The sequence below is a fragment of the Lynx rufus genome, unplaced genomic scaffold (genome assembly GCF_022079265.1).
Source record: "Lynx rufus isolate CCGP_SWC_20201006 ecotype Redwood Valley unplaced genomic scaffold, mLynRuf1.p SCAF_6, whole genome shotgun sequence".
NCBI lineage: Eukaryota > Metazoa > Chordata > Mammalia > Carnivora > Felidae > Lynx > Lynx rufus.
Genome location: NW_025814878.1, coordinates 76063947 through 76352304, shown reverse-complemented (window position 1 = coordinate 76352304; position 288358 = coordinate 76063947). Strand labels below are relative to the sequence as shown.

At 37.0% G+C, this 288358-nt stretch overlaps 1 protein-coding gene and 1 non-coding gene across 2 annotated transcripts; both read left to right on the top strand.

The window, feature by feature from the left end:
* The first annotated feature begins 10319 nt into the window (after positions 1-10319).
* LOC124529564 (U6 spliceosomal RNA) lies at positions 10320-10428 on the top strand. Its single transcript, XR_006966427.1, has one exon. It is a non-coding gene; the product is annotated as a U6 spliceosomal RNA (small nuclear RNA).
* Positions 10429-48654: 38226 nt separating this feature from the next.
* Positions 48655-222650, top strand: MEI4 (meiotic double-stranded break formation protein 4). Its single transcript, XM_047101760.1, has 4 exons — positions 48655-48886; positions 79431-79966; positions 160840-160971; positions 222390-222650. The coding sequence occupies exons 1-4, from the start codon at positions 48655-48657 to the stop codon at positions 222648-222650; spliced, it is 1161 nt and encodes a 386-aa protein (XP_046957716.1).
* Positions 222651-288358: the final 65708 nt, after the last annotated feature.

Here is a 288358-nt window from a genome sequence, read left to right as displayed (position 1 = left end):
TTTAATTCATTCTTTCAGCCAATCTTTTAGATTGCATTCACTATGGCATTTTTTTTTCATTCTTAAATTGTTTTAATTGCACCCTTACCATTTATTTTTTCTAATTGATTTCTTTGCTGGTTTTATTTTTCACTCAGTATGGATCCCATTACTTTCTTCATGCCTGCTTATTCCTGCTGTTAACAAAATGAAGACAATTTAGGTGATCGAAACAAGCTTTATTTAACACTTCATGAAGTAAGACAGTCTCTCTTCAGAAAATTGCCAAATGGGGAGAAGGCAAGAAGATGTAACAAGATGAAGAATAAAGAACAAGAAAGAAGCAAATAGAAAATACCTGATTTGCTGGAGCTGCAAAGTCAACCTTGCTTGGGGTGAGAAGGAACAAGAAAATAAGTATACAGCGCAGAGTTGGCTTGTGGTTTGGGGATTCGCCAACTGAATATTCTGTATTTCTGACCAGGTGGAGCATTTACAGAAATACAAAAGTTATCTAAGTGGCTGACATGGCACCCTGGGCATGCTCCATCTTGGGCCCCCCAACATTTGTTTCAACACTACTGAGGTATATTCTAAATAAAAGAAATCTGATAATTTTTCCACACTAATTTTTGTCACCAAATAATCTATGATTCATCAAAATGTGATCAGCAACAGTCCAGATAATGTCTTAAAGTCCAAGTATTTTAGTTGCTGTTATGAAAATTGGATTTTTTTTAAACTTAAGGTTTGGTTTTAAATCTCTGACATCACACTTTATTCTATGCTGTCTTTGGCCTAGCCCCTAACTGTGAATTCTCTTAACCTCTTGACTGAGTTGTAAAAACATTCTAAAATGTTTTTTTTCAATTAGTCTTTTTGAAAACAAGAATGATCTTTCCCACAGAAATGATGTTTAGTAAGCATCCTTATAGTCCTATCCTAAAGTAGACCCCCCCCATCCTTATTTCACCCACAATGTGGGTAAGCCTTGGTACCAGTACTACTGTTGTACCTAATTATATGACATTAATTCTCAGAGAAAGTGCATTTCTTTAGTTTCAATCTACCTATATGCAAAAACCCATCTTCACTTGCAATGATTTTGGTGATGAGACTGTCCTTGTTTCCCTACAGTCTGGGTAGTCTTGAACAACATTCTTAACCTCTCTGTTCCTGAGTGTCCTCATTTGCACAATGGTGATATGAATAGTATCATCCTCAAGAAAATATTAGCAAAGAGAATCCAACAGTTCATTAAGAAAATCATTTACCACAATCAAGTAGGATTTATTTCTGGTATGCAAGGGTGGTTCAATATTCACAAGTCAATCAATGTGATACATCACATGAACAAGAGAAAGGATAAAAACCATATGATCATTTCAATAGATGCACAAAAACATTCAACAAAGCACAACATCCATTCATGATAAAAACCCTCAATCAAGTAGGTTTAGAGGGAATACACCTCAACATAATAAGACCAACTATGAAAAACTCACAGCTAACATCTTACTCAATGGTAAAAAAGTTATGAGCCATTCCCCTAAGATCAAGATCAAGATGTCCATTCTCACCATTTGTATTCAGCATAGTACTAGAAGTCCTAACCACAGCAATAAAACAACAACAGCAACAACAACAACAACCAAAATAGAAAGCATCCAAATTGGCAAGGAAGAAGTAAAACTTTTACTATCTGTAGATGACATGGTACTACATATAGAAAACTCTGAAGACTCTACCAAGAAACTACTAGAACTGATAAATGAATTCATTAAGGTCATAGGATACAAAATCAATATACAGAAATTTGTTGCATTTCTATACACTAATAATGAAGTAGTAGAAAGAGAAATTACAAAAAACAATTCCATTTATAATTACACCAAAAATAATAAAATATCTAGGAATCAACTTCACAAAGGAAGTAAAAGACTTGTACTCTGAAAACCACATAACATTGATGAAAGAAATTGAAGATGACCCAAACAAATGTAAAGATATGCTCATGTACTGGAAAAACAAATATTATTAAAATGTCTATATTATCCAAAACAATCTACAGATTCAACGCAATCTCTATCCAAATACCATTGTCATTTTTCATAGAGCTAGAACAAATAATCCTAAATTTGTGTGGAACCATGAAAGACACTGAATAGACAACACCATCTTGAAAAAGAAGAACAAAACTGGAAGTATCACCATCCCAGACTTCAAGTTATACTACAAAGCTGTAGTAATCAAAACGGTATGGTACTGGCACAAAAACAGACACACAGATAAATTGAACAGAGCAGAGCTCCCAGAAATAATCCCACAATTATATGGTCAATCTTCAGTAAAGGGAGCAAGAATATACAGGCATAAAAAGACAGTCCCTTCAACAAATGGTGCTGGGAAAATTGGACAGCTACATACAAAAGTATGAAACTGGACCACTTTCTTACAGCATCAAGAAAAATAAACTCAAAATGGATTAAGGACCTAACTGTGAGACCTGAAGGCATAAAAAGCTTAAAACAGAGCACAGGTAGTAATTTCTCTGACATTATCCATAGCAACATTTTTCTAGATAAGTCTCTTGAGGCAAGGGTCACAAAAGCAAAAATAAACTGTTGTGACTATACCAAAATAAAAAGCTTCTGCACAGCGAAGAAAACATGAAACAAAACTCAAAGACAACCTACTGAATGGGAGAAGATATTTGCAAATGACATGACTGATAAAGAGTATTTAAAATAAAGAACTTATAAAACTCAACACCCAAAAAACAAATAATCCAATTAAAAAATGGGCATAAGACATGAACAGACATTTCTACAAAGAAAACATACAGAAGGCCAACAGATACTTGAAAATATGTTCAACATTACTCATTATCAAGAAAATGCGAATAAAACCACAATGAGATATCATCTCACATCTGATAAATGGCTAATCAATTAGTCAGATGGCTAATCAGAAACACAAGAAACAACAAATGTTGGTGAGGATGTAGGGAAAAAGGAACCTCCATACACTCTTGGTGGCAATGCAAACTGGTGTAGCCACAGTGGAAGACAGTATGGAGGTTCCTGAAAAAATTAAAAATAGAATTGCCATATGATTCAGTAATTCCACTACAGGGTCTTTACCCAAAGAATATGAAAGCACTAATTTGAAAAGATGTGTGCGCCCCTATGTTTATTGCAACATTATTTATAATAGCCAAATTATGGGAGCAGCCCAAATGTCCATCAATAGATGAATGAATAAAAAAGAAGTGGTATATGTATACAATGGAATAATACTTAGCCATGCAAAAGAATGAAGTCTTGCCATTTGCCACAACATGGGTGGACCTAGTGGATATAATGCTAACTAATATAAGTCAGTCAGAGATAGACCTGTACCATATGGTTTCACTTATATGTGGAGTATAAGAAACAAATCAAAGAAAAAAAGAGAGAGAAACCAAAAAACAAACTCAGCTATAGAAAACAGAGGGTTACCAGAGGGGAGATGGATGAGAGATGGGTGAAATAGGAGAAGGGGATTAAGAGCACAGTTATTGTGATGAGCACTGACCAATGTACAGAAATTGAATCACTATATTGTATACTTGAAGCCAATATATCACTATATGTTAACTATACTGGATTTAAAATTTTAAAAAAAGAGAGAAAAAGAAATAAAAAAGAATAGTACTTATTTGATAAGGTTGTTGTGAAAATTAAATGAAAAAATCAATGTATAGGGCTAAGTACAGAAGAAAGAAGAGATTTCTGGAGGCATCTGGGAAAGTTCTTCCTGAATCTTAAATGAAAAGAAGTCCACTTCATCCTAGCTGGTCTTGAACAAGAAACTGTGTAGCCTTGATTCTTTATGACACCTGTTTGATAACCACACACTCTGGCTGCAGCTGACTAGGGAGAGGAGAACGGAGAGACAGAAAGAATCTGGTTCCCTCAAGACATTTTCAGCTGCTAAATCAAACAATTCTGAAATCTACTTTAGTTATGAACCTCCTGTTATGTCATTTGTTCCTATTTTTAAGTCATTTTGAGTTGAGGTTTCTGTTGTTTTCAAATAAGCACATTTTAACTAAGCAAATTTGGTGAGTTAGAGAACTTGTGGGGAACAGAAGTGCCACAGGCTACAGGTGCAGAGGTTGGAGAGTCAAAAGTGAGACCCCCAGACACCTGGATTACTAAGCCTGGGGGTCACAGGAGGCCAATGCAGCCCAACTCTTGGAGCTAGCCCCATGAGTCTCAGGAGGCATACTGAAGGGCTTCAAAAAATAAAATCAGGAATGCTATAACAAGAATAAATTATTTTAGTAAAGTATTCTAAGCCTAACATACTCTATGGTTCTTAAGACCTATTGGTGGGACTGGGGAAGAAAGGTGTGGGGACTGGATTTTCTTATTCTTATAAACGAGAAATTTTTGTTACTAGGAGTTATTAATGGGCAGAAAAATAAATAGATGAGGATTGGGGTACATATAATGGAATAAAATTATTATTGTAATTTTAGTGCATGAAGCTCTGTATTTACACTTTTATCAATAAGACAGAGGAATGGATATTAATTTCAAAGAATAAGTGTTCCTTAATCTTAAAATAATTAGACATTGGTCTAATGGCAATAGAGAATGGCAAGGTTATTCTCTCTTTAATATATTTTTTCAGTACCTTTATTAGCAAAATAAGATTTTAAAAATACACAGGACTTAAGCTCTGTAGACCTTTACAAATGTAAATATCTATTAAGCAACATACTTTTCTTGGAATACAAACAGGGAAGAGCCATAGTTGTATCATTGCCTTGAAGGTTTGTACCTCTGGATCTTGGTACCTTTTCAGTCTTTTCACCTGAAAGCACACTAGTTTGAATATTGGTGGTGTGGTTAAGTAAGGTGGATTATCCTAACAAATGACTAGAAAACTTGGTATTATTGCACCATTTAAAAAAATCATAGGTGTGCCTGAGTGGCTCAGTTGGTTAAGCATCCAATTTTGGCTCACGTTATGACATCACAGTTTGTGAGTTCAAGCCCTTCATCGGGCTCTGGCTTTCCGCTGTCAGCACAGAGCCTGCTTCAGACCCTCTGTCCCTCTCTCTGTCTGCTCCTCCCCCACTTGCTCTCTCTCAAAAATCAACATTAAAAAAAAAGAAAAAATAATAGAAAATTTGTTTACATTTTGTGACAGGAAATAAATGATTGTATAATTTTTTGTAAGACCATATCCTTTATTACTGATATCATTAACAAGACCAGTATTTACTCTCTTATCCTGTGGCTGTGGACTGAAAATATTCACACTACGCGCTTTTCCTGTAAGACAACCCAATATCCCCACCTAATGTCCATTCAGGACAAGATTTGGATGATTATGAACCTTGGTCCAGCTTACTACTGAGTTGCTCTATTTTTTACAGCTTCCCTTGGCTTCTAACTTTCAGCTGCACCTCCTCGTCATGGCCCTGCTCCTGATTTTGGCCATTTAAACTCCACGGCTCTGATCCTTACTTTGTCTGAGGACTTGCTTGCATAGTCACTTCAGCATTTCTGGGTAAAATCAGATTCGTTCTCTAGGTGGTTCAAACATGTCCAGGCTGTTATGGGGTCCACGAGGGACCACTGATTATAATCTGCTGAGAGAAGAAAATCTATAACCATCCTTCATTATTTGAGCATAACTGTTTCCAGGGACGCCTCGGTGGTTCAGTTGGTTAAGTGTCCGACTCTTGATTTCAGCTCCGTTCATGATCTCACTGTTCATGGGTTCCAGCCCCAATTTGGGGTCTGTGCTGACAGAGAGGAGCCTGCTTGGGATTCTCTCTCTATCCCTCTCTCTCTGTTCCTTCTCTACTTGTGCTCTCTCTCAAAATAAATAAACTTAAAAAGAGAATTTTTTTAAAAAAGCATAACTTTTCAAAATTTGGTTAAAAGCTTAAGTTTAATTCCTACTGTCATTAATTTTGAAACAGCAATATTTTTATTGATGGAAAATAAGCTTAAGCAACATACTGGTAACATAGGTTGAAAAGTGTTTATGATTATGTGGTATAGATGGCTAAAAAATTGCTAAATATGTTAATTGCATGTCAAAACTCCAAAGAAATATGCATTGGGTTGTATAGTTTGCCATTTTACTTGTAGTTCAGAGATTGTTAGTAAGGAGTACTGACTGCTTTTGAAAGACACTTTCCCCTCACTAAATAAGGCTACTATTTGGAAAATGCAATGATTTCAATGTACAGGCATGGCGTATGAAAATACAGGATAGAGTTATACATCAGATTAGTGCTGGGAATAAAAGCAACATGGGCTAGAATTTGGTATTACGTGCCTTGAACCTGGTTGATTTATCTGATTTATCTAAAGCAAAGTCTGGAAGGTTTGGGGGTATTGAAGGATCAACTCTTTAAAGGAACACATGTTGTTGTTTTTTCTTTTACTTACTATAGCTAACATAGTGTCATATGTTAAGCTTATAACTATTTGTTGAATCAGTGAACAAAGAGGATTATAAAATGAGGATCAAAAGAGCCAGATGACTTGTGAGGCAACAGAACTGGCAAAAAAACAAAAAACAAGCAAGCCAGCCAGCCTTGTTTTCAGACTCCACTTTAGTAGTGTCACGTCTATTAGAACACAATGAGCTGCTTACACTCAAGCATGTCTTTGGTAAAAAGGTAATGGACGTATGCACTGATGTTCTGAAAAATCAAATATATTTCTGTTATAAGGAGACAGGAAACACTTGCCAGCATAAAAATCATTTGACCTAATTCAAAATTTTAATGTATTTTTTTTTTCACTTGCAGGTTTCTTTTTTGTGCTGCTGCTCAGTAGTCAGACTCCCTACAAAGTATGTAACAGTTTTGGTAACTACATTCATGGCCTTTGCTACATCAAGCAAATTTGATTCTCCTTAATCTTTCTGGAGCTGAGCCAGTGGTAATAGTATATTCTACTCTGAAAAGAAAAAAATTCAAAAAGATTTGGATAAAATCATTATCCAAACCATTTATTATTGAAAAATCCAGGCATATTAGAATATTAAATTTTCTCAGTATTTTTTTTATTTTTCCTAGAAAATGCATTCTAAGATTAATACTTTTTGAATTATTTTTCCCTTGTATCCTGGGCTTTCTTTTCTAAATGTAATGAATAACTTTGTGTGTCTTTTCACTTTTACTGTAACAAGGCAGCCAAATAGCCAAATAAAATTGATTCAAACAGAAATGCATTCTTTTGCTCATATTCCTATTTTGAAGAGAGGATATTGTGTGAAGAAAGCTCATTTTCTATTAATCCTTCTTTTGATAAGCTAGTATGAACATATGTTACATATGGAAACTCACATCAAAAAAAAAAAAAACCCAGACTATCTGCTGCTTGATTATTAAATTTATTAGAATCTGTAGCATGCTTATAACAACGGCTGATTTGAAAATGAAAAATATAAACACCATAGTGGAGATAGTAATGAGAGGCCTAAATTCTAGGAAATAATCATGAATTTCTAAATTTGTGATATACTAATTACATGAGAAAATATATTTTCCATTACTTTTTACTTGATTCTGGAGACAATACATAACAGTTTACTTTATAATTTTATTGACTTTTACTTCCATATATAAAATTTATTATTATTTATTTATTTATTTTATTTAATAATTTTTTATTATTTTATCTTCTAATTTTTAGAAAACAACATATATCTGAATACTGTTCCAAAAGAAAAGGATGCCCGATCTCCACTCATTGAAGCTACCAGCTGCTCCTTTCCTAAACCAATCCGTAATAGGGAATGTGAGGACCCGTGGTTCTCAGAGGTTAATCTACATAAGAACCACATGGGGCAGGAGTGCCTCTTAAAATGTAGGTTCCCAGGTCCGGCCTCTGAACTTTTGATTCAGGAGGCCTGTAATGGGCCCTGGGATGTGCTTGTTTGACAAGGTCAGTCAGTTGGCCCCGATTCAAGGGGTTTTCAACAGCACTGAACATTATTGCCATCTTCCTTTTTTTTTTTTTTAATACTTCCTTTTATTCACATTGTAAGATTTTTCTTTTTTTTTCCTCAAGTTTTTATTTATATTCCAGTTAGTTAACATGAAATGTAATGTTAGTTTGAGGTATACAATTTAGTGATTCAATACTTGCATACAACACCCAGTGCTTGTCACAAGTGCCCTCCTTAATCCCCTTCACCTGTTTAACCATCCACCCCAGACCACCCACCTCCCCTCTGGTAACCATCAGTTTGTTCTCTATGGTTAAAAGCCTGTTTCGTGGTTTGCCTCTCTCTCTTTTCCCTTTGCTCATTTGTTTTGTTCCTTAAATTCCACATATGAATGAAATCATATGGTATTTGTCTTTCTCTGACTGACTGACTTCGCTTAGCATAATACTCTCTAGACTCTTGCCATTTGCCATCTTCCTTTTACAGAAGAAACAATATGGAAACCTGGTGAGGTTAAATTACAAGACTGAAAGTAACACAGATAATTGTTTAAAAGCTAAAATAATGCATGTTCAGGACAGCTTTCTTTGCAAAATTAGAGATTTAATTAGATGTTCAATGTTCTTGATGTGACAGGGGTTAATATGGGTCCAGTTTTAAAACTTTTCCAAACAACCTCTCATCTTTATTTTTTTTTAAGTTTATTTATTTATTTTGAGAGAAAGGGAGAGGGTGAGCGAGTAGGGGAGGGGCAGAGAGAGGGAGAGAGAATCCCATGTCTGTGTAGAGCCTGATGCAGGGCTTGAACCCACAAACCTGTGAGATCATGACCTGAGTCAAAATCAGGAGTCAGATGCTTAACTGACTGAGCCACCCAGGTGCCCCCCTAACCTCACATCTTTAAATAAGACACCATCTTTATTCTTAACTGTTCTTCAATCTTCTCTAGATATTCTGAACCTCATATTTTGTATTTCAATTTAATTTAGCAAATATTTACTAACAATGTACGATGTGCAAGGCACCAATCTAAAGCATACTTATTTTGCCTTCTCTACACTTTAACGGAAGCATTTTGACTATTTATATTTTGTCTTAACTTGCAGCTCAAAGCAAATGAAAGAATTATAGCTTATCAAATTTGATGTTAAAACATGACTATTTAATCATATTTCATATTTAACAATCTGTACTTTTGGATTGATTCAGTAAATTAATTAGCTACTTAGGCGATATAAAACCTTAATGTGTTGAGTTATGAATTTTTAATATAGCAATTTTTCTGTTCATAGTTATAATATGCTTCTGGCACTAATTTTTGAAGTACAAAATACTTCTACCTAATTTTCTCTTCTGTTATGTCCTAAATTTAGAAAGAATATTTCAACTCCAAATTTCTAAAATAATTTGGATTTGTGAACATAGTAAACAAAACCCACAATCCAATGTATTGTCCACAAAAAAAGTTGAATACAGAACCATAGATGGTGTAAAGTTAGGGATGATACTACCTACTTTCCCCACTAATATATATACCTGCATCCTGACATATCCACATACTACTGATGGCTCTAATGGACAAGCACCACAATCATTCCGTGAGAGTCTTGAGTATAGTAAGGATATTAGTATGTCTTCTTTATCTGTTAATGGTAGTTAACATATTGGACATTTTCAGTGTGCCAGACTTTTTGCTATATGCTTCAAGTGAATTATTCTCATTTAACTTTCACAATAACTGTATTATCATTTTGTTTTATAGATATGAAAAAACTTGGAGAGGTTAAGTTTTCCAAGATCACATAACCAGGGAGTGGCAAAGCTGGCATTTGAGTTGATCTAGAATTTGCACATTTGACCACAGTGCTGAAAGTCTTCAGTACCTTTGAAACTCTTAAATAACTCATTTAGAGGGGTGGGTAATTATTTGGGTAAAAGATACATGTGCCTCAAGCTTAAAGCAAGATTGGATTTCAAAAAGGGTTTTCCAGGGGCACCGGTAGCTCAGTCAGTTAAGCATCTGACTCTTGATTTCAATTCAGGTGATGATCTCACAGTTCAAGGGTTCAAGCCCCATGTCTGGCTCTGTACTGACACTGGGATTCTGTCTCTCCCTCTCTCTCTCTGTCCCTCCTCTGCTCTCACTCTCTCCCTCTCTCTCTTAAAAAAAGCAAGCAAGCAAGCAAGCAAGGGTTTTCCATACTTCCCTTAACAGTCTCAGAAAGCATTTCTGTCTTATTACTCATATTCTAAAGACATCTGGACAAAAGTTAATATAATCAATGAAAGAATAAACTAATCCTTAATATCACAGTTTACCAGCCTCTTCAACCTCCACGGCTATTTCTTCTTCTTATTTATAAAAATCCTGAGTGTTCTCGCTTCGGCAGCACATATACTAAAATTGGAACGATACAGAGAAGATTAGCATGGCCCCTGCGCAAGGATGACATGCAAATTCGTGAAGCGTTCCATATTTTAAAAAAAAATTAAAAAATAAAAAATAAAAAAAATAAAAAAATAAAAATCCTGAGTGACTTTCTTATTTTTTATCAGGACTCACTACATTTACTTCATCAAATATTTCAATTGGAAATTAGATGTTTTAAAAGACAGAACTCCTATTTTGGAGCAACACATTAAAATATTAATACTTGCACAGATCTGATATTAAATTTTTTTTAATGTTTATTCATTTCTGACAGAGAGAGAGAGAATGTGAGTGGGGAGAGGCAGAGAGAGAGGGAGACAGAATCCAAAGCAGGCTCCAGACTCCGAGCTGTCAGCAGCACAGAGCCCTATGCAGGGCTCGAACTCACGAACTGTGAGATCATGACCTGAGCCGAAGTCAGATGCTCAACCAACTAAGCCACCAAGGCACCCCACACAGATTTGATATTAAAAGTAGTTTCCAGAATATCCTTACTCCTTAAGTCTAAAACACATGCATAAATATTTCGATGAATATTTTCCTGTTTCTTATTCCTCTCGTCTATGGAGATGCTGAAGTGAGCGTGGCTTACTTACAGGCCAGGCCGGTATACCATGTCACTCAAAACTGGAAAAGATCATTATGGATGTCAGAGGCTTCTTTTAATAATGCACAGAGACTTAGCAACTCTGTGAAGTGTTAGGACAGGAACATTTATAAATGAAGTTGTAGCTCTTTCAAATACGTTTTCACATGGTGGCTGCATCTGTTCCATTAATATGCCCTATCAAACCGAAAAACAAACAAGAGGAGAGGAGTTGCTTGAGGATGGATTTAAAAGCAAGAGCAAGAAAAGAAAGAAGACAATAGGCTTCTGATGAGTTTACCATGAAGGCAAACACTCACCTCCAGCTGGCATTTTAAAATTTGTTTATCTGGGTAAGGCATCAGATGGTATAAAAAGCAATCCTCAATAGGGTAGCATTTCTAAAAGATAATCAAATAGTGAAATCATTGAAGACAAAGAGCTTTAGTTATCTCAAGATACAGTATCAGACCTTCAGTTTTAACTCTTAAAATGAATGATTATTCATGAACAAAAGCTACTGATTTTTGGCCTAAAGAGAACATCTTGAAAGGACAGGTAAGAATTAGAATAAATAAGAATACTCTAATTTCTGATGAACATACGAGGGCCCAAAGGTCTTGTCACAATAAATAATTGGAGATAACTTTTGCAGGGAGCTAACTAGCAGGTAAGAAAATGAACACTCAGATGTTATTAACCTACCAGCTTAGCTCAGTTTCTTTTAATAACATTTATCAGGGATATGAATTGGAAAGTATTGGGGCTGTTTTGGTTTGTTTCAAACAGAAAGCAATTTCAAATTACCAGTAGAGGGGTGCCTGGGTGGCTCAGTCCATTAAGCATCCCACTTTGGCTCAGGTCATGATCTCACTGTTTGTGGGTTCTAGCCCCGTGTCTGAGCTGTCAGCACAGAGCCTGGAGCCTGCTTTGGATTCTGCATCTCTGTCCCTCTCTGCCCCTCCCCTGCTTGTGCTCTCTGTCTCTCAAAAACAAATAAACATTAAAAAAATTTTTTTTAATTACCAGTAGATACACTTTGACACAAAACCAGGTACACCAGACCTCATGAGACCCAGGATCTGGCCTACAGACTGGGCACTTTCTCTCCTGTTTATCTTCCCTTGGCATAACTTTACTTGTCTTATCAGAATTCACTTTTGACATTGCCTCTTCTAAAAAGACACTTGTAACCACCCCGCCCCCCCCCAGCTAAGTCTGGTGTCCATTCGCAGGCTTCCCATGGCACCCAGTGTTGGCCCCCACGAAATACATGCTGCACTGTGATGCTTGTTAACTGTCTGTGCTCCCCACAAGACTGTGAGTTCCTCAATGGCAGTTTCTTCATTGTTGGTCTCATTGTCATGTTTTGCATGACACCTCGGAGGTTTTCAATCAATTTTCCAGTATGGGTCACCAAGAAGTGAATACAGGGTTTTTAATCTCACTGATGCCCCATGGTACAACAGTTTTAGGTTATATATTCCAGGAACAACTAAGGCAGTGTGATTCTTTCTTTCTTTCTTTCTTTCTTTCTTTCTTTTTTCTTTCTTTCTTTCTTTCTTTCTTTCTTTCTTTCTTTCTTTCAGACAAAGAGAGAGAGCATGAGAGGGGAGGGGGCAGGAGAGAGAATCTTTAGGAGGCTCCATTCTCAGTGCAAAACCTGATGTGGGGCTTGATTTCACAACCCTGGGATCATGACCTAAATAGAAATCAAGAATTAGAAGCTCAACAACTGAGCTACCCAGGTGCCCCAGCAGCCTGATTCTTATACGTGATATACCAAAACACTTCAAGATCAGTAGTCAATTAATTACTTAAATTCTGCTTACATTTTGTATTATGCATTTATCAGTTTTTCTTGTAATAAGGTCATATGTAACTTATTGTTTTTTAAACAGGGAAAGTGGAAATTTTTTTTCCAGAAAAATAGTGTTGAGGCTATGCAGAAGGATAAAGAAACAATTTCAGAAATTTGAAGCAAATTGAAAATTAGTAATATGGTCTGAGACACAAATAGAATTTTAGGACAGAGAGAAATTTAAGAGGTCACCTTGCCCAAATACTTTATTTTATAGAGAGGTAAAGTGATTTTCCCAGGGTCCCACAGTGCAATAAATGGCAAAATATAGATTAAATCCCAGGTGCTCTGACTCCAAATCCAATGTCTTTTCTGGGATATCACAGAGCCTTCAACAGTGACAATAGAAACTGCATGTTTCTGGCTCCCGGTTAGCAATCTGAGCAACATATGTTTATTGCTTTATATAATGTAAGTGAAGAAAACATCTGTTGCCATTTGTGATGCAAATTTCTTCCTCTATAATAAAGGAATACCACTAGAATAAAATGAATAAGTCTTTACATAAGATCAACTGGAAGAAGGTATATAAATGAATGTGGGCTAGCCAACTAATAGAATACATAGGGATATAGTTTTAGGGTATAGTTAGTTTCAAAAGTCACCAAATGTCAGGGTGTGTGTGTGTGTGTGTGTGCGCATGTGTGTGTGAGTGTGCGTTGGGTGGAGACCATTTGTTTCCACTGGAAGAAATAAACCTGAAGCCAGAAAGTATCTTCTCAGAGGAGTAAAGGGGTGTCAGAAATGGGTTGGAGCCTTGGCTTTGCTACTGAAAATGCCTAGGTGATTTTGGGTATGTTACTTCTGTGATTTGGTAATGGAAGGAAAATAAAATAAGAATACTTTTTCCGAAAAATTTTGAGAAGAGGCATGCTAGGTCCTTAGCAAAGACTGAGACATCAATAAACAATAGATATTGTTGTTACTTGTGATTGTATTCATATTTCAGGTTTGCAGCTTAAATAGCCTTGGTTGAAGATTGCACCCAAATAAATACCTAACAGACAATGAAGCAAAAAATAATGTGTATAATTTGTCTTCAACACGTAGTAACCGTGTAGATTCTTTTCTTCCTCTTCTCTTGGGCTCTATGTCATATAAAAAAATTGATACTGCTTGTTATCCAAACATCTCTCTGAATAAAAACTGGATTTCAGATAATCTTAATAGAGCTTTTTAAAATTTACATTTTGAGGACAAAAAAGGAAGGTTATTTGGAGTGGTTGTGATATTTTTTCAACTGGTACTACACCTTTCTATAATAAACCTTATTTGGAAGAGATGTGCTCAAAGGCAATGGTTTTCCATGTGATTTTGGAGGCACAATGCATAGGAAAGAGGTTGGGAAAAGTTTACTGGAAAAATTATGTTCCTTTGGGAGATCCAAATTTACTTATAAATTCTTGTTACTGAGGATACAAGGAATTGAGGGTTTTCTTATGGATAGCAGTTATCTATACTCATTTGCTAGTGGGCAGAGAAAACTCTGCAATAAATTACAGTAATCTGTCTACTTTGTCTTGTTTGGAGTTGCTAAAAACATCATAATGCAAGGAAGATAGAAATTCAAGTGATAATAATAGCTAATATTTATTTAAAACAGTGTGTGCTAGAAACTGAGGTGTTATGTATGAATCATATCATTTAATATGAGTGCAATTATCATCATCTCCACTTTATAGATTAAGAAATTGAGACCTTAAAATTTATAAGTTAGGAAATTCAGATCTTAAAAGCCATGCAAATTTACCTTGGGTCACTTGCCACTAAGAGGCAAACTAGTGAACCAAGGGGGGTAGTCTTAATTCAGAGCCCATGCTCCCATTCACAACACTATATACCTTCTATCAATGTAAAAAAAAAAAAAAACAAAAAAACAAAAAAACAAAAAAAGATAAGTTCATCTTAACTGAGGGTAAAACAGATGTGTTCCTAGATAAAACGATGTAAGAGATGGGCTTTACTTTATTCCTCAGTGTTTTTAATATCTATCTTCCTGACTCGTTAGGCAGTTTACTTGTCTTAGTGTTGTGTCTATGTAGTCAATTCCACACTCTCCCTCCAGTAGATTGGCTACTACTGTGCTTTTTTCTTCCCGGAATATAAGTTTTCCTCTTTTCAAATAATCTTAATGTTCCTTTCTTTAACATTTTATCATAACTGTTCTACACAGATTAATATTTCTATTATTAAATATGACCAAAATATCGTCAGTTTAAAATTTTCCATCATTAAATCAAATTTCTTTGTATTTTTTAATTTTTATGTTTTTATGTTTTTGGAAAGAGAGAGAGGGAAAGCATGAATGCAGGAGGGTCAGAGAGAGAGAGAGGGAGAGAGAGAGAATCCCAAACAGCCTCCCAATGTCAGTGCAGAGCCCAACTCGGGGTTCGAACCCATGAACCGTGAGATGACCTGAGCCAAAGTTGGTTATGCTTAACTGACTGAGCCACCCAGGCACCTGTGTTTGCATTTTTAATGGTTCACCTTACCAGCATTCAATTTTGAATATTTCTGCCTGATTCTTATATTTTGTTCATTTAAAATTAATGTTTTAAGTGTGCATCTTTTTCATAGCACCTATTTTGCCTTAACTTTCTTTGCCAGCATGTGTCATCTGGTCTTTCAGTAAGTCACAATAAATCCAGTGGTAACTGAACAGTCTGCACTTTTGCAAGCTTCCTTTCAGTTCCACAGAAGCCTTTCTTAAAAAACAAACAAAAAAATATTTATTTATTTTTAGAGAGAGTGTGAGTGCACTAACGCAAGTAAAGGTGGGGCAGAGAAAGAGGGAAAGAGAATCCTAAGCAAGCTTCCTGCTGTCATCGCAGATCCCAACGTGGGGGCTCAATCTCATGATCATGAGACCTTGACCTGAGCCGAAATCAAGAGTTGGACATTTAACAGTTTGAGTCATCCAGGCACCCCAGCAGGCTTTCTTAGATGTGCCTCTAAAGTCCTTTTTCCAAATTGGTAACATGCCTAAATGAGTCTCAAGATTAGTTCAAGCTTCTTTTTTACCTCATATTTTCACAGAGCACCTCTTTTTACCTAACTGACCCAAAATGCCTTTTGTGTTGTTTCTAATACCGGTGAATTAGTCAAATTTGTAGTTTATATCTTTTCATCAATTCAGGTGGTAAAACTGTGAATCTTTTCAATCAAAAAGGCACAGAAATTCAGTAATGCACTGCTCTGAGAAAACAAAAAACACTAAAAACAGAATTTCCAATCACATAAATTAGGAGTCAATATTCATATAAAAAAGAATTATTCACTTCACACATAGATTTGGGGGAGCTTATTTCTTCTAAAAGCCTAATGTTCTCTGTAAATTCAGAATATAAATTTCCTAGAAAATACTTTTTAAATTTTTCTTTAATAAAAATATTTAAGTAAAGTAGCATACTTTAATTTGGGGAATAATTATTTTTACAGTATGTGATTTTAGGTATGTTAAAAAGATATAATTCATAGTTGTAAAAGCCATATTCTTAATCTTTCCACTTTTCTACAATTTGAAACTTTAAGATTCAAAATTACATACTCAACAACAAACTTTTTTTTTTTTCATGAAATTGATGTAGTTTAGTGGTCTTAAACACTTGGAAACTTTCATGGACTCTGCTCTTCTTAAAGCAAAGATACCAATCATTTTGACAAAGGTTGGGAAACTGTAAGATGTCATCTGGACTACGCTAATAATTATATAAATAATAGTATGAATTACTAATTTTATGTTAACAGTAATTGAATAATTGAAGACAATGGTAGGAAGGATTCTATAGTATAATGTTAATTCTAATGACCATAAGATCATAATCTGCTGAAAATTATGTTAGGGTTTTAGATCAATTTGAGAAACTTAGGGATGCTAAAATGGTGAGTGGTGACATATGAAATTGTCAATGAAATTGAAGCAGGTGTTAAAGTTATCAGGGTGAAATCTAACCAAGGGACCTGGCTCCAAGAAGTCTGATGAATGGTTCAAAAACACAAAAGCCTTATAGAACTAGTTGCCCCAGATGCCACTGAGTACGTGAAGGTGTTAATTGATGGAACATTCTGGATAAGGACTACAATTAAAGGCAGCAGCTAAAGTGGGACTTAACTGGCTTCCTGGTTGTGCTAGAGTGAAAGGGTTAAGTTTATTCATTTTGGAGTAAGAGGGTGTGGTGTAGGAATCCTAGCTACCCTGTGTACAAGCTGAATGTCCTTGGATGAATTAGCCAATCTAACGTTTATTTTCCTCCTTGTAAAATAAGGATTAAAAATAGTACTTGGCATATATGGATTTTGTGAAGATTAATTAAACAAGGTAGCCCATGATTACCTGGCATAGTAGGGATGTTTAATTTCCTACTAGTTATATTGTCTTGATAATAAAACTTGGCTCCCTTACTGCCCAGCAAGATCATTTAGGAGGAAGAGTTTTTTATACTCCGTACCTAACATGATAAATGTTTCTTGAACTACTAAATTGAACACAGAGTTAATAATTTTCTCTGTGTAAATGGGTGTTGGCCTAGGGATTATTGAAGTTTCTATTTCTTGATAGAGAGGCTTACTACTGTTTCCACAATTTTATAGTATAAAATAATGCAAATTAGTTTCCCAACAACAGCATTTTCTAACAATAGGCTTTTTAAAATACACGTTATATATTATTTGAAATTTTATGAGAGTTATTTTGTTTATGGTTAAAATAGCCTTTTAAAATTAATATTGTTTTTTGATTACATTTGCTGCATTCATTTTATCCATCTACTTATTTCAGGTTTACATTAAACTGGCTAATAATAACGTAGTATTCTCCATCTAAGGTTTTATATTTTGCGTAGAGGTAAACCATTTTCTTTTATGTTTTTACATAGATCCTAAAAATTTCTTCATAGATACCATTAATATTTTCTTTGCTATATATACAGATTGGCATTTAATGAATTTCCTTTCTTAAAAAAATCTGTTATGTGAGAGAAACATGATTTTCTAACACATTCTGTTCTGCCTCTTTACCCAAGCTCCTTTCAAATATTTTGCATTTAAATGCAGCGACCAACCTGAAGAGATAAGAGATCTTAGGCACATCTTTGCACTTTCACCTTACCTTTCTTTATAAACTCTTTTAGAAAAGTTGTTTGGGCCATGACACAAATAGCTGAATCACAACATTTATAGAAAAGTAGTTCTAAAAGGCATAAGTTAAATGTTTTAAGATAATGGGAATCCATTAATTTTTTTTATTCAACAAACATGTACTGATTACTTATTACATATTCCCATTAGGGATGAGTAAAGCTAGTATAAAAACTAGTATAAAAACTTGTACAATTTTCATGACAGTTATTTTACATTATACAGTTTTGTAAAATCCATTCCATCTTTAGAAGTTCAAAGAAAATTGTAAATATACCCTAGTTAATAAATATCTATGTAAGGCTTAATGAGAAAGGATATGCCTTCGTTAAAACTGACAGCAGTTTTCTAATAGGATTTCAGTGACTGCAGTTATTTTAATAGTTTGTTTACCTATTTGTTTTAGTTACCAGACTACAGTTGTAAAGGGCAATAATCATGCCTCACTCAGTGCCTGGCACAAAATAGGAGTTCAATCCAATTTGCATAATGAATGAATAAGTGGAAATGAAGTGCATTTCACACATGCAGTACAAAAGGCAACTTTGCAACATTTCCCCTATTTGACTCTTAATCATCTCTGTGATAGATGAACTATGACTGGATTTTACATTTCTCAAATAAGAACTGCAAATACAGTAAACCATTAGTCTAGTGTTCATTAATTTGGAGTTCAAGATAATTCACTCTTGGCTTATCTGAAATTTACCTCTGCAGGATTAGATATTAAACAAATGACAATAGACTTGAAATCATTGACTCTTTTTCACGGGCAGATGGTTAGAACATTGATACTTAATGTTTTAAAGAAATTTACAATAACTGCATGCAAATGCATGTCTTAAAGAAGGCTCATCCATTTAGAAAAGTAAGCTGAGGGGCGCCTGGGTGGCACAGTCGGTTAAGCCTCCGACTTCAGCCAGGTCACGATCTCGCGGTCCGTGAGTTCGAGCCCCACGTCAGGCTCTGTGCTGACTGCTCAGAGCCTGGAGCCTGTTTCCGATTCTGTGTCTCCCTCTCTCTCTCTGCCCCTCCCCCGTTCATGCTCTGTCTCTCTCTGTCCCAAAAATAAATAAACGTTGAAAAAAATAAAAAAAATAAAAAAAAAGAAAAGCTGAACAGAACTCCACGTAGAAATGATCGATGATTGATTCTACAAATGAAACTTCTACCCAACAGCAACCAAGTATTGTGTATAATACCAAAGAAAACTACAAAGAATCTGTCCTCAGTATGCTTAGAATCCATTTGGGATTCTAAAATATGAGTTTTAGAAAGAAGGAAAAAACGATTTAAGAACGTAGACTAAATGTGCAACGTAACAGGTAAAAAGTGAGCAAAACCATTTATAATAATCATTTCTTGCAAGAGACAGAAATTTAATTTCACCTTGGGAAAAAGAAAAAATTGTTTCAGAACTCAGTTTTTCCTCAGTTCTCCGAGTTCCCCCTCCTCCAATGGCATCAATGCGTCTCTGTCCGACAGTTTCTGCAAGGATTTCTTCCTCCTCAAGGCCTCCATGTCACTGGCAAGCTCCAGAGGGCGCACTTCTTCGGAAAGCGACAGGGCGTGTCCTTTTCCTTCGCCGAGCCCTCCTTAGAGAGCTTCGGGGCGCCGTGCCGAGCCCGCTCCGGGTGACCGAGCTCCCATTCACTCTCCTGGCGAGCGGCCGCGGGGCCTTCTGGGGCTTGTGGTCTCTGGGCCGTGGCCCTGCTCTCCACCCCTAAGGGTAGAAGGGAGGACGAGCTGGGCAGCGTTCCAGGCTCCCGGTCCGGCGCCGGGCCGCCAGGGCGGGCACTCAGGCTTCCCCCGCTCCGAGAGGGGGCTCAGAGTCCCAGCCCTAGCGCTTCCCTCCCCGCCTGCACTGGCTCCCGGCGGAGGGCGCCCTCCCTCCTCTGCTGGAGCCCCGAAGGTAGGTGGGGAAGCGCCCCGCAATCTTCCCTCTGCCTAGCCTCGCCGGCCGTGCTCTCTGCCCAGGTGGCCCGCCGGTGCCTTTCCCATGGCCCTGGGCTTGGACGTACATTCACCCCAGTCACACGGCTGTGTGGAGTTCCGCACGCTGTTGGGGTTTCCCTTCACTTAATTACGTCGATTGCGCCTGCATTCAAGTGCTTGGGGTTACAGGAGCACTGGCGCAGAAATCTATGCATTTCTGTGTTTTGTTCCACGCCTCTGGGCATGTTTAAGCCTAGCTTGACCACCGGAATGGTTCCTGAGGCTTTGTAGAGAAGGAGGGACCTGTGTTTTGAAGCTGTTGGTGGGAATGTCAAATCATTCATGGAATAGATCTTTTACTGATCACCCACTATATTGGAGGAACTGTATAAAGTGCTGTAGGTATCTAATTGGTACACACATGGCTTTCTCACTCAAGGACCTCACAGGCCTGTCCTGGGGATGGATATACAGGTGCCCGAGAAACATTCAGAGGAAAGGGTGAATTTGCATTAGAAGGATCAGATAAAATGCTGTAGGACAGAGAAGCTTCATGGAGAAGGGGGCATTTTAAGGAGGGATAAGTACCAGATAGTTAGGAAATAGGGGCTGAAGTTGGGAATTCATTAGAGATGAAGGGGTTAGTAAGTAAAGGCATGAAGTCAGGCGTGCATGGAGAAAACAGAATGTTTTAGTGTGTCTAGAATGTTTGAAGTGGCAGGAGAAGTTGCTTGGACTGAATTATGAAAGGTTTCTGGTAGCTTGGTAGTCTGGAATTGTGGAAACATGTTTTTGGACTTCGATTCCATCAGGATCCATAGATTATAAAGAAATGTACTGTGTTTAGTATTCATAGAATGCTCATAATGTCGAAAAAACACATAATAAGATGGACTCTGTTCACGAGATGGGTATATTTTTCAATAGTGATGTTTTTGCCAAATTAATTGCATGCACATTGATCACTTTCTTGGGCTTGTTTGTGTTTCCTTTTTCCTATTTAAAATCGAGAATTTACAGTGCATCATGTGACTGCAATAAGAGTCGCCTGGCAAAGATTTGTGAGTTGCTATCTGCTATTCTACTTGTTTTTATTTGGGAAGACTTACTGCTTTAGAAGGGTTTTAGATCAAGTGCAATAAAGAGCATGTATAATTTGGGACATGGATAATCTGGATGACTTTCAGAGCAGGGAAGTGGACCAAAATGACAAAATTCAGAGGCAAAATATGGGAGTGAGGGTCGGGAGCACAAACTGATGATAAGCATCGTTTTTATTCTTTTTATTTTTTATTTTTTTTTCATGAATGATAGAGGGAATACCAGCGTTTGGAACCAGCTTTCCAAAACCAGTATTTTGGAGGCCTTGTTAAAGCTTAGAAAATACTATCTTAAATATGTTTTTGCATATATAAAGATATTAGGAGTCCAGTGGACATTGTGGTGAAGATCGGAGAGAATATTTTAGTTCTTTCACGGGGCATGTGTATGTCACATATGCATTAAACTTCTTGAAAAAGGTACTAGAAGTTGAAGGTCAAGAGTCACAATTTAATAGAGCCAGTTAAATTAGGCCTGGTCACTTTGGAGCATTATTGAAGAAGGCATATGACTGCACTGTGAAGAATGGATTGGAAGGAGCCAAGAGATCAGTCAGAAGGATGATGCAGTAATAAAAGCAAGATATATTAGTGATTTGAAGAAAAAGTAGACACATCTTTAGATTAGGCTATAGAATTGACAGGGAATTGTATAGAAGGATAATTGGGGGAGTAGTGTCACTAAAGTCAGAGAGCAAAGTGTTTTAAGAATAGAGGAGTGGTCATTAGGATCATATGAGTGGTCAGATGATGCAGAGAAATAGAATGAGCATTTGCAAATAGCCATAAGGTTTCACAATTAAGATGCCATTTGTGACCTTGGTAAGAACAGCTAGGTTGAGTGGGGGTGATTAGAGAGGGCTTTTTTTTTTTTTCTTTTAAAGCTGGAAGCAACCTGAGCATGGTTGTATGTTGAGAGATAAAGTCAGTACAGAAAAAGAGATTAAAAGAGAAGAGAGATGGTTGATAGAGAAGAGTTGGTATGCAAATAGTGCATATTCTTAGAACATTGTGTATGGTACATAAGTACAGGAAGATGTTGGCTATGTTGTTTTTTCAGTAGCATATCACAGAAAAACCACAGCTTTCTTATATGCTTGCAGAGTACCTAGGATCTAGCTTGCTTACCTATCCATTCATTCATTAGGTCAGTCTCCTGGTATTTTTCATTGAGCATCATGTATTAGCTGTAGGGATTTCTACTCTGAGCAGACAGATAATGAGCTCAATGGAGCTTGCTTGTCACTGAGGGACATAGACATTAAACAACTAATTAAATAGGGAATTATCCAGTTGCGGTTGTGATAACTGATGTGAAACAAGACTATGGAATGTTAAAAGCATATGTATTAGAGGAAGTTGTCATGGTCTAAGGAAGGCATTTTCAAGGATAGAACGTTTAAGCTGGAATCCAGAAGAGATCACTCTTGTTACCTGTGAGCCAGTCCTTCTTCTTGCTGTTTCCTTGTTAGTCATCTCTTAGTTCTCTGTTCATTGTTAGGCTCAGTCGCCCCTCTCTTGAACACTTGGTGTATATTTTATCAGTGGATTGGTGGGTTGGCAAAACTTTCAGGAAACAAAACTTGGCAAGGATCTTTTCTCAATCTAGTGTTTGCTGCATCTTAGTGACTAAATATGAACTAAGTGGCCATTTAATTTTATTCATGCTACATTGATTACCGTTAGGGAAAGAAGAGGGTTTGGGCAATGGCAAGTTGATGGTCAGCCACAGCCACCACTGACTTAGCCTCTTAACATCCTTTGGAGGAACCACAAGCAGCACAGATCGTGACACTTATTAGGAATTTTTGGTAACTGCCAATGATACCTAGGTTTTGTTTTCTTTGATTTAAAATTTTAATGTTCTCTTGGACAAGTGATTGGGGAAAAAGCAACTACTTATGCTTCTGTCTGTAGGGAAGTGAACATCCTCTTGCTGCTATGATTTTGCATTTATATAGCATTTGAGTGTGAGCTAAGTGCTTTTACAATCAATTTTATTATTCAGTTTAAAAGAGAGCCTACAGTCACCCCTGTCAAAATTTGTTTGGTGTTATTCAGGGAAGGGAATCTTTTATAAAACTGGCCTTCTGTGATGGGGAAAACTGATCAATCAAAAGACTAGAAATAATGAGGGACAAGGTGAACATCATCTAAAGACAGCTGTTGATAGAAGACATTGGCCACATGGTACCTTTTTTTACAATGAAAGAAGGAAAAAAAACCCCACAAAACCAAGTAGAAATACAATCTTTCAGAAAGCCAACCCCCTCATGATTTGGTTTGTAACTGCAGTACTCAGGGATGTTTTACAAGTGAAAATATGTGTCCTTAAATCTACATCCTTAAAGTATTAGGTTTTATTTAGAGCAAGTGTTGGCAAACTTTTTCTCTACAGGGCCAGATATAAATATTTCAGGCTTTGCAAGACCATGCTGTTTCTGTAGCAACCATACGACTCTGAAATTGTAGCACTACAGCAGCAATAGACAATACGTAAGCTAATGGCCATGGCTATTTCAATAAAACATGGTTCCTACAAGCAATGCCACCCAGATTTAGCCTGTGGGCCATTGTCTGCCAGCCTCTGATCTATAGCACTTCTGAGAATCGTTTACAGACTAGGGATGTTATAGATTAGAGTGATTGACATTCAGCTCCAAGCTCTATGAAGGCAGAGATGGATTTGTCATGTTGCCTGTTGTGTCCCTGTGTCTAAGACAGTGCCTGACAAGTAGGAGATGATTAAACATATGTGTTGAATAAAGGAAGGAGTAGCAAGGCTCTCTGATGGAAAATTACCTAAGGTGGGGTAAGTGGTTCTATATTCAGATTTTCAGGTTCCACATCATGTATTCTATGGTACTACCATGTTGGGTACAGCAAATATATTGCAGTTGAGTGCTCAATTCGGAGAACAAATCCAAGGAATGCTTGCAAAATGTAAAAGAGCCAGTGATACAAAATGATGGTAAAGAACAGTAGGTCTATGAGTCTCCACCAATAAAAATACATACTATATCCTTTGGAAGGGACCTGAGAGAGAATATATTCCAACCTCTTACTCAGGCTAGGGCTTTCATTATTTGCCCTGTTTTGTGTGCCTTGCTAACTAGCATTATGCTAGATAGCCTCTTTTGGTCCTCCAAATTTCTCCACCCCTCCATTCTGCTGATTCATACCACTCTCTGCTCCCTCCACAGTCCTAACAATGGCCTGTAGGATGAAAGGTCACAGCTCCTGTCAGGTGGTCCTTTCCCCATGGTGCTCTCTCTCCTGGTTCTGGTAACTGCTTCTTCCTCTCATCCCCTTAGGCCTGGAGTAAATGAAAGATGACCTTGCCCCTTTCTGTTGTTGGCCACCAGGATATTGTGTTTCCCCCTTAGGTCACCCACACTTTTAGAAACAGTGTCTTTATTTTTTTATTTTTTTAAATGTTTATTTATTTTTGACAGAGAGACAGAGCATGAACGGGGGAGGGTCAGAGAGAGAGGGAGACACAGAATCTGAAGCAGGCTCCAGGCTCCGAGCTCTCAGCACAGAGCCCGACGTGGGGCTTGAACTCACAGACCGCGAGATCATGACCTGAACCGAAGTTGGATGCTCAACTGACTGAGCCACCCAGGCGCCCCATAGAAACAGTGTCTTTATTAAACTCTCCTTATATTACCCAAATTGTGGTGCCCTTAGCTTTCTGCTTGGACCCTGGTGGATATAGTATTCCTACCACATTTTCAAAGGCACCTATTGTATGTCACTGAATGACTTTAAGTCCCCCAAAGTCAGTGACTGTGGCTTCTATTTTTTACAATCACAGGATCTCAGGGTGAAAGTGATCCTGGAAGGTGAGCCATGTAACTTTTCTGTTCAGGGTTGGGGTACATTCTGCCCCATCCTTATCAGAGCTCATAGTACCTGAACACCTTCCACAGAATTCGCTACTCTTAATGTTCTCTCACACATCTTTAGCCACAACTGACTGGTAGAATATGTATAGTTAATTTCCATCCATTGTCCTTGTCTTGTTCCTTGGGGTTTCATGGAATAAGTCCAGTTTACATTCTATTCCTCTTTTCTTCAGACAGCAGGTTTCTGAGTTCCTTTACCATCTCTATCTGTTTACAAGCAGTACCTAGAACAGAATCTCTTTTTCCATCTGTTGTCTGATCATGCTCAGTTGAGAATGAGCATGATAACTTTCCATGGAAGGCTTACTACCTCCGATGAATAGAAGGATCGATACGTCCTCTTTCCTTGTTTTGGAGATTTAAGAGGGAACGTGATCTGACTCCATTCCACATTCCCCACCTATGCCAATTTAAGTGTTACATGTCATGTAAACAGCTATCTTTGACAATGGCTTATTTTTCTCCTTGTTATTGAGTTTATATTTAAAGACTGTCTATCAAGGGAGTAAAGTAGTTTACAAATTGTAGATCTTTAGAGGGCTATGTCTACTACCCAGTTTCCTTTTGCTTTTCTTCAAATATCAAAAGTACATTGATCATCATTTAATTATTTTAGGGAGTACTATTTAAAGTATTTTACTGAACTTTTGGAGCGCCTAGGTGGCTCAATCTGTTAAGTGTCCGACTTTGGCTCAGGTGATGATCTCATGGTTCCAGAGTTCGAGCCCCATCCATATCTGGTTCTCTTCTGTCAGCACAGAGCCTGCTACAGATCCTCTGTCTCCCTCTCTCTCTTTGCTTCTCCCTGGCTCACACACTCTCTCTCTCTGTCTCTCTGAAAAGTAAATAAACATTAAAAAAAATAATAAAGTATCTTACTGAACTTTTCATTTAGGTTTCAAATCTGAACAGCATATATCACCAGACTCACAGATTTTTTTAGCATTTTGTTCCTTTTTTTTTTTTCCTGGACATTCACTCTCACTTATGCCAATTACTATATCTCTTGCATTTTGGAAATATAACAAACTATTGAAATGCAGTATTTTTTGGTTGCTAATCAAACTGACTTTAAGGAAATGCTCTGAAGTAGGTTCTTTAGTATATCATTCATTTAAGTCAATTTTTATAATGAAAGTCCAATTTATTTTTTAACAAGCCTCCAAAATATCTGTCAGCTTCTTTAATTCTTCCTTCTGATTTATTCAGTGAGCTCATTCCCCATTTCATTTTTGATTAGATTGGCTTCACTGCAACAGAAGTCAGGAAAATAAATCCTCTTGTATTTAATGTGTGCTTTGGTTTAAGCTGGATGAGTAGAAGAATGAAAACAACCCATTAGAAAGTAATGTTGATTGTTAGAGAGAGAGAGAGAGACGTGACTTTCTAAATTTTTAATAAAATTGCTTGGAAATATATTTCAGAGGCTGCTTGCCGATTGCTCCTTTTCCCATGCCTTCCTTCTATTTTCGTGAATATCTGTTTCTGACAAGATTAAAAAACAAAACATACTTGTGATTCTTTTCAGATTCCTCAAATGGGTTTTATAGTAGCTGATTGTTTATGATGCATTTCTTTTTATCTCTTAGAACAATAGTAGGAGAAAGCTACTTTCTCTTCTGATCTGTTTGTATACTTTATTTGAAGTTCTATTATTCATGCATTAGCGTGTATTTTATTTATTTTCTTATTTGTCTGCCTCCCCCAGTAGAAGAAAAGCTCCAAGAGAAGGGGCATACTTAGGTCCAATGGCTGGCCCAACATTTGTCAGCAGAATATAAATGGATCATGACAATCTGCCATTTTATAACAGTGCACAAAACACTTAGGTAGTTCTCAAGAAGTTGCTGCTTCCTAAAAAAAAAAAAATTATTTCTCTTATAAATACGGGTCCTAAATTATCCAGTTTTATAAAGATTGTTTTGTCTTTTAATTAAAAAAAAGTCCACCACCCATAATCCTTTTATTTGATAATTACTAAGCACTATTTCATGTATGTAATGAATAGATTATAAAAATTACATATTCCAATAAGCTTTCTTCATCAGAATCAGTTTCCCCAAGCCAAAATTATGTGCTTTACGTGCTTCATGCATGGAAGTAACTATGGCATAACTGTGGATTGCAAATGAAGCAACCATTTCAGCTCCAAGACCCCGCAGTACATTTTGTACTAGATGGCTGATGGTAAATAACAGTCAAATTCCCAGTTTCCCAGTATATTCCAAAAATATGACTCCGGCATAAAATCACTGAGGACGGCACTGATGCAAAGCACATAGCAGGAGGCTGGCTTCTTTAATTATTAATGTGCTTACCTCATTGCCATGCCTCATTGATAAAAAGCTAAGATTTAGAACAGAATTAAAAAACAACTTCAGAGCGTAGTTCATGTGGTCTGAGTAAATGTTTGTACATTTTGTACTTTCCAGTCATTTAGTATGGATTTCTGACTAGAGTCCATTCTTCACCAGCCTAATATTGGCGTGGTGTTGGAGTCTTCCCTCACTTTTTCTCCCTCTCTTTAGTCTGGCAGCAAGCCCTACCATTCCATAAACATCTTCCAGAGCTTCTGGTCTTCTGCGTGTTCACTTTCAGTGCCCTGGCCTAGCTCTCCTTCCAGCCCTTCTTTCGTGTGTGGTAAAAATAATCCTGAGCTCCTTCCTACCCAGCACCATCCACTTCCTAAGACACGGTTGGGATCATTTCACTCCTCCACTCAGAAGACTACGCCTGTTTCCATTTGTCTGGTCAGCACTTCCTGACTGGCTCTCAAGATCCCAACTTCCCTATCTTGTATTATTTTCCATTATTCCCTAAAATACCTTATTCTTTAGTCTCTTGGACTCCTCTCCCATAAATATATATGCCATTATCTGCTGTCTGCTTACTGACTCCATCTAAAGTGCTCTTTTGCCTGCTCTTTGCCCCTCTGAAATCTGCTCATCCTTCCGATCTCCCAGGCCTGCTTTGGAGTCTTTCTCCTCCTGTTCATGTTAGCCTACATGTGTCTCTTCTCTGAGCTCTTAATAGATTTATAGTCAGACCCACGTGGAAGTGCAGGCTTGGGAAACAGTGGGCCTGGGATTGAGTCATGGCCATGTACTAGTCTCAAGTAGACCAAACATGGCATTGAGTGTTTACTATGTTCATGATAGAGTTCATAGGGGTCACGTGCCTAAACTGATTTTATCATTTTGGGAACACCTGGATGGCTTATCCCGCTAAGTGTCCAACTTTGACTCAGGTCATGATCTCATGGTTCATGGGTTCGAGCCCTGTGTCAGGCTCTGTGCTGACAGCTAGGAGCCTGGAGCCTGCTTCAGATTCTGTGTCTCCCTCTCTCTCTGCCCTTCCCCCGCTCGTGCGTGCGCGCGCTCTCTCTCTCAAAAATACACATTTTTTAAAAAGTACTATTTTGATTCCCACTTTACAGATGAGCAAACTGAGGCGCAGAGAGGTTGAGCAACCTGTCCAAAGTCACTCAGCCAGGAAAGGGGCAGAGCTAGGAAGCTTGGCTCCTGAACCTGCTCTCTTCGCCCCTCTCCTATGCTATTCTTGCCTTGGAAGACATATTTGAAATGACATATTTGATAGGGATTTTTAGGGTTTATTGATATGCATATTACACTTTCCTGTCTCACTGAGCGGTCTTTGGAGGAAAAAAATCTATCAGTGAGTTTAGAGTTAGTGCGCCTGCCTATGTATTGTGTGTGTGCGTGTTTTGCTGTGGTGACAAGCTGGGATGGGCATCAAGGCAGGCACAAGGTAGTTCAGGGGGGGCGACGCCTTTGCAGGTTACACTTAATTCCTACTCTCAAACCTGGACACTATATTGTAGAAAGAATGTGTGCACAAAGATGAATATTAAAAAATACAATTTTACCACTTGTTAACTGGATATCCTTGAGAAAGCCCCCTCTCTGAATGTTAATTTCCTGAGCTCTAAACAGTGAGACTAAATTGTACTTCACAGAATTATTAAGTGAGATGATAAAATGAGGTAATTTAATGAAGTACTGGATGTAAAGTGAATGCGCGGTGTCTACTATGCAGAGGTGTTCAAGAGGTATTTATGTTTTCCTTTGAGGCTCCATACTCCAGCCAGGCTCATGGCTTTTCTGATCTCTGCTGATGCTCTTCCGTTTGTCTCTATAGCCAAGCAGGCCCTCATTTCCACATTGCTAAAATCTCCTTAACTTCTCCTGTCTTTTCTTAGGTACTGTCTTCTTCATGAAGCTTTCTGCAACCCCTTGGCTGGAATTAATTTCCCCTTTCTGTGAAGTATTTCACTTCTGACCTCTTTATCGTAGTCATCTGTGTACAGTATGGCTTCATCTTTCCCACTGAGCCCAGTGCTAGAAATAATAAAAGATGAAGACCCAGTCCATGCCTCTGATGAGCTCACTTGCTGTCAGGGTAGAGAGACCCCCACATGACTGGTGATACTACTTTATGGTAAGATTTCCAGAGTGCTGTGGAAATGCAGAGAAGGGTGCAGTTAACAGAGCCAGGGGGAGGAGGGAAGGAACAGGAAGTCTAGAAGATTTCAGACACTGGCAGTTTCCTTTAAGGAAAGGGTGAGGGAAGAGTCTGCAGACAGGGGATGGGGAAAGGGTACTTCTGTCAGAGAGTGAACATCATGGACAAAGGTGCATAATCATGAGAGCATGAGGTTTGTTCTGAAGCCACAAGTCCTCTGTGGCTAATTGCCTAGGGGCACGGGAGAGAAGTCAAGCTAGAGGGTAGCAGTGTTTTTGGTTTTCAACAAATCAGTTGTGTGACAGATCTAGCTTCAAAGCAATTTTGAAAAAAAAATACATGTTGAATTGTTTCTTCATTATGTACATTTGAACCATCATGGAGACTGACCAACAACTTATACTATTTTGGGTGCATGAAGAGAAAGGTTCAAGTGTTGTGGCTGATTATGTTCATTGCCAAATTGGAGGCTAAGTGCTGAGTGCCACTGAAGAGGGATTTTGCCGAGTCAGAGAATAATCAAAAGAGGCTCAATATTATGATGTTATGATGTTTGATGGGTATAGGAGATTTGACAGGATTTTGCTTACTTCAGATCCTTGGCAGGTGAGTCAGGAAAGTCGGCTTTATACTGTTTTGCTTTCAAGAGTGGACCTGGGCTTCATAAGCAGAAGTTATAGAGTGTCTGGAAGGAGTTTCTAAGAACTGACCATCAGGTAATCCGATTTTTAATACTGTAATGTCCATGGGGACCAAGTTGGACTCCTGATTCCGTCATTGGGTGACAGATGGGATCATTTCTTCAGACACCAAGCTCTTAGGAGTCCATTACACATGTTCAACACTGTTTTGGTATTCAACATATTTTATTATATTTGAAATCTATTAAAATAGATGATCTGTGTCAAAATATACTAATTTAATGTGTGTACATGACAGACAATATGGGAAGATGAAAAGTTTTAGAATCAAATTGTATCTTCATTTCCATAATATTATGTGACTGAATAAGTTACTCTCTGAGCCCATTTGCATGTTGAAAAAGCAGGGATAATAGGAATTATATCACAGGGTGATTGGAAGGATCAAATATGATGGATATGAATCCATATATATATTGTTGCATCATGCAAGTACTGTTAGTGAAAGTACTTTTTTTCCTTTTCTGTATTGTGTCTTACTTACTATGACTTTCTAACAGCACTGAGCACCCAGAAATAAAATATAGTGACATCACCCAAGTTTTTTTCTAAAGTGGAGGCTTCCTTTCATCACTGAGGTCTATTCTTGAATGTTTTCCCATTGAATAATAAATGTCAGTTTATCCAGAAGGGCAAAGGAGTGATGGCAAGTTAATCTAAAGTTGTAACTCACTCTCCACCATCTAGAGGCATCTCCAGATTACAGCATACAGATATTACTTTCTGTGGTTATTTCTCCTTCACTTTATATTAATACAGACATATATGCATAAAATACTTGGCCTTAATAAAAATCTGGAATACTTATGCTCATTAATATGTAATTTAAAAGTTACCCTGAGTTTCCTAGTTTAGCCCCTTAATTTTGAAAAAGAAAGCCTGTGTAAATGTGTGTGTGTATGTGTGTGTACACACACATGTACACTTGAGTATTTGCATATACACACACACACATTGAATACGGCTGCAGATTGTTAGGTGTTCTTTCTCCTGCTGAAAGACTCTAAATTTTTCATAATTGTTTTAAGTAAGAAAATGTTGATTTTTCTTTCATTAGTTTTAAATTCGTGTATCAAATGTTTAAAAGATTTCTGTATATTTCCTGTTAATGAAGAGAGACATAATATGAAATGATTAGTCTAAGAGGCTGACTGTTTATGTGTTTATTATGACTTATTGTTAGTATCATCATGTTGTAATTTACTCTGCTGTTACAATTCAGCTTTGGACATTGAACTCTTCTTGCCACTGAGTAAGATTAAAACAGAGAGAGAAATTTGCACACATCTTATATATATACATTTTGTACACAGGCTTCCCAGTATACTTACCTATTAGGCTAAATGTCACTGAGTTTTTACTCTGTGCCAGGCACTGTGTTAAGTACTTTACATGGGTTATATATGTCATTGAATTCTCTCAATAACCCCTATGAAGCAGCTTCTGTATTTGCCTTTTTTTTTTCAGATAAGCAAACTGAGGCTTGCAGGGGTTGAGTGCACAAAGCTTAATACTTATAAGTGGTGGAGACTGGATTTTAGTGAAGCTGTCTGATTTCACAGCTGGAACTTTTCACTGTACACCACACTGCCCCGATGCTTGTATAATTGCGGACTCAGAATTGGGTAAGACCAGTCAATCCACGTAGCTTTCACATCAGTGTTGAAATCTGTCTTCATCTCAGACAGATGGCCATTCTGCCTCTGCTTGAGTAACTCCAGTAATTGGAGTTTCATAACTTCACAGGATAGCCCGTTCCATTGTTGGACAGCTCCTATACTGGCACTTCCAGTATTCATCTATTTATTGGAAACTTGTCTCCCTGTAATTTCCACGCACTTGTCCTAGTTCTGCCTCCTGGAGGATTATTGAACACCTCTCTTCCCTCTTTGGTCTGGCAGCCTTTCAGATGCTGCTGTGCCTAGAGTCTTCTCTTTCTACAGCAACTCCATGTGCTGTCTCCAGAGCCCTTGCTCTTGCAGTCACCCATTCTGACCATCCTGTTTAATCGGCTGCTGCTGATGAGTTGTGGTATATAGAACTGGACGCAGCAGTGTGGCAACTGGTACAGTGGAAAGACTTCTTGACTGAACTGTAGCACCTAGGTTAAGGTGTCAGCACTACTAACTGTGTGACCTTGGGCAAGTGGCAAAAGACCTGAGCTTCAGACCCTCATTAATAACATAGGAATAATAATTTCCTTAAAATACAGCAGTATGGTGCTGGGAAGAAGCTCCGTGTATCATGGCCCTGGCCTCAGGCCTGTCAACTTCCCTCTCTTTGGCCTCTTCTTCTACACTCTTCCATGTCAGCATAACTTTGTTTACTTACCTCCCTTTGCATCTTTGTTCAAAAGTCATCTGCCAATTGAGGCCCTTCTTGACTACTGTATTTAAAATTGCAATCAGTCTCTTACTGTCTCCCTCCATCTTACCTGCATGAGTTCTCTCAGCTGTGTTCATCACAATTTGGCACACATGTATTTTACTTATTTATTTTGTGACTCCGTCCACTAGACTATGAGCTCAGGAACTCACCTATTTCCATCACTGCTATATTCTCTGGACATAGGAGGCAATCGAAAAATACTTACTGAATAAATGAATGAATTACCATCATGTTTCTGTTTCTGGTGTAGAGTATAGTTGGCACATTTATAAATTGTTCTTTTAAAATTTTTACTTTAAAATTTTTTTTAATATTTATTTTAGAGAGAAAGAGAGCATGAGTGGGGGAAAGGAGCAAAGGGAGAGAGAGAGAGAGAATCTCAAGCTTGATCCCACGATCCTGGGATCATGACCTGAACCGAAATCAAGAGTTGGACACTCAACTGAGTAAGCCACAGGCACCCCTTAATTGTTATTTTAATGTTTCAATTTCATAAATTAATTGGTCAGTCAATTTCCTTGTGCTACAAGGGTATTTTCTGACAGAACAGTTATCTGAGCTGGACTCCTGGAGTAAAATAGTAGAATTTTCAAATTAAGAAATGTTACTGAAAATGAAAAAAAAATTATCACTGTCTTCAGTTTCTAATGACTCAGGATTATAGTTTGGTGGGTAAATGAATATAAATTTTTATTTTAAAATAGCAAGTGCTCACTGAATTTCCTGTTAATGTGCTCCCTATAGCTATTCGCCATCCTGATTTCTGATCCATAGTGTATCTTACAACCACAACTTTTGTCTCAAAGTACACAGCCCTACCTAGTTGGCTGTTTCTGCATTAATATGTTTTGTTTGTTTTGTTTTGTTTTGTTTTGAGTTCATGGATGGAGGATAAGACAGAAGTGCAGATGTATTTAGGTCCTACAGATAGGAGACTAAGTAGGGCCAGAGAGGTGCTGGGATCTCAGCTTGCCTCCCAGTATGAACAGAGTCTAGGAACCATGTTACCTGCCTAGACATGGATCTCAAGTTGGGTTAGTAAAACCTTATTCATCTATGTGAAGTAGATTGTGGGGTTAAGATTCCTGGGGTTGCAAGGAGTGCTGAATTTTCAGACTGATTGTTGTCGTCTGTGGTTTAGTGACTTGTACATTGAGCTAACTGGTTGCCTGGTCTTAATGGACTAAACAATTGAAGTCAGCAAAACATCTGATTGTAACAGGTGATGCGTCTACTGGCAGGCTGAAGAGGGAAGAATTTCCTCTCACACAGCAGAGTCGTGTCTTGGGACGTAGGGGAAAAAAAAAGATACTCTTTCGTTACCCAGGAGAGTTGACTCTAGATCTATGAATTATTGACATGCTTTCTTGTTGTTGAGCGTTTGCACGTCTACTGAGATCAAATAACGCTGTCAGCAGCTAGTGCTGGGTCCAACTCTTCTGATTTGAAATCTGCAGAATCATGTTTGGTAAGAATGCCTGAAAAATTCCCCAGCTCCTTATTTGAACTTATTTTTAATTTGCTCTAAGGTGTATTTGAATCACAAAGGAGCTTTCAGCAGAATGCTATAAATCTATCATTGCTAAATACCAAAGCATTGCAAATACACTTGGCATGGGAAAATAATGTCCACGTGAATGCATTGTTTATTTATGTCTCATGTTTTAAATGGGAAAGGGAATATGTTTTAGAAGAATCTGTATTTGTGGTAGATGTATGAAAATGTCTTTATGATTTTACAAAATATGGGAATGAAACAAAAATAATTCCACTGGAGACATCACAGGTACAAGGCCAATGTAAACTTTTAATTAATAACAACAATTATGATAAAAGCTTTTGTTAAGTAAACAATTACCCTTGTCTAGGGAAGTGAACAGTTTGGGCACAGAATTGACTAATTGTTTTTCTAGTTATACCAGAACTGCATTTGGATTCCAGCTTACTAATTGGATGTCAAGGAGACGTTGATCAATGTAATGGTTAAACTAATAAAATTGGGTAGGAGAGCACAAAATTAGGAATCATGTGGTTCCAAGACTCATTTCTCCCCTCCTAATAAATAGTAGCGTAATGGCATAGCTGTAATGGTAGTAACCGTCCTAGTAGTGATAAAAATAACAATCCTTGAGTGCTTACCATATGCCAGGTACTATCTCATATGCTTTACAATCATGTTTTACTTGAGTCTGCAGAACAGTCATATGAGAATATTACTAATATATTTTCCATTTTATGGATAACGTGAGATGCAGAAATTACTTTGTCATTCAGTTGGCAAAGGACAGAGCTGGGTTCAGCTTGCAGTCCCTTCATTCTGAAGTCTGAGCCTTGGCTCTGTGACCCAATCCAACTGAGAATATACCTACTTATTCAGACCCTCTTGGGGGTGTGGGTGGAGGAGTGATAAAGGGGAAGGCGACATAGGCCCTGAGTTACAAGGAACTTAATCCTACCAGAAAGAAAAGACAAAAGCAGATGGTTATTGATTAAGAGCCAGCATGAGTGGTTCAGTTGACAGGTACCCCAGTTGTTGGAAAAAGGGAGAATTACTATGGGCTGAAGTGGTTAGGGAAGGCTTTCTGGAAGAAGTGGACTTTGGCTTATGCCTTAAGTGACGTATAAGCTTTTTGCCAAAACACATTGTATCCTTTAGTGTTCAGATTCTGATAAGAATTTTATGAATGGCAGCGTAATTCTAGCCTTGTTTATCTTTAAAAGGCTTTTGGGACCCTTTTTTATTTTTTATTTTTATTTTTATATTTTTTATTTAAAAAAAATTTTTTTAACATTTATTTATTTTTGAGACAGAGCATGAACAGGGGAGGCGCAGAGAGAGAGGGAGACACAGAATGTGAAACAGGCTCCAGGCTCTGAGCTGTCAGCACAGAGCCCGACGCAGGGCTCGAACTCATGGACCGTGAGATCATGACCTGAGCCGAAGTTGGACGCTTAACCAAGCGAGCCACCCAGGCGCCCCCTTTTGGGACCCTTTTAAAAAACAGTTCTAATATGTGTACATGGCTGACCCTTGAACAATGTGGGAAGTGGGGGCCCTGATCTTGCTACATAGTTGAAAATTTGAGTATAACTTTTGACTCTCCCAAAACTTAATTACAAATAGCCTACCATTGACTAGAAGCCTTACTGATAACATAGTCGATTAACACATATTTTGTATGTTATATGTATTATATACTGTATTCTTAAAATGTTACTTTTTAGTATTTTTTAATTAATTTTTTAAGCTTATTTATTTTGAGAGAGAGTGAGTGCGAGTGGGGGAGGGGGAGAGAAAGGGAGAGAGGGAGAATCTCAGGTAGGCTTCCTGCAGGCCAGTGTGCAAAGCCCAATGCAGGAACTCAAACCATGAGATCATGCTTACCCAACCTCCCAGGCATTCTGAGTATGGTGAGATTTTTAATAAATGTTCAATTTCTTTAACAGAGGGCTACTGAGAATTCTTTGTCTTCTTTTGTCAGTGTTGGTCAGTATATTTCACTGTAAATTCTCTAATTTATTAACATAGATTGTTCATAATTTTGCATGAGTTTTTAAAAAATGTTAATTCTGAGGTTCCACTGGGTGGCTCAGTCAGGTAAGCACCTGACTCTTGATTTGAGCTCAGGTCATGATCTCACAGTTGTGGGATTGAGCCCTACTGCACTGGGCTCTGCACTGACAGCACAGAGCCTACTCGGGGTTCTCTCTCTGCCCCTTCCCCACTCACGCTCTTTCTCTCAAAAATAAATAAACATTTGAAAAAAATAAAATTTTTAATTCCAATGTACTTAACATATGTGTTCTATTCCTTTCAGGTGTACAATATAGGGGTTCAACAATTCCATATATTACTCAGTGCTCATCAGGATAATTGTACTGTTAATCTACTTCACCTATTTGCCCGTCTCACCTCCATTCTGGGAACTATTTGTTCTCTGTGTTTAAGAATCTGTTTTTTTTGGTTTCTCTCTCTTTCTCTCTCTCTTTTTCCTTCGTTAGTTTGCTTTGATTCTTCAATTCCACATATCAGTGAAATCGTATGGTGTTTGTCTTTCTCTGACTGGCTTATTTCACTTAGCATTGTATTCTCTACATCCATCCATGTTGTTGCAAATCACAAGATTTCGTTCCTTTTTGTACACACACACACACACACACACACATACACATACACACACACACATATATATATATATATACACACACACATATATATATAAGTACACACACACACACACACACATATATATATATATGTATGTATGTATATACACGTACCACATCTTCTTTATCCATTGATCTGTCAATGGACACTTGGGCTGCTTCCATAATTTGTCTATTGTGAAGAATGCTACAATAAACATAAGGTTGCATATATCCTTTTGAATTACTGTTTTCATATTCTTTGAGTAAAGACCCAGTAGGGTAATTTTATTTTTAATGTTTTGAGGAACTACCATACTGCTTTCCACCATGGCTGCACCAGTTTGTATTACCACCAACAGTACATGAGGGTTCCTTTTTCTCCACATCCTGGCCAACACTTGTTTCTTGTGTTTTTGATTTTAGGCATTCTGATAGGTCTGAGGTGATATCTCATTTTGGTTTTGATTTGCATTTCCTTGATGATGGAAAATGTTAAGAATCTTTTCATGTGTCTGTTGGCCATCTATTTCCTTTGGAGAAATGTCTGTTCACATCTTTTGCCCATTCTTAAATTGGATTATTTGTTTTTGGGGTTTTCAGTTGTACACATTTTTTAATATATTTTGGATACAAATCCTTTATTAGATACGTCATTTGCAGATATCTTCCCGCATTCAGTAGGTTATCTTTTAGGTTTTTTTTTATGTTTCATTTGCTTTGCAGAAGCTTTTTATTTTGATGTAATGCCAGTAATTTATTTTTGCTTTTGTTTCCCTTGCCCCAGAAGACATACCTAGAAAGATGCTGTTATGGCCAATCTCTGAGAAATTATTGCCTGTGCTCTGTTCTAGGATTTTTATGTTGCACATGTCACAGTTAGGTGTATCACCATTTTGAATATATTTTTGTATGGTGTAAGAAAGTAGTCCAGTTTCATTCTATTGTATGTAGATGTAGCTGTCCAGTTTCCCAAAACCATTTATTGAAGAGACTGTCTTTTTCCCATTGCATATGCTTGCCTCCTTTGTCAAAGATTAATTGACCATCTAATTATGGGTTTGTTTCTGGGCTTTCTATCCTTTTCCAGTGACCTATGTGTCTATTTTTGTGCTAATGCCATACTGTTTTGAATACTATAGCTTTGTAATAAACTTGAAGCCTGGAATTGTGATGCCTCCAGCTTCGCTTTTCTTTTTCAAGATTGCTTTGGCTATTTGGGGTCTTTTGTAGTTCCATACAAATTTTCAGACTGTTTGTCCTAATTTTGTAAAAAATGCTGTTGGTATTTTAATAGAGATTGCATTAAATCTGTAGATTGCTTTGGATAGTATTGACATTTTAAAAGTATTTGTTCTTCCAATCCATGAGCATGGAATGTCTATTTGTTTGTATCATCTTCAATTTCTTTCATCAGTGTTAGAGTAGAGGCTTTTCACCTCTTTGGTTAAGTTTATTGCTAGGTGTTTTATTATTTTTGGTCATTTTGCATTCCTTTTTTAATCGCTAGAGGATATACAGGAAATTCTTTCTGTTATTCCTGATCTTGGTATGATGGTGCTATTTCTCTTTTTTTCTTGATAAGTCCTAGACATTTATTAATTTAAAAAAAAATTTTTTTTAATGTTTATTTATTTTTGAGACAGAGAGAGACAGAGCATGAACGGGGGAGGGTCAGAGAGAGAGGGAGACACAGAATCTGAAACAGGCTCCAGGCTCTGAGCAGTCAGCACAGAGCCTGACGTGGGGCCCGAACTCACAGACCGTGAGATCGTGACCTGAGCCGAAGTCGGACACCTAACTGACTGAGCCACCCAGGTGCCACTAGACATTTATTAATTTTATTAATCTTTTTTAAAAATTAACTTTGCCTGATAATTTTCTTGATTGCAATTTCCTACTTAATTGCATTCTGGTTATATCTTTATGACATCCTTCCTTTCACTTCCTCTGTTTTTTTTTTGTTATTATTTTTCTAATTTTCTAATGTAGAAATGTAGGTCATTGAATTTAAACCTTTCTTCTTTTAGGGGCTCCTGGGTGGCGCAGTCGGTTAAGCGTCCGACTTCAGCCAGGTCACGATCTCGCGGTCCGTGAGTTCGAGCCCCGCGTCGGGCTCTGGGCTGATGGCTCAGAGCCTGGAGCCTGTTTCCGATGCTGTGTCTCCCTCTCTCTCTGCCCCTCCCCGTTCATGCTCTGTCTCTCTCTGTCCCAAAAATAAATAAAAACGTTGAAAAAAAAATTAAAAAAAGAAAATAAACCTTTCTTCTTTTATAAAATAGATACTTGAAGCTATTATTTTTTTACAAGCTGTTTTAGTTAACTTTCTTAAAGTTTAATAAGTTGTGTTTTCATTATTCTTTAGTTTTTTTTAAAAAAAATTTTTTTTCAACGTTTATTTATTTTTGGGACAGAGAGAGACAGAGCATGAACGGGCGAGGGGCAGAGAGAGAGGGAGACACAGAATCAGAAACAGGCTCCAGGCTCTGAGCCATCAGCCCAGAGCCCGACGCGGGGCTCGAACTCACGGACCGCGAGATTGTGACCTGGCTGAAGTCGGACGCTTAACCGACTGCACCACCCAGGCGCCCCTCTTTAGTTTTAAATATACTCTAATTCTGTTTATAATTTTTTCTTTGTCCCTTATTTTATTTAGAAATGTGTGGTTTGTTTTCCAAATATTTGAGAGATTTTTCTAGACATTTATAATTGTTTTTCTTGTCTTAGAGAACATGTTTTCTAAGATTTCAATCTTTTGAAATTTAATGAGAATTGCTTTGTCTCAGCATATGATCTGCTTTGTTGAATATCCCATGTGAACTTTTATAAGCATCAATTGGTTCAGGATGGTTGGTAGTATTTTGCAAATCTTTTATATCATCATCATTACTCTTCAGGATTTAGTTGTTCTATCAATTGCTGAAAGAAGTGTGTTGAAACCTTCACATATGATTGTGCATTTGTCACTCTCCCTCACGTTCTTTCAGTTCTTCTTCATGTATTTGGAAGTTCTATTATTGCCATTATGTGCATACACATTTAGGATTGTTCATCTTCCTGATTAATTGACCTTTTTAAAATCATAGGAAATGTTTCTCTAATCTCTGGTAATATTTTCTTGTCATGAAGTTTCTTTTGTCTGATATAGAGACAGTCCATATTTCTTACGTTTACTATTTGTATTTTCAATCCATCCTTGTCTGAAAAAAGTTAATTACCTTAGCCTACATATTTGTACTTTAGCCCTTCAGACACAGATCAAATAACTTAGGTAGAGCATCTAGGTAGAAGTTTTCTTTTGAGATAAATTGCCAAATATATATGTAAGTTAGTGAATATTCTTTATTTTCTCTATTTCAGTAAAATTAGTAAGGGGATAAAATTCAACTCTGACTATTTTCTTGTAGTAATTGAAAGGACAAATAGATTTAGGCATTGAAAGTCTGACGAGTTAAAGATCTGAATTTCTTTTATAGCTTGAGCTACTTTGAGAAATTCCTATGGCTTAAACAAAGAACTTTAATTGATTACCCTGGAGTAAAACTGAACACTGATATAGCTAAGGCTGGTTACTGATACAGCTAAGGCTAGTAACCAAATGAGTATCCCATTTATAAGATGAAATATATTGATATTATTTTCAATGAAAGACCTCTTTCGTGGTTAAAAAATCGCATGTTAAAAAGGTTCTAGAAATTCTTTTTTTAATTTTTTTTAAATCTTTATTTTTGAGAGAGAGAGACAGAGCACAAGTGGGGGAGGGACAGAGAAAGAGGGAGACACAGAATCAAAAGCAGGCTCCAGGCTCTGAGCTGTCAGCACAGAGCCCAACGCAGGGCTTGAACCCATGAACTCCAAGTTGGGCGCTTGCAAGTAAGCCGAAGTTGGACGCTTAACCAATGAGCCACTCAGGTGCCCCTAGAAATTCTTAATACAAATGGCATTACTTAAAAAAGAAAAAATAGACACCCATGCAGTGGTGTTCTGCCTATATTTTCCATGGACACCAAAGTTCAGGCCTGGCCATGGTGTCATTATGAGGCCGTTTCTTGGCTATCATGAATTTGGGTTGGTAATCTTGGGTTGGTCAGATCTAAATTTTAAGGAGGACAGCAAGTTCTGATGGGTAGAAGAAACAGAGTTTGGGAAGTTTGATATAGCTGCCTGAGAAAAGTAGACAAAAGTTGGGCCACAGGACTGCTGATGCTTTTGACCTTGAATGGTTCCTGTTACATGAGTGGAGATAGGTATTGGTTACAATGGTGGAAGGAAAAGCTGGGGGCCCATTCCTGCTCCAGATGCCATTACCTGGTGCCAGGGACAAGTGCCTTATGCTGTTTTTTGTTGTGCTGATCTTCTGGAATGGCCTGCAGTTTCTTCTGATATTCCTCAGTTGGTTAGGAGTTGTAGTGGTACTAAGTGGGGCAACATGAATCCAGTGAACTGACAGGTTCTTGGTAGAGAAGAGCATTGTATTGATACAGGATGCACATTCTGTGTTGTGTCTGATTTCAGAGTCTACAATGCCATAGGACTAGGTTGAGAGTCTGGGCTGGAGCAGGTGGGATGTTGATGAAACAGTTGTAGATGAAAGCTTGAAGACCAGTCTTTAGTGATGGCTTACCTGCAACAAAGGCTTTGTGTGTTTATTGTCTGGAGAATGTTGAGAGGCTGAGTTTAAAGCGACAAAAATTCAGAGGACATCATGTGTGAGAGGATGTCGAAAATCAATGTGCTCAGTATTTGTGAAGCCTTCCCTCTCTTTTAGTAGGTTATTTTAGGCTAATAAAAGTGGAATTCTATTACTTTCTAATGTTTATTTATTTTTGAGAGAGAGAAAGGGACAGAGCACAAGCAGGGGACGGGTAGAGAGAGAGGGAGACATAGAATATGAGGCAGGCTCCAGGCTCTGAGCTGTCAGCACACAGCCCAATGCAGGACTTGAACTTATGGACTGTGAGATCATACTTGAGCCAACGTCAGATGCTTAACCAACTGAGCCACCTGGGCACCCTTATTAAATGTAAATCTAAGTAGAATGTAGCAGAAGTATTAGATTTATTTGTAAAATGAAGCCTATGAGGAGCATGAAGCATTGTCAGCTGTCTGAAATTCGTGGTGGTCACCTTGGTGAGATTTCAGTGAGGGAGAGAGATGAGAATTGAGGCACTTTTTCAGCCTTGAGGAAAGTTCTGTGGAGCTTCTCGCACTTTCTTGGCTTCATGTATTAAGTATGCACAGATGGGAAGTAGAGAAGATACTATGTTATAGCAGTTAGAAAACAAATCTGATTTCCAAAATGGGACTTTTTTGGATAGGGCTGTTTACTTCTTCCAGGAGACTCTGCCTCACTACCTCCTTCCTTAGTCTCCTGTTTTCCCTGCAGCTCAGGCCCTGGCTCCGTGGGTCTCCAGCAACCACCTGTTCCTCTCCGCTGGTATTGGCTGACCCTTTCTCTGTTGCGTCCTCTGGCTCTTTCTTTGGCTTCTGGTTTCATCCTAGAGTCTTCCTCATTTTCTGACACATAACTTTTTCCATTTCCAGAGTATAGCCACATACAGATTCCAAATTTGTGGAGTTTATGGGTTTGAGTTCTGTAGATTATCAGATTTTTTAATATACCTAGTGAGAACAAGAGGTTTGTTTTTGTGATGAGGATTATGTCCATATCCGTGTGTGAAATACCAGTGTAACTAGAAAACACCTGCAGTCCTTCTGAATTATATTTTAAAACATGTGTTAATAGTAGATATCAGGTCCTTTTCCCTTCTGAGAATTTATGCAGTGGAAGATGGTTGAGGATTGTGCTATATATACATGACTTTGCATTTCTGAATCAGTGTACTTTTTGCTGCCTTATAAAATGTGTGTGATGCATTTTTCCCACATGAAATTCTGCAACATCTCTTTCTGGAATCCAGAGAAAATCTTGTCTGTGACAAAAAAAAAAAAAAATCATTGAGGCGTCAAAAGGGAGGGTGGGATTTGCATAAAAAGAAAACAGTGTGAAGAGACTCTGGAGACAATTAAAATCTAGGATTAGTTAACTTTTTCAGCAAGAGGAAAATGCAAGGATCCTTTTATCTTTACTTGCCTCTTGTCCTCAACAGATTCTCTTTGCTGGGAAGGGTTTTAAAGGCCCCCTTAAAGTGGAGAGATTTGAAATCTTGAGTAACTCCTGATTCTTTTATGTAAAATTTCACGTGATGTTAATCTGCTGAGCACTTCACAGTAAGTGTGTGCTGAAACTGTAACAATAATTAGAGAATTTTCAGCTGGATCTAATCCAAAAATCAGATGTCAGACCTTGTCCAAACTTTACTGAAATTAATTATCCAAAAAGTCTTGTGATATCTCACTGTTCTGGCATTGCCATAACTCTGCTCTGTCCCGGACTGATACTTGATAATTGCATATTCCATCATCATAGTACATAGGAACTTCCTCCTGTACTCACTTTGTCCTATCATATTCATCTCAGTGATTTAGGGATTTCTTGATTTATGAGGAAGGCAAGTATTTATTATAGGGTTCACATGACATTAAATCTGGCTTTTTCCCCTTATAGCTTACCCTCTAATATAAACCTGTGTATGAACTAGATTTTAGCTTTCTTGTATTTTCTTTTTTTATATATTTTTTTTAAGTTTATTCATTTTGACAGAGAGAGAGAGAGAGAGAGAGAGAGAGAGAGAGAGCGCATGCAATCATGTGGGAGAGGGGCAGAGAGAGAGAGGGAGAGAGATAAATCCCAAGAAGGCTCTGCCCTGACAGTGCAGAGCCAGATATGGGGCTCAAACTCATGCACTGTGAGATCATGACCTGAGCTGAAGTCAAGAGTTGGGCACTTAACCTACTGAGCCACCCAGGCGCCCCAAACGTTTTTATTTATTTATTTTGAGAGAGAGAGAGAGAGAGAGAGAGAGCACGCATGCACTAGTGGGAGAGGGGCAGAGAGAGAGGGAGAGAGAGAGAGAGAGAGAGAGAGAATATCCCCAGTAGTCTCTGCACTGTCAAAGCAGAGCTTGATATGGGGCTCCAACTCAAGGACTAGGAGATCGTGATCCAAGCTGAAGTTGAACAGTTAAACAACTGAACCACTCGGGTGCCCCTCTTGTATTTTCTTTACTCAAGGATTATTTTGGTGAAAGTTTAAGGGTACACTGTAGAAACGTGTAAGTTTAGAGGGAATAGATTCACTGGAAGTAGTCAGGAAAGGATGTGTCACAGAGTCAAGAGAAACTGATGTGACCCTTCAGGTTAACTAAAAATTACGCTCCTAATCCATTCTCCCTCTAGTGCCATGCTCCCTAGTATGTGATTAACAAAGATTTTCTTATGAGAGCCAGGGTTAAGAGCTGGTCAAGCAGCCTTTTGTGACTGCCTGACCTATACTGATATTTTCATTCATTAATTCACTCACTGACTCATGTACTCATTCAAGTATTTAGTAGCCAGTCTGCATTGGGAGTAAAATGGCTAGTAGCCTGCTGGTTAGTCATTGAATAAAGTTTTTCTGCCCCACCTCCAAAATCCACGGTGTCCTTTGGATTAGTGGGAGTAACACCAAACACATCTGAATGAAGGAGCATGTATCTACTTGTGGACATGAAAAGGTCTGAAGTCCACAGGCTTGGTGGAATTTGGGGAAAGCTGATGAGGGATGGAAATTTGAGAATTTATGGAACAGAATGTTCATTCCATTGACTGTGTTTCCTCAATTCTGAAGGTACTCTCCTAGTTTAAAATTTCTGAGTAGGTTTAGTGTGCTGTGATTTCATTCTTATCCCACTCCCCTTCTCTCAAGCTGTAGTTGAACTGGTGGTGTATTTTACAGTTGAAGATGTCTCAGAATTGAGGTGAGCTCTACAGGCCGGAGCCTCTCATCACAACCATAAAATGACAGGTTGTAGACTTGAGGCTTCATTTAAAACGCGTCTTCATTTTTCATATAACATGTAATTTGAAAAATATAGGATAGGAAATATATTTGTATGAGTAGACATTTTTCTGTTGTATGTAACATGTTTTATAAATATTTATTGTGGAAAACTTGGAAACTGTAGAAAAGTATAAACAAGAAAATGAAATCAGACTTACTCAATTCACAGTCAGTGTTTTGTTTGTTTTGGTGAATAACCCTAATCTATCTCCCTCCCTCTTCCTTTTCTCTTTACCTGTTTTCTTTCCCTCCTCCTCCCCTCCTCCTTCCTATCTCTACATCTATCAGCATATCAAGCTCAGTCTATGGATTTCTCCCCCAGTTTCCAGTTTTACTTCACTTACTGTTTTATGTTTACTCTGAAGTTAACAACATGTAAGAAATAGTTTCCCATAGTTTTAAATGTTTTAAAAAACATTTTCAGTTCAATTGTACATTATGTCACAATTTAATGCATTATGTCACTTTATTGTTAAGTGTTCAAGCTGGTGACAGGTTTTGTTTTGTTTTGGTAGTTATAAATAATCCTATAGGATCATCTATGGGCACAAAGTTTTGTATGTAGTCCTGGTCATTTTTTTTAATATAAAATCTTAGAATTTGTATTGCTGGCCTAAAGGGGGATACGTATTTTGAAGGTGTTTGATACACATTAGGGAAATACTCTGATTGGTTACCTAAATTTAAAATTTCACTTTTTATATAGAAATTATCTGGGGCTCTTTAGTTTATGGAATTTTCATCAGTGATTTTAGGGATGAACAAACTTTAGAATTCAGGATTATAAATAAAATCTTAAAAATATAAAATCTTTAAAAAAAGAATTCAGAATTCTAATTCAAAACAGTTTGACAGTTCAGAGAATTGGTTAGTTGATGCAAAGTTTGGTAGGGGAAAATGAGGGCAGGAGAAATAGGGCAGGTAAACATCGCCAGAGTACTGTTTACAGAGTAGCCATTTCTGCATGCATTGCCAGAAGGAGAATACAGGGGTCCTAGGGAATGTGACTAGATTTTTCTGTAGCCCTATGGGGGACCTTGCCATGGTAAGGTCTGTTCCCAATTGTAAAGAAAAAGAAAGCTCATTTTGAACTAATGTTCTATTCTAAAAACACTGTTAAAATTTTGTGTTTTCTGCTGTTAAGAATTCAGAGACACTAAATACCTTCTTGGGGAACATTAAATGTTCGTTTTAATTATTTACGATAATTATTTGAGCATAAATTGAATTTTAAAAAGACTTTCTGAAAGTTACTACTGATCTTTCTTCAATTAAGTATAGAATGTGTTTGGGAAGCTCATCTTTTTTCCCATGAATTTTCAGGAGGAAATAGAATTATCTTTACCTTGCAAATGGCACTCTGAGAATAGGAATGCTCTTCTTAGATAAAAGCAGCACATGTTTATAAACACACACACACACTCCAAAATACGAGGAAGCAGTTTAAAAAGCTTCTGTCTAGGTTCTGTCCAGCTGTAGGTTGTAATTTTGTGTTTTTTTAGTGTAATTTATATGATAGAAGCCTGTACCAACATATCTATTAGCAATTGTTTCTCTTCATTTGTGGTACAATTCTAATTAATGTTCAGACAAGTGACCCTGGGATAGTTTTAATCCAGAAGGACTTTATAATTTGATCCTTTTATGTTGTTGACTGATATTCAGCATGGTTTGAAGACTATTAACAAATCACATATGATGACTTAAAAATCAGAGCATTTAATTAATCTGCTCCCTTAAATCAATTAATTAAATATCTTTGCAAGACAACAGGGAGTTTGCTGTGTTTTCTGCTATCCAGAGAACTTTGTTGTCTTGTGCTAATAAACAGGTTTTTTTTTTCTTTTCAGGTTTTAGCCTGGATTCCCACCATTCACAAGTGAATATCAGATCCTTTTCTAACCAAAATACTTTAAGTTACTTATTATTTTCATTATTGTTATTTTTATTTTTTGTCAGGACTGTTACATCTGATAGTAGGCTTACTTCTTTTTTTTTTTTTTTAACGTTTATTTATTTTGAGAGAGAGCATGTGAGAGAGCAGAGGAGGTGCAGAGAGAGAGAATCCCAAGCAGGCTCCATGCTATCAGCGCAGAGCCTGATGTTGGGCTCGAACCCACAAACCTTGAGATCATGACCTTAGCCAAAACCGAGAGGCAGAGGCTTAATCGACTGAGCCACCCAGGTGCCCAGTAGGCTTATTTCTTTGGGGAGGGTCATCCATGCTCTGTGCTCTCGGCACACAGGTGTTTCCTGAAGCACTGAGAGGTGCTGTTCACCATTGCTGACACAGCAGATGAGGGATGAACCAGCCAAGTGAAATGGTTGCTGTGAAAGCTAAAATACGCGGAGTATAATTCTAATTAGTTTGTCTATGTTAACAGTATCTAGTCCTGGGTGTATTATACAGCTATGAAAGGCTAAAAGTATAGCAGGTATACCTTCTTTTGGAAATCTATTCTTCATAATTTTTTTCTAATTATAATCTGACATATGTTCATTGGTGAAAATTAGGAAAATTCAGAGAAGTATCTTCAAGAAAATAAAAATCAGTCACTCTATAGTAGAGATAAATCCTATTTACATTTTTCGTATTTCCCATTTTTTATATAATTGGGATCCTACTACATATATATATAATTTTATGCCCCCACTGTTTTCACAGTCAGCATATCATTAGTACTTTCTCATGCTAATAAAGAATATCTCTGAAAACCCTATTTGGATAGATAGTATTCATATGAATGGTCGTATCATTATTAACTATTTGGTTGTTAGCCCCAGTTTTCAATTATAAATTATTCTGTTATGAGCATATCATACATACATTTCTGTGTTGCTCTTAATTATAATAAAACAGCATTATGCTTCCTCTTAGATTGTGTATTTTCAGTGTAAACTATAGAATATCAGATAGGTACACAGTTTTGTGGGTGGTAATAAATCTGAAAGGATTTGATATGGTGGTATATGAATCGTTTTTTGAAGGATGCACAGCAGGACCTTGGCAGCTGTGAGAGTCATAGTGTCACAACTGGGGAAAATTCCAGAGCAGAGATGTGAATGGGAACGAGCTGAGACTGTGTGCATCTGTTTGTATGAATATGATTTAACCACAGTGGAAGGATAGGCTTGAGAAATGGAAGAAAATAAAGTGTGAGATGTGGAGTAAAGAATTTGAACTTGTTAGTAGAATAGATGTGGCAACCAAAGTCCTAAATTTTCTGGACCATTGTGCTATTCATTACAAATTTTTATGCAGCACATTTTATGTGCCAAGCTCCCCCTTGTGGAGGTCCACAAGGGGTTTATACTTCGGTATCGGTTGTCGTATTCATCTGTGTCCTCACAGATACATTCCTATAGTTAGACTGTGATGTAGTACTACTTTGGAAAAGTACGCTCATGGTGGCAGTTGGAAATCTTTGGAGCCACAGAATCAGAGCAGAGCCACAATTTAAACGATGCAAATATTTTAAAGATTGTTCTCAGTATCATTGGAGGGTCCTGGTTAAAGGCAGCAATGTAGTACTAAGTAGTTAATGGTTCAATCGGGAAGCAGGGACTGTGAGACTTAGCAGAATGAGTTGGAACAGAAGGGCTTACGTTTAAAGAAATGGTTTAATTTAGTGGTTCTGATTACAGAGTAGACCCTTCAAAATGTAAGAGCCTCAGTGCCTATCCCAGCTTTGGTAGATCTGAATTTTGGGGAGCTGGGACCAAATATATGTAAATGTATGTATTTAAAAACCTCCCTTAGAGATTCTGAAGTGTGCCTCTGGTTAGAAAACACTAAATGAATTAATGTGTGTTTTTTCCACCCCAAGAATTTGTCAGATTGTCTGAACCTGTGGTTTTGAATTTTAATACACTTAGTATTCATGTATGTGCGTTTTACTTTTGCATACTTTTCGTACTCTTTTCAGTTCCTGAGAAATTTTTTTTCTGTTACTTGGTGTCAAGTTGTATTACAAACTTACTAATTAGTGGTACTCTGCAAAATCAATTTTGAGCAAATGAAATGCACTCCAAAAGTTAAAAGGAATTTCTGTAACTTTTTTCCTTACTAACTCATAGGGACAAAAGCCAGGATGGATGATCAAGCATGGTATTTGAGAACTTCAAAGCTGGCTCTGGCTGTGGCCATTATCCGCTCAAAACCAGCAGACAAAAGCAGCAGAGAATACACAGAGCACCTTGCGAAGGTGGTGTCTGAGCAGGAGTCAACATGGAGATCAAAAGTCGAAGCCTTGGAAACTGAAGTTCTGCAATTACGTCAAAAACTTCTTCTGAGCAGGATGTGTTCAGGATTGCTTGAGACTGGTGAGTGTATGAAATTGTCTTCTGGTAATATATCATTATGGTTTTTTTAATTGTTTATTTTTAATTTAGTGTAATTTTTTAAAAAATTGAGTATAGGGGTGCCAGGGTGGCTCAGTCGGTTGAGTGTCTGACTCTTGATTTCTGCTCGGGTCATGATCCCCGGGTCGTGGGATCGAGCCCTGCCTTGGGCTACCGGGCTGAGCATGGAGCCTGCTTGAGATTGTTTCTTTCTCTCCCTCTGCCCTTCTTCCCCTCACTCTCTTTCTTTCTTAAAAATAAATAAATAAATAAATAAATAAATAAATAAATAAATAAATTGAGTATAGTTGGCACACAATGTTACATTAGTTTCAGATGTACAGTTCGGTGATTCCATAGCTCTATATGTTATGCTGTGCTCACCATAAGTATAGCCATCATCTCTCCTGTTATATTGCTATTACAATATTATCAACTCTATTCCTTATGCTGTGTCTTTTATTTCTGTGACTTAATGCATATCAGAGGCCAGTATCTCCCTCCCTTTTCACTCATTTTACCTAGTCTCCTGGCCCCCTCCCCTCTGGCAACTATCAATTTGTTGTCAAGGGTCTGATTCTGCTTTTTGTTTGTTTATTCTTGTTTTTTTAAGACTCTACTGATGAGAGGAATCAGATGGTAATTACTTTCTCAGTCTGACTTATTTCACTTATATAATACCCTGGGGGGGGGAGGTGGTATAATGCCCTAGGATATACCTTCTAGGGTAGTATCATACCTCAGATGACATGATCTCATCCTTTTTATGGCTGTATAATATTTCTCTCTCTCTCCTCTCTCTCTCTCTTTCTGTGTGTGTGTGTGTGTGTGTGTGTGTGTGTGTGTGTATAACATTTTCCTTACACATTTGTCTATTGATGTACAGTTAGGTTGCTTCCATTTCTTGGCTATTGTAAATAATGCTGCAATAAACATAGGGGTTATATGTAAGTGATGAATCACTAAATTCCACACCTGAAAGCAATTTTACCATAACCATATATATATATATATATATACATATTAGAATTTAGATAAAAACTTGAAAAAAACCATAGAGGTACATATATCTTTTCTTGCTAAGTTTTCATTTTCTCCGGGTAGATATCCAACAGTGGAACTACTAAATCATATATTTCTATTTTTAATTTTTTGAGGAAACCCCATACCATTTTCTACAGTGGTTATACCAATTCTGTTTTATTTAATCTTCACAATTATTTAGAAATTGGTTAGTTTTCTAAAACTAGACTTCTTCTTGCCCTATAAAGATGTTTTTATTTGTAGTTGTTCATTAAAAGTTTATTGTTACTTCCTAATGAATGGGGCTACATTAGACATTGGGGTGGAGTTGGAGAATGAAAGTAATGTAGATTGAAGGCAGTAATGTTTTAAGTTTACTGGATAAAAAAAAATTTAAAATCTTATTACTCAACCTTATCATTTTGCTATGTATGTTATGTTACACTTATATTAAATAATTCATCCAGCAGTCATATATCAAGGACCAGCAATGGACCAGTATGCAGTGGGTGGTGAGGACCCAAAAAAACCACTTAAGGTGCTGTCCTACCATTGAGTACCTACAATTCTTGCAGGAAAATGGACCTTTAAATAATTTACTCAGTATGATAAATACTTTAATAAAGATATTGACAAAGCACAGAGGAGGAAGCCATTCATTCTGCCTGGTTTTTGGAAAGACTTCTCAGGTCTGGCCCTCAAGGATCTATCTACTAGTCAGTGGTCACAGAATGTGCAGCAACAGGCAGGAACATAATCAAAGGCAGGATACTTGCCTTTTTAGGATACTTGCAGCATTACATTTCAGAAGTGGCCAAACACCATGTAGGAGAAAGGAAGAGAGGTGAATTGGGACCAGGTTCAGAAGGGCCTTGAATGTCAACCCAAGGACTGTTTTATTTTATTCCCTATGGTAAGTTGACTGTGCGATTTATGGTCTCCCTACCACCCTTGTGAGAGTTGAAAGCAGGGAACTCTTAATAATTACACTGGGACAACAGGCAGAAACCAGGACTCACTTGAGCAAGCTGGAACCTGTGGTTACTCCATTCATCAGGAGCCATACAACTTTTTTGATGCACAGAATTGACCCTTGTATTGGGACTGGGAAACAATTCTGGTGATTTTTAAAGAATGTAAACCAGATCATGTGACTCCCTTGCTGAAAACTTCTCCCTGGCTTCCAATCATGCTTCACATTAGATTCAGACTTACGATCATGGCCTGTGATGCTGTGGGTGATTTCACCTCTATTTACCTCTCCCACCTTGTCCCATACAACCTTATGTCCCATACATTAGGCCCTAGTTACCATGGGCTTCCTTCCAGCCTTGGACCTTTGTTATGTTTGTCTCTTTGACTCTCTTTGTGACTGGCTTCTTCCCTTCCTAGAGGTCTTATTCTAAATAACACCTCCTGGGGGTGCCTAGTTGGCTCAGTTGGTTAAGCGTCCAAATTCATCTCAGGTCATGATCTCAGGTTCATGAGTTTGAGCCCCATGTCAGGCTCTGTGCTGACAGCTTTGGATTCTGTGTCTCCCTCTCTCTCTGCCCCTCTCCCACTCATGCTCTGTCTCTGTCTCTCTCTCTCTCTCTCTCTGTCTCGCTCAAAAATAAACATTAAAAAAATTTTAAAAAATTGAAATGATACCTCCTCAATGACCACTCTATACACATAGCATTCCCCACTAGTTTTTTTTTTTTTTTTTTTTTTTTTTTACCCAAACATCCCCTGTGGACTATTTGTTTGTTTACCTAGTTGGTGCCTTATCTCCTGAACTAAAGTTTAAGTTCAATGAGGAGTGGGTTTTTGATTTGCTGAGCACCCTCTACTAAATGCCCACCCCAAAGCCTGACACACAGTAGGTGCTCAATAAATATTTGTCACATGGCCATGGAGCAAAGAAGGTGTTTTTGGTCGTAGCAATGATTCGAGGGAAGGAGACCAGTTTTAAACATTTTACCAAAACCCATATGAAGAATGATGAATTTAAATCAATCCATGATAGAACTGAAAGGAGGTGAGACATTTAGGAACGATTTCAGAGTAGACACTTCAGATATTTGTAAATGATGTCAGAGAGTGATTAGGGACATGGAGGCATTTGGGATAGTGAGGTCTCCAATCCCCGTTTATTGAATTTATTGCAATGCTTTGAATCTTGAAAGTGAACACAGAAACAAGTTTATAGGATAAAATGTGGAGTTAAGGTTTGTCTGAGTATAGGCTAGTTCCTGAATATATAGGGATTATGTAGAAGGAAGGTGGAAGGATGGTTCTTAGAGTCAAAGGGGATGATGAACAGGCTGGAAATACAGACATAGACTTAGGATCCACTGACATTTAAGTAATAGTTGAAGTCTCAGCCAAGGATGAGACTTGCAGGGAGGACGGAGCTGGGAGGTTGGGGGCATTGGGGGTCTCAACATTCCAGGGGTGGGCATGGGAAAAGGAGCCACGAAAAGAATATGACTGTCCCATTAGGAATGTCACCTAATGACTACACATTAGCAGGTGTATTACACATATGATTGCTGTGGGGAATAGGGTACTCACTAACTTTACTTTTGGGTATTATCAGGAAAATCTGCTAACCTAATACACAGATGTTACTAAAATCTCATTATTATGTGAGTGAAAATAGTGTTATAGAATTTATAGCCACATTTTAGTCTCTCTAGAGTCTTTCTAGGTAATGGGCTCTTTGTACTCAATGAATGCAAACACAATCAATATTCTTAATTATTTTATGTGCAGTTATATGATTAATAGAATGGCACACAAACATTTCCAGTAATCTTAAACAGACTCTTAAGAACATCTGTGATATCAAAACCGTTGTTTACCGTCAAGGGTCTGTTTATACCGCTGCTCTAGTGGTGTGCATGATTTGTTTGGAACATGAGTATGCCTGACAGTGAGAACCTAGGTGAGAACTTGTTCTCACACCAAAAACTTTCACTTACAATGCCTGTGAGAGAAATCTTCAACTACCTTACAATTAAAATCAGTTTTACTCGCAGCAGGAGCTATAGGTAAAGCGTTTCCACACAGATGTTTGGAAGTAACTTGTCTCTCCATCTGTTAGCTTAAACTTGAAAAATGAAGAATAAATAGATGGATTCAGATAAATAGAGTCGCTATTAAAGGGGAAGGAACGAAACCTAACAAAGGGGGGTATTAGGTTGATAGGAAAATAAAAAAGGAACACAGCTGTTATTTAAAGATACATAATTTGAGGGGCACCTGGGTGGCTCAGTCGGTTAAGTGTCCGACTTCGGCTCAGGTCATGATCTCACAGTTATTGAGTTGGAGCCCCGCGTCAGGCTCTGTGCTGACAGCTTGGAGCCTGGAGCCTGCTTCGGATTCTGTGTCTCCATCTCTCTCTGCCCCTCCCCTGCTCATGCTCTGTCTCTCTCCCTGTCAAAAATAAATAAACATTAAAAAAGATAAAGACATATAATTTGAAAGACTGATGTAACTTACTCTAAGAAAACTCCATACCTGAGATTCAAAACTATATTATAGATATATTTATAATTTTTTAACATTTTTATTTATTTTTGAAAGCATGAACTGGGGAGGGGCAGAGAGAGAGAGAGAGAGAGAGAGAGAGACAGGATCTGAAGCAGGCCCCCTGCGCTGACAGCAGAAAGCACAAAGAGGGGATTGAACTCACAAACCATTAGATCATAACCTGAGCTGAAGTCGGACGCTGAACCCACTGAACCACTCAGGCACTCCTAGATATATTTAGATTATCAAATATTGTTGATTGGGATTTTCAGGATTGCTTTACATATGCAACTGTTCTCAAGTGTTTAGAGACAGCAGGCCCTCAATAAATGTTGAATGGGATGCTTCTTGACAGATTGACAGAGGCTGGGGAACTTAATTTATAGCATCAACTATCCATTGAAACAACTGAGCAACCCAGAATTCAATAAAGCAGAGCTGAAATGGCAAAGTAAACAAATAAGAAAGTATGATATAGTTTATCCAGCATTTTGGGAGCTCAGCTATGTCTTTATTCTGATTTATTTTCCCACAGCTTCTTAGAGATATACTTCTTTATTATATTTATTAAACATAATAATACACAGGCTGTACACAGAAGGGATAAATAGAACTTGTTCTTAGAATTCTGCTACATTGTAATTTTACTTAAATGCTCCTTAGTAGTGGGAGGAAGGAAGGGAGGAAGGATCAAAGAAGCCCAGATAATCCGTTGACACATTTCCCAAAATCATTTTGGGTGATGTGTGGCAGGTGCAGTTAGTTGTCTACTCAATATTTAGCTTTCTGCTTCCTTCCTAAAGCACTCCAATTTTGTTTTGAATAGATGTCCTTATTCCCAGTGGGTTAATCCATGAAGGGCTTAGATTTGTTTTGTCAATATTGTTCTAAGGTTGGGCAGGGGCCAGTGAAAGGTAAAAAGCAATCTTCTGAGCTTTTGATAAAGATTTGCCTCTTTGTATGAAGAGACTGAAGCTCATGAAAGAGAGCAATTAAATTTTTTTTTTTCATGTCAGCCACTTGTTTCCTGTATGCGGCACTGCCAATTGAAGATACGGAGCCTGGATCTGTGGTAGCCAGTTTGCAACTGTGAGGCAATATTGAGAAATTTATGCCAGCACATTGAGGATAGTGAAATAGTTGGGTGAAAAGAACCTGGGTCCTTCCTGACATTGCTAAGCAATCAAAGCAATGCTAGGATTACTTTATTAGGAATGTTTAAAAAGACAAACAAGGGTTTAATCCATTGTGTCCATGTGTTTGCTTCCTTGTATCTGAGCACATCCTAATTTGTAGAGTGGAGAAGGGGTGGAGGTCATGAATAAATTAGACCAGCGCTACTTTTTCTTTAGCCGAGAGTCTTCTTGATCTATAGGGGAGGAAATGAGTGAGAAAAACTATGTTCTTTGTTCTACATCAGCTTCCTGTTAAAGATGGCTTCATAACATTGGCAAGAATTTCATGTGTCTGAGTAGGTAAGTGAGGGAGACCCAGAGCATAGAGACTGGCCACTAACAGGCATTAGTGGGTGTTCTTAATTGTTGACTAGGGATTGAAGAGGACATAGTAGCAGGGGCAGGGCCTTATTAGTGGGATAAATGGCATTGAACTTCAATGAGCAGATTAGGATTAAAACTTGAGTGTGTATATGTGTGCGTGAAGGTGGGACAAGCAAGGGGAATCTGGGCAGTTGCAATTATACAGTAATTTGGCATTCATGTGAGGGAAGTAGATAGATGAAGTGTCAGGTATATGCTTTTTCCCCTATAATTAAATTTTTTTTTAATGTTTATTTATTTTCGAGAGACAGAGACAGAACATGAGCCGGGGAGAGGCAGAGAGAGAGAGGGAGACACAGAATCCAAAACAGGCTCCAGGCTCTGAGCTGTCAGCACAGAGCCCAACTCGGGGCTTGAACCCATGGACTGCAAGATCTTGACCTGAACTGAAGTCAGTCACTTAACCAACTGAACCACCCAGGAGAGAGACAGAGAGAGATAGAGCATGGGCACGGGAGGGGCAGAGAGAGGAGGAGACACAGAATCTGAAGCAGGCTCCAGGCTCTGGGCTATCAGCACAGAGCCTGGTGTGGGGCTCAAACCCATGAACTGTGAGATCATGACCTGAGCCGAAGTCGGATGCTCAACCGACACAGCCACCAAGGCACCCCACTCCCCCCTACAATTTTGTCTTCATAGATGAGAGATAGGCCCTGGATGAGCAGATGGCTCTAGTGAAAAGAAAGCAAGAGACAATGAAACCAGATTAGTTCATTGATTTCCATGTTTATTTAGTAAATGTTCACTGAATGCAGAGCTCATATCTAGAGTGTTTGGGGGTGGGCGGTGGTGGTGTGATCAGCAGCACTATTATTTTCAGTTGGACTTAGCTTTTCTAAGTTTGGGGTCCTGGGAAACAACTGACTGTCTAGATGGCTTTAGAAGCTTCCCTTCCCTCTAGCTGACAATGCTTAAGTTTTCCCACCCCCTGGTCTGTTGTCCCCTTTACTGCTTTATACTCTGAGGATCCAATCCTCAGTACTCCCATTACCTGCCCCAGATCCTACTTCTCATGTTGTATGAGCCTGGATTCAGGAAAAGGCTTTTAGCTACATTGGTGTTGATGAGGGGTCAGGAAGGGGCTGGACATCGTAGTGACCTGTGTGCACTTTGCCAGACCCAGCACGGAGCTTGTCTTTGTCTCCTGATTGCTGCTACTTTTCTGGTCCCGGCTTACTCAGCCTCTGTCCCATGCCACCCTGTCCCAAACCACATACTGAGGAGACATCACAAATAACTGACATCCAGTCATGGTTTTGGAGCTCAGTGTTTATATGTTGGGGCATTCACTGTTTTACGGATGCTGAAAGAGCATAGAAAATGAATGCATAAGTATTTCTCATCTTAGTTTTTACATAGGCTTTTATGATATAAATTATCAAATATAATGGAAATTTTCTTAAAATTGCAGTTTATTTGAAACATACGTGCATAATGTACATGAATGTTAGAAAATGTGCCTCTAATTTAATATGGATTCTAATGAGAGCCTCCAAAATAAAGTACATTTATAATTACACATCAGAGATGCTTTACTCATTACATAAAAATTGAATTAATCTTCTGATATTAGAGACCATCAACATACAGAGAAATTAAGGTTAAAAAAAGCTCAGAATATAGTAAATGGCTTTAGTAGTGACAAGGCAATCCTTTAGACATGTAAACATCTCAGTTATCACAAGAGCTGGCTCCCATAGGAATGGGGGTGGAGAGAGGGAGCAGGAAGGGCCACAGGAGTACCAGGGAGGGCCTGGGCCTGAAAGAAACAAGGAGCTCCAGACGCTGGGCTCAGGTGAGGGCAGTGTTCCAGGTGGACATCATCAGCCCTGCTCTTCCTCGTATGAGGCTCTGAATCTCACTGTGTGTCACAACCATCTTCTTTGTCTGAGCTGCATTCCAGGGAGGTATCGTGAATGTCCAGGTAATCCCCTAATTACGGCGACTCTACTTTGTATCTCTGGATTCTTTCTACTTCTCTCCAGTCCAGTGCCACGACCTTGGTCCTGTCTGATTTATCCCAGTTAGACTCCATGTTTAGAGTTGTAGCCTTGCCACTTTCAAAGCTAGATTGCAGCCCAGACTCAAGTCTTCTCATTTACTTCAGGTTAAATCTACAGCTCTTAAAATAGGCTGCAAGTTTCTCCACTATTTGGCGCTTGCTTTCTTCTCTAGCCCAACCTGTCATCACTATGTCCTCGACATTCTGCACTGAAATGCGCAAAATTTCTTTCACTTTACTCGAATCCACCTTGTTCTCTTTCAGTTCTAGGCTTTTACACATGTTGTTTCTCTCTGTAGGATATGTTCTTCCAATCCTTTTTGTCTGGTTGTGAGCTATTCTTTTTTTCTGATGTAGTTTTAATACCCTTTCTGCCTTTGCTGACTGCCTCCTTAGACTAGATTAGATTCTCCTGCTGGGGGACTATACTATTCTGTACTTTTCACAGCATTTGTGAGCCAAATTGTAATTGTTTAGGCAGCCTGTCTTCCCTGTAGGACCTAAAGCCCATGCTTGCAGGAGTGTGCTTTTTCTCATCACTGCTGTATTTGTAGGGTTAGCACAATGCCTGGCATGAGGTGGTGGGCGGCTGGGGGGGGGGAACTTGAGGATATTTGTTGAATGAATACGTTTAGACATGGTTTATGTGAGTGTTATTACCTGGAACAAAGGGGCCTGGCTGATTTGTCATTTCTGGGTGTCTACAAAACCACTATAGTGCTGGAGAAGGATCAGGAGAGCAAGACCAAAGCATCCTAGGGAAGGAGATACTCACTAAGGTAGGGTGAGTGTCAGGGCTCCTACCTTTGAGGGAGCCATGTGTGCATAGATAGTTTGACCAGAACTGGAGAAATGGAGAGTGAGAATTCTGTCTTCTCATCTATGGAGCAAAAGCTAAAACTGTTCAAAATACCTTTGAACTCCAGGATCTTTTTCAGTGTAATTTTTTTGAATAGTTTAACCTGTGGTAAACTTTAATCTGGCCCTTATATTTAGGATTATGTTTATTTTTTGCAGGTTTTGTCTGTGTTTTTAAATGCCCTGCTGTTTCTCTGGATTTGATTTTGTAGATTCTGTTAGAAATCTAAAGGTATCATTGAGGATTCTGAATTTAATATTTTGACCCTAGACTCTTGAAATTTATTTTTTACAATAAATTCATTGTGGAGTGAGTAGAATCCAGTTAGATGACCGCAGACTGTTGTTTAGACTGGGGAAATTAATGGAGTAATATCAATTTCATTATCAAAGCAAGACGGAAACTGGGTAAATAGGGTAAATGGAAGAAGGCTTGAGATTCTACAGTTCTGATAATCTCTCAGGTGATGTTGATAGTGCTGGTCTGAGGACTAGAGTTTGAGTAGCAAAGGACTGTGGACTATTTTGGGGTGGAGTTTGTTTGTGAAGGGAAGGAGAAGAGGTAGGTTGGTAGCTGGAGAGGGGGCAAAGTAGAGAGAAAGTTTTTTATTGTTAACATAGAAAAGACATCAGCACGCTGGTACCTTGGTAGGAAGGAATTAGTAGAGAGGGGACATTGGAAGATTTGATAGGAAGAGGACAGTAAAGGAATCACAAGGGCTTGGGACCCGAATCCCAGAAGAAATATGGAGCACAAGTGTTGGTCCTGGCCCTGGACCTCAAGAAGGGGCCAACATTTCTTCTCTGAGACTCTTTTGAAGGTAGGAGTAGGTGCCCCTTGATTCGTGTTTTTGCTGAGTTCATTCCTGGCAGCTGTCATGTAAAGTTCATTTTTGTTCCCTTCTCCTCCTCCAGCGTCCCTTAGTCTCAAATCTGTCCCACTGTTTCGTTGTTGCTGTTTCAAACTGCTTTTGGATTTTCATTCTCGCATTTCTTTGCCTGCTGCTTCAACTCTTGTCTCAGTCATCTCCACCTGGTGCCTCTGTTGTAGAAAATTAAATGAGGAAAGCAGAATTAAGTAACTTGCCAAAGGTCAAACAGATAGTTAATGGAGTGGAATTCTTGTAAAATTCTGGAACAGTGCTTTTCTAGTACTTTGAGGTGTTTTCTTAAACTGGTGGTTCTCAAAGTGTGGTCCCCAGGCCAGCTCCATCAGTATCAGGTGAGACCTTGTTAAAAATGCAGATTCTCAGTCCCACCCTTTGCTTACTGTAATCAGAAACTCTGGGGGTAGAGCCCAGCGACCTGTGGCTTAACAGACCCTCCAGCTGATTCTGATGAAAACCGAAGTTTGAGAACCCCTGGTTTAAATAAATTAAAGTGAAATATATGTTCAGGGAACATAATAAGACCTCTCCGGAAAATGGGTCAGTAGAAACCTATTCATCCCCTGTTCAAAACATGCAGGTGATAAATCAAGAGGGATTTGTAGGCTAGCCTCTGAAAGATTTCTTAATACCAATAGATAATATTTGGCCCTGGTCACCCAAGAATTGAGAAAGTGTTCACTGAGAGCCTGAAGGAGCTCTGACAGATAGTAGAAATTAGAGAAAATGAACAAACAAAAACTAGTAACCTTGACATCATTCTAACAACTGTGTTTCATACTGTTCCATACTGTTCAGTGAAATATGTGTATAAATAGGAATCCAAGGAATGTATACTCTTGATTTTTGATGTAGGAGAACTTCTCTTTTCCTTCTTTATCCCCTTGCCCTTCTTTCCCTCCCTCCATCCTTACTTCCCTCATCCCATCCTCATAAGCGCTGGTATGTGCTATCATAGAAGATTCTGGATACAGATATCCTGGTATATAAGATGTGCATTTGTGTAAGATAGCCCCTCCCCTTTTTTGCAGGGGAAACATCCTTTTTAATATCTGTTTTAAGTAATTTTGAATACATCTTGTAGAGGAAAATTTTAGGATCAAAAATGTAGGATGCTTTATCCTAAAATTCAGTAGAAAGCCTTAAATTCTGATTATACTATTTTACCAATCCTTAAAAAGTACATAAAGTAACATAGCTAAAAAGAACTGTATTGCAGCAAATGAATGCTAGCGTTTTCCAGGCAATAAGACAAAACACATTTACTCTTAAATAAAGTCTCGTATCATGTCTGTGGAACAATAAACACACACACTTACATTATATTCTTGGTCATACTGAGAAGTAAATAGCTAACTTCAGTACAAAATGAATTTGAATGAATTCCTAAATTGAATATGAAGACAAAGCAAGGGTCTCAGTGAAAGTGGCAGAAAACCAGCAGCAAAGTACTGCGCTTGGGGAGTGAATATGTGTAGGGGAGGGGCTGCACGGGGGACCACCCTTAGCTCTTCTATCATTTATGTGGGAGGGCTCATTACCAGGAGGAGCCTCGTTATGCTTTCCTTATACTGCAGGGAGACGGTGGTCTTTTCACTCAGGTCTCCTGTTTTGGAAACCTCATTTATGTGAATTTTAAAATTTAAACTGCTTGCAAGCATTTCTTAGAGTTAGCATGAAAAAAAAAATACATCAGAGAGTACTCAGCTGTGGGGTATGTGGGCTGTGAGGGAGACCCAGGTTGTGAGCCGCTCTCAACTATTCAGTGAATCCATTGTTTCCCATCATCAATTATTTTATAGTGAGCATGTGATAATTTTTCTTGTTTTCAGTCTCTCCCATTTCTCTCGGAGTCAGAGAGAAGGATTGCCTATGTGTCTTTAATACATTCAGACCATGTCTGCCAAGTTTTACACTTTGAAATAAAGAAGGGAAAGATTGCTTCCAGAGAAAGCTGGTTCTTCATGCTTGCAGAAGCCTAGCTGTAACAATTCTGCATTACTCTTTTAATTAATAAGTCACATGAAGAACAAAGACTAAGTTGCTTTTGTGCCCTCCCTTGGTGCTTGATTCAGCAAGATCTTTCACACAGTGGTTTTTCAAAGATGTTTCTGGGCTTGATATTTGATTTATCACTACTGGTTAGGCTTGTAAATATTTGTAGCAGAAATAATTTTTGTGACCTAAGGTCGGGTTTTCTATGTAAAATGCAATATAAGACATACAAAATGTCAACATTTTATATCAGCTTGACAACTAACCACAGTGGTGTAGAAGTAACTGATAAAAATTTGAACAATGCTTCTGATCCTTCTACATACTTTTTATTGTATTTGAAGTTTTTCTAATTCATCAATAAAGCAGAATATACAGAATTTAGGCCCCTTTCTCCTTTCCATTGATACTCCAGTAACAGGAAAAAGTGACCTTATTCTTCAACCCAGGTCATACAAATTAGATGATATTTTGCATATTTTAATAAACTGTTTTGCTAATAATTGTGCCTTTAATAACTCTGAAGTTACTTCTACCTGTGTACTTTATGAAGTGTTTATCCTGTGAACCGCAAGGTGTCTCATCATATCGGTAATTTCCAAGCAGGAGTCAGTCCAAAGTAGGCCAAGTCCACGCTGGTGAGCTGCTTTGTGTGGCTGTGCAGCTCTCTGATGTCTGATGGGGCGAGAGATACAGCAGGAGCCGGACCTGGAGAACTGTATGCTTCAGTGATCTGTACTTTTCCAGTTCCTCTGAAATTTTTCTTTAAAGAAGTGCTTCGTCCGTGTACAGACGTCTGTGATGGTGAACACAGTGATAACAAACTTAACCGCTCACTTACCTTTTTAACAGCAAATGCCATATGAATCTAGGCCTTTTGTACCTATAGGCCCATGTGAAAAAGAAAAGTACCATTAGTCAGATTTGCAACTTTAAATTTAAAACTTTATTTTTATTTTTAAAGTGTCTTTCTGAAAGACTTTGCCTTCTTTGTAGACGTGAGGCTAGAGTTTCAGATGGTGGCCCTGAACCCTGCCTGTGCCTTAGAATCGCCTGAGGGGCTCTTAAAAATCCTGATGCCTGGGTTTCCCCCCAGGCCAATTATATCATAATCTCTGTGGATTGGATTGAAGCATCAATATTCTTTAGCAATCTCTAGGTTATTCTAAAGTACCCTCAGGATTGAGAACCACTGGTGTAGGCAAACTTTTATTTTTTATTATTATTACTTTTTTAATGTTTATTTATTTTCAAAGAGAGAGCACACGCTCACGCGTGTGCACGTGCATGCGCACGCACATACACACACACACACACACACACACACACACACACACCAGCAGGGGAGCGGCAGAGAAAGAGGGAGGGAGAATCCCAAGCAGGCTCTTCACTGTGAGCACTGAGCCCGACTCAGGGCTTGAACTCATGAATCATAAGATCATGACCTGAGCCGAGATCCAGAGTCGGACGCCTAACTGACTAAACCACCCAGACGTCTCTAAGGCAAACTTTTATATTCTATATTTAACTCAAATGTTCATATTACCCATTTTCAGTGTTAATCCTACCTAGTTTTAATACCCTTATTTCACTAGGGCTATCTCTGTGGTATGCTGCAAATCTTTATTAGAGTAGAAGACACTGCTTTTGGCCCACTGGGGGGAAACATCTGACTATAAAATTAGTCTACATTAATGTCCTGACACCGGTGAGAGGGGACGGTGGGTCTGTGGGCAGCTGGGGGAAGGACCGTTTAGTTGTCTTCATACATGTTTGGGTATGCTCGCAACATGGATGGGTTTGAAGTTGGGTCCTGGGTGGGCATCTCAAGCCTTTTTGTGTGAATAGTGAGCAACTATAAAGTGAAAACTGGCATTTGTTCCAATCCATTTTTTTTCTTCTCCTGTAAGTGTAAATAGAGCAGATAGCTCCTTTTACCCTGTAAAAGCAATGTCATAAGGCATTTGTTTTTAAAAATTAGGGAATAGTTGTATCTCTGTTCTTCCTTCAGTATTATTTGTTTATTATAGTAGGTAGCTTATTGAACAGGTTGTGGTGCACTTGTAAAATGGATCTCCTTGTGTGATTGCTATTATTTCATTACTGTTCAGATACCTTGAGTTCGTAGTAATACTTAGCAGCCTGTGATGAGTCAAAAAGCCTCTGGAGAAAGGTCAACTCACGTGTAATAAGTGACTTCTTGTATAAGTAGGCTATAAAATCTTATTGGCAATACTTTTGAGACTTTTCTGAGAAATCCTATATCCATAGATGCAGAGATGTTTTCTACTGTGTGATTTGTCAGTAAATATTTAAGTAACAGGGCACTTGCTTTTACACACAAACACACCCCTTAGTTGTTACACTATAAGCCCTGTGGCAGCATGGTCGTAATTTAGGATTTTGTTAACAGTGTTAACTTTACCAAGAATTCTCAGCTATTAAAATTTCTCAGATGACTAAGAAAATATATTTTAAATAGTTCCATAGTAAATACTCTTTTTTTTTCCAACTATTTAAAATTTTCTACATTTATTGGGAAGTAGTACAGTATTTATGGCATGAATATCATGGAGTTATTTGTTTACCAGAAGGCATCTTGGAAGAAAATAGAAATGATGTGATTGTAACATCCATACTGACACACATTTGAATAAAGAAAGGGTGATGCCTAGAGCACCATACTTAACATATAACAATTTAATGCACTAATGAATGCTCATCATCAAGGTCAAGCATGCAGGAGATACTCAACGATTATTTTAAGAATGCACAATCGTAAATGAGGAAGAACGATCCAACAGAGGGCACAGAGGTGTTATTGATGGTGGGAAGGGTTGCTGAGGGCAAACTCTGGAGGTAGATTGCTCATTGGGAAGAGCAAGAGGGTTGGAGTTAGATGAATCTGGGTAGAATATCAGCTCCACCGACATTAACTAAGTTCTTTTAAGCAAATCACAGATCTCACATGAAACACCCTTTTCTCCTCTATAAAATGAGGATGATGATGAGAAGGATAAAGATGGGCAATCAAGGTTAATGGGGAATGCTTGGCACCAAGCTTCCTGATGCAAGGACAAAAAGTAAATACATTTCCTTCCTCCTTGGCCTTGGTAGTCTGCTGGGAATTGCCATTGATTGCTTAGCAGCAGACGAACCTATTTTTTTTTTCCTTTGGACATGAGAATTTTATTATTTAAATCTGTCTTGCAAAGACCTGGATCTATCTGGTTTAGCAGATTCTACTAGTAGGAAAGAAAAGAACAAAGGTTTAAGGGTGTTTAAGGTTTTTTTTCTTTCCAGTAGTAAAACTTTTCTCAGTTCCAGTCCAGTAGCAAATGTGGAAGGTCCTCAGGCCTGGCAGCCTGATTTCTTTCAGTAAACTGCTTAGAAAATTTTGTAGGAATTCAGCTGCTACTCTGTTTAATTATTTTGAGAGATACATTAATGAAACTTGATTTTCATTCTCTACTCTGTCTCTATATTGTTACAAAAAGTTCTAATCTGATTTCTGTCCTGTTTTGATTTCTCAGTCATATAATTCGATGTGTTCTCCTTCCACAATGAACCCTGTGATTTTTCTTTCATCAGGAAAATGTCATCACTCCTTCCTTGACTGTTTCAAGAGGTTTCTCTATAGGTTATCTGTCACACACCTTATTTATTTATTTATTTATTTATTTGCCTCTGCAATTTCTTCTAAGATAGTTTAGATAACGTTTTAAGCAGTGGATAGTTTTCTGTTGTCTAGGAGCAGGTTGCGTTCAAGTTCTTTGCCACTGTGAACTCGGAATCTTTTCTCAGCCCCGTACCGTACTCTTGGATGCCTCTGCTTTCCTTCTGCTCCAGCCACACCTTTTCTGAGCCACTGCTCAGACCGCTGTTGCTTTACCTTTGCTCACACACCTTCCTGGTAGGAAAGGCCTCCCTAATGAAAGCACTGTCGTCGATCCCTTGACTCTCGTATTCTACGGAATCTTTCAGGTTTGCCCCCAGTTTGAACTAATTCCTTTGTGTTTCTATAACAAATCCCCTCTACCTCGGTACCTCTGCTTGACACTAATACCTTTTGCGTGTAGCAGAGGTATTTGTTGGCTTGCCTTTTTCTTAGTTCTTTGATCGTAGAAGGCATGACAGTTAGGTCTATGACTTTTGGCTATATCCATATGTTCTTATTTACCATGTGAGTCCTCTCAGCCCTTATTCCAGTGCCTTTATATTGTAGCATCGAATACAGCATATGTTCTGTGGAATCATCTATTCTGGCAAGGCAGAATATATTTAGTGTGGTTTATTTTCTCCCTGAAAAAAAAATGTGTCTTAATTTCATTTTTAATGTTAAGAGATTATGTTGCTTTTTGGTCAAGTTTACTTAATTTCCTAGGCCACTGAGTTTTACAATAAGTGATGAATGAATGGACCATAATACCAAAGCTGTGTTGTCCTGCTCTGTAACTTGGCCTCACAAGTTACGAAAACCAGAACCTCTGAGAATGGACTTTACTTTCAGGACTATCAGTGGAAATGAGTTTTGCTTGGTTAGCAATGTGGTGTCTTCAGAAAATTGACTTTGAGCTCTCCTTTTTACTACTCACAAGAATATATTTTAATCATAATTGGCAGTGTGATAATTGACTACCAAGCTGTCTCTGGCTATGCCTCTTTTTTCGGAATTAAGAATATTTTTGCTTTGTCTCCTTCTGCTAAAGAACGGATTCTATGGAATTAAGTATATGACTTTTGGCCACATCCGTATGTTCTTACAAAGTTGTCATTTGGGGATTTACTGACAGATAGACTATACTTTTAAAAGAGAATGTTTGCGGGGCGCCTGGGTGGCGCAGTCGGTTAAGCGTCCGACTTCAGCCAGGTCACGATCTCGTGTTCCGTGAGTTCGAGCCCCGCGTCGGGCTCTGGGCTGACGGCTCAGAGCCTGGAGCCTGTTTCCGATTCTGTGTCTCCCTCTCTCTCTGCCCCTCCCCCGTTCATGCTCTGTCTCTCTCTGTCTCAAAAATAAATAAACGTTAAAAAAAAATTAAAAAAAAAAATAATAAAAGAGAATGTTTGCTATGGAAATGTGTATGTCTCCAAACAGTGCCACGTGACTGATTCTTGGTCTTCATAACAAGCTGGTAATTAGTTCATATACTTAAAGCATATGATGAGCTATTCTGTCATCCATCAAATGTTGTATTCAGTGGTGAAATGAAAGGCATCTCATTCCTAGATTCAAAATTGGCCAGTTACAGTATTTTTCTATTTCTGGATTGTCTGTCGGTCTAAAGGTATTATCAATATTTTCAAGTCTTGTGAGTTTTTAGAGAAAAGGGTCATGTATGTGGTTCTACAATGGAATAATCTTCACCTCTGAGCTTTTACAATGCTTTTCTTATAATGCTATTATAACATTCACTTAGCAGAAATTGCTGATGATCAGGTCAAAAAGGATTTTGCATTTTGGGAGAGAAAGGGAATGTGCATTTAATGAGCCAACATTTTATAATTTCTTTTTGGTACCTGCAAGATCCATTATCAGATTCCTCTTGGAGTGACATCTTTGTATGAAAAGGAGTGGTGATTTCTGAGCCCTGCAAGGGTCAGTGAGGGTCTTGGAGCAGGATCCCCTCACCTGGGTTAATAGACTTTATGGGAACTGCTAGCACCCTGGGGAGATAATAGGTAAATACATCAAGGCTTTGAAAGGCACTTGTAGGATGACAGGCTTGTACCATGGCTTGTTATTATAATTTTCAGCACTTGGGAGAAACATTATCTTTAGTCACCAGAACTGAAGATTAAAGGGGATTTTATAAATGTTGTCTGTATCCTAAGACTTAGGGAAGCCTAAGTTATTTGAAGATATATGTTTCGCATTTACCTGGGGACAGACTGAACTGTTATTGATTCTGAAATAAATAAGAAAGTGATGTTGGAAGGTAGTATTGCCCCACATTGGGTATAAATAAAATATTATTTTAAGTGATACTAGCAAAATAACTGCGATTACCTAAATTTTGTGTTTTCTTTTCCTCTGGTTCATAGAAAGCAATTTCCTTAGTATTTGTGATTGTCAGTAAGGTTTTAAACATTGGTTTTAGTAGTGCAGAGTGACTTTTTGATAGCTTTTTAAAATGTTTTTATTTGTTTCTGAGAGACAGAGAGAGAGAGAGAGAGAGAGAGAGAGACAGAACATGAGCATGGGAGGGGCAAAGAGAGAAGGAGCCAAAGAATCTGAAGCAGGCTCCAGGCTCTGAGCTGTCAGCACAGAGCCTGATGCAGGACTTAAATTCACAAACTGTAAGATCATGACCTGAGCCGAAGTTGGAAGCTTAATTGACTGAGCCGTCCAGGTGCCCCAACTTTTTGATAGCTTTTGAACAAAACCTAGATTTCAAGGACTGGCTTTGATATGTCATATGTACATAATAATAAAATCTTGAAACCAAAGCCTGTAACCACAGGCCTATACAAAGAAGGCTTTAAAAAATGTTCTAGTCAGAGGAAGGCCTTATTTCTAGAGATGCAGCTGAGACTTGGACCATCCCTATAGCAGTTACCTGATTGAGATCTCTCTCTGCTTGATCTGCACAGATGTACATCGGTCAGACAAAAATGGGCTTGACTCTGTACCAGGCAATTCAGTGGCCACAAACAGGCAAAGCCTACACTCATGGATTTACAAGTTGGATGGTACTTTATAAGATGGGTGTAATTTAGAGAATGGAATTGAAACGTGAAAAAATTGGAGGGTGAATTAGAATGAGAGACTTCGTATTGTGTTTGTTTGGGTGTGATATAGTACACATTATCATTTAGGTGTGGATGCCTGTGGGTCAAAAGACTGTAGGACACTGAAAAACCAGTTATCAGGGTGCCTGGGTGGCTCAGTCGGTTGAGCATCCGACTTTGGCTCAGGTCATGATCTCGCGGTCTGTGAGTTTGAACCCCGTGTTGGGCTCTGTGCTGACAGCTTGGAGCCTGGAGCCTGTTTCCGATTCTGCGTCTCCCTCTCTGCCCCTCCTCTGCTCATGTGCTGTCTGTCTCTCTCTGTCAAAGATAAACATTAAAAAGAAAAAACACTTATCTTTTTCTTTCAATCCAATATTGAAGATCTTCTAAAATAGCCCAAAATAATCAACAAGTAAGTGCTTAAATGTGTGATATTTGCTCAGTACTGTGCTTGACTTTCAAGATTGGAAAAAAAGTTTATTTGCTACCTATTGTGAGTTTATTGTCTGGTTGGAGAGGCAAGATCTCCTGAGATGGACACATATAAAGAACCACATATGATGTATACAGTTTCGTTTTGGGTTATATTTATTCATGGTCACTCATTCGTTAGTTGATTCATTTCCTCAGAAGCTGTGATTTCTAGAGGTTGTGGTGAAAAAGAATGAAGAAACAGAATCGATACTCCTGTGGAGTAGGCAGACAATAACAAGTAAACTGATAAGCAGGAAGAGTTTGGGGAGTGTTAAAAGCTGTGGAAAAAAAAATATACAGCAGGTTGGAGTGATGGAGCGCCTGGGGATGGGGCAGGGCCACTAACAGACTGGGTGATCCGAGAGACCTGATGGAGAAGGAGGTGTTTGAGCTGACTCCTGAAGGAACAGCATCATCTGAGTGGCCCCTGAGGCGGGAACTAGCTTGCACGTTTAGTGAGCAGAAAGAGAGCACAGTGAGTGAGATGAGACCAGAGAGAGGGCGGGGGTGCTGACGACGCAGGGCTTGCTCCAGTGGGTAGGCCTTTAGGCACAGTGGGAATCCTTTGGTGAGCATGAAACAGGAGCTCTGAACTTTTTGCTGCAGTTGCTGTGTGGAGAATGTAAGTGGGAGGGGAAGCAGACTTCCGGGTAGGAGTCCAAGGCTGTGGTCCAGAAGGGATGTGATGCTGGCTTAGATAAGGTGAGAAGGAGACAGCTAGAAAATAGAAGGCTCTACTTTTGCAAAATTGGAGATGCAGTGGCAAAGATGACCCTGAAAAGGGAGTGGGATTCCAGCTGAACTCTGAAAGATTAAATGTGAATTAAACATGAACACATAAAGAATTGGAAATGGATATTTCTGGGAGACTTGAAGATGGAAATGGCAATGGCATGAAGGAATGGGCCACAGTCCAGTTCTCTGCTATCTGGAGAAATCAGAACAAATATAAATTAATCTAAGATAGTGATTCTCACCCTAGAATCACCTGGGGAGCTTTAAAAACAATATTGACATCTGGGATAGACCCCTGAGATTCTGGCATGGTACTTAGAATGGGATGTGGTCTGGCACTGGAGTTTTGAAATGTTCCCAAAGTCACTTTAATGTGCAGGGAAGGTTGAAAACCACCAGTGTAAGATCTTATAAGTAGGAGAACTGTAGCCCAGCAAGAAACACATGAACCAGGCTGAATGCCTAAGTTTGGGAGTAGTGCAGAGCAGTGTTTTTGAGACTTACCCAATTATAAGACTCCCTTGAGATGTTTATTTAAGCTACAAGTTCCTGGAACCCACTCCTGGAAATACTGATTTACTGTGCCTAGGAATACTTAATTTTAATATGTTCCCCTTATGGTGATATAGGTTGGGAAAAATTGTACTGTGTAAAAGATCTCAGTGCTTCTGATTTTTGATAAAGAGAGTGAAGTGGGCACATCACTAGAAATGAATGCCAGCCTCAGCTGTCTAGCAGGGTGAGCTTGGGGGACCGAGCCAGCTTGAAGGTAACATCTCAGCAGTACAGATGTGAGCTGTTGAAACTCTATGGTGAAGAGCTGAAGTCAAAGCAGTGGCATCAAGGGCTTGGTGGAAAATAGATTCAGGCAAATTCTTTTGGAAAGAGACTTGGTCAGGAGAGATTGGAGATGTGTGTGATCTCAGCAGGAAAGGTAATTAGGGCTAGATTGTAGAGAGCTGTGTCATTGGGCATTCACAGCATTGGGAGGCCAATGAATGTGGTGTATTGCTGATGTCAGTGATTGTATTGTTTTTACCAATTCTGCATGACATTCATGACATCCTCACACTGATGGATGGAAGTTATGCAGGTGGATTCATCGGTTCATTTGGTAGAGGTTTGTATTTTCAGGGGCTTGATGTTATTCTGTAGGGCTTTTATATGTGTGTTCATGGTCTCTCACCATGGTATTTGCTGTTTGTTAGAAAATGAAATTAGGACTATGCTTTTTTACCTACATTGCTATCTTTGCCCCCCAAATAACTGAATCCAAGAAGAAATTGCATTGTCTTATCAGCTTCTAATTTTGTCCTAAAAATCCTTTTCTGTTAGAGAAAGTCTGTTCATTTATTCAGTCCCTTTTTATTCTGTAGCTGTTCAGCACAAACAATGTGGAGAATGTAAGGAGATATAAGGTCTATGTCCTGTCCATGGGCTCACAGAGTCTATTGGGAGCCAGACCACATCACTAATGATACCCAATGAAACTATGGTCCAGAGAAAGATACTAATGTATAGAATAGAGAGTGTTTGCCTTAGAGAAAGGACTTTTCAAAGTCTTTTTTGAGGGTGTTGCTGACTTTGAAGGATGGGTAAGATTTAGAAAGCTATGGATATGAGGAAATTTCAGGCAAGAGGGAACAGTGTAAAGCACAGACACAAGAATCTGCTGGCAAATGGTCTAATTTGACTATGGCATACAGAGCATGAAGAGATGTTCTGGAAAATAAGATGAAAAACTAGGTTGGAGCCTATTAAGAAGAGGTGTGACAGCCAGTGGAAAACATTCTTTGTTCGGTAGGCAGCAAGGAGCCTTTGGAGATTTTCCAGCAGGAAAAGAGAAGAAAAAGTAGCATTTATTGGGTGTGTGCTATGCATGTGCCAAGCAGTATGCTTTCTGAAAGTGGTGCATTTAGGTGATGTGAGGCATACGTTATTTGGACACAATAATTGGGCATCGTGTTTAGGGTTGTTTGGAAGAGGGAGGAGTTGGAGACAGGAACATCACAGTCCTGGCCCACGTCTTACATGTAATTATTTTGGCATGGGGAAAAAGAGGTGGTATAAAAAACGGTTTTTATTGACTGAGTAAATATCTGTTGAGCTCTCACTCTGTACTCCAGGCTGTGGGCTATGGCGGTAAATCAGGTAGTCCAAGACTGACATACTGTGTACATTCTTGTGGGTGAGACAGATTATACTGGCAGGAAATGATCAGGCGGTGGCAAGTGAGATTTGGAGAATTAAAACAGAAATGTGACAGACACTGCTCTGGTGACATTTTTAGATTGGGTGGTCACCTAAGGCTTCTCTGCAGAAGTGACATTTTAAGAGACCTTTGAATGATAGCAAGGAATCAGCCTTGAGAAAATTGGGGTTCGGTGGGGGGAGAGCATCGCAGGCAGAGGGAATATTTAATACAAAGGCCCTAAAATGGGAACAGATGTAGTGAATCTAAGAAACAGAAGGGTGAGGCAGAATCAATATTATTTGTCAGTGAAATATATATGAGGAGGGTCAAGGAAGAAGTCACAGTTGACCCTTAGGTTTCAAACGTTGGAGACAGACCATGGTAGCAGTGTTATCAGGGAATTGGACCAAGTGTAAGTGAAGGATGTGGTTTATTTTGGGCATATGTGGTTTAAAGTGCTGAGACCAAGTCATGTTGAAATACACAGGGACTTGAGCTTGGGAGAGGAGGTAGGATTAGAGATAGAAATTTGTGAATCATCTGCCCAAGAGATTCCTTTGAGGCTCTAGGAAAGGTGGTGACCTCCAGGAATTTAGAACATGAAGAGAAAGCCAACGACAACAATGAGGAAGGTTTAAATTGGCAAACTGAGAGGCTGGCTTGGGAGAGAGGGATGGGGACAACCAGGAAAGCTCAGGGTCTGAGCACTGAACGTGGGAGGCAATGTACTGTCAAGTAGTTCTGGACCAAGCTGACACATAAACACACTGTTTTGTTTCATGAGCCTGATACAGTGGATACAATTCTGTTAAGCCTAATCATTCCATTAGCTTGTCATTTCATGCATTTGACATTGCCGTCTCTCTTGGTGCATTCAAAACTGGAATTATGGTGCCAGCTGCTACAGTGGGCTGAAACCAAACTGCACGCATTTTTTGGGTCAGCATTTCTCAAATATGCTTTTTTTTTTCAACGTTTATTTATTTTTGGGACAGAGAGAGACAGAGCATGAACGGGGGAGGGGCAGAGAGAGAGGGAGACACAGAATCGGAAGCAGGCTCCAGGCTCTGAGCCATCAGCCCAGAGCCTGACACGGGGCTCGAACTCCCGGACCGCGAGATCGTGACCTGGCTGAAGTCGGATGCTTAACCGACTGCGCCACCCAGGCGCCCCTCAAATATGCTTTTTAGTATGCCAAAGTACATCCTTCCAAAGGCGGAAGACATTTTTTTTTCATTTTTATCTTCCATATTTTTATTTAAATTCAAGTTGGTTAACATATAGTATAATATTGGTTTCAGGAGTAGAATTTAGTGATTCATCCCTTACATGAAACACCCAGCGCTCATGGTAACAAGTGAAACACCATCATTTCAGAATTGCGTGGTACTTTAAAATAGCATTTTCTATTTGACCACCAGGTGGCGTAAACACTACTTTTAAGTTCAATTCATCAGTACGTGTGAGTGACTGTTAATACTAAGAAGTCCTAGTCGGTAGTGACAAGTTCTGTATGTCTGTGATGACATTTCAGTACATTTGAAGAGATGCTACTTGATTTCGCTTTTTGTTAATATATGTATTAAACAAGTATTCACCCACCAACTATGTAGGAGGGCAGGCATCAAGCAACAGAAATTCCTAGATTAGTAAACTCTTTCTGCCCTCAGGACTCTCTCTCTTCCAACAGGGAGTCACTCATATACTCAGAACAAGTTGATGAATGCAGTGATAGAAGTATGTTTATGGTACCTGATAGCCCAGATGGGGAGTGATTTTCATCTGCTCTGGGCAGAGCAGGGAAGGTTTCACAGAGAACTGGAATCAGGGTTTAAAGAATCAGTCCATCTCTGGGTTATAGCATAAGAACACACCATGTAGTGGGAACAACTTGTGCAAATGCATAGTTGTATGAATTAGCATGGTGTGTGTTCTGGTAAACTGTGAGGGCTCACTTTTACTTACACATAAATAAGAGTGAGAATGGAGGCAAGGTTGGAAAAGTAAGCAGGGCCACCAGTAAAAGGCTTTGTGGGCCAAACTGAGGATCCTTTTTCTTTTCTTTTCTTTCTTTTTTTTTTTTTTTTTTTGAAAGAGAGAAAGAGAGCAGGGGAGAGGGGCAGAGGGAGAGAGAGAGAAAATGTCAAGCAGACTCATGGAGCTTGATCCCACAACCCTGGGATCATGACCTGAGGTGAAATCAAGAGTCAGATGCTCAACTGACTGACACACCCAGGTGCTTCAAATCTTGAAGGATTCTATCTGGTAAAAGGAAGCCTTTGGAAGGTTTTAAGGATGACAATCCTGTGATCAAACTAGTATTTCAGCAGGGTGACTGTCAGGTTCAGAATATGGCCTAGAAGAGGACAGAACCAGAGGTAGGTAGATCACTTAGGCAAGGGTATTTCAATAATCAGTGAAAGAGATGATGATGTTGTGAGCTAGAGCAAGGGAGAGGACCAGGGAAGGACAGGTTCACATGTATAATGATTGTTAATTTTATGTGTCAACTTTACTGGGTCACCTAGTGCCCAGATGTTTGGTCAGATATTATTCCGGATGGGTCTGTACAGGTGTTTCTGGATGAACTTAACATTTGAGTAGACTGAGTAAAGCAGACCACCTACCCTACTGTGGATGGACTTCATCCAATCAGTTGAACTCACGAAGAGAACAAAAAGGCTGAGTGAAAGTGTATTCCTTCTTCCTGATTGCCTTTGAGCTGGGAATTGGTCTTTCTTGCCTTTGAACTTGACCTGAAACATTGACTCTTCTTGGGGCTGGAGCCTGCTGGCTTTTAGACTGGAACTTACACTGTCATCTCTCCTTTGTAGGCCTTTGTAGTTGCACTGGAACTATAATACCATTGCTCTCCTAGGTCTCCAGCTGGTTGACTGCAGATCTTGGGATTTCTCAGCCTCCATAATTGCATGAGCCAATGCTTTATAAGAAATCTCTTTTCTTCCTATCTCTTTGTATATAAATTCTATTGGTTCCATTTCTCTGGAGAGTCCTGACTAATATAGGTACAGAAGGTAGAATCAGCGTAACGTGGTATTTCACTGTATGTGGAGGGTGGAAGAGAGTTGCCAAGGGTGATTCCTCATTTGGGCCTTATGGCTGGAGGAATAGTCTTGCTATTGGCTGAGATTGGCAGTATGCAGTATGAACAAGAATTGTATGTTTATGTGTGCAGTGTATGAAGATGATCTGTACAGCTGTATAAATAGAAAGTTCATGGGATTTTCAAGCTGTACAGAAAAAGATGCCTTTTATACAGTTGGTTCTATGGGTCTAATTTTACTTTATTTTATTTTATTTTTTAAGTTTTATTTTATTTATTTTGACAAAGAGAGAGAGAGAGAATGGGAGCAGGGAAGGGGCAAAGAGAATCCCAAGCAGGTTCAGCACTAACAGTGCAGAGCCCTATACGAGGCTTGAACTCAGGAACCGTGAGATCATGACCTGAGCTGAAACGAAGAGTGAGACACCATGCAGGTGCCCTTCTATGGTGTAATTTTATAAGTGATGCAAGAATCGATGTGGATGTGAAAAATTGGGAGGCTGCAGAAAATACATTTGATTCAGGGGTGGGCATTTCTGGGGTAGGCTGTGTAGCAGGAGGGCACCAGCTCTATTTGGTTGAGCATGCTGGAGATCCACTCTTAAATGGTAAGTGGGGTTAGGATGGAATTTAATAACTGAAAGAAGATGGAAGAGACAAGGGCCCCATAAAATGGAATTGAAAGTCTTTGAGGTCCAGGATAGAAGAGGGACTACAGGATATTTTAGACAGACTCTGTACTTTTAGTTGGTATCTTATTTTATGTACTTTGACATCTGATGTCACACGTTAGCATAATTTAGACTCTTGGTGCCTATTATCATTTAATAACAATGGGTAGTATTTCTGAGCACTTAATATGTGCTGGACTCTGCTCGATTAGGATGTGTGTGCACATTCTTTATTATCTCTTTCAATCTAATGACACACGTGTTGGTTGGATCATATCAAATGACTTGGAGAGAAATTACAGCCCTCTGTCCCTTCAGCCCAATAACAAATTAAGAGAGAAGCGTTATTTGATTTCTGCTTCACCTTAGTCCCTCCTGAAAAAAACAGGAATTACAGAAAGTTGCAGTAAGTAGCAGGGCTTCATCTTCTCTTTTCTCCTTTGGGTCCGATGCTTTGTTAGTCCAATTTCGAGATTTACTTTGAGAAAAGTTATCCAAGCAAGTGAGTAGCATCTGAGTAGCATGAGTTATATAAGGCTCCTTTAAGGAGGTATGTACAGAAGCTGGTGTGGGGACACAGGGACCCTTTTGGTGTGGTTAGAAGTGATTGGACTTGGAACTGAGTAATTGGTTTTGCTTATCCCTCGGTGGCTTTTCTTAGACCTATTAATCAAGTTGAGCCTGCGTTTCCTTATTGCTAAATTAGGGATAATAATAACACATGTTCAAAGGTTGTTTGAAACAACAATCGAATTATTATCATGAAACTGCTTTGTAAAGTGAAATGTGAATATAAGATTCTTGTATTCATTTTGACAAAGTGACTTTAATACTGTTAAGTCTATATTTCATTAAAATCTCACTGTGGCCCTCTCTTGAGGAGTTTGTGCATTCCTTTTGGGCACTGAAAGGACATTCCTCTCTGTGTGGTTTTCTGCATTGGTGTCTCCAATATATGCCCTCATCAGCCTTTTCTGAACAGCCAGGAAGAATGACGGTCAGTTTGTGCATTTCTATGCCTGTAGCACATGCATGGGTAGAACCACTCCCTGCAAATATGTACCTATCAGCACATGAAAGAGATGAGATGGAGTGGTTGTGACTTGCCAGAAGGTGCACCACTGCGGAGTAAAAAGCAGAAATAAAACAGTGTTTTGCTTCCCGGTATAGTTGTTAGGCGAATTCATTTTATGTCTTCCCTGAAATCATCACGCATGAAGTTCATTCAGCTTACTTGATGGAAAATTGAGTAGGTTCATAAAATATTTAAATTTGTGTTCATTTTCTTAGTAAAGAACCATTTTGAATTCCAGAAAAAGATAATCTACCTAAATAATTACTGTCATCCCCACCCTTTACTTTTGTGAAGAGTGAGAAGTCATTTCAAATATTTATTCTTGCTCATAAGATAAAGAAACTGTTGGCTTAAAACAAGCAGACTGCGTGCCTGTTTTAGTATAGAAATAGCCACACGTAGTTAAAAGTTTTGCTGGTAGTTTACTGTTTGGTTATGGCCACATTTTTGGTTATAGTAGGCACTTGTTAATGGAATGAAGTCTAAATTAAAGCCTGATCTTCCGATTTTGCTTCATCATCACCTTCTAATTGTACTGAAGGACTAAAGAGCAACAAATCAGATAGATTTCTAAATCTAAGGTGGGAGGGTAGATTTTCCTTTCATTATTCTTCCCATGCCCTGTTCAATGAGTCTCCCCCTGTCTTTAACTTTAAAAGATGACTATTAGGTGAGATCTCTTTTAACTTCCTGTATGCTAGGGGTTTCTTTCTCTCTCTTTTTTTTTTTTTTTTGTTTGTTTTCTTTCTCATCCCTATACATTCTCATTCTCTTTCCTTCAGCCTCAGAAGAAAATAAATAAAACTTCTCCATCGCTAAGGACAACCCATTCACTGGGGTCTTTGACTCTGTCTCCCTTTGCCTTTCCCAGGGCCAAGCCCCACCTGGATTTTTTTTTTCTTTAATGTTTGTTTATTTTTTAGAGAGAGAGAGAGTGCGCAAGCAGGGGAGGGGCAGAGAGAGAGAGAGACAGAATCCAAAGTAGGCTCCAGGCTGTGACCTGTCAGCACAGAGCCCAAAGCAGGGCTTGAACTCATGAACCATGAGATCTTGACCTAAGCTGAAGTCAGACACTTAACCAAGTGAGCCACCCAGGCACCCCACCTGAATTTTTAATTTTTTCTCATATCTCCAGATTTTGCTTCTGTGTTATTTTTTTTTTCTTCTTAGTCTGTTAATTGCTTGAGTTTCTCCCAATTTGACATACAACATTTGCCTGTAATTACTCTCCCATTTTATACTCTACTGATACAACTCCTCAGAAGCCTTGGCTTTTCTTCTCAGACTTTCTGCCCAGTCACTCCCATTGCACTCTGGCCTCTGTCCACCACCCTGACTGGCCAGAGTTTCTGTGGATACAATCACTGGTGATTTTCTAATGAGTGATTCCAGCATATTTTTTTCAGCTTTTTGTTTTATGGACTTTTTACTATATGTAATTCTTCTTCTTGAAACTTTTTCCTTGACTTTCATAACACAATCACTTTTTATTTTTTTTTAAATTTTTTTTTTCAACGTTTATTTATTTTTGGGACAGAGAGAGACAGAGCATGAACGGGGGAGGGGCAGCGAGAGAAGGAGACACAGAATCGGAAACAGGCTCCGAGCCATCAGCCCAGAGCCTGACGCGGGGCTCGAACTCACGGACCGCGAGATCATGACCTGGCTGAAGTCGGACGCTTAACCGACTGCGCCACCCAGGCGCCCCAACACAATCATTTTTTAATGTTTATTTATTTATTTTTGAGAGAGAGAGAATGCAAGTGGCAAGGGAGTCCCAAGCCGACTCTGCACTGTCAGTACAGAGCCCGATGTGGGGCTCAAATTCATGCACCCTGAGATCATGACCTGAGATAAAATCAAGAATCGGACACTGAAGTGACTAAGTCACCCGGGCACTCCCATAACAAAATCATTTTTATTATTCCTTTTGTACCTCTTTAATTGTTCCTTCTTTGTCTTCTTAGTAATTGTGTTATTTTTCTTTACTCAGCCCTCAAATATTGATACTCCTCAGTGTCCTTCTTTGATCTTGTGTTCTAGTCACTGCTCATACTCTGTCCAAGTGATCATAACCATTTTCATAACTGCAGATATCACCTACACACTGATGATTCCTGAAATGTATTTTTAGTCTAGACCTGTTCCCCACCTATAGGCTCATGTGGCCAATTTCCAGGTGACTCTCTTTGCCTAGACTTCCTCCAGTTGCTTCACAGTTTACAAGACCAAACCTGAATTCTCATGATTTCTCCTAAGCCAGGTTTTTGTTTGTATTTTTACCATTTCAGTTAGTAACACTGTCCTCTCCCCAGCCACCTGAGTCAGAAACAAAGGATGCATTTATTCCTTCTCCCACTTCATTGTGCATATCCAGCCAAACCGCTGGCTTCTAGGTTCTAGTTTGAGGTTTTGTATTTATTTCCCTAGTCAGTTCCTCCCTTTCTCTTCCACAGCAACTGCTTGGTTCATTTCTTTAGTCATCGGCTATTAGGACTAATAGAGGTGCCTTTTAACTGGTTCTTCAGTGTCATTGTGTCCTCCTCAAATCTGCCCTTCACACAGCCAACAGAGTGAGTGATCCGTGAAATGAAAAATAAGACCATTTCACTTTCCTGCATTACCATTTAGTGTCCCATTCCTTCTTTCCTTGCTGACAGCAATATTTCCCAAACTTGGCTTCATAGACATATGCGTGTGCTTTAGAATGTTCAATGAGAATTTCTCAATTTTGCATGTATATTTTACTGATAATCATTTTACAGTTGATAACCTTATTTGTGCTTATGATGACATCTCTGTAAAAGAATGACCTAAAATTACTAAGTTAGCTTTAACTGCAGTATTTCTCAGCCAACGTCAGAAGATTCTAGTGTTTTACGACATACTTTCAAGGATCTATGAGATCGAGTTCTATCTATCCATCTGTTTATCTCTCCATACAGATATGGGTATACTTGAATAATTATAAGTATGTATACATATAGAAGTTGCTTATAGATACTGATTTTTGTATATCAGGTATATGTGTGGATGTGTATATAATTTTTCCAAAGGGGTCTTACATAATTCAAGTTTGAATTACACTCACTCTACACTGGCCTCTACATATTTATTTTAGTATCTTGCCTTATATTTTTCTGTAAAGGAGTATCAAACCACTTGTGGGTCCTTATATACACAGTGCTTTTCTTTTCCTTCTTAAATCTGTGCTTTAGCTCTTACCCCTTTTGTATATGGAATTCTCTTCCTGCATTTCCCTAACTTTTCACTTTGAGCTCCTACTTATGCTTTATAAATTAGTTCCACTATCTCCTCTTCCAGGATGCACTGATCCAACAGGGTGTGCTGTTCAGTGGTCCTCCTGTTTTCATAGTGCCCTGAGTAAATCTCTATCTCTGGATACACCATATTGCTTTGTAGTTACCTTCTTCAGTCTTGTGGTTTCTTCTCTGTATCTTTCAAGCATGGCACATAGTTGAATGAGAGATAGTGACCTGAAAATATATGGGGGAATCACCTTTGATTTCTATTAGTAAAGAGAAAGATCTTTCTATGGTCAGCTTAAGCAATTTCTGTCAGTTTCTCTTCTATTTGATTTTTTTACACCCCTGGTTTTTAAATGCTTAATATGTATCTGCATGCTTCATTTAGTATTTTAAGTTAGGAAAATCAATGTCTAGTGTTTATATGAAGAAATTTTAGCAATAGAAAGGTAACACTTCTAATCTTTTCTGTTTCCAGGAGACCCATCTTCCCAATTTCAAGCTCAGGAATCTAGCAGTTCTGAAAATACATTAAGTCTGCTGGAAGATTCTGGGTGTGATTTATCAAATGAGCAGAGAAGTGAACCTTCAGAGATGTCTCAGAATTTTGTGGAGAGCTGCACCCCCACACCCCCTCTACCACTCCCCATTGTGAGAAGACATTGTGCCACTCTGGAAAACCCTCTGTCTTCCCACATGCAATTCTTGCAACATCTACTTGAACTGAAGAACTTGACAGAATCAGGGAGTCTGAAAACAGACTTAAGCCACTTTGAAAATGACTTTTCCACAGTATCTCATTCTGTTTGTCAGTTGCTGGATGGCCTGATCACTTTTTACCGTAAACCCAAATTTCCTTTTTCGAGCTTTTGGACAGAAGCTGTTGATACTTTAGCTGGACTGATCAGTGATTGTAACTTATCTAATCATATTCTTAAAAAGTGTTCCAAGAAGTTGGAAGAATTTGAGAAAACCCTACTACAGGTTATTTTAAAGAGCAACCATATAAATCGGGTAAGTATAAAATATCTTCTATTCATAAAATAATATGTCCGTATTTTTTGTGAACATTCCCATTGGATAATATCAATTGCTGTCCCTTAGACTTGTCGCTCAGAGTCTCCAGGTAAGACCTTCTTTTGCAGCCATCTGCAGCTCTTACCCATTGTCCTGTCCCCTTCTCTGGCCTCTGATTGCTAACGCATCATTCTCTACCTAGGTGCCTACCTCCAGCTTGTGTATCTCTACTTTGAGTTATATGCCTTGTTTTTTATTGGTATCCTTGAGTTATTATCTTCTTTTGTTTCCCCCTGCCTACATTTACTTCCTATTGCTCAAAAAATCTCAATATTTTTCAGAAAACCACTAGCACTTACAGTTTCCCAATCTATAACTTCTCTTGAGTGTTAAATTCCTCATGATGGATTACCTGTACTGTATTGAATTTGTTCTTTTTCTGGCATTGACTAGCAGATGCCTGGAGGTCAAAGAATATTTTTCTCTTCTTTTAGAAATTTCATTGTAAGTGGTATAATACCTCATGGACCCTCTGCAGTTGTGGATTCAATGAGTAAATCAGCTGAAGAACATATAATATATGGATTTATTATGTTTTTTCTTATTTATTTAACAAAGCTTAGTAAGGTTGACTCAGAGATTCTTTTTTCACAAGTGACATTGAGGTAACCTGACATCGTTTTGTGGTTTGGCTCTTGAGACATAATGGATGGTTTCTTTTTTGTATTACTTCCTATCTTTCTTCCTATCTGATCCTTTATTTGGGAAACTCCAAATGCATTTTAATCCTTCTAATTGACTACTAAAAATACCCACAGAGGAGACTAAAAGGTCTATCTAACTTACTAACTGTATTTCACTGTAGGAAGAAAGTTGTTAGACCTTGTTTCTTCTGATACATCATTGTCAAGTGTTTGTCCTCAGTGCCCTTATCTGAATGTTGTACAGTGTAGGCTTTACCTGGATTTTTAAGACACTGACAAAATTTGAACTAGTTGTCACCTAATTGTTGCACATACATCTGTTTTTTTCGTCTCTATTAATGTATGATTTGACCAATATTATAGAAAACTTGACAATTAAGCTTTTGGCATTTGTGAAAGATACTGAATTTTCTGTCTGGCAAACTAAATTTTTTTTCTACCTGATATGGTCAATCAGGAATTAAATATCAGATTTTTCATAGTAGTATCTGAGGTATATAATCTGTTTCTTAACCATTAATAAATATCTCATACTTAATATTTCTTAATATATTGTTGCATTCTTTTAAAACTACTTTAAGCAGGTTTTATATTGACTTGGAACCTTCTAGATATTGGAAGGAATTGATTCTTTATCAATTACCAGATGATGCGTATGTATTTTTTTCAGTCTAGTCTTTCACTTAAGGATTAGACTACACAAGAGTAGCCTTGGTACTTGTATGGAAGGAAAGGAGTATGTAGAAGAATCTTGTGTTGGTACAGATGGATCTGAAGAATATTTTCTATACCATTTGTCATGGTTCCAGCTGTTGTTGAATAGTTGGTCTGCAGTGGGGGAGTGAGTGAATGAATGGCTTTGGTATTTTTTTTTTTTTTTGAGAGGTAATTGTTGTATTTAGAGAAAGTAGAATCATAAAATTGCTCACTGCATTTGCAATTAGGATGATAACTTATACATAAGTTTTAATGACACTGTCTCTGTTTTTTTTCTTACCAGTAAAAGCTTCTTAGATAAAACCATTCAAACTTTTGTTGTCATTATTGCAATCATCATCATCGTCCAGATATGTTCATAAAGCTTCTTTATTAGAAAAAATGACTAATGATTGCTCTTACAAATGCTTTTTTTTTGTCTTTCTTTTTTAGTTTGAAGAAAGAATATATTCTGATGTGAAATCTAGATAGCTCCTATCATTGCATTTTTTCACTGATACTATTTTGGATTGATTAAAACAAAAAAAAAAACATAGTTCAGAAAAAATTTTGCTTTTTGGAAAAACCTGTTCCCATAGATTGGAAGTGTTCCCATAGATTGGAAGTTGTATTGCTTAGAAATTTGAGCCCTGCTATCGATTTTGTTAAAGTAAACTTCTGTTTGTGCAGTGTGATAGGAAATAAGAAAAGTTGTGGTATGAATTGAGTCTGACAGAGGGATTTCATGTGTTTACAGTTCATCTATAGCCAGGTTTTAAATAAAATATGTATCTTTTACATGCTCTCAATACATATAGTAGTAAAATTATTCTGACCATAGCTTAGTTTTTCTTTAGTGATCAATAAGAAGCTGCTATCTTTCAAAATCTTGAGGTTGTTATTGTGAATGTCACTTATGTTGGGGCTGTATATACTCAAGAGATAGGAGGTTGAAGTGAGACACCATGGAAATTGTCTTGAATAATTCCCTAATATTAGCTTGGTTGAAATTATTAGTAAGTTTGGGGTAAATATATGTGATTTGTGGTTTTTCAGATTAGGATAAATCCTATTTATTTTTGTGCTGTTTTGCGCTATAATATATACTATATTTATTTAATAACAAATGTTTAGGAATTGTTATCTTAGTGCTATGCCTGCATCATATTTTTAGGATAACCACTAGTGTGGGACTAGAAGGTGTAATTCACAGTGACATATCTGACAGGTACAGAAGATATGTATCTTGAAACCAGATGGCTTACAGAGGTCTGCAGTAGGCTTGCTCTAGGGGTTCTGGGAAGCAGTCTTGACTTAACTTGTCTTCTACTTATAGGCCCCAGCATGGCAAGTACCTCTCACTTGCATATTTGCCTTGGGGTCAGGAATGTGTGCCTGTGAGGTATTTAATGTCCTTTGCTTGACTGATAGCCTGACCTTTCCTATATTTCCAGACCCCAAAATGTGTTTATTTCTACTATTAGGTATTTCTTCCACTTATTTTTTCACAGGCCAGGATACTATCATAGAAGTTTAACAACAGAATGCTTATGAGTCTATTTAGATTTAGCAATGGTCTCTTTGTCTTAAATTTCCTTTGTTTTGAAAGATGGGAAAGATTATATTAAGGTAAATATCAAAATGTATAGTTATCTTTGAGTTTTCAGGTACTTAGCATTTATTGCTAAATCTTAGAGGTATAATAGTGAATTACCTAGAAAACTTTGTCTTCAGTTTCTTATTTCTTAAACCATAAAACAACTCTTGGACATATTAGCTGTGAAATTGAAAAAAAAATAAAACAATTTACTGTCAAGTAGATATTAAATTAGAATCTTTCACGTGTATAGTAGGCAGAATAATGGTCTGCCAAAGATGTCCACATCCTAATCCCTGCCTGGAATTTGTGAATCTTTTATGTTGCATGATGGGTTGGGGGTAGGGGATTAAGGTTGCTGACCTTGGGATGAGATTAGCTTGGATATCCTGTGTGCCAAATACTTACACGGGTTTTTGTAAGTGAAAGAGGGAGGCAGGAGAGTCGTCCAGGTGGGAGAGGAATTTGAAGATGCTGACTTTAAAGAAGTCAGAAGGGGCCATGAGCCTAGAAATGCAGGTTGGACAAGGCAAGTAAATGAATTCGTCTTGAGAGCCTCCACAAGGAATGCAGGCCTGGCAACACCTTCACTTCGGCCCAGTGAGACGCACTTCAGACTCCTGACCTCCAGAACCGTGGCTGAATAAATTTGTAATCTGGGCCAAACTAAGACTGTGGTAGTTTGATACAGCAGCGATAGGAAATAATACACTATTTTTACAGTGTTTTCACATCCATCATGTCATTATATATTTATACAATAACTCTGTGAGATGGGCATCATTGCCATTTGTTAGATAAGAAAAATGAGGCTTAGAGAGATTTGCCCAAGGCCACCAAGCTGGTTAGCACTGTGAACGCTAACACCTAGTATGAGGTTTGAATGTGGCTGTGCTTTCCCTCTTCATTCTCCCTCCTCAAAACCCTCAAATTTGGTAAAATTGACCCAGATTCTAGGATATATGCAGATATTGCTTGTATAATCCCCCACTCCAGCTCCTTAGTGCACTGCTCAGAGACCAGAACTACCAGATCTTTACTTCTGTTCTACCACCATTTACACCTCTTTTTTTAAAAAATTAAAAGTCTTACACTGCTGTTTCTTAGGTCATTCATTCACTCGTTCATTTTTGTTTATTTTTTAGTGAGCTCTGTGCCCAATGTGGTGCTCAAACTCACAATCCTGAGATCAAGAGTTGCACACTCTATCTAGTGAGCCAGCCAGGAACCATGGTTATTTTATTTTTTATCTGTTCACTTTGTATCATGGAAGGTAAAAATTTATGTCTTATGTCACTGCCCTCCTCTACCTACTCTCCAAGCATAGGTTTCGTTAAATCAGTATTACATATTTATATTAAGTATGTAATTTTATTAGCACTGAGACATATAATACAGAATGATTTCCTTTTTGTACAACTTTTTTTTTAAAGATAATAGCTTAGAATAATTTCCCCCCCTATTTGCTTAGTTTTCTATGTACCCATAATTGATTCTTCTTTCAAATACTTTGCTAGGATTGTAAACATCCTCTTAGTGTGGCCAAACAAAGTAAGCCATTTATCAATTTGATCTTTTATTTTTAAAGAAACACCTTCTGGAGCCCTCCATCTTCCTGTTCTAATCTGGGCCGATGCTCCTGTGTCTGCTGCTCGGCGTTACTCTAGGGACTCCTTTTCCTTTAATCACCACCTGGAATTCCTTCTGCTGCTTTCTTGTGTCCTGTCTTGTCGTCTCTGGATGTCATCTATTACTTTTCTTGGTCTATAACTTCATTTAGTGATGCCCATTCTTTATGAGCTGACTTAGAATGGGTTCATGGAATATAATCTTAAAATATTTGTTTACTTCAAATGTTGTATTCCAACTTCAAACTTTATTGATGGATTAGGATAGATTTCCAGGTTGGAAATCATTTTTCCATATATTTTAAGACATTTTTCAGGGGCGCCTGGGTGGCTCAGTCTGTTAAGCATCCAACTTCGGCTCAGGTCATGATCTCACGGTCCGTGAGTTCGAGCCCCACGTCAGGCTCTGTGCTGACAGCTCAGAGCCTGGAGCCTGCTTCAGATTCTGTGTCTTCCTCTCTCTCTGACCCTCCCCCCATTCATGCTCTGTCTCTCTCTGTCTCAAAAATAAATAAACATTAAAAAAATTTTAAAAAAAGACATTTTTCTACTAACTTTTAGATTCCCGTGTTGCTGAGAATTCCAATGTAATTGTGATTTTAATTCCTTGAATGTGATTTAGTCCACACCATCATGTACCCCCAGAAGAATTTGCATCTCTCTTATTCCTTTGTTTTGTGACTGTAGGATGGTGTACCTCAGTGTGGGTCTTTTAAAATTCTTCTTCTTGAGTCCTTAGTAAGTCCTTGAATCTGGGATTTTATCCTTTGGTTCTGAATTTTTTTTTAAGTTTTTTCTCATATAATTCTGTCTTCTCTGTTCCCTTTCTCTAGAACACCTCTTGGTCTAATCCCCCAAATTTCTTTTCTCTTTTATTATACTGTTTATTCTTTTTAATTTTTGTTTTTTTCCTGGGAGATTTCCTCCACTTTTTCTTCTAGCCAACTATTGAAATTTTTATTTCTGCTGAAATATTTTTAGTTTCTATGAGTTCTTATTCTCTTGATTGTTCCTTTTGATGGCCTCCAGTTCTTGTTTTATATCAATAAGATATAAAATGTGTATATTTTCTTTGCTCCCTGCTTTGCGTCTGTTTTCTTCTAGTCTTGATTTCTCTATCTCAGTTGATATAATCTTCATTTTTAAGGGTTTTATGGTGCCTTGAGCGAATCTGGAAAGATGGGTTAGACGTAAGATGGCCACCTGACAGATAAGTTGTAGAAGTGTGCTGAGTGGTATGGAAGCTGCTTGGGAAGAGCCAGTGAGGCAAGAGAAAGCCTGGAGAGCCCTGGAATGGCCACAGGTTTCATTTGGGAAGGAGTGGAACTCAGTAATGAATGAGCCTAATGTGATGGAGAAGGACCAGGTCATTAAGGCTCTTGTATGTGCTGTTAAATATTTGAGTGTCTTGTGGTGTACAATTAAATATTGCATGCATAATTTTGTATATAGAAGCATGTGCTCTTTTTCCTAGGAAGGTGCTTATAGTTTTTATATGATTCTGAAAGGATATTGTGATCCTCAAAATAAACATCTCGGAAATCATTTGGACTGATTGGCACACTTTGCTGAAATGAATCGTTTCTTCTCATCCAGTTCTACCCAATTTTCAAAACATGGCTCAAATCTTGCTTTACTCATAAATTATTTCTTATCAATCTGATCCAAAAATGGGCCTCTCTTCTAAACTTCTGTAGTGATTATTATCTACAATATTCACTTTTCAATTTGCCACATGCTGTCTTATTTTGGCTTATCTGATATGACTTGGTTTGAAAAAATATTTACTTTTCAAATGTTTTCATCACAGAGATTAATAGCTTAGGTTAGAATCCCCAACTTTTATTTGTTAGTTGTCACCTTACAAGTTAACTAACCTCAAGTACCACATCTACGAATGGAGATAATAAATATGATTACCTCCTAGTGATGAAGTTTTGGGGTGATGGGGGGGGTGGTCCAGAGCCAACAGCCAAGAAAGAATTCTTAAAGACATCTTTGGTGCAAAAAGGTGATTTTATTAAAGCATGGGGACAGGACCTGTGGGCAGGAAGAGATGCACTGGGGTCGCCAGGGGTAACTCATTATATACCCTCAGGTTGGGAGGGGGTCAGGGATAGAGGAAGTCTTTAAGGAATTTTGGAAGCAAGGTTTCCGGGACCTTGAGGAGCTAGCTGTTGCTATGGAAATGCCATTTATTACCGTTTAATAAAACCTCAGTCACGAGACCCTTCAGATGCATATTGGGGGGCCATAAATTTGGAATACGATTACCAGCATATCTTGGGGCAGTTAAGATAAAGGAAGCAGACTTACAGGATCCTCGAGGTTGGGATAGTGTTAAACTAAGATTCTCTTTTGCCCCCAGCAAAGTGTCATCATCGAGGAAGCTGAGCTCCTAGAGGGAGGTCATTTTGTCCGTCTCAAGGACTTGTCAGTGTGCTGTAGGCAGTAAGGGAATTTAATTTTTCATTTGCCTTAGTTTCCCACATTACCATGGCAACACTTAAACCCCTTTCTTTTGTTCTTGGGTAGCCAGGAGTGTCCGAGAACTATCACAGATATTCCACCTGGGGGTCCTGGTGTATGCTGTTAGCCAGTATTTTGCCCTCAGCTTGCCCCATGCTCCCTCATCACAGCGCCCCCCAAATGAGGTATTTTTTGAAATGAAAATAAGACAAAGTAAATGACAAGTAATACTTCATAGGTCCTCATACCTTTAAATACCATCTTCTGACTTTTGGTCAAATTTTTGTGTATGGGACCTCCCTTATGGCAGCTCTGTGTTATTGGCACTATAATAGCATTCCTGAAACACCTCTGTGTACCAGATAGCTGGTATCATCTTGTGATGTCACTATCCAGCCCCAGTCACAGCTGCCCACTGACTGATGAGCTTAGTAGGCATCACGGGCTTTTTTTCTATTTTAATTACAGAAAATCCATTGTAAATGGACTATTTGAGTGTCATGGTTTCACTTATCCTTTGCACCAATCCCTTCCTGTAGAGCTCCGTTGGGTTGCATCTCTTATCTTGTAGTTGATTTTGTAGGATTTTGTAGTCGACAAGTCCCTCTTAGACTGCCATATTTGCTTAGATCACCAGTGATATGGCCTTGAGGAAGTATATGGGTAAATCTGAAGATATAGTTCCTGAAATCAAATGTATTGTTCACCAGTGTGTACCTCTTAGTTGTATCTTAAAGCTCATTCATCCCACAATTGTATCAACCTGTAGAACCTATTAACTTTTAATTCTGTTCCAGTAGCAATATTTGTTATTGATTTCTCTGCTGTGAGTTAGGACATCATTTTAGTAATGACATAGGCTTTTGCTCCTGCACTGAGTTTTCCAAAGAGCCTTATGGTCTGCTGCTTCTGTTTTTGTCATAGGTGTTCATCAGTTTCTTGCAGTTTGCCTCGAGGATTTTTAAGGCTTCTCACAGTTTGTTTTGTTTTAGGATATTCCTGGGGAAATAAAAGTGGAATTGAATGTTGAGGCCCCATGCTTGATCTCGTCTTTGTGCAGAGCTGTATTTAAATTAAAAAATAATAAAGAAGGAAAAATCCGGGCTAACATTCCTACAGCTGTACTTTATTTTTTTATGAATATAATTTATTGTAAAGTTGACTTATGTACAACACCCAGTGCTCATCCCAACAAGTGCCCTCCTTAATGCCAATCACCCATTTTCCCCTCTCCCCCACCCCTGCATCCACCCTTAGTTTGTTCTCTGTATTTAATAGTCTCTTATGGTTTGCCTCCCTTCCTCTCTGTTTGTAACTATTTTTTTCCCCTTCTCTTCCACCATGGTCTTCTGTTCACTTTCTCAACATCCACATATGAGTGAAAACATATGATATCTGTCCTTCTCTGACTTATTTCACTCAGCATAAACCTTCTAGTTCCATCCACTTTGCTGCAAACAGCATGATTTCATTTTTTCTCATTGCCAAGTAGTATTCCATTGAATATATAAACCACATCTTCTTTATTCATTCATCAGTTGGACATTTAGGTTCTTTCCATAATTTGGCTATTGTTGAAAGCAACTACAGCTGTACTCTAATAAGCATTTACTGAAACAAGTTGTATCATAAACTCAAACACAAATCTTAATACTTACTTTGATCACTGCATCAGTGTATAAATCAAACAGTTTTTGGATGTTCAGAACAGTGTTTCTGAACACTTTCAGTGCTGATGCAGAGGAAGGAACAATAGAGCAGAACTTGGTTCTTTCAAGGTGTACTTTATAATCCAACATCTCTTCCTGAGATAATTAACAGCAGTCTACCTTCATATTATACTTTATGGTTTTTAAAGCACTTTTATCTGGAGTTTATTATTTGTTCAGGCAACAACTTTGTCATGGGTATTAATACTATCTTCAGTTTATAAATGAAAAAATTGAGGGCAGGCAGGTTAAATGACTCATTTAAATTACTTAATTAACCAGTCATGGAAGACCTGGGTCTCAAACCTATGTATGTGACTACAGATACCTCCCTCATTCTTCTATATCTTATTTCCATATTAATTTATTTTTCAATTTTTACATATTTTGAGGGGAGAGCAAGAGTGAGCGAGCAAGCAGCAAACAGAGAAGGGGCAGAGAGAGAAGGAAAGAATCCCAAGCAGGTTCTATGCTGTCAGCACGGAACGCCACATGAGGTTCAATCCCATGAACAGTGAGATAGTGACCAAAATCAAGCTACTAACTGAGCCACCTAGGTGCCCCTCCATCTTAATTAAAAAAAAAAAAAATTCCATACACTTTTGTCCCAAATGCAAAAGAAATGAATTGACTTCAGTTTATGGGTTAAAAATGTTAGAAATCAAAGACCTTACCAATATGTCTCACAATTTTATAATGAGAAGTTTGTTTGGGTAAGTTGCTGCATTTTATTTAGTACAGAGATTTGTGTTTACAGAAAGCATAAAAGAAAAAAAAAACTACCACTGTGTATTACATTGTAGGATCACCTGTTCCTTGTTTTCATTTTCTTTTTTGGCTATAAATAACATATCTGTTGAAAACTTTATAACCACATATACATTCTAGTTTCTAATTGAATATAAACTTTGTGGTTTTGGTTATGTCTACATAAAGATAGAAATGTTTTCCTCTCTGCTTTAACAATATTGTGAAATACATTTTAAATTTTCTTGAAGCTTTATACATGAGATTTTGAAGCTATCATTTAGTTCAGTTTCTCCATTGAGTTCAGAATCTGCTTAAAGTAACTCCCCTCCCTGCTCTGCCCATAGTTATCAATACTTTTAAGAGTTTGGAAAAACTTAATACATAGCTATCAGATGTGAGGCCTGGAAAAATCAAACATTTCTGAGAACATGAAATTGCTTCTCATTTATTTATAGGCATAATGGTTTTAAAGCAGAACATTTTGAGCATACAGAGATTAACCATTAACCCACTTACTCTTTTATTCCATGGTGCTGTTCCAGGGCTAGGTCTCTAAAATGAAACATGGGACTCTTCTCATGTGCTGGGTACTGTCACAGATGCTGGATATAGTCTGGTAGACTAATGAGTCCCTGCCAAGGGTAACTAATAATCCAGATGGCCATTGAATAAATGAACAAGTGATGTAAACTCATGTAAAAATTAACAGGGTACAACGGGAGAGAATAAAAGAATAGACATAATTTAGATTGGTGATATTTGTGAGGTTTCACAGAGGAAGTAGCTTTAAAATAGAAGGAACAGAGGTTTGGAGTAAAGGCTCTCAAGACAGTGGTCATAACGTGTGCTACTGAGACAGGATGTATTTGAGTAATTTCTTTATTTTTTTAACATTTTTAAATATTTATTTCTTTTTGAGAGACAGAAACAGAGCATGAGCAGGAGAGGGGCAGAGAGAGACAGAGACACAGACTCCAGAGGAGGTCCAGGCTCTGAGCTGTCAGCGCAGAGCCCGACACAGGGCTCCAACTCACAAGCTGTGAGATCATGACCTGAGCCAAAGTTAGATGCTTACCCAACTGAGCCACCCAGGCACCCCTGTTTGAGTAATTTCTTGAAGGGAGGCGGTGTGCTCAGGTTGAGAAAGCGAAAGGCAGAGAACTGCATAATGAGTAGAAAAATACGGATTGTAATGGATTGGTAAGGTGCCTGCTGTATTAATTTCTTAGGGCTTTTGAAACAAGTTACCACAACTATATAAACAACCCAGAATTATCTCTTCATTTCCAGATCCTTATCCTAATTGCCTCCGCAAAGACCCTTTTCCTTTTTACCTAAATGATATGGTTAACCCCTTTACCTTTTTACCTAAATAATATGGTTAACATTCACAGGTTCCAGGGACTTGATGTGAATATCTTCTGGGGACTATTTTTCAGCCTACCACACCTACACAGCATTCATTTTCACTCTTACCCTTTGAGAGAGGGAGACACAGAATCTGGAGCAGGCTCCAGGATCTGAGCTGTCAGCACAGAGTCTGACATGGGGCTCGAATTCACGAATTGTGAGATTATGATCTAAGCTGAAGTCAGACGCTTAACTGACTGAGCCACCCAGACGCCCCCGAAAAAGCAGGTTATCATAAGGATGGATGCAGAGTGGGTTGGCAGGCTGGCCACAGGTAGCTGTGGGGTCAGGGGGTCAGGGTATTTTCTCATCCCCTCATGGTTTTTCTTTTTAAGTTATATGGGTGTTACTCCACTGATGAGCTTCTTTAGCGACCTTGTAATTTTGGCTTATTGTTTATCTGTCTTTGTATCATGACCTTTCAGTTCCCTCATGCTTAAAACCAAGTTAAGGGCCTAGCACATCCCCTAGTATATTATAGTCTAATTGAATTAAATAATTCTAATATATATTCTTTGTATTGAATAAGCGAATTAATGAGTGAGTAGCTAATGTTCCCTTTGTTAAAAATGTTTATCAAGAGCATCATGCTAGAATCACCAAACATGTTCCTGTAAGTCTCACATATGAAGATTAATACTTTTACGTAAAATTTACTTTTAAAATAAGGTACATCCTGGTAAAATTAATCCAATAATCAAATGTTTATACTGACACTGTATCTCCAGATTGCTTTTTTATAAAGCTAAACAGACATTTCCTTCCTTTACTTTGCTTTTTTTTGAATGCCTATGATTTGCCCACATCAGTGTAGTTAGATTTCCCAAATATTGTGTGCTGTTCTCTCTTACAACACATGAATGCTTACTCCTATATATATTAAAACCTTGCTACTCAAAATGTAGTCCAGGGCCCAGCTATGCCATGTGACATCATCTGGGAGCTTGTTAGAAATGCAAAACCTGAGACCCCTATCTCAGATTTACAGAGTCTGATTTTGTATTTTAACAAGATCCCCAAGTAATTCTGATACATATTAAAGTTTGAGGAACACTGCATTAAAAGACAAATTTTGATTCTAGTTCCCCACTAATTAAGGCCTGCCTTTATTGAGTTCTTGCTGAGTGCTTTGCAGAGATCAATTCACTTAATCCTTGTAACAACCCAGAAAAGTATTTATTTTTTTATTATCCTTCTTTTACAGAGGGAGAAATTGACACATAAAGAGGTAAAATCACTTCTCTGTGAGCACAGGTGGGCACACCCTGGATCTAACACAGGCAGTCCTACTCAAGAGGCTCCCTTCTCCAGCAAAACAGTAGCTACCTTCATAAAGTTATGATTTCCTTACTGCCAGCTCCTGCTAGCCCAGACCTTGTGTGTTCCACTGGGGTCGCCTCTTTCAAGCTCAGAGAATCTCTTTCTCCCCCACACCCTAACTGTAAAAATCTCTTGGAAGAATATTTGCCTTCTCTCTGCCCTGGTTACTGGAGGGTTTAAAGCCACATTCAGGGATTGTGTCTGTTGTGTGTCAGCCCTGAGGAGGCACGGGCCACTGGGGAAGACTCACAATGGATGGAAAGACAGGAATGTTATGAATGCCATCTGGATTCTGATATATGGAATTCCTTTGGGAAATAAAAGTCAAACAGTTAGGATTAAGGGAAAGATGAGAGAAGAGGAGAATCACCCTGGGTCCCTTTTGGTCTAGGCACCCTAAACAATGAAGATAGGTGAATCTTCAGTATCAGCTTAGGACATCATGTGAATTTAGAGATAAGGAAAGGATATCCATCTCAGAAAAAATATTTTCTTCATTTACTGAGGTTTTAAAGCAGCTTTATTGAGTGATGAAATACACTGCACATACTTAACACAAACAATTTGATAAATTTTCATCTACTCAGTTTTGTCTGATTTTTTTTCCCATGGGAGGCAAACACTATTATACTACAGAATGCAAAGATGAAACTCTGTGGGAGAGTTTACACCACTATGATTGAAATTTTGGCCAAATGATACAGTACAGAACTTTTTTTTTTTAAATCCGAGGGTTTTGTTTTTGTTTTTGTTTTTGTTTTAAACATTTATTCATCTTTGAAAGACAGAGAGAGACAGAGCATTAGCGGGGAAGGGGCAGAGAGAGGGAGACACAGAATCCTAACAGGCTCCAGGCTCCAAGCTGTCAGCACGGAGCCTGACGTGGGGCTCGAACTCACGAACTGTGAGATCACGACCTGAGCTAAAGTCAGACGCTGAACCAACTGAGCCACCCAGGTGCCCATAATAGGGAACTTCATATTTTTGGAAGGTGAGGATTTCTTCCAAACTAAGAAGGCATTTTGAGATTGAAAAAGAAATCACCAACTCCATACTGTGTGCATAGAGTTTAATTCATGGTTAACTTAGTAAAAAAGAGGGTCAGGCAGAGGATGATATGGACAGCTCCACAGCTATTCTTTTTTTTTTTTTTTTAATTTTTATTTTTTTATTTTTAAAATTTTTTTTTTAACATTTATTTTTGAGACAGAGAGAGACAGAGCATGAACGGGAGAGGGTCAGAGAGAGGGAGACACAGAATCTGAAACAGGCTCCAGGCTCTGAGCTGTCAGCAAAGAGCCTGACGTGGGGCTCTAACTCACGGACCGTGAGATCATGACCTGAGCCGAAGTCGGACGCTTAACCGACTGAGCCACCCAGGCGCCCCGCTCCACAGCTATTCTATGCAAAGTCCAGATCTTATTCTACAGACTTTATAGAGTGAAGGGATGTGAAGGAGGGCATTGTAGTGAGATCAGAGCACTCACATGCACTTTTTCAAAGGGTCTGCATGCACCTAATTGACAGCTAACATTTAATAGATCTTGTGGTGCTATCTATGCATCAGGAGGGGGAAAGACTATGTTATCTCTAACAGAGTCATGGGAGGCCAAAACAACCCTCCTCCATATTCTGGTCTTGGCAGACATTTATTATACCAGGTATGTATATTAATCTCCAAGGGGCCCAGAACATGTAGCTCCAAGAGGAGTCATCAAGTGGACATGAACAAGATGGAGGCCAACTATGGAATCAGTATTGTCAGCGCTGCTACAGTTATTTATATACATTACAAATGAGCACCACGATAAGTCTCATCACCATCTGTCACCATATACAGTTTTAACAGTATCACTGAATATATGCCCTGTGCTGCACGTTAATCACCATATTTAATTTTAAAACTGTAAGATTGTACCCTTTAATCACCTTACCTGTTGCATCCATCCTCCCCTCCTTCTGGCAACCATTAGTTTGTTTTCTGTATCTATGAGCCTATTTCTGTTTTGTTTTGTTTGTCTCTTTGTTTTGCTTTTTAGATTCTACATTTAAGTGAATGTACTTGTCTCTGTCTGACTCATTTCACTTATCATAATACCCTTAGGCCTACTATGTTGCGAATAGCAAGATTTCATTCTTTTTTAAGGCTAGGGAATATTCCATATATATACCACATTTTTATTCATCTATCAGTGGACACTTAGGTTGCTTCTATATCTTGGCTATTGGAAAAAACGCTGCAGTAAACATAGGGGTGCATATATCTTTTAAAATTACTATTTTTGTTTTCTTTGGATTAATATCCAGAAGTGGTATTGCTGGATTATATGGTAATTCTATTTCTGATTTTTAAAGTAAACCCCATAATATTTTCCATAGAGGCTGCATCAACTTACATTTCTACCAACAAGGCAGAAGGGTTCCCTTTTCTCCATGTCCTTGCCAACATTTATTACTTCTTGTCTTTTTGATAATAGCTATTCTGACAGGTTTGAGGTGATATCCCATTGTGGTTTTGATTTGCATTTTGCCAATGATTAGTGATGTTGAGCATCTTCTTTATATGCCTGTTGGCCATCTATTATGTTGTCTTGTTAAACTGACCCTTTATAATTATATAATGCCTACTTTGTCTTTTGTTTCAGTCTTTGCTTTAAAGTCCATTTTGTTTTATATAAGTATTGCTACCCCAACTTTCTTTTGACTTCTGTTTGCATGGAATATCTGTTTCCATATCTTTACTTTCAGTCTGTGTGTATCTTTAGATATGAAGTGAGTCTCTTATAGTCAGCATATAGAAGAATCTTGGTTTTTAATTCATTCAGCCATCCTATATTTTGATTAGAGAATTTGGTCAGTGTACATTAAAATAATTATTGATGGGTATGTACTTTGCCATTTTGTTAATTGTTTTTTGGTTGTCTTTGTTGTTCTCTATTTCTTCTTATCTTGCTCTTTTGTGGTTTGATGCCTTTCTTTAGCGTATGTATTTGTGTATCTGTTGTAGGTTTTTGTTTGTGTTTACTGTGAACTTCATATATAACAACATATATGGCAGTCTGTTTTAAGTTGATGGCAATTTAACTGTGAATGTATTCTAAAAGCGCTTTCCCTACACACCTCCTTTAGTTTTATGTTTTTGATATCACATTTCCCATAGTATTGTGTATTCCTACCTAATTATTGTAGTTATAATTAGTTTTACTACTTTTGTCTTTTAACCTTCACATTAGTTTTGTAAGTGGTTGATCCATTATCTTTATTATATAATTGCCTTTGCCACTGAGATTTTTTTCTTTGAAATATTTTCTTATTTCTAGTTATGGCCTTTTCTTTTACACTAAAAAAAGTTCCTTTAACATTTACCATAAGACCAGTTTATTGGTGATGAACTCCTTTAGGCTTTGTTTGTTTGAGAAATTCTCTCAAATTCTGAATTATAACCTTGACAGGTTGAGTATTCTTGGTTGTATTTTCCTTCAGTATTTTGAATATATCCTGCCACTCACTTCTGGCCTGCAGTTTCTGCTGAAAAATCAGCTGACAGCCTTACAGAGGTTCCCTTGTACATAAGTAGTTGTTTTTCTCTTTCTTCTTTAAGATTCTCTTTTTATCTTTAACTTTTAACATTTAATTATAATATGTCTTCGTGTGGATCTTTTTGGGTTCATCTTGTTTGGGATTCTCTGGCTTTTCTGGACATGGATGTATGTTTCCTTTTCCAGGCTAGGGAAATTTTCAGCCATCATTTCTTCAAGTCAATTTTGTGCCCCCTTTCTCTCTCTCTTCTCCTCCTGAGACTCCTGTAATATGAATATTAGTACACTTGGTATAGCCAGAGGTCCTATCTTCATTTTTTATCATGAACATTTTTTATAATAAACTATTTTCATTTTTAAAAATTATTTCTTTTCTTTTGGCTGTTCTGACTGGGTGATGTCCACTACCTTGTCTGCCAGATTGCCTATCCATTCTTCTGTGTCCTCTAATCTGCTGTTGATTCACTCTGGTGTATTTTTCATTTCATTTATTGTATTCTTCAGCTGTTATTGATAATATCTTATATTTTCTATTAGTTGAAATTTTCTCTGTGTTTATTTATTCTTCTCCCAAGTTTTGTAAGCATCTTTATGATCCTTACTCTGAACTCCTTATCAGATTGCTTATTTCTATCTCATTAAGTTCTTTTTCTGAGACTTTGTCTTGCTCCTTTGTTTGGAATATATTCCTCTGTGACTTTATTTTGCCTCTGTTTTTTTTTTTTTTCTATGTATTAGGCAAATCAGCTACCTCTCCCTGTCTTAAAGAAGTAGCCTTGGGTAGGAGATAACCTCTGGAGCCAGAAGCACGGTACTTCCTGGCCACCAAGCTATGTGCTCAAGGGTTGTACCCTGTGTGAGCTGTGTGCACCTGCCTGTTATTGCTGGTTAGAGCTCTTTCCCCAGCTTGGCTTTCTGGAGTGCCATGGCTGCTGTTTTCATTGTGGAGGTGGACAGGTCTCTCTCTGCTGCCCAGCTGTGTGGGGTTCCGTGGCCACCCTAGCAGCTGTGACAATGGACAGGGCTCTCCCCCTACCTGGATGGCTAGGGTTGTGGCATGAGGCAGGCTTCTCAGTGGGGGCATGCCTGCCAACATCAGCAGGTTAGAATGAGAGTTCCAAGATGTTGCCCGCCAACTTCAGCACCAGCAGGGTAGAATGTTTTTGCAAAACTGGCACCCAACAGTGTCATTTTCCCCAGAGAGTGTCTTCAGCAGTTCACTGCCTCTCCTGCAGATGCTCCAGGGTTAGCTGGTGGGTCTCCTTTACCTGTATTCTGGGTGTTTTTCCAGCTGGTGGTTTATCACTTGGTTCTGGGGCAAAGGAGACCTTGTACTAGCCCTTTTAATACAAAGTGCTCCATTCCCTAAAGCTCTGTGGTTTTCTTGAACACAATCCCTGTTAGTTTTTAAAGCCTGACATTTTGGGGCCTTGTCTTTCCTGTACATGATCTAAGGGTTGGAGTATGTGTTGTGGAGTTTCAACCCTTGCTCCTCAGGGAGAAGTTCCATGTCTTTGAGATCCTTTCCAGTTATAGATAGACACTGCTGTGGTGGGGTTTTTCTTTTTTGGTGAGGCCTTGTCTCCAAAACTCCTACCTGGCTCAGTGATACCCTTTTATCCTTTGTTGTGGAAGTCGTTCATCCAGTTTTCAGGGCTTTTTCTGAGGAAATCATTCCATATGTAGATGTTTATTTATTGTGCCCAGGGGACAAGGTGAGCTTAGGATCCTCCTATACCAGCATCTTGAACCCTCCTACCTGAAAACCTCCCACCTGTTTTGGTAAGAGAAGAGGTCTAGAAGAAAGAAGTCACAGATGGCCATCATGGGGAAAGGGAAGTACACAGATGAGATTTAAATAAAGGAAGATTGGAGCAACTTCTCTAATTTCACTGTTTCAGCCTCTTTATTATTATCTATAATCAAAATGGTAGTTGCATGTAGCTATGATTGAACCGGACGTGGGATCATTGCTTCTATATGCATTGGCCTGAATTAGCAAATTTAATATGGGTTTTGAAGAATAACTTAGTGAAGATATGTAAAATTACTTACTATTTTTAATCAAGGGCCTAGAAATTTCATATTTATAGCAGTCTGTGGCTGAGTAAGTATAGCACATGCAGTGCTGTAGTAAGCTACCATTTAAGTTGAGGTAATTCTCCATAGGGAATTCACCGGAAATTCAGAAGGGACTATTAAATTTCTTTGTAAATCTGTCCCCCACACTTATGTTGTAGTCAATTGCAGCTTTGTTTAGCCTTCTAGAATGTATTTGTCTGGGAAACAGAAAAAAAATTGAGCTTTTGTATAGATTCCAGTGAACATCATCTCAATGATGGTGGCTTTTTCTTCTCCTGATTCCCTAGCAATCACAAAACACAATGAATTTAGGTTTATCTAAGACAAGGAATTCAGTAGTATGAGTTGGGGTGCAGGTGAGCATATATATAGAAATATATGCTTAGTCTGTGACAGGTATATATCTAAGGGCAGAAAAGGGACAAATGGCAAAATGATTTTTAAAAATATACCTTCCTTCATTATATATAGCTTGTTTTATTTTTCACATGTGTTCATTTTCTTTCCATGAGTCTTAATAAAAACCATGAAGAATCTGATGAGGCTGATCTCTCTACATGACTATAATAATTTCAGATGCTAAGGAATATGGGACATATAATAATAATATATATTCCATTTCTGGCCTTGTAAATAATTGAAACCAGAATAGGCTTAGAAAGGTCTCTTAATTTCCTTTGCTGGGAGTTTTACCTTGTACTGTGGAAGCAAGTTATTCTGAAATATGAGATCAATTTTTGTTCAAAGTAAAAGGTTTCTTTTAGCCATTTTCATGAATATTTCTGTTATTTTATGATAAGCAATTTTTCTTGAGACTCATCAGATTGAACAAAATACTAGGAAGTAGATACTGCCAGCCTGATCTTTTCATCGCTTCTTAGTAAATTCAAATAATAAAATCAGAATACTTAAACACTACTACCTGCTACCTTTAAACCAAGATTTGTATGTAGTTAGTTGTAAATATATGTTACTGATGTTTACCTGGTTTCAGTCTTTTTCTAAGAGATGATTCTCTAGAAAGCAGTACTGAAACTTCCTTTTTATAGCAAACTAATCTTAAATAATTGAATTAAGAGAAATCAAGTTGGATAGAGTTACAGAGAACTTCAGTGTAGAATTTGTCTTCAAATAATTTCTACTAACTGACATGAAATTAGCAGTAGTCATTAGCCTATTTAAAAAAAATGCTGGTGCCTGAATTCCCACCAGGCCTATTGAAATGGAATCTTTAGGCATCTGATGCTTTTAAAAGTTTCATAGGTGATTCTGATGCTTAATATGTTGGAGAACCAGTAAGTTAGAGGGGCAGTATATTTCAAAAGCAACACACACACACCATTTAGTAACTGAAACATCAAAATATATATTTTTTAGATGATTTAGTGTGGGTCCTGAAGTTTTCAAGTGCTGGAATGAGCACTGTCTTTCAGTGTGATGTTTGTGTGTCATCCAGTTTCAGCTGTTATGGAGGAAACAGTGTGAGCTGAGCAGCCCATCTCATGGTGGTGGTTTTGGCAACTTTGGGGTTGACATAACCTGATTCAGCAACCAGGAGAGATTTCCTGTTTATGGAGAAATGCTATTTAAAAATAGACTAATGTATCTCCTTGATGCATTTTTAATTTATGGACATGAAGTTTATTCTCTACGAATTAATTAAATACCAAGGGAATTAATACTGAAGAATACTGTACATTCTTAGGTGCAGGAGTATCAATTAAAGCTGGCAGAACGACAGTTCAATCACAGGGGTTATTAAGAAGCTCTTTGAAAGTTTGCAGTTTGGTGAGTAACAGCAAATGGCTAGATGCTGATCATTGTTAAATGTAAATGTCAAATTAAATGGACTTGCCCTGGGTTGGTTTCTCAGAGTGTTGTATTTACTTGCATAATTTCTCCTTTTATACTCCATGATAAAGAGGAAAATAAATTGACCAACTCGGTTCTGTTCAGTTGCCATCCTAGGCAACCCTTATCACTCCTATTTTTCCTTCTCACCTTCTGATGAGCTACTTGTCCAGAGTTTCCAGGATATCAGCTACAAGGCACATTGCTTACTCAGGGATTGGAGCTTATTAGAAGTTGTCATTATTTCTTCCTTCCATCCCAGGTACTTTTATGAATAACACACTGGCACTAAAGTTCCTCAGATAAACATTTGAGTTGAGATAATATAGAATACAAGAAATCACTAGGGATTTGGAGTGGGGACTGAGAATATTTCACTTACTAGAAAATCACATAATGTCTGTGCAATTGCATTTTGTCATTTGAAAATGGATTAGGGATGGGGCACCTGGGTGGGTCAGTCGGTTAAGCATCTGACTCTTGGTCTCGGCTCCGGTCATGATCTCGAGGTTTGTGAGTTCGAGTCCTGCTTGGGATTCTTTCTTTCTCCTGCTCATGCTCTCTCTCTTTCTCTCAGAATAAATGAATAAACTTAAAAAAAAGAAAATGGGTTAGGGAAGACAAAATGTTTAAGGGAGCACTGTAAATATTTGAAGCTGTATGCAAATACTATTATCTTATTATTAAATTCAGCTCTCTCTGAAGTGGGAAAGGATATATAAAGGCCACCTTCATCATTAAAATCCCAACTACAGATCATAGCTTGGAAATAATAGGCCTAGATTGGTATCAGAGGTATCATATTTTATATATTTGCAGTAAACACTAGGGAATGAGAGAAGGCATAGTAGAAGAATAAGAGGCCACTGAGAAGGAAAATGGTAGGACATTGACTAGAAATTTCTCACATTTCATTCTTCCTTCCTTCATTCTCATCTGACTCTGTTGCATGATTCTGTAAAGGAGTTATCTGGAAGGAACAAGTAAAAGCAAGACATTATGTAGGGGATTGTGTATGTATGTGCCATTGTACGTTTGCTGATTTATTTATATGAGATGTGGGAGAAATTGCCAGCATTATATTTTGGGGGTAGGAGAGGTGAGTAGAGCTTTGAATTTACTTTTCTTTATAAGGAAGGCCTTGGTCCCCAGGGTAAGAATAACCTAGCAAAAAGAACTTGGAGGAAATGGATTATTAAAAAGTGGAGAAAGAAGCAGCTAGATAGAAACAAGGAACTGAGCAAGGAGCTGTCATTCTCCTTACCATAGTTGTGTGTATGTAGGTAGTCATCAGCTTTCTTGGTTTGCCCAGAGATCCTCAGTTCTCACTAGACATCAGAATTACCCAGATGGCTCCCATTACATTTACAGTGTTAGAATCTTAGATGGTACCTGTGGTATATATTTCATTTTGAATGAGTAGCATAAAGACATCTGAGGCACAGCTGGTGTTTAATCTTGTTTTTACCTTTGACAAATCTCTGACTTAGCATACCTAAATGTCTTTTTAAGTATCCACTATTTCTGTTTCAAAGTAAAAAAAATTTAAAAAAAAAGGAATTGCATGGAAATTATTTAGTTAAAATGTTTCTTTAATTCACAGTTTACTTAATAGCAATAAGAAATATACATGGATAAACCTAGAAGAGATATGTAAGATCTCTGTGGAAAAAAAAAATTAAGAACATTAATGAAGAAAAAACAATAGGGTAAAGATGTCCGCTCTCTCCAAATTGATATCTCTCTCCTTCTCTCCCTCCCTCTCTCCTTCCCTCTATCTATATATCTATATCTAGATCTATGTGTGTGTGTGTGTGTGTGTGTGTGTGTGGGTGTGTGTGGGTGTGTGGGTGTGTGTATGGGTGTGTATATATAGTGAAAATTTATGTTCTCTGAACTAGATTAATTTATAAAAGATTTAAGTCATAATGTTGGGAGTCACTTCCTACTTCTGGTAATGGAGCTTTTCTATCCTCTGCATACAACATCTAGATTTGATGAAAAAAAAAAGTTAATTTATGCATTGAGGAAGATAAGTGAACTTTAAATAAGATAAATACAAGAGAGACACACCTAGAGACAATATAGTGAAACTACTGAGATCAGAACCAAAGAGAAAAATATTTAGAGCAGAGAGAAGAAAGACAGCACAGTAAGATGAACATCCAGCTTTTCATCAAAAACAATGAGGCAAGAAGGCACTGGAGTGACATAGTCAAAGTGTTGAAAGAAAACAACCAATGACCAAAATTCTATATCCTGCAGATTTACCTTTTTAAATGAGGGCAAAATAAAGACATTTCCAGATAAAGTAAAATGGAGGAAATTTGTTGTTAGCTCACTTGCACTTCAAGAAATGCTAAAGGAAATTCTGAAAGGAAATGAAAGGAAATGGCTGCAGACTGGTAATTTGGATCCAAGGGAAAGTGAAGAATGCTGGAAGTGGCAAGTATGTAAGGAAATACATTTTTATTTTTTCTCCTATTAATTTCTTTAAAAAATACTCTGTAAATGAAAAATTATAGATACACAATACACAAAATACTATATTGTGGGTTTGTAATATAAATAAATATAACACATAATAATAGTAGAAGAAGGGTAAATAAGCTAAACTAGAGTAAGTTTACTGTATTTTCCTGAAGATGCATCAGTAGTAACTTGGAGATTATGAGAAATTAAATATACTTATTTTAATACCCACCACAATGCTAAAAACTTAAATAAATATAACTAAAAATTCACAGATAAATTAAAAAATATATGTACATTTGACATAAATAAGACAGTAGGAAAGGAATAATAGAATAAAAAGGAGACAAATATAAACCAAAAAGCAAGATGGCAAACCTAAATCCCAACATATAAATAATCAGTTAAATAATTACTTTTATATGTTGCATGTTATTTATCTAACCAGTAAAATAATTAAATATTAGCTAATAGTTAAAATATATTACATTTGAAAGACTAAACATTCTAATTAAAATACAGAGATGGTCATACTGGACAAAAAATATAAAATATAACTATATGTTGTCTAGAAGTGAGGAACTTTAAATTCAAAGACAAAAATGTATGGAAAGTAACAGATTAAAATAAAAAAGATATACAACAGATGTTGGTGAGGATGCAGAGAAATAGGAGCCCTTTTGCCCTGTTGGAAGGAATGCAAACTCATGCAGCCACTCTGGAGAACAGTATGGAGGGGGCTAATTTGAAGGGGTACATGCACTCCAATGTTTATAGCAGTGGTATCAACAATAGTTAAATTATATAAAGAGCCCAAATGGCCATTGGCTGATGAATGGATAAAGAATGGATAAAGAATATGTGGGGTGTGTGTGTGTGTGTGTGTGTGTGTGTGTATACATATACACACACATATGTGCTAGGTGAAATAAGTCAGTGAAAGGCAGATATCATGTGATTTCACTCATGTGGAATTTGAGAAATACAACAGATGAACATAGGGGAAGGGAAGGAAAAATAAAATAAAAACAGAGAGGGAGGCAAACCGTAAGAGACTCTTAAATACAAAGAACAAACTGAAGGTTGGAGGGGAGGTTGGTGGGGTATCAGTTAAATGGGTGATGGGCATTAAGAAGAACACTTTTTGGGATGAGTGCTAGGTGTCATATGTAAGAGATGAACCACTGGGTTCTACTCCTGAAGCTGATACTACACTGTATGTTAACTAACTTAATTTAAATTAAAAAAAAAGAAAGATACCCAATGTTAATAGTTAGCATTAAAAAGCTGAAGTGTGTACATTAATATCAGACAAAATAGATTTTAAGAATAATACTAGAAAGACGAAGGATGTTTCATAATGATAAAAGTATAGAAGTGTCAATATATTAGGAAGATATATGTAAATGTATGTGCACCTAACAGAATCACAAAACTGAAAGAATAGGAGTAATAGACTATTTTAATACTCCTCCTGCAATAAATGATAGATTAAGTAGGTAAAAATTCAGTAAGCATATGAAATACCATCTACCAACTTCATCTAACTGACTCAGAAAACATCAGCCAACAGCAGCAGAATGCACATTCTTTTTTAAGTACACATAAAACATTCATGAACATAGGCTATTCACTAGACCCTAAAAGTACCTGCTTGTGAAGAATTTTTATAACATCATCATTTATAATATCCCCAAATTAGAAACAACCCAAATGAACATTTGCCTGTGAATGAATAAACAAAGTATGGTATATCCATACAATGAAATACTATGAATAAAAAGTTCCAAGCTACCTGTATATAACATAGCTGAATTTTAAAGACATCATGTTAAGTGAAAGATACCAGGCAAAAAAGTATATATTACATGATTCCACTTATATGAAATTTCTAGAAAAAAAGCAAAACTGTAGTGACTGAAAGCAGACCAGTGGGGCTGCTGGTGGATGTGTGTGGATTGAATGCTTTATATCTTTAACAGAATTATTTGGAATAGAAATGATCTATTTTGATACTAAGAGTGATGGATTTTATAAAATAGTCTTTGATAGTCATTAACTAAAGGTTCAAATCAATGGAGCCTAGTCTTACTAACCTAACTCCAATCCCTTTCCCCAACTTTAAATCAGCTTTTAAAAATTGACTATGGTTATTTCACCATATTCATGACTTTTAATTTTGGATCAGGTTTGTACAAATATTTATTAATAGTATTATCTTGTTTTTATTTCTGTCATGGTTAATGGTATGTTCCAAATTTAAAATAAGGAGACAGGGGCGCCTGGGTGGCTCAGTCGGTTAAGCATCCGACTTCGGCTCAGGTCATGATCTCACGGTTCATGGGTTTGAGCCCCGCATTGGTCTCTGTGCTGACAGCTCAGAGCCTGGAGCCTGTTTCGGATTCTGTGTCTCCCTCTCTCTCTGCCCCTCCCCCACTCATGCTCTGTCTCCCTCTGTCTCAAAAATAAATAAACATTAAAAACATTTAAAAAAAATAAAAAGTAAAATAAAATAAGGAGACATGAGTCAGACAGGAAAAAAATCTGGTTCAAAATATTACTTACATATTTGGGAAGAAATTTCTTTAACAGGGAATAATCAGATTCACTTATCTCCCAATTTTTTTTTTACCACTCTAAAGTATATAGCTTTAGTGTTCTTTTTCCATAATTTAATATTATTCACTATGGATCTTTAGATTTTGATAGTAACATTCAGAGTGATCCTATTTACTTTTTAATGGAATCAAGTTGGTATATTAATACCGAAATTCAGTGGCTGAACATTATTCAGAATATATTTCTTATATGTTTTGGATATAAGAAACATAGAGGTGGTAAAAATTTTGTGCCATATTTTCAAGGAATTATGGCTGTGCATTTAGCTACAATTCAACTTGGAAGTGAGACATTAGCCACTGTCATATTACTTATTTGACAAATGTTTTAAAAAATCTGATTTTTATTGCAGACTTGAGAGAAGTTGCCATTTAGGTTCTAGTTGAAGAAATATAGCAGTGGCCTGTGATACTCTGGGAAGAGTATATACTGAAAATACTGTTAAATAATATGAGTGCTTATTTCCTACTATTTAGGCAAAGATATGAGATCATCAGTTTAGTTACTTGTACTGTCAGAAAAGGTGTTGATGGACTGGACAATCGTTTGGGCATAGCTCTCAGGATATCCATATAAAATACCAGGAATTAATCAGATCCAGGCCTGGAATTTCCCACATTTTGTATTTGTGCTGTGTTCTGGTATGGTAACCGAAATAAAAATGAATGTGGATACCTAAACACATGGTGGGAAACCTGGAATACTACTGCCTGGCTAATAGAAAAGGATTCCAGCACCATTCAATAGAACTTTCAGGAGTGATGGAAATGTTCTGTGCTTGAGCTGTGACTATGTAAGCCTTAGTGCAAGTAGCGTACCATAATTACAGCCATTCTGGTTTCATTCCAGCCCTCTTGGACTAGATTTTATGCAGTTTACAGGAGTTCTAATAACTGAGAACATAAGCAGAAGAAATTAAAGCCAAAGAGTTAAGCAAGAGATGGTTGACACTTGGGAATGCTTAACCATGGATGGGCCCACCTGGAATACTGCCTTTTGAGCTTGCAGAGTCCAAGTGCTTATACATATTGTGTATTCTATGAACTTTAAAGTCAAACATAAATACCAAAATTTGGTGAAATAGACAAACCCACTCTGGCTAAACCAGTATATTGAGAATTAGAAACAACCCTCTGATTCCAGTTAGTCTCTCTAACATAAGATTTAAGAAAATCTTCTATCCACAGGTCATTCTGGAGAATGGGTTTAGGTGGCCATGTTTTGTACTTACTTTCTTCTTGGTTGCAAATAATAAGTTTACCAGAGAAGGGTACTTAATTCCGGCAGAGACAGACAGATTTGTTCTCGTAGGAATTTACAGTTAAAAAAGAGCCTGAGTTCATTGATGGTGAACGCTATAGAGCTTCAGAGTCATACAGTCTAAGGATTGAAGAAAATGTTGAGTTGCAGGAAAATGATAGAGTACAGATTTTTGAGACGAGAATGCAGTGAATAGAAAAGTAGAAACAGTTAAAACTAGTGGTTCCCAACAGAGACGGAAAAACTCGCCATTGACGACTTTCTCATGGGCCTGTCTCTTCTTTCAGCACATTTGCCCTATCCACACACCACACATTTATTCCTTTCCTGTCAAACGATTTCTTTCTCCTTTTTTCTCTCTCTCTTTTTCTTCCTTCCTTAATTTTTTTTCTGCATTTTTTAAGAAAGTAAGGTATTTTTTTATTAAATAAGTTTCAGGTTGTAGCTTTATAATTCGACATCCGTATATGCTACAAAGTGATCCTTACCACAAGTCTAGTTACCATCCATCACCAAACAGTTCCCCTTAACTCATTCTTCCTACCCACCAACCCACTTCCCATCTCATAACCACTTGCCTGTCTGTTCCCTATGAGTTTGTTTTTGTTTTATTTTGTTTGTTTGTTTGTTTATTAAGATTATACACACACATATACATATACAATATTTGTCTTCCATCTGACTTATTTTGCTCCTCAAAGTCCAGTCATGATGTAACAAATGGCAAGATTTCATTCCTTTTTTATGATTGAATAGTATTCCATTGTATATGTATGCATCTTCTGTATCCATTCATCTGTTAATGGATACTTAGGTTGTTTCCATATCTTGGCTATTGTAAATAATGCTGTGATGAACATAGGGATGCAGATATCTTTTCAAATTAGTGTTTTTGTATTCTTCAGGTAAATACTCAAGGGTGGAATAGTTAGGTAATATGGTAATTTTATTCTTAATTTTTAAAAATTTACATTTATTTATTTTTGATAGAGACAGAGCACAAGTGGGGGAGGGGCAGAGAGAGAGGGAGACACAGAATCCGAAGCAGGCTCCAGGCTCCGAGCTGTCAGCACAGAGCCCGACGTGGGGCTCGAACTCACAAACCATGAGATCATGACCTGAGCCGAAATCGGACGCTTAACAAACTGAGCCACCCAGGCGCCCCTTATTCTTAATTTTTTTAAGGAATCTCTGTACTGTTTCTCTTAGTGGCTGCACCAATTTACACTCTCACCAAGAATATACAGTGGTTTGCTTTTCTCCACATCTTTTCCAACACTTATTTCTTGTCTTCTTGATAAAAGCCAGTCTAACAGGTGTTAGGTGATATCTCATTGTGGTTTTGAGTTTCATTTCCATAATAAATTATTGGTGTTGAGTATCTTTCAGTGTGCCTGTTGGCAATCTGTATGTCTTCTTTGAAGAAATGTCTGTTTCGATCCATGGTCCATTTTTTAATTGATTGTGTTTTTTTATTATTAGTTATATTAGTTTTATTTTAATATATTTTACCTATTAAGCCTTTATCAGATATTTGGTTTGCAAATATCTTCTCCCATTCATTAGGTGGCCTTTTCATTTTGATTATGTTTTTCATTGCTGTGCAGAAGCATTTTAATTTGATTTGTGTTTATTTTTGCTTTTGTTTTCCTTGCCTCTGGAGTCAGAGCCACATACATGTTACTAAAACTGATGTTAAGGAGCTTACCATCTATATTACTTTGAAGAGTTTTATGATTTCAGGTCTCACATTGAACTCCATAATGCATTTTGAGTTAATTTTTGTGCATAGTGTAAGACAGTGGTCTAATTTCATTCTTTTGTATGTTGCTATCCAGTTTTCCCAGTGCCATTTATTGAGGAGACTGTCTCCATTGTAAGTTTTTAACTCCTTTATCATAGATTAATTGCTCAGATATGTTTGGGTTTATTTCTGAGCTCTCAATTCTGTTATACTGATCTGTGTGTCTGTTTTTGTACCAATACTGTACTGTTTTGATGACTATAGTTTTGTAGTATAGTTAGAAATCAGGGAGCATGATAACCTCTAGCTCTGTTCTTCTCACGATTGCTTTGGATATCCAGGATCATTTATGGTTTTAGATAATTTATACAAATTTTCAAATTATTTGTTATGGTTCTGTGAAGTATACCATTGGTATTTTGATAGGAATTTCATCAAATCTGTAGATTGCTTTGGGTACTGTAGATACTTTAACAATACTAATTTTACCCCATGAACACAGAATATCTTTCCATTTATGTTTCTTCAGTTTCTTTAATCAGTGTCTTACAGTTTTCAGTGTACAATTCTTCACCTCCTTTGTTAAATTTATTCCTAGGTATTTTATTTTTTGATGTCATTATAAATGGGACTGTTTTCTAATTTCTTTTTCTGATACTTTGTTATTATTGTATAGGAATGCAACCGATTTTTTTGTATTGATTTTGTATCCTGCCATTTTACTGAATTCACTTATTACATCCAACAGTTTTTGGTGGATTCTTAAGAGTTTTCTATATACAGTATCATGTTATCTGCAAATAGTGACTTTTATTTATCAATTTTTACTTCCGTATGTTTTCTTAATTAATGCCACTTCTTTTTCACTTAAAGAAGTCCCTTTAACATTTCTTCTAGGGCCTATTTAGTGGTGATGAGCTGCTTTAGCTTCTCCTTATCAGGAAAGTTAATCTCTCCTTCAATTCTGAATGATAACCTTGATAGATAGTGTAGTCTAGGCAGTAAGTTATTTTTCCTGTCATCACTTTAAATATATCACATTACTTGCTTTTGGACTGCAAAATTTCTGCTGAGAAATCTGATGGCCTTACGGGGTTTCCCTTGTTCATAATAAGTTCTTATTCTCTCACTACCTTTAGAGTTCCCTCTTTATCCTTTAATTTTACCATTTTAATTGTAGTATTTCTTAGTGAGGAGTTCTTTCAGTTCATCTTATTTGGAACTCTCTGGGATTCCTGGACCTGGATGTCTGATTCCTTTCCTAGGTTAGGGAAGTTTTCATGTATTAATTCTTTAAATAATTTTTCTGATCCTTTCTTTCTCTCTTCTTTTTCTGAGGTTGCTGTAATGTGAATGTTATTCCACTTTAAGTTGTGTCACAGGTCATTTAGGGTATCTTCACTTTTCTTTTTTCCTTTTTTTCTTTTTTATTATTTTACTTTTATTTATTTTTTAGAGAGAGTGTGTGAGTGGAGGAGAAGGGCAGAGGGGGAGAGAGAAAAAGAGAGAGAGAGAGAGAGAGAGAGAGAGAGAGAGAGAGAGAGAGAATCTTAAGCAAGCCCTATGCTCACCTCAGAGACCAACACAGAGCTCAATCCGATGGCCCTAGGATTGTGACCTGAGCTGAAATTCAGAGTCAGAGGCTCAACTGACTTATTCACCCAGGTGCCCCTGAAGTCTGTCTGTCTGTCTGTCTGTCTTTCTTTCTTTCTTTCTTTCTTTCTTTCTTTCTTTCTTTTAGAGAGAAAGAGAGCATGAATATGCAAGTGGGAGAGAGGCAGAAGCAGAAGAAGAGAGAGAACCCCAAGCAGTCTCCACCCTCAGTGTGGAGCCTGACACAGGGCTTGATCTCACAACCATGAGATCATGACCTGAGTTGAAATCAAGAGTCTGACACTCAACCTACTGAGCCACCCAGGAGTCCCTATATATGCATATATTTTTAAACTGAGAGCTTTTATTTATTTGTTTGTTAGTTTATTTATATTTTAGACAGCACAAGCAGGGAAAAGGGGCAAAGGGAAAGAGAGAGAATCCCAAGCAGGTTCCACAATGTGGGGCTCAATCCTATGACCCTGGGATCATGACCCGTGTTGAAATTGAGTCAGACACTCACCAACTGAGCCACCCAGGTGCCCCTAACTTTTCTTAATTCTATATTCATTTTGCTCCTTTGACTGAATTCCATTGCTTTGTTTCCCAGCTTGCTGATCTAATTTTGTACTTTATCCAGTCTGCTATTGAACCCCTTTAATTTATTTTTCAGTTCATTTATAACTTCTGTTTGGAATGTTATATTTGTTATCTCTTTGTTGAAGTTCTCACTGTGTTCATCCATTCTTCTCCTGAGTTTGATGAGCATGTTTATAACCATTACTTTCAATTTGTTATCAAGTTGATTGTTTATCTTTGTTTTGTTTATTTTCCTGAAGTTTTATCTTGTTCTGTCATTTGGAGCATATTTCTCTGTCTGCTCATTTTGTCTAACTCTTTGTTTCTATGTATTAGTTAAGTCAGCTACCTCTGCCAGTCTTAAAGGAGGGCCCTTTTGTAGATGTCTTGTGGTGCCCAGAAGTGAATCTCTCCTGGTCACCAGAGCCAGGAGCTCAGGAGTATCCTTTTATGTGGACTCTGTGTGCCCTCTTGTGGCAAGGCCACTGATGTAGTGCTTTGGTGAATGAGGCTGGGTGGTGGTTGGGGCTGAGCTCTGGCCTGGCTTCCCTGTGCAGTCACAATTATTAGGGCATTTTAGGGATGAGGGCTGGTCTCTACCCCAGCTGGATCCTTAGACCCATCTGCTCTGGTCATTTGGTGGGTGGGGTTCCCATGAGGCTTGCCTACTGGCGCTAGTAGGTTTTTTTTTTTTTAATTTTTTTTTCAACGTTTATTTTATTTTTGGGACAGAGAGAGACAGAGCATGAACGGGGGAGGGGCAGAGAGAGAGAGGGAGACACAGAATCGGAAACAGGCTCCAGGCTCTGAGCCATCAGCCCAGAGCCTGACGCGGGGCTCGAACTCCCAGACCGCGAGATCGTGACCTGGCTGAAGTCGGACGCTTAACCGACTGCGCCACCCAGGCGCCCCTAGAGGGAGATTTTCAAAATGGCCTCACCAGCCAGGTATTTGTAAGGTACACTAAGAGGACAAATATGGCTCCTGCCAGTGTCTCCATCCCTGGGGAGTGTTTCCTGCCTTTCTGGAAGATGCTTTAAGTTTAGTAAATGGATCTATGATCTGTGATCTATGAGCTTTTCATTGTGTTTGTGTTGGTTTCTGGGTTGATGGAATCTGTGCATGAGCACTTTAGGGGTGGTTTTCCATTTTGTACAGCTTTATAGTTTTCTTGAATGTAATCCCCATTGATTTTCAAAGCTGAAATATACAGGGGGCTTGTTTTGGGGGCTTGTCTCGCCTCTGCAGGATCTAATGCTTGGGGTCTCTCAAACTTGAATCCCTTGCTCCTCAAAGAAAAGTTTCATACCTTTGATATTATTCCCAACTGTGACTCATTGCAGATGGGATTTTTTTCCCCTGGTGGGTCTGTGTCCCTGCCTCTCTTTCCTGTCTCGATGCCATTTCTTTTATTCTTTGTTGTGGAGGCTTTGTTCATTCAATTTTCAGGTCCTTTTCAGAGGGACTTATTCCATAGGTAGTTGTAGATTTGTTGTGTCCATGGGAAGAGGTGAGCTCAGGATCTTGCTATGCTACCATCTTGAATCTAACCTTTCTTTTTTGTATGTTTTATATAATTCCTTCTCTGTTATCTTGTCCCAGCAGTGGTTCATATCACTTGCTGTGTGTCAGAATTATTTGGCCAACTTTTGAACATACTGATGTCCAGGATGCACCCAGACAAATCAAAAATATCTGGGTGATGAGCTTCAGGTCTCAGTATAGTTTTAAAAGCTTCCCAGGTGATTCTGAAGTATATGCAACTTTGAGAGTTGTTGATAGGTTTCTAGTTTTCCAAGGTAAGAGTCATCTATTAATTTTATTTAGTAGAGTTTTATTCACATGTATACTTATAGATGTCTTAATTTTAGTAAAATATGCCAATCATATATATTTTATGTGTCATTGATTTTTTGTCAGCAGGTTTTATTTGTACTTTCAGCATCGCTATTAAGCATATGACACTTGAACAATAAAAATTCGCTTTGATATCCAATTTAGAAGTGTTATTTGTAGCTTTTGTTTTTATACAGTGATGTACAATAAAATAATAGAAGATATTTTGATCTGGGATGAGAAAGATAAGATTATTCTATTAAAGAGAAAATTTCCTCAGTTGGAAAGTTAAATAAGTGAAGAATGAGAAGACCTAGACACAAATAAGAATTCCTTCTCTCTGTGTCATCACCTCATCCTTTAGATTAAATTGAACTGTAGTGCTTTGAATATGAATGAAATAGCATTCTGCAAACTATCACCATTCCCTGCTATATGTTTTTCTTATTCAAAGTGAATCATTACAATTTCATGAGCTTGTGAACCTCCTACTTTAGATAATGCTATGTTTATTTATTTTCAATTAGATATTATTATATAAAAATGGATATTTGAAGAATCTTCTATGCATAACCAGGTTAAAAAAATTGTTAGAGGAACATTATTGTTCAAGGGCTAAACAAAAGATAGGAGCTGAATTTTGAATTCTAATTTTTTAAATTCTATTTAATAATTAGAATTTTACATTCTGATGAATAATTCTTATTTCCATAACACATAGGGAAAGAAAGCTAGTATAAGCAGTTATTTAGCACTAGTAGGTTAGATCAGAAAAATAAATATTTGGAATTAAGTTTCAAATACCTTGCATGTTTTGAAACCGGGGTTACTGCTTCAAGAAATGAAAATTCTGAAAGGATGAGGGCAGATAGGTTAGGGATAATTTTATGAAGTTTTTAAACATATTCATGTCTCTTACACAGGTAATGTATGCTATTTTCCATCTCTCCTGAGAACAGGACAAGAAAAAATCATTTTATTCTACAGCATAAGGGACTTATGAAAATTATTTTCTGAGAGCAAAATTTGTTAAACATTAGAACAGATACCAGGGGAGGTTGTAAAATCGCTTTCCTTTGAGGTCCCTAAAAATAGAATCATTTCTCCTTTTCTTGGTATTTTACAAATTCTTCTTCCTCAGAGAAGAGGGATGAATAACTTGACCTCTAACAGTCCCTTTTTTCTGGCCTGTTGCAAGGTGCTGTGTGTGAGTAGAAAATACGGTCAGAAACGTCATTAAGGTCTTGTCAAGAAAAAAAAAATGAAAAAAAGGAATAAAGGAATAACTTGAGAACAAAGCGTGTACATAACATACATATGAATCATGCTGTTAATTTCTATGAAGTCCTGTTTCTGCATATTTATTGCTTTGGGCTTTAATAAAAAGAGATAAGCTTCGATTTTATTTGTACTGTTCATTTTTTCCCCCTAGAAATACAGTTTCTGCTCTGAGAGGCTGAAATGGCAGTGTTCACAGTACTGTGATTTTTGGTGTCTTGGAGGATCCAGAAATGCCCTCAAGACCATTTGATTACAAATCAGCAGGGGCAGTAATGGTGGGGATATATAACTTAGGGAATCTGTAATATGTGATAAGTACATTCACAGTATTATACACATGTATCTATGGGGTAGTGTTAACGCTATCAAGATTCAGGGTAAGCATAGAATATAAGGAAGCCTTCACCTACAGAGTCATATTTGTTCTTGGTATTGGAGTATTAATATGTCCTCAGCCAAAGGTTTACCAAGTCTGTTTCAATGCAAAAAATATGAAGAAGCTTCCAGAGCATGGGGCTTTAGTCAGAAATACAGCTATAATGGTGGTTTGGGTCATATTAAGTACTTTGCTTTACTATTTTAAAGGAATTTGGTTTTTAACATAGCTCAGCGATTGGAAAACTGTGCTATTTAGTCATATCCATCCTGTCACCTGTTTTTGTAAATAGAACATATCTACACAGGTTTCTTTATGTATTATCCGTGGCTACTTTGCACTACAGTGGCAGAATTGGGTAGTTGCAACAGAGACCTTATGGACCACAAAGCCTAACATTTATTATATGACCCTTTACAGAAGAAGTTTGACCACTTCTGTCATAGATGATAATTTTGCTTTGTTTTCCCTGGGGAATAGTCTGATCAGATTTATGACTTAAAAAACTGGCTTTGGCAGACAGAGAAGATACTGGTTTCTTGTCATATCCTAGTTCTTTGCAAATAGATGTACTTCATAAAGATATTTTGAAGAATGAATGAGTGAACGAATGAATATATTCATTAGGGCATAGCACAGTCAGTCAAAATTAAATTCAGATTTCAGGTGAGAAATAATAAAGTCCTGAAATAAGGAGATTAGCAAGAGGAATAGTAAAGAGAGGGTCTAAATGAAAGTTATTTGAAAAATAGAATTAGCTGGACATGACTTAATCATTTTAGTAAACCAGTCATTTATTTGTTTTACCAATGACTCTTATTTTTAATCTGTTATTATCAAAATTTTTTTAGTTTTTTATTATTTTTTAAAGTTTTCATTTATTTATTTAGAGAGAGAACAAGCGAGGGGATGGGCAGAGAGAGAAAGTAGGACAGAGGATCTGAAGCCGGCTCTGCGCTGACAGCAGAGAGCCAGTGTGGGGCTCAAACTCACAAACCATGAGATCATGACCTGAGCTGAAGTTGGACCCTTAACCGACTGAGCCACCCAGGCACCCCTGTTGAAATTTTTAAATATATGCCAAAGTAGGGATGAACAACCATGTGGTGACTCCCTCGTCTCAACAGTAAGCAACATTTGCCAATCATGTTTTTCTGTCCTCCTAATAAAATACTGTTTTTTTCTGGAGTATTCTAAATCAAAAATAAGTGCAAATCTAAGGGTAATCAATAATGCTAAGGTTATTGATACTTTTTCTGCAGGTAAGGGTACATAGTCATTGTTAGTTTGCTCATTTAACTTAAAATGTGGCTGCAACAGTGCTTGTCATAGAATAGCATGATGGTTCTCACCCTGGGAAGGCTTTCCAAAATACAAATTCCTGGATTTATCCCCAGACATTCTGATTTTGTGGTTCTGGAAAAGTCTTGCGGTCATGTATTTCGAAAATGTCCCAGGGGTAATGCTGATGAGCACCAAAGGCTGTGAAGCACCAAGTTAGTCAAATACCATAGTACCATGAGATGTCTCTATGGGTCTCGCAAAATGTAGCTAAGTTTTTGGCTATTACATCATTTTGGGACCTGTCAATAGTAAGGCTGTGAGCATTAGAACATTAGACTATGCGTAGGCCTTCTGGAACTTTAGAAAGTTTGAAAGTGCAGTGGATGCCTTACACACAGTATGAACATATGTCTCCCATTGCCTGGGTTAGTTCTGGTTATTGTCTGTTGTCCTGGAGTAGTTGTTAACAGCACTCTGTTTAACTCTCAAAAGGATCCCAGTTTTGGTAATTATGGATATGATTGAATATGAAAAATGAACATTCTCTAATATGAAGAGTTTTCAGTGGACTTTTAGATCATGGAAAAGGATTTGAATTTTTGTCTGAAAATACAACAGAAAGCCACCGAGACAGAAGACTAATGTGGTTCATTTTATGTTTATAAAAGATTAGTGACCAGGATATGAAGAATTGATTGAAGGCAACAACAGTGTCCCAGCTTCCAAATGGGGATGCCATTCAAATGAACTGTTGGCTATCTAAGTGTGAAATTCAGAGAGTAGGATTCATCAGCAGTCACCATGGGAACCCTTAGCTTCCAGAAGTACTGACATGGCTGAAGTCAACTGAGGGAGTATTAAAAAAGAAGAGGATCAGGGCTGGCTGTGAGTCAGTCTAGCATCTAATGTTTGTAATAGGAAAAGCAGAGGACTGGCAAAGGATGAAAACTATGAGAGGAGGTTGTTTCAAAGAGGGAGTTTCATCTCTAGTAAATACTTTAGTGAAGATGTCACAGGTTGAATTCCCTGAGAAGCAGTTTCTTGGAAGAAGTGTAATGTGCCGGGTGTTTATCTAGAAGACCTTTGGGATCAACATCTGTGTGGAAGAAAGGTTTGGAGGGAGAAGTGGGGCTGTGGCGTAGCCCAGTGGCAATGTTAGCTGACACCCCAGGGGACTCTGGAGCTATAGAATGGTCCTTAGGAGCTGTCCTGAGTTGGACCAAAAGGCCCCCCTCATTATATTCCCACAGGAATGTGGGTCACACTAAGGAAGGGTATGACTTGGACCAAGGTGGCTCTCTGCAGCTGAGGAAATGTCTGAAGGAGCTGGCAGTTGAAGGCTATCCTGCTGACAGCACTCCTAGCAGCTTGGGCAGCATGTGCTTCATTGGACGGGGATTTGGGGTGGCCCATCGTAGTGTCTACCACACGGGGAAGCTATATGAGGACCAATGAGTGATCTTTGTTTACTTACTCAACATACTTACTGAACATCACAATGTGCCAGGCAGTGAACTAAGTGCTGGTAGATAAATGTGTAAAATAACTGTTACACCTTGTAATATGTGTCGTGAACTACACGAACAGTTAAGTAATGGAGAATGTAGAGTTGAGATTTACTTACTTAAAGAGGACTTTGTGACCTTTACAATAGTAGTTTAGTGGAGTGGCATATGTAGAAACAGACTGGAGTAATTTGAGCAATGAATGTAATAATGTTATTTTCAGATGCATAAGTTGTGATTTCTTTCTATTTGAAAAGATAGCATCAACTTCCTTTATTAAAAACATACTGATTAATAGTGACTCACAGATAAAGTTGTCTTCTATTCAGTCTTTAGAATTCTTTCACTTCTGTTCACTTAGTTGATTCTCAGCCTTGTAAGGTTGACAGGGAAAGTGTTATTATCCCCATTTTATAAGTAAGGGTACTGGAAAGAGGTACTTCAAAGGTTAGAGGATAACCAGTCAAAGTCTGGTAGGAGGTGAAATGAGGCTAAGAATCGCATCTTTTGCAATATCTTTCCCTGGTCTTTCCTTCAAGTAAGGTGACCAACCAAATGGTTGATAATAATAGGGAGGGCTTAAATACCTTTTATCAAATTCAAATCATCATAACATTGCATGTAGAGTTGCCAGATGAAATATCTGAGATATGTTTATACTAAAAACTTATTCATTGTTTATCTTACATTGAAATCAACTGTATTTCCTGTATTTTAATCTGATACATTTGGCAGCTCTTGTTGTGTGACACAGTGAGTCTCAGCTTCCTTTATAGTTGGTGCTTAAAAAAAAATCCCCTGATAGCATGTGCAGTTGACCACACTGTAAGACCTGACCTGCCAAATGTAAGACCTATATTGATGGGCATGAATAAATGAATGTAAGTTAAAATGAGCTAAATCAATACATGCTGAGCAAGTCTGGTGTATATGGTATATGTTGCCCACCCTGAGATGTGGAATCTCATTAATACCCACCCCAATCTTCCCACGTAGAGAAGAGACATGACAAGATAGTTTTAATGAGTGTAGAGGTGTGCCTGGCAGATGGTCTAGCGTTTTGTAGTGCCAAGCAGCAAAAATGTGTAGTTAACACTCGAATGGATCTTCAAATCTTCCTCTAGGCCACCTGTTGGGGACTCTGGAAGCCTGCTTAGGCTTCAGAATGGCAAATGTTCTGGAAAAAAGGGAATAGGAGCAGTTTGTCCCAGTTCACCATGATTAGACATGGCCAGCTGCTGTCCAGAGAAGGCATTTTTAATAATTTGATCATGGAAGTAAAACTGTTTGTGGGCTTGACAAGAGGTAAAGAAGGCATTTGCCTGGTGTCAGAGAATAAAAGGTAAAGATAAGTTCATCAATACATTTCACAAACATTTGTTGTAATAGAAGTGTTCATGTAAAGCTTATAGTAAGCCCCTAAGCTGTTATTTTAATAATGTAAAAAGTAATTAGAACTGAGGCTTTGGGAACTTTTTTAGTATTTGGCCCTATAAATAGAATCTTACTGCTGTTAAAGGGAAAATATGTGTCATAGACCCCCTGAATTCTTAACCAAAGTTTAATAAATGGATCACAAAAGATAGAGGATCACAAAAAATGAAATACATTTTTTTCCTGTTACATAAGCAGCAGTATCTATCCTTATTTGTATTTTGGATGTTTTAATGGTTTCTTTTTATATTGTAAGAATCCATGATCTGTCTCCAGATTAATGCATTTGAATATATCTTCTTGATTAGATCTCTTGCTGGGAGGAGAAAGAGAAAGAAAAAAATCTACTTAAAATCAGAACTGCTTATATTGAAATTGATTGCATGATTGGATATTCAAGAGTATTTAATTAAAGCTGTGTTGTACTCTAATTTTCTTTTAACAATTGATTAAAACTGTGTAAATAGATATCAGAGACATCATTCCATTGTTTATAGATGCATCTCCAGTGTTGGAAAACAAATTTGTTTAAGCCTGCATGTGTATTTGGTAGTTTGGCATGTAGTTAAGAATGCAGACTTGTATCAGCTTGTGAAATGGTCTGAGGTTTAGTCCTGGCTTCCCTATTTCTTTGCTGTGCGACCTTGAGAAAGTCACTTCACCCTCCTGAACTTCAGTTCCCTAATCTTGTAAAAGAGGGTGAATAAATATGCCTTCTTTGTGAGGTTATTGTGAAAATTTACTTAGAATGCTGTCTAGCATGATAAACCCTATAAAGTATGTTTTATTGTTATTATCTGTTCATAAAATTATGGCAAGATTGATACCTTCTATAAATGATGAGGTAATTTTGAAATAGTTAATAAAATAACATTTGAAATAATCATCTTAGAAGTATGTCTTAATAATACATTTTAACATTTTGATAGATAATAGGAAGGTATTTGTATACACATAAATATATGCACCAATTAGCTATTTTTTTTCTTTTTTTTTTTCTTTTTAAAAAAATTTTTTTTTCAACGTTTATTTATTTTTGGGACAGAGAGAGACAGAGCATGAATGGGCGAGGGGCAGAGAGAGGGAGACACAGAATCGGAAACAGGCTCCAGGCTCCGAGCCATCAGCCCAGAGCCCGACGCGGGGCTCGAACTCACGGACCGCGAGATCGTGACCTGGCTGAAGTCGGACGCTTAACCGACTGCGCCACCCAGGCGCCCCATCTATTTTTTTTTTCTAATTTTGGACATTCGCAATAAGTATTTGGTGTGTGTACTTGATTTCTAAGATCTTTTTTCAGGTAATTAATAAACTCTTATAGTATATGAAGTTATGTATTTTAGGATCCTGAGAAATACATCTTATGAAGGTACTTACATAATGGTAATGAACAATCTTTTTCTATGAAGTTACAGCTGAAACCTTTTGCTATTTTTTTGTTTTTCTCCTGAGTAGTTGCTTTTTAATTTGGAGCTAATGTTCATGAATGATTCTTGAAAAGATCAACACTGGAATATATAAAAACTCATGAACTCATATCAATTACTATTCTTTGGGGAATCCACAAAGAAACATTTTCTATATTCCTTAATTATCACAAGTTTTTGCAAAATACTAAATATTTATTTTCAGTATGTAGTTCATACTTCTCAGTGATTATTGTATTTATTTAAATTTTAGTTAACATAGAGTGCAATATTAGTTTCAGGAGAATTCAGTGATTATCACATACAACACCCAGTGATTATTAATATATTAATTTTGGTAAGGAAAAGATTAAGCAGGTAGGACTTGTGAAGGAGAAAATAAATAACTATACTAAAGTCTCTATATACATTATGCTGTAGGGAATTGTGGCAAGCTGCTGTCCTTGATTTCTCCCGTAGTCAGAAGGAGTGGAAATGACCTGTTCTTGAGGTAGGGCATCTAGTGGTGACACAAAGTTTGACTCTCTGGAGGTGGAGGGTGAGTTGGGTTAGCAAGGTGTAAATATCAGGTTGCCTAGATTGAGCAGATCTCTGGTAATTTCCTCAGAGCATGGCAAAAGAGAGCCTTTGTGTTTCCTAGTCCGTGGATCTTTCTGTGTAGTGGTGTCTACTCATTAGAGCAGGTCAAGACGCACATGGGCTGTTGATTCTCAAATCCCTAAAAGACCACCAGAATAAAACTATTGATAAAACAAAGCCAAGTTTTACTAACATCCTCTTGACAGAGTCATAGTAGTATTTCCAAATGGGAAAATTAAGGAAGGTTATTTCCTGAAGTTCTAAAGGAACTTTAGAGCCTGAGTCAGTGATGTTCAGGTAGGTCTTGGCCAAGTGAGGAGCTGATTGGGACTGGAAAGTATCTGTGATGTAATAGTTTTAGACTCTTGGGCATAGGCAGGTGAGGATCCTAAAGCAAGTCTTCTCAAGCAAATTATTTTGGTTGAACACAATCTTATCTTCTGGAAACAGTTATTTTCTGGAGCAAGCAGTTAAGTTTTTTAATAACTGGACTTGGTTGTTTTTTTTTTTTTTCTAATATAGGGACAGAGAAGAAGTCTTTGTAACCGTGTTGTTTACCATAGGGTCAGGAAATTGTGCCTGGTCCCAGTATTGCTTAACTGCTTAACTCTTGGTCTTAGTTTTCCACATCAACCTAGAGATGAGTTTCCTTGCATTTGCTGGCTTAAATTCACATATGGATACAAACCTGTCTCCAAGACAAACAAATAAACAAAACAACTATACTCTTCCCTTCTTCCTTTTTCTGTCTCTTAACTCTCCCAATGGTGTTGGCCCAGTACTGTCCTTAGGACATTCTTATGGGGCCACTTACTCTGAAACCAGACAGGCCCTTGAAATATATCCTCAAAATATGCAGGAATCTTTATGATCAGGGTAACCTTCTTTGTTCCCCAAGAATCCCTTCCTTTGAACTAGACCTAATAGTGGTTGATTTTGAGTATTGCAAATGATTTTCTCTTTCTGCTGTTGACATTTCTCTTTTCACAGTTGACATTCAACATTTCTACTCATAGTTCCAGCAGAACCTGTTTCTCTTTATGTTTGTTTTTAAAACAGAAAGACTGATGGTATTTGAGTCTGCTCTTAGTGCCCTGGGGTTGGTACCTGCTAAGGACTGTCTTTCTGATTGTTGTAGTCCTGGAGACCCAGGAATGCCAACCCTCCTGGCCACCAGAGCAAGGCAGTCAAGGGTTATGCCCTGGCAGCAGACTAAAAACTGGAGCCCAGACATATGTAAAAGCTCACTCTGGGAGATGCTATCACTCTGGCACAGAGCAGAGGGAGAGTGTGAAAACAGTTCCAGCCCTCTAAGGGTCTCAGTCAGCCCTTTGATGTGTGTTAAATTAGAAGCCTGCCCCTCTGGCTGCAACTACTGAAGATAACCTAATAGGCCTCTTTCGCTGAAAGATTAAGCACCTGGGTCTGCTGCCTCTTACAGTGTTCAGGGTGTGGTAACTCTTTCTCTGTTGGATATAGTCCTGTGGGACCTGTGAGCATAAGCCTAAATGTCCACCAAGAGGCAGATAATGCAGAGGTTTCTCCTGGCAACAGCTGCTAGAATCAGGGCACCAGAGATGGGTGTAAGATCCTTTCTGGAAGATAGCAGCTAGCTGGAGTGAAGCATACAGACAGCACAAAGATTGTGTCCATTGGCCTCCATTCTCGGAGAACATGTCTGTAGGACCCTACACATGTGCCAAGCCAGAAACCTGCTCTCAGGCCAAAGGTCCTGAACAAGTAGCAAATGGACCTCTTTCTAAGAAAGGCTGGGGGCATGTTTCAGTCCGTTATCTGTATAATGTCCAGTGAGTGGTAGTCTGCCAAGAGCTGAATTTCCGATTGTTATAGTCCCATGCACCCAGAGCCAGATGGTGAAGGGGTGTCCTCTGGGTGGCAGCTACAAAGACCAGTTAGCCAGATGTAAATACTGGGGCACCACTGTGCATAGAAACTCCCCCTGGCAGGTACTGGTGCTCTGGAGTGTGGCATAAGGGGTTTGCAAAAATAACACTCACTGAAAAAAAAAGGGAGGGAAAAGAAAGGGGGAGATAAGGCATTCATTGGACTTAGCAAGGCAGAGGGAGAGCAGGAAGGTGGCATCCACTAGCCTCCATCTAAGAGAATATCTCAGAAGGCCCCTGTTCCTCAGACCAATGCTTTCAAGTTAGAAAATGAGTCTCTATCACATAAAGTCTGGGCATTTTTCGAAGGGTTGCTTCTGCACCAGGCCCTGGAGCCAATGAGTCCTGTGTGTCCTTTACAAGCTGTTTCTTCGTTCCCCACAGCCCTGTGGGTCTTGTGAGCAGGAGCCCCATGGGTCTTGAGAGCTGAATGTTTTGGGGGCTTTTTTTATCAGGTGACAGCCTTAGAAGTTGAGGTGTCTAATGTAAGGTAGGAGCCCTTTGTTCTTCAGGGAGAAGCCCCAGGTTTTGAGTTCTCTTCTGATTGTGGTTCATAGTGCCAGGTATGGGGTTTATGGTGAGATTGTGTCTCCACCTTTCCTACTGTTTCAATATGGTTTCCTTCTTATTTACCTGATGTGAAGGAGTCGCTTCACCTGTTTTTAGGTTTGTTTTTGTTTTTGTTTTTTTAGAGGAAGCTGTTCCATAGATAGCTGCAGATTCAGTGTGTCCATGGGAGAAAGTACGTTCAGGACCTTCCTATGTTGCCATCTTGAACCAGAACCCCATACTTTTGTTGTGTTTAGCTTTTTTTCATGGTGAAATAAAGCTCTGCTTAGTTATCTTTAGTGGTTATGTTTAAAACTAGCTGGTTTTATATAAAATATATTGAAATTCCTAAAACTAACATGTGTTAAAAGGATAGTATCAAATTTAAAAAGATTTCTTACTGATTGATAGCTGGAATTCAGTGGAGATTTTCTCTTCAATGACCAGATATTCTTATTTCTGTTATGACTGCTGCTTAACAAAACACCATAACTTTGTGGCTTAAAACAATAGTCATCCTTGTATTATCTCACACAGTTTCTCTTGGTAAATACTTTAGGAAAGTCTTAGTTTGAGGCCTTCCATGAAGTTGCAATCAGACATGATGTGGAGATGGAACAGATGGTAACTAGCTCTTCATATAATCTTAGAGTCTCTCTTTTCATATTGTCTTCAGTCTTTGTATATGGATTCTGTGTGTAGTCTCATTTGGGCTTTCTCACAGCATTGTGGTTTAATGGCAGTTGGACTGTTTACATGGTAGCTGAAGGTTTCAAGAGTAAGTATTCCAGTGAGCAAAGCAGAAGCTACATGGTGTTTTATAATCTATCCTTTGGATTCACATAGCATTACTGTCTTTACTGATTGGCTAGACACAGCCTACCCAGTTTCCAGGGGAAGGGACACAGAAGTTGGCCTCTCAGTGGAAGGAATTTCAGAGAATTTGGGGCCATCTTTTTAAGCCTCCACAATTCTACGCAATTCTATGCAATTGTTAAAGCAAGTTGGTGGACAGGATTACAGCATAATGTTTAACATGGGTTAATTCCTTGGGAACTGGAAGAGGCTCACACTTAGAACCTTTTCAATTATGGATGCATAAGAAAGAATGAAGAGAATTCAACAGCAGTCACTGGCAGAACCTTTTGTTTTTTATGGTCTCCCTTATCCCCTTAGTTTAACTCTAAACTTATAGAGAGTACAGTATGTTACTATGCCCCTTTATATTCCAAAAAAAAAAAAAAAGACTTGATACCAAAACCCTGGTGTAGTCAGCCTTGCTGAGCATTAATTTTGAGTAGTATAGCTGAGTACAAATATTATATATTCTGGCAGATGTATATCAGTCTAAAGGCATTTGATGGATCAGTATCTGTTTTGGTTACCTTTGCTCAACTACTAGTGTTATGGCAAAAGCTAGTGCCAGTGAAAACACTCATCAGTTTTAACAGATAAGGTCACTTAGGGCACCTCAGCCTTCCAATTTGGTGCAGATTCTTGTCAGCAATTAGATATCTGAGCACCTACAGGATTGCCAGTCTTTACTTGCGTTATGATCTGTATTTCAAGTGAAAGGCTGCAAAAATACAGTTATTGTGGAAGTCCATCAATTCAGTAATGTAATTAAAATTCAAATGCAATCCTCAGTAACTTAATTAAAAAAGAAAAGACCCATAATAATCTGGTTAGAGTTCTTCAGAACAGAGTGGAGAAAATGTGATAAAATTCATGTTATGTTGAATGAATTCATAGGTTGACTAGTGTAATAATCCTCAACTCTTGGTGGTTTAGTGCAGTGCAAGATTGTTCTTTGTGTCTTTGCATTCTTTGTGTCTAATCAGATGGTTTGAGCAGCTTTACAGACGGTTCTTTAGGAACTTGAACTTCTTTGTTGTGCCTTCACATCCCCTCAGTTCTTGGAGCTCTCTGCCAGATTCTCTGCATGCAGCCAGAAGGGGGGTGGAGAGATATGTGGCATGTTTGATGGGCCAGAGCATCCCCACTGCAGAGGAAGTTGGCAAATATGGTCTCTGTGCTTGGAAAAAAAGAAAAGGGATGTGGTGAGCAGGTAGGAAGTTTCTGCCCCAGAATACTTCATCATTACATTCTTTTATATTCATAAAATAATGCCCAGAAGTGTAATGGTGCCTAGGGATTTACACTGAATAACAAGTTAATATTTATTGTTTTCTCTTTGTAGTCTCTAGCCTGGTAATAAGTTGTGTCCTTGATTTTGTATGAAAAAGAACTAGAATATGAATTATTGCCTGAAAGGGTAAGCAAATATAGTCTTTAAAAGATAAATACGATGAAGGTGGCATTCAGGTGTTGGCAAGAATTTCCTCAGGCCAAGTTGGAATTGAACATTAAACCACAGAGTATTCCAAACAGTAGATTCACAATTACAATAAGCTTACAGCTCAGAGCATCATTTAGGCAGTAAACTGTTCAAATGTTTACTTGAAGTCAAGTTAGAGTTACATTAGCAATCTATCTTTGGCTCTTATTTAATCTGAAGCTTTGATTAGTATTTGTTTAAATTTTTTATTAATGTTTATTCATTTTTGAGAGACAGAGGGTGCAAGTGGGGAGGGGCAGAGAGAGAGGGAGGCATAGAATCTGAAGCAGGCTCCAGGCTCTGAGCTGTCAGCACAAATGAACTCACAAACTGCAAGATCGTGACCTGAGCCGAAGTTGGACGCTCAACCAACTGAGCCACCCAGGTGGCCCTGACTTGGTATTTTTAATAACAGAATCAAATTGGATTAGGTATGGGTCAATTTTGAAATGATCAACTTTAAGCTAAAAAATTGCCAGTAATAGTTTAAATGTTTACTACTACTGCTAACTTAAAATATATACTTAGAATGAATAAAAAGCCAGTCAGGTAGACAATTAAAACATGTAGGCAAGGCAGTGTTTCAGCTTAATTCAGCTACTTAAATTGTTTAGGAAGTTACATTGTATTTACAGTTAAGTGTCTATAGAAGGGAGACTAACAACACACATAGCTAAGTATGGGTAAGGAAGAGAAAACAAAACGGAGGCTACCTAGATGAAGACAGCAAGATCAATTATAGGAATTTTAAGAAGGAAAGGAATAAGGGATTAGTTGTTACTCTAGAATAAGTGGAAATGAAGGGCAAAACAAAGCAAACTTCTTTTATAAATAAGAAAAAGAGAACTGCCTAGTCTAAGATGTCAATAAGAAAAGAATCAGTAACCCTTTTTTGTTAATAAAAACGTCTTGGTCATAAAATATTAGCTCCATACTTCAAGTGTTCAACAGAAGTGACATAAAAGGTATTAAGGAGACGCCCTAAAGGACTCCTAGCCAGTGCTGTATATAGTGAGGCACATTTGGAAATTAGTTTTGGCCTCTGGTGGACGATAAATCTGCCTCAGCTCCATAGAAATCAGCCCACAGACCAAAGAAAAGTAAAGACCCAGAGGAGGAGAAACAAAATCAAATCAAGCCCCAGGAGTAGGAGGAAATCATCTCGAGGCATTTCCATGCCACTCTCCTGACACGGCCTCTCAGGCCATTCTCTGCTGAGTACCTTCACACACTGCGGGAGCCCCTGACCCCTGACTGTCTTTGCTGCATCCTCGATGTATAAAAGAAGTTATTGATACTTTAGAGAAGCCTCCATTACTTTCTTTCCTGTAATCACCATTTTCTTTCTTATGTTTTCTCATCTGTGAAAATATAAGGGACCATATACAGGGAGTGCTAATTAAAAGATATACAGGCTCTTGGAAACAGCTAGACCACAGTCCAGCTATGAACAGATTCCCAATTGCTGCCATTCTCTGTGGGGTGGAGAAGGGGTAACAGAGTACTGAAGTGAAATAACACTATACCTGCCAAAATTCTAGATTCACACCATAGGCAAAATGTGTTCGAGGTATCCAAAAGAACGTGCCCCTAAACTTCCAACCTATACGTGTTTTTTTCCCATATCGTTTCTTACTTGATTCTACTCCTAGACAGGATCCCTATTTTTAGGGGATTTTTCTCCTCCTCAGAACAAAACTCAGTATCACATTGCCAGAAAACCCATTACTGAATGCGGTGAAGGCCTGAATCTTCTACCAAATGTCTTATTGATTACCCTTTTTATAATGACCCATACATTCCTAAGCTCAATTTCTGTCATTTCCTTATGTGTTTGCAAGAGTAGGATGACTCTTTAGACCTCTTTATTGCAGAATATAACTCATACACAGAAAAGTGCCTTGTTATACATACACACATCGTATTTTAACAAATGGTTAACAAATAAACTCCGTGTAACTCTCTCTCTAAACGCTTTTCTGGCTTTTATGTTGATAACTCCCTTTTTTGAAATAGTTATATCACCTGTGTGTATGTGTCCCTAAAGATCATATTTTAACTTTAGAATCGCAAATATTCTTTAGTGTCTTGCTTTGCTCAATGTTCTATCTGTAAGATACAACCAGATTGAGTAAAGCTGTGATTTGTCCTGTATTCATTACTGAATGACACCAAGGTCTGTGTATATATGTGTTTCTTCCCCCCACCCCCCACTTTCTTAAATACTCATGCTTATCAGCATTTTATCTTTAGCTCAATTCTGTTCTGATTGTACATATGTTATCTTGGTATAAGTGAGATACTGGGGTGGAAAAAAAGTCAATAAAGACAACATTTCTCCACTCTACAGGTTAAGTTCAGAGAAGTCCCCAGAAAGCAGAAATTTGACAGAAGATGTCCTTCTCTGCTGTACTCTACTCTGTTGAAAGATGTAGCTCTTTGTGCTACAAAGTTCCCTGAGTGGCAAGGACCATCCTTGAGTTTAGAGGCTCTGGATTTCACTTCTTATATCCAGGGTGACCTGAACTGCCTGATCCTGAATCCTCATCAGGGTTGCCTCTGGGCTCATACCTCTATTGACCCCAGTTCTGACTGTCGCTGATGGCACATCAGGTTGTCTCTAGACTTTGCCTGTGCTCTTTTCATTCCCCATAAATCCGTACATCTTTTTTTTTAAATTATTTTGAGAGAGAGAGAGTGTGTGTGTGTGTGTGTATGAGGAGAGGAGGGGCAGAGAAAGAGAGAGGGAGAATCCCAACCAGATTCCACATTGACAGCGCAGAGCCCGATGGGGGGCTTTAACTCAGAAACGCTGAGCTGAAACCAAGAGTCAGATGCTCAGCTGCCTAAGCCACGCAGCACCCCTGTACCATCTTTTTTTTTTAAATTTTTTTCAACGTTTTTATTTATTTTTGGGACAGAGAGAGACAGAGCATGAACGGGGGAGGGTCAGAGAGAGAGAGGGAGACACAGAATCCGAAACAGGCTCCAGGCTCTGAGCGGTCAGCACAGAGCCCGACGCGGGGCTCGAACTCACAGACCATGAGATCATGACCTGAGCCGAAGTCGGACGCTTAACCGACTGAGTCACCCAGGCGCCCCATCCCTGTACCATCTTGAAAGAAGTTTGCCACATATCACAGAGAAAGCAATACCTAGCCTTTATAGACCCTAAAATCTTATTTCTCTAATTTCACTCATTACTCTCAGAATTTTTTTTTCTTCAAAAATTATTTTACTTTCTCTCCTTTTTTTTTTTTTTTTTTTTTTTTTTTTTTTTTTTTTTTTTTGTAGGCCAGAATGATACAGACAGACTAGCTTTTAGGGCCCAGGCCTGGAGAGAAAGACCCCATGCTTCCCTCGGCTTACCATGTCTTTAAGTGCAGCATTCTGCATTGCTTCTCTCTCACCCCGGCAGTGTCTATGATCGCCCACTGTCCTTGCTGTATTGACACTGACTTGAACTGCATTGTTCACGGACTGCAGATATCTTAGCCAGTGTATAAGAACCTACTTGTTAGAATCTGTAAATGATTACATCAGATTAGAATCAGATGCCAATAGAACAGGGCTTTTTCAAAGTGTTATTAAATTGGGTTTTTTGGTTTTTGTTTTTTAATATGATTGCTGCCATCTACCCTTGTAAGTCTGGACAATTTATATTGCTCCGTAGCCTCTGTTTCAGAATTTTCAATATATTTTGGTACTTGTGTGTTTGTTGCCTTTTCATTTGAAACTAATGTTTAAAATTAGTGTCCCTGGAAAAGTTTCTTTTATATCTAATTTTCCTTTAGATCATATCTGGAAAGCATTAGAGGATCTTTCAAAATAGGAGCTTTACTTTGCAAATCTTTCATAAGGTAAAAAATCAGGTGTCCCATTAAAGTATAACAGTACATGAGTTACGTATCAATCTCATTGGTTTCTTATATTCATGTTTTCTTAAGCTTTTTAAACAAATACCAATATCAATACAACTCTAAAATTAAGTGGAATTAATTTTCACAATCCTTCTTCTTCCAAAACTTAAAATTTCCTTCCTGCTCTTTGTAAAATTTGTAAAACCATCACTTGTTTTCTTTTATATCTTTATATTTTAATACTTTTTAATGTGTATTATAATGTTAAGTGTTCTGTTATTGCATAATTGTGATGTTTGTGATATGTATTTAGTGGATGCAACCCAATTTTACCTATTTACACACTGTTGGATATTTAGCTGTTTAAAAAAATACAATTTCAATGTAAACATACAGTATTTTTTATTCTTTCACATTATTTAAATATGTTCTAATGGAATGAGTATAAGGTGATACCTTCTTAAAATTTTTGGTTTGGTTATTTTGAGATGTAGAGCATTTTTTTTCATATATTTATTTACTATTTTTGTTTACTTTGTGAATTACCTATTAATTTTTTTTGCTATTAATCTATTGGATGCTCAGTAATGTTTTAACTGGTTTAACATTTTTTGATCACTATCATTGACTCTTTTTTGTCATATTTAATAGGTTTTTCCCTCACAATGCTTTTTTCACTTTCAGTTTACTTAAAGTTTTGGTATCGTAGCTTAATCTTTTCAAATTTTTTGTCTTATTCATTTTACTTCCCAAAACTTAGAAAAATTATGACCTGTCCAGAACTCTAATGTATATATGTATTATTTTCTGGCATTTTTCCTAGGATTAAAAAACAACAAAACTTAACCCCTTTTAATCTACTTTTAATTCAATTTGATGTGAATATTATGATTAACCTGTGAACACCCCAAATTCTTTCCATGCAAAGTTTTCTTCACTTTTCCTTTTTCTTCCCCCAGTGAGTAGATTCCCTCTGATATGGGAAATACTTGTAAGTGATGATGTAGAACTGAAATTTGGCTGGTAGCTTTACTGGGTTAAAGACATCTACCAGTTAATGACTTAGGAAATAATAAGAGCCCTTTTTTTAATTGGGATTTAGTATTTCCTATATATATCATGGTGTTGGTTTCAATGTATCAGTTTTGTTTAAAACCTGAAGAAGTCCTTCTGTTTCCTATATCTGATCTGTTCATTCAAGGAAGATTACTTTGAACTCTGAAGATTTATTCTGATTCATTTGTTCAACTTTCTTCTTCAAGAAGCTCTGATTTTCACAATATTTCACTTTCATGTGTACCTGTGTTTCTTATTTTCTTTCCTGCATTTATTGCCTCCATGCACTGATTACATTTCAGTTAGCTTTTTATTATTATAGAGAGCAAATGTTATTTATTTTCCCTATGTTTTTTTCTTTCCTCGCTATGCACTCTGTAGTTGTACTAACACATCCAACAAATGTCAGTATCAGGATTTGAATTCTTTTGATGCATATTAACATGAAATATAAAAGTATATCTAAAAAAAAACTTTAAAACATACATTAGAAAAGGGAACCAGGCCTCTTCTCAATACTAAACAATAAAAGATTCCTAGATCCATTTTTCTTTAAGTCTTTTAGAGGCCTCTTTGGTACGGCTTTCCAAGTGTCGAACTAACTCATTTTTTATTCATTACAAAAATGTCTTATTTTCTCTTTGTTCTTTAAGAATAGTTCTACTAGCTATATAATTTTAGATTAATAAATATTTTCTCTAAATATTTTGATAATATAGTAAAGACTTATGGCTTTTATTGTTGCTATTGAGGAATTATGCTGCCAGTCGAATTTTTCTTTTGTTAGTTACACATTATGCTTCCTTTATCTGTGAATTTTTCTTTTGTCTTATGCCTGGAATACTTTTGTCCTTTATGTTTTCCTATACTGTTCCCCAGATGTCTCTCTTTAAAAAACAAACTCTATATGAACACATATTATACCTTCTCATTCTATTTTCTAAGTCTCTTCTATTTATGTATTACACATCTTGTCTCTTTCCTACATTATGGGTGATTTCTTTATATCCATTTCCAGCTTACTACTTTTCCCCTTACTTGTCACTAATCAGATATTCTCCAATTCACAGAGGTTTTAATTTTGATTTTTTATTTCTCAGTTCCATTTGCTTTTATTTTTTTCAAATCTTATCATTTCATTCATAGCTATTTGATAAGCTTAATTAATACCTGAAGTATTTGGAGATCCAGGTTTGTTATTTTCAAGTTTAATTATCCCATGTTTCTCTGAATTTTATCTGTGGATATTCTGAAAAACCGAACTTGGAATGTTTTCATCAAGGATGGTTTGCAAGGGCTTTCCTGGAGAATTCTGCCAAATATTTAAAGAAAAATTAATGTCAGGCTGTCTCAAAGTATTCAAAAAAAATGAAGAGAAAGGAACACTTTCAGACTTATACAAGGCCACCATTACCCTGACACCAAAGACACTACAATAGAAGAAAACTACAGACCAACATCACTGATTATTAAAAATGCAAAAATTCTAGGGGTGCCTAGGTAGCTCAGTTGGTTAAGTGTCAGACTGCAGCTTAGGTCATGATCTCATGGTTCGTGGGTTCAAGCCCTGCATCGGGCTCTGTGCTATCAACCCAGAGCCTGGAGCCAGCTCTTGATTCTGTGTCTCCCTCTCTTTCTGCCCCTCCCCTGTTCATGTGCTCTCTCTCAAAAATAAATAAACATTAAAAAAAATTTTTAAGGGATGCCTAGGTGTCTCAGTCGGTTGAGTCTGCAGGCCATGATCTCACTGGTGGTGAGTTCGAGCTCCTCATTGGGCTCTGTGCTGACAGCTGAGAGCCTGGAGCCTGCTTCAGATTCTGTCTCCATCTTTCTGCCCCTCCCTGCTCATGCTTTGTCTCTCACTCTCTCTCAAATGTAAATTAAAACATAAAATAGGGTATCAGAATGGATAAAAAAACAAGACCCATCTATTTGCTGTCTACAAGAGACTCATTTTAGACCTGAGGACACCTTTAGATTGAGAGTGAGGGGATGGAGAACTATTTATCATGCTACTGGAAGCCAGAAGAAAGCTGGAGTAGCCATACTTATATCAGACAAACTAGACTTTAAATTAAAGGCTGTAACAAGAGATGAAGAAGGACATTATATAATAGTTACAGGGTCTATCCATCAGGAAGAGCTAACAATTATAAATGTCTATGCGCCGAATACCGGAGCCCCCAAATATATAAAACAATTACTCATAAACATAAGCAACCTTATTGATAAGAATGTGGTAATTGCTGGGGACTTTAACACCCCACTTACAGAAATGGATAGATCATCTAGACACACGGTCAATAAAGAAACAAGGGCCCTGAATGAGACACTGGATCAGATGGACTTGACAGATATATTTAGAACTCTGCATCCCAAAGCAACAGAATATACTTTCTTCTCGAGTGCACATGGAACATTCTCCAAGATAGATCATATACTGGGTCACAAATCAGCCCTTCATAAGTTTACAAGAATTGAAATTATACCATGCATACTTTCAGACCACAATGCTATGAAGCTTGAAGTCAACCACAGGAAAAAGTCTGGAAAACCTCCAAAAGCATGGAGGTTAAAGAACACCCTACTCACGAATGAGTGGGTCAACCAGGCAATTAGAGAAGAAATCAAAAAATATATGGAAACAAACGAAAATGAAAATACAACAATCCAAACGCTTTGGGACGCAGCGAAGGCAGTCCTGAGAGGAAAATACATCGCAATCCAGGCCTATCTCAAGAAACAAGAAAAATCCCAAATACAAAATCTAACAGCACACCTAAAGGAAATAGAAGCAGAACAGCAAAGGCAGCCTAAACCCAGCAGAAGAAGAGAAATAATAAAGATCAGAGCAGAAATAAACAATATAGAATCTAAAAAAACTGTAGAGCAGATCAACGAAACCAAGAGTTGGTTTTTTGAAAAAATAAACAAAATTGACAAACCTCTAGCCAGGCTTCTCAAAAAGAAAAGGGAGATGACCCAAATAGATAAAATCATGAATGAAAATGGAATTATTACAACCAATCCCTCAGAGATACAAACAATTATCAGGGAATACTATGAAAAATTATATGCCAACAAATTGGACAACCTGGAAGAAATGGACAAATTCCTGAACACCCACACTCTTCCAAAACTCAATCAGGAGGAAATAGAAAGCTTGAACAGACCCATAACCAGCGAAGAAATTGAATCGGTTATCAAAAATCTCCCAACAAATAAGAGTCCAGGACCAGATGGCTTCCCAGGGGAGTTCTACCAGACGTTTAAAGCAGAGATAATACCTATCCTTCTCAAGCTATTCCAAGAAATAGAAAGGGAAGGAAAACTTCCAGACTCATTCTATGAAGCCAGTATTACTTTGATTCCTAAACCAGACAGAGACCCAGTAAAAAAAGAGAACTACAGGCCAATATCCCTGATGAATATGGATGCCAAAATTCTCAATAAGATACTAGCAAATCGAATTCAACAGCATATAAAAAGAATTATTCACCATGATCAAGTGGGATTCATTCCTGGGATGCAGGGCTGGTTCAACATTCGCAAATCAATCAACGTGATACATCACATTAACAAAAAAAAAAGAGAAGAACCATATGATCCTGTCAATCGATGCAGAAAAGGCCTTTGATAAAATCCAGCACCCTTTCTTAATAAAAACCCTTGAGAAAGTCGGGATAGAAGGAACATACTTAAAGATCATAAAAGCCATTTATGAAAAGCCCACAGCTAACATCATCCTCAACGGGGAAAAACTGAGAGCTTTTTCCCTGAGATCAGGAACACGACAGGGATGCCCACTCTCACCGTTGTTATTTAACTTAGTGCTGGAAGTTCTAGCATCAGCAATCAGACAACAAAAGGAAATCAAAGGCATCAAAATTGGCAAAGATGAAGTCAAGCTTTCGCTTTTTGCAGATGACATGATATTATACATGGAAAATCCGATAGACTCCACCAAAAGTCTGCTAGAACTGATACATGAATTCAGCAAAGTTGCAGGATACAAAATCAATGTACAGAAATCAGTTGCATTCTTATACACTAACAATGAAGCAACAGAAAGACAAATAAAGAAACTGATCCCATTCACAATTGCACCAAAAAGCATAAAATACCTAGGAATAAATCTAACCAAAGATGTAAAGGATCTGTATGCTGAAAATTATAGAAAGCTTATGAAGGTAATTGAAGAAGATTTAAAGAAATGGAAAGACATTCCCTGCTCATGGATTGGAAAAATAAATATTGTCAAAATGTCAATACTACCCAAAGCTATCTACACATTCAATGCAATCCCAATCAAAATTGCACCAGCATTCTTCTCGAAACTAGAACAAGCAATCCTAAAATTCATATGGAACCACAAAAGGCCCCGAATAGCCAAAGGAATTTTGAAGAAGAAGACCAAAGCAGGAGGCATCACAATCCCAGACTTCAGCCTCTACTACAAAGCTGTCATCATCAAGACAGCATGGTATTGGCACAAAAACAGACACACAGACCAATGGAATAGAATAGAAACCCCAGAACTAGACCCACAAACATATGGCCAACTCATCTTTGACAAAGCAGGAAAGAACATCCAATGGAAAAAAGACAGCCTCTTTAACAAATGGTGCTGGGAGAACTGGACAGCAACATGCAGAAGGTTGAAACTAGACCACTTTCTCACACCATTTACAAAAATAAACTCAAAATGGATAAAGGACCTAAATGTGAGACAGGAAACCATCAGAACCTTAGAGGAGAAAGCAGGAAAAGACCTCTCTGACCTCAGCCGTAGCAATCTCTTACTCGACACATCCCCAAAGGCAAGGGAATTAAAAGCAAAAGTGAATTACTGGGACCTTATGAAGATAAAAAGCTTCTGCACAGCAAAGGAAACAACCAACAAAACTAAAAGACAACCAACGGAATGGGAAAAGATATTTGCAAATGACATATCGGACAAAGGGCTAGTATCTAAAATCTATAAAGAGCTCACCAAACTCCACACCCGAAAAACAAATAACCCAGTGAAGAAATGGGCAGAAGACATGAATAGACACTTCTCTAAAGAAGACATCCAGATGGCCAACAGGCACATGAAAAGATGTTCAGCGTCGCTCCTTATCAGGGAAATACAAATCAAAACCACACTCAGGTATCACCTCACGCCAGTCAGAGTGGCCAAAATGAACAAATCAGGAGACTATAGATGCTGGAGAGGATGTGGAGAAACGGGAACCCTCTTGCACTGTTGGTGGGAATGCAAATTGGTGCAGCCGCTCTGGAAAACAGTGTGGAGGTTCCTCAGAAAATTAAAAATAGACCTACCCTGGGGCGCCTGGGTGGCGCAGTTGGTTGAGCGTCCAACTTCAGCCAGGTCACGATCTCGCGGTCCGTGAGTTCGAGCCCCGCGTCGGGCTCTGGGCTGATGGCTCAGAGCCTGGAGCCTGTTTCCGATTCTGTGTCTCCCTCTCTCTCTGCCCCTCCCCCGTTCATGCTCTGTCTCTCTCTGTCCCGAAAATAAATAAACGTTGAAAAAAAAAATTTAAAAAAAAAAAAAAAAAAAAAAAAATAGACCTACCCTATGACCCAGCAATAGCACTGCTAGGAATCTACCCAAGGGATACAGGAGTACTGATGCATAGGGGCACTTGTACCCCAATGTTCATAGCAGCACTCTCAACAATAGCCAAATTATGGAAAGAGCCTAAGTGTCCATCAACTGATGAATGGATAAAGAAATTGTGGTTTATATACACAATGGAATACTACGTGGCAATGAGAAAAAATGAAATATGGCCTTTTGTAGCAACGTGGATGGAACTGGAGAGTGTGATGCTAAGTGAAATAAGCCATACAGAGAAAGACAGATACCATATGGTTTCACTCTTATGTGGATCCTGAGAAACTCAACAGGAACCCATGGGGGAGGGGAAGGGAGGAAAAAAAAAGACGTTAGAGTGGGAGAGAGCCAAAGCATAAGAGACTGTTAAAAACTGAGAACAAACTGAGGGTTGATGGGGGGTGGGAGGGAGGGGCGGGTGGGTGATGGGTATTGAGGAGGGCACCTTTTGGGATGAGCACTGGGTGTTGTATGGAAACCAATTTGTCAATAAACTTCATAAAAAAAAAATAAATAAAAAAAAAAAAAACATAAAAAAAATAATTAAATGTAATTGTTATAAATATGCAGCAATTTGCAACAAAATATTACCAGGTTGAATTCGATAGCACATTAAAAAGATCATACACCATGGGGACGCCTGGGTGGCTCAGTCAGTTAAGCATCCAGCTCCTGGTTTCTGCTCAGGTTAGGATCTCAGGTTCGTGAGTTTGAGCCATGCATTGGGCTCTGCGCTGGCAGCACGGAGCCTGCTTGGGATCCTCTCTTCCCCTCTCTCTCTGCTCTCCCCTGCTCACTCTCAAAATAAATAAACTTAAAAAAAAAAAGGATCATACACCATGATCAAATGGGATTTACCCCTGTGATGCTAGAATGGTTCAACATACACAAATCAGTAAATGTGATACAATACATTAATAGAACTAAGGATACAATGTAATCATCTCAACAGATGCTGAAAAAGCATTTGACAAACAAATCATTTCATCTTAAAAACGTCAAAAAATTGGGTATAGAAGGAACATATCTCAAATATAATAAAAGCCACATATGATAGTCCACAGCTAACAACACATTTAATGGTAAAAGTTTGAAAGTTTTTCTAAAATCAGGAACAAGATAAAAGTGTAAACTCCCATCATTGCTGTTCAAAAGTACTGGAAATCCTAGGCAGAGCAAGTAGATAAGAAACAGAAATAAAAGGCACCCAAATGGGAAAGAAAGAAATAAATATTCTATGTTTGGATGTGAAATAATCTATTTAGAAAACCCTTAAGACTCCACTAAAATAGTACTAATCAATGAATTTTCAAAAGTCATAGGGTATGTTATCAACATACAGAAATCAGATGCATTTCTACACTAACAAAATATCTAAAGCAATAAAGAAAAGAGTCCCATTCACAATAGCATTAAAAATAAAATACTCAGGAATAAATTTAACCAATGAAGTGAAAGGTCTGTACACTGAAAAGTATAAACCTTGATGAAAAAAATGAAGATAAAAATAAATGAGAAAATATCCCATGTTCAATGATAGGAAGACTTTTTTTTTTATTCCACTCATTCTGCCCTTCCCTGCTCCCCCGCAACCACCAGTTCTCTATTTATGGATCTTTTTTTAGATTCCACATATAAGTGGAATCATGTGGTCTTTTTCTCTGTGTGACTCATTTCACTTAGGATGGTATCCTTGAGGTCCATCCACGTTGTGGCAAATGGAAAGATCACATTCTTTTTTTATACCTGAGTAATATTTCATTGTATGTATGTACCACGTCTTGTTTATCCATTTATCAGTGGACACTTAGGTTGCTCCCATATCTTGGCTATTATAAATAATTCTGCAAAAACATAGGGGTGTGTGTATCTTTTCAAATTTGTGTTTTCATTTTCTTTGGGTAAATATCCAGTAGTGAAGTTACTAGATCATATGGTGTTTATATTTGTAATATTTTGAGGAACCTCCATACTGTTTTCCATTGTGATGGGACCAATTTGCATTCCCACCAACAGTGCATGAGGGTTCCCTTTTTTCCACATCCTTACCACCACTTGTTATTTCTTCTTTTTGATGTTAGCCAGTCTGACAGGTATAAGATGATGTCTCATTGTGGTTTTGATTTACATTTCTCTGATGAGTAGTGATGTTGAGCATCTTTTTATGTGCCTGTTGGCCACCTGTGTGTCTTCTTTGGAAAAATGTCTATTAAATTCCTCTACCCATTTTTAGTCAGATTGTTTGTTTTTGTTTTGTTTTTTTGTTTTGTTTTTCTTTTTTGGTGTTGGACTATATAAGTTCTTTAATATTTTGGATACTAATATCTTTTCCCATTTAGGAGGTTGCCTTTTTGTATTGTTGACTGTTTCCTTTGCTGTGCAAACTTTTTATTTTAGTGTAATCCCAATAGTTTCCTTTGGTTTTATTTCCCTTGACTCAGGAGACATATTTGGAAACATGTTGCAAAGGCCAACGTCCAGGAATCTACTGCCTATATTTTCTTTAAGGACTTTAATAGTTTTGGGTTTCACATGTAGGTCTTTAATATGCTTTGAGTGTGTTTTTGTATATGATGTAAGAAAGTGGTCCAGTTTCATCCTGTTGCATGTAGTTGTCCAGTTTTCCCAAGATAATGTATTGAAGACAGTGTCTTACCCCCCATTGTGTATTCTTGCCTGTTTTGTTGATTGACCATGTAAGCATGACTTTATTTCTGGGCTTTTTAGTTTATTCTGTACACCTATGTACCTGTTTTTGGTTTTTTTAACTAGTACTATACTTTTTTGATTACTGTATCTTTGCAATATAACTTGAAATCTGGGATTGTAATACCTCCAGCTTTGTTCTTCTCTCTAAAAGATGTTTGGCTGTTTGGGTGGAGTGGGAGAATTATTGTTAAAAGCCATCTATACATTCAGTGCAATCCCTATAAAATTCCAATGGTATTTTTCACAGATATAGGAAAAAAAATCTTAAAATTCATATGGATCCAAAAAGATCCTGAATAGCCAAAGCGATCCTGATAAAGAACAAAGCTGGAGTCATCACACTTCCTGTTTTCAAACTTCAAATACTAAAAAGTTATGGTAATTAAAACACTATGTTTCTGGCATAAAAACAGATATGTATATCAATGGAACAGAATACTGAGCTCAGAAATAACCCCCCACCTATACGTAAACTAGTATTTAATGAGGGAGCCAGAACATTCAATGGAGAAAAGATAATCTCTTTAACAAATGATACTGGGAAAACTGGATAACCGCATGCAGAAAAATAAAATTAGACTCCTTTCTTAAACCACTCACAAAAATTAACTGAAATGGATGAAACAATTAAAGAAAGTATCTGATATTGTAAAACTCCCTGAAGAAAACATAAGGAAGAAGCTCTTTGACATTGGTTTTGGCAGTGAGTTTTTGGAGATTACAAGAGAAGCACAAGCAACAGAAGGGGTTTCAAGATGGCAGCAAAGAGGATCATGAGCTCACTTTCTCCCACAGAAACAAGAAATATACAACTAAATATGGAATAATGTCTTCATTAAAAGCCCTGAAATCTGGATGAACAGAGCATCCACAAATGAGCGATAAAGACAAGGTCTTTCCAAAAAAAGAAAAGCCCTACCCCAGGCACAGCTATCCAAGATTGGGAGGGCTCTCAAAAATATGGAACTTCTCCCTAAATAATAAGAGGCTGAAGCTCCATAGCAGGCACTCCAACCTTTAGATCCTGTGAAGAGATGAGTCCCCCAAAAGCCAGGCTATGAAAACTAACAGTGATTACATTCAGAAAAACCACAGAGCTATAGGAATTGAGAAACTGCTGTTAAAGAGCTTAAGCACAGTCTCACTCACCTGAGACCCAATGATAAGACTCCAGTTGGAAAGTTGCCGAAAATATAGGTGAAGAGATCCACTTACTACTCCTCGGGTATCTTCAAGAGGGCAAGAAACTGCTGAGACACTGTCTGGGAATAGAGACACAGTTGGATGCCATTTTTGTGATTACATTTTACCTTGCTAGTTCTGACACTGGCAAGCACCATTTTGGTATTCTCCCTTTACCTATTAATGCTGGCAGGCACATTCCATTAAAAGTCCCACCAGCTACCATAGCTGCAGTAGCCACCACAGCACCTCCACCATCCTGTTGTATGTGTGGGTAGGTCGGGGAGAGCCCTGTCCACTACATTGGTCCCTAGTGGCAGTCACAGAGCTCTTCCAGCTGAGCTGGAAGAAAGCCATATCCACTGCCACAGCACTAGACAGAGAGAGGGGAGAGCCCTACCCAGTGCTACAGTTGCTATGACAGGTGCAACCAAGCACCTCCCATCTCTGTAGTCCCAGCTACAGCTGTGGTAAATCAAGCATCCCAGCTGGGGACAAAGCCCCACCCTCAGCCACTCCACAGCCTCTGCCATTGCATTATCTCTGGGACAGCATCAAGCATGTTAATATTTGTACTGCATGTGTCCAGAAGGAGAGAAAGAGTAAAAAGGGAAGAAAAGTTATTTGAAGAAATGAGTAGTGGCTAAAAATTTTCTTAACCTAGGGAAGACAACATGTGCATGTCTGGGAAGTCTAGGGAATTCCAAAGAAGATGAGCCCAAAGGGATTGATAACAAGACACATTATAATTAAATGTCAAAAATTAAAGAGAGACTCTTACAAGGAGCAAGAGAGAAACAACTAGTTATGTACAAGGCAACCTCTGTCAGGCTATTAGCTGATTTCTCAGCAGAAACTGTGTAGGCCTGAAAGGAGTGACATTGTATATATAAAGTGCTGAAAGGAAAAAAACGTAAAATCAATAGTACTCTACCTAGTAAGGTTATCATTCAAAATTGAAGAAAAGATAGAGTTTTCCAGACAAGCAAAAGATAAAGGAATTCATCACCACAAAACTAACATTATAAGAAATATTAAATAGATTTTGAACAGAAAAGATCTTAACTAGAAATAAAAAATATATAAAAGAAATCTCACTGATAAATATAGGAGGATCAACCACTTATAAAACTAGTATGAAGATTAAAAGACAAAGGTAGTAAAAATCAACTGTAACTATTATAATTAGTTAAGGGACATACAATATAAAAAGGTGTCAAGTATTATATCAAAAACAAAACACAAAGGGGGGGGAGCAAATAAATATTAGAATAGGAATAAATAAAGCAGAGACTAACACACACACACACACCAAAAAACAATAAACGATCAGTGAAGCTAAGAACTGCCTCTTTGAAAAGATAAACGAAATGGATAAACCATTAGACTCATCAAGAAAAAGAGATGGCTCAAATATATAAAATCAGAAGTGAGAGAGATATTACCACCAATGCCAGAAAAATATAAAAGACTACTAAGAAAAATTATGTACCGACAAATTGGACAACCTAGCAGAAATGGGTAAATTCCTATAAACATATAATCTCTACCATTGGATCATAGAGAAGTAGAAAACCTGAATAGACCAATTACTAACAATGAAATTGAATTAGTTATCAAAAACCTCCCAACAAATAAAAGTCTAGGTTTGGGTGGTATCACAGGTGAATTACACCAAACATTTAAAGAAAAATTAACACGTATCCTCAAATTATTCCAAAAAATTGAAGACGAAGGAACACTTCCAAACTCACTTTACACGGCCAGCATTGCCTTGATACAAAACACAGGAAAACACACACACAAAAAGAACCAAAAGGACAAACTACAAAAAAAAAAGTAAAGAAAAAATTATATTGAATATCCCTGATTAACATAGATGCAGAAATTTTCAACAAATATTAGCAAACAAAATCAAACAATATGTTAAAAGGATCACACACCATGATCAAGTAGTATTCATTCCAGTGATATAGGGATTGTTTAATCTCTAAGTCATTAACATGATATATCACATACATAAAACAGAATATAAAAATCCTATTAGCATTGTAATAGATACAGAAAATGTATATGACAAAATTCAACATCCATTTATGAAAAAAACTATCAACAAAGTGGGTATACAGAGTACATACCTCAATGTAATAATGGCCATATATGACAAGCCCACACCTAACATCATATTCAATGGTGAAAAGCTAAAAGCTTTTCTTCTAAGATCAGGAACAAGTCATGCCCTCTCTCCTCACTTATATGCACCAGAGTATCAGAAGTCTTAACCAAAGCAGCAGGGGGAAGAAACAAAGCCATCCAAATTAAAAAGCAGGAAGTGAAGCTATTTGCAGATAACATAATACTATACATAGAAAACCCTAAAGACTCCACCAAAACTATTAGAAGTAATAAATTCAGTAAAATTATAGGGCACAAAATTAATATATAGAAATCTGTTGTGTTTCTATACATAATAAAAACCATCAGATAAATTAAGAAAACAATCCCATTCAGAACAGAAACAAAGATAATAAAATACATAGGAATAAATTTAACCTAGGAGGTGAAAGACCTGTACTCTAAAAACTATAAGATATGATGAAAGCAATTGAGGACAACACAAACAACTGGAAAGAAATAGTGTGTTCATGGATTGGAAGAGCTAATATTGTTAAAATGTCCATACAGCCTAAAGCAATCTACAGATTCGACAAAATCTCTCCCAAAATTCCAGTGGCATGTTTCACAGAACTACAACAATAATATTTGTTTGGAGCAAAAGAGGGCCCTGAATGAGGTACCCAACCAAGAGGGCAATGTAGGAAGACCCTAAACTCACTTTCTTCATGGACACACCAAATCTTCTATACTTAAATATATATATATATATATATATATATATATATATATACACACACACACACACACGTATATACATGTATATACATATGTATATACATATACACATGTATATATATACATGTATATACATACGCATGTACATATGTATGTACATATGTATGTATGTATACATATGTATATATATATACATATACATATATATATATATATATATATATATATGTAAAATAGTTCCTCCTGAAGAACTGAGGTCTGACTGAAAAGGTTCTGCACAACAAAAGTAAAGCTACATAAAAAGAATGACAAGAGAGGGACTCCTGGGTGGCTCAGGCAGTTGAGCATCAGACTCTTGATTTTGGTTTGGGTCATGATCCCAGGGTTGTGGGATCGAGGCCAGCATTGGACTTTGTGCTGACTGCCAGAACCTCCTTGGGATTCTCTGTCTCTCCCTTTCTGTCATCTTCACTCTGCCCCTCTCTGTCTCTCTCTCCCTAAAATTAAAAAGCAAACAAACAAAAAACAACATTTTTGTTTTAATTACAAGAGAGATCCTTGATGCTGGGAACTGCAGTGGGGAAAGATAGTACTGAAGGACCCTGGAGAAAAGGAAAAAAAAGCCATGTTTTAACAGAGCAGTAGTATGTAAAGGAACCAGCCACAAAACCCTGCCAAATGGTGGGGGAACTATTGAAACTCTGTGGGTCAGAGGGTCTGACAATTGCCAATGCTTATGTACCCCCTCTGTCTTGATAGCTCAGATGTGAACAGGTTCCAGGTGCCATAAACATCCTGCCACCTCAGTGAGCATCAGGTCACTAGCCCACACCAACTCCAGATATCCTGAGCTTAGAAAAAACAAACAAAAAACACGGTTTGAAAGAATACCTAGGATATAAAGGATACAGCCCTACAACTCTAGGAAAGCTGTTTAAACATTCTCTGGATTGGAGGGGTTGGCAAGTACCATGGTTTACATTTCTCCTCTTCCTTGATAGCATGGATAGGAGCAGGATCTGGTCACCCTAAGTGGGATACTACTTCAGTGATCCCTGGGGCTCTAGCCCACACATGCCCAGCATAGCCTATACAGGGATACCCCAAATCAGTGCTCACTACAGCTACAGCTGTCTCACTCAGGTGACATGGGTACAGAGAACCTCAGAACACTCAAACACTCAAGGCTTATACCATTTCTGCTCCAGATAAGTTGCCAGAGCACCTCTGGAGTAGAGCACCCAGACACTCCATGGCCTATGACCACCTCAGCTCCAGTCAGGCTGCCCCTGACCAGAGTGTCCCAGTACCCCCTGGTGTGCTCCTGCCTCAGCTCTACCTGCCCTATCAAGGCACCTCTTGCATGGAGCACCCTCGGACCCCATGGCTTGCACCCTCTTTACTACAGCCATCCAGCTAAGGCACCTGTTGCATGGAAAACCTCAGGACTGACCTGGCTCACATCTACTTCAGCTGTGACCAGCTAGCCAAAGTCACCAGTCACACAGTCTACATAGGAGATGATCATACACAAGATCATTCTTTCAAGTTCAGAAGTAGTTGTATCTGATTCATATAAACAAACACAAAAAGTCAATCAAAATGAGGAGGCAGAGGAATATGCTTCAAATGAAAAATCAAGACAAAACCTCAGAAAAATGAAGAGTTCAAAGTAATAGTAACAAAGATCCTCATTGCACTGGAGAGGACCGGATGAACTGATTTCAGAATTGAAGGAGAGATAAAGAGTTTCCCAAAGAAAAGCTAAAGGGTTTAATCACCACTAAACTGGCCTCAAAAGAAATGTTAAAGAGGCTACTTTAGGTGGAAAAGAAAAAGCCAAATTAGAAGAAAATTATGAAAGGAAAAAATTTCAAGGATAAAAGAAAACAGTAGAGCAATCACTTCTAAAGCTTGTATGAAGATTAAAGGACAAAAGTAGTAAAGTCAGAATCATTGGGAAGATGGTGGAGGAGGACCCTAATTTCACTTCACCCCACAGATAAAACTAGATAATATATCAGTGTAAATAACCCAGAAAACAACCCAAAGACTTGCAGGGAAAAAACGCCACACTTGCAGAAAAAACATGTAGGAAAGAAAAAAGAGAGTAGGATGGGCAGAGACAGGTCAGGAGCTAAACACACCTGTGGGACTGTCCTCGAGAGGGAGGGACTTAGGGGCACAGAAAGGGGAGAGAAACAGATTGTTGCACCAGGGACCCCATACAGGGAAGACAAATCCCCATAATATTGGCTTTGAAATCCAGAGGGGCTGAATTTCATGAGTTCTTACAACCAGTGGAACTTAAAACCCAGAATATTAAAAAGCGGTGGGCTCAGCTCTGGGAGAGCCAGGAGGGTGAGAGGAAACTGAGTCCCAGCCATTAAAGACACGGCACAACAAAAAGCCTTCAGAGATACAGCATAGAAGCAGCAGTTTGAAAAATGCTTGGAGCATATGTGAGGGAGAGTTGTTTACTGATCTCAGAGCACAGCTTGGAGGGGGAGAGATCCTTGCAGTGCACACTTGTGGATCCATCCCTTGCAACCTGGACAGCATTGGTCCTGGCTACTGCAGTGGGTCCCCTCTTGCAAAGTATCTGCATGCAATCTTTGCTAACAATGTGAGCCCAGCCCCTTGTGCACACTGTGGGTTCACTTTTTCTAACACACTGTTGACCAGAGACCATCTAAAGTGCTACCACAAGCCTGGCAGTGTGCAAGGAGCTCTGACAAGGGTCAGCACTACTCCAGAATGACTCTGCACTGGGGAGAGGGAATGATAACCAAACACACCAGTAAGACTGCAACCCCAGCTGTGGGATGGAGGCAGACAGCTGGGCTGACAACAGGCCCCACCTAACAATGAAAGCTTCTCCCAGGACAACACCCTGCAGCTGGGTGATACTGCATCTCTGGCAAAGCCTGGTCTAATTCAACTAAAGCCTAAGGTGGACCCCTAGACTGGCTCACTAATACAAGGACATAACACTGCCCACAGCAAACAAAGAGAGCCACTGCTGACCACTGGACCGAAGGAAAAAGTGACTCAGCTACAATAGCAGTGTGCACACAGAACACATAGAAGATAGCCCTGAAACACGAGGCTCTGGTGAACAGGGGACACTGCACTGTAGGGCACTACAGCACCTCTTCTAAATAATGCCCCTACATTTAAGAGCAAGTGACATAGCTGACATGTGTAACACACAGAAAAAAGACTCAGAGTTAGACAAAATGAGGAGACTGAAGAATATGTCCCAAATGAAAGAACAGGGCCAAATCAGAGCAGGAGACCTAAGCAAAACAGAGATAAGTAATATGCCTGATAGAGCATTTAAAAGTAATAATCGTAAAGATTCTCACTGGACTTGAGAAAAGACTGGAGGACATCAGTGATACCCTTTACAAAGATATTAAAAAGAACCAGAGATAAAGAACACAATGAATTAAATTAAAAACACACTAGATAGAATAAACAGTAGGAAGCAGAAGAATGAATGAGCAACCTAGAGGACAGAGTAACTTCTAATTTTAGTAGATGCAGAGAAAGCATTTGACAAAGCACAACGTCCATTCATGATAAAAACCCTCAACAAAGTAGGTTTAGAGGGAACATACCTTAACATAATAAAGGCTATATATGAAAAATCCACAGCTAATCCTCAATGGGGAAAATTGAGAGCTTCTCCTCTATGGTCAGGAAAAAAGGATGTTTACTCTCACCACTATTATATAACATAGTACTAGAAGTCCTAACCACAGCAGACAACAGGAAGAAATAAAAGGCATCCAAATAGTCAAGGAAGAAATGAAACTTCCACTATTTGTAGATGACATGATACCCTATATAGAAAACCAGAAAGAAAAAATAAATTAAAAAAAAAAAGTGGCGGGGCGGGGGTGGGGGCGCCTGGGTGGCTCAGTCTGTTAAGCCTCAGACTTTGGCTCAAGTCATGATCTCACCAGTTGTGAGTTCGAGCCCTGCATGGGGCTCTATGTTGACAGCTCAGAGCCTGGAGCCTGCTTCGGATTCTGTGTCTCCCTCTCTCTCTGACCCTCCCCCACTCATGCTCGCTCTCTCTCTCTCTCTCTCTCTGTCAAAAATAAATAAACATTAAAAATTTTTTTTAAAAAAACTAAAAAAAAAGACTCCACCAAAAAACTGTTAGAACTGGTCAATGAATTCAGTAAAGACACGGGGTACAAAATCAACATACAGACATCTGTTGCACATCTATACACCAATATGAAGCAGCAGAAAGAGAAATTAAGGAACCAATTCCATTTACAATTGCATGAAAAACAATAAGATACCTAGCAATAAACCTAACCAAAGAGTTTGTGAATGACCTGTACTTTGAAAACTATAAAATACTGATGAAATTAAATTACTGATAAAATTAAAATACTGATGAAATTAAAGATGACACAAAGAAATGGAAAAACATTCCGTGCTCACAGATAAGAACAAATACTGTTAAAATGTCAATACTACCCAAAGCAATCTACATATTCAATGCAATCCCTATCAAAATACCACTGGTAGTTTTCACAGAGCTAGAACAAACAATCCTAAAATTTGTATGGAACCACACACACACACACACACACACACACACACACACACCCGAAGAGTCAAAACAACTTTGAAAAAGGGAAGCAAAGTTGGAGACCTCACAATTCCAGACTTAAAGTTATATTACAAAGTTGTAGTGATCAAAACATATGTTATTGGCACAAAAATAGATGCAGAGAATAGAAAACCCAGAAATGTACCCATAACTATATGGTCAATTAATCTTTGACGAAGCAGGAAAGAATATCCAATGGGAAAAAGATAGTATCTTCAACAAATGATGTCAGAAAACTGGACAGCAACATGCAAAAGAATGAAAATGGATCACTTTCTTACACCAAACTCAAAATGGATTAAAGACCTAAATGTGAGACCTGAAACCATCAAAATCCTAGAGGAGAATACAGGCGTTACTTTAGCAACTTCTTTCTAGGTGTGTCTCCTGAGACAGGGAAACAAAAGAAAAGAATAAACTATTGTGATTTCATTAAAATAAGAAAGCTTCTGCACAGGGAAGGAAACCATCGACAAAACTAAGAGGCAATTAAAGGTAAACCTACAGAATGGGAGAAGGTATTTATTAAATGACATATTTGATAAAGGGTTAGTATCCAAAATAGATAAAGAACTTATAAAATCAACACTCAAAAAACAACTAATCCAATTAAAAATTGTGCAGAAGATGTGAATAGACATTTTTCCAAAAGAAGACATGGCCAGCAGACACATGAAAAGATGCTCAACACCACTGATCATTAGGGAAATACAAATCAAAACTACAGTGAGATATCACCTCACACCTATCAGAATGTCTAAAATCAGCAACGTGAGAAAAAAAGGTGTTGGCAAGGATGTGGAAAAACAGGGACCCTGTGTACTGTTGGTGGGAATGTAAACTGGTGCAACCACTGTGGGAAACATGGAAGTTCCTCAAAAAGTTAAAAATAGAACTACCTTATGATCCAGCAATTGAACTATTAGGTATTTACCCCCAAAGTACAAAAATACTAATTCAAAGGGATACATGCATCCCAATGTTTATAGCAGCATTATCCACAATAGCCAAATTAGGGAAACAGCCCAAGTGTCCATAGACTAATAAATGGATAAATAATATGTGGCATACCCCCTTCTCTTTTTTTCCTTATTCTTTTAACTACAGAAAACAAACTGATGGTTACCAGAGGGAGGTGGGTAGGGGGATGAGTTAAATAGGTTATGGGGATGAAGGAGCACACGTTGATGAACACCAAGTATTGTGTGGAAGTGCTGAATCAGTATTCTGTACACTAGAAATTACTATTACTATATATATATATATATACACACACACACACACATATATATATACATATATATATATAAGTATATACACACACACATATATATATACATATATATGTGTGTGTGTGTGTGTGTGTGTGTGTATATATATATATATATAAAATAACTGTAATTTAAATAAAAATTAAAAAAAACCAAAAAGATACATGCACCCCTATGTTTATTGCAGCATTAATTATAATAGCCAATATATGGAAGCAGCCAAAAGGCTCACTGATGGTGAATGGATAAGGAAGATGTGGTGTATAAATTTAATGGAATATTACTGAGCCATAAAAAGAGTGAAATATTTTCATTTGTGACCACATGGATAGGCTTAGAGGACATTATACTACGTGGAATAAGTCTAAGACAAATGCCATAAGATTTCACTTTTATGAGGGCTCTAAAACAAAAGAACAGGAAAACAACCAAACAAACTAAAAAAACAGAAACAGAATTATAAATATAGAGAACAAACTGCTCATTTCCAGAGTTGAGGGATTTGGGGGAAATAAAGGAGATTAAGAGGTACAAACTTCCAGTTATAAATAAGTCACTGGGTTGGAAAGTACAACATGGGGATTATAAGCAATAATACTATTGTTTATCTGTATCTAAGATTCATAGATACAGACAACAAACTATGGTTGTCAGCAGGGATGAGGGTTGGGGGCTGGAAAAAATAGGTGAAAGTGATTAAGAGGTACAATCTTCATTTATAACATAAATAAGTTACAGGAATGTAATGTATAGCACAGTGATTATAGTCAATAATATTTTAAAGACCTGTGTGGTGACAAATGGTAACTAGACTTATCATGGTGATCATTGCACTGTGTGTATAAATGTCAAATCACTGTGTTCTATATAATGATTATAACTATATATAGTAGAGTATATAATATAAATAAGTAGTATAATATAGATGATATAATTGAAACTAATATAATATTGTAGATCGGTTATTCTTTGATAACAAAAGACATGTAGAGATGAACCTGGAACTGAGCACTTGCAAAGCATGCAAACAAAAACAAGGCCCAAGCAACAGAAGCAAAATTCAACAAATGGGACCATCATACAGAAAAACTGCACAGCAAAAGAAACTATCCATAAAATGAAAAGGCAGCCTCCAGAATGGGATAGAAAAAGAACTCTTACAACTGTATCAAAAATACAAACAGTCCAGTTAAAAAATGGTCAGAGGAACTGAATAAATACTTTTCCAAAGAAGGTATACACATGGCCAACAGGTGTGTGAAAAGATGCTGAACATCACTCAGCATCAAGGAAATGCAAATAACACCACACTGAGATACCACCTCATACCTGTCAGAAGAGCTGTCATCAAAAAGAGGAGATAACAAGCATTGTGAGGATATAGAGAAAAAGGAGCTGTTGAGCACTGGGAATATCAGTCGGTACAGTCACAACAGGATATGGAATGCAGGTTCCTCAGAAAATCAAAAATAGAACTATCATAGGATTCAGCAATTCAACTTCTAGGTGTGTGTGTGTGTGTGTGTGTGTGTGTGTGTGTGTGTGTGTGTATACACATACACACACACACATGTATGTGTGTGTGTATATATATATATATATAATCTCAAAAGGAAATGATATCAGGATCTTGTAGAGATAGCTATACTCCCATGTTCATTGCAGCATACTCATAATAGCCAAGATATCAAAACAACCTTAGTCTATCTGTAGATGAATAAAGATGATATGGTATATATAAATACAGTGGAAACATGAGAAAGAAGGAAATCCTGACATTTGCAAAACATAAATGGACCTCTGAGAGCATTAAGTAAAGTGAATTGAGAGAAAGAAAAATACTATTGATATTACTTATATGTGGAGTCTTAAAAAAGCTGAACACATAATAGAATGGTGTTTACCAAGAGCTGTAGGGTATAGGAAATGGGGAGATACTCGTCAAAGTATACAAAGTTCCAGTTAGAAGATGAATAAATCCTGGGGATCTAATGTACAGCTTGGCAATTACAGTTAATCATACAGTATTATATGACCCAGCAATTGCACTACTAGGTATTTACCCAAGGGATACAGGTGTGCTGTTTTGAAGGGGCACATGCTCCCCAATGTTTATAGCAGCACTATTGACAATAGCCACATATGGAAAGAGTCCAAATGTCCATCGACAGATGAGTGGATAAAGAAGATGTGGTATCTATCTATACATACATACATATATACATACAATGGAGTATTACCCATCAATCAAAAAGAATGAAATCTTGCCGTTTGCAACTACGTGGATAAAACTAGAGGGTATTATGCTAAGTGAAATTAGCCAGAGAAAGACAAATCTCGTATGGCTTCACTCATATGAGGAATTTAAGATACTAAACAGATGAACATAAGGGAAGGGAAGCAAAGAATATAAAGACAAGCCAGGGGGACAAAACATAAGAGAGTCTTAGAAATAGAGAACAAACTTGCTGGAGGGTTTGTGGGAGGGGAGATGGGCTAAATGGGTAAGCGGCATTAAGGAATCTACTCCTGAAATCACTTTTGTACTATATGCTAACTAACTTGGATGTAAACTAATAAATTAATTAATAAAAAATAAATTTAAAAAATCATACAGTATTATATACTTAAAGATACTAAGAGTAGATCTGAAACATTCTTACCACAAAGAAGAAATTATGGGAAGCAATGGATGTTTTAACTAACCCTGTTGTGGTAATCATTTTACAACATGTAAGTTATCAAATCATTACAGTGTACATCTTAAACTTAATGTCATATGTCAATTATATCAATAAAGCTGAAAAGAGAAGAGTGGTTTTAGATTTGCATCTTCTAGTTTCCAGAAAAGCTTACTTTCTCAGCTTGGGGTCCTGGCATATTCAGTAGTGTAAATTTGAATCGCAGACCCAACGGAGACATGGCTGACTTTGCACATTCTCACGGGTGACTGTGATTAGTTCTACTGTTGGTACCATTCTTACTAACTTGGACGTTCCTTCCTTTTGCTGGCACACAGATGTTTATCAGCCTGTCTTCCATTAGTACTTTAGCTCTGTAAGATTAACCTGAGGGATATTAGACAATTTGCCACTTTGGAAGGGTCCAGGCCTTAGTTGAGGATTCTGTGCTGCTAATGTTATTTGCCAACAAGGCAACCCCTGCTTATCCATCCCTGAAAGTTAATTGTTTGATTTCATCATATTTTTATTTTTTCTATTTCTTTTGGCCTCTGAGGATTTCCTTTTTTTTCTTAAGAATTCAGTGATACACTAATACATGTTACTTTATCTAGTGTTACAATACATTATTGTGATCCTATAACTAAGGCAAGATGTTGGTAACTTATCCTCTCTGACACTGTAAGCCATTATTTAGCAGGCTAACCCAAGGATTATTTAAATGTCTGGGGGTGTATTTTGTCAGACTTATTTGGACTCTGTGAAGTTCCAGATTAACCCATAATTCTTATGTGGTATAGACATAAACAATTTCTATATATAAAAATTCTGAGGGCACCTGGGTGGCTCAGTGGGTTAAGTATCTGACTTTGGCTCAGGTCATGATCTTGCAGTTCATGGGTTCGAGCCCTGTGTCGGGCTCTGTGCTGAAAGCTCAGAGCATAGAGCCTGCTTCGGATTTGTGTCTCCCTCTGCCCCTCCCCTGCTCACGCTCGTTCGCTCTCTCTCTCAAAACTAAAGAACACATTAAAAATATCTTTAAAAAAAATTCTGTGTACACACACACACACAGGCATCCCCAGAGGTTATGTTAGGGGTTTATCCTGTCAGATACTAACCAGTTGTGTATCTAACTTAACAGTATTATTTCAGTGTTTTTCTTTAAATCCAGTACTCAATTCCTAAGTGTTCTTTACCCTCACTAATAATATAAATACACCATTGACATGTATTTACTCTAAATTTGTATGAGAGTCACATTTTTAACTTTTTGGAAAGTATTCTTTCACATCAGGATCAAGCTGAATTGCATTTTGATAGCGTTTAAAGTATCTTGCCAACCATAAGCAGAAGTAACTACTGAAGCAAAAGTAATCTTATTTTATTCTTCGTTGAATCTAAGTGATAATGGGGTCTAGCACAGTCACTGGCACATGGACCATACTCAGTCAATATTTGCCATAAAGAATGAATGAATGTAGAACCATTTACATTTGGCTCTGATAGCTTTAATTTTATTGTGTCCTATTCTTTAGAATCATGTTTTTTTCATGAATGATTGCCTACCTTATAAGAATCTTAATACATCTAGTTATTTTTAAAACATCATTTTATGTAAGTAATTGCAACAGTAACTTTTACTCTAAACTATGTAACATAATTACTTTTGTAGTATATATTTTTTCACCTGAGTGAGAGCTTTTAAAAAGCGTTTTTTTGTTTGTTTGTTTGTTTGTTTGTTTGTTTTTTGGTTTTTTTCTGATTCACTTTCAATTGAGTCTGGATAATTTACTTTTAACTTTAATGCACTGAAGTTTTAAGATCTTTGTACAACAGTTTCTGTTCTACAGCACAGATTGGCACTGCTCTGATCCGGAGAGCTAGGGGAGTGGCCCAGCCCCTTACTCATGCTGGTTTGCTTAAAGCCGTGATTAGTTCCAGAGGTCAATTTTCTGGACATTACTGTCTGCTAATTGCTTGCCTACTGTGATCATCTACATTCTGATAACCCAGATTTAATTAATAGCTATGGTTGATATTGCTGAAGATTTGGGTTGTTTCAGAAGTTTTTAGGTGCACTGATAGCATTTATGGGAAAAGGGTTTTCATACCTATTTATTTACCCACTTCCCAGAAGTAACATCCCCTAAAATATTGTTTCCTTGTCCTAAGTACTTTGGTTTTCTTTATACAATTAATTAATATTAATTATAGAATAATAGGAAAATAAAGGGGTGGAATACGTTAGATGCTTTTTAAAGTAGGAAACACTAACTGAGGGTTGATGGGGGGTGGGAGGGAAGGGAGGGTGGGTGATGGGTATTGAGGAGAGCACCTTTTGGGATGAGCACTGGGTGCTGTATGGAAACCAATTTGACAATAAACTTCATATATTGGAAAAAAAAAGAAAGTAGGGAACACTTAGTGCGTTGTCTACCCAGATTTAGGGCTGGTACCATCTGTCCCTGTATATCTGAGTCTCTTTTCCCCTACTGTTCAGTTTGCTTCCAGTGCTGCTTCACTAACAGAAATTGATGGTGCACCATCTAGCAATTGTGTTTCCTTCATTTACTGTGGCAATTGATAAACATTGTAATCAGAATCTGGCAAGTGGTTGGAAATTTTCCATAAGTGTTCCTGGGGGCTTTCAGAGTTTTTATGCCTTCACGAGAGATCGGGATGTGATGGCTTTGGATATATAATGGTTAACAGCACAAGGGAATTCTGGTTCTTATGTATATTTGATCTAACTTTGAACAAGTTACTTACTCTCTCTATACCTGGGTCCCTGTTATTTAAATTGAGATTATACCTCCTCATAGGGTTGTTTTAAGGATTCAGTGATACGATATATAAACACTAAGAATTATACACAAGGCAAAATAAATCATATTATATTAATGGATCATAGTATATTTATATTGATACTGTTTTCTGCTCCTCTGTTCCCATGTTTTCCTGTAAGTTTTACTTCACTGGCAGAAGAGATAATAGGCATTCAAGTTAAAAAAAAAAAAATCTGAACCTAACACTAGACTCTGCCCCTCACCATGTGAACTTAACATGTCTGAGTGTTATTTCCTTCCATTTAAAAAATGAGAAATGTAATTATCCAGGTTGTCGGGATACTAGATGGAGTGTCCCAACTCTTTTGTCTGGGCAGAGGAAAGCACATAATTCTTACTGTCCCCATAGTTTTTAGTTGGTTTTACTTGATTTTGTTCATTAGTAGAGTGAGATGAGTAAATAACAATAGAAACAGAGGGAATGCATGAATCTTCCAAGGCATGTCCCTAGGCAGCCCTTCCACATGACCAGTTTCTGTCACTTGTTCTGTCATGATTATATACCTTTGATCTGAAAGTGTTTTCTTCACATTTATTTCACAGAATTCATTTGTGACCTTCCGAGCACTCACCTCTTTTCTGTTACTCTATAGAGCCAAGTACTACGATCTGCTATTAGAAGAACCCATGCAAATTATAATCCATTCTCTTTAGGAGCAGTTTATTCACCCATCCTGAAACTTATGTGGTTCCTACTGTATCTAAAAGAAATCCTAAGGGCTTGCTCAGAGTTCTTGTTGAAATCAACATATTCTATGTCTGGGACTTCTTTTGATAAAACATAGCAACTCTATCATAATAGGACAGGAATTAAAGTTGGTGTGGCCTGACGTTATTCTTCAATTGATGCACCTTCCTAATGACTCTGTATGCTCTTCTGACAAATTTTCTGCACAGCAGCAACCTATAATTGTGCTAGAATCCACATATATTATTCCGTGGGTTGAGACAACTACTTTCATTTTTAAAAAATTCACATAGCCCTTCCTACTTCTATTCCTTTGTTGCCTTTTGTATAGTTTCTCAGTAATTATAATGGAATATATTATTAATTACATCTACAAGTACTTTGTGTACTTTAGGATAAATTTCTTCCAACTTTGAGTTCAGTTCAGGTAACTAGATTCTTACATACTCATTGAATTTGAACCTTTAATTCTGCTTTATCATTTATATTTATTATGTTTATTATCTCCAGACTGAAGATCATTCCTTTGAATGGGAAAAGTGAGAATAAAATAGATTTTTGTCATGTGTTAACTCCGTATCATTTTTTTCATGAGACTGCTCCATCTCGTCCTTGCTCTAAACCTAAGCAAATATTTGTTTGCCTTTTGATTTTTTAAGTCTTGCTTTGTTTGAAGTTCAATGATAAATATATCCTGATGTATATCAGTGCCTTACATAGTTTAATTTTTTCCCCTTATACCTCTTTTTCCAGCAGTCAGTTGACCCATACGTGTGTGCTCAACTCTTTCTCAGACTCTGGGCTCTCACCTGTACCATGGCAATGATTCAAAGGGCCATGGATAATTTCATTACAAATTAGCAGATTAGTAGTGCGTCTAAAAATTTTGACCTACCTTACATTCTAGTCCCAACAAATGTTTTCTGTGCCTTGTTCCCTCTCTGGCAGGCATGGAAACAGAGTTCCTGTCTTATTTCCGTCTTCTTGCTTCTCTGCATTGTCTGCCTTCCCAGTTTCTTACCAGCTACTTAAAACTGAGATCCTGCTGTCTACAGACAGATCATGGGTCTTCAAACGTGACCTTTTCTCAGAGCCTCCTTTCTTCTGTTGTACTCTCTTGCCAGGGTGCCTGTTACTTCTTGCTGTTCTTCTGATGTGGGCTGAACTTGTCTACTATTGTTGTCTTTCCAAACACACTTTGTAGGAGTTCCTCCCTGTGTTTATAAAGCCCAGGTCTTCCCTTTGGAAACTGCCAAGCTCTCTAGTTTGTAGATTTCCACTTAATGACACCTTTGAGAAGATTTCTGGAATACTGCCCCTGGTTTTATACATAGTTTTAGAGCAAAACCCTACTATAATACAGGCCTACTTGGAATTTTGCCTTAAAGAATTGGACTGTACCATGTGTCAGTCATAGTTTTGACCAACAATAGAGCTTGATCTAAGCATTCTTGGTCAATGCCTTGTTTTTCCTAATTTTCACTTATTTTTTCTTTTTTTTTAATTTTTTTAACGTTTATTTATTTTTGAGAAAGAGAGAGACAGAATATGAATGGGGGAGGGACAGAGAGAGGGGGAGACACAGAATGGGAAGCAGGCTCCAGGCTCTGAGCCATCAGCCCAGAGCCTGACGCGGGGCTCAAACTCACGGACCGCGAGATCGTGACCTGAGCTGAAGTTGGACGCTTAACCGACTGAGCCACCCAGGCGCCCCTATTTTTTCTTTTTTAAACTGAGAAGTACTCTTAGAAGATAGGCACACTCTTAGAGTCTCTTATCACTGTAGTCACAAAGAGATTAAATTCTTTGGCAACTAAAGCCTAAGGAAAGATTCTGCCAGTCTTTACCTATAGTGTTTTCCCTCTGGCATGTTAGTCCAGACCTCAGTCATACCTGTGCTTCTTCTCCTTGAAAGAAACAATGGGGTGGAGGAGGTATGAGCTCTCCTGCAGATGTGATGGAAAAAGAGAGAGAGGAGAGAGAAAGAGAGGGAGAGAGAGAGAGAGAGAGATCTTTCTATCTGGTTATCTTCTTTCCTTAGAGTTAAAAATAGTTAACATTCATTACAAATATTTCCATGTATTAACTCATTTATTTTTCAGAACAAGCCTGGAAAATAGTAGCTATTCTTATCCTCCTTTTACAGGTGAGAAAACTAAGCTAGAGAGAAGTATAGTAAATTACTAGTGGTCACATAGGTAGTAAATTGCTGAGTTAGGTTTTGAACAGGCAGTCTGGCCTCAGAGTCTGATCTCTTTTATGTAATATGTGTATATCTATATATATAGAGATAGAGCATGTGCAAACAAGAGAGAGATTTAGGTTTATTTATTTATATACTTACTTACATATGAATTCAATAAAGCTTTTTCCCTTGTTCAAACTTCCCCAAACTATCAATAGCAAAAACTGTACTTGGAAGACATAATGTACCAATTCTCTATAGAAACAAAAATCTGTAGACCTCTTCTCAAAAGGAATGATTCAAAGGGTCAATCATTTCATGTGATGTGAGGTGATGTGATGTGATTTTATGTGATGATGTGATAATCATGCCTATGCCAGTTCCATCACAATGTGTTGCAGTTCATGGACTAAATTATAAAGTGAGCCACTGCCAAAATGCCATACCTACACACACACACACACACACACACACACACACACACACACACAAAAAGAAAAATGACCCTCCATGGCCTTCAGTTGTACAACTAGTTATAAATCTACAATTTATATTGACTTTCTTCCTCCACTGAAGTTATACCCTCCACTTGTCCTTAGCCAGAACCTCAATTGATTGGATTTACCCACAGTTTCATCTCTGAAGGATCTGGCCTTTTGGTGGTCTTGCCTCATGAGGTTGCTATAATATTCTATTTACTTACATTACTTGGACATTCATACCAGGTAACGCCTGGCTTCCAAATACAATCTTCCCTGCTGCCATTGTGTTTTAAATGCCTGTTTTCCTCAACCAGAGATCAATTGCTCTAGCCAACATAGGAATGTCCTATTTGCTATTGATAGGGTGGCACAAAGAACTTCATATAGCCAGGTGGAAAGTTCAGCCTCCAATTCATGAAACAATTGTGGGGTTCTTTAGTAGAAACCATTCTTACTTGTTTATTTAGACTTCTAAACCAGAATCCAGTCACAAGGGTGTAAAGAATACTTTACCAATGAATCATTAGATGTAATATTGAGAGTTCCCAGTCTCTTTCATACCTTGGTTCCTGAACTCATGTATTCTGGGTATCAGAGAAAGAGCATCATATATTTGTCACTGGTTTAGAACATAAATTTCTTATAACACAACCTTATAAGGAGTGGTATTCTAGTTGGAACTAACTGTTCAAGCACCACTTCTGCTTTTATTTCCTGCTTGATCATGATTTTATATATAGTGTAGCTACTTGATGACAGAGTGTTGCTGTGTATAACTGACTTTAGGTACCACTGTTCAAATGAGCAGCTTTGGGCATATGTGACTAATCGGTATCCCATGATCAGGCAGTTATTTAATCTCTTGTAGGACCAAATAGTTATATGTATGTATGTGTGTGTGTGCGTGTGTAAGATTATACTTATTTGCCAAGAAAGGTTTGACTTTCTTCCCAAACCAAGTGTAATTTTCTTTGTGATTTTATTACGATCAGCTACAGGCTTCATAAAGTTACTGATGAACTCCAAGAACGTTAGATATTATTGTCGTAAGGCCCAAGTGGCAGAGCTTCCTGTTCCTCAACTTAGACCAGCTAGAGATCTTTATATGACTCTGGGCTCTTCTCAAAGTTTATAAATAGGATTTACTCAATGTTTCCATCCAAATGGTAAGCCTAAATGAATATATGCTGCCCCAAATATCCACAAATTCCCATCAAGTATTAATATGTTTTTATTACTGATAGGAAATACATACAAAAGCAACCTGTTTTTTCACTTTCAAGGGGTATTCTAACATGCATCAGACCCAGAAACGTCCCAGGTGTATCAGGTACCTGAATCCTGGGGTCCACTCTCTTGTAATGCATGTTTTTTTTACCAGGGACTTTAAAACAATTGCCATATCAGCATGATATCAATACAGTACACCAGTATGATGTTCTGTGGAATGTTTTCATGATCACAGTCCTATGAACTAAGTAATGACACAGAGCCCAGCAAGTTGACATGGCCTTAAATAGGACAGAAAAATTATACTGAATGTCTCATTAGGTGAATGCAAGCTGCTTCATTCTATCCTTATTGGGATAATAAAATGTATTCCCAGATTAAGACCTGTCTAACAATATCAGAAGCAGTGTTGATTGTGCTAAGAAAGGAACTACAACTGGAACAGTAGAACTACCCCTGATGAAATCTGTGCTAATTCACTGCCATTCTCCAAGATCCTTCTATCTTTTACACAGATCAGATAGGCAAATGTATTGAACATGTGGTAGGAATTTCTGCCTCTGCATATTTCAAGACTTAAATGTCAGCACTGGGTTCTGTGAATCCTCCAGTGGAATATGTAGATCAACGCACGTTTGATTTGGCTGAGTTCACAAGTATTTGAGAAGGCTGAGTTTACAGGAATGACTCCCAAACCACTAAGCCACCAAGGTAGCATCCTACTGCTTCCATCAGGATTAAGAATTTGCAAAAGTAGGAAGCTTTGAACCAGCTGCAGGATGAGCCAAAACCATGTTCCCTCTGCCAGTCGTCACTAACAGAATGCATGTTGCCCTGCTTCTCTTCTTCCGTAATGTTCTTCTAAATAAAAATCTCAAGTGAGTACTTCCGATGGGCAGAACTCAAATAATATCCAAAATTCTAACTGCACAGGAATCTGGGGGAAATTATTAATAACTTTCCAGTCCCTGAAATACAGGAAGATGTGCTAGAGTAGAAAAAGATAGCATAAGTATTGAGTGAGACCTTCCATGTTTTCCACCACAGTAGCCACTTGTATATTGTATGATGTAAGCCCTAGCCTCCATGCCAGCCTCTTTCAAAAGTTCCACTGTGTTTTCAAAAGGGCAAGTGTCAATTAAAATGTAAAGAAGTATAGAGGCCATTTTTATAAAATGTTAACAGAATTTTACATTACCTTAACAGTTATATACTTAGTCTTTGTTCTCTTACAAACCTCAGTCATATTGGGGAGACAGTAACAATTCCTATCTAGATTCTGGAAAAGGTGTTTATGATGAACTTTTCTTCTTATCAGTGTTCTCTAATAGGATTGTATTAACTCTAGAAAAACATTTATTTTTATTTTATTACTAGTATTTAACTTTTCAGGGTTCAATAAATTAAATTTCTGTATCCTTCAGTGTTTTTACATTATAACATGTGACACTTATTGAACACTTATTAAATGCCTGGCACTGTGTTAACCATTTTTACTGTCTAAATTAATATGCACAACAGCTGAAGTGGGTGCTATCACAATCATTATTTTGCAGGTGTGGAAGCTCAAACATTAAAAAAGGTAACTTGCTAGTAAAAGTTAATAAGCAGTAGAGGTGACATTTGACTCAGGCAGTTAGGTTCCAGAGTCCACAAACCTAACCTTGTTAATACCCTCGTAATTTCATTCCCACTGTCTGAAGTACCTTTTATTTTACTGTGAATTTTTTCTGCACTTTATCTCCTAAAGAATTAAATATTAAGAAAAGACATAAGTACAACTAAAGCATCAGTGGAATACTCAACAGAAATTTTTTTAGAGTTTATATAGGAGTATTCTTTTTTCAGGTACAAACAAAAATGTGAAAAATCTGCAAAAAACTGGCAGTGGACAGCTACAGAGGGTGTCTTAGCCAGTTACATTATTAACAAATAATAATGATAAATAACTGTGATTTCTTATGGTAACAAATCAATGTGGTTTTAGTATTGAGTTGACAAGTTGACTTAGGAAACTAAGAACTAGTTACATAAATCTGTATTTATAATAGAAATTTCTTTTGAACTCTAATATGTTCACCATTTTACTGTCATTGATTAAATTTTAAGGTATATTATTAAAATATCTATTTGAGAAATATCTACATTAAATGTTTATCTTAAAGGACACAGGTGACATTTCCTAATTTCATAGACCATTATTTACTTAACATTATCATTTAAACATTTTATATACAAAAGCAATGTCTCCTTAATATGATTTTAACATGACAAGGTATGTGCTATTTCTTTAAGATACTTCTGAAGCTTCCTTTCTCCAAAATATATTAAAGGGTATATTTAATGAAGTTCCAGCTATGATTTATACATAACTTTAATGTGATTTATAATCAGATGGCCTTTCTCTTAATAATTGTAATGGGATATAGTTTGTTGTCTCCTAATGTCCTTTTATATTTGTTTAGTTGTGAGTACTTTTTGCTGCCTCTAGATGAAAATTTATAGTTCTACATTTTTCTCCTCTTTGTCAAATGCCTCTCTCCTGACTTATGGAGAATAGAGAAGTCCTTCTACCTGTCTCTCCAGTGTGGAGTTGGGATTCATAGTGTACCAACAGCTATCCCAAAAGACATTTTCAAACTCCATTCTTTCACTTTTTATATATATCTATATGTATCCTTATATCTAGTAGATAAGCACTTAAGAGTTTTATCATCTCTTTTATTTTTTTATTCATTCATTCTATATATGGTTTATCATCTAAATATAATTATTTATTTTGATATTTCAGCTAAAACTTATATTTCAGCACTTTGTCATACATTTCAAAATATTAACTGCTATAGAAGATGTTATTACTTATATAGTTATAATGTGTCTATTTCATAATTTCGCTTAAGACTGACCCAGAATTATGTTGACACTTTTTATACTCCTGACAGTATGAATTCAGTAATGAAGTCTTAGAAAATGCCCACTAAATATATTTTGACTTGACTTGATAGAAAGTAGAAACCTATTCATTTTTATCTTTAGTTTCAGGTGCAGCACCATGTGTCTCAGAGTCTGGTAATCCTGGGAAGTTGCAGCTTGTTGAGAAAATCTATAATATCTCAGCTTTTATCAGAAGTAAACAGCTTCACTGACATTCTGGGTACCATCAATCAGGTACATGTAACCCGAAACTGTAACTCTTATTTATTTAATACAGCTATAGACTTTCTTTCCTTTTCTCCTCTCTATTCTTCTTGTCCGGCTGATATTTTAGTTTCATTACCTTTTTTCCCCAAAGTATGTGAATAAAATTACTGTCTACTAAAATTGTAAAGATATTTTCAGAAAATAGTTTTCAAAATAATACCATCTTATCATCCTTACATGCATATATGTGCCAAAGGTACCACTGGTGACAAGGAATGCTTAGATGAATGGCCTTAAATCTCTCTAATCAGGCATCATGTTCCTAGAGCAAAACATTGAGAGGAAAGTGAATAGGAAAGAATGCTGTGTGAAGAACAGCCTCTAACCAGTGGTTTTTATTTCTAATTGCTCATGAGAATCATCTGGTTAACTTTTAAATACCCTATTGTTAAGCCATATGCTAGTTTGGTCAAAAGGAAGTATCTGGATTTAAGATGCAGGTATTGGTATTATTAAAGCTCTTCAGGCATCCCAATTTGCAGCCAGGGTTGAAAACCCATGCTCTCAGCTCTCTAATCTGTGCAAACTCTTACATCAATGCTGACAAACGTGTCTAAGGAACAGAAGTCATTCCTTTATTTTCATGTTGATACTGGTATATCATGTGTTCACTTTGCCAACTTTTAATACCATTACTGTCTCTGTGATAGAATGAAGCACAATTAAAGGAAATCAGAGACAGGAAGAAACGTTTGGGTAAAAAAGAAAAAATTTAATTAGAAAAATATGTATATAATTTTACATAATATTTCACCAATTGCTTACGTCTAAGTTCCCTACATTTACTAATATATTCCAAAAATACCATTTAATCTAATTGAATTCGGTGAATGGCATGATAAATCATCTAGGTGACTACTAAATGGTAAACTCTCTTAAGTGCTCTGTTAGATTTTTTTAAGTAATTGTTACTGGTATTAAGGAGCTAAAAGTGCATTGGAGAAAGAAAGAAGACACATTTACTAAATGAAAAAAAAACAGTGAAGTGGTGTTTGTAGAAGCTCCAATATCAAAACACTTGCTGGTGTTTGTAGAAGCTCCAATATCAAGGAAGTGATCAAGGTAGGTTGCAGGTCCCTGAAAAGATGTCATGGAAAAGGAACAACTTGAAAAATGTATTTGAAAAGCAGAAGATAACAGAAAATAGAGGCACTGGCTGTACTTTTTAAAATGTGTGCCCCGCATTCGGAAAGTGCAAGGTAAGGTCATGGAATTTAAAAACAGGAAGCCATGTTGGAAATGACTTGAAATTAGATTGCTTGTATGGAAAATAACAAAGTACAGACAAATTTTTATTTACATATTCTCATTTAATTTTCACGAATCTCCATGAAGTAATTGTACCTTTTACCTAATATATAGATAAAGAAATAAAACCTTAGAGTGGTTAAGCAACCTTGACCAAGATTGCAGAAAGAACATATGCTAAAGCCATAATTCAAACCCAGGCATCTTGATTGTTAAATCACTTGGGAAGAAGGATAACAATGGAACAATAACTACTTTCTGGCAGGTGATAAATAGGGTTAACATGCTTTACATAAATTTTCTCCATCAAGGAGACAAGGAAACTATTAGTTGGTAAGGAAACAATTAGTTGGTTTCCTTGTTTAAAGACAAGGAAACCATTAGTTGGTATTCTTATAGTATATGACAATATCCACTTCAGCCATTTTAAGCAGAAAGGATGCATGAGTAGCTATGGATTGTTGAGAGGGCTGAGGAAAGAAATTTCAGGCTGTACTTTCATGAATGACTCCCATAATCACACAGCAGAACTTGACTACCAAAGGAGTTGCTGCCTTTGCCATCATGACCAGGAAGCTTCTTAATAAATCAAGGAGATGCTGCTACAGTCACAGGTTCCAGAAAACAGTCCTGCCAGAATGTACAACAGACAAATGTGTGACCTGTGCTGTACCTGTCTCACTATGTGATTCAGTTTGAACTACAAAGTTTTTGTGAGTGAATTTGTTTCTAAACCAACTTTATATTCATAACCCTACCAGCAAGAGAGTATAGGAAATGTAGTTTAACAAAATACGGAGGAGAAGGTTCAAGATGTCAAGGTAGGAAGATCCTGAGCTTACCTCCTCTCATGGACACACCATGCAATAACTACATATAGAGCAACTGTATTGGAGAAGAAACTGAAGACTATCAGAACAACTTTAACACAGCTAAAGATATAAAGAAAAAGCCACATCAAGAAGAATACGGGCAGAGAGGTAGTCTGGTTGGGACCCAGACCCCCAGCACACCATCCCACAAATGGGAGAGATATCACAGGTGTGGAGGTCCTTCCTGAAGAGTGAAGTTAAAGTCCACATTGAGCACCTCCTCCCTTCAAGGATATGTACCAGAAAGGTAAGTTCCCTTAATATCTGGCTTTGAAAATCAGTAGGGCTTAGCTTCAGGAGAGCTGGAGGCCTGTAGGATTGGCCTGCAGACAATCTTACTCATTCTTGGACCCAACACAGAGGCAGCAGTTTGTAAAGTACCTGGGCCTTAAATGAAGGACATTTATCGACTACTTTTAAGGCATGCTGAAGGGTCAGCGATCTGTAGGAACGTTCTCTGGGGACAGAAGTATTGGCAGGCACAATTTTTCTTATCCTTCTTCAGCCTAGTTGGCCCATGCCAGTTCTGAACACTCTCCATCAACCTTGATAGCACTGTGTGACCCACCCTGGTGTTCTGTGGCTGCCCTGACCAAACCCACCTACCCTGGCAGCTGCCCTTCCAACGTGGCTCCCACCTTGCCATACATGGTGGGCAGCCTTATCCAGGATCAGGACTCCTTCAAAGCAACTTCTGCCTCAGAGAGGGAAGGAAGAGCCCTACCCAGCAACAAATCCACAACACTTGCCACCAGGCCTCCCAGCCAGCAACACCAAGAACTAAACCCACCCATCAGTATGCCCACAGCAGCTGCAGCTGGGACTCTTAACCAGCCACTGGGGACCACACACAGTCCACACTGACAACACCCACTGGAGTGCCTTATTCTGAAGAACAGGAAGTATTGCATTTCTGTGCCCCAAAGAATGCCTTGAACATCAGTACACTACTTTCAAAACCAGGAAATATAGCTGACTACCTAAAACATAGAAACAAATGCAGAGAGCCAAGCAAAATGAGGAAACAGAGGAATATGTTCCAAATGAAAGAACAAGACAAAACCTCAGGGGAAAAAACTAAGTAAAATTAACATAAGCAGTCTCCATTTTATAAAGAGTTCAAAGTAATAGTCACAAAGGTGCTCACTGAACTTGGGGGAAGAATGGATAAACACAGTGAAAGCTTTAACAAAGAGACAAACAATATAAAAAGGAACCAATCAGGGCTGAAAAATGCAATAACTGAAATGAAAAATACACTAGATGGAATCAACAGCAGATTAGAGGATGCAAAAGAATGGATCAGCAATCTGAAAGACAGGGTAGTATAAATCATACAAACTGAACAACAAAATGAAAAAATAATTTTAAAAATGAGGATAAGGGGCGCCTGGGTGGCGCAGTCGGTTAAGCGTCCGACTTCAGCCAGGTCACGATCTCATGGTCCGTGAGTTCGAGCCCCGCATCAGGCTCTGGGCTGATGGCTCAGAGCCTGGAGCCTGTTTCCGATTCTGTGTCTCCCTCTCTCTCTGCCCCTCCCCCGTTCATGCTCTGTCTCTCTCTGTCCCAAAAATAAATAAACGTTGAAAAAAAAAAATGAGGATAAGTTAAGGGACTTCTGGAATACCATCAAATGTATAACACTCACATTATAGGGATTCCAGAATAAGAGAGAGAAAAAGGGCCAGAAAAATTATTTGAAGCTGAAAACTTCCCTAACCTGTGGAAGGAAACAGATACTCAGATCCAGGAAGCATAGAGAATCCTAATAAAGAAGAAGTCAAAGAGGTCTACACCAAGACATTAATAATTAAAATGTGAAAAATCAAAGATAAAATATTAAATGCAGCTAGAGAAAAGCAACTAGTTACATACAAGGAAACACCCATAAGACTATCAGCTTATGTTACAGCAGAAATTTTGTAGCCCAGAAGAGAGTGGCATGATATATTATTCAAAGTACTGAAAGGAAAAACACTACAACAAATAATATTCTACCCAGCAAGGCTATCATTCAGAATTAAAGGAAACATAAGTCATTTCCCATACAAAAGTTAAAGGAGTTTATTATCACTAAACCAGCCTTACAAAAAATGTTAAGTGTACTTATTTAAGTGGAAAAAGACAGAAGAAGAAGAAAATTATGAGATAAAAAATTTCACTGGTAAAAGAAAACATGGTAAAGGTAGTAAATTAATCACTTATAAAGCTACTATGAAGGTTAAAAGACAAAAGGAGTTAAGCCATGTATATCTACAATAATTAGTTAAGGGATATACAAAATAAAAAATATGTCAAATATGTCAAATACATAAAATGTGGGGAGAAGGGTAAAAAATGTAGTGCTTTTACAATGTGTTCAAAATTAAGTTACCATCAAATTAGACTGAAGTATACTTAGGATGTTCTATATGAACCTTATAGTAACCACAAACCAAAAACATGTAATAGATACACAAAGAATAAAGAGAAAGGAATTCCAGTGTAACACTAAAAACATAATCAAACCACAAGGAAAGAGCAAGAGAAGAAGAAAGGAACAGAGAACTACAAAAACAACCAGAAAGCAATTAGGAGAATGGCAATAAGTGTATACTTATCAATAATTACTTTAAATGCAAATGATGTAAATGGACTACATGCAGCAATAAAAAAACATAAGGTGATTGAATGGATAAAGAAAAAAAATAATAAACCCATTTATATGCTTCCTGAAAGAGACCCACTTCAGACCTAGAGACATCATGACTGAAAGTGAAAGAATGGAAAAAGATATTCCATGCAAATGAACATATGATTTCATTCATTTGTGGAATTTAAGAAACATAAAAGATAACATAGGGGAAAGGAAAAAAAGGCAAGATAAAAACAGAGCAGGAGGCAAACCATAAAAGACTCTTAAATACAGAACAAACTGAGGGTTGATGGGGTGGGGGTAGAGGGTGGAGATATAGGTTAAATGGGTGATGAACATTAAAGAGGGCACTTTATGGGATGAACACTGGGTGTCATATGTCAGAGATGAATCACTGGGTTCTATTCCTGAAGCCAAGAGTATACTGTATTTTAACTAACTTGAATTTAAATTTTAAAAAATCTGGGATAGGGGCGCCTGGGTGGCGCAGTCGGTTAAGCGTCCGACTTCAGCCAGGTCACGATCTCGCGGTCCGGGAGTTCGAGCCCCGCGTCAGGCTCTGGGCTGATGGCTCAGAGCCTGGAGCCTGTTTCCGATTCTGTGTCTCCCTCTCTCTCTGCCCCTCCCCCGTTCATGCTCTGTCTCTCTCTGTCCCAAAAATAAATAAATGTTGAAAAAAAAAATCTGGGATAGAAATACGTATATCAGATAAAATGGCAAACAAGGGCATTGCATAATGACAGAAGGATTAATCCAAAAAAGGATGTAAGAATTGTGAATGCCCATGCACTCAACAAAGGAGCACTAAATATATAAATCAAATATTAAGAAACATGAAGGAAGAAATTCATAGTAGCACAACAATAATAATAGAGAAATTTAAGAGACCACTTACTTCAATGGATAGATCATACAGACAGGAAATTAATCAGGAGGCAGAGGATCTAAATGACACTTTGGACCAGATGGACTTAATAGACATATACAGAACACACCATCCAAAACACATTATTTTCAGGTGCTCATGGAGCATTCTCCAGGACAGATCACATGTTAGGCCACAAAACAAATCTTAATAAATTTAAGAAGATTGAAGTTATATCAAACATCTTTTTTTTTTTACCAAAACAGTATGAAACGAAATCAATTATAAGCAAAAGGTGAAAAAACACACCTTTGGATGTTAAACAACATACTACTAAACAACCAATGTGTCAATGAAGAAATTAAGAGGAAATAAAGTACATAGAGACAAATGAAAATGGGAACGCAATGCTCTAAAATATTTAGGACGGTTTTAAGAGGCAAGTTCATAATGATACAGGCCTACCTCAAGAAATGAAAAAAATCTCAAAAAACAATGTTAACGTTACAGCTAAAGGAACTAGAAAAAGAAGAACCAAACAACCAAAAAAGCCGAAAGTCAGTAGAAGGAAGGGAATAATAAAAATAAAAATAGAAATAAATTAAATAGATACAAAAGAAAACACAAGAGAAAACATAAATAAAACTAGTGTTCATTTTTTAAAAGATAAAATTAGCAAACCTTAACCCAGATTCATCAAGAAAAAAAGAGCGAGAGCTCAAATAAATAAAAACAGACAGAAGAGAAATTACAACCAGTACCACAGAAATACAAAGGGTCATAAGATAATACTATGAACAATTATATATCAACAATTTACACAAACTAGAAGAAATGCCTAAATTCCTAGCAACATACAATCTTCCAAGACTAAATCATGAAGAAACAGAATATCTGAACAGACCAATTGCTAGTAACAAAACAAAACTAGTCAGCAGAGCTCTCAACAAACAAAACTCTAGGACCAGATAGCTTCACAGGTGAATTCTACCAAACATTTAAAGAAGAGTTAATACATATTCTCAAATTATTACAAAAATTGAGGAAGATGGAACACTTCTAAACTCATTTTACAAGGCCAGCATTACCCTGATACCAAAACCACAAAGACACACGAAAAACAAAATTACAGGCCAATATTCCTAATGAACATAGATGCAAAAATCCTCAACAAAATGTTAGCAAACCAAACTCAACAATACATTAAAAATATCATACTCCATGGCCAACTGGGATTCATTCCAGGGATGCAAGGATGGTGTAACATCCACAAATCAATCAATGGGATACACCACATTAACAAACAAAGTATAAAAATCGTATTATCTCAATAGATGCAGAAAAAGCATTTGACAAAATTCATCATCATTTATGATTAAAAACTTTCAACAAAGGTAGGTGCAGAGGGAATGCATTGCAACATAAAGGCCATGTATGACAAACCACAGCTAACATACCTAAAGGTGAAAAGCTGAAAGCTATTAAGCTATTCCTCTAAGATCAGGAATAAGGATACCCATTATTCACTTCTTTCAACATACTGTAGGATGTTATATCTCTAGCAATTAGGCAAGAAAAGAAATAAAATACATCCAACTTAGAGCTGGAGAAGTAAAACTGTTGGTATTTGCAGATGACATGATACTATAGATAGAAAACCCTAAAGACTCCACCAAAAAACTATTAGAATGAATTCAGTAAAGTTGTAGGATACAAAATCAATAAACAAAAATCTGCTGTGTTTCTATATAATTATAATGAAGTATCAGAGAGAGAAATTAAGAAAAAAATCTCATTTAAAAATTGCATCAAAAAGAATACAGTATCAAGGAGTAAATTTAACCGAGGAGGTGAAAGACCAGTACACTGAAAATATAAGAAAGTCACTGGTGAAAGAAATTGAAAGTGACAGAAATAAATGGAAAGATACATTGTGTCCATAGGTTAGAAGAACTAATATTGTTAAAATATCCATACTACTCAAAGCAAACTGTAGACTCAATGGAATCCCTATCAGAATTCTAATGAATTTTTTCACAGAACTAGAATAAGTAATCATAAAATTTGTATGGAACCACAAAAGACCCCCAAAAGGCCAAAGCAGTCTCAAGAAATAAAAATATGTGAAGGTGTCACACTCCCAGATTTCAAACTGTACTAACAAAGCTATAATAATCAAAATAGTTACAGTACTTGTATAAAAAGCAACACATAGATCAATGGAACAGGATAGGGAGCCCAGAAATAAACTCACACTTATATGATCAATTAATCTACCACAAAGGAGACAAGAATATGCAATGGGGAAAAGACAGTCTCTTCAATAAATGGTGTTGAGAAAACTGGACAACTACATGCAAAATAATGAAGCTAGGGGCTCCTGCGTGGGTCAGTCAGTTAAGCGTCAGACTCTTGATTTCGGCTCAGGTCATGATCTCACAGTTCATGAGTTTGAGTTCCGTATTGGACTCTATGCTAACAACACAGAGCCTGCTTGGGATTCTCTGTCTCCTTTCACTCTGCCCCTCCGCAGCTTGTGCTCACTCTCCCTCTCAAAAATAAATAAATTAATAAAAATGAAACTAGACCTCTTTCTTACACCATACACAAAAATAAGCTCAAAATGGTTTAAAGACTTAAATGTAAGACCTGAAAAAATAAGCTTCTAAAAGAAAATATACGTATTTCTGCTTTGACATCAGTCTAAGAAGTTTTCTCTTGGATATGTCTCCTCATGCACGATAAAAGAAAAAATAAATGGTACGACATCAAACAAAAAGCTTGTGCACAGTGAAAGAAACCATTAACAAAATGAAAAAACAACCTACTGAATGGGAAAAGATACTTGTAAATGATATATTGGCTAAGGTGTTAATATCAAAAGAACTCCCACAACTCAATAACAACAATAAAATACTCACTTAAAAATGGGCATAGGATCTGAATAAACATTTTTGCAAAAAAGGCATACAGATAGCCAACAACAACATGAAAAGAAACTCAGCATTACTAATCATTGGGGAAATGTAAATCAAAACCACAGTGAGATATCACCTCACACCTGTCAGAATGGCTGGTGTCAAAAAGATAAGAAATAACAGGTGTTGCTGAGAATATAAGCAGGGGACTCTCTCGTACTGATGGTAAGAATATAAGTTGGTGCAACGCCTATGGATAGAAGTATCAAGGGTCTTCAAAAAATTAAAAATAGAATTACTGTATGAATAGCAGTGTCACTTCTGAGTATTTATTTGAACAAAATGATAACACTAATTTGAAAAGATACATATATCCCTGTGTTCATTGCAGCATTATTTACAATAGCCAAGATATGAAAACCGCATATGTGTCAATTGATAAATGAATTGATAAGGAAGAGCTGGTATACACACACAGCACACACAGCGGAATATTGCTCAGCGGGAAAAAATAAAAGAATGAAATCTTGCCATTCGTGACAACAGGGAGGGTGGTAGAAGGTATCATGCTAAGTGAAACAAATGAGACAGATAAAATCATATAAGTATGATTTAACTTATATGTGGAACCTAAAACAAAACAAATGGACAAACAAAACAAAAACAGACTCTTAGAGAACTGGCGGTTACCAGGATGAAGGGAGGTGAGAGGACAGGAAAAATGGGTGAAGGGGACTAAGAGGTACAACTTCAAGTTATGAAATAAATTTGTCATGGGAATGTAATGTATAACATAGAGAATATAGTCAATAATATTATAAATTTTATGAAGTAATAGATGGTAACTAGACCTATCATGATAATCATTTCCTAATGAAAAAAAATATCAAATCACTGTCTTGTTTATCTGAAATTAATATACCATTGTTTGTCTATTATAATTCAACTAAAAAAGATAATGTAGTTTATGCTTTTTCAGCTTTATTACTCTAAAAAGATGACAGAATGGCTATTGATATAGTCAGTCCAGTATATAAGTCCATATATAAGGTTGAGAGATTCAGTAATATTCTTTTAAGAGATGGAATCAGAGTAGGACACAGGGCAGAACACAGAACACAGGGCAAAGGGTGTGAATAGAGGGAAGCCATTTATTTGGGACTGTCAATACAACAAAGCTTCCACAAGCAGCAAAAGAGATAACCACTGTATATAAGTGGTGTTATCCAAAGGGACTTGAGGAGAAATTTAATGTGAAGGAGAGAGGAGAATCACTGGAAAAGTTAATACTGTAAAACTAAGAGATAAGAAAAATGATGTTGTTGAGAAGAATTAGGTAATCAGGAAGGAATGTTTATTCATGAAGAGAATAAGTTTAGTTTAGATACATTGAATTTGAGGAAAAACTGAATTAATCTAAATGTAGGCACAGGGAAATATGAAATTAAAATTTGAAAGAAAGGAAAGGGGCATACCTAAAAATTTGGGAAATACCACAAATATATGGCAATCATGAAATCAGAGAACAGGGTCTCAGAGAAAAGTAAGGTGGAATGGAAAAGAATATATGAACAAAGAAAAGAAGACAAGCTTTATTTCAATATGTATGTTAGATGGCTGTTAAATGTCAGGCTTAAATGGTTTAAAATATTTGTCAGGAGCCTCTGGGTGACTCGTCAGTTGAGCGTCCAACTCTTGATTTCAGCTCAGGTCATGATCTTGAGATTCATGAGATTGAGCCCCATGTTGGGGCTTAGAGTGGAGCCTGCTTGGGATTCTCTCTCTCCCTCTCTCTCTGCTCTACCCATGCTCATGTGAACACGTTTTCTCTCTCTCTCATTGTGTGTGTGTCTCTCAAAATAAATGTAAAATAAAATAAAATTGTCAATATACAGTAATATATATTTATTTCATATAATGTGGATTATGCAGATAATCCATAAGTAAAAATATTAATGTTAATACCACACTACACTTTTATGTTTTTCCAGTTTTCTTTTTAACTCTTAAGAGTTTTTGGTCCCCAAAATATTTGTATCATACAACACATAGTTTTGTATTCTGCTTTCTTGTGTAAAAGTATATCATTAGCACTGTTCATGATTTTGATTGACTAAAGTAATGTGATTTTTAGTGACTCAATAGTATTTTATGCTATTCACATTCTTCATTTATTTAGTCTTAACTGCATGCGACTGGTGATTTGCCCCCCAAACTTGCATATTAAGATGATTTTTTTTAAAAAGCATATCTCTTTTTTTTGAAAAGCATAGCTATCAAAATACCTAATTATTTAAAACAAATATAATTTCTTGGAGGTTCTAAAAAAGAATGTGAGGGACTTCTGGGTGGCTCAGTTGGTTAACTGTCCAACTTTGGCTCAGGTCATGAGCTCACGGTTTATAAGTTTTAGCCCAGTATGGAGTTGAACTGTTCAGGAGTACTGATGTAGGTATTATTTCTGGGTCATGGTCATGGAGAGAAGAAAATTGTGAAGAAGAGCTCGAGAAATTTACATAGAGGCTTTCTTGATTATTCGTTGACTACTAAGTTGCACCTGTGCAGGAAGACATTCCATAAGGCCAAAGAAGGAAAAACTGCTGAGAAAAGAACTACTGCCAAGAAGCTGTGAACTGAACAACACACAAGTGGTTGGGACCATCCACATTCTATCCAGCCATAATGGCAAGACCTTATTTAATACTCTGGGCATTGAGACCCTAAAAGTTTACAACTTAACCATATGGTAATGTATAGCCGTAGGATAAAAGCTATGGTAGAATGATTCTAACAAAGCTTAGAAACAAACTTTGAAAAGGATCTTGCTGATTCACAGCTAGTCGACAACATGATATCATTAATGTCTAGCATCCATTCAGAAATTTAAACATGTGAAGAAGAATGTATAACCCACAGCCATGAGAAAAAAAAATCAGTTAATTGAAATAGAACCAGAAAGGACAGAAATATTAGAATTGGCATACAGGTCCCAACAGCTCTTATAAATATGTTAGAAGAAAACATGAATAATAAGGGGAAAAACAGGAAATTTAAATATAAAAATAAGAGCAGTATATGTTGATAAAGCTATTAAAAACATAACAGGACAGTATAAATATGAAAAAAAATCTTTGCCAGTAATCAATAATTTAGGTTAACATACACATTCCTTGAAAGATTAAAATGCCCAAAACTGGTAGTAGAAAACATAAATTACCCTATTCTAATTAAATATTGTATTTAAAATTATAAACCTTGCCACAAATACAACTCTAGTGCTAAATGTATTCTGCCATCATACATTTGAAGAAGAAATAATAGCACTCTTACACAAACTTTTTACAAGAGAGAGTAGGGAAGATTTCCTAACTCATTATGAGATCAGCATTGCCTCAGTATCAAAAACAAAGACATCACAAGAAAAACAGAAACTCAGACCAGTATCTTCTATATTCATAGAAGTAAAAGCCTTACTGCATATTAGTAAATAGAATCCAGCAACATATAAAAAGAATAATACATGATGATCAAGTGGGATTTATCCCAGGAATGAAATGTTGTTTTCACATTCATAAAACAATGAATATAATCCACAGTATTAACAGACTTACCAAGAAAATTCATGTGATCTCAGTATATGCAGAAAAGGCACTTGGCAAAATTCACCACCCTTTCATGACTTAAAAAAACAAAAACAAAAACAAACATATAAGAATAGAAGGAAAATTTCTAAACACGATCAGTTTTTTTCTATGAGAAACCTCCAGAAATACCCAGTGGTAAAAAAGACTGAATGTTTTTCTCCCAAAACTGTAAATCAGGTATGGATAGTCTCTCTCATCACTTCTATGTAGCACTGTGCTAGAGATCCCAGCCATTTCAATTAGGCTAATGTACTTTTAGGAAGAACGAAGTAGAACTATATTTACAGTCAACATGATCAGGAATATAGAAAATCTTAGTTTACAGAAAGCTACCAAATATTACCAAATAGATAATATTGAAATAGAACCACTCACATATGGTTAACGAATTTTAGACATAGCTAAGGTAATCCAATTGAGAAAGTATGGACCAAAAACAACTGAATAAGCAAAAGATTTGAACACAGAAAAGAAGGTATTCTAATGGCCAATAAATACATGAATAACACACAATATCATCAGTCATCAGAGAAATGCACTGAACGAACACTGGCCAGAATGGCTAAAATTACAAAGACTAATACTAAATTTTGGTGGGGTTGTAGGAGCTCATAAATTGCTACTGGGAACGTAAAGCAGACTGGCAGTTTCTCAGAAAGTTAATTATACACTTACCATATGGCTGAGCAATTCAACAACTATGTTGACATAAACAGCTGTTCAGGAATGTACATAGCATTTTTAATTTTGAGTATCAATCTGGAAGTAACTCATATCTCCATTGACAGGAGAATCAATAAGCAAGTTATCTTCTACCTTTTCAGTAGAATACTGTAAAATGTATTGAATCAATGATACATACACAGCATGGATGAACCTGAAAAATACTAGGCTAAGAAAAATAAGTCAGACGGAAAAGAATATACATGATATAATTAAATTTCTATGAAGTTCTAAAATTAGGCAAAACTAATGTATGGTGAAAGATACTGCAGTAGTGGTTGACTTAGGGAGTGGGCCTGGGAGAGACTGAAAAGGGGCAAACAAGGTTGGGGTGTGTGTTCATGAGTGTATACAATTGTAACTATTTATCCAAATGTACACTGACAATCTGGGCATTCCATTGTGTGTGAATTATACCTCACTGAAAATATATGCTTTGAAATCTAAGTATTTTTTATATGAACCCCAAATAAATATAATGATATAATTTTTCTTACTGATTTTATACTGTTTTTTTTAGCTCACTTTAAAGACTATTTTTTGTTCATATCATAATGAATGCTAACATGTCCTCAAGAACTGTATGAAAACAGGGTTTTTTACATTTGTATTTAACTTGTAATTGACATACAGTGCAATATTGGTTTCAGGAGTAGAATTCAGAATGGATAAAGAAGATGTGGTGTGTATATACAATGCAATATTATTACTCAGCCATCAAATCTTTCATTTCAAGAGTGAAATCTTGCCATTTGTAACAATGTGGGTGAAGCTAGATAGAGTGTATTATGCTAAGCAAAATAAGTCAGTCAGAGAAGGACAAATACCATATGATTTCGCTCATATGTGGAGTTTCAGAAAAACAGTTGTTAATGATGGAAAGCTTTGTAAATAATCACTAAGTCAAAAAGAACATATAGTACAATAATATAATACATATGGATCTGATTCAATCTCTAACGATGCAGGAGGGATCCTATTTTATAAAAATAAGTAAGAAATCTCATCATTTTTGCCATAGGTAATAATGCGGCTTTATGTGGCAAACACTGTTGTAAACATTTTCGACTTCTCCAAGGCTTTTACATATATTTTTTTGTTTGTTTACAGTAGATATTTACTAATTTTGATTTTTTGGTTATGTCACTTAATTCTCCCAACTACAGTGTTAAGTAGTATTGCTGCCATTTTACAAAACAATTAGGACTAGAGGCTTTAAGTAACCAGTCCACGGTCACGGTAAGCACAGCACCAGGTTATTGGACTCAGGAAGTCTGACTCCAGAGTCTGGAAGATGAACTATGCAATATTTTCTGTTACTGACTGACCACCTTAATTCTTTATATTTAACTGACATTGTTTTATATTTTAATTTGTCCTCTGCAACTCATATGTATATTGTTCCAGTTATTTCTTATATAAGTAAAATTATAGTAGATAATATATTTGTGTCGGTTTTAATATATTCTTCCATAATCAACTGAACCAGATGTTTGAGAAAGCAGGTTTGTATCCTCTATCTTACCATCCTTTTCCATAGCTGTGCTTATTTAAATGCAGTTTTCTTGGGTCTTGAAAAAATCATTTATATGATGCTAAGGATAACACTTTCCTAATATCTTGAGAGATGTGTATTTTGTATATACCTGTTTGGAGTATTTTCTTTATCAACGGATTAGAATTAAGAATTTTTATTTGTTTGGAGTGACAGAATTTTCTCATCACGGTTATTGTAGATTTACCATCTTGCAACACAATTACCTTGGTTTATATTTATTTTGAAAATGACTTTTAAAAAGTGGCTTGTGTAGGATTCCGTAGACTGCTGACATATTGAGTTTCTAAGGGCCTGAATTGTTTGGCTTTTCAAAACTGAGAACAAAATCAAGATATTGATTTTCATTTTTCAATCATTATGCCATTGGGACCTTGTGTTGGAGAGCTTTGTGAGCAACTCCTTTGAATGACTTTTTTCCTCTTCAAGCAGCTGTCATCTAGGAAAAGCCTGTCAGTAAACAAATAGTTACAAAGCATCCATGGGGTAAATATCTCCATCAAAAGCAACAGACATGGTTCTAGTAAATTTTCTGCTTTGTTTATAAGAATTGTGTTAATAAGTTTACCGGTTTCTCTGGATATCTAGATGTTTTGTGATTTTCATAGAATTGGCCTTTACTAAATTTCATAGAATTAGCCTTCTGGTCAGTCATTACTAAAATTTTATACTGCTGAAAGCTGGCTTATCAATATATTTTATTTTTATTTTTAATTTTTTAACGTTTATTTATTATTGAGATACAGTGAGAAACAGAGCATGAGCATGTGAGGGGCAAAGAGAGAGGGAGACACAGAATCTGAAGCAGGCTCCAGGCTCTGAGCTGTCAGCACAGAGCCGGATGTGGGGCTTGAACTCACGAACCGAGAGATCATGACCCTCGCTTAACCGACTGAGCCACCCAGGTGCCCCAATATATTTTATTTTTAAATTGTAACAAAAGTAGAGTGTTTATGTGGAAAGGTGACATGGAAAAACAAGCACAACTATTGTTGCTAATGCTGTTGTAAACATCAGCATGCATGTGTCCCTTGAAATTATATTTTTTGTATTCCGTGGGTACATACATTTCCTTGGGTAAATACCTAGTAGTACAATTGCTAGATAGTAAGATAGTTCTATTTTTAACTTTTTGAAGAACCTCCATACTGTTTTTCCACAATGGCTGTACCAGTTTTCATTCCTACCAACATGGTAAGAGTGTTCCCCTTTCTCTGAATCCTTGCCAACACCTGTTGTTTCTTGTGTTGTTAACTTTAGCCATTCTGACTGGTGGGCGGAATCTCATTGTAGTTTTTTATTTATATTTCTCTGATGATAAGTGATGTTGAGCACCTTTTCATGGTCTTTGCCATCTGTATGTCTTCTTTGGAAAAGTATTCACATCTACTGCCCATTTTTTAACTGGATTATTTGTTTTTGGGTGTTGAATTGTATAAGTTCCTTATATATTTTGCATACTAACCTTTTATCCAATATGTCTTTTGCAAATATGTCATTCCTTAGGTTGCCTTTTAGTTTTGCTGATTGTTTCCTTTGCTGTGCAGAAGTGTTTTATTTTGATGAAGTCCCAATAATTTATTTTTGTTTTTGTTTCTGTTGCCTCAGGAAACATATCTATTAAGAAGTTGCTATAGCCAGTGTCAAAGAGCTTACTGCCTGTGTTCTCCTCTAGAGAACATTGTCTCTCATTAGGTCTTTCATCCATTTTGAATTGATTTTTGTGTATGGTGTAAGGAAGTGGTCCAGTTTCCTTCTTTTGCATGTTTCTGTCCAGTTTTCCCAACACCATTTGTTGAAGAGACTTTTTTCCACTGGGTATTCTTCCCTACATTGTCAAAGATTAATTGACCATATAGTTGTGAGTTAATTTCTGGGTTTTCTACTCTGTTCCATTGATCTATGTGTCTATATTTGTGAAAAGATCCCAAATGTCCATAGACTGATGAATGGATAAGGAAGATGTGGTATACATCCATACAATGGAATATTATTCAGCCATCAAAAAGAATGAAACCTTGCCATTTGCAAGAACATTGATGGAGCTAATGAATATTGTGCTAAGTGAAATAAGTCAGAGAAAGACAAATACCATATGATTTCACCCATATGTGGAATATAAGAAAAAACAACAACAACAACAAATGAACATAGGAGGAAAAAAAAAGGAAATTCAAGAAATAGACCCTTAACTATGGAGGAAGAACTGATCGTTACCAGAGAGGAGGTGGACAGTGGGGGTAGGGGGGGTGGGGTTGGAGTTAAACAGGTGATGGGGATTAAGGAGGGCACTTGTGATGAGAACCAGGTATTGTATGTGAGTGTTGAATCACCAAATTCTACAGTAGAAACTACTATTACACTGTATGTTAACTAACTGGTATTTATTTTTATTTTATTTTTTAATATTTGTTTATTTTTGAGAGACAGTGCACAAGTGGAGGAGGGCAGAGAGAGAGGGGAGTCACAGAATCCAAAGCGGGGTCCCAACTCTGAGCTGTCAGCACAGGGCCCTGAACTCACAAACCATGATGAGATCATGACCTGAGCCGAAGTCAGAAGCTTAATTAATTAAGCCACCCAGGTGCCCCTAACTAACTGTAATTTAAATAAAAACTAAAAAAAAGAAAAGAAGTATAGATGTTTAGTTCATACTTTATATGAATGTCAAAGAATACTAACTCAAACCTACTCCAATCTGGGCCCTATTAGCCAACCACTCACCTTGAGATGAGAAGTGGGAAGGTAGCAAACATAAGATTTTATAAAGAAACTTAAATCAATAGAAAAAACAGTTTCTGTAGAGTGTCAAGTAAAACAGGATGGGCAGACAATGCAGAAGCAAGACGAGAGGCAGACAATGTAGAGGTTCAGTGGGGATCATTCTTAGCCCTGGCAAAATAGTTGCCAACACTTGTGAAACTTACACTTGAATTGTCAAATTGAATTATATGAATCAGAGAGATATTATTCAATATCAGCTTCAGTAAAATTTTAAAGAGATAGATAATCAAAGGGCACAGATGAAGTAGAAAGGGATATGGGACATCAGTTTGGCTCCCAAGGTCCTTGTTTGAGATATGTCTCTCCATCCTTGAATGACAGATGAGGTCCCCCAAGTGAGATTCTGCAGGATTTTTCACAGGGAGGGAGTTTTTTTTTTTTTTTTTAATATGAAGTTTATTGACAAATTGGTTTCCATACAACACCCAGTGCTCATCCCAAAAGGTGCCCTCCTCAATACCCATCACCCACCCCGCCCCTCCCTCCCACCCCCCATCAACCCTCAGTTTGTTCTCAGTTTTTAACAGTCTCTTATGCTTTGGCTCTCTCCCACTTTAACGTCCTTTTTTTTTTTTTTTTTTTCCTTCCCCTCCCCTATGGGTTCCTGTTAAGTTTCTCAGGATCCACATAAGAGTGAAACCATATGGGAGGGAGTTTTAAGTTGGTAAGTATCTCCATTTCATAACCCAGAGAATTCTATAGCTTAGAATAGAAAGAGCTTAGAATATACAAGGAGCCATGTATCATAGATTCTGAGTCTTTTTAATGTAAGTTATTCTTTGGCTAGGAAGTTTTTCTTAACTTTTTTTATTATTATTTATTTTTGAGAGAGAGAGAGAGTGAGCAGGGGAGGGGCAGAGAGGGAGACAGAGGATCTGAAGGGGGCTCTGCACTGACAGCAGTGAGCCCCATTAGGGGCTTAAACTCCCAAACCACAGGATCATGACCTGAGCCGAAGTCAGATACTTAACCAAGCCACCCAGGTGCCTCTAGATAGGAACTTTCTAAGGACATTGAATACATAAAATTTCCTCCTGATAGTAAATCCCAGGAGGTCCACTTGAGGAGATAGGCCTGGTCATCAGCCTTTTTGTTACCCTGTGGCATATTCCCAGTTAGTACCAGGGGCTTTATTTCTTCCTCTAAACTTGCTGTCAAGCTCCTGAGGCCTCATTATGCTAGGAGAATTGTTTATGAACGTGAGTCACCTAAGAAAGAAAGTTCTTTATAAAGGTGTATTTCAGCTTTTGACATGATGAATAGGTTTATGATATTTCCCTCAAAAAGTCTGTATAATTTATAATAAATAAAAGATGAATACTAAGATTATATAATGCAGTACACACCCACAGGAAAAGGAGATAAACAATCCAATAGAAAAGAGAGCTAACAATATGAAAAGGCAGTTTAATAGAAGAGGAAACATGAAAAATAAATTGACATGAATGATATTCAACTTCAGCAGTAACAGGGAAATGCAAATTTAAAAAGCAATAGGATGTTTCACACTGATTATATTGACATAAGCTAAAAAAAATTAACAACAATATCAGGTGGTAGTGATTATGTGAGGAAATGGAATTTATCACTGAGTAAAACTAAAGATGTGTATTTTCTAGGATATTAAACAGGGCTACTAGACAAAGGAGATCTGTACTCATTTTAACATTTTTATAATAACTAAAAATTGGAAATAACAGTGTCCATTTATAAAAGATGGCTGGCTGTGGTATATTAAATATGAATATTCTCTAGCAGTTAAAGTGAATAAATCAGGTTTTCATGTATTAATGGTGATAAATTTTGAAAACTGTAATGTTGAGTTAGAAGTAAAAACAAAGTATTGAAGTAATAAAGCCACCCAAATATGCCAAGTTTGAAAATTATATATACAAAAAATTTTACACACACACCCCCACATGAGACATTCTTTCAGTAAATCCCTACTTTTATTTATTTAGTTATTATTTTTTATTTTATTTCTTTATTCTTAAGTTAGTTAACATATATTGTAGTCTTGGTTTCAGGAGTAGAACCCAGTGATTCATCTCTTACATATGACACCCCGTGCTCGTCCCATAAAGTGCCCTCCTTAATGCCTGTCGCACGTTTAACCCATCCACCATCCCCACCTCCATCAACCCTCAGTTTGTTCTCTGTATTTAAGGGTCTCTTGTGGTTTGCTTCCCTCTCTGTTTTTATCTTATTTTTTCTTCCCTTCCTATATGTTCATCTGGAATTTCTCAAATTTCACATATGAGTGAAATCATATGATATCTGTCTTTCTCTGACTTATTTCACTTAGCATAATATCCTCTAGTTCCATCCATGTTGTTGCAAATGGCAAGATTTCATTCTTTGTAATCAATGAGTAGTATTCCATTATGTATATACCTATATATGGGTACATACACCACATCTTAATCCATTCATCAGTCGATGGACATTTGGGCTCTTTCCATAATTTGGCTATTGTTGATACCATGGTTATAAACATTGGTGTTCATGTGCCATTTCAAATCAGCATTTTTGTATCCTTTGAATAAATTCCTAGTAGTGCAATTGCTGGGTTGTAGCGTAGTTCTATTTTTAATTTTTTGAGGAACCTCTATGTGTTTTCCAGAGCGGCTGCACCAGTTTGCAGAAGGGTTCCCCTTTCTCCACATCCTCACCAATATCTGTTGTTTCCTGAGTTGTTAATTTTAGCCATTCTGAAAGGTGTGAGGTAGTATTTCATTTTGGTTTTGATTTTGATTTCCCTGATGATGAGCGATGTTGAGCATCTTTTTATGCATCTGTTTGCCATCTGGATGTGTTCTTTGGAAAAATGTCTATTCATGTCTTCTGCTTGTTTCTTCACTGGATTATTTGGTGGTGTTTTTTTTTTTTTTTTTTGGCTGTTGAATTTGGTAAGTTCTTTATATATTTTTGATACTAACCCTTTATCTAATATGTCATTTGCAAATACCTTCTCCCATTCCCATCGGTTGCCTTTAGTTTTGATTGTTTCCTTCACCATGCAGAAGCTTTTTATCTTGATGAGATCCCAATAGTTCATTTCTGCTTTTGTTTCCCTTGCCTCTGACACATATCAAGTAAGAAGTTGCTGCAGCCAGGGTCAAAGAGGTTGCTGCCTGTTTTCTCCTGTAGGATTTTGATGGTTTCCTGTCACATATTTAGGTTTTTCATCCATTTTCAATTTATTTTTGTCTATGGTGAAAGAAAGTGGTCCAGGTTCATTTTTCTGCATGTTGCTGTCCAGTTCTCCCAGCACCATTTGCTAAAGAGACTGTCTTCTTCCATGGGATACTCTTTCCTGCTTTGTCATAGATTAGTTGGCCATATATTTTTGGGTCCATTTCTGGGTTCTCTATTCTGTTCCATTGATCTATGTATCTGTTTTTGTACCAATAGAATACTGTCTTGATGATTACAGCTTTGTAGTAGAGGCTAAAGTCTGGGATTGTGATGCCTTCTGCTTTGGTTTTCTTTTTCAGGATTGCTTTGGCTATTCAGGGTCTTTTGTGGCTCCATACAAATTTTAGGATTGTTTGTTCTAGCTCTGTGAAGAATGCTGGGGTTATAAGGATAGGGATTGAATTAAATGTGTAGATTGCTTTGGGTAGTATTGACATTTTAACAATATTTGTTCTCCCAATCCATGAGCATGGAATGTTTTTCCATTTCTTTGTATCTACTTTAGTTTCCTTCATAAGCTTTCTATAGTTTTCAGGACACAGATCTTTTACCTCTTTGGTTAGGTTTATTCCCAGGTGTTTTATGATTTCTGTTGCAATTGTAAATTGGATCGATTCCTTGATATCTCTTTCTGTTGCTTCTTTATCGGTGTATAGAAATGCAGCCGATTTCTGTACATTGATTTTATATCCTGTGACTGCTGAATTCATGTATCAGCTCTAGCAGTTTTTTGGTGGAGTCTTTCAGTTTTTCCATGTAGAGTATCATGTCATCTGTGAAGAGTGAAAGTTTGACTTCTTTGCTAATTTGGATGCCTTTTATCTCGTTTTTGTTGTCTGATTGCTGAGGCTAGGACTTCCAACACTATGTTAAACAACAGTGGTGAGAGTGGACATCTCTGTCGTGCTCCTGATCTCAGGGGGAAAGCTCTCAGGTTTTCCCCAATGAGGATGATGTTAGCTGTGGGCCTTTCATATATGGCCTTTATGATATTAAGATGTTTCTTCTATCCCGACTTTCTTGAGGGTTTTTATTAAGAAAGGATGCTGTATTTTGTCAAATGCTTTTTCTGCATCTATTGACAGGATCATATGGTTCTTATGCTTTCTTCTTTTAATGTGATATATCACATAGATTTGCGAATATGGTCCCTACTTTTAAAATGTCTTGTAAAGATACAGAATCTGAAGTGAACGTGAGAAACTATTAATGAGCATTGAAAATTTACAGTATGTAGACTCAAATGCTATGTATTATTTTTGCACATGTGAAATATTTTATATTGAAAAATATTTAAGAATTAAAAATGTAAAACAGATTCTAAAATAAAAAGTCTCCCCGGGTATAAGAACTATATTGATTTAAAGTGAAGCCTCAGTGTTTAATGGCTTCCTTACAGAAATATTTTTTCCTTAGATACAGTTCATACTTCTGTCAAATCAGCATGTTTTTGGGTATAGTAGCCAAGCTATTAAAAATGAATAATAAGGATGGGGTGAAATCTGAATTTAGAGTATCCTATACATACTCACATTAAATACTTCAGAAACCTAATGTTTACAAAGTAGATGAAATTTCTACATGAAAATAGATTTTTTTTGAATTGGAAGAAAAGCATATTAGCAGAAGAAAACTCAAAAACTTTGCTGCCTACATCAGGGAGCAGTTTTATTATTCAGATGTCTGTTTAACTAACTTGTTAAATAAAATAAAAGCTAATGAATTCATTTATAAAAATAGAACATGCAAATTAAACATTCTGAATTTGAATGAGTTTGTACATACTTTTTCCAAAGTAAACTAATATTCTATATCAGGGCAAAACATAACAACAAAATAAGCATTTTTTAATAAGAATAGAAAAGTAGTCATAGCTCTGAGCAAGAAACAGCTGACCTATTTCAGTTAAGGGGGGAACCATATTATTTTCTGAAATTATGCATATTTCGATCATATCTAAGATCTAGGAAGCCTGGCTCAGTCAGCAGTCAATCCATTAGGGATCGCAGTTTGTACCAGACTGCCCAAGTGGACAATATAGTGATTAGGGGCTCTCAGCACTGGCTTTTCCCTTTTTATTTTGGATTGTTTAACAAGAATTTATGAGAAATTCATGATAATGAGCTCTATTTTAAATTAGTGCTGTTTCTCCTTTACTGGTGTTTTGATGCAAATACTAGGTATGGATGAAGCAAGCTGTAAAATTCTCCAAAATACACTATTGACCTAAATATTTCTATGTTGCTGAATGACTTTTTGAAGCTGATGCTTATTAAGAAAAAGTTCTATCTGTGAGCTCAACAGGCAACAAAGTTGAAAGTTCGCTAGGGCATTTGCCACACATAGGCTAGATCTTTTTAACAGAAGTCTCCCAAGAGTAAGCTAAATCATTGTGGCTAAGAGCATGAGCTTTGGAATCAGATGCCTGGTTAAAATGGCATGTGATCTCCGAAGTAGTTTCTTTTGTCAACAAATCAAACCCAAAGGCCCTTAGAATGAATGACAAACTAAGGCAATACAGAAGAGAGGAACATGTTAAATTAGCCATGAGGATGCAGCCAGTAAAATCCAGACTATTTAGGAAAAATAACTCATCATATCATCTTCAACAGATAGACTGCATTATGAGAAAGTAGTGCGTTGAGGGAGAAGGAGCCTATATTTTAAGAGAGTAAAGAGGCATATTAACCTATTGCTGTATATGAGAGATGAATGAACTGTGGCCTGTGGGCCAAATATGGCCTGCCACCTGTTTTTGTAAATAAAGTTTTATTGTAACACAGCCATCTTTATTCATTTATGATTAGTCTATGGCTGCTTTTGCACCCAAACAGCAGAGTCGGGTAGTTGCAGCAGAGACCATATGGCCTATAAAACATCAAATATTTACCATCTGGTACTATACCAAAAGGGTTTGCCAATACCTGCTACATATGAATCTTATTTGTATAACTGATTTGAACAAGCTAGAAAATATAATAAATTATGAAACACTTGGGGAAGGTTGAATACTGTATATGAAGATACTAAGGAATTGTTAAATTTTTTAAATGTGGGAATATTATTGTGGTAATGTTTTTTAAAAGTCCTTATCTTTTAGAAATAATTTTAAATATTTAAGGATTAAATAACATAAAAATAATAATGCTTTAAACCTGAATTTTTCTTCTTTTTTTATTTTTTGGGTTTTTTTTTATATATATGAAATTTATTGTCAAATTGGTTTCCATACAACACCCAGTGCTCATCCCAAAAGGTGCCCTCCTCAATACCCATCACCCACCCTCCCCTCCCTCCCACCCCCCATCAACCCTCAGTTTGTTCTCAGTTGAATTTTTCTTCTTTTAAGTATTGACAGCAGTAGTATCTATCACATATAGTTTTTGTGGGTCTCGTTAAATAACCCATATTTGCATTTAGCAAACAACACTATGTGTCCAGTGGCTATTATATAAAGCCTAAAATAACAAAAATCCTCTGATATTAATTTGCATTTATAAAAATGAATGATATTAGAATCGTCCTCAAGGGCAGTGTTTCAAGTATTATGTTTGATACCTCATGGTCTTTAAACCATCTTCTGTGGAAGACAGGCATGGGTAACCATAAATATTGTTGTTTACTCTTTCTGCTCAATATAAACATTGGACAAATATTTAAGAAACACTTTGAAGAGGTGCCAAATTAGTCTGCTAATGTCTGAATTTCCTTGTGTTGGCTATGGCACTGAGAAAATGAAGAGGGCTGAAAGATTTGTCATGGGAGGTCAGAAAATAAATTTTTCTTGCTTTATGATTTTGCTTTTGCATAATGAATTATATTTGAAATTCTTAAAGTTCATAATCTAAAACGTGACTTACTTTGCATTGGTGGTATAGTGTGAGCATAGCTGCCTTCCAAAATGTGACTTATGATGCTGGATGAAATGGTATACATCATTACAAGCTATCTCCCACTGATTAAAACTTAAAATTTTGAAAAGAAATACAATAAATAACTACCTGAGGACTCTGAAATGTACAAACAATAGTGTGGGAATTAAGTAGGACAAAACTTGAAAGAAAAAATGTATGGAATGTGTTTCCTTTTTTTTTCTCTTATCTCCCAGATTTGATCCAAGAGCAGCCCCACTCAAGGAAGTATACAGTGCTTGAGAATAACAAGAGCTTGCACAGAAACAGGTCTTCTGGCAAGCAAACTGGGAAATGAGCCTTTGTGAGCTGGAGACTATAGCAGGAATCCTTAAGATGTTCATTTTTGCTTTTGTTTTCTCCAGGCCCTTCAGTAGGGGTCATGGTCATTGAACTGTGCATGAGTAGCTGGAATGGTTAAAATTCTGAGAGAAACTTAAGCCTTTTTGGCAAGAAGAAGAGGAAAAAGAAGAGAGCATAGGGGTGGGGATATATAAATTCTGATTATCTTTTAGAGACATAGGCATCATGTTCTTTTCTGTTTTGTGGTTGATTTTCACAAAATTGACTATCGCAAGTTTCTGGGGTGGTGGGATGTTGATTTAAAAAATTACTTAGTCTTGGGGCGCCTGGGTGGCGCAGTCGGTTAAGCGTCCGACTTCAGCCAGGTCACGATCTCGCGGTCCTTGGGTTCGAGCCCCGCGTCAGGCTCTGGGCTGATGGCTCGGAGCCTGGAGCCTGTTTCCGATTCTGTGTCTCCCTCTCTCTCTGCCCCTCCCCCGTTCATGCTCTGTCTCTCTCTGTCCCAAAAATAAATAAAACGTTGAAAAAAAAAATTAAAAAAAAAATTACTTAGTCTTTGGGGTGCCTGGATGACTCGGTCAGTTAAGCATCCAACTCTTGATTTCACCTCAGGTCATGATCTCACAGTTAGTGAGTTGGATCCCTGCATTGGGCTCCGTGCTGACACCCGGAGCTTGCTTAGGATTCTCTCTCACCCTCTCTCTCTGCTCTTCCCCCACTTGCTCTCTCTCTCTCTCTCTCAAAATAAATAAATAAACATTAAAATTTTTTTAAAAAACAGCCTTTTAAAAATCTATTGATATTTTGGACGCTATGCTTAGTTCAGATAAATGCTTTAAGGTTGAATGGCATGTAAGTGGTGACTATTTAAAGTATTCCAGCAATTGCATTACTAGGTATTTACCTCAAAATTAGAAAAATACTAATTCAAAGGGACAACATGCACCCTGATGTTTATAGCAGCATCATCTACAATAGCCAAATTATGGAAACAGCCCAAGTGTCCATGAACTAAAGAATAGGTAAAGAAAATGTTATATATACATACAATGGAATATTATGAAGCCATAAAAAAGAATGAGATCTTGCCATTTGCAATGATGTGAATGGAGCTAGAGAGTATAATACTAAGAGAAATAAGTCATCAGAGAAAGGCACATACCATATGATTTCACTCATGTGTGGAATTTAAGAAACAAACAAACGATCAAAGGGGAAAAAAAAAGAGACATAGAGGGGGAAACCAGGAAACAGATTCTTAACTGTAGAGAACAAACGGATGGTTACCAGAGAGGAGGTGGGTGGGGGAATGGGTGAAATAGGTGATGGGGATTAAGGAGGGAACTTGCAATGAGCACCAGGTGTTGTATGGAAGTGTTGAATCCCTGTGTTGTACACCTGAAACTAACATTACACTGTATGTTAACTAATTGGAATTTAAATAAAAACTTAAAAAAAAAACAGAATAATGGGGCACCTGGGTGACTCAGTCAGTTGAGCCTCCAGTTCTTGGTTTCCAATCACATCATGATCTTGTGTGTTCTGCGAATTCCAGCCCCACATTGCGCTCTGTGCTGGCAGTGTGGAGCCTGCTTGGGATTCTCTCTCTCTCTCTCTCTCTCTCTCTCTCTCTCTCTGCCCCTTCTCCACTTGCTCTGGCTTCTGGAAATTAATAAATTAGCTTAAAAAAATACAAAAAGTAAAACACCATCACAGTATTTCTGTGGACTACGGCTTCCACTTAGATGATTCTGCTGAGAAGTTAACACTGGAAGTTTAGTTTTATTTTTGCCTAAAAGTAAATATCTTTAGATCAATTAAAAATACTTACTTTGCAAAAGTTTCTCTATTACCATAATATTCTCACTAAATGTTTGGTGATTTTAATTACCCTTTTTTTTCTGTTTCAGTTCAAAGCTACACCCTTGTTGAGAAAAAACAACCAAGGAGAAAGTTGTAAAGATATAGTCAGGCTATTCTTTTTCAAAGCTATTAAAGAACAGGTGGTTCATACCAACCATTTGAATCTCTACCTAGTTCATGCTAGAGGGCATAATCAATCAAAGATAAAGAACAGGATGATTTCTCACTAAAGGCCATACATTACTGTATACTTGTATTATAATGGTCCCAGTGCCCTAATTTCAGAAGCCATATCTGAAAAGGCTGTGACAAAGCAACACAAAATATGAAAGTAAATTATTTTATGATTTCTTAAAAACGATAAGCTGACAGTCTAAAGTAATTAGTTCATGATTTGATCATGGGTGAAAACAGAGATATAATAGAATTGGCAAAATGGTTAGAAAGAGAATCGAGCGCCAGTTGGAAACCCTGGGTTCTTTTCTAGTTATTATTATTTTTTTGTTGGTGTTTATTTTTGTGAGAGAGGGAGAGAGAGAGTCCCAAGCAGACTCTGTGCTGACAGCAGGGAGTCCACAGGGCTCAAGCTAAAGAACCATGAGATCATGACCTGAGCCAAAGTCAGATGCTTAACCGACTGAGCAACTGAGGCCTCCCACTATTCTAGTTATTGTTAACTAGTTTAGTGGCTTTGGAAAATCCACCACTCTGAGCCATGCAGCTGCTATATGATGGGAAGTATATTTTTTTATCCCAGGCAGTTGAATAAAATATTTAGGAAGGCAGATAATCCAACATGTGGTTTATGGGTACTTTTCAAACATATTGCATCACGATCAACCCACTTTTCTGGCCTTTTTACCATTTTAGTTTGGAGAATGTCTCAAGGGTAACATAGAGCAGATGACCACACAAAGCATAGCAACATTACTGGTATTTGTTTGAATGGTTCATGAATCTGTTTGTGTTTGCCTTTTTCTCGACACAATCACTATCTGTAGGTTTGTGACTCATGATATGAATAACTCTTTAAGAACAGTTTGTGATCACGAAGCATGTCCTAAAATTTAGATTTGGAATTCCTGCCTATTTTTATACCTGCAAGCAAAGACTCTCCGCTACCTTGAAAAGTCGCAGCAAAACATCTTCCAAAGTGTTAAAAACATAACAGAAACCTTCCAGCAATGCGTGAATGCAGTGAATGCAGCGAGCATCTTCATCTTGAAGATCTAGTTATTTCTCCATGAATTGATTAAACTTTTTCAGCTCTCTAAATTTCTACTTATGAATCCAGAAGTTTGTATTGCCAGTTGATATCTTTATATTAAAGACTGAAGGGGTGAATACAAACCACTAAATAAATACACAGAAATCAGTAATTTGGTAAATGTTTTGATTCCAAAATTTAAATTATGCAGCGAGCATATCAGAGTATATTTTTTGTTACATTTTTATCAGTGACCATGCCTGAATGCATCCCCCAGTTCTTGCCACATTTGAGAAAAGAAGTTAAAGGCAATGGCTTTAATTTTATATATAAAATATATGGGGATTAAGGAGTGCACTTGTGATGAGCATAAGTGATTATTTATAAATATATAAATATATATATAACCACAATGTAATATAATTTATATATTTGTATTATATGGATAATAGAAAATGAAAGGGAGTCTGAGATCTCTATACCCTTTCCCTAGCCTCTCAGAAAAATGTGTCATATACAAAATGGCTTTATTACCTATGGCTTAATAACACCATCTTAAAATTTTTACAATAGATTTGAGTGCATCTCCATCGTGTGTAGGTTTCTGACTCCAAATGTTTAGAAAGTACCTGCCCTTTTCCTTATCCACTGGGAACCAGGTGAAGCAGGTGGGAATTCACACTTTTGCTCTTTGAATTTGTGGGCTTTTTCTTGCAGTTTGTCTACTCGCAGTGACTTTTGATGGCTTCAGCCTTACATGGGTGCCTCAGTTCCAAAATTGCACCTTATCCAGGCCTCGGACTTTGTCTTCCACCCTGTGTAGAGGTAGCCAGGTGAAACCCAAGATGTTGCTCAGCAAGGACTGGCAAATTCTCCTGAGGGGACAGCTCCAGCCCTGTCAAACAGATCATCTCTTTGTATTCAGCCTTTCTGATCCCTGAGTCTGAGATGACCGTTATCTTCCAGACAGCTCAGTACTTCTACTCTTGTCAATTTTAGGTCTGCGTGTCTTCATGAGTCTGTGAGGGGGAGTGTGTTTACTTAATACTTTTAGGTATTCTGTAGCATGAGGGCTAATTTGGTCACCCGGTTCATCATATTGCTGGGAATCAATATCAATTTATACCTCAATGTTCTACACTTATTCAGGATATTTGGAAAGGATATCGGTGCATGGAGTGAGGTGAGGCTCTATGTGGAAAAAAACCATCTTCCCAGTGTTTATGGAGTACCTCTGACTCTTTTCCTTCAGTTCCTTTGTGATGCTTCATTATGTATTTAGTTTTCATGTGTATGTTGTTTGTTCATTAACCTCCCTGTCAGTTCTCACACTGCTACCACACGAGTTATTTTAGCATTACATATTGTAATGCCTGATTGTCATAACTGCCTTTTATTAGGTGTTCTTCCTGTTTATACTCATGAATGCTTTTAATAATGTTTTCAAGTTCAAAAATAAAACTGTATACATTTTGATAATTTTTGTTGAATGCTATGAGCCCTTAAAACAGCATTTTTTTTTCCTGAGGAAACATCTTTTAAAATTATTTGTTCAAAAAGACCAGTGATTGTGGTTTATAGCTCACATTCTCTATGCTATAATATTTTATCATCATTCCCATCCCTTTGTCCCTACCCATTGTATATGCAAACTTCTCAAGCTCTTCATGCAGTTTTCTGCAATGCTGCTTCTTCAGTTTATCTTCAGTGTAGACTTCAGTTTTTTGGGGGGATTTTAGTTATCTTTTGATTTTTCCTCATTTGACCACATTTCACTTTTATTTCACTCTTTATGTTTTTTAGAATTCAATATGCTTGTCTTTTTATCTTTTCTTGGCTTTCACCTTTTTGTAATGGACATGCACCAAACTGGCCGAACCATCTTCCCTCTGTTAATTCTGGTTTCTTTAGTAAGTCAGTTTCAGTCTTCCTCATATTTAGGACACTAGTCTTTTTCTTGTATCATCTGTGTTTCTCATGGTACCTGTGTTTTTGTTAGTTTAATTGCCTTTTCCCTTTGCCTTTATCTTCCTTTTTTTAATGTTTACCTTTTTTTGAGAGAGAGAGAGAGAGACAGAGACAGAGACAGAGACAGAGACAGAGACAGAGAAAGCGAGCAGAGGAGGGGCAAAGAGAGAGGGAGACACAGAATCCGAAGCAGGCTCCAGGCTCTGGGCTGTCAGCACAGAGCATGACGCGGGGCTTGAACCTACAAACCATGAATTCATGACCTGAGCCAAAGTCAGATGCTAACCAACTGAATCATTCAAGTGCCCCGTCTTTGCCTTTATCTAATGAGAAAATTATTGGATCTGACTGAGATTTCCCCGCATGCCCATGTCAGTTGTCTCTGCCCCTGGTCATTGTGCTCTCAGGTGATAATACCCCTCCCATTCCACTATTCTGCTGGAGCGACTGTGGCACCTCTGTCCAGCACTTTTCTCTTCACCTCAACATGGAAGCCTGTCATTGAGCTTAGATGAGCTTATGAGATACAGTAAGATCAGAGCACTAAACATTGACAGTTTCCAAAGCTTTTGCTCCATCAGTGTTCCTTGATCCCCCATCCTGTTGTTTGGCAACAACAGGAGAATTTATGGAGGGCTCTGAATTATGTTGTTCTATCCACTTCAATCAGCCTCTGGCTCAGAGTTCCTCTGAGAAACTGGAGGACTCTTAGGAAAATCATTTTTAACAAGAATTCCTGTCACCTTTAAGGTTTCTGTGCTCTTACTAGAAGTTGAAAGGAGTTAGGGAACATTTCCTTATTTATTTATTTTGGTGAGTTAATGAAAAATGAAAAATGTGCCTAAATAAAAGAATCAGTGGTATTCTCTTTACAAGTTGTGAAATGGTGCACAGAATCATTACATACAGGAGCAAATAGTGGGGGAGCCAGGTGCACAGTTGCTGTCACAGTTCTGTGCCTTAGCTTATATTTAATTTAGGAGAAGTTTTGATTAAGTACAGAAAATAAAGCCAATTATTCCCTCTGTATTTGGCTATGGTAACAACAAAATGTCATTTAAGGATGATTAATCTTTACTTTTTTTCAACAAGCATGAGATTGTGGTGCTGCAGTTTTTTTTATTTTTTTTATTTAAAAATTTTTTTTAATGTTTATTTTTGAGACAGAGAGAGACAGAGCATGAATGGGGGAGGGTCAGAGAGAGGGAGACACAGAATCTGAAACAGGCTCCAGGCTCTGAGCGGTCAGCACGGAGCCCAATGCAGGGCTCGAACTCACAGACCGCGAGATCACGAAGTCGGACGTTTAACCAACTGAGCCACCCAGGCGCCCCTTGTGTTGCTGAAGTTTTAATGGCTGTCATGATGAGGTCTATTGGTACTGAAAGAAATCATCAGAATCACTGTGGTGTCATGAGAAAATTCCACATGTATTTCAATAAGGTATCTTTTCCTGATTGCTTTTCTTTTGCTCCCTGTGGCAAGTAAAACTATATTTGTTCTGAACAATTTTCTGACGCAATTAAAATCTAATGCCTTCTGTAACCTAATCACCACGGGAGGAACACCCATGTCCTTACTGAATCTACCTTTGGGAGATATTCACACATTTTATTGGAAATAATTATAATCCAGTATTGTTTTAATGTGTTTTTCTTTGGACCAAGGCTAGTGAAAAATGTCTTACCCATAGTTTTATTTCTATAACTCACTTATGAAAAAAAGATGTGTGTTGACTGAATGAGAACTTTTCACTTTAAACAGAAAGGAAGCAACCCAGGGGCCCTGGGTGGCTTAGTCAGGCCTCCGACTCTTGATTTCTGCTCAGGTCATGACCTCTCAGTTGTGAGATTAAGACCCACATTGGGCTATGCTCTGAGCATAGAGCCTGCTTGGGATTCTCTCTCTTGCTGTCTCTCTCTGCCCTTGCCCTGCTCATGCGCTTTCTCTCACTCTTTCTCTCTCTCTCAAAATAAATAAATAAACATTTTTTAAAAATCAATTTGTAAAAAAATATAAAGGAAGCAAGCCACAGTGAACAACTGTCATGACCCTGAAACTCACATCACTTCTTTCGTAAACTCTAGTTCTCAGAATTGAAAAGGAAAAAGGGAAAGAAAAGATCATTGGAACTTACACCTCTTCACCATGTCCACTTATGCACAAATTCTTGAGTGCCTCAAAAGAATGATTCCAGGAAAAAGATGAATGGTTGGCTCTCGATATTTTTCTAAGAAGGTGGGATGTGTATGGCACAAATTTGTTACATTAAAAAGCACTTACTGGAGGAATGGAAAACAACAATTTGACAACAAAAGAAAAAATAAATAAATGGGACTGCATAAAACTAAAAAGCTTCTGGACAGCAAAGGAAACTAACAAAATGAAATGGGATGGGAGAAAATATTTGCAAATCATATTATCTGCTAGAGGGTTCATATCCAAAATATATAAGGAACTCATACAACTTAATAACAAAAATACAAACAATCCAATTAAAAAATGGGCTGGGACAACAATAGCCAAAGTATGGAAAGAGCCCAAATGTCCATCAATGGATGAATGGATAAAGAAGATGTGATTTATATATACAATGGAGTATTACTTGGCAATCAAAAAGAAAGAAATCTTGCCATTTACAGCTACCTGGATGGAATTAGAGGGTATTATGCCAAGCAAAATTAGTCAGAGAAAGACAAATATCATATGACTTCATTTCATCACTCCTATGAGGACTTTAAGATACAAAACAGATGAACATAAGGGAAGGGAAGCAAAAATAATATAAAAAACAGGGACGGGGACAAAACATAAGAGACTCTTAAATATGGAAAACAAACAGGTTACTGGAGGGGTTGTGGGAGGGATGGGTGGGCTAAATGGGGAAGGGGCGTTAAGGAATCTACTCCTGAAATCATTGCACTGTATGCTAACTAATTTGGGTATATATTAAAAAAAATAAAATTAATAAAAAATAATAAATGGGCAGGGAAACTGAATAGACATTTTTCCAAAGGATATCTACAAATAGACAATGGGTACATGAAAAAATGTTCAACATCACTAATCTTCTGGGAAATGCAAATCAACACAATCAGGAGAGATCACCTCAGACCTGTTAGAATGACTTATCATAAAAAAGACTAGAGGTAACAGTGTTGGTAAGGAGGTAGAGAAAAAAGAATTCTTGTGCACTATTAGTAAGAATGTAAATTGGTGTAGCTACTATGGGTATGGAGGTTCCCCAAAAAATTAAAAATAGAACTACTGTATGATTCAGCAATCCACTTCTGGGTATATACCCAAAGGAAATGAAATCAGGATCTTAAAGAAATACTTACACCCCTATGTTTATTGCAACATTATTCATTCACAATAGCCAAGGCATGGAAACAACCTAAGTGTCTATCAATGGATGAATACATAAAGAAAACATGATACACACATACTTGTGCACGTGCACACACACACTGGAATATTTAGCCATAAAAAAGAATGAAATTTTGCTATTTGCAACAACGTGGTTGGACCTGGAGGGCATTATGCTATGTGAAATAAGTCGTATAGAGAAAGACCAATACCCATAACTTATATGTGGAATCTGAGAAAACTGAACTCACAGAAAACATGATTGCCAGAGATGGGGGTGGAGGGTGGGGGAAATAAGTGAGGTGATCAAAAGGTACAGAATTCCAGTTACAAGGTAAATAAATTCTAAGGACATACTGTATAGCATGGTGACTCTAGTTAACAGTACTACATTGTATATTTGAAAGTTGCTGAGAGAGTAGACTTTAAAAGTTCTTTATTAAGAAAAAAAACATTTATAGCTATGTGAGGTAATGGATGTTAACTTATTCTGGTAATCCTGTTACAATATATACATCTATCAAATCATTTTGCTAAACACCTTAAACCAATACAAAGTTGAATGTCAATTATATTGCCATAACATGGGGGGAGGGGGAATAAAAGCTACTAAAAGGTATAGTGATAGAGTTGTTCTGGATAATGTAGAGGTGTCAAATGACAAGTCCAATGAATAAAAGAAAGACAGAAGGAAAGCTGTATTCTGTCTGTGGAAGTTTGGAATTTAAGATTTTAGAATTGAGGCCCTTTAAGCTGTTGGTTATGGAGTGGGTGTCAAGTTCAGTGCAGTTGAATAGGACAAGACATTGTCAGGGGCCTTGGATGGTTCATCCAAGGGGCATAAGAATCATTCAAGATGACAGCAGCATGTTAGGCAGAAGGAAAGGGGCCTAAGATAAAGATGCCTGACACTTAGTGCCTACAGGAGTGTAGGGCATATATTATGTCAACAAATGAATGAAAGAATGAATTATTCGGATGAGAGGTAGAGAAGAAAAACACTGGTATAAAGATTTATTATTAAAGTCCCTGCTATGGGCAATGGGCTCAACTCTCCCACAATCTCTGGGAAGCTGTGTTTGATGGTTGTGATACAGCACGCTCCACTCTTCTGCCATATTGTCCAACCCCCTTCCCAAATAGATTGGCACCATCTGAGCCCCTCTTTAAAGGAAACTCTAGAGTTGCCACAGTTAAATGCAGAGCCAGGTTTCTGTGAGGTCATGGGGGCAGAAGTTAGTCTCTATAATCATGATTTGCACTACTAATCAGAATACCGTCGTACTTCTGCTCTCATTTATTAAGCACATTATTTTGAACATGAACTGTAGCTTCTTTCACAGCTTTATTGCTGTCAATATTATTAATCTAATATTTATCGCGTTCTTACCATGAGGCAAGTCTTGGTACTTAACGCCCTGGAGGGTGAAGCATGTGGAACACTTACAGTTTAACTGGACAGATAAATGCTTGCTGTGACATCCAAACCAAAACAGGTCATGAATAAGTATTTTGAAGGAGCACATAAATAAAACAATTGTTGAAGGAACAGGTCTCATATCATTTAATATATTTAGATTTATAGAGAGAGATAATGTTAATATTTTAATACGGAGAGCAAGTCCAAAAAGATTTAAGAAAAAATAAAACTATGTCGGCTGGGCACTCCCCTGACAGTCTCATAGGGGAGAAAGGATTTAAGGCACTGAAGTGAGGACAGACTGAAGGAGAACATTTCAGGTCAGCTGAGGGTACTGACAGCACAGCACGAGGCCTGGGTATGTCAGAAGGATGGATTGGCAAAATCAGAAGTGCATTCCTGTACGCTGTGGGAAAAATCACACTTGATGTCTTTGCTAATGCCTTCCTTGGAGATTATAATTTTAACCATAACCCATGGTTTATGGCTTTTTATAAATATTTTCCTGAAAGTGCTTAGATGTTCAAAGAATGCAAGTAGGGAAAAAAGCTAACGCCAAAGAAATTCATGAAGAAAGGCCTCTCCTTTATAGTCCTGGTGATTATAGATCCGTAGTGCGTAATACAGAATCGACTGGGGATTCGGTGGTGCTTGGCATGCCTAAGCGATCATTTCATGTGATTCTCTAGCAGTACAGGAAAACCTCTTTGACTCTCAGTGTGTGTTTATTCCTAAGAGTCTGGCATTTTTGTGGAATTGCTCTTTTACACAATGTTACATTAACATTTGAGGCGGTGTTTCCATAAACATTCATCCCATGTGGCTGATTGATTTTAAACCCTTCACCGATGAGCACATCTGATACTAAAATGTGAAAGCAGTGACAGAATTTAGTAAAAAGTAATAGCAATTTTATTTCCATTTTCATCTTAAACATGTACAATATGGTTAAGCATCTGAGGAGATAACTATATTATATATTCCATTTCATCTAGCCTCTAAAGGACGAATATACTGAAAAGCACCTACGGAAGTTGAAAGTAGGGATTTGGGAAAGGAGAAAATGCTGATAGCTTCTAAAACAATGAGGTTTTGTTATTATTATTATTATTAAATAGCAACTGGTTAACCCTTTAATGGGCTAAACATACATTCCAATTCAAATATAACTTAACTTGCTTTTTTGCAAATGAGCCTAGGATATTTTTTAAAAAGAACAACATCTAACTAAGTTCTATATGTAAGTGGACCAGATTAAGGATTCAAATATGTAATAAAGTTCCATGTGTAGAATTTTAGTCAAGTTCGCTCCTTTAGCTTAAGTAATATTGTTTTCTTTTTTGTAGAAATAAAAATGCCTTCTGAGCTTGGTTATGTTGTTGAAATCTCCCTCTGTTAGGAAGCTGTCTGCTTCCCTGTATCAGAAAATTGCAAAAGTTCATGGGATATGGCGAGTGTTAAAAAAAAAAAAGCTTTAAAAATGAAAATCATAAATTAAATCTTACTTTAATCTCTGTCTTCAAGTGGTGCTATACTCATCCTAAGGACAACTTTATTACTTAAAATATTCATGCTGGAAAGCAGAAAGAAAGCTTTTAAGATATATTTTTATTCATAAAAAGCTGGCATAGTGCTTTCTCTTTTTTGAAAATAAACTAATATGAATAGCTCCAGGTAGAGACAAGTTTAGATTTGGCTTCTAGTATATGTGTCTTAGAATCGAGCCCAAATCAGCAAATATTTTTTAGTACGTCCTATCGGCAATGATCTAAATCAGATGTTTGCAATTCACAAAGCAAAAAAAAAAAAAAAAAAAGACCCACCCACTGTGGTCAGGGGATCAAAAAGTTCATTGCTATTTGCATTTCTAGCAGATATTATTCGTGCATTTTGAAGAAACTTATGAATTATCCAAGTTGCTATCATTTTTTTCATGTTGATATAGAAAAGCAGAGCAATATATATATATATATATTATGTATATAGTACATAATACTGTAAATATAGTAAAGCATATATACTGCCCTATTTTTTATGTTTCGATAACTTTTTGAATAAAGATGGAATACAAATAAATGCAAAAATTACATGAAAACAACTAAGAAATTTTAAAATGTTCTTTCTTAAACTATGGGCAAGGAAGCAAGTGAATTCTTCCTTGTGCTAGAACCTAGCAGGTGTTCAATCTAGCAGGTGTTCAAAGGGCTTGCAGTCTTCCTGAGCTGTAAAGTATATAATAACTGATAGGCTTCAAGTAAATTCAGCACACAGTGTGGGGTAAAAGAACACAGGCAATTGGGATGCCACAGGGCCTTTCCAGGTAGAGAGTGTGCAGGAGGCATCTGTATCCTCCAGAGACAAAGTATTTTCCATGCACCTCTGAACCCTCAATATCTTATAGGAAATGGCCAATAAACGCTTCTTTATTTCTCGAGTTGAGATTTGAAAGATTTGGCTTATAACACAAATGAATGCATATTTCTTAGTACCTCCCATATCCAAGATTTGATCGACTTTAAAGAATGAAAACAGTATAGAGACACAAAGAAAATGGGAGAGAATTGTAGAAATGGGAAAGAACATGAGCAAAACAAATGAGAAATTATTCTGGGTGTCCACTGGTTTGAAACCACAATAATGAACTTTTCATACTCTCTTATCTTAAAATCCATTGGTTTATCTTGCACTTTGGATCTTTTACTCATGCATTAGTCAGTTGGAAAATATTGGCTCAGTGAGTTACAAAAATATTCTAAATGTTGATACATTTCATCACACAATATTTAAAAAGAATTACATCTGTTAATATTACCACTGATCTCATCAGAAAAGTCTTTAAATATTAGGAAACTTTCCAGCCCACTGTGGTGGATACAAGTTTTTCAGACTTCCGGTTTTTACTTAAAAGCTTCAATTTATCATTGGTAACAAATACTGTATTTTTTTTTCTTTGAAATGACAGTTTCACTTCATAGTTTTCTGTTAGCTAGCTTCCAAGTAGAAATGGTGTTCCGTGTAAAAAAAGAAATTAATTTGGCTCACAATTCAATCACCCAAGTCATTTTTCTTGTGGAAACCATCATACTTAAGCATACAACAGAGTGCTTTATCCATACTTTGAATTCTGTCACGGACTATTAAAAAATGTGCACTCGAGAATTGCTATTTAAGAAAATTAATATTTTTTACTGCTCCATCAAGGACATTCTTGAAACTGGAATTTTGTTGTTAATTTGTATTATTACTTTTGTTTGTATGGTCATGCTAGGTGATGAAGAAAATAATGCTTTCTTGTGTTCCTTGTATTGCTTTGATTTGGTGCTAAGGTGCCCATGATTGATTGATCCATTATTGCTTTCATTCAATCAGTACAAATTATTTGTCTTTTTCACAAACACAGTGAAAAACACAAATAACTTTTGAAAATATTTATTTTGAGAGAGAGAAGATGCATGCATGTGTGTGAAGTGCAGACGGCAAAGAGGGAGAGAGATAGCCCCAAGTAGGCCCTGGCGGTCAGTGCAGAGCCGGATGAGAAGCTCTGTCTCACAAACTGTGAGGTCATGACCTGATCTGAAATCAAGAGTCGGACGCTTAACCTACTGAGCCACCCAAGCACCCCAAAGACAAATAATTTTAAAATTGTATTCTGGTAGTTTAGCTTCAGAATAGGCTTTAGGCCCCCAGCAGTTTATGAACCATACTTTAAGAACTGCTCATGGAGGAGAAGAATAGGGATCAGTAAATCCAATACGAAAGGTTCATGCTAACAAAACAAGATACCCTAATACCTAAGTATTAGGGATATAGCAGTGTGCTCTAGAGGGTTGTAGCTCATAGAATAATAGAGCTACAGGGGAAGAGGAAGATCATCTTTGCTGAACCCTGCATTTTTTCCTAGTGAAAGACTTCAAGGAGGTTCTGTGACTAGCCTGAGATTGCTCATTTTAATCACAAAAATACCAGTGCTGAACTGGCTCTGCAATTTCAGTTTTGTGTCCTTAGGAAAAAAAGACATCTGATCTCTCTGAATCTCAGATTCCTTGCTGTAAGTCAAAGATAACAATATGTACATGGACTCCATAACTTAGAGGGCTATGAAAAGCATATGAAAGTGTGCTCAGCATGCTTTGAAAACTATACTGAAACTCTATGACAGATCAAGGTCTGGAGAATTCTTATTCTCTGGGAAAATACTAACGTTCAGTGTTTTCCAGAAGAGTTAAGCCCAAAACATGACCTGAATCCTTGCATGTGTCTCATGAATTTTCTGCATCAGGATATAAATTAGGTTGTGTTAGAAGATGACAGAATGAAATAATGAGAGGCTTAGAGAGTATAATCTAAAAGATAACTATGTTAGAGAAGATCTGTTTTTGATGACTTTCATTCTTCAAAGATTATGCAACATTTTGTTGGAATATCCAAGTAACAGGCTATTATGGTTAATTGTTAATTAGATTTTCTGTTTACGAGTTAGTTCAACATAATTAAATATTTTCTAGACAATCTTGGAGAGTATGATGCTTGTGAATGTCCCTTCTCACTGGACTTGAGCTTTATTAAAAAGACTGGATTAATGGTGATTTTATGTGACCATGAACTCTTTTTAAAAAAATCTGAAAATCTAATTTTTCCCTTTTACCATCAAGGCATAATAAAATAAATATGTCACCTGATAAATGCTGATGTTAGATAACACACAAAACTTTCCCACAAATGAATAATATGCTTACTAATGGTCAGAGGCATGTATACAATTGTCCAGAACTTTTAAAATTTTCAGCATTTTGGTAATATTATTTGAAAAATAACTATAATACCAAAAATTATGTAGTAACAGTTTAATTATTTGTATAAACAGTTTAAACCTATTTTAAAGCAATACATTTATATAAGCACATAGTAACTGGGAATTTTTTTCTTTTTCATTTAATTATAATACTGAATGATCCTGCTAGGTCAGATTTCCATGAACACTTATTGACTAACTGCAGTGTTCAAAAAACATCAATCACCTTTTTAAAGAAATTGAGGAGGGCCTTTAAAGGACTTCACTGTGGTTAGGAAGAAACATTTACTCAATATAAGTATCTTTTAAAAAGTCTAATTCAAACCTAAGAAACAAGTAACATCTTTAGTTGGTAAGATTTGGTCTAGCATATGTTTCTTTCTTTTTAATTCCTTTCTGTATATTTCCATCACTAGTTATTTTTGAGTTTCTAACAGTGCCTTTCTTCCTGTCCTACTGAAAGGAAATGCCTATCATTTATATAATTGGATACAGCTTAAGCAGGATGGTTTTTCAGTTTTTGGTAATCCCTTCTAATCTGGTATTCTGAATTCTGAAACAACCCTAATGGGAAATAAGTAGAATTTTAGTAGACTTAGGTGAGAGAAGAATTTTTATTGAGGTTACCCACACAAAACAATGAATCATGGAAAAAGCAGTCTCTTGATTTCCTCTGAGTTACTGATCTCATGTGCTCAAAGATCCATTTGAACTGCAAGACATAAAGATCCTATACCCACATTTTAGAGAGGAGGCTGTTGGGCCCATCTGTGTGTTGGCAGCAGTTTAGTTGTGATCCAGGCTGATCATTACATCACAGACTCGCCCTTGCTCAGAAGGTGATGCAGATCCTATAAACATGAATTGACTCTACTGACTTTTATTCCATTAGATATCAGTGCATTATTAAACTCCTGTACTTCCAAGAAGAAAAACTTATTACAGAATAACCAAATCCTAACATCTTAAAATTTCCAAAAATTCCTTTCACGCCACTTAACTAATTTTCTTCTCATAATAATGTGGCCACCTGTAGAACAGGCATTCGGATCTCACTTTACAGATGAATAAACTAGACTCTGCATCCCTTACTGATTAGCAGGAGAGGTAATGTGGATCTGGAGTTTCTGACCCTATCCCACTGCTCTCTACTATAATATATGCTTCTCAAAAAATGATTGTGAAAAATCTGTGAAATGAAATGAAATTTAAATAAAGTCAGAGGGGAGAGTTGATAGCAGCTGCTGTGTGTACCTAAATGCTGGTTTATGATTCCAGTGGAAAATGGAGCCATAATGTTGTTTAGAAAGATTGACCAAGCATTTTGGTCGATGTACTTTATTAAAAAACCTGTTCATGCTCATCTAAGTGCTAATGGAGATCATCAAGGTGGATTGAAATGCTATATGATTATTTTACTTCATAAAGAAGCATCTTTTCATTGATAATAACCAGGGCGCCTGTGGCTCAGTCAATTAAGGGTCCAACTTGGGCACAGGTCATGATCTTGCAGTTTGTGGGTTTAAGCCCCACATAGGGCTCTGTGCTGACATTTCAGAGCCTTGAGCCTGTCTTGGATTCTCCCTCTCTCTCTGCCCCTCCTCTGTTCACACTCTGTCTCTGTCTCAAAAATAAGTAAACGTTAAAAAATTTTTTAATAATAACCATATCTCTTATCCCAGGCTTAGTTTCTAACAGTGATATCATATCAAACTACTTATAGAATAAGAATTTTATTTTACATTTAATTATACCTCTTTGACCATAATGAGTTGAGTAATATACATATAGACACATATATACAGTATACATATTATACATGTATACTGAATATGAGTATCTCCAGATCCAGTTCAAACCTTTCCACATCTCACCATCTTCTCTGTTATCACCATCACACCTGCCACCATGTGTCACTTGGATTACTGAATTTGCCCCTCCAAAATGATCTCATACTGTCTCCCCTTCACTACAAATTTTTTTTCGGTTCCTTCAGTTTTCTTATACGTGTTCTTTGCATTTCACTGTGAATATTTTTTTTTCTGTTCTTCTCTTTCTTGTTCATGCTGTATGCATTCCTGTCTCACCATTTTCCTTGTTATTCTCTGTGCCTTGAATGCTGTTTCTCCATATCTTATCATGTCCAGCTGCTTCTTGTCTTACATGGTATTACTCTAGTAACAGTATCACCTGCTTAGAGAAGGCTATCCTGGCAGTAGCATCTAAAACAGAATTCCTCTCAACCCCATCACCCATGTAGAACTTAGCCGAAGTCATCTTTACATACAATCATTGTTACTTTTTGAAATGGCCTTGCTCTTTCATAATGCTATCTCCATTTGTCTGTCTTATTCCATAATGCCTGTTTGATTGGTTGCAAAGGCATGGTAACTGAATTATCTGCTTCTTAAAGCTCAGCAAAATTTGCCCATAATACTGTCTAAGCCTGGTTCTTTCATTTAAGGCTTTGCTTTCATTTTGTTTTTAAACAGCAGCTCCTACTTTTTTCATGGCTGTTGGGTTTTTAAACTGCTTTTTATGTCAACTTGTGTCATTACATTTTCCTGCAAAGATCACTCATTTAATAGAAATTTAAACTTGTGCCACAAAAATTTTAATATTCTCTTGCAAATTTTAATATCCTTCATGTATTTTGTTATATATGTCTTTTAATTCTTAGTTTTAGATATTTGTTTTCTCTGAGCAGCTGCATATATAATCATTACAAATTTGGGTTCCGGAGTCAAGCGGACATGATATCAAAACTTGATGGAGGCACTTAGTAATTGGGTGAACTTAAGCAAGTTAATTAAATTCTGTAAGACCTGGTTTCTTCATCTGTGAAATGAGTACTCCTAGAGTATTTATCATAAAAGTTTATTGCAAGGATTAATTGGTGATATAGTACATATGAAATGTTTAGTCCACAGGCTAGCCCACAGTAAATTCTGTATGACAGTTAGCTCTTGCATTGTTACTATTTTTACTAGAAGTAATATTGCTAATCATCATTATTTTATAATTAACTATACAGTTGTTTGTTATTGTTCACACTTCAAAAAAAGAATGTTAAAGCTTTAGTAGGTATATTGGTTTTCATTCTTTAATTCATTAATTTCAACTTTTGATTTTTTCTTCTTGCTTGAATTACATTTCTTTTGTTATTTAAAAAAAGCTTGGATTTTAAACTTTCTTTCTGAATAAGAAAAGTTCATTTCCAAGAGTTCAGGAGGCAATGCAGGATAGAGGCTAAGCTGAAAGTTTTGACATAAGACTTCCTGAATTCAGTGCTGGTATCACCTCTGATTAACTGGGCTTCACTTGTCCTCTTCATCTATGATATGCAGACAATAACAATAAGTACTTCAGGGTCTGGTTGGCAGCATTAAATTAACAAATACAAGTAAAATGCCTAAAGCCATGTTTGTAGTACGTAGTTAATCCTAACTATTATTCTTTGGTTATTATTTATATTTTTATTATCAATTACTATTTCTGTTGCATTCTGGTTAGATCATGGGGCCCACATATTTCTTTTAATGTTTACTTACTATATTGAGTCATATATCATATGTAGGATCAGCTTTTATAAATACTTAATAGACAATTGAATAATTACTGTATTTTCTATAAGGTTGACATTCTATACTTGTTAAAACAGCCATACAATTTCATAATATTCACATTCTCTACAGCTTTCTTTGGTTTGATTTCTTCACTACTCCATCCTATAGCTTGCCTCACCATCTGTCGGTTGGACCTCTCCAAGCCTTCCACGGTCCCTCTCTATTATGCTACTTATGTGAGGATATGCCTCATTTACTATTTATCTAGAAATGGAGTTTGGGAGAATTAGGGAGCTATGTACATGATTTGTGTTGCCATATTGACATCCCGAGATGTTTACTTTAAGGAAGGCTGAGCCTATGGTATGTTAACAACTGTGCTTTATAGGTGAAGCTTCTCTTTCTGATTTGTGTGTGTGGTGTAGACACACATAGGACAGAAATGGGAGAAATCCCTAATTCCTAGGAAGTACATATCAGTTGTAAGGTTTTTGCATTAGACTAAATGATTCATAAGCATTTTCTCATTTATCTTATCATCATCCCCATTTTACCGATACTAAAGTTGAGGCTTAATGAAAACAAATAACTTGACCAAGAGTAAAATGTTATATGTATCAGATGGGAATTAAAACCCAGGTCTGTCTGATACCAACCTCGTGCCCCTTACTTCTGTAGATGTTGAGGATAATGAGAAACGAAGATAAGAATGCACCTGTAAAGTTGTTGTCCCCTGTCCTTAAGTCAAAAGCAGACAAAGCTCTTGAGCAAAACTCTGCAGAGAATGAATCTATATAGATAATCTAGTCTAGCTATGCAGTAGTAGTGATCCTGTGATCATCCCTAAGAGAGATTACAACCAGCAGTGCACAAATGAAGCACAGCAAGGCCACTGGAGTGGGAAAGAGGGGATTGGCAATTGGAAGAACAACACCTGAACTTCATACAGCCCATGCCCTTGCTTGGGGTCTGCTCCCTTACTCTTGGAATGTGACTTGTTCTTGGATGCATCTCCTGCTTGGCCCAGCCCAGTGTGTGATGCAGAAGAGATCCTCAGAAAAGTTACTCACTCATTCGGCATTTACATACTGAATGGCAACCCTGTGTCAGAGACTGGTTTACATGGTGGAAATACTGCAGTAAGCAAAACAAATTATTTCTTAGATCTTATATTCCTGTGTAGGGAGCCAGTGGGGGGAAAAAAAGCAAATACATATAAATAATGTCAAATAATAAGTTCTATGAAGACAATAAGTTGCAGTGAAGAGATGGAATATTATGGAGCCATGTCATTAGGTAGGGTGGACATGGTGGACCTCTGAGGAGGGGACATTTGAATACTAGCCTGGATAAAGTAAGGAAATGGACTCTGGGTAGTTGCAGAAGACATTAGGGAAAGAAGGCAGAAGGAAAAAAGGTCTTGAGGCTGCAGAGTGCTTGGAATAAATAATTAGTAAATGCATGAATGACTGATTGGGAGAGTAGAAGAGGGTATAAAGGAACTATCTGTTGAATTGGGAGGTATGGGGATGAATGAACTGGCCAACAACTCTCCACCACTCCTGGACACTCCATCTTTTCAGGGCTCTGGAGGGTACGTTGGGCATAAATGTGGCACTGCTTTATGGAGAGGGCAGTTCTCAGGGCAACCCCATCATCCACTGGAGAGGAGATGGAGCGAGTGCTACAGTATGGATCTAATCACAAGGAGAGGAACAGATGGGATGAGGAAAGACAGAAAGGATATGGGTAAACTGGTCCTCTTCAAATGTAAACATTTCAGTGATGCATTTGCAATCCACATTTTGAATTCCAAGGAGAATGAACAAAAGAATCATCAATTAAGTTTTGGATAGTTATACAATGCTGCTAAATGTCACTTTACTTCATAAAGAGATATGTCCAAACTATAAAGCTAAATGGATATAGCTTTGACTTTCTTTAACTCTGGAATGACTTTTTAGGCATTTAACACAGAGGGTCAGGAAGAGTATTAGGAGAAAACAGATAATTACATGCCATTCAAACTGTTTACAAACACGAATGTTACAGAGCTAGCATAACCGTAATTACGCTGAGCGAAGCTGTGATATGCTGGTTTGCAATAGTTGCATTATTAAAAGTTTTTTTAAGGCAAAGAAGTGTAGTTTCTAAAAGAAGCTTGTGGCTTGAATTTGTAATGAATATCTGCTCATCATATTGCATTCTGGTAATAAATTATTGTAAATAGTTCTTCCTTTTAATATAATGATGACAATATAATTGTTTTAGATTAGAATTTGAACACTAGGTTTGGTTAAGGTTTCATCAGTTAATTTATCATTTTTTGGCAAATATTTATGAGTTATGTTTAAAGAGAACTTCTATAGTAATAATAGCACATCTCCTGTGCATATTTTTCTATTTGTATACTTAGTACCATGAGCCTTACCTTATTTTTTGATCATCACAGAATTTTTTAGCTGGAATTGGTTTATAGTATTTACTTACCTCTCCACCAGTCTTTCTTTTTACAAATAAACAGAACTCAAGGGAGAGCAAGGACTTTTTCAGGGTAATAGAGCAGGTGACAAAGACAGGACTAGGACTGGAAGCTTTTGGCCTCTGTTGTTCTTTTGTCCTATTAAAAAACAAAAAGAAGAGAAAAAGAAAGAGAGAAACAATCATAAGTCTTTCAGAAAAGATACTTGAAATTTTATAATGCTCCCGTAGAATATGTTCATTTTGAATTTAATTTGGTAGATTTAAATAAAGATGCCCCAAGATGCTATAAAAAGTTACTTTCAGTAGAAATGTTTATATAAAAAAGCAAAATTGTCTTTTGTGAGCCCTGAAGAAGGCTGGAAGGTAGAGGTCTTGCTTATTTTTAATTTAATTGCTTTAAAAGCTGAAGGGCTTTTAGCTAAAGGATGGGGGTTCAGATTATCCAAGTGTCCACATGGACCCAGTCATCCGGCCCAATTCATGTTATTCTCTCTGTCTGGAGTGATCTGCTTACTTCCCTTCACAAAGGTGGCTCCTCTATAGGCACTCTACTCCCCTGATGGCAGAATCATGCATAGCTCCCATCTCCTGATTTGATTCCATTTATTTTCTTCATAATATTCATCGCACTGTGTATGCACGTGTGTGTGTGTGTGTGTGTGTGTGTGTGTGTGTGTGTGAGAGAGAGAGAGAGAGAGAGACTGTGTGTTTAGTTATTTATTTTCTCCCTTACTTACTAGACTGTAAACTCAAGCAAGACATTTTCTGTATCTTTTTGGTTCACTATTCCATAAGAGGCCCTGTGGTTTTTGTTACATATAGTAGGCACCTAGGAAATGTTATGTGAATGAGTGACTTTATGAATAAATGGCTATGTGATTAAGTTCAAAGGAGTTGTTTGTGATCAAAGTGTAGTTTAGCAATGGTTTTAGCTTTCTACTATATTTGACACAACTGTAAAAGATGTAGAATCCTTCATGACACACTGTAACTCTCTGAAATTGTGGAACAAGCCTTGAAAAAGTCTGTCAACTGGACAAAGAGTAGTTTTAGCCATATTTAGTGATTTGTAGTGTTTCAAAAGATCAGAAATTCTGAAATCTTGGGAAGGAATTTTCTTTAATAACAAACACTGAATTAATACTGTTTCATATTGTTTCATGCTAAATCAACATCTTAATAAAGTTTTGTGGCAACAGAATTTAACAGATTTTATGAATGTGAAATACATATTTGTGATAAAATGCACATTATACAGCATGAGAGATGCATGAACACTTAATCTGTGCATTTGGGGGGAGCTCTAGTCCATATGGAAGCTATCAAAGCAGAGTATTAAAATGAAATTGAGAGCCTCATTTTTGACAAACTGTAATCCAGAGAGATTAGGTGATGTATCTATTTCACATCCTTTTTATGGAATGTGATGATATAAATCAATATGTAACTGACTTCTCTAAATTTACACCACCAGATGCTGGAATTTAGGATAATAGAACACAGGCTTCAGGGCCATAGGGACCTGGAGGGAATCACAGCTCCCTCATGATCCAGGTCAGTTTGATGGTTTCTTTATAAAATAGCAATAGTACAACCACCTAATCCATTGTCATTTAAATAAGAATTCCTATGTTAAGTTTTTAGCATAGTGTGTGAACCATAACTGGTATTCAATAAATATTAGTATCCTCTACCTTTCCTTAAATGTCACCTCTCTTGATATAATGTCCAATATAATAGGAAATCCATAGTGTTGCTGCCAAGACAATCTGTTTATTGATCAATTAAAGCTATTAAAATGTCAATTATCATGACTTAGAAAAATATAAGACAAAGTACTACAACAACTCAAGTGACAAAATGTCTTAGTGAATGCTTCTCAAATTAGAAAGAGACGTAAAGTAAGTGTGAAATAGAGGGAAAACAGGGAGGGAAAGAAAGAAAAGAAAATGGGAAATGCAGAATGAAAATTTCAAATGTTAGCATAAAATATAATTCCTCTTAATTCTTAGTGTTACTAGCTACAAACAGGAGCTTATATATATATTATATACAGTTTATATATATATATATATATATAATATATATATATTATATTATATATATATATATATATAACCTTTGAACAACACAGGTTTGAACTGCATGGGTCCACTTATATATAGTTTTCAACAAATACAGTATGGTACTTTAAATATATCTTCTCTTCCTTATGATCTTAATGTTTTCTTTTCTCTAACTTTATTATAAGAATACAGAGTATAATACATTCAACATATAAAATATATGTTAATCAAATGTTTATGTTATCAGTAAGGCATCCCATCAATACTAGCCTATTTGTAGTTAAACTTGGGGTGAGCAAAAAGTTATACATGGATTTTAGATTGAGCAGGGGATCAACATCCCTAACACCATCATTGTTCAAGGGTTATCTATCTATGTGTCTATCTGGCCATTTTCCCTAAGTGTTATCCAGTTGGTGGTGGCTGACAAGGGAAGATTTCCTCACCCACTTAGATTTGCCAGACTTTTTCGTTCACATCCATACTCAAATGGATGGATGGCTCATAGTTCAAACTTGAATAACCATATTAAATATTTATTAACCAGAAATGTCAAACTCTAGCTATTTGAAAAATGAGTGTTTTTAAAATATCAGGTGTTGTGACTGATAGAAGTTTGGTTAAGTCTATTTTCCTAGTGGTTTTATTTTAGAGAGGGTAAAAATGTTGTGCTCCAGGAACCAAGTAGTCAACAGTCTTATTTGGAAAACTCCCTGAGTATTGAATACTAGAAAAGAAGTTGTGAGAATGCTTCTCCTCTCAAAAATCTCAAATCTCTTGAGACACAAACACATAAACATTAAATTACTTAAGTGAGAACAAAAAGATTGCTTGGAAAAGATAATCCATTGTATGACTTTTCTGAAAACTGCATCGTGGAAGCGGTCCAAGATGATGGCACAGGAAGAACTTGAACTCACCTCCTCCTACTGACCAATCAGATCTATAGCTACATATGGAATAATTCCCACAGGAAAAAAAAAACTGAAAACTAGCTGAACAACTCCCAATACAACAAGGGATAGAAAGGCCACCTTGAGATGAGTAGGTGAAGCAGAGGCACATGCTCACCAAAAACCCTACTCTGGGCATGGCAAACTACAGTACGGAGCTTCTACCTAAGAAGAAGGGTTTGTGTCCCAAATTGAATATCACAACTCTTGGGACCTGTACTAGAAAGAGGAAGACCAAAAAATGCCTAGCTTTAGAAACAAAGTTTACATCCAGGGGACTCAGGGGGCCCTGGGGATCTCAGATGCTTCTGAGGGGGCTCATGCTTGGACTCAATTTCCTGGGACCCAGCACAAAGGCAGAAACTTGAGAGGTGACTAGAATATATGTGAAGGAGATTTATTTGCTGTTCTTAAAGCATATGCCAGAAAGGCAGCAACCAGGTGGGACTTACTTTGGGAAAAGAGGTGCTAGTGAGCATCCTTTTTGCACTCTCCTTCTACCATGCTAGTGCTGGCAGGTGTACATGGAAACAGATTTGCTAAAGCCAAGGATGTGCCCTGCCCCCAACATCCTTTCCCTATACTGCTAAAGCCACAATCTTGCCAGCCCCCAGTGTTCTTTCTTGGCTTCACTAAAGCCATGGGTGTGCCCTACTCCCAGCACTCTTTCCTGGCCTTGCTAAAACCCCAAGTGTGCTTCACCTGAGTGCTCTTCCCCTGCATCACAAAAGCTGTAGACATGCCCTGTCCTCAACACTCTCCTGCAGTATTGCTAAGGCTAATGGGAAAGCATAGTCCATACATGAGATGCCCCTCAATTACCTGGCTCTGGTAGCCAGAGGGGCTTGTATTCCTGGGCTGCATGGGACTAACAATTGGAAAGACAGTTCTGGGCAAGTTACCACACCAGGACAATACACAGACAGCAACAGAAATATCCCCAGTCTGCCTTTGAAAAAGGTGCGTTTCATTGTCCTGGAGTTTCAGTTTCAGGGACATGCTTCAGCTTTGCTGCACATTTAGAGGCTACAGAGGCACTCTCAGGGAATGTAGGCAGAGAGACACCATCTTTGTGTCCTCTATTATCCTTGTCACAGTTCACTGGTATCTCACAGAAAGGAGCTTATACTCGACTAAAGCCCTGTTTCCTGCAACTGTCACTCAGAGGAGAGTCCAGGAGATCTGGAGGTCATCAGATTGCAGTTCCATAGGACTTTGCATATTTGCACACTTTAAAAGCTGCTACCTACAAGGAATCACTCTCCTCTGTGCCTGGTAACTGTGTATCCACAGGAGCGGGATTGATGCCGAGGAACAGACAGCCCCTCCTCCAGACCAGCGCTGCTGCATTGCCTGATTTAACTCTCAGACAATTCTTATTATATATATAATATACTCTTCCTTCCTTTTCTCCTTCTTCTCTCATCCCTCCTCTAGTCTGGTTATTCTTGTTGTTGGTTTGTTTAAGCAGACATATTTAATCTATTGTCTTTATACATGTTCTACACCTTCTTCTTTATTTTCCTTTCTCTCTCACTGGATCAAGCCATATAATTTATCTGGTCAATTTTCTTTTCTTTTCTTTTTCTCCGCCTCTGTCATTTCTCTCTTTGTATGGGACAAGGCCTCTTCCATCGGCACCACCTCCACCCTGTTATTTACTTGTAGCTGATGTTAACTGGGGGTTTGGGGTGTTTTTTTAATTATTATTTGTGTGTGTGTGTGTGTGTGTGTGTGTGTGTGTGTTTGTCTTCCTTTCCAGGGCTACTTCAACGAGCAAATCAAAGCACACCTGGTGGAGGGTCCAAAACATCACTACAAGGAGAGAAAGTAACCAAAGTCACAACAACAGAGAACAAATAACACACTCCCAAAAAACACCTCCTGAAGGGCCAGGCCCTAGACAGTGTATATTAAAGAGGACAGTGACCCCTCTTTAATAAAGTAGTGTTCACAGGTGCAGGACACATAAGAAGTTTTAAAACACATAAGGGACAGAAAACTAGCCAGAATGACAAAATCGAAGAATTCTCCTCAAAAGAAATTCCAGGAAGAATGACAGCTAAAGAATTGATCAAAACAGATATAAACAATATAACTGAACAAGAATTTAGGATAATAATCATAACATTAATCACTGGGCTTGAAAAAGCATAGAAGACAGCAGAGAATCTATTGCTGCAGAGATCAAGGAACTAAAAAATAGGATGAATTAAAAAATGTTATAAATGAGGTGCAAAATAAACTAGAGGCAATGACAGTGAGAAATGAAGAGGCAGAGGGGAGAATAGGTTAAATAGAAGATAAAATTATGGAAAAAGAGGAAGCTGAGAAAAAGAGAGATAAAAAAATTCTACACCACAAGGGGAGAATTAGAGAGTTCCAGAAGAAGAAGAAGAGAGAGAGAAAGGGGCAGAAGGTGTACTTCAACAAACAATAGCTGAGAATTTCCCCAATCTGGGAAAAGAAACAGACATCAAAATCCAGGAGGCACAGAGAACTCCCTTCAGATGTAATTTGAATCAATTTTCTGCATGACATATCATAGTGAAAGTGGCAAAATACAAAGATAAAGAGAGAATTCTGAGAGCAGCAAACAGGGCTTAACCTACAAGGGTAGACACATAAGGGTAGTAGCAGACCAATCTACTGAAACTTGGCAGGCCATAAAGGAGTGGCAGGAAATTTTCAATGTGCTGAATAGGAAAAATATGCAGCCATGACTCCTTTATCCAGCAAGCCTGTCATTCAGAATAAAAGGAGAGATAAAGGTTTTCCCAGACAAACAAAAACTGAAGGAATTCATCACCACTAAATCAGCCCTACAAGAGATCCTAAGGGGGACTCTGAGTGGAATGTTACAAAAACACAAAGGACAAGAGACATCACTACAAGCATGAAACCTAGAGATAACACAATGATTCTAAATCCCTATCTTTCAATAATAAAACTGAATATAAATGGACCAAGTGCTCCAATCAAAAGACATAGGGTATCAGAATGGATTAAAAAAAAAAAAAAAAAAAACAAGCCCCATCTATTTGTTGTCTACAAGAGACTCATTTTAGACCTGTGGACACCTTCAGATTGAAAGTGAGGGGATGGAGAACCATCTATCATGCTACTGGAAGTCAAAAGAAAGATGGAGTAGCCATACTTATATCAGACAAACTAGACTTTAAACTAAAGGCTGTAACAAGAGGTGAAAAAGAACATTGTATCATAATTACAGGGTCTATCCATGAAGAAGAGCCAACAATTATAAATATCTATGCACCGAATACAGAGGCACCCAAATATATAAAACAATTAATTACAAATGTAAGCAATCTTTTATTGGTAAGAATGTAATAATTGCAGGGGACTTTAATACTCCACTTATAGCAGTGGACGGATCATCTAGACAGAAAATTAATTAAGAAACAGTAGCCCTGAATGATACACTGGACCAGAAGGACTTGACAGATATATTCAGAACTTTTCATCCTAAAGCAGCATAATACACATTCTTCTCAAGTGCACACGGAACATTCTCAAAGATAGATCACATACTGGGACACAAAATACCCCTCAATAAACATAAAAGAATTGAGATCATACCATGCACACTTTCAGATCACAGTGCTATGAAACTTGAAATCAACCACAGGAAAAAGTTTAGAAAACCTCCAAATGTATGGAGGTTAAAGAACATCCCACTAAAGAATGAGTGGGTCAGGGAAATACAAATCAAAACCACACTCAGGTATCACCTCACGCCAGTCAGAGTGGCCAAAATGAACAAATCAGGAGACTATAGATGCTGGAGAGGATGTGGAGAAACGGGAACCCTCTTGCACTGTTGGTGGGAATGCAAATTGGTGCAGCCGCTCTGGAAAGCAGTGTGGAGGTTCCTCAGAAAATTAAAAATAGACCTACCCTATGACCCAGCAATAGCACTGCTAGGAATCTACCCAAGGGATACAGGAGTACTGATGCATAGGGGCACTTGTACCCCAATGTTCATAGCAGCACTCTCAACAATAGCCAAATTATGGAAAGAGCCTAAATGTCCATCAACTAACTGATGAATGGATAAAGAAATTGTGGTTTATATACACAATGGAATACTACGTGGCAATGAGAAAAAATGAAATATGGCCTTTTGTAGCAACGTGGATGGAACTGGAGAGTGTGATGCTAAGTGAAATAAGCCATACAGAGAAAGACAGATACCATATGGTTTCACTCTTATGTGGATCCTGAGAAACTTAACAGGAACCCATGGGGGAGGGGAAGGTAAAAAAAAAAAAAAAAAAAAGGACGTTAGAGTGGGAGAGAGCCAAAGCATAAGAGACTGTTAAAAACTGAGAACAAACTGAGGGTTGATGGGGGGTGGGAGGGAGGGGCGGGTGGGCGATGGGTATTGAGGAGGGCACCTTTTGGGATGAGCACTGGGTGTTGTATGGAAACCAATTTGTCAATAAACTTCATATAAAAAAAAAAGTGAATAACTTAATCCTTGAACAGTGAAAAAAAAAAAGCCTTATTTTAAAAAAAGGAGTTGGTTGATTGAAAGAAAGAAAGAAAGAAAAAGAAAGAGAAAAAAGAAAAGAAAAGTAAGGAAAAGAAAAGAACAAGAATGTATTACTTTGCTCTAGGCCCAGGCTCCACTTCAACGATATAAAGTGTTCTTAAGAATACATAGCTTTTCCTCCATTGTGTTTCCAAACTTTTCTGTGTGTTGTGCAGTTTCACTTAACCTTTGATATCAAGTTCTGATAAACTGGCTTCAGTGAATTAGTGGTGATACATATGGAAAATAGGAAGGAAAAAGGGATGAATGTGTTGACTTTTAATTTCTGTGATTCCAACCCTGTTCAGTTGGCCTTTGGTAGATAATTAGTAGATCACCTGAGGCCAATCAGATTTGGCTTTCAGTTTACAAACAAAATTATTGCAAAGGATCTGGTCACTATGAGCCCATCTTCTTGTTGTCATTGGTCTTGGGCTTTGGATCCAGTGCTCTTAAATACACACACACACACACACACACACACACACACACATGCACACACATTTCTTGCTTACTTTGGCTAATGTATCAAAGCTTAGATAAGCATCCTCTAGGAAACTATTTTTGCCTCTGACTTTGTTTGTCCTGGCTAGGCAGTCATTGATGCTACTCCAACAAATCTGGCTCCCCCTGCCTTCTGCCTAGTTGGGTAGGTTTTGATGCTGTCTTGGATAATCTTTATTTAGACTCCTAAAGAAGAATGTTTCTTGTTGATTTTACCCCCGCTGGCAATTTGGACATTTGTTTTACATCAGTAATGGCCATCCGTTTTTAATATATATCGGACACTTCACCAATTTTGATTTCTTTTTCTCAAGCTCTATCTTAATTACATGATGGGAATGGCTTATCTTGGTTAAACAGTGCATTGTCTCCCAAGAATACTACTTTTGTGCTTCTTTATCTGTGCCTTCCTTCATGAAGCTAAGTATAAAACATTTAAGTGACAGTAGACCTCAAGGAACCAAATACACTGTTTAAGATTTTGTTAACATAGAGAACTGATTTGGCCCTTGACTGCACACACCAGTTAGTCTAGTCTGGTTCCACTGCCTTAGTGAAGGCTGAAGTATAGGGATTCTGCAGAGATTAATGACATCTTTTCCCCACACCCCTTTAAGCTTTCTGCCTCTCCCTGGCTTCAATACATATTCACCAGCCAAAAACAGAGGCCCCTGTGGTAGTAGCCAAACAGGTGTTTTACCTATGCTGATAATAACTTTCAAGTCATCTCTCCAAAAGGATCCTGCCATCCTCTTAGGAGGAAGTAAGCCTACAACATCATCACGACTAAACTCATTTCCTGACGTTCAGCGTCTTCTCATACCATGTGACTCAGTTGTCTTTAGAGTGTTTTGTTTTTTTTAATATCCCTTACAGCATGCACTCTGCATTGGCATTATTTATTTACTTCTTTGTCTCCCTAGGGGCATACTAGGAATTTCTATAGAGGTAGGCATCTTGTCTTATTCATCTCTGTATCCGCAGCACTTATTATAGGGTATGGCACTTGAGAGAACGCAACAACTGCAATAGGACTGACAGAAGAGAGGGAGGAGTGCAAAGCAAGCAGAAACAAAATTGTAAAGTGCTAAGTGCTCCCAGCTGAATTAGTCCTTAAAGAATTTAGCTGCTTTTATCCCAGTCTCTGAACCCTGTTCTTTCACTTAATAGACTCTTCTATTAATAACCAAATTGTCTGGTTTGTTCTGCTTTGTCAGAAACTACTGTGATAGAAGTCCAAATAGTAAATGATCTATTTGCCTCTCAAATGTACTTGAAAGAGATTTCCAGCCTTAGATTAAGTTTAATATTATGGCATAAAATGGTGACAACTTTCCTATGAGTGGGATTGATGACCCCATAATTAAGGGAAAGAGCCTGAGAAAGCAGTGAGGATTCAATGTAAAAGTATTTAAAGTTGATTCAGGAAATCTGTTAGAACAGAAAAATGCCATCTCCATGTATCAGGAATTCTGTATTTTTTTTAAATTTTTTTAAAATGTTTATTTTTGAGAGAGAGACAGAGTGTGAGTGGCGGAGGAGCAGAGAGAGAGGGAGACCCAGAATCTGAAGCAGGCTCCAGGCTCTGAGCTGTCAGCACAGAGCCCAATGTAGGGTCGAACTCAGGAATCGCGAGATCATGACCTGAGCTGAAGTCAGACGCTTACCGACTGAGCCACCCAGGCATCCCAAGAATTCTGTATTCTTTATGTGAAGAAATCTGAGAAATAAAATCTGTGTGGAATCTATCTTATCATATCCATCAATATGCTTATTCTGATGGCCAAGAAAGTGATAAATCAGAGTCAAATCACAGGATATTTCCCCAGCGAAAAGTGCAAATATAAAAATTTTTAGTACCTCGGATTTAATCTATGATGTTATTGGGTTATTCACTAGAAGGGAAAATTATTAGGAATCAGAAACTCATTTTTACCAACTTGCCTCTAGGATAGACTTGAACAAGTTGATCTATTTCACACTAGTCAGATAATTGGAGAATATAACATTTTCAAAAAGACCGTCAAGCTGGGTGCTTAAATATCATGTCTTGTTAGGGAACTAGATAGAGGTAAGGGATTGGGCTGATGGACGTTTTTACAATTGTTCATATCCCATAAGACTGCATTTAACCCATACTTACACCTTCCTCAGGGCCTTCTAATATCAGAAAGGCTTTAAAATAATTATCACACATTTTGGTTCCTCAGCATCACCCTTCTATGCAAAAAGGAATGCTCTGCTACAATTGTCAATGAACAACTTTCTTCATAGAGGAAAGTAGATGAAGACACATCCTTAGGTTCTTTACACAGCCCTAGATGAACAATTTGAAATGCTTCCAAAAATTGATCACAGTACAGTACTTGAGTAATACCAGTAGCCTTCTTCCAGGTGCACAGTACCTTATGGATAGGGACTGTTTCTTTTTCACTTTGGGTAAAAACATAATAATAATGATGGTGAAGATAACAGATAATAGATAATACGGATTTGAAAATCTGTTTTAGATATGTAAGTATGCGTGTGTGTCCTGTGCTGTGTTTTAAATATGTAATTTAATCTATTCTCTCAGCAACCCCAGGGAGGAGTTACCCTGGTTATTTCCAAGTTTTAGATGAGGAAAGTGAGGTTTAGTGAGATTAAATAACTTTCCCAGCTCACATAGCTCATAAATGGCAGAATTGAAATTTAATAAGCAATGAATATGTTTTCAATTGATGGTCTTCCTTTATCAAAAAAAAAAAAAAGTCTTGCTTGATAAGATTCTATTTTCTCAAAGATCTCAACCCATAGGGGCCTTTGCCATATCTATTCTTGTTTGGAGTCAGCCTAGATCTTTTTGTCAAACAAATACAAATCATCCTTCCCCTTTCTGTGATTCTTGTCCAGATTCCTTGTACACTGTGGGCCATTTTCTTTTTCAGTCTGTTCATTTTGCTATTACTTTATTATATAATTTCAACCTTAAGAAACATATTTGAGAAAAGCAGGTACAATTGGTTAATGAGAAAATCATTTTTAAATAAGGCTCATAATGACATAATTTAATTTTTGTTATGTATATGAAATTCATAAGTAGCTTTAAAGATTTTTTTTAACATTTATTCATTTTTTTTTTTTTTTGAGAGACAGAGAGAGAGCATGAGTGGAGGAGAAGCAGAGAGAGAGTCAGACACAGAATCCAAAGCAGGCTTCAGGCTCTGAGCTGGCAGCACAGAGCCCAATGCGGGGCTCAAACCCACTGACAGTGAGACCATGACCTGAGCTGAAGTGGGACGCCCAACCCACTGAACCACCCAAGTTCCCCCCTAAGTAGCTTTATGTATAAACCTTGCATACGTGAACTATTTCCCATGGGAAACAAGGCAAAAAGCAAGATTGCAAATGATGATAGTTTTAATAGTTTAGAGCTTTTTATCTATTACTCCCAAAATTAGAAATAGGCCCTTAAAACCAGTCTCCAGGATTCAACATTTTAGGCAGACAGTCACACCATTATCTGAATAAAGCAAACTGGATTAATACCTATTGTATCCTTTTTACTCTTCTTTACCTGGCAATCTGATCAAAAGATGATTCACCGATCTGCACCCTCATTCCTTTTGAGCCCTGGCTCACAATTCATCTCTAGGAAATCTTCCCTAATTAACTATACTCTGTTCTGATCAGCCTTTTTGCTTTATACACTTTCAGTACGGTCTGGCACCTAGCTTGTAGGGAACAGAAAAGCATATAACACAGTTTTTACAGAGACAAAGTTTTAAGTGAATGTGTGCTTCTACTGCAATCATGAGTGCATTGATTTTATATGTACATACATTATATATACTGTGCATGTGGTTCTCCTCCTCTGTTCTCAAGCACTGTTGGCTAGCACGGTGATACTCAGGATTCTGCTGGGCCCCTAGCTAAGCACCGGCTTATTTGTCAGCTCTTCCAGTACATTCTCCTGCTCTTCAGAAGCTGCATGCAAGCTGCTTAGTAAACTGTTGATAGAGGGTTAACTTCATCCTCGTCATCTCCTTCACTGAAACCTACTGTCTTTTTTTGCTTTCTAGTAGATAAAAAAGGCTAAGTTATTAAAACTCAAGGATAAGTTTCCCACTTAATTATCCATGGTGACAACTGACCTTTTCCTCCAAAGTATTATGTTTAATTCAGTCTGTTAGAGACTACCAATTTTAGTTGTACCTTACTTATTGAATCTAATAAATTCTGGCATGAAGGATACAGAGCCAATGGTATATTTATTTTCAATGAACATTTAATTTAACATTTTGGTTACTTGCCTGTACTCTTTGACTTGATTTTCTGCTCTGTAATGATCCAGTTTTCTTCACCTCTTGTGCTTGTAGCAATAAGAAAACTGTTGTGTTGTGTTTTCACCCCTTCTGTATGTAACAGCATGTTTATTTCTGATAGTGTGAGACTTCACCTCTGCATACCTTTGACTAGCACACATAAATTATCATATGCTGAATTTAATTAACTATTACATTTTCATATTTTCAGTATTAAATATAAACATCCAAACTGTGAGCCACACCTCACATACACAGCACATTTTGTTACATCATCTGCTGTCAAGAACTGTGACTTTGTTATTGCCCCCTTAGGCAACTCTGTCCTTTCTGTATCAGAGACAGCAGAAAGCAGGACGTACTCAAGACAAAGAGACCTTCAGAGCTCCCTTCCTGCCTAAATGAAGTCTCAAGGTTCCAATTTTAAAAGATCAAAATGGAAGAAGGGGACCCCAGCATAGTGCAGGAAGGTACAGCCATCCTGCGAGGGGGTATTGAGCTGCACCGGGCCTCCAGAATCTGCCCCTTCTTATTGATCCATGGGTGACCCTCATCCTCAAGCTTACAAGATGGCCACTCTGCCTCCAAGCACTGCATGGGTATTTCCAAGCAGGAACAATGGTGAAGAGGGAAGCAAAGCTGCCTTCTACCAGACTTTGCCTTCTATTAAAGAGCTTTCCCAGAAGCTCCACCCTATTACTTATATTTACATCTCTTTGAACAGAATTAGCCTTAAAAGAGACTGGGAAAATATGCATTTTTAGGTGATCCATTGCCACTCTGAGTAAAACTGGGGTTCTGTTGATGAAAAGGAAGGGTAAAAGGGATATTTGATAAGCAAATAGCAGTGTCTGCTTCAACAATAATTAGTCTCTACGAAAACAGGTTAACCTTGACTGAATTCCAACTAAAACAATAATTAAGAAACTGGCCTTAGTGTCTATAGCCTAACTTCAGAATCTACATTTTGAAGTGAAATTTAGCAGCATATAAAGAAAATTAATATTTTTTACCACTAGAAAAAATATTTAGAGACTTGAGCTTTCTTAAGCCCAGCTCAAGGATAGAAAAATAAATATAAGAATTGTTTTAATTCTGAAAATACTCTGCAAAAATATCTGGTGATTTTTTTCTACCAGGAAGGTATTTTCCCTTTGGAATGTCTCCTATTATATAAAATGGGATTAAGAAGTAGTCATGGGACTCTCAAAGCTTCCTTTCAAGGCTCCTTAATTCTAAAAGACCTGGATAGAAAGACAGACTGATAGCATTTTATCAGATACACACAGCCATTTTGATCCTGTACTGGGGTCATTCAGTCTTTTGGCAGGATTTCAGGCAAAACACTTGAGTATTTTCCTAGTGGGCGAGCTCCACCTGTGTTGGTATTTTCCAACACTGATGTGACTCAGTCCAGTTTAATGGTGAGAGTACAAAAATTACATCAAAATATAGTAGACTGTCGTCTTAATAGCATTTATTTTAGTTTTCATTCAGTTTAGACACTAATTCAGAAAATGCCTGAGCACATGATTAAGCAAAACAGGCAGCTGCCAGCGTGATGAAATTTGGGGACTCCAGGAAAGACCTCCCTGACAGACATGCCCTTTTAGTCGTGTTGAGAGGAAAGGCCGCTAAGGCATGTTAGGTAAGTGCATGCTGTCCCTACAGAGAGGAGTTCATTTCAAAATAATATTCTATAACTGTCAATATCTTAAAGGAATGTATCAAATGATTTAGTATAGGCATTTGGGATGTAGGTAGAACCCAAGACAGATAAATCCTGGTGAGAGTAAGAGCAAAGTCCAAAACAACATGACAGTGGGGATCCCAGTCCACCTGTAAGTAAAGTTGAACATGCCCAAGTAAGAGTCCCAAAACCAATGGAAAGGTACCAAGACACTCTCACTGCTTTACACTCTTGCCCTCAAATTGCCTGGGATGCTATGGCCTTTATCAGAAGGGAGAATACATGTGTGTGTGAGTGTGTGCACATACGTGTGCGTGCACATGCATGCACATGCACACACATAATGGATTGTTATTCAGCTATTGAAAAATAATGAAATCTGCCGTTTGTGCCATGTATGTACCTTGAGGGCAGTATGGTAGGTGACAGAAGCCAGACAGAATAAAGGTAAATAGCATATAATGCAGTTATATGTGGGATATTTAAAAACAAAACAAAATTGAACCAAAACCAAAACCAAGCTCATGGATATACAGAACAGAGTGGTAGTTGCCTGAGGTAGGGGTTAGGAGGTGGCTGAAATGGGTGAATGGAATGAAAAGGTACAAATTTCCAGTTACAAAATGAATCTAAGTCATAGAAATATAATGTACAGCATGGTGACTGTAGTTAATAATACTGTATTGCATATTTGAAAGTAGCTAGGAGAGTGGATCTTGAAAGTTCTCATCACAAGGGAAACAATTGGTAACTATGTATAGTGACAGATGTTAACTAGATTTACCATTTTGCAATGTATATAAATATCAAATCATTACCTTATGCCTGAGACATGTTATGTCAATTGCACCTCAATAAAAGAAAGTATCAGATATCTGTATATATTTGTTTAAGGACCCCCCCCCACCTTGTTGACGAATACATTCCTCTGAACTCTAAGAGAATGTCTCTTTTATGTATTATTAGAGTGGGTAGATTTGGGGAATGTTTCCAACACATGTCTCAATAAGCAAATGATAAAGCCAGTTGATATCTTAAAACTGATTCCTGTCTTCCCTCATGTTATGCTTTCCATTGTGCTTTTAGGCCTCACTTTGACTCACCCCACTTTTAACCATCTAGAGTCAAGTAATAACTTCTATAAGACACATCCACATTTTTCCTCATGACCATGTATCCAATTCCACACAGTCTAATCCTATTCCTCCTTGATTTGTGTAGAATGAGATCATGTCTAGTCTCTTACAGATCATAACTGTTCTCGGACTGAGTTATACATTGAAATGTGTTCTTAAACCCTACCCATAAGCATCTTTGTGTTATCATTGGCAAGGGTGGCATGCATCGGAAGTCTTTATCACAACACTGAATTCAACACACAAGACATTGTCAAATATTCTCAGATTCACCTGAGTAATGAATTATAGGGGTAATACAGACAAGGGGTTTGGAGCTTTGTAAGCCATTAAGAGAAATCATTCACCAAAATCATAAAGTTTTTGAAAAATAAAGAATGTCCTCCCTTGTTCTCTCTCTCTCTATCCCAGTTAAAGGACAGGAAGACAGTTTTAAATATATCAAGTATTTACTTTTTGTCTGAAAATTTAATATCTTTATTTGGCTTTGTCTGAGCTGAGCTACAACCAATATGTTTTTTTTTTTATATGAAGTTTATTGACAAATTGGTTTCCATACAACACCCAGTGCTCATCCCAAAAGGTGCCCTCCTCAATACCCATCACCCACCCGCCCCTCCCTCCCACCCCCCATCAACCCTCAGTTTGTTCTCAGTTTTTAACAGTCTCTTATGCTTTGGCTCTCTCCCACTCTAACGTCCTTTTTTTTTTTTTTTTTTTCCCTTCCCCTCCCCCATGGGTTCCTGTTAAGTTTCTCAGGATCCACATAAGAGTGAAACCATATGGTATCTGTCTTTCTCTGTATGGCTTATTTCACTTAGTTTTTTAAAGGAGTTTGTTGTTTCTTTGTAGGTGCAAGCCAGTTATGTGACACACTATGAAAATATCTTCTCCCTGTTCTGGGTTCTGGAGCAGCTTCTTCAAAAGGAAACCAAAGAAGGCAACACTTCAGGTATAGGGCCTGAAGACCAAGAAATCCAGAAATTTCTTCAAAAGCATGATGAAACTATTTTCCAACTCTCTGATGCATTTCCTTTATTTACCTTTTATTTATGGAGACTAGGCATTCTCTTGAACTCAGTTGAAACTGTTGAAAATAACTCACCTCCTTAGCAATTTACTAAATGTCAGAAGCATACTGAAGTATGAAGATCTTCTGCTTAAAATATTTTCAATAATGTTTTTTAAATGAACATTTTAAATGGATCTCTAAACATAATCATTAATTCAATAGTTTTAAATTGTGTATAAAAGATTATGAGTCCTATTTCTATACTAAAATCAGCCAGTTTCAGTTGAGAATGCCCTTATTTCCATGTAACTGTATTTTACAATATATTACTCAATATAGTCTAGCTCTATTATTCTCTATAGTGGACATTAATTGCCTATCTCATAAGTGATATTTACATTTTAAAAGATTTATATGTAATAGATACTAAAAGGGAACAGATCTTAAAAGTTTTGCTGCTTTATCAACACAGTCTTTAAGTGGTTATAAGTGAAATTTTTAAACATTTTTTATATAGTTTCACTTACATCATTGTCTATCAGTTTAGAGGGAGTCATGTAGAAGAGTCTTTTACATTTATAAACCTAATTACCCTCAGTATCATAAAATCAACATACCTGTCAAGTCATCTGAAAGTACTAACTCATTGCCTAAAATGTTGTTTTCATTTTGTTTACTGTATATAATATTCCTGTTATTAAAATGTAGTTAAACCATGTATTTTTAAGTCATTAATATTTTACAAATTTTTACAAATCTAACATCTGTCCAGAAATATACTTTATACTTACTGAAAGTATATTTATACTTATTAAAAGTTTTAGTTGAATTTTCCAGTTACATCGACTTTATTTTAATTATTAAAATCATAACCATCTAGCTTAACAAGGACACATTATGCACTTTCCTATGGTGCAATTTAGGGCACAACAAATACAAATTTGCTTTCTTAATTATGTGTGATACTGCTTCATAAGTTAATTACCATTCTTAAATGCCACTGGTCTTTAAAAAAAAACAATGTATAGGAAAGTATATCATCATCTACCATAGTTATTTTTGGAATTATTTCTAGCTTTGTAGAAAACTGTTTTTTTATACTGAAACTCAACATATGTACCATTCACCTATTGTTATGAAACAAACTACTACAAAATCTCAGTGGCATACAACAATAAATATTGATTTGTCAGGTGTCTGTGGGTCAGTCATTTGGGGATCGGCTCATCTGAACTGGGCTCTGTTGGAAAGCTCTTCTTGCATTGCAGACCCCACTGGGCTAGGTTATTTATTATAAATTGGACTTTGGTCTCTTCCATTTGTTCCTACTCTGGGGCCCAGGTTAAGAGGGAGGCAACTACTCAGGGCGGCAACTCAGGTCTTCTGTGGCAATGACAGATTGGTGAAAGGAAAGGGCTAGGTTGAGAAAGTTACACTAATCTGTCTACATGCATAAGCCAAAGTACACCAAATTGTCAAGCACAGAGAACCCTCTGCCCAGAGTGGGAGAACTTGCAAAGCTACATGGCAAAGGGCATGGATATAGGAGAGGATGGAGAATTGGGGCAAATTGTTCTCCACACATACAAGTTGAGCACAAGAAGTGTAATCCATATCTTGAATTAGGAGGATTTTTTCTAATATTTGATTCCTGGGATTTGAATAGTTGATGACACTACACAAAATCCACTACCCATGATATCTCCCCATCCTTACTCTTAATGATTAGACAAAGTTTGGTAATTACATAAGCAACAGCAGTGGCCCTTTTCCACTGCAGTCAGCTAACACAATGTTCCTAAGAAGCCTTTTGTAACTAGAACAGATTTCTTAATTCCAGTAGTCTTCAAAGCTTCATTGTCTGAAAATTAGTCTAGAAAATGTATTTATTTTAGAGGAACAGACAAGATGTTGAGATCACCATTTAATGTACAGAATGGAGGTACATTTTACTTCCATTTGGTATTAATTTTATGTAAACAGTTCACTTTAATCAATTATATGATACCTAATCATTATCCTGGGTTTCAATTTCCAACAGTGTTAACTGTCCAATATTGAGGTCTAAAAATGTTGGTGAAAAGAAGACAAAATGAGACATCTGTATCTCTGTTTCAGTAAGATGGTGTAAGAAAGAATGAATGAATAATTTAAACTAGAATTAAAGTTATTTAAGAACACTGTAGCAATTAAGATTTGATTAATGTCTAACTTTACAATTAAAATTTGGGGGATAAGAATAATGGAGACAGTAGAAATTAGGCAGTGCTGAAATTGATTTTAGGATAGGATAGGAAATAAAGAGAACCACACAATCCTAAAAATGGAAGAAATGATAAAAATGATAATAAGTGCCAACATTCATATAGTATAACACTCATGTAGAGAGATACAGTAGGTGCCAGCCAGCACTTAGCTCAGCATTTTGCCTGTATTTATCATTTAATTCTCCCAACAACCCATGTGATAACCTTATTATCTCCATTTTAGAGATGAGGAACTCAGCAAAGGAATGTTCAGCAACTTGCCCAAGTTTACAGCACCAAGTGTGGAAGACTTAGGTTTCACCCCCAGGAATTCTATCTTCCCAGTCCACACTCCTGATTAATCTACTACACTTCCTTATCATTACAAATTGTGCCAGCACTTCGTGAAAGTTTCATAAATACCACTTCTTGGCAATTGTCATCAAAGCCTTATATGCCTTCAACTACGAATCTTACACCATGGCAGTGATGAGCTTATTTTGGATTCTTCAGCCTCCGCAGAGCAGTTGTTCTATCTACCATCATCTTGGAGCAACAGCTTATTTATTCTTTTCTAAATTCTTGTTCTTTTTATAGTAGCATTTACAATAGTAAAGACTCTTTAGGTAAGTTACAGATAATCTTCAATTATGTTCTAAAAAATACAAAGCTCTCTTTAAAGATGGGCTAAGTGAACTGTCAGGCTACAGTGCTCCACCTGGTGGGGAGAGAAAACAAATCTGATTGTTTTATCCTTGGATCTATAAATAGATATTGGTGGTGTGTAATGCAATTCTTTCACAAACTTGTACTTTTCCATCATATTTGTTGGCATCCTACAGATAAGAGTAGTTATCCTAGAGAGACAAGGAAACAAGCCATTTACACTTCCAGAATTTTATATAAATGTGTAGGTTTTTAAGAAATATTGATGGTTCTAGCTCATGATAACTTGGTTTCATTTATTCATCAAATATTATGCACCAACTTTGTGTACAAACAGGTTGTCTGCACATATGAAAAATAAACATACTAAGTTTTAGCTTCTAGCAAATTTATAAAGCAGAGCTTTCTTTTAGTGGTCACTATAATGATGCAACAGTATCAATAGCTTGTATTTTCTGAAGGAGATAATCAGAGTGAAAATATTTATCTGGTTTTGAAAAAAAAGATTTTAATTATCAAAAGCCAATTCATTCTTTTTAAATTATTTATAGAATTGGACAGCACTAAATTTATCTGGTCAATGAATAGACTGCTCTTTTAAGAACTGCCTGAGTATTATGGAGTATGATTGACATATAGGAAATGATGTTGGTTGGCCTCTTTTTTTATTTTCTATTTAATATGAAAGTCCTTTAGTTTTAAGAATCTATTACTAATATGAAACAAAGCTTGTATAAAGATAATATAAGTCTAACACTCAAGACACTGAAGTAATTTTATAATTCATATATATATATATATTGCAATATTTTCTTTGGATATTTTAATATAATTTTTGTTTTGGTTGCTTATAGGTTGGTGAACTTTGCTGTATTTCAGTCAGTAGTTCCAAATGTTCCATAGCCAATCCACGGGGGCATCACGATTTATAGATAACATTAACCTCATTTGTCTCTGATCTATATGTAAAGCAGTGGTTCTCAAATATCATCCCTAGGCCAGAATTATCAGCAACACTTTCAAACATGTTAGAAACACAAATCCTTGGGTCCCGCTCCAGATCTACTACAGAATCAGAAAGGCTAGGGTGGAGCCAGAAATCTGTGTTTTATCAAGTCCTTTAGGTGATTCTGATACCCACTAATGGTAGAGAACCATTGCTATAATCATGGATTTTACTGAACAGGAAGGCTTAATACATAAAAAATCATTCAAAAAATAGAAATCCAATCATCCCAAGTTATTTAACTGAAAAATTTTTAGCTTTCCCTCTATGTATGTGCCTTAAATTCCAAAGTAGGATTTGAGGAAACTTAGTTATTCCTAATTCACTTAAAATGAGTAACAAATTTACAAACATATCAGTCAACCTGAATAGCACTTTAAACAGTTACCATCTTTACATTTATTTCTTAGTTACTTCACTAAAATTACTCCCTATTGGTGGCATTTAAAAAAATTATAATTCAACTTTATGAGATATATATTAACTATAGCTTTCTGTATTAGTCTTTGGTATAAAATGCAGAGAGATGCAGATGTGATGGTACTTCACTCTTAAGTGGGCACCCCCAAATATCAGAATATTCATCTTATTCCCAGAGATCTGTTTTTATAGATAAGGTAAATATAGCCTAGTTAGGAATATATTATTCTATATCACAGCCATAGAGATGAAATTCTACCTTCTTTAAATCCTTCTGGAATATGATGAGATATAAATAAATAGTTAATAAATGATTGCTTATTCTCAACTCTTGTGTTTATTTCCACCACACTGCATCCTCACCACATTACTGTGAGCTCCAAGTTGCCTAAGGACAGAACCCTTGACAAAATGAAGGAACAGAGAGCTATCACTGCTTTAACTTTAACAACTTAACCATTAAGACATTTTCATGAATGATTAATGATTTCAGGAGCATTAGAAAGGCCAGACATTCAACCATCAGGGAAAAGGATGTATTTGTTATTTTGCTCTCACATACACACTGAAATTCAACATTTGTTTTGTAAAAAAGAGATCTAAATCTTTTCAAATGAATTCTAAAGGTTGGAGGGGGAAAAAAGTTTCCTTTCTTCTATTTTACCTTGTGTTCTTTAAGGGGTCCCACCACAAGGAGTGGCTACACCTTTGGTATCTTTTTGCCCTGACTTGCATCAAGGATGTGAAGAGGCCCTCAGAACTGACCTGTCATGACCTTCCTTTCTAGAACTCCAGTCAGGACATTCCTCTGAACAGAGGGACCTCAGGCTTTTAAAATGTGTGGCTTACTCCCATGACCGGTGGCCCATGACCAGGAAGTAGGGTTTACCGGATATGACCACGCACCTTATCTTGCAACTTAATATAGTCTAGGAAAGAGCACATCAGAGACTAGACTGAGAGAATATGGTTACTCCAATTATTAAAAAAACAAACGAAAACAAAAAAAAACAGCTGGAAATAACTCTATAGAAATGTGAGGATGACTCCAATTCCAAATAAATATACTGATATTATTCCTATGTAAAAATTTAATAATAATTTCTGAAGTTAGTAAGATCTTGGCTCATGAGGTACTTTGCTTTTAAACAGATTCTCTTCCACACATATCATATAAGCCATGTGCCTTTGTACTGTCACTTTATTAAGGCTGGTAGTAATACCCAGCATAATAAACCCTTGGCATGTGCTAGGCACTCCACCAAGTTCTTTAAATTTATTGTTTTGCTTAATCCTTCTAACAATCTTTGATTTAAGTATATTATTATCCCCAGTTAGATGAGGAAGCAAGCACAGAGCATGTAAGCAATTTGCCCATAGTCACAGGACTGGAAACAGAAATCAGAGCCATGATTAAAATAACAACAAGCCACTGAGTCAACAGTCTTCACTCTCAGCACTCAACTATCCACAGCTGCCACACTCTGTGCAAAAATAGAAATTGAGTGCAGACAATAGTTACCCTGGAAGTAAAACTCCAGTTTTCATTCTTTTTAGAGTTCTTCTTAGGGGCACTTGGATGACCCAGGGTGTCTGGCTCTTGATTTTTGGCTCAGGTCATGCATGATCTCATGGTTCATGAGTTCCAGCCCCACATCGGGCTCTGCACTGACATCATGGAGCCTACTTGGGATTCTCTCTTTCTCTGCCCCTCCCCTTCTCTCTCTCTCTCTCTCTCTCTCTCATAAATAAATAAATAAATAAATAAACATTAAAAAAAGTTCTTAGACATATGCTTCATGCACTTATGAGAATTATAGTAGTAGGAAATTTACCCTCTATTAAGTAAAATCAGATGATTGAAAGCATCTTGTCATGTTTGGAAACATAAAAGAAGTGTGGTAAGAGGTTTCCAATTGGTCGCATTTGAAACGATATAAATTCAACTCTAGTATCTGATTGTTTTGTAAGCCAGTATAACACTTTCTAAGGAAACGCAAGTTAAATCTTCCAAAATGCAAGGATCAAGATCAGACAACCGTGTATGGATTAGAGTTAATTCCTAAGTCTTAGACATGGAAACAAATAATACACATGAAGCATAATTTCTCTATACTGGCTCCAAAATCATACTTTTTTGTTGTGACTATAAAGAAAAATATCCCTATTTCATGATTAGAATTGATCAGTATAATCCTGTTGACAATATTTGACACTTCTAAAGCATCTTATGAAGTAGAAAGAAAATGTCTTCATAACTCTTTACATCACAGGGGAAAACATATTAATAAGTAATGAATTAAAAACATCTCAGTGATATGTTCTCAAAGAAAGTTTAGGCAGTTCTTGTTTAGTCATTTTCCTTCAGTCTGGGGAAAAGAGATGTGAGGACTGTTCCTTGCTCTCTGTCTTGTCAATCAGCACTACATCCAGTTCCATTTGAGAGGCTTTCTGTTTTTACCATACAGAAATACACAGAAATAACAGTGAAGCCCAGAAGAGAATACATTGTAGAAGGCAGAGATGAAAAGGCAGGTTGTGGCTTGTGGGGTAATGGAAGAACAGAGAACAGAGGGCCATCATGGCCAAGCCATACTGTGACCTGACAAGTAATTCAACACCCTCACTTCCTCATTATAATATAGAACATTTGTTTTTCAGTTTTAAAGTATAGAGAACAAAGAGTATCTGTATTTCTGCTCGGGAAATGTGTTTCTTCAGAATGTATGCATTGATGATTAGATCAACAACGTTAAATGCAACTACCCATTATTACTGAATGTTATTGCCAAGCACAGGGGGTTTTGTCTCTTTGCTGAAGATCCTTCAGTGATAAACTTTTTTACACAGTTTACAAGGTCCAGTAATTGAGAGTTAAAAGATGAGGATATCACTATATCCCTGTTATATAAATAAAACCTCCATTTCTTCATTGTTAATTTTAAAAAGATTAATCTCACCACAGTATTATTTATGTGAATGAAATAAAAATATCAAACACTTTATGAACTGCAAAGTAAAAAAAAATAATAGTTTCTACTCTTATCAGTGCACCAATATTGCACTGCATGTTAACTAAAATATAAATAAATAAATAAATAAATAAATCTAAGAAAACGAGCACTCAGATAGTGTCTTTTATGCACCAACCACTCCTCTCAGTGCTTTACATGTTACTTTTTCATTCAATCCTCATAGCTAACTCCAAAATAGGCAATACTATCATTTCTTTAGTCTCATGTTACAAAGGAGGAAAGAGGCACAGAAAGGTTAAGTGACTGGTACGGAGTCATACAAACAGGAACAGAGATAATGTTAAACAGTTATTTGTTCTTATTTCCTGCTGTTCCAAGACTTTTCCATTAATTATAAGTGAACTCATAGTTGAGTCATACAGAAATTCAACCCCTGCCTGAATCTCTTCCTACTCAACTTAAATTTAAGGGTGACTATGATGATTATGATAATCAATAAATGTTAGCCATAAGTCTGTGTGCTAGAAACTATGTAACATGCTTTATTAGATAATTTAATTTGCTGTCCTGCCATAGACAAATCAGTCCTTTGAGCTCTTGATTCAGAGAGACATAGTGGTATATTTAGGAGACATCTTTCTACCAACCAGAGAGCTCAGGAATGGATTTCACCTGACTGAACCCTCAGCAAACAAATTCTTTGCCCATTGTTCACATGCCGGACTTTTTGCCCTGGCTCCTGATTGTCATTCTCATTCCCCATTGAATCTGGATCTTCATCCTGAATGCTACCAGGGCAGTGGACAATAGTTCTCCTTTTGGAAATAAGATCTTAATTTCCTTTTGTGTCCTATGTCCCTACCCCATTGTGCAGAGTCTTTTTTAATACTAAAAAATCAAGATGCCTTTATTCCTAGCTGAAAGGTGTTCACATGACACCAGTTAAGCCATTTGGAAATTCCCTCTCGTAAGTCTGAATCCTGTGCAGAATCACTGAAACTAGCTGTAGTTTATTCATTATAGCAGCAACACACTAGTGGTACTGCTGAGCAATTTTTGCTGCCAGCCTCCCAGACTACCTGCTTTCTACCTTTTTCTAAACCTGACCCTTCAGCTTTCCAGTTCAATGTGTGAGCTAACAGATTTTCTTTAATGGCATTGCTTTTCTGTTTCTGTTAATCAGAGATGACTTCTGTAGCTTAGAACTGCTGATCCCTAACTAATATGCCCATAAAACTGTGGTCCTGTTACCCTTGTTTGTTCCTATGAATGCTCCCCATAACATGGCTGGACCATTCTTCCCGCAGTTTTCTCTTACAGTTCTAGCATCTAAGGACATTCTGGCTGGCAGATACCTGCATCAATCACAAGAGTTCCTGTGAACTATCACTTTGTTAGTCACATTGCACTAAAGACCACTGCTCCTTGAAGCAGAGGCTACCCAGGCACACATCATTTTCCAATCTAATCTGCCTGGATTGAGTTTAAATTCTGCATGACTCTTGGACCTTGTGATTCCAAATGGTGACAACTTCATTGGCAGTCCACTTCCCCCAACTGTGGACAGACATCAGTTGTGCTGCCTTTTACCCATGAATCTAGCAATTTATGAACACAGAAGACCTTATTACAGAAATGCACCATTACCTTCACTGGGCCATTATTCATACTTTCTGGTTTGTGTATTTTAAGATATCAAAAAAAATGTAACTTAAAAGAATCTTGATAATATCTAGTTATTGCCCTCATTTTATAGATGACAAAATACATGCCAGAAAAATTAAGCAGTGACCCCAAGTCACACATAGTTGATTGGCTAACCTAGAACTACTTTTTTAAAATAATTAATGTAGGTGGGTTTGATATCTGGCCATTACACTTTGAACACTTTGGAAGAGTCCTTCAAAACACTGACCCTGATGTGTAGCAGAGTTAAATAATGTTTCTGGCACATAGTAAGTGATCAATAATTACTGACTACATTGCTGTATTAATCCATGAATAGCTATTGATTTCTTCATTCCCTCTCACACATGCGAGTTAGAAGCCTAGGAGAATATTCTACAACGACGGTCAGTGTCCCAAATTGTGAACGATGTACACTCAAGTAGGCTAATGAATATAAGTCTAAAGCACTCACTAGCACTTTCAGTCCAGGCAACTGCCCTTCACTTCACAGAAGTGATGACCTAATGCAGATCTGCAATCTAGCTATGTAGGCAGATGTATTCTCTTATGCAGATATCTTATGTTCAAATGCTGTTGCCCAGGTAGAAAATGAGCTGAAATTCAGAAAGTTTTCCTTGGGGAAAAAAAGAATATTACCAATTGCAAGTAGTTATAAGCCAAACAACAGTACATACTACAATAGATTAATCTTGGATTAAGTGGACTTTTGTCCTGATGAAAAACCTTATCTCCATCTATAACATAATTTTTATGCAAAATAAATTCACTTTCTACTTAACCTAATAAGTGAGATTTTGTGTCCCAACATATTTCTATTATATAGACTGTCATTAAGAACTTCAAACATTTCTGCCCTTGACAACCAATCACTTAACAGTTTTTAACTAGGTTACTAAAGAACACTTCTGCATCAAGGGTCGGACAGCTATCAATGATAAAAGTATCATGTATATCTTTTTCTAAAAGAAAATACTGTTAAAGAATGCCTTAAAGGAAGTTTTATATATATATATATATATATATATATATATATATATATATATATATATATATATAATGGTGATACATAGTGAAAAGAAGGATGTAGAACTTACATGTTGGGCTCATGTAATTTTCATTTACTACTGAATACATGAGTGAACAAAATGGTGGGATTTCATTTATTATTTCCTATGAGGTAATTTTGGTGGTAAGGAAAAGGGACCAGGAAGCCAATGCAGACTAATACTGATTCCTACATAATTTTACACATTTGAAAGTACATTATGGCTCTTACTAGCTCAAGAGAATGAAAAGTGGTTACCAAAATGGGGAAAACCATCACTATATGAAAATCAGGAGTATGAAAAAGGGCTTAGTTTACTTTTGCTTCATTTTCTACAATCACTGTTTACTGTGGCTGCTTCAACCTTTTAATCATTCAAAGAACAGATAAGCCCTTTTTTGCTCATGGATACTTTTGCTGACAGTACAAAGGAAAATTTATAGCAAATGTTAATGTGCATTAAAAGGGATTATATGCAAAAATATTTTATCTATATTTTCTCCTCAAAATGGGGCAAGGAAAGCATAGTAGTAAATGTGATCAATTATGGCAGAATGATGGCAGAATTTATTAATAGTCCGAAGGACTATCATCAATTCAAGCTGCTACTTAAGAGGTAATATGGAAAATCCATTAGAATGTCAAAAAGCATATATTGTAGAGGCAATGTTTACAAGGGTATACTTCTGAATAGGCAATTACATAACAAGAACTAGATTTGATCCCTGCTGCTAGAAGATTCAACATAATATGAATTTCAACAACTTCATTTTGAAAATAAAATTACTGGCATCCTAGCAATTGTGAAAGTGATTAAATGGGTAGAAATAATATAAAAGCATTTAGTTTATATCATTTTAGAAAACACTGAAAATCTAAAATGCTAAAATAAATGTTAATAAGGAAAGAAGAAGGATAGTTATGAACACAGAGGTCATTTTCCCTGAAAGTTGTTCTTTATAATGGAGTAAGCATTTTAAATATTTCTAGATATAATTGATCTTTATTTATCTCCTTATAGTATCATTTACCTGCCAAAAGTTGGGTTATAACTGTGTCAATGTACCACTTGATTTACAATTAAGATAATTTATTTCTCAGTGACTACAAAGAAATAAAGAGCATCATGACAAAATGAGATTCTCAAAGTACAAGAAGGCCCATTTATAAGCAATTTTTTCTATATTCATCTACAATTGAACTCTTTCAAGCTAAATATAGATCATATTATTTTCAAAACACCATTGAAGAAGAAACCATCTTTCAATTCCTTTGTTTTAGTTTGGTAGTTTTAAATCATAAAAACTAAAACCTGACAAATTTTCATAATAAATATAAACAACTATAAGTATTCTATGATATATTAATAATATTCCTAAGTATATACCCAAAACAAACCACTGTATTTGCTGCAAGAGGGAACACTTATTAATTCAAGAATGTTCATATTATCACTGCTTGTAATAAATAGCAAAAACCCAAATGCTCCTAAATCAGAAAATGGGTCAACAGTGTTATATTCACGTAATGAAATATTATCCAGCAGTTAAAATAAAAGAAATATAATAATATGTACTAATACATATGAAAGAAAGTCAGCTGATTCATCAATCAATGGTAATGATTCTATATAACATGAAACCTTTTTAAAGACTTAAAAATAGGGGCGCCTGGGTGGCGCAGTCGGTTAAGCGTCCGACTTCAGCCAGGTCACGATCTCGCGGTCCGGGAGTTCGAGCCCCGCATCAGGCTCTGGGCTGATGGCTCGGAGCCTGGAGCCTGTTTCCGATTCTGTGTCTCCCTCTCTCTCTGCCCCTCCCCCGTTCATGCTCTGTCTCTCTCTGTCCCAAAAATAAATAAACGTTGAAAAAAAAAAATTAAAAAAAAAAAGACTTAAAAATAATTAAAATATAAAATATATATTTTATAAATGCAAATAGATATGATAAACTATATAAAAAGGAAATGTAACAAATAATGAAATAGAATTCAGAACAATCCTAAATTCAAGTTAGCAGAAGGCAGAGAAATGCATTAGCCAAAATAAACCAAATGGTTAGATGCAGACTTTCTAGGGTTTGTTTTAGATTTGTCAATGGTTATTCTGTTATTTAAAAAAAGATAACTAATGAAATAAGGAAGGAAGGGCACAGGCCATGAATGGGCCCACAGTGACAGGGTACCATAACCCCAGAATCATGATTGATTTAATTCTGTGCTTCTGCAGAACAAAAACAAAGAAACATACAAAAACAATAGAACTAAAAAGCAAATTATCTATATATATAAAGTTGTTCCTATCCTGTAAAGGAGAACTGTTTGCTTGTCCTGGAGCTTTTGCCTAAAACGCAGGCTTCAGATTTGGCACAACTTTAGTGACCTATGGACTACTGTCAGGAATGTAGGCTGTGGACACTCATCTTGGTATTCTCCCTCTTCCTTGCTCCAGCTTGCCAGTATCACACAGAAAAGAGCTCATAGGCTCATAGAAGAGACTGTCTTTTTCCCATTGGATATTCTTACCTATTTTCACACAGTTTAATTGATCATATTAGCATGGGTTTATTTCTGGGCTCTCTATTCTGTTCCACTGATCTATGTGTCTGTTCGTTCTTTCTTTCTTTCTTTCTTTCTTTCTTTCTTTCTTTCTTTCTTTCCTTCTTTCTTTCTTTTGCCAGTACTGTTTGGATTGCTATAGCTTTGCAGTATATCTTGAAATCTGGGATTGTGATACCTCCACCTTTATTCTTCTTTATCAAGATTGCTTTGGTTACTTTGGGCCTTTAGTGGTTCTGTATAAATTTTAATATTATTTGTTCCAGTTCTGTGAAAAATTGTGTTGGTATTTTGATAGGGATTGCATTAAATCCGTAGATTGCTTTGGGTAGTAGGGACATTTTAACAATATTTGTTATTCCAGTCATGAGCACAGAATAACTTTTCATTTGTTTATGTCATCTTTAATTTCTCTTATCAGTGGTTTTATAGCTTTTGAAGTATAGATATTTCACCACCTCGGCTAAGTTCATTCCCAAGTATTTTATTCATAGAGCGGCTGAATGGATAAAAACACAAAACCCATGTATATAAGGCCTACAAGAAACTCATTTTTGATGTTAGTACACACACAGATTGAAAGTGAAAGGATGGAAAAAGCTATTCTATGTAGTGAAAACCAAAAGAAAACTGTAGAACCTACACTTATAGAGGATGAAAACAGACTTCAAAATAAAGACTGTACAAAAAAAGATGGGCATTACATACTGAAAAAGGTGTCAATCCAACAAAAAGATAGAATAATTGTACATATTTATGTACCCAACATGAAAGCACCTAAAGATGTACAGTAAATATTAATAGACCTAAAGGGAGTAAATGACAGCAATAAAATAATAGAGGATTTTAATGTCCCACTTATATCAATGGATAGATCATCTAGACAGAAAATCAATAAGGAAACATCAGCCTTAAACAGCACATTAAACCAAATGGACTTAACAGATATTTACAGAACATTCCACCCAAAGGCAACAGAATACTCATTTTTCTCAAGTGGACATGGAATACTCCAAGATAGATCATACATTAGGCCACAATACATCTTAAGAAATTTGAGAGGACTGAAATCATATCAAGTATCTTTCCAACAATGCTATGAAACTAGAAATCAAATATTTATGTCCCTGAAACAAATCCAACTTGATAATAATTTGTTTTTAATTTATTGTTAAATTTGATTTGCTAATATTTTGAGGATTTTTACATCTATGTTTATAAGGGATATTGACCTGTAATTTTCTTTCTTTTGACATATTTGACTGATTTTGGCATCAGGATAGTACTGGCCTTGTAAAATGAGTTTGGAAGAGTTCTCTCCTCTTCTGTTTTTTGGTAAGAGTTTGAGATGGATTAATATTAATTATTCTTTGAATGTTTTAATAGAATTCTCCAGTGAAGTTATCTGGTCCTGGAATTTTGTTTGTTGGGAGGTTTTAGATTAGTAATTCAACCTTTTTTAGTAATTGATTTTTTTCATGTTTCCTATTTCATCAGGATTCAGTCTTGGTAGGTTTATGTTTCTAGGAATTTATGTATTTCTTCTAGGTTGTCCAATTTGCTAGTACATAACTGTTCAAAGTAGTCTCTTATGATCCTTTGTATTTATTTGGTATCAATTGTAACATCTCTTCTTTCATTTCTGATTGTATGTATTTGAGGCAGTTTTTTTGGTGAGTCTAGATAAGGTATGAGAATTTTCCTTATCTTTTCAAAGAAACAGCCCTCAGTGTAATTGGTTTTTCAGTGGTGTTTTTAGTCTTCATGTCATTTATTTCAGCTCTGATGTTTGTTATTTCCTTCCTTCTACTACACCACTTTTATTCAATGGTATTAAACAATCTAGCCAGAGCTATACTTAGAAAGAAAGAGAAAGAAAGAAAGAAAGAAAGAAAGAAAGAAAGAAAGAAAGAAAGAAAGAAAGAAGAAAGGAAGGAAAGAAAGAAAGGAAGGAAGAAAGTCATCCCAATTTGAAAGGAAGAAATAAAACTGTCACTCTTTGCAGATGACATATTATATACAGAAAATCCTAAACGTTTTGAACACATCAAAAACGATTAAAATAAATGAATTAAATAAAAATGCAAATAACAAAATCAATACACAAAGGCATGTTGTGTTTTTATACACTAATAATGAATTATCAAAAAGAGAAATTAAGAAAACAATCTCATTTACAATTACATCATAAAGAATAAAATACCTAAAAATAAATTTAACCAATGAAGTAAAAGACTGTATATTGAAAACTTCAAGACTTTGATAAAAGAAATGGAAGAAGACAAAAATAAAAAGATATCTCATTTTCATGGATCAAAATTATTATTTTTAAAATTTTCATATTACTGAGAAATCTACACAGTCACTGCAATCCCGATCAATATTCCCATCACATTTTTCACAAGTTTCCTAAAACTTGTATGAATTCATAACAGATAGAATAGCCAAAGCAATCTTGAGAAAGAAGAACAAAGCTGGAGGTATCATCCTCCTTGATTTCAAAGTATATCACAAATCTCTGGCAACTAAAACAGTATAGTATTGGCATAGAAACAGACACATACGTCAGTGGAAAAGAACAATAAGGAAAAGACAGTCTCTTCAATAAATAATGTTGGGGAAACTGAACACCCACATGCAAAAGAATGAAACTGGATTACTATTTTATACATAAACAAAGATGAACTCAAAATGGATTAGACTTGAAGTTAAGACATGAACCATAAAACTCCTAGAAGAACAAATATGCAGTAAGCTCCCTGACATAGATGTTGGCAATGATTGTTTGAATGTGACACCTACAGCAAAAACAACAAAAGCAAAAATAAACAAGTGAGACTACATCAAAGTAAAAAACTTTCACACAGCCAAAACCATTATCAACAAAATGAAAAGGCAACCTATGGAATGTGAGAAAATATTTGCAAATCATTTATGCGATAAAGGGCTAAAAACTAAAATATATAAAAACTAATAGAACTCAATAGCAAAAAAAAAAAAACCTGAAGAATCTGATTTTAAAATGGGAAGAAAAATAGATATTTTCCCAAAGAAGATAGCTGTATGAAAATATGATGTCATTAGCCATTAGGAAAATTCAAATCAAAACCACAAACAATGATTCTTGCAGCCAGCAGGGCTTAAAGACTTGAGTTTCAATGGTCAGCAGGCTTGACTGGGATAGAGCTCAGAGGGCACTGTGCTGCTCCTGGAGAGAGGGCAAGCAAATAACCGAGGGGTGAACAGCATAAAAATGGTAATCTGGGGAATGCATGGGGGCACACAGAGTGGGCACTCTTCACTGTTCTTAGAGTGTGTCTCTGAGAGGTAATATTCACGGAGATGCCCCTCCAGAACAAAGGAACTGACTGGTGCCATTTCCCTCTCTGCCCCTCAGAATAAACATAGGGCCACCAGTGGGAAGCAGCACAGCACTGACACTGGCTGCCTAATTTGGGTACACCAAGTGCTCTCCTACTGCACTCTAGCAGAACTGTCCTCAGTCAAGCTTGCCTCTGTCTCAGTGTGGAGGGCTCCTTCCCCAGAAAACCAATATAAACCCCTGTCCACACCATGTCTCCCAACCACAGAGCTTTGCAGGGCCTCAGTTCTGATGGAACTGGTGTCAGGTCTCCTTTCACAAGCATACCAGAGCACACCTAGTTAAAACTTGCCACATTCAGGCCAGGGACCAAACACTGCCCACAGCAGGCAATGAGAGCTCCTACAAATGACTGGCTTGAAGGAGAGAGCAGCCACAACACAACAGCAGAATGCATGCTGCACACATTGGAGATACTCTCTGAAACATCAGGCCCTGGGCACTACTTGACATCTTCTTCATAAGGCCATAAATTTCAGGAGCGGGAGACAAAACTGGTTTTTCCAACACAGAAAAGAAGGCAGAGATTTAGACAAAAAGCCTGGATGGAGGAATTTATCCCAAATGAAAGAACAAGATAAGGCCACAGTCATAGATCTAAGTTAAACAGATATAAGTTGTATGCTTGATGGAGAATTTAAACAATCGTAATACTCACTAGGCTTAAGAACAGAATAGTTGACATCCGTGAAGCCCTTACCACAGAGATAAAAAGAGTTAAAAAAGAATTAATCAGAGATAGAGAATGTATTAAATGATATTGGAAACAGGATTGATGCAATGAACAGCAGCCTGGAAGAAGCAGAGGAATGAAGAATGAATTAGTAATGGAGAAGAGAAAATAATGAAGCTGGACAAAAGATGTTCATCAAACATAAAAATATTCATATTATATTAGTCCAGAAAAGAAGAGAGATAAAAGGGGGCAGGAAATTGATTTGAGAAAAAAATAGCTGAAAACTTCCCTAATCTGGAGAAGAAACCAGATATCCAGATCCAGGAGGCACAGAGAACTCCCATTAAAATCAACAAAATCAGGCCAACACCAAGACATAGTGTAATTAAATTTGCAAAATATAGTAATAAATAAAAATCTTCAAAGGAGAAAGGCAACAGAAGTCCTTAATTTACAAGGGAACACCCATAAGGTTAGCTGGAGAATTCTCAACAGAAACATTGCAAACCAGAAGGGAGTGGTATGATATATTCAAAGGCTGACTGGGAAAAATCTGCAGCCAAGCGTATTCTATCCAGCAAGGCTATCATTCAGAATAGAAATATAGATAAAGAGTTTCCCAGACAAATAAACAATAAAGGAATTGATGACCACTAAACCATCCCTGCAAGAAATATTAAAGAGGACTTTTTGAGTGCAAAGGAGAGACCAACGTCACAAAGACAAGAAAGGAGCAGAAAAAATCTCGAGACAATGACAAAATAAGTAATAAAATGACAACAAATACATATCTGTCAATAATTACCTTTAATGTAAATGGATGAAATGTTCCAATCAAAAACACAGGATGTCAGAATAGAGAAAAAAACAAGACCCATTTATATGCTGCTTACAAGAGACTCATTTCAGACCTAAGTTATCTGCAGACTGAAAGTGAGGGAATGGAGAAAAATTTATCATGCTAATGGATGTGAAAAGAAAGCCAGAGTAGCAATATTTGTATAAGAAAAATGAGACTTTAAAACAAAGACTGTAAAAACAGTCCAGGAAGGGCATTTTACAATCATAAAGGGAACAATCCAATGAAAATATCTTAACAATTATAAATATTTATACACCCAACTTAGTGACACCTGAATATATAAAACAATTAATAACATAAAAGAACCAATTGATAACAACACAGTGGTACTAGGGGAGTTTAACATCCAAGTTACATCAATGGACAGATCATCTAAACAGAAAATCAACAAAGAAACAATGGCTTTAAATGACATGCTAGACCAGATGGACTTAACATATATTCAGTACATTCCATCCTAAAACAGCAGAATCCATATTCTTTTTAAGTGCATATAAAACAATATCCAGAATAGATCACATTTTAGGTCACAAATCAGCCCTCAACAAATACAGAAAGACTGACATGATACCATGCAACTTTTCTGGCCACAAAGCTACGAAACTAGAAGTCAACCACAAGAAAAAATTTGGAAAGACCATAATACATGGAGGTTAAACAACATGCTACTAAACAATGAATAGGTCAAACAGGAAATCAAAGACAAAATTTAAAAAATACATAGAAACAAATGAAAATAAAAATGCAACAGTCCAAAACATTTGGGAGGCAGTAAAAGCAGTCCCAAGAGGGAAGTATTTAGCAATACAGGCCTACATCAAGAAGTAAGAAAGCCCTCAAATAAACAACCTAATCTAACCACTAAAGAAGCCAGAAAAAGAACAAAGCCTAAAAACAGCAGAAGGAAAGAAATATTAGAGTTTTAGAAACTAAAGAAACAAAAGAACAGATCAATGAAACCATAGCTAGTTTCACTGCAAAACCATAGCTGGTTTCATAGTTGGTTCTTCACAAAAATTAATAAAATGGATAAACGTCCAGCCAGACTTATCAACAGGAAAAGAGAAGGACCCAAATAAATAAAATCACAAATGAGAGAAGAGAAAAAAAACAACCAAAACTACAGAAATACAATTATAAGACAATATTATGAAAAACTATGCCAACAAATTGAAAAACCTGGAAGAAATTGATAATTTCCTAGAAACATATAAACTACCAAAACTGAAACAGGAAGAAATAGAAAACTGGAACAGACTGATAACCAGCAAAGAAAGTGAGTCAGTAATCAAAATTTCCCAAAAAAACAAAAGTCCAGGACCAGACAGCTTCACAGGTGAATTCTATGAAACATTTAAAGAAGAGTTAATACCTATTTTTCTCAAACTATTTCAAAAAATAGGAAGGCAAGGAAAACTTCCAAGTTTATTCAATGAGGCCAGCATTAGCCTGATAGTAAAACAAGACAAAAACTAAAAAAAAAAAAAACAAAAATAAGTACAGGCCAATAGCTCTGATGAATACAAATTTTCTCAATAAAATACTGGCAAATCCAATCGAACAGAACATTAAAAGAATCATTCACTACAACCAAGTGGTACTTATTCCTGGGCTCCAAGGGTGTTTCAATATTCATAAATTAACCAAGGTGATACACCACATTAATAAAAGAAAGAATGATGGGATCGTTTCAACAGATGCAGAAAAAGCATTTGATGAAGTACAACATTCATTCATGATAAAAATCCTCAACAAAGTAAGGTTAGATGGAACATGCCTCAACATCATAAAGTCCATATATGAAAACCCACAGCTATTATCATCATCAATGAGGAAAGAGTGAGAGCTTTTTCCTCTATGGTTAGGAACAAGACAGGGATGTCACCCTCACCACTGTTATTTAACATAATAATGGAATTCCAAGCCACAGCAAGAAATAAAATGCATCCAAATTAGCAAGGAAGAAGTAAAACTTTTACTATTTGCCTATGACACGATACTCTATATAGAGAACTTGAAACACTCCACCAAAAAACTGCCAGAACTGATACACGAATTCAGCAAAATCACAGGATACAAAATAAACATACAGAAATCTGCTGCATTTCTATACACAAATAATGAAGCAGCAGAAAGAGATATTAAGGAATCAATCCCATTTACAATTGCACCAAAAACAGTAAGATACCTAGGAATAAACCTAACCAAAGAGGTAAAAAGTCTGTATGAAAACACTGATGAAAAATATTGAAGTTGACACAAAGAACTGGAAAGATATTCCATGCTCATGGATTGGAAGAATGAACATTGTTAAAATGTCCATACTATCCAAAGCAATCAACACATTTAATGCAATACCTATCAAAATACCACCAAGAGTTTTCACAAAGCTAGAACAAATAATCCTAAAATTTGTATGGAACCACAAAAGACTCAAATAACCAAAAACAACCTTAAAAAAGAAAAGAAAAGCTGGAAGCATCACAATTCTGGACTTCAAGTTATACTATAAAGCTGTAGTTATCAAAATAGAATGGTACTGACACAAAATGGACACAGAGATCAATGGAATAGAAAAGAAAACTCAGATGGACCTACAACCATCTAGTCAATTAATCTTTGACAAAGCAGGAAAGAATACCCAATGGAAAAAAGTCTATTCAACAAATGCTACTGGGAAAACTGGAAAACTACCTGCAAAAGAATGAAACTGGACTTCTTTCTTACACCATACACAAAAATAAATTCAAAATGGATGAGAGACCTAAGTGTGAGACATGAAACACTGAAAATCCTAGAGGGGAACACAGGAAGTAACTTCTTTCACATCGCCTGTAGCAACGTCTTTCTACATATGTCTCCCAAGGCAAGGAAAACAAAAGCAAAGATAAATTATTGGGAGTTCATCAAAATAAATCTTCTGCACAGCTAAAGAATCAATAAAACAAAGGCAACCTATGGAATGACATATTTGCAAATGACGTATCTGATAAAGGGTTAGTATCCAAACTATATAAGGAACTTATCAAACTCAATACTCCAAAAACAAACAATCAAGTTTAAAATGGGCAGAAGACATGAATATACATTTTCCCAAGGACATACAGATGGCTAACAAACACATAAAATGATGCTCGACATCATTCAACATCAGTGAAATATAAACAAAAACTACAATAAGATATCACCTCACACCTGTCAGAATGACTAAAATTAACAACACAGGAAACAACAGATGTTGATGAGGCTGCAGGGAAACGGGAACCCTCTTGCACTGTTGGTGGGAATGCAAACTGGTGTGGCCACTGTGGAAAACACTATGGAGATTCCTCAAAAAGTTAAACATAGAACTACCCTATAATCCAGCAATTGCACTACTAGGTATTTATCCAAAGAATACATAAATACTAATTCAATGAGTTACATGCTCCCCAATGTTTATAGCAACACTATCTATAATAGTCAAATATGGAAACAGCCCAAGTGTCCATCAACTGATGAGTGGACCAAGAAGATATAGTATGTGTACACACACACACACACACACACACATATATGTATATATATACATACATACATATAAATATATACACATATGTATATATATACACACATATAATGGAATATTAGTCATAAAAAAGAATGAAATCTTGCCAGTTGCAATGACATGGATGGAGCTAGAGAGTATAATGCTAAGAGAAATAAGAGAAAGACAAATACCATATGATTTTACTCATATGCGGAATTTAGGACAAAAACAAATGAGCAGAGGGAAAAAAGAGAGAGAGAGAGGTAAACCAAGAAACAGGCTCTTAACTATAGAGAACAAACGGATGGTTACCAGAGGTAAGGAGAGGGAGGGGATGGGTTAAATTGGTGATGGGGATTACGGAAGGCACTTATGATGAGCACCCGGCATTGTATGCAAGTGTTGAATCACTATATTGTACAACCAAAAGTAATATTACACTGTATATTATCTAACTGGAATTTAAATACAAATTAAAAAAAAACACAATGAGATATTGCTTCATACCTGTTAGAATGGTTATTATCAAAAAAGACTAGAAATAGGAAGTGTTGGCAAGGATGTGGGGGGAAAAAGAACCCTTGAACACTATTGAAGGAAATGTTAATTGATGCAGCCACTATTGAAAACAGTAAGGAGTAAATTTCTAAAAAAAATTGAAAACTAACCCTGTGATCAGCAATTCCACTCCAAAGAAAACAGAAACACTAATTCCAAAAGATATGTACAATCCCTGTACTCAATGCAGCATTATTCATAATGGCCAAGACATGGAAATAATCTAGGTTGCCATCACACACACACACACACACACACACACACACACACACAGAGGAATATTATTCAACCACATAAAAAATAAGGATAGATCCCGAGGGCATTATGCTTAGTGAAATATGTCAGAGAAAGACAAATACCATGCAATCTCTCTTATATATGCAATCTAAATACATATTTCTAAGTTCATAGATATGGAGAACAGAATTGTAATTATTAGTGGCTGCCAGAGGTGGGAGATAGCAGGGGAAAAAATGGATAAACTTTACATTTTTTCTTTTGTTTAAGTAAAATGAACAAAAATTTTTTTTAAAGTTAAAAAGTAAAAGAAATTGTAACATTTACATTTAAAGTCCATTAACCTTCTGGTAAAGTACTCATAAATATTTCTTAAATCCTAACAAGTAAATAGGACTTATTCTCATTGTTCATAAAAGAAAAAAACCTAAGTGTGAAAATATAGGATACATTCAAAACTACATGGATGAAAATATATCAGACATGATCTCACAACCTGTGTATGTTTTTGCAAATATAACTTAATATCTGTTGAAAACTATTTTACTTTCTTTTACCTCCATCACATTAAATTTTGACCACTTTCCAGATAACATAAATGATACCCTTGTTCATTTGCTTTAGATACAGGAAAACACCATATGAAAGTAAAATACTGATATGCTCAGCACTAGCCTAACACTGAAAAGTAAAGTCGCAGCATAGGCAGAGAAAAATCATTTTCATTTGTTCATTTGTTTGGTTTGTAACCACGATGACTATTATCTGCCTCGGGCTCTATGAGCACAGTAAAACTTGATTTGTTAATCATATCAAGTTGCTTGTTATTCCTTGACATAGCTAAAATGTAATGTCTTGAAAAAATTAGCCTAGACTCCCCACTTGGTTATAAGGACAAGATGATAATACAAGATTACTAAATGATTTGAATTGAATTTGAAAACTCAGGTTAATAATTATTTTGCAAGAAATATTTATGAACCATTTTCCTACATTACTCAGAATGCACGGAGTGGATTATCAAAACCAAGACACTTTCCCACAGCTCTGCCTTTGTCCTGAGTACTCTTCCACTTCACATATATCCCAATCCTGAAGTCTTCCAAGCGCTCAATCAAGGGACACCTTCTCTATGAAACATCTTCCACTAGGGCTGATCACTTCCTGTTCTTGCCCCCTCATGGCCCGTACTGAGTTCTAATAGAGTGTGTGCATATGTAAGTCCCACTGACAAATACAGTGGCAGATATCTTATATCTCCAGTTCTGTGACTCAGAATGAGTGCAGTAACCCATCTTCTGCATCCTACAACCACTTGCTGAGCATTCCTGAGAAAAATCACAAAGGAAGACCTAATTGTACCATTATATATTCATTGTTATCAATTTCAGCATAGCCATATCACTGAGCCTTTTCTGGTTTTCTCACTTTAATCTCATCTCTGCAAGAACTTGTTCAAACCACCTCTTCTTTCCTCAGATCTCTGAGGTCTCCTCATTTCCTCTCACTGTCAGCAGATAAACTTGTCCTGTACCTTACATAGAAATTAGAAAATATAGGAAGTATCTTAAATTCCTGCTACCAAACATAAAGCTGTCTATCACCTATAAGCATTTTCTTCTCTTTACCAACTTTATAATAAAAAGGTATGCTTGCCTCCTCTTATCAATGGTGATGAGGCTACCTAAACTTTGTACCACATCCTATGTCTACAAGAAACTTGACCCACACATTCACTCCTTTAACTTTAAGCTTTCCCAATTTTCCATATACAAACAAAAGCCTCCCTGAACCCCACATCTTCCTCCAGCTGATATTCCACTTCTAATCAAAATTAAATAGTTGTCAATAGTGCCTACTATTATTTCTTTTTTTTTTTAATGTTTTTTAACGTTTATTTATTTTTGGGACAGAGAGAGACAGAGCATGGATGGGGGAGGGGCAAAGAGAGAGGGAGACACAGAATCCGAAGCAGGCTCCAGGCTCTGAGCCATCAGCCCAGAGCCCGACGCGGGGCTCGAACTCACGGACCGCGAGATCGTGACCTGAGCTGAAGTCGGACGCCCAACCGACTGAGCCACCCAGGCGCCCCCCTACTATTATTTCTACTACTATTTCTACCATCCTCATCTTCTCAATTCATGGCAATACCTCTCTGATTAAGTTTTATAATCATGAGATGAATTAATCAAGTAACAAGCACAATAAAAGATAACTATTATTCACCCATTGCTCTTTCAGAAGCATTCAATGGGATGACCACTCTCCTCCTGAAACAGTTCCTTTTGGATATAATGGTGCATATTCTCTGTATTGTTTCCCTACCTCTCTGACGCCTGTTTCTCCTGCTCTCTTGTTGACTTTTCTTATGCCAGCTGATGAGTCAATGTGAAGTTCCTCAGGGGTCTGTTCTTAGGTGCTCTCTTTGGTACACCCTCTATGAGAAATATTTATTTCCCATGGTTTCACTGACCATAACTTTGCTGTATAGGTCAGAGAATCTAGTTGAAAACACCTGTGTACAAACTAGCTTAACCAGAAGAGCTAGTTCATATTAGGATGCTCACAAAATCTTAACAAAGATTTGAGGGGCTCTAAAGCAAATCTTGGAAATAGTATCTGTACTAGGAAGATGTGTTAGTGAAAACACTGTGGCTAACTCTGGAAGAACAGGAGGCCCTGCGACTATGCTTCATCCCCTACACATAGGCATCTCACATTTCTCATGTATACATCCAAGTCTCTCAAAATTGTGTCTGATTAGAGGAACTTAAGTCATGTGTCTATCCTCACTCAGACTGCAAAGAGTTAACAAATGTTGTTTTCTGATTCTTAGTAAGGGAAGACAGGATTTATAGTACAGAGATTACAGAAAATAGGGAGAGTATTCTAAGATACAGGTGATCAGAAATGGCAAAAATCCACTGCAGTCACTCGTATCTACTTGACATTAATATATATCTTTCTTCCCAATATAATCTTTCAAATAGCAACATGCTCCCACCTATCCTATTGCAATGACCTATAAACAAATATATCATCACCTGCTCAAGAAGAAACCATTTAATCATAGTCCCGATGGTAGGACCAGTGAATTTCATGACAGCTGGCCCACTGATTTATTTCTTTTACTGAAAAAAGAGCTCTCAAAAAGGCAAAAATGTTGCATGAATTGTCTTAACAATGAATATGATATTCCATAAAGTCTGTGAATGATGTTGCTGTAGGAAGTAAGATGAGCATAGAGGCAAATATAAATCCAAAGTAGGCATTTATCCTACTAAGAACAATCTACTTCTACTCCATAATGAAATTATCCCCATGTAATTAATTTACCACCAAAAATCAGATACTTTCCCTGAGGCATTGAACCCTACTGATGGCTGAGGATTGTTTCCTGCTGCAAGTAAATTGGGTAATCAGCTGTCGCGGTGTCCAAGTCAGCCCTGTTGTGGGAAATCCATGTAAATCTGCCATCCTTGTCACCAGGGCCATTTTATTCCTGAGTGTCCTGGGCAAGTATTGTGGTGACTGTCAAGGAATCAGACTTTCATCCATTTATCAGGTCATTTTGTTCAACTGATTATTGAGAACTTGCTCCACAATGGGAATCTTTTAGAGTATTCATGTGGGATGCAAATATTGTCAACATCTCAGTCCATTTTGAGTACGGGGTCCATAAATCTAATCCCAAATCTTCTCTGAGTTTGCTCCATCTGGATTCAGACCACTTGATCAAACTATTGGTTATTACTCATGAATCAGTACAGAACTAGCTTTCAGCCACCTGTCTCTAGACTAAGCAGAAACCAAAACATGCCCCCCTTGAACTTCTACATTTTGAGAGGATTCTCTTTTTCTACTGGCCCTTATGGCCACCCTTGCATGGGTTTAATGTGACAGTCCAGTTCTGATTAGTGCTGGCATTTCATGCCAAGTAAACTTAAATTAGAGTTAAATTATTTCCTTTTCAGTCCATTTGTTATAGGACCTCCTCAAGAGTCACACATGTGAATTGACAGAGAAGTAGCAGAGAAAATCTAGTTGGGCTCCTCTGAGCCCTCTTCTTGATAAGGCCTCAACTTTGGTGACAAAGACTATAAATTCTCAGGACAAATTATTTTGTCCACCCACTACACACACACACACACACACACACACACACACACACACACACAGAGACAGAGAGAGAGAGAGACAGAGAGAGAGAGAGACAGAGAGAGAGAGACAGATCCCACATTAAAAGACTTGAACAAGCACTAGCATAATTTCTAACAGCTCAAAGTTGCATCCCTAGGATGACCCAAACCCTTTTAAAGTGGTTGCCTGAAATAAATCTCAAGGCTGCCAAAATAATTTTTACCATTTCTAGCGAGTACATCAAGTAGGCCTCTGACTTTCCTTTGTTAAAGCATTTACTAACAAAGCCTTACCATTGTGAATCCTTCCTCTGTCCCTCTGAGATATACATGTATCTCCTACAACTGAAGATTGCCAGGACCATATATTTAGGCTGACGTAATAGAATTTGGTCCTTGGGTTATGAATCCAATCTGTGAATCATTCCAGTTACTGATTATAATCATTTCAACTATCAGTAGGAACTAAGAAAACAGCAACAGGATGTGTCTGTAAACCACTGTAAAGTAGGATGTGTCCTACTTTGAGTAGACTCACACTAAACTTCCATTGTTACGGACAGAATGTATCCTTCCCAAAATTCAAATGTTGAAGAGCTAACTCCCCCAATGTAATGGTATTTGGAGGTGGGACCTTTGGAAAACAATTAGGTCTAGATGTCATGAAGGTGGGCTAATCTGCTGGCACCTTGATCTTGGACATCCTGGCTTCCAGAACTGTAAGAAGTAAATTTTATCTTATTTAAACTACCCAGTCTATGGTAATTTCTTATAGCAACCAAGCTGAGCTAAGACAATTATTAATCACCTGGCATCTAATAACTCCAGCATTATTAGTAAATTACAGAAATGGTTTAGGTTCAGCCAGCAGTATTAACCTGGAATTGGTGTCTAAGACTTAATGAAATGTCTAGGTATTTCTCTTCTTTTAGTATACAGTTGGCCTTGTAAATAGCACAAGCTTCTTAGGAGAAGAGGAGCAATAGCCAGAGTTTATTGACTGCTTAATATGTATAAGGCAATTTTCTAGTGCTTTACGTATATTAATTTATTTTATCACCTTATCCAGTGATCATATAAGCTCCACTGGAATCAGAAAACTCATTTCTTTTTTTAAAATTGAGTTTATTGATTAAATTGAAGGAGTGCAGATATAGGGAGAGGGAGGGAGAATCCCACTGTGCAATCAGTGCAGAGCCCCTCCTGGGTCTCAATCTCACGGACTGTAAGATTGTGACCTAAGCTAAAATCAAGAGTTGGATGTTTAACCGACTGAGCCACCCAGGTGCCCCAGGGAACTCCTTCCAAAAGCAGTGTCTCAAAGGTCTTCAAAGATCTATCAAGAGAAGACCAAAGCAGGAGGCATCACAATCCCAGACTTCAGCCTCTACTACAAAGCTGTCATCATCAAGACAGCATGGTATTGGCACAAAAACAGACACACAGACCAATGGAATAGAATAGAAACCCCAGAACTAGACCCACAAACATATGGCCAACTCATCTTTGACAAAGCAGGAAAGAACATCCAATGGAAAAAAGACAGCCTCTTTAACAAATGGTGCTGGGAGAACTGGACAGCAACATGCAGAAGGTTGAAACTAGACCACTTTCTCACACCATTTACAAAAATAAACTCAAAATGGATAAAGGACCTAAATGTGAGACAGGAAACCATCAGAACCTTAGAGGAGAAAGCAGGAAAAGACCTCTCTGACCTCAGCCGTAGCAATCTCTTACTCGACACATCCCCAAAGGCAAGGGAATTAAAAGCAAAAGTGAATTACTGGGACCTTATGAAGATAAAAAGCTTCTGCACAGCAAAGGAAACAACCAACAAAACTAAAAGGCAACCAACGGAATGGGAAAAGGTATTTGCAAATGACATATCGGACAAAGGGCTAGTATCTAAAATCTATAAAGAGCTCACCAAACTCCACACCCGAAAAACAAATAACCCAGTGAAGAAATGGGCAGAAAACATGAATAGACACTTCTCTAAAGAAGACATCCAGATGGCCAACAGGCACATGAAAAGATGTTCAGCGTCGCTCCTTATCAGGGAAATACAAATCAAAACCACACTCAGGTATCACCTCACGCCAGTCAGAGTGGCCAAAATGAACAAATCAGGAGACTATAGATGCTGGAGAGGATGTGGAGAAACGGGAACCCTCTTGCACTGTTGGTGGGAATGCAAATTGGTGCAGCCGCTCTGGAAAGCAGTGTGGAGGTTCCTCAGAAAATTAAAAATAGACCTACCCTATGACCCAGCAATAGCACTGCTAGGAATCTACCCAAGGGATACAGGAGTACTGATGCATAGGGGCACTTGTACCCCAATGTTCATAGCAGCACTCTCAACAATAGCCAAATTATGGAAAGAGCCTAAATGTCCATCAACTGATGAATGGATAAAGAAATTGTGGTTTATATACACAATGGAATACTATGTGGCAATGAGAAAAAATGAAATATGGCCTTTTGTAGCAACGTGGATGGAACTGGAGAGTGTGATGCTAAGTGAAATAAGCCATACAGAGAAAGACAGATACCATATGGTTTCACTCTTATGTGGATCCTGAGAAACTTAACAGGAACCCATGGGGGAGGGGAAGGTAAAAAAAAAAAAAAAAGGACGTTAGAGTGGGAGAGAGCCAAAGCATAAGAGACTGTTAAAAACTGAGAACAAACTGAGGGTTGATGGGGGGTGGGAGGGAGGGGCGGGTGGGTGATGGGTATTGAGGAGGGCACCTTTTGGGATGAGCACTGGGTGTTGTATGGAAACCAATTTGTCAATAAACTTCATATAAAAAAAAAATAAACTAAGCCCACAGACAAAAAAAAAAAAAAAAAAGATCTATCAAGAAAAGTCATTACCATGCTTTTAAATAACTCTGAGTCTCTCCTTCCCAATTATTTTGATCAATAGCTGCACTCCAGGCTTGTGGGTTCTACCAGGGAATCAGTTTAGGAGTTAGAACCATCTATGATAATTCACTACAAAAATTTCCATAATTTATTGGCTTTATCTTTATTTTATTAACTCAAGAAATTTTATGGCATCTTTACCTCATTCAGCATAGGTCAACCTTATGTATAAGTTTCAGTCAAGCAACCAAGAAAGCAACTACAATTTGCTGTTGACTGAACGCAAAAAGAAGCAACAGCAAAGGGCACAAGAAAAATGGGTTCCCTTGCAAGGTTCTAATATTAGGGGTCTTGAGGCAAGGCCTGAACTGGGAAAGTTCTCTTTTGCTGCAAAGACACTCCAGGAAGTTAGGGTGTTTAGGGGTTCTCCCAAATGGCTTTGTAATTCTGGTGTTGTGCTCTTTTCTACTCAACATCCTGTTACTAAGAAATCTGCCAAAGATGTGAATTCAGACTAATATGCAATTCAGCAAGCCAGAGCATCAGATAGAATGTTTTATTTTTGGCTATGTCAGTCCTGTTGTAACACTTTTGACTCAGACATAGGAAGTCCCCAGTTCTCCCACTATGCCTTGGGCCAAGAACTTAAAACTTTGATATTATCATTTGCCGTTGCTAACCTCTGCAGTATAGTTGAAGCCCCTTCCTTTTCTTCCTTGTAATCCCTAGTCTTTCCTATCAACAGCTACATGTTTTTTTTTTCAAAATCTTGTCTTCAGTAGCCATTTCATTTTAGAAGATAATTTAAGTAACTCTTTCACACACTGTGCCATTAACTACCAGAGTTCCCAGTTTTGTACTGTGTCTTCAGTGTCTTCAAACCCAACGAACATAAACAATCTATTCACATATGACAAAAATCATATGGTATTCGTTTTTCTCTACCTGGCTTATTTCACAAATTTTTATTTTCTTCATGGCTTGTTGCCTTTCCTGGCACCAAATACCATATTGGTCAGGATTCTTCACTGCAAACATTAGAAAATATTCTAATTGAGGGGAAAATTAATGTTTAAAGGGATCTTAGGGAGCTCATATAAATTAGAGAAGAGCCACAGGGCAAGATTCTGAAGATACAGGATCCATGACACCACACTATAGAGGCTGCTCTGAAAAAAAGATATCATGGTCATGCCACTTGGAACTGCTTGCCCTTAGGATTGGATGCCTGATGCTCCACTCCCTTCCTTCCCTCAAACATCGGAAAAAAACAAAGTCTGTCATTACATGTGCCAGTGTGTGTATTCCCTTTTTCATGGTCACCTTTTCACAATGCTAGCTTTCTAGTGTAAATATCAAGTGGATTCAAATAATTGGAGAAAATAAAGTCGCATACCTGCATCTAAAACTGCAAGAAAGTTGGGAATATAATTATTCTGTCCTCAGCCTTGGAAAGAAAGATTTATAACGTGAAAAATTGCCAAAATATAGAGAAAATACTGGGCCACAATGAACAATAAATATCTACAACATGAGCCATATGTTAAAATCACCTAAAATGATATCATCAATCCAGTAATAGTCATTACTTTACTCACCAGTGTTTTTGGATCTCTTTCTCTTCTGAGGTAATAATTGGAAACTACATTTACCTCCCTCTAGAATTCAGCAGAGGTCAAATAACTTACCTCAGCTGATGAAGTGTAAGTGGAAGTGACAGTTGTCATTTCAGGACAGAATCTTTTTGAGCTGATATGCCTTTTAAATACTCTCTTGCGCTGCCATAGTGAACACTGAATCCCCCAATAGATATGGTAGCATCATAACAAAGTAAGGTCTCAATCAGTTTGGGTATCTGAATGGATAATCTGAAAAAGTTCCCTCTTGACCTGTAATGGGCATGTAGCAAAAGCAAGAAATGAAACTGATTCTAATTCCCTGAAATTTTGCTGTGACATGTTCATGCTGACTGATAGAATCTCAGATCTTTCTTCAATTGTACTTTTTATATTGTATATACATAACAGCTTACAAGTCATGACACAAGGTTATTGCAAAAGCACTTAATTCAATATATCCAAAATTGAACTCATGAGCACTTCTATAAACTATTCTTCCTCCAGCGTTTCCTGCCTTAGTAAATCCGACAATCACGTGTTTGCTCAATCTAAAAACATAAGAATCTTTCCTGAGTTTTCCCGTTTTCTATTACTCATATACTGTCAACTTCCAAGTACTATGGTTTTCAGTTCCTCTATTTCTATAGTCCTGAACCCCACTTCCAATAGCCAATCCAAAAAACGATCAACTCTTACACGATTTAATGAAATAGCCTCATATCTACTTATGCATATTTATCACTGCCTTATAACCTAGCCTCCACACTATAGCTAATATGTTTTCATTTTTCAATATATTATTCAATATTTAAAATTTCCTCATTAAAACCATCAATGACTTCTCATTTCGCTTAGCATAAAGTTGAGGCTTCTGATTGAGATCTTAAAGGTTCTTCATGGTCTAGTCTTTTGTTCATCATAACTTTACTCTTTTCTCCAGAAGTGATGATTGGCATTCCATTCTTAAGATGTGCTATCCTCTTTCCTACCTTATAGCTTATGTTCCTGCTATTGTTTCCTCAATCTTTAGACTCTTCTCTAACTACTCCATTACACCCATTTCTACTGTGACCACCACTATCTTGCTATATCCACCCACTCTCCTTTCTAATGCCCATGCATTTCTTACATCTTTGCTTAACACCACTGCCTTAGGAAACATGCCTCTCTTCTTTGATCCTCCAATTACATTCTCCCAAAGAAGGTCACACTTATTATTCACTCTTATCCTCCTTTTGTTATAATTCATTTGAGGTTTGCTTTCCCAAAATAGTGTTTAAGTTCCCAGATGAAGAAAACATTGGCTTGTCTGCCATTGTTTCTTTGATGCCTAACAAAATGTATGTAATTGGTGACATTTTTTTGAATGAGGGTCTGAAGTTGAGTAAATGAATGAATGACTCCTAGAAGATGCTTTCACATCCTTACCATACTTCTGTTTTTTTGTTGATTGTTCCACCAACCTAAGTTTATGTTTAGCTTTTTCAACTTGGAAAAATTAAAAAATGCCCTGTTGTTTGATGTTTACATCACATTATCTGCCCATCTGTTCTTTTTTTTTTTTTCATTTATTCTACTTATATTCAGCTTATTGCTTTCATTGAGAAGCATTTAAGTTTCAATCTTCTTAATTGTTTGGAAACCAGGAGTTGGTCTGTTTATTTTCATACCTCATGCTGGCACAGAATGCTGATTTTTTTTTGGATTCAGGTATTTACACAAACTATTAAAAGTCCTCTATATCTGGGGAGGTACAGAAGAAAACCAAAAATTCTGATACTTGGGTTTTTCCCCCTTCAAATTAAAAGGAAACCTTTTGGATTTAAAATATCTGCAGCTTAATCCATGAGAATATACTAACCCTTACATACAGAAAGCACTTCAGAAAATCACACAAATATTAAAACCTAGACTTGAAATAACATCTATTTGAAAATCACTTTTAGTATTTAATATGACTGATAATATCCTGTTAATAAAAACCATTATATAAATAGATCCAAGTACATAATCTATTTATATAACAATCTAAGTAATGTGATAGAAAGGAGAACAGGTAAATTTTCATATAGATTAAGTTGGTGCATATGGATCTGAAGCATAATCCATTGATGGAATGTAGGAGAGGATATTTAAAAGCCTATTCAAAGAGTAATTTATGAGTCTTCCAGGATATTTGGTCTCCAATCAATAAATCATGAGCCATTGGGGTTTGTTAATGAGCACCGTGTTTGGGATAGATAGTAGCAATTTGGCAGATCCCACAGGTGATTTTTTTTTTAATGCATCCAAATTCTCCATAGATCGCTCTTACCTTTCATCACAGTGTTTCTTTGAAGGGTGCATGGGGGCTGTCATAAATAGGTTTTCTCATACTATGTTGAAGAACTGAGAAAACTATACAAATGCAAATTTAGAAGCATTAATGGATCTTCCCTTGAAGCTGCCTGGATATTGTTCAGAGAAATAAAGAAATAACAAGCATCGTGGCAAACAGCAAGGAAGAGAACTTAAAACGCAATTGCAATATAGTCCTCTGGCATGTTTTAAAAGAGCACTGGTATAATTAAAGAATGATCTGCAATGATTTTTTCTACATATATAAAGAATTTCAGATGACACACAACTTTTAGGGGCAAATATATGATTTGGACACTACTTGGATGTTTATTGTGGGCAACACAACTTGTCTACCATCATACCCAGGTCAAAGATCTCTTTAAGGATTTTATTTCAGGTAAAGAGACTTGCAGCCTGTCAGGCTCCATGGTATTAGAGTTATAATCAGAAATCTCTTAAAACCTTTCATCTATTGAAAGAAATTTAAAATCTCATCAGTATATCTGCTTTGCTTATTGCAGTTTACACTCAAGGAAGATCCATTTTGTGCTTTTTCTGTTGAGATATGTGTCATTACCCAGAGACATAAACTCTTCTAGAGACAGGATATATGTCTCAATACCTGTATTAACTATATATCTCTGATTCTTTGACTTCTGGGGACTTGTGGACCCTGGAGAGACTGCCCATCCCACGGCTAGCCAATTCTTAGAGATAGTGAATCATTTGCCTGAGAACACATCTTTTCTATGCAAACCAACTAATTGAGAGCTCATATTCCTTCCACCTCCTTTATGGGGCTCTCATAAGGCTCTCCCATACCAGGCCACTCACTATCTACCTGCCCCAATCACTCAGGGCTAGATACTCTATGCCCTAAAACCTGTTGACATTGTTCAAACTAGCCAATCCTAAATCTGCTTATCCTGATTCACCAGTTTCTTACTATGGAAACCACAATAAAGATTATCACCCATGTTTTCCCCTACTCCTTCTGCTTTCTATCTGACCCTGGTGCTTCCCCAAGCAGCCCTCCATGGCATGGTATGCCCTCTGCCCTCTTGGGATCTGTCAATAAACTATCTTTTCAAGAGCAGTTGTTCTGTGATGTGTTGGCCTCACCTTACTGGAATAATAACAAATCCTATGTTTAAAAATAGTATCCCAGATTGCATAATATTCCCAGGGATAATAATGGTCATTTATTTTGGTCTGAGTGAGCATTTACACTCTGGCTGGTTTGAAAGGTTGTCAACGAGTTTCCTAAATCAAATTGTGCTCAACCTCCTCATCTCTACTCTTAAGCATCTAGAAGAGAGTGGGCTGTAACATGTAGGCTTATATATGAGTGAAGAAGACAGAAATATGCTGAAATGAGAATGCTGAGCAGCTAGGGGATTGACTGGAGGAATATGAAAAATGAAGATACCCTCATTTAGTTACTCTTCTGACAGTTTCACAATTTTACATAAGGCCCAGCCTTGGCATTATATTATCTCCAGATATTTCCTCATTCGCAATTTCATATTTTCATAAAATAATTCTTTTTTTAATAAACAACCATCTGTTTTTATTAGAACAGATATTTTATTATTGGCACATTTTGATTTGCTAATCTAGTGTGCCTTACCCTCACTCAAAGGGAAAAAATGGTAAAGTAAAAAATGTCTTATCCATATGAGGTAAAACTTGGCCAGAACTCAGCTCTCAGGATAGATTAAAGGCTGGTGATATGAAAGAAGCAGGCAACTCAGTGTTCAAAAGTCTAAATTTAAGAGATTTCTGGAACTCAGAAGCCAATAACAAAGGCTCTCACACTCGTTTTTACCAATCTTCAGTGAAGATCTCCAGGTTTGATGAACTTCCTGTGAGCACTTCATAAAATATATCCTACCCGAGCCACCTACACTTTATTCTCAGCAAAGAAGTCAGAGTAAGCTCATAAATCAAGTCATGTCACTCCTCTGCTCAGAATTCTCCAGTGTCCCATATATACTGGTATAAAAGATAATACCCTTACCTCACCTACAAGGTGCTCTACTCTCTGGATGCCCATTGTCTGTCTGACCCCATTTCTTTTCCTGTCCTCCTCACTTCCTCTGCTATAGCCACTCTGTCCTCATTGTTCTAGAGTATTCTGAGTATGCCCTTGCCTCAGGTCTTCTCCACTGTTGCTCTCCATATCTGAGCATTCTCTTCTTAAATATCTATCTGTACCCAGATAACTGAAAATGGCTAGAGACAAACACACAGCTCTACATTTCTGAGGTCTTCACAAATGCCATTTTCTCTCTGAGGCCTGCTCAGTCCACCCTACATCAACTTGCGGGCTTCCCTGTGATAAACATCACCAACTTTCTTCCCTGCTTTATTATTCTTAACATTTATCAACTTTTTACACATCACATATCTTATGTATTTTATTATTTCCTATCTACTGCCACTAGAATATATGACACAGTACAAGAGTTTTTCTCTTTTTGTCCTTAGTCTTACGTTTTATGTTCCTTAGCATATAAAGCATGCTAAATGGTGCCTGACTTATATAAGCTTCAGAAATATGTGTTTAATTGAATAAGTGAAAACACTGTGCTAGATACTTTAAATACAGTTAAGACTGAGTAGCTATTACTCTCCTTAGAGAAATCCAAAATACAGGTAAGCGGTAGAACAAGTGTTTTAATTATCCCTTTATCTTCAACACACATTTATAAATCTACATTATTAGGAGGAAGGGTGACTGATACCAAAGTCATGGTGTCAATGACATTGAGAGCTCCAACGACTGAAAACAAAATGTCACTATCTCTCAGAGGAGGGAGCACCTCTCCTGGTCACTGAAGGACAGCAATGACATGAAACCACTGCAAATATGATAAACGGGCATTCAGATTGCCAGATATAGCCCCATGTTAAATATTCACAGCGATTCAAAATTCAGATGGATACGTTAAAGATTACTCTTATAAAAATTCTGTAGAGATTCTCTAAATAGTGCTCCTGATTTATATAAAAAATTAGATTGGAAATAAAAAATTTAAAACTCGTTGCTCTAGTCTTCATTTCCTGAGTTTCTCACCATGTGTCAGGCACTGTGCTTGGAGCTGGGATACAAGGATAAAGAGGACTGACTCTCAAGCTTGTAGTAGAGAGTACACCTGTCTGCTCATGAATAATTTTAATAAAATGACAAAAGATTTCATACCTTAAAATTACTTATCATAAACTCCTTAAAATGGAATGTAAATTCCTTATGGAGGAATACTTGTCACCAATAAGAGGTTTAGGAGAAAGCACAGATTGCTATAAAGTAAAGCATTACCTGGTATTAGGACAATTCTTGTTATTTTTTTTCCCTAATGCTTACCCTCAAAGAAACTCCACTGCTGTAACTCAGTCCTCTAACATCAGTGATTACCATACATGTACCTTCCAGGTATACTGAATTTAATTTTCCCCAAGCACACCAGGCCCTGAGTTAATTTAATTTATCACATTATTGGGAACCTAACTTCCATGAAATTCCCTTTCTTCCCTTCCTTATCAATCAAACCGCTGTTTATGTTTCCTACCCTATTCACATGTTACCTCTGTGAATTATTCCCTGAATTCCCCAGCTTGTCAGTCACTCCACTTGCCCATCTGTGCTTTCATAATTTGTGAAATCATTTAACTAGTATTAGTTGAGTACTTCCTCTGTGCCAGGCCCATTTCTAGAAGCTTGGGAATGTCAATGTAAAGAAAACAACAAGAAAAGTCCCTTCCTGCCCGAAACTTAAAATCTAGGAAGTGGATTGTGCCATAAAGAAATAAATATGTTATCAAATGGTGATATATGCTATGAAAAATAAAGTGGCACAATATCACAGACTCTTTCCCTGATGTCCCTATTACTATAGACGGGATGGAGTAGACAGAAAGGACTCTGAGGAAATGGCATTTGAGCAGAGACTTGAAGAGAGTGGATCATAACAAAAAAAAAATCTAGTGGAAAATTACTTCAAACAGAAACACTTGCAAAGGCCCTGAGGCAAGAACATGTTTGGGAGCTCTAAGAAGAGCAAGTAAGTCAATGTGTCCTGAACAATGTGATGGTGGGGAGAGCAGTGAGAGAGAATTGAGTCAAATCATGTAGGGTCTTCCAGGTGATGACCTTACGATGGTAAGGACTTTGAAATTTATGGTAAGTGTAGAGAAGCCACAGAGAGGTTTGGACACAAGACTGGCATGGTCTAATACTGCAAGATTAATGTGTCTGCTCTGTACAGAATAGATAGTAGGGGCAGGAGTGGAAGCAGCAAGACGGGTTGAGAGGAGATTAGTACCGCTGAGAGATAATGGTGGCACTTATTTTTTATATTTATTCATTTATTTTTTACTGTAAAGTGCTTAAAGGTGGACTTTGATATATTCATTTTTTATTTTCAATTCTAGCAAATGCCTGGTGTATACTAAATGTTCAATATGTGCTTATGGAAGGAAGGGGGAGAAGAAAGGAAGGGATGGTAAATAATAAGCAGATAATGGGTTTTAGGATTCTTGAATCTAGTTAAAAGGAACAGATGAGAAAGCATTCCTCTTTTCAAGCAGCAATACAAAAGAAAAGGCTTCATTTTTTTTTTTTTAGTGAAAGGGACAAATTTGTTTTATATTCAAAAATTGAAAATGGTAGATCCTACTCATGTCCTAACACTAAATGAATATACAATCATGAAGAAGGCTTTATTTTGCAAAGACTGACCAGTTGGTTTTAAGAAACCAATTGTTTATAGGAAACAAGAAGGAAAAATGGCTTATATTTATTGGAGATGGGTATGTCTTTAATAGGAGGGAAATAATTATCTCCATCTTCTCCCTTAGTGGGTGGCACTGTGCTCTCTTGGGCTTTCAGAAAGTCAAGGTCATGGAGCAGATGGTCCATTATTGGGGTAGAATAAAACAAGACAAATCTGTCATCTGATAATAGTTTAATTTGGGAAGAAAATTTTCACTTTCACAGATGTACTTGAAATTGGCACAAAAAAGAGAACATGTTGAATTTAAATCAATTTCTCTGATCCCTTATGTTTTCTGTTAACTGTTAAAGCATTAGTCAAATGCTTTTCTGCTGTATTTGGCAAAATCACAATGAAGAATAAACTTTAATCTTAAACACAATTATTAATCATCCAAAAAGCATTTTAAGCACGATTGTGTTTGGTACTTCATTTAACAACCCCAATTCAGGCCCTGACACAAGAAATTTAACATTGGATCAGTTTCACTCATGAATCAATCTCTTGGATAGGACAATCAGGAAAAATGGGCTGATGTCACTGTGTCTGAGTCACTGGGTTATGCTGTAAAATTAAAAAAAAAATTAAAGCATGTGATTCACCTTGCCTAGAAATGTGGTAAGAACATCCTGATAAGTAATTTCAAACGGCTGAAACATCTCAGAAGTTGGGGATAAAAACATACCCACACTCAGACATAGGCTTAAAGTGCACATTTAGAGATGTCTGAGCATGGGATAAACATTTAGGAAACTTCCACTTGGAATATCCTTAACCCTTGGCACCTTATTTCACAGTCTTATTTTTACATTACTTTGTGGGATCTGTTTTAATCTTAAGAGTATTTGTTGGTAAACGACAATTCTATTTTTGAGTTGTTCAGGTGGAAAACATTGGGTCTCTTTAATTCCTATTTAACTCACATACTCCACATCTAATTCATCAATAAATCCTGTCAGCAATGCCTTAAAAATGTATCCAGAATCTTCCTACTTCTCATCCCTCCATTGCCATCATTATCTCTCTCCTGGATTATTGCAAAAGCTTCTTAACTTGTCTACCTGCTTCTACCCTAGTGGTCCCCCTCAGCGACCACTGGGATGCAATTAAAACAGAAGTTGTACTATATCCCTCCTCTCCTCACATTTCCATGATGGTTTGCTATCAGAATAAAAGACAAAGTCAAAAGGATATATGGCCCTGTGTGATCGGTGTCCTCAAGACCCTATTACCTTTCTAACCTCATCTCCTACGATTTCCCCCTTATTCACTTTGTCTGCATCAGCCATACTGGTATCTTCATCATCTCTGGCATAAACCAGATATACCCTTGCCTTAGGACCTTTGTATGTGCTGTTCTCTTTCTGAAGTGTTTGTCTCCAGGCATTTGTACGGTCCACTACTTTATCTCTTTCATGATTTTATTGAAATATCACACACTCAGTTTGGCTACCCTCTCTAAAATTACAATATAACACCACACATGATCTCTCTTTTCTGTTGTATTTTCTTACTGGTATTCATTCCAACATAATAGACTATATATCTTACATATCTTTTACATATCTTGTCTTTTCCCCAACTAGAATAGAAGCTCCAAGAGGGTACAGCTTTTTTTCTATGTTTACTATTATATCCCTAGCAACTAGAACAGTGCCCATATTGAGGATTCTATATTTGTTGAATGAATCACTTGATTTATTATTTTGGATTATCCTTATCCAAATAAATTTTGTTTATAAATCATAATCTAGAAGGCCTAATTTAGGGTTTGGGCCATATAGAGCATTTGTGAAAACCCTTGGTCCTTTGCCTTCAGTCATAAAGTGAAAGGAATAAAAAATATCAGAAATATGAAGAGCATGAAATTTAGCAGGAGGAAAGGAAGCATAATAAACTCACAGGTTTATTATGTCTCTAATAAAGGTTAGAGGTTACTAAACCAAGAGGCTTGAATTCCCTGAGCCTTAGTTATAACTTAGGTAAACCTTAGAAACTAGAATGGGACACCTAGAAAAGGTAAAAAACAAGTTTTTATCCCATACCCCTACTTCTTCTATATGTTAGACAATTGACTCAAACTCTGTCAGTTTCTTCTTCTGCAGTGATGAAACTACATTAGCTGATTCCTTAAGGCCTTTTGTTAAGCTCCACTGCCATAACTGCTTATTTAATAATTTTTTTTTAAGTAACAACACCAATATGAGGAAAGCTTCACCATTAAAAGAGAGTATATGGTAAGAATACTGAGGATTTTACAAAATTTTTTATATATTGAAGAAGCAACTCTTAAGAATGTATGACACTGGATGTAGGGCTTAATAGAATCAAAAGTTTGAGGGCCTTTCACTAGAGTTCCATCATTAAAGTGACCGACATCCAAGTCCCAGGCTCTATGTACCTCAGTTCACATCCTCGAAGGAATACATGACTAACCAAGTGTTTGTCAGATGTTCATCTCAGTCCAGTTATATATTGCCAGAGAACCAGTATGATGTGATAAAACTATGGTTCCTGTGGCCTCACCATTATGGATGGGTAGACTGTTCTTAGAGAAAAAAAACAAGAAAGATTCTCGCAAAGTATCTATGGAAACTTTAAATCCCAGTGTGTCTAAAACAAGATTTGACATTAACACCAGTTATGGTATCACACAATGGCGATAGATGATAATCTAGTTAGATGATAATTTTTTTTTTACTCTTTAATCATCAATATGAAGGTCAATAATTCTTTAGTCAAATGGCAGGTTAGTTACTGATATGATAATTAATCTTGGATAATTCTCAAAATAATCTTTAGTCAATATTCATCTCTGTAACTTTTACAATTTTATAAATTATATAAACATTAATGTACTTTCTCCATTCCCCCAAGTTACCCAGACCTCACATTAAATAGAATCCTCTTCCAGTTCATCTACTACTCATGATCCAACCAAGATAAAATTTCCTAGACTTAAAAAAATGGATTTAGACTATTTTAATATTTTTTTTATTATGTGGTCAATATTTCTTTGTGACTAGATATTTTAACATTAACGGTAAAATATTACTGTGATTCCTTGATCCTTATTGCCTCACCACCTCACCAGTGTCTGAAAGTTTTATTTTAGGGTTGATCTGAAAAATAATAAAAATATATTTCTAAGTGTGCACATGCTCATGCTAACATGTGTGAATGCATATTTTCTCTTTCCCTTTAAACCTAACAGAAGCAAATACAGTAAGTTTTAAGTATTATTTGTTTGACATCTTAAAATATTATCCATTCTTTATTTTAGGATAAGCTTCTTTACCCCTTCATAATACAAAGCTTGCCAAACAGATATAGTGCTAAATTGATTTGGAATAGATTGTGAAATCCCAAAGAACTATGTGTTCTTGTCACTCTTTTGGCAAATTTAGTTTAATTTGTAAATAAAAGGAAAAAAAATCATTCAAGGTTGTTTTGAGAGGCAGATTTCTATTCTGATTTCCCTGAAACAGACTCTTTGGAATCTCTGTAGGCTGAGTGCTTGTTCTGATTTCTAAGTTTCTTCTACTGATATATTTTATTTCCCAGATAACACTGGTAGAAATTAAATGCTTCATTGTTTTGGGGAAAATTTTACAGCTTGCTCAACAGTTTATATTTAAGATACCTTTTTCTCCCTTGCTTTTCCTTACATTTGACAAGCTTCAGGCAGAATTTAAAGCAGGAATCCAATATACCTAAATGTTACAGTAATAAGATAGAAATGGTTTTTCCACAGAATCTTTCCTTAAAACTTACTGCTCAACAGTGCCCTCTCTTATCCCAATAAGTTTAATGAAATACATAAGTTGTTTCCTTTCAGCAGAAGACTTCAAAAAAACTAGAAAAATCTACAATATAAGCTTTGAGAAACACATAATTATATCAGAATGTAAGCTGAACACCAATAATAGGTGTTGAATAGATAATAATTACTTCAAAAATAGGAAATATTAATATACTGTAATGTAAGACTGTTTTGACAAGGGAATAATGGGTAGGAAATGGTAATAAATTTTGTCATTATAATTAAAGTCTTTTTTTTCCCCAAAAAACCTTTGTTTTTCACCTTTGAAAACATTTAAAATTGCAATAATTCCTCATAAGAAGTACGCAAATAATGAAAGTCTTCTAAGAGGCAGGGTAAAAGACACTAGGTTCATTTAGCTCAGAAAAGAGCCTGAGGGGTTGATATACTTTCAAACATTTGGAGCACTGTTCTAAGATACTAGTGACCAGTTGTCCTCCATTACTGTGAAGGGCAAACCAACAAACAATAGGCTGAAATTCCAATGAAACATGGGAATACATCTCTAAGTGTGTAAAATAGTAAATCATATCCCTAAGTGTATATTATTTCACTTAAAAGTTTTAAAAATTACCAAGCTCCAGAACAATTAAATTAGCTTGAGAACTGGCACTTTTCAAAAATTTCTCAGGTGACGCTAACATACAGTTGAAGTTGAGAACACCAGTGTGAAGTAACAAGTGTCTATGAAATGCACTGCATTGGAGCATATTAAAATTTGAGTAACTAAGGTGCAAAGAAAACATGCCCATCATTCTCTAAACATGCTTGTTTTCAAATCCCATCACTTTAAGAAGCTCACTCATTTTTTCCATATCTGTAATTTCAGAAGGATAAAAATGCTATTTGTAGTCCAGAATTCAAACATGGATTTGAGGTAGTGTTCCTTGCTTCCTGTAAGGGGTTACTCACTATAAAACCAAACCCAGCCTCCTAAAATTAGCAGAAACAGAAACGTGTTTAGGTTGCTAAGTATCTCTGACTCGGCACTCTGAGATTCACCTGCTCTTTAGAATTGTATCATTTTTTACTATAATGCCCATACCACATGTCTGGGCCCTACAAAAACACTGCCCTCATCCTACCTCCAGCACTTTGGCTCAACTTTGTGTCCTTTCCCTTTGGAAGCAAGCTGGAACTCTTAGAAAGAATAACAGGCCAATAAGAGATCATCTAAAAACCATAAATCCAGATATGTTGACAAATTCAAAGTTCTGTTTGCATCATAGACAGCTTATTTGTTGAAAAGGCAGGCCTACGCCTGCCGACTCCATCTTGTTCTGTGTCCTTCACCTTGACCACGCCTCCTGCCCTTGAGTAACCTCCCGCTCACCTGCCTGATAGGACTTGGACCCTTCCCCAGCCAATCAGCTGAGGCCACAGCCATTACCTCACCAACTGCCCCTAGGCCCCAATAAAACTTTGTCCTTTTGAAACTCGCTCTCTCTCCCCGGTATCTCACCGATGCGTTTGTGCAGGTAGGGGATTGAGCTCGAGCTAGCTCGAATAAAGGCTCTTTTGCTTTTGCATCGGACTCGGCTTCCTAGTGGTCTTTGAGGATCACGAATTCTGGGCAAAACATTTGCCAAACCTGTTCCAATTCACCCACTGCCTTGAAACAACTATACTCCACCCACCAATAAAGCACACGTGTAAATAGCTGACTAATTTATTTCATTTGCTTTTACTTTATTTATTCCCATATGGCAACTTCATAGTCTTGCCACAAAGGTATATCTTCCTATTCTACTTGATATCTTGTTAGTTAAATCCAAGGTAAGAAGATTAGGTGCTTTAGTTTTTAGGAGAAGAGAAAAAAAAAAAAACAGGATGATGAAGATAAGGAGGAGGGAGAGAAAAAAAAATGAAGGATGAAGAGAGGGGAAAGAAGAGAAGCAGTAGCAAAGATAATGAGGAGGAAAGTGGGAGGGGAGGTAGGAGATTTAAAATTAGAAGTGACCCAACTATCTGTTGTCTGTAAAAGCCTACTTTAAATATAATGATTCTAATATTTTAAGAGTAAATGAATGAGAAAAAGAGACACCATGCTAAACGCTAATCAAAATAAATCTGGAGTAGCAATATTGATTTCAGACAAAAAGGACTTCAGAAGAAAGAAAAGATTGAGAGATAAATAGGAGCATTATAACATGATAAAGAATCAATTGTCCAAGAAAACATAAGAATCCTAAAGGTGTGTGCATGTAATAAAAGAGTGTGAAAATACAAGAGACAGAGTTTTTCAGTAGGGTTCAAGGTGGCAAGGTAGGAAGACCCTAAACTCCACAGACACACCAAATCTACACCTACATACAGAGAAATTTCTCCTAAAGAAGAAATGAGGGCTGACTGAACAACACAACAAAAGATAGAGAGACCGCATAAAGAATGGCAAGAGAGAGACATTGTAATGCAGGGAACCCCCACTCCATACACTACAAACTAGAGTGGGGAAGGATAGTTCTAAGAGATAATGAGCAGATCTGTTTGTCCTGAGGCACAGAAAAAAAGGCAGAGGTTTAAAGGGCAATTACAATACAAAGGAACCAGCCCTAGAACCCTGCCAAATGGTGGGGAAGCTAGTAGAAATCATTCAGTCAGAGGGACTGAGGAGTACCATGGTTTATGCTGCCCCTCCACCTTGAAAGCACGCATGGGAACAGGGTCTGGGTGCCCTAGCCAGCCTACTGCCTTGGGAACCCCAGGCCCCTAGCCCACTCCAACCCCAGCCATTCCACCAAGGCAGCCCCTGCCATCCTGCAAATGCACCCCTACCGTGGCACATATTGGGACACTCCTGGTCAGCCTTTGCTACAGCTCCAGCCATCTTGCCAAGGTGACACAGATGTATAGACCCCAGAACACTTCTGGCCCACACCACTTAAGCTCCAGATGGCTTGCTAAGGCACCCCTGGCTAAGAGAGCTCTGAGACCTCCTGACTCATGCCTGATTTGGCTTCAGTCACCCCACCAGGGTGTTCCTTGCACTGAGTGACCTGGGAATCCTTGGACTGTTCCTGCCTTTGTTTCAGCCCTGCCAGAACACCCCTGTGTAGAGCACACTAAGACCCTATGCCCACATCCCACCTTGGCACCAGTTGCCAGGGTACTCACTGTGCTAAGCACTCTGGGACACCCAGGCTTGGACCCATGTTAGCTTCAGCCGTCATGCCAGGGCACCTTCTACATCAAGAGCCCAGGGACAACTCCAGCCCTCACCCATGTTAGTTTTAGCTGTCCTGCTAGACCACTCTCTGTGGAGAGACCTGGGACCCACTTGCTTGCATTCACTTCAGTTTTAGCTGTTCTGCCAGAGTATTCTCTTTATGGAGAACTCCAGGACCACTCTGGCCAATGTCCACCACAGCTCTGGCCATTTCCCAAGGGCAGCCTCAGCATGGAGTGACTTAAGACCCCCACCCACACTAGCCACAGCTTTAGTCAGTCAAAGTCACCAGGCACACATAGCCTACAAAGTGGACAAAAATACACAAGACCTTATTTTCAAGTTTACAGGTAGCTGTTTCTGCTAATTCATAGAAACAAACACAGAAATTTAGGCAAAATAAGGAGACAGAGAAATATGTTCCGAATGAAAGAACAAGAAAAAACATCAGAGAAAAAACTAAATGCAGTGGAGATAAGTAGTATGCCTGATAAAGAGTTGAATGTAATGATCATGAAGATGTTCACCAGATTGGAGAGAAGAGTGAAAGAACTCAGTGAGAACTTCAACAAAGGAATAAAGTATATAAAAAGAACGAGAATTGAAGAATATGTAACTGAAATGAAAAATGCACTAGATGGAATCAACAGTAGATTAATGGAGGCAGAAAAATGGATTAGCAATCTGGAAGACAGGGTAATGGAAAGAACTCTAGCTGAATAGCAAAAAGGAAAAAAAAAATGAGGATTCTTTAAGGGATCCTGGACAACATCAAGTGAGAAAACATTCACATTATAGAAGTCCTAGAGGAAGAAGGATATAAGGGCAGAAAGCTTATCTGAGGGAATGATAGCTAAAAATTTCCTAGTGTAGGGAAGGGAAAAGACATCCAGAATCAGGAATCACAGAAAGTCCCAAAGAAGATGAACCGAAGGATGTTCACACCCACCAAGAAACATAAAAATTAAAATGTTTCAAATTAAAGATAGAGAATTTTAAAAGCAGCAAAAGAAAAGCAGTAAAAAGTTACATACAATGGCAACTCCATAAGGCTATCAGCTGATTCTTTTATTAAAAACTTTGCAGGCCAGAAGGGAGCAATGTGATATATTCAAAGATCTAAAAGGAAAAAAACCTACGATCAAGAATACTCTACCTGTCAAGGTTATCATTTAGAACTGAAGGGGAGATAAAGAATGTCCTGGACAAAGAAAAGTTAAAGGAATTCATAACCACTGAACTGGCCTTAAAAGAAACATTAAAGGGACTTCTATAAGCAGCAAAGGCCTTCATTAGAAGAAAATTATGAGTAAAAAGATGTTACTTTTGACATATATATATGACATATATATATGACAACATATACATAAAACGTGGAGGGAGTAAAAAAGTTATTTTATAATGTGTTTTAATTTAAGTGACTAGCAACATAATACAGACTGCTACACACTTAGGCTGTTATATATGAAACTCATGGTAACCATACACCCCAAACTTATAATAGATACATATAAAAAATAAAGATAAGTCCAAGCATAACAATATAGAAAGTCAATAACCACAAGGAAGAAGGACAAGAGAAGAAAGGAACAGAGAAACGCTACAAACAGCAGAGAAAACAATTTTTAAAATGTCATAAGTACATACCTACTGATAATTGTTTTAAATGTAAATGGTCTTAATGCTCAAATCAGAAAACAGAGGGATTGAATTTAAAAAAAAAAGCAATAAACAAAAAACATGTATCTATAGGCTGTCTACAAGAAACTCACTTCAGACCTAAAGACACATAAAGACTGAAAGAGGATAGAAAAAGATATTCCATGTAAACAAAAGTAAAAAAAAAAAAAAGCTTGGATAGAAATTCTTATATATTTATATTAGACAAGATAGACTTCAAAACAGAGCCTGCAAAAAGAGAAAAAGACAGACATAATATAATGAGAAAAGGATCAATCCAACAAGAGAATATAACAGTTGTAAATACCTATGCACCTAACATTGTGACACCTAAATACACAGAGAAAATATTAATATACATAATATACAATACAATATACAAAATATAAAATACAATAATAGTAAGGGATTTTAATACCCATTACAATCCAATAAGCAAAAAATCAATAATAAAAGACTGTCTTTGAAAAACACATTAAACCACATAGACTTTATAGATATATGCAGAACATTCCATCCAAAAACAACCGAATATATATTCTTTTCAAGTGTACGTGGAACATTCTCCAAGATAGATCATGTAATCGGTCACAAAAGAAGTCTCAATAAATTCAAAAAGATTGAAAGCATATAAAACATCTTTTCTGAACTCAACAGTATGGAAGTAGAAATCAATCACAAGAGAAAACTAGAAAAAACATGTAGAGGCTAAACAAAATGCTACTAAACATCAAATGGATCAATGAAGAAGTTAAAGAGAAAATAAAATACATGTAAAAAAAAATGAAAATGAAAACACAGGAGTCAAAAATATTTAGGATCCAGGAAAGTTCTAAGATGGAAAATTATAACAATTTCAGGAAATTTGAGGTCTATCTCAAAACAGGAACATCTCAAATAAACATTTTAACTTTATATCTCAAAGAACTAGAAAAAGAAGAGGAAACAAAGCCCAATGTTAGTAGAAAAAGTAAATAATGAAGATTAGAACAGAAATAAATGAAACAATGACTTAAAACAATAGAAAAAAAATCAATGAAACCAAGAGCAGTTTCTTTGTTTTGTTTTGTTTTTGTAATATTTATTTTTGGGATAGTGCAAATGGGGGAGGGGCAAAAAGAGAGGGACAGAGGATGCACAGCAGGCTCTGCACTGACAGGCTGACAGCAGCAAGTCTGATTTGGGGTTCAAACTCACCAACCATGAGATCATGACCTGAGCTGAAGTTGGATGCTCAACCTGCACAGTGCCCCAAGAGTGGGTTCTTTGTAAAGTTAAAGATAAACCTTTAGCCGGACTCATTAAGAAAAAACCGAGAGGAGCCAAACAAAACCCAAAACAAAAGAGAAGTAACAGCTGACAATAAAGAAATTCAAAAAATTGTAAGAGACTACTCCTAATAACTATATGCCAGTAAATTGGACTATTTAGATGAAATGGATAAATTCTTAGAAAAAATACAATCTTCCAAAACTGAATAAGAAAGAAACAATTACTAGTAATTACTAGTAACAAATTACTAGTAACAAAACTGAATTGGTAATCAAAAAGCCCCAACAATTAGAGGCTCCTGGGTGGCGCAGTCAGTTAAGTGTCTGACTCTAGACTTTGGGGTCATGATTCCATGGTTCATGAGTTCAAGCCCCACATCAGACTCCATGCTGCAGGTGCAAAACCTGCTTGGAATGCTCTCTCTGTGTCCTTCCTCTTCTCTCTCTCTCTCTCTCTCTCTCTCTCAATAAATAAATAAATAAATAAATAAATAAATAAATAAAATCCAAACAATCAAAAGTCTAGGATCAGATGGCTTCACAGGTGGGTCCTGCCACACGTTTAAAGAAGAGTTAATGTTTATTCTCCTGAAACTATTCCAAAAATAGAAGAGGAAGGAAAGCATGCAAATATATTCTAAAAAGCTGGCATCATCCTAATATCAAAATGAGACAGAGACACTTCAAAAAAAGGAAAGTATAGGTCAACATCTCTGATGAACACAGATGTAACATCCTCAAACAAATATGAGTAAACCACATTCAACAATACATGAAAAGAATCATTCACCACAATCAAGTAGGATATATCTCAGGGATGAAAGGATGGTTTGATATTTAGAAATCAATCAATGTGATACACCACATTAACAAAATGAAGGATAAAAATCATATAATCATCTTGATATATAGAGTGAAAGCATTAGACAAAATCCAACATCCATTCATAATAAAAATTTTCAACAAAATGGGCTTACTAGGAACATACTTCAACATAATAAAGGCCATATGTGAAAAATCCGCACTTAATTTCATAATCAATGGTGAAAAACTGAGGGAGTTTCCTCTAAGATTAGGAATAAAACAAAGATGTCTACTCCTATCACTATTATTCAACATAGTAATGGAAGCCCTAGCCACAGGAATTAGATAAGAAAAAGGAATAAAAGGCATCCAAATTGGTATGGAAGAAGTTAAAATGTCACTATTTGCAGATGATGATACTATAGTAGAAAACAGTAAAGATTCCACCAAGAACCTATTAGAAGTAATAACTGAATTCAGTAAAGTTGTAGGATAAAAAATTAATATATAGAAATATGTTGCATTTCTATACCCTAATAATGAAGTAGTAGAAAGAGAAAAATTAAGGAAACAATTTATAATTGCACCAAAAAGAATACAATACTTAGAAATAAACTTAGCCAAGGAGATGAAAGACCCACACTCTAAAAACTATAAAACACTGATGAAAAAAATTGAAGATGACACAAAGAAATGGAAAGATATTCCATGCTCATGGAATGGGAGAATATTGTTAAAATGTCCATACTACCCAAAACAATCTACATATTTAATTCAATCCCTATCAAAATACCAATAACATTTTTCACAGAACTAGAACACAGATTTCAAAAATATGTATCAAACCAAAAACAAAATCCCAAAAAGCCAAAGCAATCTTGAGAAATAAAAAGTAAGCTGTAGGTAGTACAATATCAAATATCAAGATATACTGCAGAGCTATCAAAACAGTGTGGTACTAGCACAAAACAGTATGGTCCTGATGGCAAAGCTATCAAAAACAGACACTTAGATCAATGGAACAGGATAGAGAGCCCAGAAATAAACCCACATTTATATGCTCAATTAATCTATGACAAAAGAGGCAAGAATATACAATGGGGAAAAAATTTCTTCATTACATGATGCTGGGAAAATTGGACAGCTGCATGCAAAAGAATAGAATTGGAACAATTGCTTACACCATACACAAAATAAACTCAAAATTGTTTAAAGACCTATATATGTGGGGCATGAAACCATAAAAGTCCTATAAGAAAACATAGGCAGTAATGCCTTTGACATAGACCTTAGCAACATTTTTCTAACTATGTCTCTGTAGGTAAGTGAAACAACAGCAAAAATACATTATGAGACTACAGCAAAATAAAAGTTTTTATACAGCAAAAGTAAACATCAACAAAATGAAAAGGCAACCTACTTAATGGGAGATGATATTTGCAAATAATATTTGATAAGGGTTTAACATCCAAAATATTAAAGAACTTATACACTTCAACTCCAAAACAAGCAAATAAACACACACACACACACACACACACACACACACACACACACACACACACACAAACCAACAATCCAAATAATCTAGTCAAAAATTGGCAGGGGACCTGAACAGACATTTCTCCAAGGAAGACATACTGATGGCAAATAGACACATGAAAAGATGCTCAGCAACACTAATCATCAGGAAAATGGAAATCAAAACCACAAGTAGAATTTGTCTTATACTTATCAGAATGGCTAGAATCAAAAAGAAAAGAAATAATAACTGTTTGTGAGAATGTAGAGAAAAAGGAATACTTGTGTACTATTGGTGGAAATGTAAATTGGTACAGCCACTGTAGAAAACAGTAGAGACGTTCCTCAAAAAAACTAAAGATAGAAATACAATATGATTTAGTGATTCCACTACTGGGTATTTACCCAAAGAGAATGAAAATACTAAAAAAGCGTATGCAGTCTTATGTTTATTGCAGTATTATTTACAATAACCAAGATAGGAAAGCAACCCAAATGTCCACTGACAGATGAATGCATAACAAAGATGTAGTATATATACACAAACACACACACAAATTACTCAGCCAAAAAAAAAAAAAGAATGATTTTGCCATTTGTTACTGTATGGATGGACCTAGAGGGTTATGCTAAGTGAAAAACAAAAAACAAACAAAAAAACACAAAACAAAACAAAACAAAAAAAACAACAAAGACCAATATCATGATTTCACTTATATGTTAAATCTAAAACAAACAAAAAGACACAAAGCAGAAACAGACTCAAATACAGAGAAAGTAGCTGTATTTCTGTGAATAGAAATACAGAAATAAATGGTGCACCACAGGGAATATAGCCAATGGCATTTTAATAGTGTTGGAGGGTGACACACAGTAGTTACACCAGTGAGCATAACATAATATATAGTCTTGTGGAATCACTATGTTGTACCTGAAACTAATGTAATATTGTGGTGAACTATACTTCAATGAAAAAAGAGTAGATAGATCCTTGAGTTCTCGTCACAATGGGACAAAAGCATATTTATATGTTAACAGATGTTAACTAAACTTACTGTGGTGATCATTTGACAATATTTATAAGACAAATCATTATGCTGTACAACCTAAACTTATACTTTGTGTGTCAATTATATCTCAATTTTAAAAAGAAAAAAAATACACAAGGCAAAACTGATTGCTGAATGGAGAAATAAACAAATTTATTCTTTTTAAAACTTACATCTAAGTTAGTTAGCATATATTGCAATAATGATTTCAGGAGCAGAATCCAGTGATTCATCCTCTACATATAACACCCAGTGCTCACCCAACAAGTGTCTTCCTTAATGCCCCTTGCTCATTTAGCCCATTCTCCCACCCATAATCCCTCAGCAACACTCACTTTGTTCTCTATGTTTAAGAGTCTCTTATATTTTGTCCCCCTCCCTGTTTTTATATTATTTTTGCTTCCCTTCCCTTATGTTCATCTCTTTTGTATCTTAAATTCCACATATTTAAGTGAAGTCATATATTTGTCTTTCTCTAATTTTCCTTAGCATAATACACTCTAGTTCCATCCACATTGTTGCAAATGGCAAGATTTTATACTTTTTGATTGCCAAGTAATACTCCATTGTATATATATACCACATCTTCTGTATTCATTCATCTGTTGATGGACATTTGGGTTCTTCCCATACTTTGGCTATTGTCAATAGCACTGCTATAAAAATTGGGGTGCAGGTACCCTTTCAAAATAGCATATCTGTATCCTTTGTATAAATACCTAGTAGTGCAATTGCTGGGTCATAGGGTAGTTCTATTTTTAACTTTTTGAGGTACCCCATACTGTTTTCCAGACTGGCTGTACCAGTTTGCATTCACACCAGTACTGTAAAAGTGTTCCTCTTTCTCTGCATCTTCAACATCTGTTGTTGCCTGAGTTGTTGATTTTAGCCATTCTGACAGGTGTGAGGTGGTATCTCATTGTGGTTTTGATTTGTATTTCCCTGATGATGAGTGATGCTGAGCATCTTTTCATGTGTCTGTTAGCCATTTGGATGTCTTCTTCAGAAAAGTGTCTATTCATGTCTTTTGCCTATTTCTTCACTGGATTATTTGTTTTTTGGGTGTTGAGTTTGATAAGTTCTTTATAGATTTTGGATACTAACCCTTTATCTGATATGTCGTTTGCAAATATCTTCTCCCATTCCATCAGTTGCCTTTTAGTTTTTCTGATTGTTTCCTTTGCCATGCAGAAGCTTTTTATATTGATGAGGATTCAACAGTCCATTTTTGCTTTTGTTTCCCTTGCCTCCAGAGACATGTTGAGTAAGAAGAAGTTACTGTGGCCAAGGTCAAAAAGATTTTGCCTGCTTTCTCCTCTAGGATTTTGATGGATGCCTGTCTTATGTTTAGGTCTTTCAACCATTTTGAGTTTATTTTTATGTATGGCATAAGAAAGTGGTCCAAGTTCATTCTTCTGTCTGTCACTGTCCAGTTTTCCCAGTACCATTTGCTGAAGAGACTGTCTTCATTCCATTGGATATTCTTTCCTGCTTTGTCAAAGATTAGTTGGCCATACATTTGTGGGTCCATTTCTGGGTTTTCTATTCTGTTCCATTGCTCTAAGTATCTATTTTTGCACCAATACCATACTGTCTTGATGATTCCAACTTTGTAATATATCTTTAGGTCCAGAATTGTGATACCTCCAGCTTTGGTTTTCTTTTTCAGGATTGCTTTGGCTATCCGGGATCTTTTGCTATTCCATACAAATTTTCAATTGTTTCTTCTAGCTCTGTGAAGATCCTGGTGGTATTTTGATAGGGATGGAATTGAATATGTAGATTGCTTTGGGTAGTATCAACATTTTAACAATATTTGTTCTTCCAATCCATGAGCATGGAATATTTTTTCCATTTTTTTGTATGTGTGTCTTCTTCAATTTCTTTCGTAAGCTTTCTATATTTTCAGTGTATAGATTTTTCAGCTCTTTGGTTAGGTTTATTCCTAGGTATTATATGTTTTTAGTGCAACTGTAAATGGGATTGATTCCTTGATGTCTCTTTCTGTTGCCTCATTATTAGTGTATAGAAATGCAACTGATTTCTGTGCATTGATTTTATATCCTGAAACTATGCTAAATTCATGGATCAGTTCTAGCAGTTTGAATTCGTTCTTGTCAATTTGGATGCCTTTTACTTCTTTGTGTTGTCTGATTACTGAGGCTAGGATTTCCAATAGTATACTAAATAACAGTGGCGAGAGTGGACATCCCTGTCGTGTTCCTGACCTTAGGGGAAAATATCTCAGTTCTTCCCCATTGAGGATGATATTAACAGTGGGTCTTTCATATATGGCTTTTATGATCTTGAAGTATGATCCTTCTTACTTTCTTGAGGGTTTTTATCAAGAAAGGATTCTGTATTTTGTCAAATGCCTTCTCTGCATCTATTGTGAGGATCATGTGGTTCTTGTCCTTTCTTTTATTAATGTGATGTATCACATTTATTGATTTGAAGATATTCAACTAGCCCTGCATCCCAGGTATAAATCCCACTTGATTGTGGTGAATAATTCTTTTATTATATTGTTGGATCTGGTTGGCTAGTATCTTGTTGAGATTTTTGCATCCATGTTCATCAGGGAAATTGGTCTATAGTTCTCCTTTTTAGTGGGTTCTTTGTCTGGTTTTGGAGTAAATGTAATGCTGGCCTCATAGAATAAGTTTGGAAGTTTTCCTTCCATTTCTATTTTTTTGGAACAGCTTCAAAAAAATAGGTGTTATCTCTTCTTTAAATGTCTGATAGAAATCACCTGGAAAGTGATCCAGCCCTGGTCTCTTGTTCTTTTGGGATATTTTTGATTACTTATTCGATTTCTTTACTGGTTATGGGTCTGTTCAAATTCTCTACTTAGTGTTTCAGTTTTGGCAGTTTATCTTTTTCTAGGAATTTGTCCATTTCTTCTAGAGTGCCCAATTTATAGGTATGTAATTGCTCATAATATTCTCTTATTGTTTTATCTCTGCAGTGTTGGTTGTGATCTCTTTCTTTCTCAATTTTATTTATTTATTTTGATCCTTTCCTATTTCTTTTTGATCAAACTGGCTAGGGGTTTATTAATTTTGTTAATTCTTTCAAGGAACCAGCTCTTGGTTTCACTGATCTGTTCTAATGATTTTTGGTTTTGATAGCATTGATTTCTGCTCTAATCTTTATCATTTCCTGCTTTCTGCTGTTTGAGGGCTTTATTTGCTGTTCTTTTTCCAGATCTTTACTGTATAAGATTAGGTCGTATATCTGAGACCTTTCTTCCTTTTTTTGGAAGGCCTGGATTGCTATATACTTCCCTCTTTGACTGCCTTTGCTGAATCCCACAGGTTTTGTGTTGTGGTATTACCATTTTCATTGGCTTCCATGTACTTTTTAATATCCTCCTTAACTTCTTGGTTAATTCATTCATTATTTAGTAGGATGTTCTTTAATCTCCAAGTATTTATTGCCTTTGCAAATTTTTTCTTGTGGTTCACTTCAAGTTTCATAGCACTGTGGTCTGTAAATAGGCATAGTATGATCTCAATCTTTTTGTGTGTATTGAGGGCTGATTTGTGTCCTAGTATGTGATCTAATCTAGAAAATGTTCCATGTGCACTTGAAAAGAATGTGTATTCATTCCTTTAGGATGAAATATTCTGAATATACCTGTTAAGTCCATCCAGTACAGTGTGTCATTCAAAGCCTTTGTTTCCTTGTTGGTTGTCTGATTAGATGATCTGCTTATTGCTGTAAGTGGGGTGTTGAAGTCCCTTACTTTTATGGTATCATTGTCAATGATTTTCTTTATGTTTGTGATTAACTGATTAATATGTTTGAGTGTTCCACCTTGGGACATAAATGTTTACAATTGTTAGATGTTCTTGAATAGACCCCTTAATTATGATATAATGTCCTTCTTTATCTCTTGTTACTTCATCTCTTGTCCTTCATCACCTAGATTTGTTTAAAAATCTAGATTGTCTGATATAAGTATGACTACTCCTGCTTTCTTTTGGTGACCATTAGCATGATAGATGGTTCTCCAACCCCTTACTTTCAATCTGAAGGTATTTTTAGGTCTAAAGTGGTTCTTGTTTTCATATAGATATATAGATGGATCATATAGATGGATCTTGTTTTCTTATCCATTCTGTTACCCTATGTCTTTTGATTAGAGCATTTAGTACATTGACATTTAGAGTGAGTTCTGAAAGATATGAATTTATTGCCATCATATTGCCTATAGAGTTGGAGTTTCTGGTGATGTCCGTTGGTTCTTTCTGGTCTTCTGTTGCTTTTGGTCTTTTTTGTTTTGTTTCATCTTTTCTCCTCTCAGAGAGTCCCCCTCTTTCCTTGCAGGGCTCATTTAGTGGTCAAGAACTCCTTTAGTTTTTGTCTGGGAAACTCTTTATCTTTCCTTATATTTTGAATGACAGCCTTGCTGGATAAAGAATTCTTGGCTGCATATTTCTCTGACTTAGCACATTGAATATATCCTGTCACTTCTTTCTGGCCTGCCAAGTTTCTGTGGATATGTCTGCTGTGAACCTCATCTGTCTTCCTTTATAGGTTAAAGGACCTTTTTTTTTCCTTGCTACTTGCATACTTCTTTCCTTGTCTGTGTATTTTGTGCGTTTGACTATGATATACCTTGTTGATGGTCAATTTTTGTTGAAACTAATGGGAGTTCTCTGTGCTTCCTGAATTTTGATGTCTGTGTCTTTCCCTAAGTTAGGAAAGTTTTCCACTATAATTGCTCACATGAACCTTCTACCCCTTTTTCTCTCTCTTCATCTTCTGAGATTCCTGTGATCTGGATGTTATTCTTTTTTAATGAATCACTGAGTTCTCTCATTTCTTTATTGTGTTATTTTGCCTGAGCTCTCCTCCTTTTTTCCTGCTTCATTATTCTCCAAATTTGTCTTCTATATCGCTGATTTGATGCTTTGCTTCATCCATCCTTACTGCTGTGGCAACCATTCAAGATTGCATCTCAGTTACAACATTTTTAATTTGTCTTGACTAGATTTTACTTCTTTTATGTCCACAGACAGTGATTCTGTGTTTTTTTTTCAACAGCTAGTATCCTTATTATCACAATTCTAAATTCTAGTTTAGACACCTTGCTTATATCTGTGTTAAGTCCCTGACTGTCATTTCTTCCTGTTTTTTTGGGGTGAATTCCTTCTTTTCAACATTTTGAAGGGAGAAAAAGAATTAATAAAATTAAAATTGAAAAAGTAAAAACAGCACAAAAAAATGAAACAAAGGAAGATAGATCCTAGGAGTGTTTTAGTCTTGTTGTTGAAATAAGCTTGATAAAAGGTAAATAAAAGGAAAAACAGAAAGAAAAAAAAAGAAAATTTTTTAAAATTAAAAAATGTATGCAATAAAATAGAATAAAATGAAATGAAGAAAGTAAAATAGAGTTTAAAAATTTACCAAAAACATAAGGAATATAGTTTAAAAATTAAAAATTTTTTAAAACTTTTTTAAAATTAAAAAATTAAAAAAAATTTATACAAATGGAAAATAAAAATAATTTTTTTTCTTTTTCTGTAGCCAAGAATAAGGAAAAGAGAAATAAAAATGAATGGATGGATCAGAGAACAGAATGAAATTCAAAAGAAATTACATCCTGTTTCTGTCAGAAGTCAAAGTATGAAGCACTTTTTAATCCGTACACTAAACAGGTGAAGAGACTTGTAGTCATCCTCTAGGGCTTGGTTGGTACAGTTGGATGGGGCTTGGTGTAAAGGCTCCATTTTCACTAAGTGGCACTGCTTAGCTTACTGTGGTGGATTGGTGTGGCACTCATGTGAATGTATGCACAGGCACAGGAGAGGCGAAAATGGCATCACCCATCTTCCCAGTCTCTAGCATCAGAACTCTGTGTTCTCACTGACTTGCCATCAGGCACCCCTCTTTTATCTTTGGCTTCTGGACACTCCCAACTTCTACACTGTCTGCAACCAAGCCATCAACCTACCAGGTGGCATCTCTGTCCTGATTTTTATCTCAGATGTGGCTGTGTTTCCACATCTTTCACTTGTGAGGGCCTTGTGACTTGGGCACACTCCCACCCTCTGAAGAGGGTCGCACAGAGCAATGGCAGGGTGCTGGCTTGCCCCAGGAATGCCTGTGCAATGGTGCCATTGCAAAAGCCTAGAGACTGTGTCCAGGTGCCAGCCAGCCCCAGTAAAAGTTCATGAGATCATGTAGTAGCAGTGGTTTGGGGACCATGGCAAATCACAACACACAACTGGGGCCAGGCTTCACCACACCCTGGCATCCTTGTTCCAACACCAGCAAATGTGGCTGTTCTCTGGGGTCCCCTGGTACCTTTTCCCATGGGGAAGCCACATGATTTCTACCAAATGTCCTCCCATCAGGGGAACCGCCTCTCTATGTGGTCTGAGGACCCTGAGGACCTCACTCTCTGCTCCTGGGGATTTGCCCTTTCCACCAGAGCACCACCAGGTATCAAGCTGTAGAATCTCCGACTCTGTATTTCCCTGTTATAGAGTCCTAATGGTATTTAAACCCTCTCCTTTTCCCTTTCTTGTTCAGACCCTTGTGGGTGTTTCCACTCTTTCTCTTCATCTGCTTTCAGGGGAGTGCTTTTCCTGTACTCTCCCCCATCTCTGTTCTCTCTCCACAATCAAACACAGATCATTACCTTCTGCAGCTTCTCTCTCCCCCAGTTAACCTATCATTGTGTACCGTCAAGTTCTGTGGCTCAAGTTATGCAGATTGTTATGCTATTCCTCAGATCAATTTTCCGGGTATGGAAAATGGTTTGCTGCCGATCTAGTTGCATTTCAGGGATGAGAGAAGCAGAGAAGTCCATGCTGTTCTGTCATTTGGCCCCTCCTCCCTAAACAGATTCATACTTAATTAAAGATTTTAACACCTCTTTCATTATTTGGTAGATCAAGCAGACAGAAAATCAGTAAGAATATAGGTGGCCTAAATAGTACTACCAATCAACTTGATTTAATTGACATTTATAGAACACTTTATTCAATAGCAGAGCTTTTATTTTTTTCAAAATTACATGCAACATTCAGCAAAATACACCACATTTTAGGCCATTAAACACACGTTAATAAACTTAAAAGAATAGAAATCATACAATGTATGTTCTCAGACCTCAATGGAATTAAACTAGAAATAAATTATAGAGAGCTAGAAAATGCCCAAATATTTAGAAATTAAATAACATACTTCTAAATAATTGATGACTCAAAAATCCCCAAATAAATCTTAAAATATTTTTTAACTAAATTAAAATTAAACCACAACATCAAAATTGGTGGGATGAAGCAACAGCAGGGCATAGAAAGAAGTTTATAGCTTTCATTACTTATATTAGAAAATAAGAAAGATATAAAATCAAAAACCTAAGATTTAACTTTAGGAAGTTAGAGAAAGAAGGGTAGTTTAAGCCTAATTTGGCAGGAGAAAAAAAGAAGTAATACAAATTAGAATATAAATTGATGAAATTGAAAACAAGAAACCAATAGAGAAGACTGTTTTAAAAATCTGGTTCTTTAAAAATATTAACAAAATTAATAAACATCTAATTAATCCATCAAGAAAAAATGAGACAAGACACAAATTACCAATATCAGAATCAAAAAAAGGGATCAACACTACTAATAATAAAATACTACAAAAGACTTTATTTTTGCAAATTTGATGTCATTAAAATAAACAAATTCCTTGAAAAACACAAACTACCAAGATTCATGCAAAAAGACACAGGTAACCTAAATAGCCTGAAGTTACTATTACAACTGAATCAGTATTTTAAATGTTCATTTGTTTTTGTTTTTGGGAGAGATAGGGGGACAGAGGATCTGAAGCAGACTCTGCACTGACCATAGCGAGCCCAATGTGGGGCTTGAACTCCCAAACTGTGAGATCATCACCTGATCCAAAGTCAGACACTCAACTGGCTGAGCCACTCAAAGCCCCTGAATCAGTATTTTAAAACCTTTTAAAAATTAATTACCAGACTCAGATGTTTTCAGTGATGGATTCCACCAAATATTTAAGGAAAAAAATGTACCTATTCTCTACAATCTTTTGCAGGAAAATATAAGCAGAAAAAGTATGTTCTAATTTATTCTCTGAAGCCAGAATTACTTTAATATGTAAAACAGATGGCATTACAAGGAAGAAAACATCAGAAAAATATCTCTCATGAGCACAGATGCAAAAATCTTCCATAAAACACCAGTAATAAAATCCATCAATATGTAAAAAAAAATCACACACCAGGAACAAGTGAGATTTATCCCAGACACTTAAAGCTGGCTTAACATTTGGAAATCTACCACTGTAACCCACCATGTAAGCAGGCAAAGATGAAAAAGAAAGATGCTGAAAATACATTTGACACAATCCAACATCCATGATTAAAACTCTCAATACTCTAGAATAGAGGGGAACTTCTGCAACTTGATAAAGAATACTTACAAAAAACCCTATACTTCATATCATAGTTAATGATAAAAGAGTTGAGAAAAAGAGATCATCTTACCATTTCATACTGAAAGCCCTAGCTAGTACAATAAAATAAGAAGGGAAAATTAGACTAGAAAGAAAGAAATAAAACTGTCTTTATTTGTAGATGACATGAGTGTATAGAAATACCCAAAGGATCTGTAGAAAACAGTCTTGGAAATAATAGCAATATCACACTATACAACATCAGTATACAAAACACAGTTGCTTTCCCATATACCAATATGAATAACTGAAATTTGAAATTCCAAAAAGTACTATTTGCAATAGCATAAAAAAGGGAAATGCTTAGGTATCAATGTAACAACATGTACAAAAGTGTATTCAGAAATCTACAAAACATTGATGGGTGACATCAAAGATTTAAATAAATTGAGAGATATTCCATGTTTCCAGAATGAGACTCAATATTCTTATGATGACAATTTTCCCCAAATTGTTTAGTCAACATAATCACTATTAAAATCGGAGCAAGCCATTTCACAGATATCAACATACTGTCTAAAATTTATATGGAAAGACAAAGGATATAGAAAAGTCAATAAAATATTGAAGAGTGGTAACACTGGAGGACTCACAGTATTTGATTTTAAGACGTGAATCTACAGTAGTCAAGAGAATGGCAGATGTTAGGAGCCAGGTTTCTCAGTGTTGGAGTAGGAAGTTATGGACAAGCAGGGGGAGAAGTCCAGAATAACCAATGAGGTAAAGACATCAGTATGAACTTATGTGTAGCTTAATATAAATATGTATAGATATGTGCATGTATAAGTATTATTATAAACATATATATGTATTATAAAAATATGTATACATATAGTTTGCTCTGTCAGCTGACAGGGCCTAGTAATGCTGACACCCAGGTAGCAAATAGCACAACTAAGGCACAGATCTTGGATTCTAATACAATAAAAGGAAGTAGGGCTCCTTAACAAAATGACCTCCTAGAAGGCTGTGTCACTGGATATACAAGATGCACTTGGATAATACTGCTATAAACATCAGGGTGCAAACATCCCTTTGAATTAGTAGTTTTGTATTCTTTGGGTAAATACCTAGTAATGTGACTGCTGAGTTATAGGGTAGTTAGTTCTATTTTTAACTTTTTGGGGAACATCCATACTATTTTCCAGAGTGCCTGCACCCATTTGCATTCCCACTGACAGTGCAAGACAGTTTCCCTCTCTCTGCATCTTCGCCAACACCTGTTGTTTCTTGTGTTGTTAATTTTAGCCATTCTGTTAGGTGCGAGGTGATATCTCAATGGGTGGGGGCATGGGTTAAATAGGTGATGGGGATTAAGAGTGCACTTGTTATAATGAGCACTGGGTAATGTATGGAAGTGTTGAATCACTAAATTGTACACTTGAAACTAATATTCACTGTATGCTAACTAGCTGGAATTTAAATAAAAACTAAAAAAAAAGATGCACTTGGAACATCTTGTAATGCTAAAAAAAAAACCCTCTGAAAAACAGAAACCAAACATACAAACAAAAAAATACATAATGATGCTATGTCAAAGAGATACAGGAGTCAACTGAAAGAGTTCTCAATAGCCAATGCTAGAACAATTTGAACAACAAAAAAGCACTTCTATTGGATGATAATACAAGATGTAAAATAATTATTGATGAGTCTATACTAATATAAATGAGTGACTGAATAAATAAATCAGGAGAATAGATAAATTTCTTACTCAGAAGAATTCCAAATAGTTTATAAAATATTCCTCATTCACAGAGGTAAAACACAATTCCCCATTCCTTAGTGTGAGTTGCACACAGTTACTTCCTTCCAAAGAGTATAGTATGGAAAAAAAGGAAAAAAGAATAATATGGTGGAGAAATATGACAAGTACTTCCTCAGCCAGGAGTTCAAGGGAACCAAAAGTGATAAGTCATATTGATAAGATACACTTGATCATGATGAGTATGGTACTTTAACTTGTGGGTTTTCTCCCCAAAACCCATCACTGAGAAACTAACACAGCCAAGAGGAAGTAGGACACATTACAAATAAATGGATGTGGTATCTGGAATGGGATCCTGGAATAGAAAAAGGTTATTTGGTAAAAATAAAGAAAATCTGAATAAAGTATGGACTGCAGTTAATAACATAATAATATTGGTTCATTAGCTGTGACAAATTAACTATAGTAATACGAGATGTTAATGATAGAGAAACCTGGGTGTAGGATATCTGGGAACTCTCTGTACTCTTCATAACTTCTGTAAATCTAGAACTATTAAAATAAAATGTCTATTAAAAAACTGAGCAAGTATTTTCTGTATCCCCTATTTTCTACTTTAATTTCTCTTCTTCCATGTTTATGCTATTTATTGATGTTTTACTAAAGTCTTCAGTTTGAAAAAAGGTTTATGACTGAAAGACATGCAGCTTAAAATGGCATAAGTCATAAGATTGGATACATATATGTAGGGACTGGATGTAATAATTTTTATATTTATTTTTACATATATTAAATGCTTGATATGTTGAGACAATAGCTTGATTAAATAGCAAGAACATAACTATGGATTAACAAAGAGCAGTGTGAACATGACCTTAGACAATATTTTATCTACTAAAAGGACTCTGGCCAAATAGTTGGGGTAACTGGTAACACCACAGCTTTTAAAACCCACAAAAGGATCACATCAAGAATAAATGAAAAATTATAAGCATTTATTTGACAAATCTAGATATGCCTGAAAAAGTCCTTTTTCAATGTTGACCTTTCAACAAACATAAGCACTATTTCTATACTCTGCAGATTCTGGCCTAAAAATGAAACTTCTGATTCGGACAGGCCGTAGTACGTCTTTTCCTTCATAATAGCTTCTCTCTGCTTCTATTAAGATTTGCCACAATTAAAATGATTCTCCCTCCCTCCTCTCCCCCTGTCATGTCCCTAGAAAAGTCCTATTTCACTACTAGATAGAAGTAGAGCTGCCTTTTTTTGTCTTTTAGAACTGCCTTGCCTTTTATTAGTGCAAGCCATTTGCATGAGAAAAATAGAATTCTATAGACAGAAATGACACTCACTGGGCCACAAGTCTACTTCCAAAGGGACAGTATCCTGTGGATGCAAATGGAAAAATCAGCACCTACAGAATTTTTAAAATGTATAATCTAACAGATCTAATCTCACTTAGTGATACTGTTTACATAGAATACCAATGAACTTCTCCCACTAAACTAATGTCTGCTTTATAACTGGGATTTGGGGCTATATGCTTCTCAGCTTTTCCTTGAAATAACTTAGCTTTAACCATATTTAAATGGGAAAACAACACAAAATACCTTTTCAAAGTCAATTTTAGTAAAATAATCCTTTCCTCATGTGAGTTCTGTAAAGATAACATAATAACCATGTTGGAAGTGAAAATACAAGATGGCCCTGGCTCCCAAAGAAAATCTGATTAAAATGGAAAAGTTACACTTACTTATAAATATCAAATGTTTTCACCATGGGAACAGAAGTACAAATAAATGAAAGCTGTATGAACAGCTTCACTTTACATAACTAACATTTACTGAGAATTTCTCATGTGTCTCACTGACCTTAGCATATATTAAGGATTATATTTTCACAGTTTGAATTGTGTTTGAATGAGTTTAATGTAATATTTGGCTATAATAAATATACAGATCACTTTTGATTTTTAAAAAACACTTTTTAAAAATTGTCAATTTTTATTTCTTTAAATAATCTCATTGCACTTAAAGCCATCTGTGACAGAGAGGAGGATGAGCTACTATTTTCATCCTATCTTATACAGATTGCTCCATTTTGACTACACTGGTCATAACAGCATAAGTGTGAACAAGTTTATACTACCTTATTTGTAGTATAATGAATCAGTGGCTCCATATAGCTACACAATTATTTTCAGGTTCATTTATAATATTTCATAAGAATAAATGAATATATTATTGAGATACTGAGAGGTCTCTAAAGGTGGCTTGGAGAGTAATGGTTAACAGTGGAAAATGATGCTAGCTACTCTACTGGATATTCATGACCTACTTCAGTAGTTTCAAGTTATCTTTAAGAAGTGACCACTTAGTCATAGATTATACTTGCCAGTCATCCTTGTATCCTCAGTAGGGCTTGTACTTGATTCCTGCCAATGGAATGTGAGCAGAAGTAATATGTGACACTTTCAGGTCAAGGTAGTTTTGAAGTGGAAATAGTTTACTATGTTCTCTTTCCCTCTGCCAGCTGAATATGAATTCAAGATGATCTTGGAAGACATTTGTTTGATGATGTTATAACCTCCAATATCCTGGGTGTCTAAATGACTACATGAAGTAGAATTCTCTAACCCAGTAACCAAAAGCACCTGCACAGCATAGTGAAAAATAAACATTTACTATATTAGGGCACTGAATTGGTTTGTTAAATTGGTTTGTTAAAATCTGGGAATTGGTTTGTTAAAATAGCAAGCATTACCCCACCTCACACAGCAAAGGCATACTTTACTGAACTTCCAGAAACATAATGGACTGCTTTGCAAGTCCAAGATAGTCTGGATGTGCAGAGGGTGCAGAAAACTTGAGCACTAGCCTTTAATTCTGACAGTTAAATAAAGCCATACAAACAAATCCCAAATAAACCAGTTGTCTTGGGTATAAATGTAAAACCCATGAAAGTTACTATAGAATTTTTCTAAATGTTTTAACTATTTGTTTCCTACAGCAAAATAGATCCATTTTTATTTAACATGATCTTTATTTTAATTATTTTTTTTATTTTTAAGATAATTTATTATCAAATTGGCTTACATAAAGATTGTTATCCCTTTTAAAAATCATAGTGATGTTTTGGTGTTGGTAAAATAATATTTACATGATTATAAAATACACTTGCTATTATAAACCTAAAAACTGTGATCACTGTTAGGAGTATCATTTTATAATACATCTAGGATTATGAAAGAAAGGTTTAAGAAGGAGATCATTTTCAGTTGCCACTAAAAAGAAGCCAGAGTTTATTACCTGGTTTCCAGGGAATTGTTATCCTTCAACAGAAGAGCTCTTTTAAAGACCTGATTTTCTATGACTGAACTATATTCATGCTGTCAGCTTGTGCTTTAGGGGGGAAATATTCAAGACCTTGTTAGAGAAAGAATGTGGGATAGATGAACTTTTCAGAGGAATATGGGTCTTGTTAGCAGGTTAATTAGTCTCAAATGCTCCAAGAACATGTGATAGAGTAAGACACCCAAAGCACCTAAAGTCTATGTTTGTGTGTCTTTTTTGGCCAAGTTGTCATTCTTGAGCCCTTTTATATTCTTTCATATTCATCTCCATCTGCCCTTAGCACTATCTGGAGGGAATAAAAAAGAGGTAAAAGTATCAATAAGTGAATTTTGCTACTTTTTGAACTTAGAGAAAAATCAGAAAGCAGGAAAGAACTTTTGAAGGGTTTCACCCTACTTGTAAGTTAACAAGTCAGCCTGTCCGTTTTGTGGATGCTACCAACAGACACAAGACACCTGGATTAGAGACAAAGGAACTTACTACTCACACCAATGTCAGCAGTCAGAACATCGGAAGTTATCATACTTCCTCAAACCTAATTTCCAGGGTTTCTGAGTCCAAGACAGTGGGCATAGGAAGATTCTGAACTCACATACTTCCATGGACACAACCAATCTACACCTATACACAGAGCAATTCCACTTGAATAACTGAGGGCTTATTAAACAGTTTCTGTACAACAAAGGATAGAAGGACCACATAGCTAAAGATAGGAGAGACAGAAACACAGTAACCATGGAACCCCCATGCGACAACCCACAGAAAGGAGGGATATCACTAGAGAGTCTGCACAAAGATTTGCCCAACCTGAGGCACAGTGAACAAACAAACCAGTAGTTTAAAGGGCAACTATTATAAATGACTTACCCTAGAGCATATGCCAAGTGGTGGAAAAACTACTGTAACTCTCTCTGGAGTCAAAGGTGCTGGTTAGTGCCATGGTTTACATTTCCCCTTCACCTTGATAGTGCACGCAGGACAGGTCTATCTAGGTGCTCTAACCTACCTGCTAGAGCCACTGTAGTGAGCTTTGGGCCCCTAGCCCACACCAGCTCCAGCCATCCCCCAAAAGGTGGCCCCTGCCCTAATTACATCCATCCCACTAAGGTAGCTCTAGAATGGTATGCACTAGGAAAGCCCCATCCATCCCACCAAGGTACCCCCTGCACAAAACAGACTGAGTATGTCCACCCCAGCTCTATACAGAGTAACCCTGGCCAGAGCATCCTGGAAGCCCCCTGGCCCACATTTGCTCTAGTTTATGCCACATCACCAAGACAGTTCTGGTGCAGAGTGCCTGGGACCATCTGGCCAAAGGCCAATGAAGGTCTGGCCATCCCATCAGTGTGG

Coding starts and splice junctions, on each gene's coding strand:
- MEI4 (XM_047101760.1), top strand. CDS start 48,655: ATGGATGATCAAGCATGGTATTTGAGAACTTCAAAGCTGGCTCTGGCT. Junction 48,887..79,430: donor TTCAGGATTGCTTGAGACTG/GTGAGTGTATGA, acceptor TTCTGTTTCCAG/GAGACCCATCTTCCCAATTT. Junction 79,967..160,839: donor AGAGCAACCATATAAATCGG/GTAAGTATAAAA, acceptor TTTTATCTTTAG/TTTCAGGTGCAGCACCATGT.